The 219,407-nt window shown below is 42.1% G+C and overlaps 1 protein-coding gene and 2 long non-coding RNA genes across 3 annotated transcripts; 2 read left to right on the forward strand and 1 right to left on the reverse strand.

The window, feature by feature from the left end:
* Positions 1-31,144: 31,144 nt before the first annotated feature.
* On the reverse strand, positions 31,145-189,779 carry LOC137208441 (uncharacterized). Its single transcript, XR_010935639.1, has 8 exons — positions 189,636-189,779; positions 178,128-178,503; positions 159,378-159,506; positions 41,747-41,923; positions 41,258-41,553; positions 37,212-37,314; positions 36,725-36,846; positions 31,145-31,826 (listed from the first exon to the last, which is right to left on the reverse strand). It is a non-coding gene; the product is annotated as an uncharacterized lncRNA (long non-coding RNA).
* LOC137208440 (uncharacterized) lies at positions 80,529-81,696 on the forward strand. Its single transcript, XR_010935638.1, has 2 exons — positions 80,529-80,659; positions 81,383-81,696. It is a non-coding gene; the product is annotated as an uncharacterized lncRNA (long non-coding RNA).
* A 9,604-nt stretch (positions 189,780-199,383) lies between the features above and the next one.
* Positions 199,384-208,473, forward strand: ANKRD1 (ankyrin repeat domain 1). Its single transcript, XM_067710026.1, has 9 exons — positions 199,384-199,541; positions 200,202-200,381; positions 201,297-201,434; positions 201,562-201,669; positions 202,711-202,809; positions 204,340-204,438; positions 204,581-204,679; positions 204,817-204,915; positions 207,628-208,473. Exons 1-9 carry the CDS (start codon positions 199,515-199,517, stop codon positions 207,736-207,738), a joined length of 960 nt encoding a protein of 319 aa, XP_067566127.1. The 5' UTR covers positions 199,384-199,514; the 3' UTR covers positions 207,739-208,473.
* Positions 208,474-219,407: the final 10,934 nt, after the last annotated feature.

Consider the following 219,407-nt stretch of genomic DNA (forward strand, 5'->3'; position numbering starts at 1 on the left):
TACACATGGCTTTAACCAAATTATACAACTAATGCTCTTTGAAGAATTATGGCAAAGATAAATTCTTACCCACCATAGCCTCTACTTTTCATACAGCTTGCATTTGTCAGTTCTTTCTTTCTCCTGATGTGTTAGACTGTGGTTTAATCTAATGTATAATCTGATTTTTGGGTTAACATTTGTTTTTCAAATTTAGCTATATGTGATCTTGTATTCACTGCTTTCAAGTACAGAAGCTCTTTGGTTATTCTTGTTTTAGAACCTTCAGTTTTATGGGAAAAGTTCCATCTCTATTTTAGTCCATAAGGATCAAGTACTTATGAACCAGGAAAAAAAAAATGCAGTGACAAAATGAGCTTAATATCCATCCCTCTCCCTGGTTATCACAACTGTTCTGTCTGAACAGAATGGGCTAAGCTCAAGACATTTGTTCCCTCTCATCTCAGAGGATGAGACCCTCATCTCAGAAGACCCTGCAAATGCCAATTCCTGGCATGAAGAAGTCTCTATCAAGGAGATGTATGTAATCACAGCCTAATAAAAATATAATTCACATCTACCTTTTCTCCATTAAAAAAAAAACCCAGTGTATAAATGAGAAAGTGTTTATAGTCAGTTTGAAAACAGAGATGCCCCCTGACAATCAACAATGAGGGGATCTCAGTAGCAACAAATAGGCCAGAAATACATTTCTTCCCTCTCATCATCTAAAACAAGCAAGTTAACTTTATTCGTATGTAACACAATTATGGAGAATTAACTCAAACCACTGTAATGAACCTTTTATGGCTAAAGGGGAAAACTATTTGTAGTTTTGTAGGCATTGATAATCTCATAAGAAAACACTTCCATAACAATATCTAACGCTTATATTCCACTTACTGTGTGCACACGCTCTTTTAAGTGCCTTATTATAGTGACTTATTTATTCCTAAGGATCCCCCTAAGAGGAGGAGGGTACTCTTACCTCACAGGCTGGGCTCTCTAGGAAGCAGACTCTGTGAGGGTGATGAGAATTGCAAAATGTTTCTCAGAGAGGGGTCTTGGGATCCACTCTTGGGGAAGGGAGGAGAAGGAAGCAGGATTGGGCAGGGTGAGATGTTGAGGTTGAAGCCCAGTGAAGCCTTCAGTCAACCCCACATGGAGCTCTGGAGCTGGGAAGGCTCTTCCAGCTGCCCTGAATTGGGGTGAAGGTTCAGGCCTTTATACTCTTTTTTGCTCAGTCATTGGATGTGGGCTGCACGTGGAAGGGGGTGTGACCTTAGGAGAGACCGTTTTCCTCAGCCATGGCAATGCCCAAAGAGGGCTAATAGGTGAATGCCATCTTCTGGTAACACTCCAGCAGCTGAGAAGGGGAATCTGGGGAAGGGAAGGGGCAGGCACTACAGGGTCTACTGTATATCATCCCCCTATTTTACAGATGATATAACTAAGGCACCGGGAAGTTACAGAACTTGCAAGCTATACCACCAGTGAGTGGCGGAGTGGCAGGTTTTTGGGCTCAACAGTCTACGCCCTTGGCCGCAATACCATAGTCCCTCCAATAGTTACCCTCCTATAGTCCCCAGGTGCCCTGTGCACTGTTCCTTTAAGAAAAGAAAAGAAAAAGAAATCACTATGATATCTCTAACTACGTGCACATTTGGTCAGAGTTTCCTTTCTTAAACCTGAAGGACATGCGCACGGTTTCATTTATTTTCCGCATGAAAGATGTCGTATTTACACGGGTGATGACAATTGTAAAATGGTTCACCCATGGATGCCCACCATTGTTCACGCTAAGGAACAAATTTAATACATCACTTTTCTTTGTGACTTCTATAACCGCTTGTTTTAAGGATGGAGCCATCTGTCCTATATATTAGTCTCAGCTCAGTAACTTTTCCAGGTGAGATACGCTCCCTGTCTTTATTTTGAATCATTGGGGCACCTGGTTGGTCTAACATATTTTGAATGTTCCTAAACTTCATTATTTTTCCAAAATGTAAGTTCCTGAAAAATATAAATACACTCACACACACACACACACACACACACACACACACACACACCCTGAAATAATGAAGGTCTAATGTCTCTAATGTATCCAGAACAGAATTCTTGATTTTTTTCCCCCAAGAATACTGTTCCTCCATCACTCTTCCAAGGTAATTGGCACCAGAATCCCTCCAAGTTGCACAAGAAAACAAGGAATCCTAGATTCCTTGCCTTCTCTCACCTCCCACATTCAATTCATCTGCAAAATTTAGTCAGCTCCACCTTCAATACAATCTATCTGGAATCATTCACTGCTTTCCACTTTCAGTGACCACCCTAATCAAGCCACCAACCTCCTTCTCTAGACTGTTGGACGTTGCCTCCAACAGGCTTCCCTCTTTCCATTCTTGTCTACCTGTTGGTCATTTTCCACAAAAAATGAAACAACATTTTTAAGAATGTCAGTCACATGTCCAACCCCTCTTAAAACCTTCCAGTGGTTTCATTTTTTACATAAAACACAAACTCTTTACCTGCGCCTACCTACTATGGATGATGTCTATGCTCTAGTCTGACCTGGTCACGTTCCACCCTGGCTAGTCTAGCCTTTCTCTTCCTGGCATTCTTCATATTTGCTTCTGCCCCAGGGCCTTTGCTTTGCTTTTCCATGTCTAGAATGCCCCTTCCATATCTTCACAAAGTTGGTTTTTTGGGTCAGTCAGATCTCATTCAAATAACACTTCCAGAAAAGAGTTTTCCTGGCTACCTAATCTGAAGTAGCTCACCCAATCCGTTTCTACTTTTAGCCTGTTTTATTTTCTACGTAGTATTTAGCACCAGCTGAAATTATCCTGTATATTTCTATTTACAAGAGAGTCTGGTGATTTTTCTGTCTTGTTGATTACCATACCACCAATATCTAGAATAGTACCTGGCATGTCAACACATTATTTGCTGCTGTTAACAGTTTTTTATATACTCTTCCCTCTTTAAAAAAAAAAATATATATATATATATATATATATATATATATATATGTGATCACATTACCCTTGGCCTAACTTTCTTATTTAAAAAGATTTTTATCTTGAAATAATTTTAGACTTAGAAAAAAGTTACAAAAATAGTACACAGAGTTCCCATATAATCCTTCACCCAGCTTCTACAAATGTTGAGAACTTATTTATATAGAACAATTATTGAAACCTAAAACATTAACATTGATTTACTACTTTTTACTATTAACTAATCTACGGATCTTATTCAAAATTTACTAATTTTTCCACTAATGCCCTTTTTCTATTCTGGAATCCACGGACTCCACATTTCATTTAATGGTCATGTCTCCTTTATTTCCTCCAATCTTGTAAAGTACCTCAATTTGTTGTTGTTGTTGTTGTTTTGTCTTTCATGACCTTAACACTTCTAGGTACCGGCCAGTTTGTTGTTGTTGTTGTTTTGTCTTTCATGACCTTAACACTTCTAGGTACCGGCCAGTTTGTTGTTGTTGTTGTTTTGTCTTTCATGACCTTAACACTTCTAGGTACCGGCCAGTTTGTTGTTGTTGTTGTTTTGTCTTTCATGACCTTAACACTTCTAGGTACCGGCCAGTTTGTTGTTGTTGTTGTTTTAACCAGAATGTTCCACAATTTGGATTACTCTGACATTTTCTCAGGCATAGATTGAGGTTATGCATTTTTTTTATTATGAGTGTCATATCTGTGACGTTGTTTGGCTAAACTTTTATGCTGAAAAAATTAAGGTGAAGTTCTCATTTTTAAAATGTCACTGTGGAATTTCCAACCACCTTGTACTACTTCTGACCAACATTTTTATATTTTTATGTATGTTTTTGTGCACACACACACACAATTGAATATATGTATTCTAATCCTTCCACCCCTCCTCTGTAGAAGGTGACTAGGAAGCTCTGAATTTCCTTCATTATCCTATCACCTTCCTTCAAGTTTATGGGACGACACTTGAATGCTGTGTTATCTCACTGTATCAGTTACCTATTTCTACCAAAAAAAGAAAAAAAAATTCCTGCAAACAACCTCAAAACACAGTGGCTTAAAACAAAAATATCGAGTTTGTAAGTTTGAAGGTTGACCACTAGGGTTGGGCTTGACTGGGTGGTTTTTCTGGTCATGACTGGGCTCATGTCTGGGAGTTGGCTGGCTTTTGGCTAATCTAGGATGACCTTGGGATGATTAAAGAGAATCTGCTCTGCACCACATGTCTCTCTTCTCCTATCTAAGCATGTTCTCGTGGCAATGGCAGTGAAGCAAATGTCAAATGGAAACATGCAAGTGTTCTTGAGTCCCAGGCTCAGCACTGGCAAAAAGTCATTTCCCTGCATTCTATGAGAAATAGCAATTCATAAGGTGAACCCAGATTTGATGGGTGGGGAAATGACTCTTTCATTTCCCCACCCATCACAGGAAAGTCACATGGCAAAGGGCATGGAGACAGAGAGGTGTGAAGTATTCAGGCTGTTTGAGCACTCAAGAAACCAACATCTACTGTGACTTTTTTCCTAACAGTTTCATTGAGATAGAATTCACATACCATACAGCTCACCCGTTTAAAATGTACAATTCAATGGTTTTAACTATATTCACAAGGTTGTGCAACCACCACCAGGATCAGTTTTAGAACATTTTCATCACCCCGTAAAGAAACCCCATGATCACAGAACTCTATTACAATTTCTTTTTTTGGAGTCAAAGACTGTCTCTTAATCATTTTTACATCCCTAGTGTCTAGCACGGGGTTTGATCCACAGTAGAGGCTCAATATATGTCTGCCAAAAAGAATCGAAGAGCTATGAGGTTTTGCCTGCTAAACCCTGCAGTTTGCCTGTAAATATTACTCAGCCTTCTAGCGTCAGCCAAAAGTATTTGTTTGTTTTGGTGCAACTTTCTGCAACTTTCTCCACCTGGCAAGGGTTGGGCAATTGTTCCCTTTGATGAATCATTTCCAGTTACTGCTGCTGAGCGTTCTTTTCTTTTCATAAAGGTCTTTATCAAATAGGATGACAAACTGTTGAAAGTTAAATTATGGGTAATTATGAAGTAATTGGGTGGCGAGGTTTGGTTCATCACTTTCTTAAAATTTGGTACATACTGCCCCTGGGCACCTCCCTTGTCCCTTCCGTTTGGTAATAACAGTAATGGGTACATTTGCTCTGTGCCAGGCACTTTGCATGCATTATCATTTATGCTTTCTTATCAGGGCCAAATGAAACATTTTCAGACAGCTTTATATTAAGCCCAGACATCTATCTGTGCCACTTCAAACTAGCAGCTTTTTGAGAGCAGAGGCTGTGCTTTCTTTCTTTTTCAGCATCTCCTATGGCTGCATGTGTATTGAATAAGATCTTGAGTAAAATATAAAAGCTAAAAACCATCTTCTCCTTTCTTATTAAAAAATTTAGAGTGAAGGAAGGAGTCAAACACAATAAATCCGTCTGATTCAGCTTTGATGCATTTCATAATGCTAAAGTTCACATGTGGCAGTATACTTTCTAGGTGAGAAAATTTTTGCCTTTTGGGAGTTCTCGAAAGGTTTTGATAGTATACACTTTAAAAGTGGAAGATTGTCAAGATTGTCAAGATTGTCAAGACTTTCACATATGTTATGTGAATGTGAAAATCGCATTTCAGTGTGGTAAGTTTTGTTCTTGGATTTGTCACTGACTAGCTGTAGGAACTTGGGCAAGTTGCTTCACCTATCCAAGTTTCCTTGTAGCTTATAATTCTATAAGTGTTAAATTGACAGATATTTGCAAAACTTTTATATGTATGTTATTGGAAAGAGTATATAGACTTACACATTTATAAATATTATATACTTATAAAAAGCAAAATTTTCAAAACAGGAATAGGAATTTATATATGGGAGAAATCTGAATCCTGTTACGGCTATATTTTCTTTTAAGAAAATAGTTTAAGAAAATTGGTGTATTACTTATCTATTTCTATTTAGCAATATTACCTCAAATATACTTAAAATGACACATTTATTATGTGTCAGGATCAGGAATCTGAGCTCAGCTTAGCTGCCTTAGGGTATCAAAAAGCCACAGTCAAGGTGTTGACTGGGGCTGCTGTCTTATCTGAGGCTCGACTGGGGAAGGATCTGATTCCAAACTCATGTAGTTATTGGCAGCATTTAATTCATTTCAGGTTGTTGGACTAAGGGCCTCAGTTTCTTGCTGGCTCTTAATCAGAGACTGCCCTTAGTTGCTGCCATTTGGCTCTCTTCATAGGCTAGCTCATAATAAATAGCTTGCTTCTCCAAAGCCAACCAGAGAGAGAGTTTCCTAGAAAAAAATGTGTTACAATGTTATGTAATGGAGCCATGAATATGTGTTCATGTACATTCTGTCACATTTGCTACTTTCTATTGGTTAGAAGCAAATCATGGGTATCAATACTCAAGGGGAGAAGATGACACAAAGCATGAGTACCAGCAAGTTGGGATCATGGGGACCACCCTAGAGTCTACTGGCCACATCTGAAAAATTACAAAATGTATGTGAGCAGTAGAGTAGGATTAAATTCTAGGAGCCACTCCATCCCCCAAGTATGCACACATATAAATCTTGCAACAAGGGAAGCATCCTGCTTCTCTCTTATTCTCCGTTTCAGAAAATGCTGCCATCCATAGCTCAGTCCTCAAACCTAGGAGCTATCTTTGACACTTTGCTCTCCCTAGCCAGCCCAACCCTCAATTCAACCCACGAATAAGATACCAAACATGATCCTTTCTGTCTGTTTCCATTGTTTCCCCATCATCTTCAGTTACCACTGTCTTTTCCCTAACATTGACCACACCTCTCAACTGGCCTTCTGGATCCCACTCTTGCCCTCCTTTGTGATCCACCCTTCATATGGCAGCCAGAGCGCTTTTCTTCTCTTTTCTTTTCTTTTTTTCATTTTTGGCTGCGTTGGGTCTTCGTTGCTGCGTGGGCTTTCTCTAGTTGCGGTGAGCGGGGGCTACTCTTCACTGTGGTGCACGGGCTTCTCATTGTGGTGGCTTCTCTTGCTGCGGAGCACAGGCTCTAGGCATGTGGGCTTCAGTAGTTGCAGCACGTGGGCTCAGTAGTTGTGGCTTACGGTCTCTAGAGCACAGGTTCAGTAGTTGTGGTTCAGAGGCTTAGCTGTTCCGCAGCATGTGGGATCTTCCCAGACCAGGGATCGAACCCACGTCCCCTGCATAGGCAGGTGGATTCTTAACCACTGCACCACCAGGGAAGTCCAGAGTGCTTTTCTTAAAACATAAATCAGATCATGTTATTCTCCTGCTTAAAGTCTTCCATTGGCTTCCTACCGAATATGAGTCAAATCCAAAGTCCTTTATCTGACCCACAGGACCAACATAAACTGACCTCTGCCTGTTTCTCTAACCTCTTCTCTTCTATGACATTTCTCTTTATACACATATGCATTGTTTAATTTGTGATAATGACATATATTTTAGATTTCATAACCTAAAAATAATTTAAAGTAAATAAAATTAGTATTTTTAAATAATCTAACAAAGAATATAACAGGGTAAAGTAAGTTTTAATAAAGCTAAGCATTTGAGGCTAAATATTTTTTGAATGAAAGAAACATTATTTAGCAATGGTGGCTTTATGGGTGATCCATTGCATCGTGTATCAGATAATTTGATCCAAAATGAGATATCCTAAATTAGATGAACTTCTGAGATAATATAAAATCCCAATTTAATCTACTAATATACACTGAAGCTAAAATAAGAGAGCAGGTTTATCTAAAAAGTGGTGAGTTTTATTTTTTGGGGAGAGGGGCAAGCAAAATTTATTATATAGGCAGCTTATTAATTGACCTTAATCAAAATAGGAAGTTATAAAATCATGTCCATAATAAAATCTAAAAGTAGGATTACACATTTATACAAGGTAATTTTCTTACATTTCTTATTAGTTAAAACCAGGAAAATTCACTTTCTAATTATGTGGGTCCAAATTATTCATTTATCATAGACTACCAAGCCACCTGGGTATGTTCACCCAGATAAGATACAGTGGGAGAGCATAGCCTTTAGAGATAGACTGACTGGAATTGAATCTGAATTCTACAGCTTGGTAGCTGAATGACCTCATTCAGTACATTCAAACTTTCTGAGCCTCAGTTTCATCATAAGTCAATGGGGATAACAATACCCCCCTTGCAGAGTTATTTTAAGGATTAAGTAAACTTATTTATGGGCACATTGTAGGTACTCAGTACATGGTATTTTCTTTCTTTCTTTCTTTCTTTTTCATCACTTCTTGGCTAACAAACCCAAAAATACTATAAATTGATCCACTTTTTATTTCTATTCTCATTATGTTAGACCTAGGATCAACTTGGGCAGAAGAAAAGAATTAGAAAAGTATCATAAAGGCAGACTCTTAAGACTTGTCTGACATAGAGGAAGAATGAGGCAGAAGCCACATGTGAGACTAAGATTTCAGTTGGAAGTGAAAAGTTATCAATACATAGGAATGCTGAAGGAATTTGTGTTTGTGGCTGGGTAAATCATGGAAAATTACAGGACACTTTTTGGTAACTGATATTATTTACTTATTAAATAAGCTATGCTGCTGTCCCCTCCCCCACATTTTGAATGCAATACATATTAATTTGAAATAGAAAATCTGTGTGGCTGTTCAGGGTATTTTAGAAAAATTAATTGTCGAGTCTTGAATGTAATACAAATTCATGACTTATACTTCTCACCAGAAGTAGTTGTTTTATTAGACGACTATTCTTTCACTATCATTTCATTTCCAGAGCAACGGGGCCTTTGATTTTTTTCAGATTACTTTTGGGAGAGAAGACATTGCAGTGACTTGCAATTTAATGAAGGAAATTCTTTCATGGCTTCTCACTTTGGGATGCTGTTAGATTGTGTTGGCATAGTGTAGGGAGAATCTTATATTTATAAGTTCTGCAAACTCTTGGTGGTTTTAATGTTGTTACAGATTCTAAAATATCACTGTATCATTTGTATTATGGAGAGGCACTGTTTCATTAAGTTAGCTTGATTTGGTTAATAACCTACAAAACAAAACTCAATGAAAATGTTCACTTTCTTTGTTAATCCTAAATGCTACAGCTTATTCCTCAGTTAACCATGGTGGGAGATAACAGAAAATATGTATTGGTTTCTGCCCCCAGTTCCTGGCACAGAGTTTCTAAAACCTTTGGAATTCCCTTAGTAATTAGAGCATTAGGAGCATCTTTTATTCTAACGGGGTGACTTTGGGTGGCTCCTGGATGGCGGCTGGTCACCAGAAAGACCAAGCTATGATTAGAAGCTTGGAATTGTCAGCCCCACTCCTCATTCTCCAGAGAAGAAAGAGGGGCCGGAAATGGAATTAATGATTGATCATGCTTACATGAGGAAGCCTCCATAAAATCCCAATAGTATTGGGTTTGGGAAGCTTCCAGGTAGGTGAACACATCCACATTGGGAGGGTGATGCATCCCACCTCCATGAGCACAAAAGCTCCTGTGATCAGGATCCTCCCAGACCTCACCCTGTGTATCTCCTCATCTGGCTGTTCATCTGTATCCTTAAACATATCCTTTAATAAAAATACGTAAGTGTTTCCTGAGTTCCGTGAGCCACTCTAGCAACTTAAACCCAAAGAGAGTGTCATTGAAACCTCTGATCTATAGCCAGTGGTCAGAAGCACAGGTGATAACCTGACTTTTGACTGGCCTCTGAAGTGTGGGGGGTTTTGGGGGTGGGTGGGCAGTCTTGTGGGACTGAGCCCTTAACCTATGGGATCTGAGCCCTTAAACTATGGGATTCATACTGTCAGAATTGAGTTAAATTGTAGGACATCCACCTGGTATCAAAGAGAATTGTTTGGTGTGGGGGAAAACCTCCACACATTTGGTGACCACAAGTGAAGTGTTTTGTGTGAATAGTAAACAAAAATCACAGGGAAGAAACACACAGTACAAAGGCAGTAGACTAAACTGAATTTTTCAATACACGTGGACACTCATTCTTTCGCCCATTTGGGTTTATTGATAAGTAGGGTGACCAACTGTCCCAGTTTGCTCAGGACTGTCCTGGTTTTAGCACTGAAAGTTCCATGTCCTCAGAATCCTCTCAGTCCCAGGCAAACCAGGACAGTTGGTCACTCTATCAGGTTTGCTAGGCAAAAATATTTATTGAGTACCTACTATGTGCCAGGCATTAGAGTTACAGTGATGAGCAAAACATACACTGTCCCTTCCCTCACGGATCTTAGAAACGTATAACTAGTCCACCCACATCACGTGGAAATAGTCAAGTCATCTCCATCAAGACTCCTATTTGCATGGGAGACTTGATTCCTGGGATAAATCTCGAAGCACCTTTGAAGCTGAGAGTCAGATTCTAGGATCCCTAAGTAGTACAGCTCAACAGAGAGGAGATAAAATTTCCCAACCTCTGGGATCAGTATGCCTCTAGGAAGGCAGAGAATTTACTGTGAGGAGAAAAAAATATACTTATGAGTGCTTAATGCATATGATGATGACTCTTAGGTCATCTCTCCCATCTCCATCCTCACTCTGCAGAACTTTCACCAAGTCCCTCTCCTGAGGGCTAAGCAAAAGAGGCCATTATAAGTGCTTAAAAATATTGGGTTGGCCAAAAGCTTCATTCATTTTTTTCCATAAGATGGCTCTAGTAGCACTTAGTTGTCTTTAACTTCATTCAAAACAATTTTGTTAGATTGTATGTGACAGCTGTCATATCAGTGTGCATTTAAAAAAAAGATATCAAAATTGGTGAATTTTTGTGTAGCCATTTTAATATTGAAGATGGAAGAAAAAAAGCAACATTTTCAGCATATTATGCTTTATTATTTCAAGAAAGGTAAAAATGCAGCTGAAATGCAGAAAAAAATATTTGTGCAGTGTATGGAGAAGGTGCTGTGATTGATCGACCGTGTCAAAAAGGGTTTGCAAAGTTTCGTGCTGGAGATTTCTCGCTGATGATGCTCCAGGGTCATGTAGACTAGTTGAAGATGATAGCAATCAAATCGAGACATTCACTGAGAACAATCAACGTTATACCACGCAGGAGATAGCTGACATACTCAAAATATCCAAATCAAGCGTTGAAAATCATTTGCACCAGCTTGGTTATGTTAATTGCTTTGATGTTTGGGTTCCACATAAATTAAGCGAAAAATCCCTTCTTGACCGTATTTCTGCATGGGATTCTCTTCTTAAACGTAATGGAAACGTTCCATTTTTAAAACAAATTGTGATGGGCAATGAAAAGTGGATACTGTGTAATAATGTGGAATGGAAGAGATTGTGGGGCAAAGTGAAATGAACCACCACCAACCACACCAAAGGCTGGTCTTCACCAAAGAAAGTGATGTTGTATATATGGTGAGATTGGAAGGGGGTCCTCTATTATGAGCTCCTTCCAGAAAACCAAACAATTGATGCCAACAAGTACTGCTCCCAATTAGACCAACTGAAAGCAGCACTTGACAAAAAGCATCCAGAATTAGTCAACAGAAAACGCATAATCTTCCATCAGAATAATGCAAGAACGCATGTTTCTTTGATGACCAGGCAAAAACTGTTACAGCTTGGCTGGGAAGTTCTGATTCATCCACCATATTCACCAGACACCGCACCTTCGGATTTCCATTTATTTCGGTTTTTATAAAATTCTCTTAATGGAAAAAATTTCAATTCCCTGGAAGACTGTAAAAGGCACCTGGAACAGTTCTTTGCTCAAAAAGATAAAAAGTTTTGGGAAGATGAAATTATGGAGTTGCCTGAAAAATGGCAGAAAGTAGTGGAACAAAAGGGTGAATATGTTGTTCAATAAAGTTCTTGGTGAAAATGTGTCTTTTATTTTTACTTAAAAAACGAAGGCACTTTTTGGCCCACCCAGTAACTGTAATTGACTACTTTCTCAGACCTCAAAGACTGGATTAAAATATTTTCCCAGCTTCTAGAACTCCTTTAGTGATTGCAGTAAGGGCAGTAGAGCCCAGTACCAAAGGCACTGGAAGGCATGGTCGCAGTGTTGGGGTACAGTGGGCTTCTGGGCATGCGTTAGAAGACGCAGTGTGGAATGACAACAGCCAAAGAACCCACCGGAAGGGTGTACATGGGGAAGTACAGGGTGTCAAATATGGCCTCTTGAGGTGGATAGACACAAATGCCCTTGTACTTATCACCTGAGCCTCTTAGATGCAAAGATGGGTATAGTTCAGGGAAGCAAGGTCTACACAAGAGGTTAATAGAGACCTTGAAGGCATAGTCACCTCCGGTAATGCAGCAATGGCACCACAGTCCCTGTCGCCCTCCTTTGTGCTCCCAAAGCACTTTGTAAACGCCAACTGGAGTTGCTCATGTCAGCCTTGGTCTCCTGCATTAGAATGGACTCTTGGAAGGTCAGACACCATGGTGTGCCTAGGCTTTTATATCATCTTTGATATGTGTCCCCATAGCACTTATACCAGTGTGTGTTCAACACACATTTATTGGATCGAATGATGAGCATGAGCTGGTATTTTGTAATAAGAAGGGAAGCTACAAAACTAGACCAAATGATATAGCCAGGGACCGAGCCTCAAAGAAGGATTTATACAAATTGTAGCAATTCTTCCTGAATCAGGACCAGATAAAGAAATAAAGAGTTTGGGATAACACAGATTCTTTCTTTAAAAAGTTAGTCTTTAAATCCACAGGAAAGAAACATATTGTATTTTGTCCTGAGTGGTGATTAGGAATAGCTACAGGAAGTAGCTGTGGGTAAACTGTTACATAACAGTGACAACATGATTGAATTCAGGATCTAGAGGGAGAGGAAAAGGAAGGAAAAAAATCCATTAAGTTGCTTAATTTTAAAAAGGAAATAAGATTAAATTGTTAGATTGAAATAAATACCTGTAGTTCATTTTCTAAATAATACAAAGAGTTTAAAAATACCTTCTTAAGAAATGAATGTCACCAATTGTACAAATTAGATGTTGGAGGAAAAATCCTATGCTGTTCACTAGAGCAGTAAACAAAATCACTAGAGAGAGGTAAAGAGTTTCACAGGAGAAGGGAGACATTCCACAAATGACAGAAATAGGAAAGCATATAACTTCTATCAGATCAAATTCACATCAAAAATTAGTCAGAAATTCAAGGATCATGTAGAACGAGGAACACCATTTTCATATGAGCTATCTCTGAGTGACTAGGACTCTGAAATAAATCACTCAAGCTAAGAGATCGAGCAATACTGAGTCAAGCATAAACTCTCTGGGGAAATTGTTTTATAAGGAGAAATCATGCCTGAAAAATGCCCTAGGAACCCCCAGAGGGGTCACATATGTCTACTGAGAATGGGGTCTCCATGGATGTAGTCTATATCGACAATGATCAGCCTTTCACTAGATTGCACACCACAGACAATCCTGATGTTAAGATTTCATGAAACTGAGGGCAACGTTTAGTCAAAGGCACATGTCTTTGAGACAGAAAACATATAAAGCTAAGTGGGTTCCTTTCAAAGGTAATAAGTATACAGGGATATTCTACTCAATGTCTTTATGAATGACCTGGAAAGGCAAAACCTCCAAATTTTCAAGTAACTCTAAGCTCCTCTGAGAAATGGATTGAAGACGTTCTTCAATCATACCTGTGAGCCATCATAAATGCCACCATAAACACCACTCAGGAGCCTCAGTGTAGGCCAGGGTCAGATCAGACACACGGATAAAAAATATCTGGGACTTCCCTGGTGGCGCAGTGGCTAAGAATCTGCCTGCCAATGCAGGGGACAAGGGTTCGAGCCCTGGTCTGGGAAGATCCCACATGCTGCGCAGCAACCAAGCCCGTGAGCCATGGCCGCTGAGCCTGTGCATCTGGAGCCTGTGCTCCGCAATGGGAGAGGCCATGACAGTGAGAGGCCCGCGCACCGCGATGAAGAGTGGCCCCCGCTCGCCGCAACTGGAGAAAGCCCTCGCACAGTAATGAAGAACCAACACAGCCAAAAATAAATAAATAAATAAATAAAATAAATAATCTGGTTTATACTTTAAAGATGTTGGGTGTATACGTTAAAGACGTTATGCCCTGCTCGTAAGTTATGATCAAAGAAGACCTATAAATTGAGTTATCCTAGACCAGTGGTTCTCAAAAATTTGGGTCCCAGGACCAAGAAATTAAAATTTATTGAGGACTCCAAAGAGCTATTTGTTAGTTTATTTCAAAATTACAATAAATCCATTACATGTTAATATAAATGAAAAATTTTAATTAACTATTTTTTCCAAATTAAAAAGTTAGTGAGAAGAATGGAATTTTTTTATTTTTAGAAATCTCTTTAATATATGACTTAGGAGAAAAGAGTGGTTGATTATATTTGCTTCTGTATTCAATTGTTGCAATGCTGTTTTGATTGAAGTAGATGAAGAAAATGTGGCCTCCCACAGTAGTATATTTAGAATAGGAGTATATTTTCATAGCCTTTTTTAGGTAATTGTGGGTATTCTTCTTTGATACTACACTAAAACTCACCAAGTGGTGGTTTTTTAGAGGTTAGTTGTAATGTGGAATCTGAAACCATATTAACTATCTTATGATGTTCTGTTATATTAAAATCCATTGGTTTACCTTGCACTTTGAATTCTTAAAAAAATTTAAATCCATGAGTAATTTGTGTAACATAGTGGATTATTTATTTAGAAATTATTGATTGAGTTCTGTAGATCCTCCAAATGTTGATATTTTATTCTACAATATAAAAACCCACATTTGTTAATATCGCCACGGATCTCATCAGAAAAGCCTTTAGGCATCGAAAAGTTGTCCAGTTCTTGGTAAAGGATATATGTTTTCCAAAATTCTAATTTTTGCTTGTAAATGCCAATTTTATCATTGGCAACAAATACCGTCAGTTTTATTTCTTTGAAGTGACAGGCTCACCTCATTCATTTTGGAGAAAGTATCTGCCAGATACTGTAGCCATATTTGGTCACGCATCCTTCAAGTAAAACTGGTATTCCATGAAAAAGCACCAAGTGTAGCTCATAATTCGAATGCCTGAGTGCTTTTCCTCAAGACAACCTTCATATTTATAATGCAGCAGAAGTTATGTAGTTAGCATTTTGCCACACAAGTTAAGTGTTCTCAAGGGTTAAAACTTAATACAATTAATAATTTTTACTGCATTATCAAGGACATTCTTAAGTGAAATTGGCTTTTTTTTTTTAACCAGGAGTGCATGGTGGTGAAGAACACAATGACCACCAGAGCTAAGGCGATGACACCATCGCCTGGTGCCATTGCGATGACTACCATTGCTTTTGCACCATCAGTGCCAATCCAGCACAGTAACAAATGCAAATAATTTCTCATTATTATTATGAAAATAGTTTTTGCTTTGCTGACCCTCTGGGAGGGTCTCAGGGACACCAGGGACTTTGAGAACCACATGCTTAGGCTGATCCCTGAATACACTGTCTCATCTTAGATGGTCAAGAAGATGCTCTGTCTCATCAGCCTAATTTTGGAATTTAAATACAAAGTATTTCATAAAAAAATACCTGTGTCTCTAAAAACATGAGTCTTCTGTAGCTGAAACACTTTTCTTTGCATGTAAGGGAGATCATTTGGAGATTAGTAACTATCATTATTCAAGATTGGCGGAACCACATATAAGAGAAGAAATACTAAAATAATCAGGATCTTACTTTGGAAAGAGAGGGAGTTTGTCTAAAGTGTAAAAAGTCACAATTTAATTTGATTGGTGTTTATCAAGCACCTGTAGAGTTTTGTGTGTCATACAAGGAGGTATATATACAGATCCCTGCTCTTAGAAGAATTAGAGTGTAGTTGGCAAGGTAGGATATATAACTGTAATAAGGGAAATGAGAATTCAAGAACTAAACGGGTTTGCAAGACAATAACTGAATCGCCGTGAGGCAACATGTGATCCAAAGCTAAGTAAGCAGTTCAAATGGTCAAGGCTCTGCAGTCTTGGGTGTACCTCACGGTCCTACCACCCAGAGCCTATCCCCCAACCCCACTGCCCAGTCCTGACACCAATGAGATCTCAGTACAGCAGGATAGAGGAAGATTTTTCCTGACTGGTGTGGCAGAAAGATACATGGAGCTCTTAACCAGTGTTTGTTCCTTGGTGTTCCTGTCCTCCAGGGTGTTTATGGGACTGTACTTCAGAAGCTGCTTGAGGTGACACTCTTTTCCTTGTTTATGTGAAAACCTGAACATTTAAATTGAGAGGAGTATGCCAAGTGGCATGGGTAGTGCTCTAGATTGAATGTTTGTGTCTCCCTAAAATTCATATGTGGAGCCCTAACTCTCAATGTGATAGTATTTGGAGGTGGGGCTTTGAGGGGTGATTAGGCTATGAGGGTGGGGCCTTGGTGAATGGGATTAGTGCCCTTATAAAATAGACCCCCAGAGAGCTCCCATGGCAGAGTTCTGTTCTGCCATGTGGGGACACAGAAAAAAGATGGCCATCTATGAACCAGAAGGCATGCTCTCTGCTGGTGCCTTGATCTTGGACTTCTTAGCTTCCAGAACTATCAAAAATAAATGTTTTTTAAGTCACCCAGCTTATGGTATCTGTTAAAGTATTACAAATGGACTAAGGCAGGTGGGAAGTGATTCTTGAAGATGGGGATGGGGCTGAAGTTGGTGAGGAAGAGCCAGGGAGGTGGTGAGACACCAGGGGGCTGGTTGTGGGGCACCTTGGGAGGTTTCTTTGGGCTTTTAATTGACTAACATTTTTGTAGCTACCACTACATGCCAGACACTCTATAGAGAAAACCTTAGCAACAAGGGCATAGTTCCTGCCCTGAGGACCTTCTTGAACTGTTTCTAAATTCTGTTATTTAACTTCCTCACTACACGTCTTTTTAAAAAAAATTACAACTCGCTAGAAAGCTCCCTGTTAATACCCTACATACTCCACAGTGCTTATACCAATGTTCTCCACCTAGATGGCAATCCCCATGTTGCTTTCTGAAATAGCTTAGGTTCATAGAGAGAGTCGATGAGCATTTAGAATTAGAGGAAAAGAACCGAAGACTCCTCCAAGGTGATCCTGAAGGTCAGCCGGGGAGGTTCAGAGGAGATACAGTCTAATGCTCCTAGTGTTGAACACAAAGGAGAAAATAAACGAAACGTATCTGCACACAGGTACTTTCCCAAGTGGAATGCTCTGAAAAGGCCCAAGTCACGACAGATCTTCAGGTTGTGGAACAGCAAGCATGTCAAAACTCGATTGAAAGTTCCCACCAAAGTTTTCGTTGAACACTTGGTATATTTGTCAATGTGATGAGAAAATGTCTTAGGCCAGGCTGCCCTGCATTTGCCATGATCTGTAAAGAGCACCACCCTAATGGGAAGAGAAGAAAGGTCATGAGGACAGAAGGAGAGAAGGGCAGAGAGAAAGAGGAGGGAAAACAACTGAGACTGAAGGGTCAAGGAGAGAGGTGGTTTTCCAGTGTGTATATGGAAGTGAACCTGAACCCCGCCTTTTACTCCATCCCTCTAGCTCCCTGCAGGTTGTGTGTCTGCTAATCACCCTCACTGTGGAGCTGGAAGCTTCTCATTCTATCGGTTGACTCCATTCACTAACTCCATTCCTGGACTGTTTGGCCCATCCATGAGGATTCATATCTTTCTGGGCATGTTTGGGAATGGGTGAGCCTACTGGGAGTCTATTTACGTGAGTGTGTCTAGTCTGATAGAAAGGAATTTTTCCCAAGAAAGAGAGTTGAGATGCACAAACTTAGTTCCAGGATGAGGGCTGGAGGTCAAATTTATATTCATTTTGAATATAATGAGAGGTATACCAGGGTGATTTTAGGGAAACTTAAGGTGGCGAGTGTAGAAAAATGAGTCACTAACTAGGAGAAGACATTTTCAATACATACAAGTAACAAAGGACAGTATCCTGAGTATATAAATACTTCTCTCTCTTTTTTTTTCCTTTTTAGTTTCACAAATAGCTGCATACCATATGCAAAGCCTCTGTGTGCATGGTGGGGAGGGGCAAGATAAAGGTTGGATTTGAGGATTAAAAATAAAAGTGGACAATATACCATGAAATGGAAAGGAGAAAGGGGCAGTGGTGTGACACCTAGGGTGTCACAGCAGTGTGGGCAGTGGGCCTACTTTGGGGCAGCACTAAGGAGCAGAGACTGTTCAGGGGAATTGTTTCCATGAGCCCATGAGGGGCCTCGTCCTCTGACTTCCTGACCTCAGGGGGAGAGAGCTGAGAGGGAAGTAATATGTGAGGCCTGAGGACTGCCAGGACCCAGCTGGGCATGTGGTGAGGACCTCATCGTGGGAGAACCCTGGAAAGTCAGGAGGATGGATGTAAACAGGTGGTGAGTATTACGGAGCCAGATATGTAGAGCAATGTGAGTGTTTATCAGTCAGCGACTCAGCAGGAGACACAGGGCACACTCAAGTGGGGTCATTAAGAAGAGCCTAAGAGCACAGATGAACTTATCTACGAAACAGAAACAGACTCACAGACATAGAGAACAGACTTGTGGTCGCCAAGGGGGAGGGATGGGGGGAGGGATGGAGTGGGAGTTTGGGATTAACAGATGCAAACTACTATCTATAGAATGGATAAACAACAAGGTCCTGCTGTATAGCACAGGGAACTATATTCAATACCCTGGGATAAGCCATAATGGAAAAGAATTAAAAAAAAAAAAAGAAGAAGAAGAAGAGTCTAAGAAAAGGTTGATTTCAACCTTTTAGGGAACTTAACAAGGAATGGTGCAGGACTCTGGAGCGGTCATCATGGGGAGCCTTTATCACTCCCAGGCCTGCAGGGAGAGGCAGACCTGTTGCCAGGGCTTAGGAGAGAAGTTAACAGAGAGAGTTGCCTGGTGGGAACTGGGGAGCTGTGGTTTTTTTGCAGATCCTGCCGCCCTCAACTTCCCTGCCTTGGGGTTGGCCAGATCAACTGATGCCAGAGGGCAAAGGAGCCTGGTGAGTACGGATCTATACAGATTAGTCCACAGAGCAGTGCAGAGGAGAGAGTGGATCTGGAGAAACGAATGGAAGATCTCAGCACAGAGCACAAGTACGGATCTATACAGATTAGTCCACAGAGCAGTGTAGAGGAGAGAGTGGATCTGGAGAAACGAATGGAAGATCTCAGCACAGAGCACAAGTACGGATCTATACAGATTAGTCCATAGAGCAGTGTAGAGGAGAGAGTGGATCCGGAGAAACGAATGGAAGATCTCAGCACAGAGCACATTTCTAAGCTGATCCATACAGCTTTGCATCTTCCTCCAACAATGAGGCTCCACCTCCAACACAGAAGGACAGAGAAAAGACAGTGTGGGAGGCTGAGGCTCAGAGCTGGTACCTAACGTGGTCATTGTTTATTTTTTTGCAAAAGAATACCGTGGGGGAGGAAAAATAATTTTCCTTCTACCCTCTGAATTCTTAGCCAAGACCCCGTCATAAAAGACAGATTAACAAGAGAAAGACAAACAGAAGTTTATTAACATGTACACCTTGCTAATAGACAGGAGGTACTCAAAAAAATTGGGTAACTCCCTGAGGTGGCTTAGAATTCAGGCTTAAATACCATCTTAGGGGTTTCCCTGGTGGCGCAGTGGTTGAGAGTCTGTCTGCCGATGCAGGGGACATGGGTTCATGCCCCGGTCCGGGAAGATCCCACATGCCGCGGAGCGGCTAGACCCGTGAGCCATGGCCGCTGAGCCTGCACGGGCCGGAGCCTGTGCTCCGCAATGGGAGAGGCCACAACAGTGAGAGGCCCGCGTACCTCAAAAAAAAAAAAAAAAACCATCTTAATAGGGAAAGGGAAGGGGAGTAAATGATTTCTAGTAAAGATGAATGGGTCCTTAGAGGAATAGATGGGAGGTATGATAGCTTGTGAAAAAGTTTGTCTGGGGTGTGGTGTCAACTTCTAGACTCCTCTCCTATGTTAAGAGTCAATTTTCCCTGGTCGATGAATCTCCTGAGGAGAGGACTGATGATAACTCAGTTCTTTTTGGAGGATCTGTCTTTAGGCAGATAAGGGGAGTTCAGAGAAAGCCTTTCACTGCATTTGCTGTTTTTCAAGTGCCTACAATTCAAAATAACCAATATACCAAAGAGGCTTATTTTGGGGTGGTACGTCATGAACTCTTACAGTCATATTTTGGGGTTGCAGATTCTGATCCCCTTCAATAGTTTTTTTTTAATCTTAGAAAAAAATAATGTTTACTGTTTATTATTTAAAAAGAAATACATGTGTATTGAAGAAAATCTATAAAATACTGAAAGACATAAACAAGGAAACAAACCATGATGGTAAGCCCATCACCTAGAGATAATAACCATTTGCATTTTGGTGTACACCTTTCTAGTGTTTTCTTTTTTCTGTGTGTATGTATGTGTGTGCATGTGCAAAGTGTATGTGTGTGTTATATATCTGCAGGTTGATTAAAAAATAATTGAACAAATTACAACATTCATTATACCATACAACTTCTACCTGTAGGCATATGTCAAAAAGTTTTATGTTTGTACTACTTTAATTCATAACCGTAAGGAACTGAAGTAATAAATCCCGATGGTCACTTTAACTGTGGACGGTGATGCCAGGATGAGTTAGACTGTAGAACTGATGGGGGCAGTGTGGCATGAGGAGCACATATTCATGGTTTGTAGGAGTAGAAATAGATTTTGATTATATGTTCATATAGAACTTAATTTCTACATGATTTATTTTTGTAAGTATCCATTTCTTTTCAAACAGTTTTGTATTTTTAAAATTAAGGTCTATCATATGTACAGTTTATATCCTCCTCTTTTCACTTGTCATGATATCATGACCGTTTTCCTGTGTCACGAAACAGTGTATGAAAAGTACTGTTTCCTGGGCTTCTCTGGTGGCACAGTGGTTGAGAGTCTGCCTGCCGATGCAGGGGATGCGGGTTCGTGCCCCGGTCCGGGAAGATCCCACATGCCATGGAGCGGCTGGGCCCGTGAGCCATGGCCGCTGAGCCTGCGCGTCCGGAGCCTGTGCTCCGCAACGGGAGAGGCCACAACAGTGAGAGGCCCGCGTACCGCAAAAAAAAAAAAAAAAAGTACTGTTTCCCTATCCACAACCCCTGGAAGGGACAGCCCTGATTACCACATGACCTTGCTCACCTCTCAACCCTTTCAGTTGTCGTTGATTGGACCAGAAGTAGGCATCTGACACATAGGGGAAAACCCATACATTCAGCTATAGCAATTAATTAATCTCTCTCAAGAATTTAGTCTGAGGGACACAGGCTGTGATGAACATCTTGTTCATAAACTTGTGTGTGTGTGTGTGTGATGACTTCCTTAGGGCACATTCCTAGAAGGTCAATTACCTAGTCAAAAGGATCCGCAACATCAACCATCTTCCGATAGATACTGCCAAGTCCCTCCCCAGGGAATTTGTGTGCACACCTTCGTGCATTGTAAAATGCCTGCTGCTGGCCCCTTTCAATCTGCATGAGGACAGAAATAATAATTTATAGGAGAGGCCTTCCATGAGCAGGGTTCCCATAAAAAGGTGGTAACGAAAGCCCACAAAAGGAGCTTGCTCAAGCTGCGAGCTTCCCTTTATCCACCTGTGTACATTAAAAAAAACTTTATTGGAGCCCGTGTTGCTTGAAAGGTCAGCTTCAAGTAGTCACCATAGGATCTAGCTTGGGGAAGGAAGAAAGAAATGGAGTGTGAAGATGCCCTAGTGAGGAAGAGGCAGATTTTGACAGATATGCTGGGAGAGTAAGGAAAAGTGGCCACTGGCTTTCCAGAAGTTTACTCTTTGTCTCTCTACCAGGGTTGGAAGTACTAAAGGGCAGTCTGTTTCTCTTGCAACATTTAGCACAGTGGGGACGCTTAGCAAAGATTTTTTTTTTCCATTTTATAGCTGAGAAGAAATGATGAGATATTCAAGGAGGAAGAGAATTCTCCTGGTGACGTGATCTGAGGCCTGAGCACCCCTGCTCATGACCACCGTGGATGGAGGCGAAGGTGTTCTGAACGCTGCGGTCCACAAAAAATGGCCCACAGACTGTGAGCCACGAATGGTTTCTGTGTTTTTAAATAGTTGAAAATATAAAAGAAGAAGTATGTTATAGGAGATGTGAAAGTTTTATGACAGTCAAATTTCAGTGTCCATAAATGAAGTAATTGGGCAGTTGACTAGCTGTGACGGAGTGTGAATGGCCCACAAAGCCTAAAATATTTGCTCTCTGGCCCTTTACAGAGGAAGTTTTCCTATCCCTGGGAGAGAAGAATCACTTCTACTTCTTGAACACTTACTGTGTGCAAGTACTATAGAAATAATTTTACATGCGTTTCCTCACTTAATTTTCATAACTCTTCCTATTGTTAAAAGATAAACAGGCATATTTAAAGATTTTAAGTTTATTTGAGCAAAAATTGACTCAAATCTTACAACATCTAATCTAGAAAATACAAAGGAGCTCTTAGGAGCTGTACAAAATGAAATACTTTTAAAGGCAGAAGGAACAGGAACAAGGAAGTTATACTAGGCAAAAAAGTGAGTTAGTTATTCAAGATTACTCTCCTTTAGGGGCTGGCAGGGATACATCAGGCAGAGTACTTAACTAGTGTTGATCAGGCAATTCCTGACTGACTGGTTTAAAATTCCATTTCTGGGAGAGCCCAAACTGTAATTAAGTTAAATCTTGGTTTGGTGACACGGGGCTTAACATAAGGAACTCCATTTTGGGCTTGTTGTTCTCTTTTTAACACTATGAAATAATGGATATGTTATTTATCCATATTTTACATCTAGGAAAACAGGTTTTAAGAAGTTAAAATTTCCATACCTGGTAAAATGGTGGAGCTGGCTTTCAAAGCCAGGTACCTGACTAGAGAATCTGAAAGTGTGATTGTGGGCTCTGAAGAGTGGTCATTGGACATCTCTCTACAATGTTCTTTAGGTTTTCCTGTCTTCTTTGATCACTGTATCATGCTGAAACTGCCACTGGTGTGGAACAGGAAAGAACATGGAAAACGCCTGGTGTAGTCCCTGTCCTGATGCAGGCGTTAAATAAATTTCAGCTAATATTAATATGAAAATATAACATAATGATGAAGTGTGCAAATGACTTATTTTGTCCCACACTTGATAAATTGTAATTAGTTAACTTATCCTTAGGTCAAATTCTCATTGTCTATTTCACACACACACACACTCAGACACCAATTTATATATGTGTGCCTGTATCTTCAAGGGCTTTATCTTGTGATAAAGCATTTTCCACTATTTCCCCCTCCCAAACTGCACAGTGGTAGTGTTTTTTCCTCTCCTTTCAGGGTATCTGTTCCTTTTGATTTCTACTGTAGCTCTAATTTCTTCCAGCTGTTGTTGCCACGCCTTCCCTCCCTTTTCCCTCACCACTTCCCTGGTCCATCTCATTTCTAATCTCTCTGTAAAACTCAAAATGCTTTCTGTCCCAGGAAAGAGGAAGGCTTTCAGCATCAAGAGGTCTGACATGCCCATGCTGCAGTAGGTGTGGCAATATAATGACACCATTACTTTTTCGACATTTAGATGCCTTTTATGAGCCATCTAGCTTTGTGAACTCTGTTTTCTATAATCATAGATTTTTTTTTTTTTTATAATCAGGACATTCCATCTTTTTAAAAAAAATAAATTTATTTATTTATTTTTGGCTGTGTTGGGTCTTCGTTTCTGTGCGAGGGCTTTCTCTAGTTGCGGTGAGCGGGGGCCACTCTTCATCAGGGTGAGCGGGCCTCTCACTATCGCGGCCTCTCTTGTTGCGGAGTACAGGCTCCAGACGCGCAGGCTCAGTAGTTGTGGCTCACGGGCCTAGTTGCTCCGCGTCTGTAATCAAAGGTTCTTAAACGTGAAAGAGAGTTTATAAATCATTTACATCAACCTCGTGACTGTTGACAGGCTCTCTTCTAGTACGTCTTTGACAGATGAGTACCCAGGTTCACTTGGACTCTTTTGGTGACAAAGGGCTATCTCCCGAGATAATCTCTTCCCCTGTGAGAAACCCAATTGCTAGAAAGTTCTTCCTTATGCTCAACCGAGCCTGCTACTCTGTCACATCTATCCAGTGGTGTCAGGAGTCCTTCTTTCATGGGATAGCCAGTCACACGTTTGCAGAGAGTTATTATGTCTCCCTAAACCCCCTATTTCACCCTTCAGCATTAATGTCAACACTGCAGTCCAGATGGCTGTCCTTGGAAGCTGTTCACTGTGCTGTCATGCTCTTTTTTTTTTTCTTTTTTTTTTTGCGGTACGCGGGCCTCTCACTGTTGCGGCCTCTCCCGTTGCGGAGCACAGGCTCCGGACGCGCAGGCTCAGCGACCATGGCTCACGGGCCCAGCCGCTCCGCGGCATGTGGGATCTTCCCGGACCGGGGCACGAACCCGTGTCCCCTGCATCGGCAGGCGGACTCTCAACCACTGCGCCACCAGGGAAGCCCTGTCACGCTCTTTTAAATCACCTGGAGCAGCACTGGACAGAAGACACCTGACATGGTCTCTGCTCAGCACCAAATCTGGTGATTTTGGACCATCGGTGTGGCCCTGTAGGTTGGGATGAAAGGTAAGGCAAAACCTAGAGAGATATCCAGAATCTAACTATATATATTATTACAAATTAATTGCAAGAGTTGTGTGATCCTAAGGCAATCACAAATACATGAAAAACATTAGAATATTCCACTAAGTATAAGACCTTTTAGAATTAGAAGAAAAACACACTTCTCTTAAGACACAAAAAATGCAAAATTGGGCCAAATGGTTAATTTGGGTAAGAATTGCAGACATCTGTGAGAAGAATGAAAATTAGGTAATATATAAAACTTGAGTCCAGGGAAATGGGTTACTTGTCCTCTCTTCTCCCCCTTCTTCTACCCCATAAACACTTTGAAGTTATGGAGTCATTTCCATAAAAGCTAACTGAGTTCAAAGCATTCCATCAAGCTTTCCAAAGAAGAAAATGCAGACAGCCCCCCACTGAAATCTTGGATCATTTTGTAAAAATCTCATGCAGAGAAGGCCATTCCCCATAGTATCGCAGAAGGTAATCCCCCAAATTGTATAATAATGTAGTTAACTTAAGGGTTAAACTCATTCCATTCCTGGAAAGATTTAGAATTGTATAACGTGTTTTAAGAAAATCAAACCAAGGATATTAATACTTTTATATCAATGAATTGACACATATATAAGTGTTATACAGTATTAGAATATTTACGAGAATTTGGGTCATCACATTTATAAATACCATTTATTATTTTTTAAATATATATCTATTTAAAAAATATAACAGGCTGTATTACATTTATAAACATAGTTTAAATATTTTTAAGGCCTTTAAATTTATAATTGGAGCCAAATATTATTCAAAGCCCCTTTCAAAATGATTGTGAAATTTACTGGAATTGAATGATAGATTTTGCAAGTTTAACTTAAAAGCTTAAGAACTAGATTTTTGAAATAGATATTGTAAAGCACTGTATGTCAAAAATTTAAACCAAAATTAACCCTGAATAGTCTTTTCAAAAGTCACTTCAAGGGCAACAGAAAAACCTCACATTGAACAATGATCTTCCTGATCCTGTGATAGCCTCCTGGGCTGCGTTAGGAATTTCAACTCAGGCTGGAAAAATCTTACTCATATTGAACTTACCATCCAATCAACTGGTCCCTAATTTCCCTCTTCCTGGATTTTTCGCATGAACTGCCATCAGTTTAAGGTCACCTACTCCTGAATTTGTGCAGTTGACATGTTGAACGTGCACACAGGACAGTTGCCATCTTGTTGGCTTGGTACCCTTTCCCCTTCTCATTAAAATTCAGTGTGGGTTGGCTGAGCTCCTGTCCTCTCTCTCACCAACCTAGTCTTCTATACTAACTCTTCTTCTTCCCTTGATGCTCTGGCCGTGGGTAAAATTCTCAGCCCTCTCCACATTTATCCAAACTGAATCCTCCTTGAGGTCATTGTCAGTTCCTTAATCTCAGCTCTTACTGTTCTTCCCTTTTCTGACTTCCTGTAGCAAGTATGGTCTACCAACCATTTTGCCCATTAACTGCATGATACCTGCATTGACTTAACATTCCCTTCCAAGGTTTAGCTCCTGAAGGGCAAGGGCTTTGACTTATCTGTTCTTCAACAGCTAGCACAGAACTAGTGGGTGATCAATATACATTTGTTGAATGAAAGAATTTTCTTAGAAGCAACAGTGCCTACAGGTTTCATTACCACCTGTGTGCAGACACCTCCTCAACCATACAGATATGACTCACTTCTCAAGCTCTTCTAGGCCATCTCTCTCATTATAGTAGTAAGAGTAGTTAATATTTATTAAACACTTAATGTAGGCACCAGACACTGTTTTAAGTGCTTTACTTGCACTAACTCATTTATTATTCACAACATCTCTATGAAAGAGGTACTATTATTATTTCCATTTAGTCAAGGAACAGATGAGTAACATGCCCAAGGTCACATAGGGGGTCAGTGATAAAACACACCGGCATCTGAATGTCAGTCAACTGGCTTCAGGATCTGCACTTTACAGGATGCCCAGATAGAAGCTTAACTGCAGATTACATACATGGAATCTTATCATCAGAAAAGACTCCAAGTATCCTCTAGTCCCAGTGATCTTTAATCTGGAGGATTTGTATTTCTAGGGCAATGAGAAGATTTTTCATTGGATATTTGAAGAGAATCTGCTTTCACATCCTTAGCTTCTATATCATCATTATTAAATTTGATCTGCCTGAGAAGTGGCCCGTTTTCCCACTTTACAAAAGACATAGTCCTTGTTTATCTAAAGTCTTCTTTTGGTGTCTTGCTCCAAGGTGTAAAACCTCCTGGGCACCAAGCCAAAGGGAAGCCTTCATCCACCAGGGCACCATGAAGCCCAGGACAGCCAATCTCTGGGGGAACATTTCTATGTAAGCATTTCTGGCTAATTGCCAGAAAAAGATAAAAATCTAAGAGGCTTACCCATGATCCCAAACTAGTTAATGAGTTGAGAGGAAAGTTAGGTCTCTAGTCATGGAAGTAAATTTCAAACTAAGGATTTATAGGGACAGGATAAGTTTTGACAGAAAGGAGTGGAGAGCAAATTTCAGTCGAAAGAGTGGTACAGGGGGAGTTTAGAGGCTGAGATGAGCAAGCCCTATGTTAGAGAACTATAGATTTGCTAGTCTAGTCTGACCTTGGGAAGAATGAGAAAATAGGTTAGTTGGAGGATGGTGAAGGGATTTGGCACCTATCCTTGAAGAGACATAAAGCTGCAGTAAGTTCCTAAACAGAAGAATCCGAAATGTTTTAGCAGGGGACTGGGTGGGACGGAGATCTTAAAGAAAGATGTTCAAGAGGCTGTTGCGATAATTTAGGGCTGTCTTGATTTGATAGAGGCTACAGAACTGGGAAAGAAAGGACAGGTCTGAACGAGGGTGTAGCGAAAAAATCAACAGGACTTGGGAGTAAGTCCTAGAGGAGGAGAAAACATGGCACCTGAGTTCTGAGGCTGGTTGTTTAAGAGCATGTTCCGACTCTGCTAAGGAACTGGTGGAGAGGCAAAAATATGCATTCACTCATTCATTCACTTTTAAATCCATTCAACAAGCATTTATTGGGCAAACACCATGTGCCAGTCACTGTACTAGGTGGTGAATAAAACAGTTTTTGTTTCCCAACCTCACAGAGCTTGGATAATAAGTAACACAAATAGACAAGTTGTAGCTAAGCACCATCAAGAAAAAAAATACTGAGGTAACAGAGAATGACAAGGGGAAGGGTTTCTACTTAGAGTAAGTGGTGAGGTGATATGCTCCATTTAGGTGATATATAAGATGAGACTTAAGGATGAGCCAAATTCCTGATTTTCTGTCCTAAGAGGAACAAAGAAGGGGGTAACATTTGTTGAGCACTGAAGAATACCAAAAGGTTTATACCACATTACTAAGTCCCATTTTATAGAAGAGGAAAACTGAGGCTCATGAGGCTGTAGAACCTGACAAAAGTCACATAGGATTCAACCCCATGAGCTCAAAGCACATGCTCATGTCAATCAATAACTTGTAAGTATTCCTAAGGAGAATGAATCATCAAAGAAAATAATCTGCAAAGAACTTGGATTGACACTGGAAGGATGATAGCAAACACCATAAAGAAAGAAGGCATGTAGCTATTTTCAGATGAGTAAAGGTGTGTGTATTGAACAAATCCTAGACACTGAACAAGACTGCGGTTGGAAAGTGGAGCCACTGTCAGAAACCTCTGAGGAAGCATGGGGAACACATTAGAGATGAATAACTGTACCCTCTTTTAAAAAATAGGAGTGGGGGGCAGCAGCACTTGGAAATAATAGATCTATAGAATTGACATTGATCTCCCAGCAAAATTGTGGGCAAGTACGCCAGCAGAGAGGTTAAGAACCTCAGCTCTAGCATCAGATAGACTTTGAAGGAGCAAATCTCAGTTCCTCCACTTTGTAGCTATGAGCATATCACTTACCCTCCCGGAGCCTCGGGTTCTTCATCTGCAAACAGGAGACAATAAGGACCCCTTCCTAGGGCTGTGGCAATGATTTAATAAACTCATGTACGTAAAGCATTCAGTAGAGTACACCATAGATGGAAAGCATTCAATAAGCTATAATAATTAGAGTTACAATTTCTCAAATACATTATTAATCAGTTGACTGGTGAGAGCTTAGAAAAGGAAAGGGTGATAGTCAATCCATCATTCATTCTACACATATTTATTATTATTTCTTTACATCTTTATTGGAGTATAATTGCTTTACAGTGGTGTGTTAGTTTCTGCTTTATAACAGAGTGAATCAGTTATACATATAGATATGTTCCCATATCTCTTCCCTCTTGTGTCTCCCTCCCTCCCACCGTCCCTCTCCCACCCCTCCAGACGGTCACAAAGCACCGAGCTGATCTCCCTGTGCTATGCGGCTGCTTCCCACTAGCTATCTATTTTACGTTTGGTAGTGTATATATGTCCATGCCACTCTCTCGCTTTGTCACAGCTTACCCTTCCCCCTCCCCATATCCTCAAGTCCATTCTCTAGTAGGTCTGTGTCTTTATTCCTGTCTTACCCCTAGGTTCTTCATGACATTTTTTTTCTTAAATTCCATATATATGTGTTAGCATACGGTATTTGTCTTTCTCTTTCTGACTTACTTCACTCTGTATGACAGACTCTAGGTCTATCCACCTCATTACAAATAGCTCAATTTCATTTCTTTTTATGGCTGAGTAATATTCCATTGTATATATGTGCCACAGCTTCTTTATCCATTCATCTGTCGGTGGACACTTAGGTTGTTTCCATCTCTGGGCTATTGTAAATAGAGCTGCAATGAACATTGTGGTACATGTCTCTTTTTGAATTATGGTTTTCTCAGGGTATTTGCCCAGTAGTGGGATTGCTGGGTCATGTGGTAGTTCTATTTTTAGTTTTTTAAGGAACCTCCATACTGTCCTCCATAGTGGCTGTACCAATTTACATTCCCACCAGTAGTGCAAGAGTGTTCCCTTTTCTCCACACCCTCTCCAGCATTTATTGTTTCTAGATTTTTTGATGATGGCCATTCTGACTGGTCATTCTACAAATATTTACAGGATCTTTTCCAGGGAGAAAAGAGAAGATACAAAAAGGAATTGTGATTTATGTTCTAACTGAAAGAGAAAGATCTGGCTTATTCATTAACTCTCCCAAGTTTCCATTACTGGTTACACTGTATACAGTTTTTTCTGCTTGATCTGGCCGGGAGGTTGTACTTCTGCATTTTTTGTGTGTGGTATTGCAATCTATCTGTTGCCATGGAGAGATAAAGTGAAAAAAAAGGCAAACCCTGGTTTCAATACAAACAGTGTCAAAGAACAAATATAGAAAAAAAGTAATGAAAACAAATGGAAAAAGCAAAATGGCTTTCTGCTTGAATGTGTATATGACAGCACGAAATCTCTCCTGTCATGAGGTAAAACAGGAAACAGAATCAATACCCCATATTTTAAGTATTGGCTTGAATTCATATTTTTAAATACATTAAACTAGCCATGAAGATTTCATAAGCAGAATGGAGAATATATTAATTGTAAATTACTTCTGTACTTTATTTTCCTAGATGGTTAGAGCTAATTTTATAGCCATATTTTACCCTGGGAACTTGACACCTGGGTTGTTTGAATTGCAGAAATGATATAGGATATGTGATTCTTTCTCCTTTAGACTTGCAAAAAACGATTTAAGAAAGCTTTGTTGTGGCATTTAATTTCACATTCTCTTGCCTCAAACACACATCCTCAGGGGACTTCCCTGGTGGTACAGTGGTTAGGAATCAGCCTGCCAATGCAGGGGACATGGTTTTGAGCCCTGGTCCGGGAAGATCCCACAGGCCGCGGAGCAAATAAGCCCCTGTGCCGCAACTACTGAGCCCGCACGCCTAGAGCCTGTGCTCCGCAACAAGAGAAGCCACCAAAATGAGAAGCCTGTGCACTGAGAGGAAGAGTAGCCCCTGCTCGCCACAACTAGAGAAAGCCTATGCGCAGCAATGAAGACCCAACGCAACCAAACCAATTAATTAATTAATTAAAAACAAACAAACAACACACATCCTCGTGTAGAAAGGCAGAGTCCAAGGGAAGGCGTTAGAGACGATAAGGCAATCAATGTCTATTAAGCACCTACCACATTTTATCCATTTTCAATACGTTATTTCACTTAATGCACACAACGCACCCAAGAGACACATATTGGACCAAGAAACTAGGTTCAGAGAAGCTGTATGATTTGCCCAAGATCTTACTGCCCCTAAGATGTAGGTCAAGGGTTTGTACCTTGAATCTTCGGACTCTAAGCTTGAGCTCTGACCACTTACTTCACAATGTCACATCCTATCAGACAAAGTGGTTTTAGAGACCAGAACGCAGGCTGGGAATGAGACCTGGCTCTCATCCCTAATGTTAAAAGCGATGGGATAACTTTACTCCTCTGGGGTCGTTTTCTTATTCGGAAAAGAAAAATAAAGGGCTAGAATACTTGGGGTCAGCCTCTAATCCTATCCACAGTCCTGCAACTTATGGTCAGAGGTGGATTTACTGTGCAACTAATAAATCCGGAGCTTCAGAGCCCCTCGCTTGTATGGTTCCTGTGAGTGCTAGTTGTTATGGGGAGCTATAGAATGTTCTAGGTAGAGAGGAAAAGCCAGGAAGCATGTCTTCGTAAGCATCTCTGGTAAATTGCCTGAAGAGGTTTCAGGGGAAAGGTCCTGAATTTTTCCGCTTCCTGAAATTTGAAGTCTAAATAAATATTCACTTTTCTACCTAATTTGTGTTCACAGTTTTTTACCCTGTTTCCTAACGAAGGCTCACATATTGTATAAGTGCCAGGATGTGTCTCTCTGTGGTCCAGTGTAGGAAAAGGGGACAGAATAAGAAGGGAAACTAAGGCAGGGGCTTCAGAAGTCTCCGTAAGCTGCTAGGTGCCAACAAGGCTGCTGACCCGCTTTGTACTTCCAGTCCTGCCTGGAGGTGGTGGGCACCATGCACCCCCTCATCCCCCCTCAGACACACGACTACTTGGGACAGCTGCTATCCCACCTTAGAAGTACCTGAGATGTCACCCATGCCCATCGAACCTGAGTGCATATCCTCCCTGAATGGAAGTCTTTGATGAAAAACACCTTGTAAAAAAGCTGGCGATCCCCACTCATCAGCTCCGCACTTGGGAACCTCCCGGAGACAGTGGCAAAGAGAGGCCCCATAGGCAGGAGGCCCTGGAAAGGAAAGAATGTCTTTGAGAACCAGAGTTTCCGCAGCCTTTCAAACCTAACCTCTAAAGAACCAGTTGATAGCCAAGACCCCCTTCTGTACATTCTGCCACCTGCCCGACCCATGATTGCCAGCCCCTCTTTTTTGCTGTCTTTTCCATTCCCACCTGCTATGGTTCTCATGTCACAGTGGGGAGAAATCACAAGCAAGGGTGGGCAACACATTCTCAGATTGTGTCTGCATAAGAATCAAAGCCATAATCTGGATAATTCAGGGCAGAAAACTTACTTCTGTTTCAACAAGGCTGATAACTTATTTCAGACATTTTTCTCTTTGAAATGGCCTGATAATTGCTCCCAATTGCCACTTCACTATAAAAGGCAAGAGATAACCTCGGAGTTCCTTTCCCAAGCAGTTCAGTTATAAGGGGTAGTGCAGAGGTACCTCTGGCTGAGGTAGAATGAGTCTTTTCAAAGCATGCTACCATGTTTCTTGGAAACCTATCTTGACCTTAAAGCAGACTAGAGCTTGCAGAATTTAGATGCAGGGCCTGTGTCTGTCCCCTTTCTCCTTCCCACCATCCTGACCACCACCTCGGCCTCTGCCCTGACATCCACTTCTAATGGCCTTAAATCTCTGGGGCTCAGCTTCTTCTACAGCCGAGGCCTCGAGGCTCAGGAAGGGCTGGAATGAGGGTATCCGAGTCATGATGTGCTTATCTTCCAGAGACCAGCACTGCCCAGTAGAATTTCCTGTGTCGGAACTGTTCCACGGCCATGCTGTCTGATGTAGCAGCCACTAGTCCCAACTGGCAGCTGGGCATTTGAAATATGGCTAATATGGCCGAGGCAACTGAATTTTCAATTTTATTTAATTTTAATTAACTTAAATTGAATAGGCTCATGTGGCTAGTAGCCATCATGCTGGAGAACACAACCCTAGATCCTCAGATCGCATATGCCCTGAGCCTGTGGATCCGCTTCTGTTCCTGGATTTCAGAACAAATGTCATGAAGTGGGTGTCTTAATTCTGTGAGTGAGGAGGAGCTGGTGGTGTTGGACTTTCTGTAAACATCTGAAATGGGTCGCTTTGCCCTTATTGTTCTGTAATTGATATTAAAGTGAGAAGGAAACTCATATTTATTGAGTGCCCGCCAGACACTCAATATCTATTTATAATACATCATATATATATTATGTGTGTGTGTGTGTGTGTGACAAAAGTATCTTGCCACCTTCTGCCTCCCCAGGCCCTTGGCAACATCTGGTAGGCTGATAGGAGTAAAGATGAGGGATGCTAGATTAAAGAAACAAGAGAAGTAGAGAAAGGGGTACACCACATTGCCTATGAAAAAGCGGGAGCCTCTGGGGACAGGGCAATGGGTCGAAGATGTCTGAGAGGCAGGTGGAGGCTTTAGCCAGGCAGACACAAGTATTAAGGAGAAGAAGAGATGAGAGACTGGGGCAGCTGCTACCCAGTGTGGCGCCTTAGGGACTTACTAACTTGGGTCAAAGGTTTTAAGGCTGTTTTGCTCTGTGTAACAGGCTGCAATAATAGCTACCATGGCAAACACTTTCTAGACTATTCCCAGGCGCTCTTCTTTACATCTAGTCATACATTTAATCCTAGACTCTAGGCCTTGGCTGTAGGAGAAGCAGAGCCCCCAGAGGTTCAGCACCACTGGAAGCGGATGTTAGGGCAGAGGCGGGGGGGTGGTGAGGGCCATAGGAAAGAGAAAGGGGGCAGACACAGGCCCTGCATCTAAATTCTGCAAGCTCTGTTTAGTGTGCCTACAGTCAAGATAGGTTTCCAAGAAACAAGACAGCAGGCCTCGAAAGGATTCCTTCCGCTACGGTTGTTCTGCTTCTTGGAGATTCCAGTTCTGAGGCAAGCGCCTTCGTTTCACAGATAAAGAGACTGAGGCATGGAAATGACCTGAAAACTTGCCCAAGGACACACAACCGAGAAGTGAGGGAGTCAAAATTTGAATTTAGGCAGTTTGGTCCGTGGCTTATTCATACGTGTCCTGCCATTTGGAAGCCCTGCTTGTCATATTTAAAGAGACCTCCATATAGATAGACATTGCTTTTCAAGATATTTTGGAACTGATTTGTTTCTTTTGAGCCTGACGCAGGGTGGGAAGAAGAAAGTTATTTTGAGTTTTGTTTGAGGCCCATATATGACTCCCAATAGCTCTTAGCGGTATCTGTGATTATCCCTATTTTATAGATTCTGAGGAAGTGAATGATGTAGTCAAAATCACATCACAAGGATTTGAAGAAAAGTCTGTTGACTTTCCATGTTCTTTCAATTACACGGATGTGTTTTGCCTCCACACGTACACCTACAGACCTCTCTTAGCTTCTGAAAAAAAGTCATTGAAGTTTTTTACCTAAACACTGAATGAGTAAGAAGTTATTGAGAAGGTTTGACAGGAAGGAAACAGGCTACAGGTTCTGCCATTCTGTCTCCTGAAGCTGGCGGGCTCTTCCAGGGCAACTCCACGTTAATTATGACGGATAAGTCCCAAAGGGAGCCACGGCAAAATGAAGACGGTTTGCGGAAAATGAGATTTGTAAGCTGAAGCCAAAGGCATTGGATTCATGGAATCTATGCACGTTTCACAACTCTTCCTCCCTGAAGATGACTTGGAAAGCTTTAAAAAGGAAGATGCCCAGCGTCCAAGCCAAGGGTCCCAAACAGTAGGCCTGGGAAGTGGCCCCTGAGCCCCGGCCTAGGGACAAGGATGAGAGAAGGGACAGGTGTGCCTGTGACTGAGTGGCTTACCCTTCCACGGCGGCTCCACAGCACACAGCAAAGCGGCTGTGGCTAGCTGGGCACTGGAGGCTCTAGACCTGTGCGCAAATTCTGATTCTGGACCTTAGAATTGTGTGACTTGGACCATGTCAATTGATTTTCCCAAACTTTAGTTTTATCATCTGGAAAACGTTGGTATTTTGTGACTTTACTGCTACGTGTTGTATGGAATCGGTTTTGAGGATTATTTAAAATAATAATTGCCAGATTAAACTGGCAGGTGTTTACTGGCTTTCAAGAAATCTATTTAAGGATAAATTAAAAAGAAGAATGGAAATGAAACTGTCTGTCAGATATAGGACTATACCACCAGGAGAAATAATGAATTTTCCTCTGGAGATTTTAAATAATTTGTGATTTTTCCAAACACTGAGTACTGCCTTATCCTTTAAATTTTCCTTATAATTAAAGAAATTTGCCATGCCATTATTTTTTGACTAAGAGAAAAATCAATTATAAGTCATACTTTTAATTTTTAACGGAATTTTCATCAACAGTACCCTTTTATCAATGAGTAATTATATTTCTTAATTGCACAAATGTCTATCAAACATGATTCCTTTCAGATGCTACAAAGCACTGAACATTTCCTGAAAAGTCTGTTATCTGTTAAACGGCTGCCATGGAAGTTCTTTTAAAGGCTGAGTAAAAAAAACAGACCTGCATTAAAGCGCTTTAGAAGTATCAACAGAAGAGCTAATGAATTCTCTTCAAAGACATTAAAATAGTTTAGTTATGACTGTAACATTGAAGGAACGAATGGCTGTTGTTCTAACAAATAATTACTCCCCATACAAGCGAAGAGTCAAGTTATAGAGTGCTAATCCTTCCAACTTTACAGCAGAAATACCAAAGTCTGCAAGTGGGCACATGCATTCTTGGGTTTCATCCCCTGAAGAAAAAAAGCTGCCCTAATATGGAGTAATTGTTTGTCCTGCTCATTCAGACTGTGGTCAGCCAATGTCCAGGGGTGACCACTAGGAAATTCGCCTGTTTTATCCTGAGTTTTTACAAGAAACGGAAGGGACCCTTTTCCCAAGGAGAAGTTGAATTTAATGGCGCCTGAGTGTGCTAGCCCAGGATTCCCTGGAGCCCATCTTAGGGCTGGTACAGTTGCCAGTCAGCTCCAGCCGGTTGAGATGTTATCCCAATTGATGATCATATCTGCCTACTTTTCTATATACTGAGAAGGCCAAGTTGCTTCTGCCCTTTAATAAGCCGGCTCAGCTGTTTCAGTTTGCCTGGGGTGCTTAAGAGAAGGCTCATTAGTAGAGGCTGAAGTTGACCTTCGGGGGGGGCCTCCATCAGAGACATTCACACCAAGTGCTGGTGATGGGCCCGTGGTAACGGTGGGTGCTTTCTTTTACGGTCTACATCACATGATCAGTATTGCTACACATGTCTCCTGCCTGCGCCAGGTCAAGGTCTATTTCATCGACATCATTAATTTGGAAAGAGCTTGATTTTGATGTCAAAGAGACAGGAGTGGAGCTGCCGATTCCCAGCTGTGTGACCTTGGGAAGGTTAATGAACCTCTCTAAGCCCAGGGTTTTTTTCTACCTATACAATGAGAGTGATAAATCAATTTAATGTAAGGATTAAATGAGATGGTGCATATAGCTCACAGCACATAATAGGCCGACCTTAGGTCAGAAATAATAATTTAAAAAAATTAATTCTTTTCGTTCCTGGCCCACCTATAGTCACTTGTGTGGTAAATGATGCATTAAATTACAAAAAGTTAGAGTGTCGTATAGGGAAACCTGGATCTCTGGAAGATGATTGAACTATACCAAAGGTGTAATAATCAATTCCTTAGAAAAGCAGGTTACAAAACTGCCTGTACTTCTCATGCTTGTTATAAAAACACACACATGACGTACATAATCATATTAATGGGAAAAATCTTGGAGAATATGCAATCAGAGATTATCAATGGTTCCCATATGTGTGGTGAAATTTTTATCTTTTTGCATAAATAGATTTTCTAATTTTTCTTCAATGAATATGCATTACTTATGAAGTTAAAATCCACTTCTAAAACCATTTTGTAGTACTTAAATGGCATTGTTCATTTAAAATATACCTTTTTCCCTGTTCCTTCTTTCGTATTAGGACATCGCGGCTCCTGGTGTCCTAGAAGCTGTCCTCCCTGCATAGCAGCACAGGGGTGGCAGGTGCCCATGGCTGGCTCCTAAGGTCCTGGGTCTGAGAGACAAGAGAGGGGACCTAGTGAAGGGCCAAGGAGGAATGCCTCTTTATTATTCTGCTGCTGGGGAATTGCACTGACGGACTGAGCACTGACAGTGCGTTCAGGAAGCAAAACAAAGGAATCGTTCCTGAATAGCATTAGGCAGGAAGAGGAAAGGCCAACTCAAGGAATGGTCTTGCAGGCAGGAAACCTGTGTGGAAGCAGTGCTTATAAAGCATGCACAGGCAAGTCTATTACTCCTAGTTTTCTCCCGGTATCTCTACCTACCTACTCTGTCCTAATAGGACTGCCCCATCCCATGCATCTACACCATTCCATACCCCCAGATTCCCCCCGGCCCCTGCCCACACACAGGCATTACCAGGCAGTTCAAATCGTATTCACAGAAGATGGGCAGACCCACAAGGTAGGAGGACCTCCTTCCAGCCAGGTTGGATTGGGTGGGGGAATCTTCCTGGGGAACTCTAGAGGCAACACAGAAAGAGAGAGAATCCTAAACTTGGTGGAGAAGAAAAGCAAAGGTCTGAGTCAGGGAAGAGATGCCCTGGCACTCCGTTCAGTGGGCCAGCCGAGGCTGAAACAGAAACTGCAGGTGCCAGGCCAGAAGTGGGCAAGATTGGGAGCCTGCTCGGAAAGGAACCAAGTGGGTGAGCAGGTCAGTACAGCACAAGCACTTGAAGTCCTGAGAACCTGGATTCATCTGTCCTTCACCACTTCCTAGTTGCGACCTTGGGAGAGTCACTTCCCCTCCCTAAGCCCCAGTTCCTCATCTGAAAAAGTGAGCATGATTACAGGACCTTGCAGGTTGCTGGGAGGATTCAATCAGATGGGATGTGAGTTAGCGAGGTCTGGTTTAATAGGCTCATTCTGTGTGGCTCTGGGAGGGCCATGGAGCTTCAGTGGAGGTAGGGGAGCAATGACACTTCAAGGTAGAGGAGGGTGGGTGGGCTGCCCTGGGTGCAAGCGATAAGAGGACGCCCTTTCTGTAGAGGATTTACAGGCACTAATAAAACGGAATAGAAAGCACTGTTGCCAACACTGAATTAGTGAGTACCGAGTTGTGCCGGAGATTCTGAACAATATCAGTGATGAAACGTTCCCTGCCAGGGAGCTCTGCTCCACCTCTCACCTGTCCCACCCCAACGCCACCCTGCAGGACACTCTGGCCTGGAGAATTAGCAGATGAAACTGCACCCCTCCCACCACGAGGCCACCCTGCGTGCGAGCTCCTGGGTCAATTATCAGCCACTCCAACCCCCATCACACTCCTGCCCCAGTGGTTTTGAACAAGGAAGGGTAATTCAGGAGCAGACTCTAGTTCCATTTCTCGGTACAATGAACAGTGAGGCAATTCTAGACTGGGTGCCCGGGTGTGTTAACCATAACTTAGGGAAGGCAAAGAAGAAAGAGGTAACTGAAATAATCTCCTTTTTGGTCAGAGCCACTCTGCCAAAGTTCTCTCTGCCATTCCCCCAGTATTTCTGTCTGTGGCTTCTTCCCAGAAGCTTGCCATTCCCCAGGGACCCAGGAACGTCTCCCCTGATATATCTCTGGTGTGGTTCCACTCTGCAGTGATGCTCGGCCACTGGGATACAGGCAAGGCCTGGAGGCTCATCCTGGAGGGTGGGAGGGAAGCTGCAGGCAGAACAGAGGAACTGGACCAGGAGGCCGGGGGTGCTGAGGCCCCAGAAACACTTAAATCAAGGGTCACAAACTTGGTCACATGAATTCAATGAATGAAGCTGGCTGCCGTCAGAGGAAAAACACTGTGTAGCCTTGTCTGCTTGTTTCGAAGTTCTGGTTTTTTCAATGTACTATTCATTTTCCCACTTTGGCTGGGAATAAATATTTCTTCGACCTGCATCAGAAAAACAAAACACTCGGCTCTGTGATGAGGAGAAAATCGGGAGGGCAGGGGCAGTGTAGATGGAAGCTGGCTTGTCCCTTGTGAAGGGGGTGGCCGCTGCACTCTAGTCACTGCAGGAATGCGGGTGAATTAAAGCCAGGGCTCCTGATTTGACAAGAGAACCCAGAAGTCTGGACCGTCCCATGAACTCTTCTAAAATGAATGTTGGTTCCATAACAAATGACAACAATAGCACTGGAGGATCAGAGAAAGTACACCAGATATGGCCCTCAGGCCACTCGTTTTAGATGCCGCATCAAAGTTTGTTCTTTGTTCCCCAAGGGAGGTAAGGTAACAATTTCCTGTGGAGGCCAGGCCTTCCTAGAGTGGGTGCTGATGTCTCTTCCTGCCTGGGACTGGTCATATCTTGCAGCTGTGCTAGCTCACTTGCTGGTGAGATAATGACACCTTGCAGTCCCCGGGGGCTCAGTCCCTGGGGAGGATTCCAAGGTGGCAGATGGTGGTGCTGTTTTCTGCATCCTTTCTACTCCTCCCTGTGTTGAAAACTCTTCTTGTCCTGAAGGCCACGGCCAAAGACAGCTCCAGAATGTCTCTTCAGAAGGGATTTAGGGTTACCCAGCTTGTTGGAAGGAAGGGAGGACTTGAAACTGCCTTTGCATAGCGCTTTATTATATTAAGATTGAGAAGAGGCTGTGAACTGTCCTTATCAAATTTTGAAGCAAGGGCTGCCTGAGGCCATCATAATGTTTCCATCTCCCCAGCAAAAACATTCTTAGGATAGGATTGGATACAGCTCGTCACACAAAGGACGTTGATACACGAGGAGGTTTTACTGTGGTATCTGTCCCAGGAATAGCTGTGTGCTGGCAATGCTTTTAAGCCAAAGGAATTAATCTTTATTAGTGAAATGCCGCGATCATGGCACCCTCTGTTTAAAATCCTTTTAGGATTAGGTACAAAGACCCAGATCACTTGCAAAGCTCAGTTTGATCTGGCCTCTCCTTGCCTCACTGCCCTTATCTCCCACAACTCCTCCCCATACTGGGTAGTTTTTGCTTCCTTGAGTATGTTACACTCTCTTTGGCATGTCTTTATTTGGCTGACTTCTACCCATCCTTCAGGCCACCTGAGATGTCACTGCCTCCGGAAAGCCCTCCCACTCCCCCCAAAACTGGGCTAAGTATCCCTCCTATATACTCTCCCCAGTAAAACAATTTAGTTGTATTCTATCATGCTGTTGCAGGTTGGGGTCTCCAGAAAGCAAATGCAGAATTGTAGTTCGGAGTGGAAAAGACTGGGGAGTGTCAGTTGTGAAAAGAAAAGGGGAGTGTATTTGTTTCCTGTGGCTGCCGCGACGAATTATTACAAACGTGGGTGGCTTTATTCTCTCACAGTTCTCTAGGCCAGAAGTCCAAAAGCAAGGAGTCAGCAGGGCTGCACTCCCTCTGAAGGCTCCAGGGGAGAATTGGTTACTTTTCTCCGCCAGCTTCTGGGGACTCTGGACATCCTTAGCTGTGGCTGCATACGTCCAGTCTCCGCCTCCTCTGCCTTCTCTGTGTCTCTCTCTTCTGTGTGCCTCTCAGGAGATTACAGTTAAGGCCCATCCAGATAATCCATTATGATCTCTTCATCTGCAGATCCTTGACCTATTCAGATAGGCAAAGACTCTTTTTCCAAATAAGGTAATGTTCACAGATTCCAGGAACTAGGAGGTGGATATATATTGGGTTGGCCAAAAAGTTCGTTCGCGTTTTTCTGTAACATCTTACGGAAAAACCCGAACAAACTTTTGGCCAACCGTGTGTGTGTGTGTGTGTGTGTGTGTGTGTGTGTGTGTGTGTGTGTGTGTGTGTGTGTGTGTGTGTGTGTGTGTGTGTGTGTGTGTGTTTACCCAGTGGCCACCATTCAGCCCAGAAGAGGGAAGAAACATCCCCGTTGCCATCAGTGAGCCAAGTTTTGTGATGGATTCTTCTATCGTCAGCCCTGGCCCCAGGAGTGCCACCACTGAACCGCTTAGTGATGCTGGTCACTCCCTTCTCTCCAGCACATTCTCGGTGGCCTTGGGAGATAGTGTGTCCTCTGATGGGTCTTCTGGGCTCACTAATACAACCATCCCTGCAAGCCCGCTTCCCTGCACCTTTTCATTCTTCGTCTGTGTCTGCATGTGCACCGTTCAGTATGGGCCATTGTTTTCTCCCGGCTTCTAGAAGCCGCCCTAGCAGCAAGTTTGTATTGTTTCCTGGGGTGTTTCCTGTATCTTAAGAGAGTGACCAAAGTTTTAAAAAAAAAAAACCACTCTCCTTTATCTAGGCATATGTTCCAGTCCCCTTGATCCACCACCCGATCCCATCTTGCAGTTCCTTTGGGGTTGTGGCCCCTTTCTTCCCTTATCAGGCGCAGCATATCCCTGGCTGGGTTATGCTGTGACTTAACCCTGATGATAGGCCCAATGTCTAGGAGAGGAAGAGGGAGCCACGTGCTGTCTTTTCACGGTAAGCCCTCTGTACGGTCTACATGCGCAGAAGCGTGCTAGTTCTTACTTGAGAGTGGTGAGCTGCGCCGACAGGCTCAGAAGGTCAGAGGCGTCTGGGAGCATCCACCCAAATGCTCTAGTCCCATATGTCATGGTCCCAGGTTTTGCCAACTAGGCTGTGCCTTTGGCATAACAGCCCCGCTTTGGTTGAACAGTCAATGGTTTCTGATGTTCTGTGACACGGTTAAATCCTGCGTTCCATCTTCAGCTTTTCTGCTCACCCACAGTAGGAGGGCTTCTTTGTAGAGATTCCTTTCACACTTAGTTTCAACGGTTAACTGTTCTCAGTTTTTCATTATCTTCCTGTAGGGCATCAAGGAACTTAATGACAATCATCTAATTCCATCATCCTTATACTTACAGATCCCAATGTTCATTTCAAATGCTTGAATCAGTACATTCCCCCCTGCCTACATGCCATCCCAGCTCACTCTTGATGAAACTTCTGACAACTGGACGACCATCTAATGCCAAGGGCTATCTGCACACTACCTACCACCAGGGATGTGGGTCTTCATAGCCATCTGGGTGGTGAGTGATCCAGTCCCCAGACCTTTGTTTCGTCACTTGCTTTCTCAGGTCATTCTTGATACCAACTGTCGAAGTTGAGTTCTCTGAGAAGCAGATGCTGAAATGGAGTTAGAAGTGTGGAAAATTTATTGGAGAGTAACACCTGTGGAAGGGAAAGGAGACAAATCAGGATTGTGTAGAGAGCCATAGACCAGGATAAAGACATGACAAAGTTTTGGCCAACCCAACAAGAGCTCTGGAGGAAAGATTGCTAATACCATCTGAGACTGAGTGTACGACTGCTTTGCTCAGCCATGGACTGGGGAGTAAGTTTGCCAGATGAGAGGAGGCTCAGTTAAATTTGCCTTGCAGATAAATAATTTTTTAAATATAAGCACGTCCCATGCAATATTTGGTACATACTTAAACTAAAAAATATTCACTGCTAATCTGCAATGCAAATTTAACTGGGTGTCCTGTGTTTTTATTTGCTAAATCTGGCAACTCTAGCTGGGGGTCACCCCAAGAAGTGCATGCTCTCAGCTACCGCTGCTTTGCGCAGCCATCATCTGGGAGCTGCTGTGAGAATAGTGACCTTGGCTTATAAGCTGAGGTAGACCTGAAGGTGCTAAGGGCTGGAGGCTGTTAGCTAACCACACTTTAAAAAAATAAAAAATTTATTTATTTTCGCCCGCGTTGGGTCTTCATTGTGGTATGCGGGCTTCTCATTGCAGTGGCTTCTCTTGTTGTAGAGCGTGACTGCTAGGTGCGCGGGCTTCAGTAGTTGTGGCACGAGGGCTCCGTAGCTGTGGCTCGTGGGCTCTAGAGCGCAGGTCCAGTAGTTGCGGTGCACGGGCTTAGTTGCTCCGTGGCATGTGGGATCCTCCCGGACCAGGGATCAAACCCGTGTCCCCTGCATTGGCAGGCAGATTCCTAACCACTGTGCCACCAGGGAAGTCCCTAACCACGCTACTTACAGCTGGGCAACGAGTCCTTTCCTGAAGGGAGAACTGAACCGAAGATCTTTGTATCCACCACATTTCTTTGCTGTTTAACTATTGTCTTCCTTGCTAGATGGAAGCCCTGTGAGGGCTAGAACACTTTTCCTCTTGTTTATTGTTGTAACCCTAGTGCCTAACACAGGGCTTGAGCCGTGCCAGCTGCTCAATTATTACTTGTTAAATTGAATTGTACTTAAGGCTTCAGGGATCTGGGGGCATTTAGGGAGGACAGAGAGAAGTTATCTGTCCTGTCCCCAGCATCACACTCTGTGTTTGGCTGCCCCTTCGATGGCTCTCCATGCCACACGCGCAGGAAGCAGAGGGAACAGGTAGAAGGTTGGCTTCCAGGTGTGGAGTCTGTGTTCACCGCCACTGAATTTTACATCAGAGCTAATTTTTTATGGAATTAATTAAATACTTTCTAAGTAAGTAAAGAAGGTTCTAATTGAGGAAATTCAAGAGAGGTCTTGTACATGAAGGTTGGTGTTTGATGCTAACGTGTCGTGTCTGTTTATCTCCACGTCTACGTCTCACAGAAGGCCCAAACGCAACAGACCCTGAACAGAACTTAGGAGCTTTGCTTCCAGTACTGACCCTTCTCTTCTGTCATATAAGCCAGAAATCCTTGCTCCACCCAACTCTGGCGTGTGGTTTCCCAGCATGGAGGAAGTTTTTCAGATTCCACCTCATTTACTCTCTGAAAGTCGTCTTTTCCTCTCCATGCGCATTGCTGCTTTTGTAGATTAGATCTTCATCACCTCTTAATCAGGATAAGAGTATGCCAGTTGGCCTCTCTGCCTTTGGAATGACCCTCTCTCTAATCTGTCTTCCACACTATTGTCAGGCATTGAGCTTTAAGAATTGAAACTAAATGGCATGGCATCGAATCAATCAAATAATTGTACTCTCTTTCCTTAACTCTCTCCGTGGCTCCCCTCTCATCAGGATCACGTCCAAACTTCATCTATTGCTCTGCTTGCCAGAAAGGTTTCTTACTCTGCTTTTAAGCATGCAATCTGATGTTGTCACACTCTTAATTTACGTACTTTATTGACTCCCGCTGCCCATAGGATAAATCCCAGCTCTCCCCGCATGGATTATAAGGCCTTCTGTGGGCTGGACCAGCCTTCATTCCTGCCCTCAAACCCTCTGCTGTGGGTTATAGTCTCACAGATCACGTGCTATCATATCTGCCAGCCTTCATTCAAACTCTTCCCTCTGCCTGAAATTCCTCTCCCTCTGCCCTTCCTGTTGCCTAGATCAGCACTTCTCAGAGTTTCCCACGGCATCACCTTGGGATCATGTTAAAATTCCAATGCTGATTCATTAGGCCTCGAGAGGGGCCACAGGTTCTGTATTTCTAGACATTGATGCTGCTGGTCTCTGGACCACACTTTGAACAGCAAAGTCCTGGACGACACCTGACTTTCAAATGTCAGCAAAGGGTCATTATCTCTCTGAAGCCTTTCCTGAAGCTTCCAGGAAGAATCGACTACTTGTTTTCTTCCCACACCTATAGTTCCCCATGACCTTTATTGAAACACAGGTGACATTTGATTGCATTTTAACTCAGTGTCCATCTTCCTCTTCTAGACTGTAAGCTCCTTTCTGGCAGGGACCATGTCTTATCCATCCTTGGATTGCCAGCCCTTAGCACAGTGTATGGCATGGAGTCAGCATTCAGTTCAAGTGTGTTGAATGAACGAGTGTAGAGTCATCCTCGGCAACGTGAAAAGTATATTTACATTTAGAATTCTCTTTCTCCTCAACTTTCTGATGGAAGACTTGAGTACACTAAAATAGAACTCCTTTGGCTGCAAATACCCAACTCCAATTTACTTTCTCAAACTGGCTCAGGTAGCTGGGAGGGAGGGATTCTAAGAAGCTTGCAGAATTGAAGAAAGAGATGAACAACCAGGCCTCAGGAGGGCAGGGCCCAGAGACCTCAGACGCAGGGACTCAATGGCCTTTTCCTTAAGAGGCCTGAGTTGTCTTCTGCACATGCATTTTTCATTTCTGCTGGTCTCTGTTTCTTTTTGTGTTGGTCTTTGAATCCCCTACTGCAGACAGGCCTATTCCAAGCGGTTCGTGTGTGTGCACGTGTGTGTGGTGGGGTTGCAGTGGGGGACTGAGCAACAAGGTCTGTTAACAGGAGAAATGAGATGCAAATCTTGCTACTTTAAGAAGAACAGCTACTCTAGTCAACTCAATTGACAGTTCAGAAAAACCGTCATTAACATAGAGCGGGGAAAGGGGAGGGAGCCGGATCGGCAGAAAGGAGGCTGGATGCAGCGAGGCTATATTCATCTTCTCCCTTCTGCCTCCTGCTAGTGGCAAGTACTGTGCATCTGTTTGGAGTATCTGAACCAAATTTCCATCAGGGAGGGTAATTCGTCATGCCGCGTGCAGCATTCACCAGTGGCATGCTAGAAGCCGCACAGTAGCAACGCATGACTTTTGAACCACTGACCGGTTTTGGTTTTCTCATCTATGAAATATGACTAATACTAATACCCTCCTCACAGAGGTGTTGGGAGGCTTAAACAGAACTAAGCATGCAAAGCACTAACATTTATTGAGCTAAAAGCAAGCATGCAAAGCAGGGACCACTGTTCCTGTTTAGAGGTTCTGAGAGGTTCAGTAATTTGCCCTAGGTCACACAGCTTGTGATTATAGAGTGGGGTTTTAAACTCAGCCTGTCTGATTTCTGGGGCTTGTCCTCTTTTCACTAGAGCCATAAAGAGAAGTCTCCTCATACTGGGGTTCGAGGTAGAAAGGAGAAATGTCTCCCTACTTGCCATGACCTGTTATTACCGAGGAGCACAGTTTGACCACGGCTCCCCTGAGAGTCCCTGAGAGGGAGGAGGGAGGTGTTTGCCAAAGACCACACTCAGCAATTCTGTCTTTGCCATGATGCCTTTGCCTCTAAAAGAAACTACAAATGAGGGCAAACTCCTGGGAGTACATTTTTGTAATAGTAGAAATAGTTTACCGAAAAGAAATGCTTCTCCATGAAAAGAAAATGATCTAGCAATATTCCACATTTAAATACTGAATTATTTGCCTTGCAGTTGTTCTGTTGCCAGTTTTAAAACTCTGAACCAACTCCTTTCTCATGTCGCTATCTTGTACCAATTGCCTGGCTGGCTCAGGAAATAATAACAGCTAATGTTAGCCTAAGCAAAAACATGGCTAGCACAATTAACTGGTTGCTAAAAAGAAATAACATGATACACACTTAAGCCAATGAAGAAAACTTGGGGGATTATCCATCAGTTTATATTAGTCCCTTCAGGGCTTTCTTCAGATACACATAATCTGTAGAGAAGTCATATGCCATTTTTACCTACCTCAATTATTATCTATGTCTTTCAAGGACCTTTGGAGTAATCCACTCTAGTCATTACTCTATCACTCTTATTCTTGTAACTAACTTTGAGATAAAAACAAACAAAACAAAACCCACCCAGAAACAACAAGATAAAGGGGGGAAAAAAAACCAACCCAGAAGTATTTCCTTTCTTTCTTGAACGCTTTTCTATGATTATTTTTACACATTTGAGAACAATTTTGTCTTTATCATGATCTTAATCTCAGTAGCCATCAAGAAAAAATAGTGACAATGAACACATATACATCTCCTCTGAATTTCTTTAGTCACTCTGAAATTGTTTCTGGAAAAATCTAAGTTGAGTGGTTTGTCAGTATGACTGTCAACTGAAAATTCAGACTCTCGAGTGTCTGAAGAGATACCAAGAGCAACTGCCACATCCTGGGCATACACAGGTGCCAGGCAGAAGCCAGGACCTTTATAGGTTTCGACTCATTCGCTCCTAACAGCTACACGATCAGGTAGGGCTTTTCCTTATGACCATTTTACAGATGAGGAAATCAAGGCTTACGTCATCTTGCCTAAGGTCATCCAACTGGTAAATGAGGAGCTGTGATTTCAACCCACAACAATGATAAAATAATAATTAACATTTATTAAGTGTTTATCATCTTCCAGGAACTCTTCTAAATGCTTTACCCATATTAACTCAAGCATTAACTCATTAAGGATGTTGCCTTATTAAAATTGCCGTTGCTGGGGCAGTTTTCTGCTTGGAGAAGTGGAGGAGGCCACACTCCATGCATGGGGTCAGGTCAAAGGATCTCCAAAGTCATTTCCAAGTGGAAAATCAGTATGTCTAGGAGGAGCAGGGGCCTATGGCCCCAGGAAGCCCGGTCAATCGTGGGGCAGTACAGGCACTTCTTTGGCTGCTACCGGATGTCATTGAGCCTTGTCAAATGTTAAAGGCCAGTGCATACCAGTGCTGGTTATATTTACACAGTGAGCTAAAATTAGATGGCATGCTCTCCTGGCAACCGGGAAGATACAGGCTCTCATTTATCTAGCAATGCTAATTTTGGCAAAACCAAAAATGGTCCTTCTGCTGTTCTCAGCGGATAGGCATTCAACAACAATAACATCCTTTTCCTTCCTCTTCCTCTTCTCTACATTTCAGGAAATTTCAAATATAAATCCAGGCTGACTTTGGTTCAGGACAAATACTTATAGACGTGGAAACCTGATGGGGATCCTGTAGGCAGAAGGGTTTAGGGACTCCTCTGGATTAGAAGTAGAACAAAAATAAAATAAAAAATGTTACTGTTGGGCTTCCCTGGTGGCGCAGTGGTTGAGAATCCGCCTGCCAATGCAGGGGACACGGGTTTGTGCCCCGGTCCAGGAGGATCCCACATGCCGCAGAGCGGCTGGGCCCGTGAGCCATGGCCACTGGACCTGCGCATCCGGAGCCTGTGCTCCGCAATGGGTGAGGCCACAACAGTGAGAGGCCTGCGTACTGCCAAAAAAAAAAAAAGTTACTGTTTTTCATCAACACAGGAAGATCAATGAACTTAGAAGGGCACCAACTGGAGCACTGGCCTTGTGAGTGCAACTGGAACATTTAGGGGAGGGCTGAATGAAGGCCCCGAACTCCATGGTAAATGCCACCCAGGGTGGAAGCTGACCTAGATCCATCCTGGGCAGGGTCTGTGAATGTCACCATGTCTTTGAAGTGCTGCAGTCTGTCTTGAAAAAGAGTAATGTTTTATGGGTTCAACACGAAAGAGTGATGTGATCAATTAGTGATTTCTACTAAGGAGTAATAGCAGGAGATGTGGCAGGTATTTGTGATACATCCAACAGACCTACTGATTGGGAATGAGAAGAACCCATATTGAGAAGTTAAATAGACTTGGGTTTAAGCTAATGATACATCTGGGTAGCCTCTGAAGGTAGAAGAGAGTCAACTTGAATTTACTGCTTAACCCTAGACTTGTCCTTAAAGGATGCTATGGTATGAATGTTTGTATTCTCCCCAAATTTATATGTTGAAATCCTAATGCCTGATATGATGGTACTAGAAGGTGGGGCCTTTGGGAGGTGCTTAGGTCCTGAAGGTGGAGCCCTTATGAATGGGATTAGAGCCCTTATAAAAGATTCCCCAGAGAGCTTACTGGTGCCTTCCACCATGTGAGGACACAGGGATAAGGTGCCAGACACAGACCAGGAAGAGAGCCCTCACCAGAAGGTAACCATCCCGGCACCTTGATCTTGACTTCTCAACCTCCAGAACTGTCAGCAGTTAATGTCTGCTCTTTATAAGTCACCCAGTCTGTGGTATTTTGTTATAGCAACCCAAACAGATTAAGACATGGGTTATCAGGGAAGCCAGCCATGGTGACATTTGTATTGAGTACTTGGTATCTTAGGATGGCTAAATGAATAAACAGAGAAGATATAGAAAGAACATCTGGAAAATTAGTGAAGTTTTCAATAAAGTGTAACAATGATAATATTAGAGGTGTTAGAAGGATAGAAGACTGGAAAATGAAAGAAAATCATCTTAAATCAGGGGGTTTTAAAATACATATCTGAAAAATAAAACTTTGTTCATTTTTCCATTCTTGTCCCTCTTTTGATTTGTACTTGTATTATTATGTTAAGCTTTTGTTGAAATATGATACCCGCCCTGCCCCTGCACTTTGTCATTTATATTTTGGCTTTTTGGTGGTGTCTCTTGACATGTAAATGTGTATTATGTGTGCACGTGCATGTCTTTAAAGAGTTAAATTTATCAACCTACACTTTATGGCTGAATTTGTGTCAAACTTAGAGAGTTCTCTTTTTCTAATACTTTTATGGGTTACTTTCTCATTCAAATCTTTGATCTACCTCGAATTTATTTTGATGTATGGTATGCTCCATGGATTCAATTTTATTCTTCTCCAGCTGGCTGCCCATTTGTCTGAGCATTATTTGTTGAATAATACTTTTTTCTTACTAACTTGAAGTGTCCTTTTAAAAATTTACTAAATTTCTCAATTTATTTGGATCTGACCTGGCTTTTTATTCTGATCCACTTATTTGCTAATTCATTTACCACATTGCTTAAATTATTGTAGCTTCATAACACGTATTACTACCCACTCCTATTACTTTTCTTTTTTCAGAATATCTTTGGCTAAATTTCTTCCCATGTGAAATTTAGAACTAGGTTGTCTAGTTTCAAATAATTCCTATTAGCAATTTTATTGCATAGTGTTTAAAGATGATAGGCCAAGTTTGGGAGAACTGACATTTTTATGACCTGATGTTTCCTATCGAAGAACAAAGGATACTTCTCTATTTGTTTGAGTCTTTTGTGTCCTCTGTCATATGTTTCTCATAAACAATATACACTTGGATTTATCTTTTATAAATAAAAATATTTTGTGTGGTAAAATACACATAATATAATAATATAAAGTTTACAATCTTAACCATTTTCAAGTGTTCAGTGATATTAAAGACATTTATCATGTTATGCAATCACCACCACCATCCATCTTCATAACTCTTTTAAAACTGAATTTAGTCTTATCTTTTAACAGATGATTTTAACCCATTTACAATTGTTGATATGACTGATATATTAGAAATTAGGTCCTTCATGTTATTTTATATTATATGTGGTAGGAATAATAATGACCTTATGCTTTCTGTTTTAGAGCTTAAATAAAATCACTGTGTGATTTGTGTTTGCTTTGCTCAATTTGTCTTTGTGTTAGTGGCACACTATTTTGATTACTTTAACTTATGAGTAAGTCTTCATGTCTGGTAATATAAGTCCTCCAATTTACTGTATTCTTTTCATATTTTTATTAAATATCTAGTGAACTGCATTTTAGTTCAAGTGATAGATACAAATATGCATGCATGTACACATACATACATACATAAATGGTGTTCTGGACCCCTTCTCACAAGTTTGCTGCATTGGTTCTGGGCATTCAGGTAGGTTAGGACATTTTGTAGGAACTTGGTTTATACTGATTTCTACACCTCATTCCTTATCCCTGATCAAAATAACCTACAGTCAAAGACAAAACAGGAATTCCTCCTCCCCAAGGGCTGGACTTCTGAGAGTTGGAGGGATAGAAGAACAGCAAAGGGGACAGGAGAGCTGTCATAATTGTTAAAGGGAATCAGCCTCTCAGAAATTTCCCAGATCAGGTACAATCTAAAGAGGGGTCAGACAGAGAAAGACAAATATCATATGATATTGCTTATATGTGGAATCTAAAAAAAAGGGTACAAATGAACTTATCTACAAAACAGAAATAGAGTTACAGATATAGAAAACAAACTTATGGTTACCAGGGGGTAAAGGATGGGGAGGGATAAATTGGAAGATTGGTGTTGATATATACATACTACTATACATAAAATAGATAACTAATAAGGACCTACTGTATAGCACAGGGAACTGTAATCAATACTCTGTAATGGCCTGCATGGGAAAAGAATCTAAAAAAGAGTGGATATAATATATGTATTTGTATAATAGATTCACTTTGCTGTACACCTGAAACTAGTACAACATTATAAATCAACTATACTACAATAAAAATTTAAAAAATAAATAAATAAAGAGGGGTCAGAATTTCAAAGCTCACCTGAGACAGCGGCCATTCCCATTAGCTTAACTACTTATGGGTAATAAAATGATTTGTAATCAGAACACCTGGGCTTAAATCCCAGATCTTCCACTTACTGTGTAATGTTGGGTAAATCATTCAACCTCACTAAGTTTTGTTATCCATAGATGGGGATATTATTATTTTCTTTGCATATATCATAGGATAATTTTAATATAGTCACAAATGACAGGGAACAAGGAAGAGGAACATGGCTGTGGAGAGAATGTATGTGATGTAGGCAAGATTCAGGGCTACAGTCAAAATTCCCAGTGGTAAAGGGTCAGAACTGGAGCTCATGGCAGGCAGCCAAAGCTCAAGATTGGCCACAAAACCGGGTCAGCATGACGGAGGTTGGGAGGAGGTTTAGCCCAGTGATCATGTGGTGGAAAGCAGGGTGCATAGGGATAGTAGAGTATGCATGTACATCACAAAGAATGACCTGGTAGTCAGGGAGAGACAATGATGCAAAAGAAAAAGCCAAATCATAGGTAAGATGAGAAGGAGAGAAAGGAGGGTCAATATTTTTTCATTTGAACCAGGAGGCAGGAAGCAGCAGTTAGGGGCAGATGTAGTAAGATGCTAAAAATGCTCATGGGAAGATCAGAGAGTTCCTACCCAATGTTTGCTATTTTTCCCAATGTAAAATGAGATAAAGTCATCTGTTGAATGTAGGGGTGGAGGAGTATTGAGAAGAGAGGAAAGATGTAGTGGCTAACTTTTTTTTTGTATAATCCAAGCTTAGGGAAAGCGGCAGGGCTTTACCATTTAAATATGGTAAAGTGTAGACATATCAAATACCTCCCTCATGATTGACCTTCTGTCACCGTAACTTCCCTTGCTTTCTTCCTACACCCCATCTTTACCCTCCCATCCTTCCCAGTATCCATTTCCTGCTCTCAGTCAATTCCTCTCTTTCTCACAGCCTTCTGCTCCTCTGCCACTTCTCATGTCCTTCAAATTGCTCCCTTAAACTTCACTGAGATTTGTTTTTAATATCTTAGACAATATAGCTTGGGGAGGAATTGAATTTTTTATAATTTTATCTTATTTTCTTTGTTGGCTTCTTAGTTTTAACTCTTTGTTTTGTCATTTTATTGATTACTTTAGGAGTTAGAGAATTCATCATTAACTAATCAGACTCTATGTTCAAGTGATAATATGCCACTTCATGTGTAGTATAAGAACCGTACGACAATATACTCTTACTTCTCCCTTCTCAGATTTTATAGTACAGTTGTCGTACATTTTACAAACACGTATGTGTGTGTACATGCATGCATGCACACACTCACTATAAATCCCATACTACATCATTATACTTTCTGTTTAAACAATTATCCTTAAAAAGAGTTTAAATAATAATTAAAAAAACCTTATTTTTTAACATCTTTATTGGAGTATAATTGCTTTACAATGGTGTGTTAGTTTCTGCTTTATAACAAAGTGAATCAGCTATACATATACATATACCTCCATATCTCCTCCCTCTTGCATCTCTCCCCCACCTTCCCTATCTCACCCTTCTAGATGGTCAAAAAGCACTGAGATGATCTCCCTGTGCTATGCGGCTGCTTCCTACTAGCTATCTATTTTATATTTGGTAGTATATATAAGCCCATGCCACTGTCTCACTTCGTCCCAGCATACCCGTCCCCTTCCCTGTGTCCTCAAGTCCATTCTCTACGTCTGCATCTTTATTCCTGTCTTGCCCCTAGGTTCTTCATAACCTTTTTTTTTTTTGATTCCATATATATGTGTTAGCGTATGGTATTTGTCTTCCCCTTTCTGACTTACTACACTCTGTATGACATTCTCCAGGTCCATCCACCTCACTACAAATAACTCAGTTTCATTTCTTTTTTTTTTTTTTTTGCCAAGTCAGAAATTTATTTTCTTATAAAGTGTTGGATTAAACCAGAGGAGCATAATCCTTAAATACAACATTTTAAACTTCAAAACAAAGCAAAACCCAAACCATACTCAAAGATATTATTTTCTGTGATGGTCCAAGAAAGTGATGTACTATATTTAAAAGTTTTTACTGGTGTCTTTAGTTCAGATTTTTCTTTCTTTTTTTTTTTTTTTAACATCTTTATTGGGGTATAATTGCTTTACAATGGTGTGTTAGTTTCTGCTTTATAACAAAGTGAATCAGTTATACATATACATATGTTCCCATATCTCTTCCCTCTTGCGTCTCCCTCCCTCCCACCCTCCCTATCCCACCCCTCCAGGCTGTCACAAAGCACCGAGCCAATATCCCTGTGCCATGCGGCTGCTTCCCACTAGCTATCTACCTTACTACGTTTGTTAGTGTGTATATGTCCATGACTCTCTCTCGCCCCGTCACAGCTCACCCTTCCCCCTCCCCATAACCTCAAGTCCGTTCTCTAGGAGGTCTGCGTCTTTATTCCTGCCTTACCCCTAGGTTCTTCATGACATTTTTTTTCCTTAAATTCCATATATATGTGTTAGCATACGGTATTTGTCTTTTTCTTTCTGACTTACTTCACTGTGTATGACAGACTCTAGGTCTATCCACCTCATTACAAATAGCTCAATTTCGTTTCTTTTTATGGCTGAGTAATATTCCATTGTATATATGTGCCACAGCTTCTTTATCCATTCATCCGATGATGGGCACTTAGGGTGTTTCCATCTCCGGGCTATTGTAAATAGAGCTGCAATGAACATTTTGGTACATGACTCTTTTTGAATTTCGGTTTTCTCAGTGTATATGCCCAGTAGTGGGATTGCTGGGTCATATGGTAGTTCTATTTGTAGTTTTTTAAGGAACCTCCATACTGTTCTCCATAGTGGCTGAACCAATTCACATTCCCACCAGCAGTGCAAGAGGGTTCCTTTTTCTCCACACCCTCTCCAGCATTTATTGTTTCTAGATTTTTTGATGATGGCCATTCTGACTGGTGTGAGATGATATCTCATTGTAGTTCTGATTTGCATTTCTCTAATGATTAATGATGTTGAGTATTCTTTCATGTGTTTGTTGGCAATCTGTATATATTCTTTGGAGAAATGTCTATTTAGATCTTCTGCCCATTTTTGGATTGGGTTGTTTTTTTGATATTGAGCTGAATGAGATACTCATCAATTTTGGAGATTAATCCTTTGTCACTTGCTTCATTTACAAATATTTTCTCCAGTCTAAGGGTTGTCTTTTCGTCTTGTTTATGGTTTCCTTTGCTGTGCAAAAGCTTTTAAGTTTCATTAGATCTCATTTGTTTCTTTTTGTTTTTATTTCCATTTCTGTAGGAGGTGGGTCAAAAACGATCTTCCTGTGATTTATGTCATAGAGGGTTCTGCCTATGTTTTCATCTAAGAGTTTTATAGTGTCTGACCTTACATTTAGGTCTTTATTCCATTTTGAGTTTACTTTTCTGTATGGTGTTATGGAGTGTTCTAATTTCATTCTTTTACAGGTAGCTGTCCAGATTTCCCAGCACCACTTATTGAAGAGATTTTTCTCCATTGTAAACCCCTGCCTCCTTTGTCATAGATTAGTTGACCATAGGTGCATGGGTTTATCCCTGGGCTTTCTATCCAGTTCCATTGATCTATATTTCTGTTTTTGTGCCAGTACCATATTGTCTTGATTACTGTAGCTTTGTAGTATAGTCTGAAGTCCAGGAGCCTGATTCCTCCAGCTCCGTTTTTCATTCCCAGGATTGCTTTGGCTATTCGGGGTCTTTTGTGTTTCCATACAAATTGTGAAATTTTTTGTTCTAGTTCTGTGAAAAATGCCAGTGGTAGTTTGATAGGGATTGCATTGAATCTGTAGATTGCTTTGGGTAGTAGAGTCATTTTCACAATGTTGATTCTTCCAATCCAAGAACATGGTATATCTCTCCATCTGTTGGTATCATCTTTAATTTCTTTCATCAGTGTCTTATAGTTTTCTGCATACAGGTCTTTTGTCTCCTTAGGTAGGTTTATTCCGAGGTATTTTATTCTTTTTGTTGCAGTGGTAAAAGGGAGTGTTTCTTTCATTTCTCTTTCAGATTTTTCATCATTAGTGTATAGGAATGCCAGAGATTTCTGTGCATTAATTTTGTATCCTGCTACTTTACCAAATTCATTGATTATCTCTAGTAGTTTTCTGGCAGTGTCTTTAGGATCCTCTGTGTATAGGAGCATGTCATCTGCAAACAGTGAGAGCTTTACTTGTTCTTTTCCAATTTGTATTCCTTTTATTTCTTTTTCTTCTCTGATTGCTGTGGCTAAAACTTCCAAAACTATGTTGAAGAATAGTGGTGAGAGTGGACACCCTTGTCTTGTTTCTGATCTTAGAGGAAATGGTTTCAGTTTTTCACCATTGAGAACGATGTTGGCTGTAAGTTTGTCATATATGGCCTTTATTATAATGAGGTAAGTTCCCTCTGTGTCTACTTTCTGGAGGGTTTTTATCATAAATGGGTGTTGAATTTTGCAAATGCATTTTCTGCATCTATTGAGATGGTCATATGGTTTTTCTCCTTTAATTTGTTTATATGGTTTATCACGTTGATTGATTTGTGTATATTGAAGAATCCTTGCATTCCTGGAATAAACCCCACTTGATCATGGTGTACAATCCTTTTAATGTGCTGTTGGATTCTGGTTGCTAGTATTTCGTTGAGGATTTTTGCATCTGTGTTCATCAGTGATATTGGCCTGTAGGTTTCTATGTTTATGATGTGTTTGTCTGGTTTTGGTATCAGGGTGATGGTGGCCTCGTAGAATGAGTTTGGGAGTGTTCCTCCCTCTGCTATATATTTGGAAGAGTTTGAGAAGGATAGGTGCTAGCTCTTCTCTAAATGTTTGATTGAATTCGACTGTGAAGCCATCTGGTTCTGGGCTTTTGTTTGTTGGAAGATTTTAAATGACAGTCTCAATTGCAGTGCCTGTGATTGGTCTGTTTATATTTTCTCTTTCTTCCCAGTTCAGTCTCAGAAGGTTGTGCTTTTCTAAGAAGTTGTCCATTTCTTCCAGGTTGTCCATTTTATTGGTATATAGTTGCTTGTAGTAATCTCTCACGATCCTTTGTATTTCTACAGTGTCAGTTGTTTCTTCTCCTTTTTCATTTCTATTGATTTGAGTCTTCTCCCTTTTTTTCTTGATGAGTCTGGCTAATGATTTATCAATTTTGTTGATCTTCTCAAAGAACCAGCTTTTAGTTTTATTGATCTTTGCTATCATTTCCTTCATTTCCTTTTCATTTATTTCTGATCTGATCTTTATGATTCCTTTCCTTCTGCTAAGTTAGGTTGTTTATTTGAGATGTTTCTTGTTTCTTGAAGTAGGATTGTAGTATTATAAACTTCCCTCTTAGAACTGCTTTTGCTGCATCCCATAGGTTTTGGGTCGTCGTGTTTTCATTGTCATTTGTTTCTAGGTATTTTTTGATTTCCTCTTTGATTTCTTCAGTGATCTCTTGGTTATTAAGTAGTGTATTGTTTAGCCCCCATGTGTTTGTATTTTTTACAGATCTTTTCCTGTAATTGATATCTAGTCTCATAGCATTGTGGTCAGAAAAGGTACTTGATACAATTTTCTTAAATTCACCAAGGCTTGATTTGTGACCCAAGATATGATCTATCCTGGAGGATGTTCCATGAGCACTTGAGAAGAAAGTGCATTCGGTTGTTTTCGGATGGAATGTCCTATAAATCTCAATTAAGTCCATCTTGTTTAATGTATCATTTAAAGCTTGTGTTTCCTTATTTATTTTCATTTTGGATGATCTGTCCATTGGTGAAAGTGGGGTGTAGAAGTTCCCTACTATGATTGTGTTAGTGTCGATTTCCCCTTTTATGGCTGTTAGCATTTGCCTTATGTATTGAGGTGCTCCTGTGTTTGGTGCATAAATATTTACAATTGTTATATCTTCTTCTTGGATTGATCCCTTGATCATTATGTAGTTTCCTTCTTTGTCTCTTGTAATAGTCTTTACTTTAAAGTCTATTTTTTCTTATATGAGAATTGCTACTCCAGCTTTCTTTTGATTTCCATTTGCATGCAGTGTCTTTTTCCATCCTCTCACTTTCAGTGTGTATGTGTCCCTAAGTCTGAATTGTGTCTTTTGTAGACAGGATATATATACAGGTCTTGTTTTTGTGTCCATTCAGCCAGTCTATGTCTTTTGGTTGGAGCATCTAATCCATTTACATTTAAGGTAATTATCAATATGTATGTTCCTATTACCATTTCCTTAATTGTTTTGGGTTTGTTATTGTAGGTCTTTTTCTTCTCTTCTGTTTCCTGCCTGGAGAAGTTCCTTCAGCATTTGTTGTAAAGCTGGTTTGGTGGTTCTGAATTCTCTTAACTTTTGCTTGTATGTAAAGGTTTTAATTTCTCTGTCTAATCTGAATGAGCTCCTTGCTGTGTAGAGTAATCTTGGTTGTAGGTTTTTCCCTTTCATCACTTTAAATATGTCTTGCCACTCCCTTCTGGCTTGCAGAGTTTCTGCTGATAGATCAGCTGTTAACCTTATGGGGATTCCCTTGTATGTTATTTGTTGTTTTTCCCTTGCTTCTTTTAATATTTTTTCTTTATGTTTAATTTTTGATAGTTTGATTATTATGTGTCTTGGCATGTTTCTCCTTGGATTTATCCTGTATGGGACTCTCTGCACTTCCTGGACTTAACTATTTCCTTTCCCATATTAGGGAAGTTTTCAACTATAATTTCTTCAAATATTTTCTCAGTCCCTTTCTTTTTTCTCTTCTTCTTCTGGAACCCCTATAGTTCGAATTTTGGTGTGTTTAATGTTGTCCCAGAAGTCTCTGAGACTGTCCTAATTTCTTTTCATTCTTTTTTCTTTATTCTGCTCTGCAGTAGTTATTTCCACTATTTTATCTTCAGGTCACTTATCCATTCTTCTGCCTCAGTTATTCTGCTATTGATTCCTTCTGGAGAATTTTAAATTTCATTTATTGTGTTGTTCATCATTTTTTGTTTGCTCTTTAGTTCTTCTAGGTCCTTGTTAAACGTTTCTTGTATTTTCTCCATTCTATTTCCAGGATCTTGGATCATCTTTACTAACATTACTCTGAATTCTTTTTCAGGTAGACTGCCTATTTTCTCTTCATTTGTTAGGTCTGGTGGGTTTTTATCTTGCTCCTTCATCTGCTGTGTATTTCTCTGTCTTCTTATTTTGCTTCACTTACTGTGTTTGGGGGTCTCACAGCTACGAACCTTCGTAGCTCCTGTTGTTTTTGGTGTCTGCTCCCAGTGGCTAAGGCTGGTTCAGTGGGTTGTGTAGGCTTCCTGGTGGAGTGCACTGGTGCCTGTGTTTTGGTGGATGAGGCTGGATCTTGTCTTTTTGGTGGGCAGGACCGCATCTGATGGTGTGCTTTGGGGTGTCTGTGAACTTATTATGATTTTAGGCAGTCTCTCTGCTAATGGGTGGGGTTGTGTTCCTGTCTTGCTAGTTGTTTGGCATAGAGTATCCAGCACTGTAGCTTGCTGGTCATTGGGTGGATCTGGGTCATAGCATTGAGATGGAGATTTCTGGGAGAGCTTTTGCCATTTGATATTACATGGAGCTGGGAGGTCTCTGGTGGACCAATGTCCTGAACTCGGCTCTCCCACCTCAGAGGCACAGGCCTGACACCTGGTTGGAGCACCAAGGCTCTGTCAGCCACATGGCTCAGAAGAAAAGGGAGAAAAAAGAAAGAAACAAATAAAATAAAAGTTATTAAAATGAAAAATAATTATTAAAAATTAAAAAGTAATTAAACAGAGAAAAAAGAAAGAAAGAAAGAAGAGAGCAACCAAACGAAAAACCAAATCCACCAATGATAACAAGTGCTAAAAACTATACTAAAGCAAACAAACAAATAAGAAAAAATGGACAGACCGAACCCTAGGACAAATGGTAAAAGCAAAGCTATACAGACAAAATCACACAAAGACGTATATACATACACACTCATATAAAGAGGAAAAGGAACAATATACGTATATCGTTGCTCCCAAAGTCCACTGCCTCAATTTTGGGATGATTCATCGTCTATTCAGGTATTCCAGAGATGCAGGGTACATCAAGTTGATTATGGAGATTTAATCTGGTGCTCCTGAGGCTGCTGGGAGAGATTTCCCTTTCTCTTCTTTTTTTTTGCACATCTGCTGGGGTTAAGCATTGAATTTGGACCCGCCTCTGTGTGTAGGTCGCCTAAGGGTGTCTGTTCCAGCCCAGACAAGATGGGGTTAAAGTAGCAGCTGATTGGAGGCTCTGGCTCACTCAGGCCAAGGAGAGGGAGGGGTACGGAATGCGGGGCGAGCCTGCAGCAGCAGAGGCCAATGTGATGTTGCAACAGCCTGAGGCATGCCGTGTGCTCTCCCTGGGAAGTTGTCCCTGGATCATGGGACCCTGGCAGTGGCTGGCTGCCCAGGCTCCCAGGAGGGGTGGTGTGGATAGTGACCTGTGCTTGCACACAGGCTTCCTGGTGGCTGCAGCTGCAGCCTTAGCATCTCATGCCAGTCTCTGGGGTCTGCACTGATAGCCATGGCTCACGCCGGTCTCTGGAGCTCATTTAGGTGGTGCTCTGAATCCCTTCTCCTCACGCACCAGGAAACAATGGTCTCTTGCCTCTTAGGCAGGTCCAGAGTTTTTCCCAGACTCCCTCCTGGCTAGCTGTGGTGCACTAGCCCCCTTCAGGCTGTGTTCACGCAGTCAACCCCAGTCCTCTCCCTGGGATCTGACCTCCGAAGCCCGAGCCTCAGCTCCCAGCCCCCTCCTGTCCCGGCGGGTGAGCAGACAAGCCTCTCAGGCTGGTGAGTGCTGGTCAGCACCGATCCTCTGTGTGGGAATCTCTCTGCTTTGCCCTCTGCACCCCTGTTGCTGCGCTCTCCCCCGTGGCTCCGAAGCTTCCTCCCACACCACCCCACCACCTCCCATCTCTTCCAATGAAGGGGCTTTCTAGTGTGTGGAAACTTTTCCTCCCTCACAGCTCCCTCCCAGTGGTGCAGGTCCCGTCCTTATTTGTCTGTTTTTTCTGTTTTCTTTTTTCCTACCCATGTATGTGGGGAGTTTCTTATCTTTTGAGAAGTCTGAGGTCTTCTGCCAGCATTCAGTAGGTGTTCTGTAGGAGTTGTTCCACATGTAGGTCTATTTCTGATGTATTTGGGGGAGGAAGTTCATCTGCACGTCTTGCTCTTCCGGCATCTTGAAGTTCTCCCCCAAAATCTTATTTATTTACCCATCTAGTTACCATTTCCGAAGTTCTCCCTTGTATACACCCATATTTCCATCTGGTATAATTTTCCTTGATTTTTCTTGTAGTGTGGGTGCACTGGTGATGAATTCCTTCAGCTTCTTTATTTCTGAAAACAGCTTTATTTCACTTTTGTTTTTGAAAGGTATTTTCTCTGGGTATAGAATTCTAGGTTGATGGTTTTTTCAGGTAATTTAAAGACGTTTCTCCATTGTCTTCTCACTCACGTTATTTCTGATGAGAAATCTACTGTTATCTTTTCCTTTGTCCCCCTGATTTTCTCTGCATCAGTGATATTGAACAGTTTGATTTCATGACCCTTGGTGTACTTTTTAAAAATATTTTTTGTGCTTAGCGTTTGATGATGTTCTTGGATTTGTGGATTTATAATTTCCATCAAATTTGGAAACTTTGGGTCATTATCCTCAAATATTTTTCTGTCCCACCCATCCTTTGGGGACTCCAATTACACTTATATTAAATTATATTTGAATATATATATATTACACTTATATTTGAAGTTTCCCACAGCTCATTGATGCTCTGTTCATTTTAAAATTCTCTTTTTGTTCTGTTTCATATTGAATAGTTTCTATTGTTCTGTCTTCAAATTCACTAATTTTTTCTTCTGCAACATCTAAACTGCCATTATTTCCAACCAAAGTATTTTCATCTCACACATTGTAGTTTTCATCTTTAGAAGCTGAACTGGAGTTTTTAAAAATATATATTTTCTAAGCCTTTATTTAACTTTTTGAACATATGGAATGTAGTTAAAATAGCTGTTTTAATGTCCTTGTCTGCTAATTCTAACATCTGTGTCAGCTCTAGGTTGATTTTAATTAATTGTTTTTTCTCCTCATTAAGAGCCATATTTTCCTGCTTCTTTTCATGCTTGGTAGTTTTTCACTGGATGCCAGACACTGTGAGTTTTACTTTATTGGGTGCTGAATATTTTTGTATTCCTATAAATATTCTTGACCTTTTTTCCTGAGACCCAGTTAAGTTATTTAGAAATATTTTGATCCTTTTGAGTCTTGCTTTTAAGATTTGGCAGGACTGGAGCAGAGACCAGTTGAGGGCTAATTTTTCCCCGCTACAGAAATAAGTCCTTTCTGGGTACTTTACCCAATGTTCCATGAATAATGAGGTTGTCCAGTCTGGCTTGTGGGAACAGGTACTATTCCTAGCTGTATGTGATTGTTGGGCAGTATTACCTCTAATTCTTTTGGGTGTTTCTCTCCTAGCCTCATGCAGTTTTTTCACATGCATGCACTGATCATTACTCAGCTGAATACTCAGAGGGGACTCTCTGAAGATGTTCAGAGTGCTCTCTGCATGCTGCTTCCTCCTCTCCAGTAAGCAGTTCTGCAAACTCCAGTTGCCTTGGTCTCTCAGACTCTCAGCCACATCCCTCAACTCAAGGATGTGAGTTGAGGGATGTGTTTCCTCACGACTGCACTGCAACCTGTGAAATTGCTCAACTCAGTGAGCCAAGGCAATCCTAGTGTTCATCTTGTTTGTTTCCCAGCTCTCACAAAACCCTTACTGCCTGGTGTTTAGTGTCTTGAAAACTGTTATCTCATATACTCTGTCCAGTTTTTGTTTAATGTGGGAGAGTAAATCTGGTCCCTGTTACTCCATCTTGGCTAGAATCAGAAGTGCCAATCTAATCTTAAAATATTTCCAAGACACAGTTATGAGGGAGTATGCATGACTATGAATTTTCCAATGTAAAGGTCTCAAGGAGCCCTTGGCAGTCTTCTGTGGGGGAGACAACTAATGATGATTCCAAACCTTACTCCCAGAGGACTCAGTTTCCCCATATAAGCCATCATTCTTTTGTGCTCATTCTGAGCTGGGCCTGGATGAAAGTGGTGCCCCAGCTGAGCTGCTGATTTATTTAGAAAAGGCAAATTACTGTAGATTTACTCTCTACTACCCACCTTGGGAATTTAAAGGGAATGATCATATCCAAAACTATCAGACAACTTTGATCAGCAAAGTTCCACATCATCCTGATGTATTGAACTATAAGGATAGGAAATTCATAGGCTTCTGAGCCAAAATGAGATTCACATTTGATATAAATAAGAATTAGCCTGTGATTCTGCAGTTTTGTTTACTGACCTGGTGCCTCCTGCAAAAATAGAAATGTCAGTGCCTGGCAGTGGTGGAGCATATGCCAACTGGAATTGTGACCCAAAGGACCAATAAGGCACTGGCTGCACAGCCAGCTGGCAGACTGCCATTACCAATGGGAAAATCATTCCTCTGTGATAAGACAGCGACAAATGCTTTCCCTGTGGCTGTGATTAAAGCAGGCTCTGCATTATGACAACAGTGCTTCAAGCTTCACATAGCAGTCATTTTTGCTAAATATTCATATGCTTATTTATACTCTCCCAGGCCTTGTCTGAAATCAGGGAGTTTAAAATTTCAGGCACAAACTATTTCCCTTTTGGGGAAGAAAAATTAGTGGACACAGGAATAGAAGGGTACATTTAGGAGCTGAGAAAGTGGCGGGGGGGAATAGAATCATAGATGATTCTGTAATCAGTCTGTAGAAGAACTGTGTATTTCCTCTGCATGCTTGGTAGAAGGGAGTTGCTAGTTGTGGAGGGCATGTAAAAATGTAAGCTCCAATTCCAGGGGGACTGTATTTTTCCTAACCCAGTAACTCATAAATGTGTTTTGAAAGAATGCATAAATGAATGAATAATCTATAAAAATGGTGCAATGTCCTCTGGGCAGAGACTAAATATTGTCTTTGTAACCATAGTATCTAAGAAGAGTTCTTGGCACATAGAAGGAACTCAAATACATGTTTTTGGATTAGTTAATGAGTGATAAAATGAAGGGAGGAAGGGAGAGAGGGAGGAAGGGAAGGAGGAAGGAAAGAAGGAAGGAAGGAAGGGAGGAAGGAAGGAAAAAAGGAAGGAAGGAAGGAAGTGGTTTGAGAACAGACAGCTGGCCTGGCCACCCCACTTCCCAGGACAAGTGCACCTGGCTGCCAGGAAGCAGCTTTGTTTGTCTTCTACAGGTGTTTATTACACCTGCTTTGGGGCCATTAAATTTCAGACCTTTATGGTGAGCCTCTCCACAATTTGTTAGCCCTTCATAACTTACAAAATATCTGAAGGGTTTGTAGGTGGTACTGGTCACTAGGAAAATTCAGTATTTTACCTTGGGAGGGACCTCTACCCTCTGAGCTGGCCTTCTGATTCTGTCACCCCAGTCCCTCTTGTACCCTCCCCTAGATGGGGATGCGGTGTATGTGTATTAGAGGGAGAGGGAAAGAGGGAGGGAGGGAGGGAAGAAGGGAGAGAGAAAAGAGAGAGAGAGGTGTGTGATGCTGGAAGACAGCTTCCCTGTGTGTCCTCTGGCCTCCCACCTGTCAGCATCTTTGGCCTCCACATGCCCTTTCACATTCACATGGAGCTCTGTTCCTGCTTATGTCAACATAAGAGCTTATGGGCTTAAGGCTTCATGGGTTGAAATGAATACTGAAAATTTATGTATGGCACCTTGGCAGGATTATGGAAGGGGAATATGGGAATTTAATCCCCCATTAAATGGTCCCCAATAAAATAAATGGAAAAAAATCCCTCTAGGTTCTTCCTGTGTGTAATAAACTAGGGACTAGTCTGAAAATCAAGAGCTTTGGTGCCCATCTCATCTCTGCCTCCAGCTCACTGTGTAGATGTGGGCAAGTCTCTCCTCTCTTGGCCCCGATTGGTCATCTGGGTGATGGGAAGTTTGAGCTATAGGGTCTCCAGAGTCCTTCCTGGCTGTGGCACTCCCTTAATTCTAAGCAGGCCCTGACCATGCCCTCACTGCTCCAAGAGGAGCTTGAGATGGAGGACACTGGGTAGCCACTGTGCGCAAGTTATGCCTGTTTGTTTTTGTCAAGCTTGGCACTTTAGGGAGAGAAAAGGATAACTTGGTAGATGTCAGAGGCACAAGAACTATGGAATAGAGTACTCAGCCCTGGAGCCACAGCCCTTTGAGACCGTAAGAGTGCATCCTGCTTGATGAACCCCAGTCCCTCCCACTGTGGACACTAATAATCTTTACTCTGCACATCAGCCTTAGTCAGTCCCTAAGCCAAGGTGGGGATTATCCTGGTATAGATACAACATCTGGTATGACTCTTGGATAATAATTAAAATGATGATGTATCCATTTGAATCCACATCCACAAACTTAGGAATGCCAGAAATATCACATTTCTGTATTTTATTTAAAATAATATTAAATCTAACTCAAAGTCCACATCTTACAAACTAATGGGAAATCTTAGTTGTTACGGAGCCTCCATCCTGATTGCCTTTGGCTAAAATGTTCCTGGGTCTTCCAACGGCAGAGCATCAGCACAACCTCTCTGCTAACTGATTGACTGGTTACTGCTAAGAGCTTCTTTGTCCCAGTCCTAATGGTCCCCCATATCTGGCATATCTGTGGCCAACCATGGTAATCTATGATGAGATTGGAGTCAGTCTGCTAGGGCCCAGCCTCCCTAGGGCACCGTGCAGTCATTCCCCCTAATAATTGCCACCTCTTGGGATTCTGCCAGAGAGCAGAATAAGGGTTGCCACTCTTCACAAGTCCTGAAGATCTCAATCCTCTTCTCTGGAAGAAAGCTCTCTTTCCTCTTATCCTCAAGTCATTCCCCACTCTCTCCTTCCCTCCCAGGAATATCTATTTAATGAGTTTAGGTACTTAAAACTAGGAGACACTTTAAATTATTTCTGCTTTAGATACAACAAACTAGTGAATATAACAACAACAACAAAAAAAACAGACTCACAGATATGGAGGACAAACTAGTGGTTACCAGTCAGGAGAGGGAAAGAGGGAAGGGCAAGATTGGAGAAGGGGATTAAGAGGTACAAACTATTATGTGTAAAATAAGCTACAAAGATATATTATACAATACAAAGAATATAGCCAATATTCTATAATAACTATAAATGGAGCATAAACTTTAAAATGGTGAATTACTATATTGTACACCTATAACTTCTATAATATCATATATGAACTATACTTCAATAAAAAATATATATATATATTTATTTTAAAAATCCTTTTTCTGCTTTAGGCCTTCAGAAAAAAAAAAAAAAGCCTGAGTGCTAGGAAATAGCACGTGTTTTAGTTAGGGCGTGGGCTCAGTTACTATGACAAGAGACCCAAATGTATGATGACTCGAATAGCAGCCTGGAGATGAGCAGTAGGGTGGATGGGGCTTATCTCTTCCATGTGGTCTTGTAGGGATGGAGGCTCCTTCCACTTGTCCCCAGGGGGTCGTCCTTATCTACATGTCCAAGGCTAGGTCACCTCCATGTCAGTGACCCAGCCTGCAGAGAGGGGAAAGAGTAGAAGACCAAGACCTGTAACTTGTCTTTAAGGAGATGATCTAGAAGTTCTCAGGTCACTTTAATTCCCAAACCGCTGACTGAACTAATTCATAAAACCACACCTGGCTGCAAAAGAAATACAGGACTGGAGGGAATTCTAATAGCAAGAAGAAGAGAATATAAATCAGAGAAAATTAGGGCTATCTGTTTGAAATATAAAGGAAAATATAAGGAAAAGAAACCATAAATTAATATTTTAACAAATTATTATTATCAACAGCATTATCATTCCCTTCTCATTATTAGGGACCAGTTGTATGCCTGCCACTCTGTCGGATTTAACCTGTGTTATCTGTTGCAAGGAAATGATAGCTCTTGTGCTCTCTAGGGCTCTGTGGTGGCTTTTCACTGTGTACATTGAGAGAAGTGAAAGGACTTCTCTGTATGATTTGGGATTAGGATTGGCCACACAAGAAATGTGGATGAGATTTGGAAGACAAGTAAAGCAGCCGCCATTTCTCCGCCAGGCACGGTGGCAGCTCCTGCACATTGTCACTGGTCTGCTGGCTACCCTAGTTGGCCTGGGGCAGCAGCCGGGCTCCAGCCTCTGCATCTCCCACTGCACTTGCTCCTTCAGCTTCTCTGCAGCCTGGGCCTCACTGTGTGTGCATCTCCATGGTAGAGGACACCGGCTTTTCCTGCAGGTCCCTTGTGTGATCAAGGTTGGGTTAGTTCTTATGCTTTTTGGTTTGTCCTCACAGGTTCCATTCGTCTTCATGGGTTCTAGTGGGTCCTTGCTCTCCCCCACTTCCTGTGTAGCTTGCTCTCACAGCCTGTTCCCCAGGAAACCAGCCTGAGACACCTTCATCTTCTAGTGCTCCTCCTTTGGCTTCCGTGATTTTACTTTTTCTTGGTTTTTCTCCCACTTCTGCATCAGTCCCTATCTGCTTCTTCTCAGGCTTCCACTCTTCTCGCTGCCTTTTCTAAACAGGAGTTTCTCAGTTTGATTGCCAGATGAATTTTCCATTTCTGTTTTCAAATGCTATCTCTGTGTTCATGACCCCCCAATTTATGTATCTAGCCTAGTCTCCTCTTTAGGGTTCTGGTCTCTGAGGTCCAATTTCCTCCTTGACATCTGCAATTAGATGACTTATAAGCATCCCAAGCTTCACGTTTCCAAAACTAGACTATATTCTTCCCTCTAAAACCTATTTCTCTGCCAGGGTTTTCCAACCCAGTAGATTATGTTCATCCCTAAGGTTCAAGTCAGACACCTGGCTCCATCCATGACTCTTTCTATCCTTCACTCCACACAGCCAAAAGTTTAGCAAGTACCCTCTATACGTCTAGTCAGAGCCATGCAGCTGGTACAAAGGCTCCAGAATTTCTTTAGGCTTCCTGTTCCCCAGTTCCACTATAGAAACAGTATAGTCAGAAGTCTTAAGGCAGGCAGGTGCTGATCACCTGGGCACAAACAGTCATGGGCAGCCTGGGTTAGCTCTCAAAGTGTCCTTTGAGGGCAACTGAGTTACTAACAGAGGCACAGAGAAATGCAATAGGTCTGAGGATCCTTAGTGCATTATTATCATTTTGATGATAAAACTGTATTCTTTATATCATTTTCATTAACTGAACACAGCCATACCTCTATCTATCTATCTATCCATCCTTTGTATTAATATAAATAATGTACATTTCTGTTGGGGAAGGGGAAGGAGGAGCTTTGTTTTGCTGACAATCCTTAATCCCTGGGAATCAAGAATAATTAAATAGAAGTCTAAGCGCTGCTAAGAGTCTGATGTGACTGACTGCAGGAGGCTCCACAACCCATTGATACTGAAACATCCCCCTCAAACATCTGTGTGGCTGAGAGGGTCTTCAGGCTCTGGCTGGATGTCAGGTCTGTGCCTCTGAGGTGGGAGAGCCAAGTTCAGAACACTGGTCCACCACAGACCTCCCAGCTCCACATAATATGAAACGGTGAAAGCTCTCCCAGAGATCTCCATCTCAACGCTAAGACCCAGCTCCACTCAATGACCAGCAAGCTAGAGTGCTGGACACCCTACGCCAAACAACTAGCAAGACAGGAACACAACCCCACCCATTAACAGAGAGGCTGCCTAAAATCTTAGTAAGTTCACAGACACACCAAAACACACCACCGGATGCAGTCCTGTCCACAAGAAAGGCAAGTCCAGCCTCATCCACCAGAACACAGGCACCAGTCTGCTCCACCAGGAAGCCTACACAACCCACTGAACCAACCTTAGGCACTGCGGGCAGACACCAAAAACAAGAACTACGAACCTGCAGCCTGTGAAAAGGAGACCACAAACACAGTAAGTGAAGCAAAATAAGAAGACAGAGAAACATACAGCAGATGAAGGAGCAAGGTAAAAACCAAGCAGACTAAACAAATGAAGAGGAAATACGCAGTCTGCCTGAAAAAGAATTCGGAGTAATGATAGTAAAGAAGATCCAAAATCTTGGAAATACAATGGAGAAAATACAAGAAACATTTGACAAGGACCTAGAAGAACTAAAGAGCAAACAATGATGAATAACACAATAAGTGAAGTTAAAAATTCTCTAGAAGGAATCAATAGCAGAATAACTGAGGCAGAAGAACAGATAAGTGACCTGGAAGAAAAAATGGTGGAAATAATTACTGCAGAGCAGAATAAAGAAAAAAGAATGAAAATAATTGAGGACAGCCTCAGAAAACTCTGGGACAACATTAAATGCACCAACATTCGAACTATAGGGGTCCCAGAAGAAGAAGAGAAAAAAGAAAGGGACTGAGAAAATATTTGAAAAAATTATAGTTGAAAACTTCCCTAATATGGGAAAGGAAATAGTTAAGTCCAGGAAGCGCAGAGAGTCCCATACAGGATAAATCCAAGGAGAAACACGCCAAGACACATAATAATCAAACTATCAAAAATTAAACATAAAGAAAAAATATTAAAAGAAGCAAGGGAAAAACAACAAATAATATACAAGGGAATCCCCATAAGGTTAATAGCTGATCTATCAGCAGAAACTCTGAAAGCCAGAAGGGAGTGGCAGGACATATTTAAAGTGATGAAAGGGAAAAACCTACAACCAAGATTACTCTACACAGCAAGGATCTCATTCAAATTAGACAGAGAAATTAAAAACATTAAAGACAAGCAAAATTTAAGAGAATTCAGCACCACCAAACCAGCTTTACAACAAAGGCTAAAGGAACTTCTTTAGGCAGGAAACACAGGACAAGGAAAAGACCTACAATAACAAACCCAAAACAATTAAGGAAATGGTAATAGGAACATACATATTGATAATTACCTTAAATGTAAATGGATTAAATGCTCCAACCAAAAGACATAGACTGGCTGAATGGACACAAAAACAAGACCTGTATATATATCCTGTCTACAAAAGACACAATTCAGACCTAGGGACACATACAGACTGAAAGTGAGAGGATGGAAAAAGACACTGCATGCAAATGGAAATCAAAAGAAAGCTGGAGTAGCAATTCTCATATAAGAAAAAATAGACTTTAAAGTAAATACTATTACAAGAGACAAAGAAGGAAACTACATAATGATCAAGGGATCAATCCAAGAAGAAGATATAACAATTGTAAATATTTATGCACCCAACATAGGGGCACCTCAATACATAAGGCAAATGCTAAAGGCATAAAAGGGGAAATCGACAGTAACACAATCATAGTAGGGAACTTTTACACCCCACTTTCACCAATGGACAGATCATCCAAAATGAAAATAAATAAGGAAACACAAGCTTTAAATGATACATTAAACAAGATGGACTTAATTGAGATTTATAGGACATTCCATCCGAAAACAACCAAATACACTTTCTTCTCAAGTGCTCATGGAACATCCTCCAGGATAGATCATATCTTGGGTCACAAATCAAGCCTTGGTAAATTTAAGAAAATTGAAATCGTATCAAGTATCTTTTCCGACCACAATGCTATGAGACTAGATATCAATTACAGGAAAAAATCTGTAAGAAATACAAAAACATGGAGGCTAAACAACACACTACTTAATAACCAAGACATCACTGAAGAAATCAAAGAGGAAATCAAAAAATACCTAGAAACAAATGACAATGAAAACACGACGACCCAAAACCTATGGGATGCAGCAAAAGCAGTTCTAAGAGGGAAGTTTATAACAATACAATCCTACTTCAAGAAGCAAGAAACATCTCAAATAAACAACCTAACTTAGCAGAAGGAAAGGAATCATAAAGATCAGATCAGAAATAAATGAAAAAGAAATGAAGGAAATGATAGCAAAGATCAATAAAACTAAAAGCTGGTTCTTTGAGAAGATCAACAAAATTGATAAACCATTAGCCAGACTCATCAAGAAAAAAAGGGAGAAGACTCAAATCAATAGAATTAGAAATGAAAAAGGAAAAGAAAAAACTGACACTGCAGAAATACAAAGGATCATGAGAGATTACTACAAGCAACTATATGCCAATAAAATGGACAACCTGGAAGAAATGGACAAATTCTTAGAAAAGCACAACCTTCTGAGACTGAACCGGGAAGAAAGAGAAAATATAAACAGACCAATCACAGGCACTGTAATTGAGACTGTCATTTAAAATCTTCCAACAAACAAAAGCCCAGAACCAAATGGCTTCACAGGCGAATTCTATCAAACATTTAGAGAAGAGCTAACACCTATCCTTCTCAAACTCTTCCAAAACATAGCAGAGGGAGGAACACTCCCAAACTCATTCTACGAGGCCACCATCACCCTGATACCAAAACCAGACAAAGACATCATAATCATAGAAAACTACAGGCCAATACCACTGATGAACACAGATGCAAAAATCCTCAACGAAATACTAGCAAACAGAATCCAACAGCACATTAAAAGGATTGTACACCATGATCAAGTGGGGTTTATTCCAGGAATGCAAGGATTCTTCAATATACACAAATCAATCAACGTGATAAACCATATTAACAAATTAAAGGAGAAAAACCATATGACCATCTCAATAGATGCAGAAAATGCATTTGCAAAATTCAACACCCATTTATGATAAAAACCCTCCAGAAAGTAGACACAGAGGGAACTTACCTCATTATAATAAAGGCCATATATGACAAACCTACGGCCAACATCGTTCTCAATGGTGAAAAACTGAAACCATTTCCTCTAAGATCAGAAACAAGACAAGGGTGTCCACTCTCACCACTATTCTTTAACATAGTTTTGGAAGTTTTAGCCACAGCAATCAGAGAAGAAAAAGAAATAAAAGGATTACAAATCGGAAAAGAAGACAGTAAGGCTGTCACTGTTTGCAGATGACATGATCCTATACATAAAGGATCCTAAAGATGCTACCACGAAGCTACTAGAGCTAATCAATGAATTTGGTAGAGCAGCAGGATACAAAATTAATGCACAGAAATCTCTGGCATTCCTATACACTAATGATGAAAACTCTGAAAGAGAAATGAAGGAAACACTCCCTTTTACCACTGCAACATAAAGAATAAAATACCTAGGAATAAACGTACCTAAGGAGACAAAAAACCTGTATGCAGAAAACTATAAGACACTGATGAAAGAAATTAAAGATGATACCAACAGATGGAGAGATATACCATGTTCTTGGATTGAAAGAATCAACATTGTGAAAATGACTCTACTACCCAAAGCAATCTACAGATTCAATGCAATCCCTATCAAACTACCACTGGCATTTTTCACAGAACTAGAACAAAAAATTTCACAATTTGTATGGAAACACAAAAGACCCCGAATAGCCAAAGCAATCCTGAGAAAGAAAAACGGAGCTGGACGAATCAGGCTCCCGGACTTCATAGTATACTACAAACCTACGGTAATCAAGACAGTATGGTACTGGCACAAAAACAGAAATATAGATCAATGGAACTGGATAGAAAGCCAGAGATAAACCCATGCACCTATGGTCAACTTATCTATGACAAAGGAGGCAAGGATATATAATGGAGTAAAGACATTCTCTTCAATAAGTTGTGCTGGGAAAACTGGACAGCTACATGTAAAAGAATGAAATTAGAACACTCCCTGACACCATACAGAACAATAAACTCAAAATGGATTAAGGACCTAAATGTAATGCCAGACACTTTAAAACTCTTAGAGGAAAACATAGGCAGAACCCTCTATGCCATAAATCATAGCAAGATCCTTTTTGACCCACCTCCTAGAGTAATGGAAATAAAGACAAAAATAAACAAATGAGACCTAATGAAACTTAAAAGCTTTTGCACAGCAAAGGAAACCATAAAGGACGAAAAGACAACCCTCAGACTGGAGAAAATATTTGCAAATGAAGCAAGTGACAAAGGATTAATCTCCAAAATTTACAAGCAGCTCATGCAGCTCAATATCAAACAAACAAACAACCCAATCCAAAAATGGGCAGAAGACCTAAATAGACTTTTCTCCAGAGAAGATATACAGATTGCCAACAAACACATGAAAGGATGCTCAACATCACTAATCATTAGAGAAATGTAAATCAAAACTACAATGAGGTATCACCTCACACCTGTCAGAATGGCCATCATCAAATAATCTACAAACAATAAATATTGGAGAGGGTGTGGAAAAAAGAGAACCCTCTTGCACTATTGGTGGGAATGTAAATTGATGCAGCCACTATGGAGAACAGTATGGAGGTTCCTTAAAAAACTAAAAATAGAACTACCACATGACCCAGCAATCCCACTACTGGGCATATACCCTGAGAAATCCATAATTCAAAAAGAGTCATGTACCACAGTGTTTATTGCAGCTCTATTTACAATAGCCAGGACATGGAAGCAACCTAAGTGTCCATCGACAGAGGAATGGATGAAGAAGATGTGGCACATATATACAATGGAATATTACTCAGCCATAAGAAAATGAAATTGAGTTATTTTTGTAATGAGGTGGATGGACCTAGAGACTGTCATACAGAGTGAAGTAAGTCAGAAAGAGAAAAATAAATACCGTATGCTAACATATATGGAATCTGAGGGAAAAAAAAGTTCTAAAGAACCTAGGGGCAGGACAGGAATAAAGACATAGACTTAGAGAATGGACTTGAGGACACGGGGAGGGGGAAGGGTAAACTGGGATGAAATGAGAGAGTGGCATGGACTTATATATACTTCCAAATGTAAAATAGAGAGCTAGTGGGAAGCATCCACATAGCACAGGGAGGTCAGCTCGGTGCTTTGTGACCACCTAGAGGGGTGGGATAGCTAGTGTGGGAGGGAGATGCAAGAGGGAGGAGATATGGGGATATATGTATATGTATAGCTGATTCACTTTGTTATAAAGCAGAAACTAACACACCATTATAAAGCAAGTATACGCCAACAAAGATGTTAAAAAAAAAGAATAAGGAAATATTACAGAATTACAGCACCAAAGCAAGCCAACAAAGGTGCAGTGCAAACGTTTTCTATAAACAATGTAGTCAAGCAAATACTTACTGAACATTCACTTCATACAAGGCACTTCTGTTAAGTGTGTTGAAGGTGCTCACTGAGGAATAAGACTTGGCTCCTGTGTTTTCAGAAAATACTTCAGAAAACAAAGCACCGTACGTGAACAGTTAAGTAATAAGAAGGAATTACGTACTGAGACTTTGTTTATACAAAGCAACACAGACAAAATATACATTAGGATTGCTTCTAAACAATGCTTGGTGAGTAATTATAAGTGGAAGGACTGAGCAATAGGAAAAGATCCTTCAGCTGGTTTCAGTCCAGCTGAGTATGTATCTCACTGAACATCAGCATCTCAGCTATTCATTCTCATGGTAACTGGAAAGTCTAGGGGACTAATTACATTAATACTTATCAAGGTAATTCGAAGAATAATAGCACTTGCTGAAGCTATATTTCAGACACAGGCAATACACTTTGCTAGTATAATCTCATTTAAATCTCACAACAACCCTAAGAGGTAGCGACTACCCTGAGGTTCGGAGTGGGTAAATGGTCTCACTTCAGGTAAGTGGAAAGAGCTGGGACTTGGACCCAGGTCTCCTTGGATACGGCTTATGCTTCAAAATCAGGATGGGAATGTGCCTCATCTCTTAGCACCTCCTTCCAAGAGGGAAGAATGAGGAAAGACTTAATGAAGAGAAGCAAGAATCTATAGGAAAGAGAAATTCACAATTGGAAAGTAAATCACTTAAGCCAGTATACAGATTAAAAAAAAAAAAAGGGAATGAAAAAAGGCTTAAACTGAGTTATATGAAAGAGCAGGCTGGCTGGGGATGGAGGAAGCAGCATAAATTCTCTGCGTTACTTAGAAACTTAGGGGGAGAAAGAAGAGCCTGTGGGCTGCCACAACAGATTGCTAGCCAGTCAACTTTTCATCCCCACATGCTTCTGAATATGGGGCTGTCATGTGTCACATAAAGTGGATACAGAAAGGAACATGGAGGGTTGTTATTCTTGACCCTTGTTGGGAGAGTGTATGTAAGAGTAGTCTAAATTAAAAGATGAACTCACAAATTTAAGAAAGGATCCAGAAAACCGAGACTTTATCGTTTCTAAACAATGAACAACACTCTTCCTTGGGCATCCATTATCCTTCTAGCAGAATGTCTTAGGAACCCCTGGGGGCAGTGGTGTGCTGCAGTTGACTCCTACAAGCTTGTGAGAGATGGCTGTTAAATTTGCGGGAACTTCCCACAGAGGCTGAGATTCATTGGTGGTTCGCGGTATTTTACACTGGGGAAATCCGTAAATGTTATAAATCCCCCAGAGAGCTGGTTGTGAAGTGTTTTCCAGCACACCACTGCCTAGAAGCACCAAGAGTTCTAATTAGCACCCCTTCATCTAGAGTCCTCGGTGGACCTAATGTAGTGAAAACAGGGGGTTGAGTGAGTGTAGCGAAGGAGGATGGGGAATATAGAAAAAGAGTCAGAACAAGTGATACACATGCTACAGGTGGTGGTTCCCGCATCTGGCTGCATCTGAGAATCACCTGGGGAACTTTTAAGAGATAAACCTCGAGATCCAACGATGAATCTAGCACATTTGACACCTGGAGCAGATAAAAATCTCCCTCCTCTACGTGACAAAATTATTTAAATAGTAGTTATGTAATAATCAACAATAACTGATTATGTTATATAACATATATAAAAGTCATATTATATGTAATATATGTTATACATAATGTATATATAATAAAATTAAAAATAATGTTATATATAAAATAGCATTACTTTCTTGACTCATTTTTATTTTATAGTTAATTAGAAAGAATAACTTTCAATTTTAAAATATTATTCAATAGAATAGTTTCACATACAGAATAAAATTTTCCCATTCCAAAATAGCATGTTGTACTTCATAATTTACACTCTATTTCACCATTTGAAATTTGAAATACAAATAAAAACTCCAGGTGATTACATAGAATGGCAAATTTGATGTAACTCAGGTTCTTTTTCTTTGTCTTAACTCAGGCGATTACCATGAGTGATTCTTACTTATTCTGAATAAATGCAGGTAAATGAACTATTGGTGTTGGAGACATGAACTGAACCCAAAGCAAGCCTCGGACTCCAACCGTTAAAAATCTTCTCTGGAAATGAGCATGTGTAGGTGAGACTGTGTGTTGGGGGCAGACTGTATCACTGGGAGTTCAGTAAATTAATATGCGTGCAGAATACGACATTTACTAAAGGGTAAGTAATAAAAATGTGCAGTTTGAAGCTTGAGTAAATATTACTTAAACTCAACAGCAAGTGCTGAGAACTTAGACCAAAACAAGGTTTTGGAGGAGAGATATTTTCTCACTGACGTTGTTTGGAGCTGTCAGCACATGGTGGTAATAAAAAGCAGGTTGACTTTTTGTTGGTTCTATTATTGTTCTTTAATTCTCTAGAGACAATGCTCCCACTCACCTTCTACACCTCGGTGTACCACTCCCGACACCCAGCGCCTGGTGCATCCCTGCCTAGATCCCACCTTGAACCAAAGTATTTGGAATCTCTTGGGAGGACGGCCCAGGAGTCTACATTTGTAAAAAGCTCTCCCATGTGATTCTGATGTTCAGCCAGGTTTGGGAACCACAGAGACAGATATCTACGACTCAAAGTCAAGGGAGGAGGTTGGGATATCTGAGGAGCTGATCAAGTCTCCAACTTCTAGAAACCCCTCCCCAGGCGCACTGGGGGAAGATGGATGACCACTGAGAGCAAGCATGTTGAAAGAACCTCCAAGGGCAACTATAGAAAGTTCTTCCACTGTGTCATGAAAGATACTTATAGACATTGACATGTTAAAAATGAGAAAACATACCTTTTTATTAAATGATAGATTAGGAGGAGAGGTTTTTTTTTTACCACTGCATTTCTTTATAGCAATTTTTTTTCAACTGTTCACCCTCCTATTTGTCCCTTTGTTCCTTCCCCTGACTATCTCCAAAAAGCCAATTCACAAAAAGTCAGAATAATTTAAAAAAAACAAACCCTTGTTACATGTTACTTTTCTGCTCAAATACCTTCAATGGGCTTCCTACTTCACTCAGAGTAAAAGTCAGAATCTGACTATAGCTACAAAGCCTTATACAGTGTGTCCCTCCCCCCATTCCACCACCACTGTCTCTTCTGATCGCGTCTCCTCACTCACTCCATTCCAGTTACATTAACCTCTTGCTGTTCTTCACACTCACTAGGCACTACGACCCCAGGGCCTTTGCACTGGCTGTTCCCTCTGCCTGCAACACTCTTCCCTCGGGAATCCACATGGTTCCCTCTCTTACCTCCTTCCTGTCTGTGTTCAAATCTCTCACCTGATATAAAAGAGCTTTATTTTTCTCGATTGCACCTAACATCGTATGACATACCATATATTTTACTTGTTTATTTTCTGTCTCCTCTACTATGTTTCTGAGGGCAGGATTTTTTATCTGTGTTTAGTGCTGTATTTCCAGTGCCTAGACTCTGCCTTAGTACATAGGTGGTACTTCATAAATATTTGTTGAATGAATGAATCAAAAAACTACACATGATCAAAAATCAAATAATAACATATAAAAAAATTTCCTTTGCCCCAACCTTTCTTATACAGTCACAGTTCCGGAGGTAACCACTTAGAACTTTTAAAGCTATACTTTGTGTTTACCCCTAGATCTCTAAATACATGCTTCTACTTTCATGATCTATTGGCCCCCTGCTAGGATAAAGCTGGATTTGATTCATTTTACTTTCTCAGTCCATGTATTTATCTACTACAATGTAGTTACTATGTTACTATTTTTAGTTCCTTCTTCATCTATGTATCTATCACAGTATAGTTACTCACTTTTACCTCTTTTATTGCTTATTCATGTAACTTCCTTATATGCCACCAAATTTCTCCTCAACTCTGACACAGTGTCTTTTGTCTCCTTAGCTCCTCACATGGGGATATTAGCCCCTTCTTCTTTCCTTCCACCTTCCTTCTCCTGTCCTCCTCCCAATTTTCATTTACTTTCCTGAGGCATTAGTTCTCATCACCATAGTATGACTTGAATTTCATGTCTCATAATTGAAATCTTCAAAAGGGTCTCCAAGAGAGTGTGCCAGTTTTAACAGACATTTCACTTCCTCCAGTCTCCGTTTGAAATTTGGACAGAAATCGTGTGGGGGCAAGGCTGGAGCTTTGCCAGGAGAGGGGAGAGGCGAGGGGACTCTTCGGGAAGCTTGCCAGGGCAGCACTGTGGTGGATGCACCAGGCTTTAGGGCTGGCCTCAGCTGTCCATGCTCTGCCACCTGATTCTCAACACCTGGAGTAGAGGATGCGCCTCTCGGGGGGAGGACTCAGGTTAACGAAGTTCCCAAGACTGATGTACCAATGCATGTCTTTCCAATGGGAAATGGAACTGTTAGGCCAAAAGGGATGCGCATATGGGCAAGATCAACATACTCTCTCCCAGTAGACAGACATACATAAGACATATGTAAGGAATCAAATTAAGGTAGCTTAGTGATTGGATTCAAAACAAGGAGTTAGATGAAATAGATGTTTAATCTCAATGGATGTAGATAGCTGATCAACCCTCTCTCCAGGAGGAAAAGGTTCCGCCAATGCAACTATAGCTCCTCAAGATCTGTTGTGGGAGGACAACAAACACCTCCTTTATTGGTGTCTGTTGATTCCTTTCTGTCCCCACCTCTGATTAATCCCCTTTGACCATCATGTATTTAAAATTTTTCCATAATTATTATTAAAATCAAGGCTAATTGTCTGCAAGCCATTCTCTCTAAGATAAGTTAGCACATTTCTGATTAAAATAATTCTCTGAGAGCCATCTTATTTCCTTCACTCCCAAATTCACAGCCAGTCACATCACTCTTTCCTTCAGGTAAAAAGAGAATGTGTATTTTCTATTGATGAAAGGCATCTGGAAATTCAGTGTCCCATAAATGTAGCACAGTGTCTTTCTTTAGTAAGCACAGTTCTGAAATAGATGGAGGCATTTCTGCGACGTCCAGAAGACTGGTTGGATGTCAGACCAGGTTCATGCTGGGACTGAACATGTTTATAGCTGCTGCAGCTTAATGACTTACCACCAGATGGTCTATCAGATCTTAAATGGAACTGAACAAGGAATATTAGAGTTAATCAACCATGTACAGGGCTTAGGGTTTCTTTCTACTTGTTTACCTTTGTATAGAATATATAATGATGCCATTTACGATACAGCAAGATGGAAGGAAGGGAGGGAGGAATTAGATAAGTAAATCTAAAGTGAAGAAATTTAAATACAGTCATTCATGTACTGAACATTTAATTAATATTTATTGAGCATCTACTATTTACCAGGACCTGTACTAAATTCTGCGGACAAAGTAAATGACAAATAAGGCAGATTACAATATCTGACCTCATGGAACTAACAATCCTGAGGACAAGATAAAATTAAATTAAATTTGTGCCAATAATGACACAAATGAGGGCTTCTCTGGTGGCGCAGTAGTTAAGAATCCGCCCGCCAATGCAGGGGACACGGGTTCGAGCCCTGGTCCAGGAATATCCCACATGCCGCCGAGCAACTAAGCCCCTATGCCACAACTACCAAGCCGGCGCTCTAGAGCCCGTGAGCCACCACTACTGAGCCCGTGTGCCACAACTACTTAATCCTGCGCGCCTAGAGCCCGTGCACCACAACAAGAGAAGCCACCGCAATGAGAAGCCTGTGCACTGCAACGAAGAGTAGCCCCCGCTCACCGCAACTAGAGAAAATCCCCACGCAGCATCGAAGACCAAAGCAGCCAAAAAATAATAATAATAATGACAAAATTAAGTAATTATAACTGGGAAATGTGCTATAAAAGAGCAGAATGGGATGCTATGATAACATGAAAGAGGAAGAACTGATCTAATCTGGGAGAGTTGGGATGGATTGGAGATGACATTCCCGAGGCAGTGGTGTGTAAGTTGAGACCAAAAGGATGTGCATAAGCTAACTTAGCAAGAGATTGGGAAGAGTGTTTCAAGTAGGGGGAACAGCATGTGCAAAGACTCAGAGGCAGGAAGGAGCATAGCACATTGATAGAACTGCAAGGCCAGTATTTGTAAAGGGTAGCCATCCAGAGACTTAGGTGGATGAGATGAGCACTGGAAAGCAAATCATAACATCTCCAGCTCGTAAGCATTATACCACTTATTAGATGGAGGAGTTATTGTTTAGTTCATGTGTGTAGAATTTAGTTACCTTTTCAACAAGGAAAAAGGCAATATTCTAGTCCATCGGATGGTAAAGCTTTCAAGTAAACTAATAATTCTGATAGCTAGAACTTCATCTATTCCATCTCATATAATTTTAATAACTTTGAAATAAATATTTCTGCTGCAAACCAGAGTGTCTAAATTTTTCTTGGTGGATGGATGTCAATTAGAGAATTAGGTCATCCTTGTTAAGAAGTGCTTTCTTCCTCTACTCTATGTCCCTTGGAATTCTTCCCAGTCATCATGACCATCCTAATAGTTCGAGTTTGCCTTAGAAGGATGTGCATCATTTGTGATTAAAAGAACAAAGGAAACAAAGTTTAGATTCCCAAACCACTGATGGTCTCACTGGATTTTCTTTCCTTTATTCTTGTTTTCAGTTAAATAATATCATCCCCAATTCGGTTTATTTTCCGACCCACCCATATCCTTTTTGCTCCAATACTTCCTGTGTCAAATCTCCTTAGACTGACCCATGTACTCTTTCCAATTTCAATTTTCATTGTTCTTATCCTTCCATAAGAATAGGTAAGGGTCTGTTTCATGCAATTGTGTCTAGCTGTATCTACATGTGAATTCTTGAGGTATGAGGGTGTATAATCATGTGCAAATATAAAACCATTTCCGTTACGTAGGTGTCCGTACATGTGCTGTGTGCCAACAAATGTACATGTGTGTAAATGTGATTATAACACTGTAGGGCTGTGCTGTCCAATTTGGGTAGCCACTAGCCACATTTGCATATTTAAATTAACTAAAATTAAAAATTCAGTACCTCTGTTAAATTAGCACATTTTAAGCACTCCATAGCCACATGAGGCTAGTGGCTACCATATTGAATGGAGCAGATATACAGCATTCCAGTCATCACCAAAATAGCCACACTATTGGACAGTGCAGCTGCAGGGGGGGCTTTGCCCTTGTATGCAGCTCAGATTCCTTAATCTGGCTACAAAACCCAGACCTGGCCCTTCCTGACCTCTGTCACCGTCTTACCCCATACCTCCCCTCAAGCACTATTCTCCAGGCATGCTGAACTTCTTTTAGTTCCTTGAGTACTCTTTGCTCTCCTTACCAGGCTTCCAACATACTTTTCCTCCCTGCTAAAATACCCTTTCTAGCATCACCAATTTCAACTTCAATGTCACTTCCTCAGGCAGTTTTCTGTGATTGTGAGGCTTTGCAGTGTGCACCCTATTCTTGCCCTACATTGAAAGTAATACTCAAAAAAACCCTCTTGCTTTTAAAATTACACCTCATCCCCTGCTAGAGTAGAGGCTCTGTGAGGCCAGGGATGTGTCACTGTGTCTATCCTGTTACCTTCTGCCACGCTGGACACGCAGCTGGCACTCAGTGAATATGTGCTCAATAAACAAGGGTCTGATTTGTGCACAGCCTTGAAGATGGGAGTATACGTGACCACATCTGAAACTACAATGTATGTTGGGGCAACTCTCTGTTTAGGCAACACCGATACCAGGATGCAGCCAGTGTGTGTGGGAAGCAGGCATGAGCAGAGAGAGTGAGAAAGAGGAAGATGAGAAGGTGAGGAATCAGAGCAACAGAGAAAGAACAGGATTCCCTGGGAAGCAGGACAGAGAGCCTCAGTGGTCACTCCTGATGTGTCTCCTCGTTATCTGGGGAGGAGGGGATGGGAGTTAGGAGTCAGAGTCCACGCCGAGGACCCGCACGCAGAGCATGTCTGAGTAACTCCCATAAAGGCGTGGCCTCTGCAGTCCTGCCCAGGGGAGGTGAGAGCTGGTAGCATGATTCCCACAGAAGTTTTAGTTTTTACACTTCACTCTCTCACAAACATTTAAGCTGATCCCCAAACCTAGTTCTTCGAAATTCCTTAAAATCTCCTGTCCTCTTCTATCTTTAGGACCCCTAAATTCTTTGCAGTTTTTTTTTTTCTGCCCTGTCTCTGTTGCCCTGGTCCCTGGCTCCCCTCTCTTCTCTCTCCACATGTAGCTCTACAAAGGCTCCAGAGGAGTCCCACTCACCCCCCAAGTCCCACAAAGCACCCTAAGGATGGAGGGTTGTGTTCTTTACTAATGGCTTTTCTCATGAGAGTTGGATTTTCCCCCCATTTTTTCACAGAAAGTGAGGGAGAATTAAGGAGCTGAGTGGACAAAGGTGGAGAGAGAATGCTGTGATCTCCCAAACATTCATAATTTTTACCCCATCACATGTAAATTAAAGTGTCTAAATTAAACTCCAGGGACTTCCCTGGTGGCGCAGTGGTTAAGAATCCGCCTTCCAATGCAGGGGACATGGGTTCCATCCCTGGTCCGGGAAGATCCTACATGCCATGGAGCAACTAAGCCGGTGCGCCACAACTACTGGGCCTGTGCTCTAGAGCCCGCGAGCCACAACTACTGAAGCCCACATGCCTAGAGCCTGTGTTCCACAACAAGAGAAGCCACTGCCATGAGAAGCCCGCACACCACAATGAAGAGTAGCCCTCACTGGCCAGAACTAGAGAAAAGCCTGCGCATAGCAACGAAGAACCAACACAGCCAAATAAATAAATGAATAAATAAAACATTTTAAAAATAAATAAACTCCATAGAGTTCATCTATGGAATGGCTTTAGTTCCAATGTTCTTTTAAAAAAACTGAGCTAAAGGACTGTCTTCAGACATTAAGGGGCTAGTTTAAGCAAGTATGCACAATTTTTTTCTTATTCTTCCTGTGCTCTGACAGTATAGAGTAAATAATGAGGACTTATAAACTGGGTTCCCTTCCAGGGTGCAAGCCAGTCCATGTAAAATGGATGAAATACAATTTTATATCAACAAATTAAGGGGAAAGACAGTGCCTCGTACAACGCCTGGCACACCGTAGGGCTCTGTGAGGGAATTCGGCACAAGGTAGACTCCAGAGCAGTGGTTCTCAAGCCTACTGCACAGAGGAAGCATGTGGGGCACTGGAAAAAAATATCATTCTCTGGTTCCCGGCCACAGAAACTCTGATGTAATTGGTCTTAGGTATGGCCAGGGCACTGGCATTTTTAAAAGCCCACCAGTGGTTTCCGTTGCACAGCCAAGGTTTAGAAACATACCCTGGGCTAGAGGGAAACTATGGGTCCTTCTCTCCTATTTTCCTTCAGATCTTTACAAGGATGCCGTCTTTGGCTTGGCCACGGGGTTGGAATGTCTGGAGCTAATTGGTTTGAGATAAAAATTTCATTATGGAATTTTTCTACTAGGTGTGGTCTGCTAGATGTTTACAAAGTGGTGTGTGTGCGCGTGTGTGTGTGTGTGTGTGTGTGTGTGTGTGTGTGTATATGTGTGCACATTGAAATGTCTTCTAAGCCCTTTGAAGTTCTATGTCCTCAACAGGGTCCCCCATGCTTAGAAATGTGGGTGCTTTCTCTCAAGTGATGTTATCGTTTTACAACCAAATCCAAAGTCAAAGTAGCAGTAATTATTAGCATAAATCAGCAAAAGCACAATACGGCAACCAGTACAGAAAGGTTGGCCTGGTAGTCCTCAGTGATACCTTAATGTTCATATATCTGCTGGGTTCAAGATGAGTTTATTAATTCTGCAGCAGGTTAAGGGAATAGAAACAGCTGGTAATCATTTATTCATTTATATTTTCATTCAACAGCCATCTGCTGAATGTCTTCTACATGCCAAATCTTAGGGTTGGGGATACAATGGTGAATAAAATTACACAGCCGCTGTCCTCAGTCCAGTGGGAGGCAGAGAAGAGGGAGCAGGCACTTGCACTCAGTGTGAATGTGCAGTGAGGCAGGAGTCCAGGATGCTGGGAGGGACAGGGTTAGGACATCCAGCCCAGACATGATTGGCAGCAGGTTGGGGGGTGATGATGGGGAAAGACTCCTGGAAAAAATTACTTTGGGGAGAGTGGCAGCCATGGAATAATCCACTTGGATTTTCCTTTAAGAAAGAACTTGCAGAATTCCCTGGGGGTCCAGTGGTTAGGACTCTGCGCTTTCACTGCCAAAGGCCTGGGATGGATCCCTGGTTGGGGAAGTAAGATCCCACAAGCTGCGCGGAGTGGCAGAAAGAAAGGGAGAGGAAGGAAAGAAGGAAGAAAGAAAAAAAGAAACTTGCCCTTCAGCTACTGAGAATGCAGAGTGCAGTTACCTGAGAGCACCCAGCTGTTAGTAATGTCAGGATTTGCCCTCACCTTCAAGTGAGGCCATGCTCTTTCATGCTGGGGGTACAGCACTGTCTCTCCCCCACCCTGCCCACCTCCTTTATGTCACTGAACATAGAGTGGCCTGAATAGTAGTAGGAAAAGGAAAAGCATGAGTTACAAGGGGGATTGTGGGCCAAACCATGGAGGGCCTTGGAGGACATCATGAGAACACTGGCTTCTACTCAAGGTGATATGGGGTGGGAGGAGGGCGTTGAGGAGGCAGTGATGTGAGCTGAGTTATGTCTGATGCTATCCTTAGCCTCTGACTTTGCTACAGCCCACTTCCTCCCCTTCAATGATACCCAGCCCTCCAGAGACCCGGCATCTAGCAAAGCAATACACCTTCTGGCTGATTCCTAGTCCAACAGCTTTGGACAGGCTCCCTGCAGTGAGAGTTCCAAAGAAGTTGTAGATTTCATCTCTGACTTCAAGAGTGTTATATCTTCACAGATGCAACCAAGTGTTTTCTTGTGCCCCAAAGTTGTGGAGGTCGTCAAGCATCAAGGCCAGGAAATATGCTGCAGGAAAGCCCAGTCTTTCTAGGGTGGCAGGTGAAATAAGTAGTTTTCATCATTGGAAAATGAGCCAACATTCCTTCTTGTCTTCAAGCTACAATTGCCTTCCCTGATATGTCCCATCTGGTGACCAGTGAGCTTGGCAGGCAGGTGGCCTTGGAGAGGTCCTGGTTGGGGCACGATCCCAAGTTTGGAGCATCATGTTTATTCCCCATTCTCTGCCTGCTATAGATTTCCAAGTAGAGTTGAGCTGAGCCTACAGGTAAAGGCTTAGGAGAAAATTAATTCCTCCCTGGAGAAATGATTTTTCTCCTTAGAGATAAGAAAGATTCCATGTTTGTTTATTTGTTTGTTTTCCTTTCATTAATGATCCTTCCTAGGGTTTCCTTCCCTTAGCTGAGCTCAGACTCCTGAGAAGTCTCACGACTTGGTAGCTTCTTTTTTTTTTTTTTTTTTTTTTTGCGGTACGTGGGCCTCTCAATGTTGTGGCCTCTCCCGTTGCGGAGCACAGGCTCCGGACGCGCAGGCTCAGCGGCCATGGCTCACGGGCCCAGCCGCCCCATGGCATGTGGGATCTTCCCTGACCGGGGCACGAACCCGTGTCCCCCGAATCGGCAGGCGGACTCTCAACCACTGTGGCACCAGGGAAGCCCGACTTGGTAGCTTCTTGTTCAGCTTCAGGCACCACACCAGGCCTGGGTGTCCTTGCAAACTAACTTTCTAACAGATTTCTTGGCAACAAAAATAACTATTTTCCATACCACCTGGTCCCAGGAAAATGCCAGTATCAGGAAGATAAATACTGTTCTAGCCTATGATTCTCTTTTCTACCCAAGTGTCTGTGCTAACCTGGCCTTGACCATTCTTGGCCCCAAATGATATGATGACAACAATGACCATGAACACCCCCAACACCGGAAAAATTCTCAGAAATGACAATTCGTAAATATTAGTGGTGAATAAACATATAAAAATATTTAGCATCACTAACAATCAAAGAGGAAAAAGGAGACGGGATGTAGGGTAGACAAAACAACAAAATTGAAAACAACCACAAAATGGCTTACAATAGGCAATTAGTTAAATCTGGAGACAATGACACATCTTACGATTTCTGTTTATTAAACGGTTTTTTTATTGGCATCATAAAATGTTCACAGGACACAAAACTACATATACAAAAATGTCCTTAACTTTAAAATAAAAGCATTTGCAAAGAAGAAAATACCAAAAAGCCAACAATATTTGTTTTGGGGTAGTATGATTATGGATAATTTTAATTTTAATCTACTCCAAATATTTTTCTGTAATTTCTAATTTTCTAGAATAAATAGTCAGAAAAACCAAAGTAAATTTTAACAAAAAAAAAAATTAAAGGGCTATTAAAATTACACTGCTCCACATTTTTTCCTACAGTGTAATTTTCACCAAAAACAAGATTTCAGAAAATACTTTTAGGAAGTCATCTAATGTTGATGTTGGCGTTTCCTTGCAAGAATATGATGTGATGGCAATAAAATATTTTTCATGAAGTGGGGATTTAAATGGTTAGACAGTCTCAGTTAACCTCAGGACCAGTTCCACAGTTTAATCATATCGTCTCTTCTGGCCACCAAGGCTAGAAGCATGTGGGTACAAGCACTGCCATTTCTTAATTAGTGTAAGTAGGCACATTTAAAGAACACAAATCCACTCTCTTCCCAGACCTCTATCACTTTCAGCAGAAATGGGGGAAAAAAAAAAAAAAGAGGGAAAACCTGAAGAATCAGTCAGTTAAAATGATAGAAGAGAAGATTGGGGGGAGGGAGCCTTAGGAGAGCTTGCGATGCACACTGACATTTACTAAGTTCTTCCTCTTCCTCTCTGCTGGGCTCAATCCTAAGTGCTTTGCCTAGAAGATTCCATCGTTATAGAACCCTTTGAGGGAGGTGATATTTTCTCCACTTCACAGACAAACACATTGAGACTCAGAAAAATAACTTGCCCCAGATTATATGTGCTAGTAAACGGAGGGGTTGGGATTCAAACTACCTTCCTAACTCATACTGAGAATGAGTGTATATGTGTATGTTTGCATGTGAGTGCCCAGTGAACATGCCTTTGCCAATGATGGAGTTTTTCCCATCCAGTCACCTGGAGCTTGGAGAGGTGAAATGTCATGCCTGTGGCCATGGAGACACAACGAGAACAGAGACGATCTGATTATCAGTCCACTTAAATAAATTGTAATTTAAATTCAAACTGACCTGGCACAGGCTTTGAAGTAAGAGTGCAGGCTTTAGGTGCTGGCAGCCATTACAGAAGAGTTATGAAAAGCAAGAGAAAGTATGGAAGTTGATGCCTGTGAGGAATGAGTCCAGGGGAGAACTTTGGGGTGTGCTGACTAGGAAGTGTCAACATCTCCCTGGTGGCTCCCAGGGGACCCAAGATCCCCACTTTCTCAGGATCTACTTGTGGTTCCTGAAGGGGGCAGATCAGATGGTGTAACTGCCTTGGGACAAGGAGAGCTGAGAGCAAGTCTTCAGCATTTAGAGAGAAGCAGCAGCAAGTGGGATTGGGGAGAAAAATTCAGACTCAAGGAGCCAGACAATAAAATAACTGGGATAGGAAAGGACGGATTCTAAAACTTCCTACTCTTGATCCAGGCTCCCTTCAGATATGTTCCAATATTGCTCATGTTGTTGTAAAGTCACTTCTCTAAATCAGTGACTGACTGTGATGCTGCTGGAAGTAGCAGCATCAACTTGTCGGAAGGGAGATGGAAAATAAAGAAGCAAGGCTGCAGCTCCAGGGTGGTGGTCTTACAGAGGGTCATTGTGGTCCTCTTCTGCATCTTCTTTGATTGTGGCAAGACATGGAGCTCTCTTCTATGCGAAAGCACCCATGGCAGCTAATGATAGAAGCAGAAAACATTCTCCAGGGAAGCTATTTGATGAAGATAAAAACCAGTACATTTTAATCTTTGATGATCTTGTGCGTCTTCTGCAATGTGACAAGACTGTGAGTTCTTAGAGGGCAAGACCCATGTTTATCATCTTTGAATCTCCCATGGGGCCTAATGTGGCATCTTGCTCACAAATATGAGTTGAAGGAGTGACACCCAGATGCCTTTCCAAGGTTATGTTGGAGAACCGACAACCAATTATCCTCTAGATGTGGTTTGGTTTAGTTCTTCCCAAGTACTTTCTCTGAGTTTGTCATGTTGAAATGCCTCAGTCATCTGTTTGCCTCTTATCCAATACGTGTCAAGACATTTTCCTTTGGTTGATTTTCACCTTCCAAGGCCAAGTCTAGTCATCAGAGAAATGTCCCTGAGAAATTTAATAGGATTTGCCATCTCTATTTGATGCAGAATGTTGGAGAAGATGGCAGAGCAAGATGCCTCCAATTGCAAACACAACCCAAATAAGTCTACAAATGGGTCACTTTCTACTTTTTGCATGTTAGTTGTTTCATATGTGGAGTTGACACTTTCGGCCCTTAGTAAGACATATATTTCAAGTAGTTTTTAGACAGTGTGATAGATTAATCTGGCCAGATAGGAAACGAAATGTACACATAACGGTCTAGGAAACATAATGGTCTAGGACACATAATGAAACATAATGGTCTAGGAAACTAGACCATGGACAGAACCATTGCCATTTCCTGTCTATCCTCCTAGGGGCTGTCAAAAGAGCATCCATGTTCTAAGTTCCCTTATTTGTTCACTATAAGTATCAGTATAGATTAAAGCCCATTTACACTTAAAAAAGTTATTATTAGAGAGCCTCGAATTTCTAGAACACCTACCACACGCCAGGTATAGTGCAGTGCCCTTTACATGTAACCCCTTACCCTTGTATTATTCTGTTTTATAGTAGAGGAAAGAGACTTTCACAGAAATTAGGTAGACTATCTGAGGCCAAGCCACTCTTAAGCAGCAGTTAGGATTTGCATGTAACTCTGTCAAAGTCCAAAGTTTTCCTCTTTCTACTATACCACAGTTCTTTGGTCACATTCCTACTGGGATGGAAGGACTTTGCCATGCGAATTATTCATCCCCAAATTGCCTTTATTATGGAATCCTATCAAAGGCTTTTACAAAAATCTAAACAAATCATGAAGACTGCATTCTGTTTTTCGGAATCTAAATTTTGCTCCTCAAAGAACTCCATGGAGCCAAAGAGATGGTCAATGGAATCCTTTGATCATCCCAACTCAATCTCCATTCTATTCAGGAGCAAAGCCTCCAAGAAGGGCTGAGCAGAAGGTTGCTTTTTCACAAGACTCAGATACCATGCAACTATTTCCTTGCAGAGATGGGACAGGTTGTTCCAACATCTTTTTTTTTTTTTTTTTTTTTTTTTGCGGTACGCGGGCCTCTCACTGCTGTGGCCTCTCCCGCTGCGGAGCACAGGCTCCGGACGTGCAGGCTCAGTGGCCATGGCTCACAGACCCAGCAGCTCCGCGGCATGTGGGATCCTCCCGGACCGGGGCACGAACCCGTGTCCCCTGCATCGGCAGGCGGACTCTCAACCACTGCGCCACCAGGGAAGTCCCCAACATCTCTTTGAAATCATTCTTGAAAATATGAATCCAACAGAATAAACTAGATAAGGCTGTCTATTGTGTGGGACATTTATCATCTACTTCAAACTTTTTTCTTTTTTAGAATTATTTTTTAATTTATAAAAATAATATATTTATTGTAAAACATTAAAACAATACAGAGGTAGACAAATATGAAAGTGAACATCCTTATTTATAGCCCCTTGCACTCACCCCCACCTTGGGAAGTAACCAATGATTATGCTAGAGTGTATGCTGCAAGATGTTTGCCATGACTTCACAGCCCGCCCCCCAAACACACACACACACACACACACACACACACACGTACATATGTGTGCACACACATAGTTTTTATGTGGCTTTTTTTTAATAAAAATGAGAGTTTACTCTATATTTCATCTGCAATTTGCAACTAAATACATCACACAGAGATTTTTATGTCCATCAGTCATAATTCTGTTAGCTTATTACTCAGAAACTGAATTACTCAGAAACCGAGGAACACTGTTTTCCCCTCCTTTACCTTATAAGTTTGCCATGAGGATTAATCACACATTAAATGGTACTCAAGGATTTTTTTTTTTTTAAGAAAATGGTACCCAAGGTTTTGAGATGGCCATTGATGTATTATTTTACAGGGAGACAATATACAGATTAGGTGGTGAGTTCCAAAGAGAGGAAAGACAAGGAAGTAATTTCTCATTTTCCCACTCTGAATGGGACGCTTTGTGATCTGCATATTATAGAAACATGAAAGTGAGGTCAGGCTTGGCAGGGAAATTGCTGGCTACAGCTTTTAGGACAATTAAGAAACAGCAGGATCATACTGGCACAAGCTTCAACCAGTTGGCAGAAAAATGCCTCTTCTGCTCAGACAGTGACTGGCAAATCTAAGTAAATGGCTAAAATTGCCTTTCATGTCTGTCGGCAAATCCCTTCTTGAAGTTTGTAAGTCTTGTTGAATTCTCTTTGATAATGAGTTATCTTCTCTATTAGGGCAAATCTGACATCTGTAAAGTCTATTTCAACTCTAACAGGACAAAAATTCACTCGTTTCGAGAGTTAGGAATTCTTGAAAACTTGCTCGGGTCTAGAAATGAAATTTGTCTCTAAAAGTCTTCTTCTTTAAGACTTTGTTACCATATATGAAGACTATGTTTTATGTGATTGTGACATATTAATAAGCATTTTGAAATATTAAAAATAGCTCGCAGACCCCTGCTATTATCTTTGGTGAAGTCCAAGGACTTGGAACCCTAGGTAGGACATATTAACTTAAAATGTCCCTGTGCACTTAAAGTATAAGCTGTCAGTAAATATTATATTTCTTCCAACTTCAGTTTACCGTTCTCTCTGAAACTACATTGCCCCTCCCACTCCCGATACACAGCCAGGGCAGCTCCAATAATTGCTTGTTGGCTCACTGCAGAAAGCCCGAGGTTAACAGGCTGTGCGGTGTAATGGTGAGTGTGGCCTTGGAGCTCCAACTGCTGGTCCAAAGCCAAGTTCTACCACATGTTTGCTTAGAGTCTCCACAAAGTGGAAAAGATGGTGGCAACTGCCTCATAATGCTGAGAAAATTAATGACTCCATATAATAAAGCATCTAGAACACTGCCTAGACCATAAAACGTTAGTTATGACTGTACTTTTTATATTTAAGGCCACTCCCTTTAACTTTTCTTATTGGAATGAGGTCAGTAGCTATTTATGCTACTGAGAGAGGAAAACCTCCTCATCTCATTCCCTGTGTCATAATAGGAATAAAGAGGTAGAAGGGGATGTAAGTCCAGTCACACTCTCTCTCCCTGATATCAGGTCAGGTAAGAACAAGGCCTTGGAGCCAGGCTGGCTGGCTTGACTACCCATTAGCTTGTGCCATGAGCAAGTTTCTTTAACCTTTCTGAGCCTCAGTTTTCTCACCTGTATAAAGGGGATAGCAATCCCTGCCCTGGTCATAGGGCTACTGGGAAGACCCAGACAGTGTGAACAAAGCACTTACACATAGTAAGTGCTCGATGTAGTTAGCTACTAAGTTGATTCAAGTGCAACAGATTCAAGGCCATCTACTGAGCACCTACTCTGTGTCCACTCTAGGGACTTCACTTAAAAATAACCCTACAAGGAGAACTTCCCTCATGGTCCAGTGGGTAAGAATCTGCGCTCCCAGTACAGGGGGCCTGGGTTCGACCCCTGGTCAGGGAACTATATCCCACATGAATGCTGCAACTACGAGTTTGCATGTCACAACTAAGAGTCTGCATGCTACAACTAAGAAGACTGCATGCCACAACTAAGAGCCCACATGCCACAACTAAAACATGCCACAACGAGGATCCCATGTGCTACAACTAAGACCTGCTGCAGCCTAAATAAATAAATAAATATTAAAAAAAATAACCCTACAAGGAACACTCATTATTTCACCTCACTGATAAGGAGGCTATGACTATGAAAGGATAAATGATGTGTAGCAGTTCTCATTGTTAGAAGGTGATGGAGTTGATTACATCAAAAAAAAATTAAATACCTCAGAATAAACCTATGCAAGGAGATAAAAGACCTGTACTTGGAAAACTATAAGACACTGATGAAAGAAATTGAAGACAACATAAACAGATGGAAAGATATACCATGTTCTTAGACTGGAAGAATTATTATTGTTAAAATGACCATAATACCCAAGGCAATCTACAGATTTAATACAATCCCTATCAAAATACCAATGGCCTTTTTCACAGAACTAGAACAAATAATTTTAAAACTTGTGTGGAAATACTAAAGACCCCAAATAGCCAAATTTTGAGAAAGAAGAACAGAGCTGGAGGAATCATGCTCCCTGACTTCAGACTATATTACAAAGCTACAGTTATCAAAACAGTTTGGTACCAGCACAAAAAACAGACACATAGATCAATGGAACAGAATAGAGAGCCCAGAAATAAGCCCACACACTTATGGTCAATTAATCTATGACAAAGGAGGCAAGAATGTATAATGGAGAAAAGACAGTCTCTTCAATAAGTGGTGCTGGGAAAACTGGACAGCTACATGTAAAAGAATGGAATTAGAACACTCCCTAACACTATACACAAAAATAAACTCAAAATGGATTCGAGACCTAAATGCAAGACTGGATACTATAAAACTCCTAGAGGAAAACATAGGCAGAGCAGCCTTTGACATAAATTGCAGCAATATTTTGTTGGATCCATCTCCTAAAGCAAAGGAAACAAGAGCAAGTAAACAAATGGGACCTATTAAACTTAAAAGCTTTTGCACAGCAAAAGAAAAAATCGACAAAACTAAAAGACAACCTACTGAATGGGTCAAGATATTTCCAAATGGTATGACCAATAAGGGGTTAATATCCAACATATATAAACAGCTCATATAACTAACTCAACACCAAAAAACAAACAACCCAATTAAAAAATGGGCAGAAGAACTGAATAGACATTTTCCCACAGATGAAACGCAGATGGCTGACAGGCACATGAAAAGTTGTTCAACATCGTTAATCATCAGGAAAATGCAAATCACAACCATAATGAGATATCACCTCACACCTATGAGAATGGCTATCATCAAAAAGAACACAAATAACAAATATTGGTGGGGATGTGGAGAAGAGGGAACCCTGGTACACTGTTGATGGGAAAGTAAATTGGTGCAGCCACTGTGGAGAATAGTATGGAGGTTTCTCAAAAAATCAAAAATAGGGCTTCCCTGGTGGCGCAGTGGTTGAGGGTCCTCCTGCCAATGCAGGGAACACGGGTTCGTGCCCCGGTCCGGGAAGATCCCACATGCCGCAGAGCAGCTGGGCCTGTGAGCCATGGCTGATGAGCCTGCGCGTCCGGAGCCTGTGCTCCGCAACGGGAGAGGCCACAACAGTGAGAGGCCCATGTACCGCAAAAAAAAAAAAAAAAAAAAAAAAAAATTAAAAATAAAACTACCACATGACTCAGCAATTCCACTCCTGGGTATATATCCAAAAAACCCCCACAAAAACGTTAATTCAAAAAGGTACATGTGCCCCAGTATTCATAGCAGCATTACTTACAATTGCCAAGGTGCAGAAGCAACATAAGTGTCCATGAACAGATGAATGGATAAAGAAGATGTGGTATATACACACAATGGAATACTACTCAGCCATAAAAAAAGAATGAAATTTTGCCATTTGCAGCAACATGGATGGACTCAGAGGGCATTATGCCAAGTGAAATAAGTCAGAGAAGGACAGATACTGTATGCTATCACTTATATATATGGAATCTAAACAATACAACAAACTAGTGAATACAACAAAAAAGAAGCAGACTCACAGATATAGAGATAAACTGGTGGTTACCAGTGGGGAGAAGGAAGAGGAGAGGGACAAGGTAGGAGTAGGGGAAAAAATGGTTATTGTGAGATTATATGAAATCATGTGTGTGAAATTTTTGAAAATTATAAAGCACTACAGAATTTAAAGAATCTTTTATTCAATAAGAAGAAAAAAAAAAAAAGAGGGACTTCCCTGGCGGTCCAGTGGTTAAGACTCTGTTCTTCCACTGCAGGAGGCGACGCAGGTTTGATCCCTGGTTGGTTGGGGGACTAAACTCCCACAAGCCGCGAGACACAGCCAGAAAAAAAGAAAGAAAGAAAGAGAGAGAGAGAGAGACAAAGAAGGAAAGAAAAAAAAGAAGGTAATGGAGCTGAAGTGTGAACCCAGGTCTCCTGGATCACAAGCTAGTGTTTTTAACTCTATATACCCAGATATCTCACTGCACTATGAATATCTGGTTGACCTAAGGACTCTCAGGGTCAATTAATAACCAGGGTGGAGGGATTGTTAGTCCCTGACTTCTTACTGCCAGAGCCTTTTCAATTATTTTTTAATGACCAACACATGTGTCAACATACAACCTACTTTTAACAGTTAAAGGATATAACATAAATTTTCCATAATCATACTCTTGGATTCTTTCCCCTCAAAGTTTCACAGACTTTCAAGAATGTCTAAAGGACCGTCTGAAAGTTTTCAGCCAGGAGAGTTTTTCCTTTTCCGTTGATTCTAAAACAGTTAGTTGACTTCTCTCCTTCCTGGAAGCCTTTTCAAGTCATTACAAATAGCATTTATCTTTATAGTTCTCAAGTGACCTTTGGAGCAAACATCTCTTTCTTCTTCCTGGGATGGGTTCTGACATCATTCTCCGGGAACACAAAGACCTCCACTAGATTGATTTATCCTGCTGAGGCTTTCGAAAGGGTCTCTTCTTCGCTGACCGTGTCTTAATTCAAACTTCAGGGGAAAGATATTTAGCAATGCTTCTCTTCTCCTAGTTTTCCTTGAGGTTATTATTTTTTGTTAAGTCACTTACTCTAACCTCTGCTTGGAAAACTGTATTGTCCCCAGTCAAAAGTACGGCTTTGTATCTTTTAGCCAATTATTTCTTATCTTTGGCTATTCCTGCTCCTTTTTAATTCAAATCAGCCAGCATCTGTTCCCAGGATTCAGTGCCAAGGTACCACCCAGCCTAGAGAAATGACTCTTTGATCTTTTTCTTTTGCCTCTTCTTGGTACCACACGTTAGTTATCATCCCAAAGTCTCCCACATTTTCGTGATGCCCTCTGCAAAGTTACTCGGGATTTAAAAAAGAAAACTTGAAAAGGAGAGCTAAGAAGCTTATTCATATTAAACGCTGAGTTAAAGTAGCCACATGCTGTGTGATTTTCTCTGAGTTTGCTCTCTTCTGCCTAGATGTCGTGTGGCTTAATGGGGGGAGATGTGCCAATTTAGCACAGAGCAAAGGGGTTTTCAAAATCGGCTCCTACCACATTGTGGGGCCTGGTAAGTTTTCTAGGTAGCTCTTTCATGTCCTGGGCATAATGGCGGAGGCCACCGTAGGTCAAAATTAATGTCAGGAGAGTGACACAGACAACACCTTTCTTACCAAGAACAGTCTCATACTCGCAGTTACCTTTCCTTAGCTTCTTGGGGCAAACAGGTACCCCCTTAAATAGAGCCAACAATGGCTTTGCAGTTTTACACTGACATGGAATTTTGGTCCAACGTTTGAAGAAAATCTTCTATTTATGCATGATGATTCTTCTGAATTCTAAATCACAGCTACAGGCATTTTTAAAGTGAGAGTTATGTAACACACATATGATGGAATAAAACAGTTTTGAAAAGTGCTGGAAAGGACTTTTCAGTCACTCAATCATTCAATCAACAAACATTTATTTAATGCCTACTCTGTGTCAGATACTACATTAGACCCCAGCAATACAGCAGCAGGGAAAACAGACACAGGCCCTGTCTACCTGAGGCTTAGAGCCCAGCTGATACCTTCTGCTAACACAACAGTAGTTTGTATATGAGCTGTTTAAAGCTTGTCACTTGCCTTAAAACCACGTAAAAAGGGTAATTCCCAGGGAAATACCGTGTGAAAAGATTCTGTGATTCCTAGGGAGACTTTATATCCTGGCATTTTTTTTAAGGAGTTGACCTTTTTAACCCAGAGCCATGCACGTGAATAGATTAATGCCTTCGATGGTGTGGAGAGCAGTGGTCAGTATAAAATAAGGGTTGGCAAGCTACTGCCCATGGGTCAAATCCAGTCCGCCGTCTGTGTTTATATGGCCTGAAAGCTAAGGGTAGTTTTGACATTTTTCAATGCTCGAAAGAAAAAGTCAAAGAAAGAATAATATTTTGTGACATGTGAAAACTATATGAAATTCAGATTTCATTGACCATAATAGTTTCACTGGCACACAGTGGTGCCCATTCGTTTATGTATTGTCTCTGGATGCTTTTGTGCTACAATGGTAAGAGTTGCAACAGAGACTGTATAGTGTGAAAAGCCTAAAGTATGCCTCATCTGGCCCTTTAAAGAAAATATTCTCTGACCTCTGGTCTAGAAGACTTTCTGGTGCTGACTTCACACTGCATGGCTATAGTCATCTGTTGAGATGCTGAGAGACCCACTAACCCCAAACAGCCTTTTCCCTCGATATGTTGTGAAAAACAGGGAAAGGTATAAGAAGAAACAAAGAATGACAAGTTTGGATTTTCTTAAGCCACAAACTTGGGTAGGCAAGAAATATAACGTTATTTTCTGTAATGAAACTTAATGTGCTAAATGTCAGAATATGCAATCGTAATCATTTCTATAAAACCTCTGTGCTTTCTCATTTCTCAGTCGTTTCATCTCAAAGTTCAGTTAATCCTGGATTTTCTCTACCGTCCTCCTTCTCCCCCAGCGTGCAGAACCTACATGGCATCCTGGCAAAGGCTGCCTCTCTTGAGATGTATCCCATCTCTGGTTGCTGGCATCCCAGGGGTGTCCGTGACCCCGTCTGGTCTAGCTGCTTTCAGCTCCACTGTCCCTCTGTTACTTCTGCCAGATACTTGCGGGGTCGATCAGCACTCTGCTGTTCCTGAGCCCTTCTGGAGTTCCATGGTGCCTCCAAGTTTTCTCTGGGGCTGCCGGGGATCAGCAGACCACCCCCGGATGCTGGGACGGGAACCAGGCCTGTGTAATACTGTCCTTACACGTGATAACGCCCTCCTTCCTCTTCACACAGCCAGCTTCTCAGATGGAAACACCCCCAGGCCTGCTATTGCCCCACCGGCAGGGGTGGTGGAGAGCTGGATAGGTTCTCTTTCAGGGCTGTGCTCTGAGGCGGGCAGGGAGGAACAGGTTTCTGCTCGATAGGCCTTTCAGAAAGGAGCAGATTTGTCTTTCCCAGCTCTGCGCATGTTCCAGCCAGCTCAAGTCAGGCCTATGGGCTCTGTTTGATTCAGCAACTTTGGGCTCTGGTTAGGCCAGATGGAAAATCAGTCCTGGAAAAACGAAAATGCGAAACACCAAGGCAGAAAAGGTCGTTCAACCACTCATATATCTAAACACACTAAGTCCATTGAAGGACTTGCCAGGAAAATGTTATTTGCAGTTTTCTCTGTGGGTTGAATTTATCTTTACTGCTAAGTAGTCAAGTTGAATTAGTTCCAGAACCAGACACAATTCGACCCTTTTTCCTTGGGAGTTACCCCCAACTCTCTGTCAGGGACCTGGCTACCTCATCCCAAGGACTGGCATTTCCCAGGTTAGGACTCGTACAAGATCTTCATTTTAGATATCCAAATTGGGTGCCACTTAAGTTTCTTTTTCTCGGTTAAATGAGTCATTGACTCTTTTCTGCTACCCCTCATGAAGGATGAGAAACAGTTACTCAAGATTGCACTTTATTTCTCTGGGTTTTGCTTTTTGAAGATGGTAATTTTTCTGCATCTTATGAGCCACCTTGCCCTGAAGCACAGCCTCATCTATCATCCTGACCATTCAAGTTTGGAGTTTTGAAAGATATATTGTAGAATGGATTACAAGGAAGAACATACCTATCTAGGCAACATCGGTGGCCAAATTGACCCTGGTGTCAATGCAGTGGTTGAAATGGGAATGCCCACGCCTCTGTAATATTACCGCAATTATGAGTAAGGGTAAAGTAAAATACACAATGTTCTAAAGCATTCTCCAAGCTTTTATTGACAAGAATCATAGTTTCCATCCTATAGAGATAGGAGCAGAGTAGAAGAGAGCAGTCCGAAGTATTTCCCATCTGAATGGCATAGTGGAAACTGATTGCTAATTTTTCGCATGGAAACTACTTATTTCCCCACATTGGTCGTATAAATAAAGACAGGTGCCCTGAGGCAGATCCCTTCAGGACAGAGTGACAGAAACCTTTCTCAAACTCCCTGTGCCAGTCTTGATATATAATCACACATTCTTTGATATGCTTCCTTTCAAGAGGTGGGGCTTAGCTCCCCTCTCCTTGAGGGTGACTTAGTAACTCACTTTTAATGAATAGAATACGGCAGGTGTGACCTTGTGTCACTTACAGAGACTTGAACATAAAAGGTACTATGGATTCCTCCTCCCTCTCTCTCTCGGGTCACTCGCTCTGGAAGATGCCAGCTGTCATGTATGTCATGAGAACACTTAAGCGGTTCTATGGAGAGGCCCACATAGTGAGAAGCTGAGGTCACCTGCCAACAACTGATGAGGAACTGTGGGCTCCTGCCAACAGCCACATCAGTGAGCCACTCTGGAAGCAGATTCTTCAGCCCCAGTTAAGTCTTCAGATGACACAGCCCTGGGCAACATCTTGACGGCAACACCATGAGAGACCCTGAGTCAGAGCCACTCAGCTAAGCTGTTCACAAGTTCCTGACCCACAGAAGCTATGAGATAATAAATGTTTGTTGTTTTAAGCTATTAAATTTTAGAATGATTTGTTATGCAACAATAGATAATTAATAAAGTTCCCCTTTGAGAATATTTCATTATGGTGAAGATCTTAGTATATGTGTTATTTATGACCTTTATGTTTACTGGTCATAAGAAATAACTAGTCAGCTTCACAAGGAATAGAGCTGATAAAATAAATTACCATGTTAGCTTATACCCGAGCCACCTGAACTTGACCGAACGTGTTCCCAGATAATTGAGTGGATACACACAGATATTCCTCCATATGGATCACTTGAGTGGACAAAGGGGAAGTAGGGCCCAGGTTTATCAATTCTACTTCACGGTGATGGCAGAGGCAAGAAGATATTGCGATGGTTTTCCAATATGCCTGCAAATTCTTTGACACCTCTCCCACTGAGAGCATGTGTCTCTGTCCCCTCCCACGGAATCTGGGCCAACCACAGTGACTTGTTTATCACCAGTAGATGGCTCAGCTGACAGCCCCAGCTGAAGTTCCAGCTGACAGCCAGTATCAACTACCAGCCACAAGAATGAAGACACCTCCCAGTGATCTCTGCCCCCAACCAGCGAGGCACTCCCAACTGTCAAGTCACCCTCAACTTGGGTCTTCCAACTTGAGGTCCCAGATATCACAGAGTAGAATTCCACAAGCATCACAAATGGTTGTTTTATGCCCCTAAAGTTTGGGGTGGCTTGTTACATAGCCGTAGTAACCAGAACAGACATGTGAAAACCGGTTTTCTTCATCATTCAACTTAGTTGAAAACAATCCAATTCAGAGATGAGAACTAGTTAGCCAACTGAGTTTAAGTGATGGCCTGTAGTGGACTTAACTTCAGGGTAAAATATAGTAGGAGGGTGGTAACAGGAGAGACACTGTATGGTTTTTTACTCTGTTGTAGTTTTTGCTGCAAATTGCAGTTATGTGAGGAGAGTACTGAAAAGCTTGTTAGGCAGACGTATCGAGATAGAAACAGTGAGGATAAATTTCATCTTAGAGGCTTCCCCACCCACCCCTCACCCGCCGGTAAAAAAGTTTGCAGTTGTTCAAATTTTCAAACACAGAGAAATACATCTAACTATTCAACCACCCAGAACTCATCCTAGCTTAACATTTTGGGACATATTTTCTTCAAATCTATTTTGAAATAAGAAATCAGCAGTTAGATACATTTAGAGCTCGCCATTCCCACCCAATTCCAATTTATCCCATCCCAGAGGTAACCGCTATCCTGAACTTAGTGTTTCTTCCTTGCCTCTGCCTTCTAATTATTTTAAGAACAAATAGGTCTGAGAGGTATCTTACAGTTGCAGTTTTTTTGAGAGCCAGTTTTAATGATATTGTCATCAATACATACATTGATTTCATTAAGACATGAAAGACAAACATTTGCTTCCTCACCAATGGATTGAAAATTCCTAGGATACGTGCTCTCCATCTAGTGGTAAAAATGGGATAACTGTAGGTGCGCAGATGTCTGCTGTAGAGGAATAAAGACATATAAAGTGACTTCTATAGATGTGACACTCTTCTCGACTCTGTGAAGAATCCAAAGATGAACAAAACACAGACTCTGGCCCTCAGCGTTCACAATCCATAGACTATTTACCACGTGCTCAACAACCATACGAGGAGTATGGAGGCTCAGAGAGGCCAAGGCACTTTCTCAAGGTCATACAACTACCAAAAGGCAGAACAGCGATGCAAACTCTTACCATTCTGACTGCAAAGCCCACTCTCTAAACTGCAAAGCTTGATAGTACTTTAACACATTATTTTTATATTAAAACAAATACAGATTTCTTATGAAGTGGAATGCAAATTTTGATGAATTGTAAGGTTTAAAGAGGAAAGTCTTCAAATAAACTCCGCCTGTTTCTTGGGTGGCCCCATAATCTCAAATTTAGGAATTTCTGCCTTTAGGGGGAAAAAGTTCTGCCTGGGGATGGCCTTCTAGCATAGAGTAGGAAATGATTCAGAGAGGGGAACAAGGCACTTCAAAGACCACTAGCAGCCACGATGTTAAAAATTGGCACTGACCAATCAGAGCAGACGCTGAACATAGCAACTAGCTTAGCGATGACTATGCTTATGTATCCTAGATAAGGGAAAGGGAGCAAAAGAAGGGCGAGGGTTTAACAAAGGATCCACTGGAAATTCCTTTAACGTGTCCCACACCTGTTCTTCCTCTTCTAGTCTCCTGCCCCCGTTAGTCTCCCAAATGAGAAACCTTGATGTCATCCTCCACTTAATTTCTCGATTGGATTAGAATCCAATCTTGATTTCTTCTATTTATCTCCTTGGTCTCCTGGTCCCACTTAGAGGGATAGAGAAAGACTATGGTGTGCGTGGGGCAAAAAGCCAAGAAGATATGAGTCTATTGGGAAGGGAAGTTTCTGGATGGAAGAACGGGACAGAATTAGTATGGGCATTGTTTGGGCAAGGAAGGTGGTCATCCCATAGTGAATGAGGAGGAGAGCACTAGAAGGGAAAGTCCGAGAGCTAATCAGAGGCCAGGCCGTGGAGGTCACGGAAGGCCTGCTGCGTGGCTTCTGTTTTAGTCTACGTGCAGTAGGGAGCCAGTCAGAGAATTTTAGGTAGTAGGGAGGGGCATGTGACAAGATATGATTTGTGTTTTCTAGAGATTACTCTGGCTGTGACACTGAATTCAAGGACGGCAAGAATGGAAGCAGGAAGACAAGGGGCTTTTACGATTGTAGAGGAAAGAGATGGTGCTAGTGTGGACAGGAGCAGTATTGGACACTGAGGCAAGAGAGTAGATTTGGGATGTGGTCTGGAGGGAGAGTCTACAGGGAATCACCTGATATTATCTAGTCCAAATCCTTTACATTACAGAGGAGGGAACTGGGGTTCAGAGAAGCAGTGTCGAGTCACCATCTACAAATGACAGAACCACCACTGTGACGTGGGCCCTTGACTTCCAGCCTAGAGCACTTCTCATTGTAGCACACTACTTTATACATCTTTTTTATGTATGTGTGCCTTTATCTCTCTCACCAGATTATACATTTCCAGAAAGCAGAGAAGTTGCCTGATATTTGAATGATTGAATCGTTCAACTTTTATTTTGCAAAGGCTCCTGGCAAGCCACGTGTAGATGAAGTGTTGTAAGACGTAGTCCGGCCCTCCCGGGATCACTCAACCTTAGGCACGTGGAGGGAGCTCTTTGACATGGCTTAACTTAAAATAAAGTTGAAAAGTAGAGAAAGGTTTCAATCTACATAAAGCAATATCCCGTTGACATTTAGACTCCGAGAGAAATTCAGAATTGCTTAAGAGAAGGGGAAATGCTAGAGGAAACCCACATTAGCTCTTCATGGACAGTAACAGCTCTTGCATGAACAGTCCCAACTGACCCTAAATTTGACAGTGTTTGCATAATCTCTTTCCCCAGCACTAAACTCAGGGAGGAGCTTTACATGGCCCTAGTAGAGGGTCCACACACCCTCCTCAAGACTTGGCAATGGAGACCATTCATGGTGAATGAATGACAGCTAACCCCAGGGAAACTCTCTTTTATCAATCCTGCCTTCAGAATGGTAAAACAGCATTGGCTGGGCCGTCATCTTAGGAGGTGTTTTTATCCAGAAGGATACGCAGGGCCAGGTGGAAGCCCAGGGCGAAGCAAACCAAAGGGCTGATTTCTTATAATTCATTCTGGCTTAGACTTCAGACTAAAATAAAGGGAAGGGGGAGAGAATTTGAGTTTGTACGTTGTTCGATCTGATTCACTAAGATAAGGGAGCAAAGAAGGATTAAGTTATAACCAGGAATAAAGAGTGTTCATTTAACCCAACCATATCCCATGTTATCTCATTCAGGAGCCCAAGCTTGATAGGTAACAACTGGAGGGATGTGCAGATTCAGCCCAGCTCAGGGTACCCTTCCCATCTGGCGTTAGTTGGCAGAATCCAATGTGGCCATCTGGAAAACCACTAATAAAAGGATGTCAGTTGATTTCAGAGAGCATGCCAAACACCTGTGTCTATTATTAATCATGAAGTCATTGAAAATTACCTTTGAATAGCTCAGGTACTAATGATGAGTGAATTTAAGATCACTCTCTATATCTTAGAGCAGTCATCCTTTATCTCCGTCTGTGCAGTGTCGGGGAAGGCCCTCCTTAGGACAGATCTGTTTTCTGTGCTCTTAGCTTCTCATTCTGTGTCCTTCTCCCTCCCTCTCTGGCATCTGGTGCCTTCTTGCTGCAAATAGGGTTTCTGGAGCTCCCTGACCGGATTTGCCCACCAAACAACATCCAGTGTCCCCCAATTATTCCTTTATTCTCCACTGATTCCATTAATCCTCCCACTTCCTCAGAACACTGATCTCACACATTTGTTTGATGGAAAACAATGTGATTGAACTTATTCATGCTACATGGTGGATGACTTAATGCGTGAACTTGTCCACCCTTCAAACGGATAGATCCTGATGGTAGAATGTTGGAGGAACAAGGGTCACGCCCTAGCATGTCTAGCATTGTCATGCGCTCTTGTTTTTCATCACCCTTGTCATCACAATTTGCAATTATAAATTGCATAATTAACTGATTCTTTTCTTTTTTTCAATTAGATGACAAGCTTTGAGAGGGCAAGGCCTACGTCTATGTGCATTTCTCAGCCTAAAGCACCAGGACCGACACAAAGCAGGAGTCTAATAAGCAGTCGTTGTGCGAATGAATGAACAAACAAATGAACTAAATAAAATGTCAAGTACACGTGAGATAAACCTTTCTCACATATGCTCCCAAGTGCAAACATTTTTTACAAACCAGTGACACAGGCTCAAGAAAATGAAAAGATTCTTGTAGGGAGCTGAAAAATTACCACTGTTTTGTTTAAAAATATAGCACTGTGTACAAATTTCTTTCCATTAAAAAAAACGGAGAATAGAGAAAGAAGACTAGAATGGAAATTCCTTTCCATTGAGGCTGACAGGTTTCCAGGAAGCGAGTCCCAATTAGTCAACACCTTTTACTTGCAGGACACCATTCCTCAGATCAGAAAATGAATCAATACTATCCTTTCCTCCTTCTGTCCCCTCTGCTCTGATGAGACAAAGGATTTGGAAAGAGAACAGCCAGCCTGAGCCTTGTGTTTTCAGCTCTCCTGCTGACATCTACGTCCCCTACCTCTCTCATTCCCATCCCCACCCAACACAGACCCTCTTTTTCTAACCATTTCATGCTCCTCCTTCTCTGGCTTTCTCAGTGATGAGACACAGGAATAGGAAGTTGGATGTGAAATTTGCCGGTTTCGCACAAGGCTCAGCCTGTGCTGCAGAAGAGTCCTTGTTCTGCCTGGGTTTTTATGAAAATGAGATAAAATAAGTAAAAGTGCCAAGTGCCTTGTAGGTACTCAAAACATGAAAGTTTTTTTCCTCCTTCCTTCTTGGTTCATAAAATACTCATGAACCACAGCTCTCCAGCCAGGATTTCTCTTTATCTTCTGGCCTAAAAGGGAGGCCAGAATGTTTGTAATTCATTACACTGGAAGACAGTGAACTGGAGTTAGAAATGTGTATATGTGACGGGGCGCTAAGAAACTTCAAGTGGCAAGAGCCTGTAATTCCCTAGATGGAGGGCTTCTTCAAAAGGGTGATTTATCTTTAAGGTATCACTCAGGTGCCTTTTTTATACTCCTACTGTTGCTATGGAAATCACCCCTGTAAGAACGCATGCAAATGTAGAATATATTGCCAGATGCATGGATGGGGGTGTGTGCGCAAGCGGCAGGCATGTTGACACCTGTCAGTCTCCAGCTTTGGACCTGAAGGAAGAGAAGGAGAAGGTGGTTGAAGAAGATAGAGAGGGTGCTGTGAGCCAGACACCACCACTGATATCTCAGCCTGATAGATCCCGAGAACTAGAATCTCCAAGTCTCCACTCTACTACTTAGGGTGACCATTCAGTCTGTTGTTTCAGAATTCCCATTAATAGCATCTCCTCTGACTGTCCACACCATCCTGGATCAGTTGATAAACAAAATAGTCACATGATCACCACAGAAGCTAATTTCCCCCATAAAATGGAAGAAGCATTGCTGAAGTGATCCCATGAGATCTATGATTATATTTTATGTACAGGACTGAAGTCATTTATTAAGCTATTTTCTGGGTCCAAGCCAGCTCTTCCCTTCTTTGCAATTCTATCAATTCTATCCAACTGAGTCAGTGTGGCTCCTCCCCTGCCCCCACCAAGAAAAGAAACAAATTGTCTATTACCATTTCACAAGGAAAGAATCAAGTTATGTTGAGCTGTGGATCCTGGGAGTCAGGCTCACCCACCAGGGAAGCAACTAGATCATACGTGTTAGCCTTCCAGATTACATATGTCAATTTGTGCCGCAAGAAACAAACAAATTGCTGCCTATCGTGAACACTTTGAGAGTGTGTCTTTCATGGTTTCTAGTTGTGAGCAATTTAAAGAAGAAAGGACACTGGGAGCATTACACAGTCCTTGGGGAAGGCTGGAGAACCAAGTTGAGAAGATGAGCAGAGGCACAAAGTGTAGCTAGGCAGCCAGTCCTCAGGTGAGATCAATGCCACAGAAGTTGTCCAACATGGACACTGCTGGTGGGCTGTGGGGCACTGGACCCCACTGGAGGCACCAAGGCCATGGCTGCCTCTACAGACTGGATGTTGCTGCTGTCTCTGCGGCCACTGCCAGAATGGATAATTCGTGACCCCTTCATCTTTGCCTAATTAGCTTCTGATTCTAAGTCTCAGATGTGTGCATTTGATGGGCCACACCTAATTTGGGTGCTTACATTCTAGCTGCAAGAGAGGCTGGAAGAGGGAAGCTCTTTTCAGCTTCTACAGGAGGAGGTGGGTTCTGTCTCCCACCAATTTCAGGAAAATAGGAGGAAAATTCAAATGTTCTATAGCGAAAAAAATGTCTGCCACATGGGGAGACGGTGAGTATTCAATCTGAGATTGTCAAGGACCTCTATATATAATCTTTAGAAATAAGATCCCTAAAAGTCTATTGAAATTGAGGTCAAATGTTTCAAATGAAGCCTTAAAGCAGGGGTCCCTCAGGTTTTAAAAAGAGGAGATAATTTTCAATTGTCCAAGGGTTTGGATCTAATGCTAACAGAGGAAAGGGGAAGGAGGAAGAAAGGAGGCTGATTAAAATTCTTAGAGGCAGGGGGGGTTCACAGTTCTGGATGGAGGAGGGGGCATCGTTGTTAAATTTTGTGCTATCACCTGCTAGAAATCCCAAGCAAGCACAGAGAAGGGGTGGGGTTGTTGAGGTAGCAGAATGGGAGGGTACTGAGTCAGGAGACACAGAATTCCTCCCACAGTGGGGTGGTCAGGCCGTGACCTGCAGTAGGGGAGAGGAATGCCATGGGGAACTTTGGGCCACCTGGAGTGGTGTCCTCAAAAAATCTTGAACACCTGGGTGCCGCATATAGCAGGTTGTGACTCAGAGGTATCCTTGAGGAAAGGGGACAAATGGATGATCTGAAGCAAAGCAAACCAAAACCACCTAACCAAACAAACAGGAAAGCTCATCTAATTATGGGATAGGCCAGCTGTCAGGATGAGAAAAGTTGCCAATGTGTCATTCTGGCTGCAAGTGATAGAAACCCATCACTAATTAACAGGCAATAGAGAATTTATTGAAAGGATAAGGGGCTGCCTCATATAACTGCCGACACAAGGGGGAAGGGGCAGTTGGGCCCCAAGGATCAAATGTCTCCAGGACTCTCTGTCTCTGTCTCTCATCTCTGTCTTGTCTGAAGAGAGAAGTTATCACTGCCTTGAACTGTAGACCATCATCTTCAGGTTAGCGGGGACAAGACTGCTCACAGGGTTAAGGTCCTGCCCTGTGGCTTCTACCTCCAGAGGAAATGACCCTCTTCTTTTAGTTTTGGTTCTGTAGACATACTCTAATGAGCTGGCCCACCCAGGTTAGGTAACTCAGTTCAAAATTATGGCAATTTTAAAGGACAGTTGCTAGTCGTGAGCAAACTGCTAACATTTTAACCTACCCCTATGGTAACTGATTGTGGATAGGAAGGCGGGGTCCTGACGCATGCACCTAGGGCTCATTGTTCCCCTGGATCTGTCAGTGATTCAAGGTACAGGGCCATGGAACACAGACGTGACTGCTTGGGTCCCAGCTCCTGGAGTCAGGGCTTTTATCAGAGAGAGGAAAGCCCTGACTCTCACAGAGAATCAAGTGATTCTCACAGAGAATCACTATGAGTTCCAGTTGGAGTCTGTTACATCCAAGAATCTGCATGGGAATTTGAGCTCAGAGCCTTTTCCTGGGAGAAAACAGGTAATACCCTGTCATGCTGTTCCCAATAAGGGAGCTGACTTGAAAGAAAGACACGGCTGTGAGCATCTCAAGGGCCAGGACAATGCCTATACACCTCTGGGTACATCACAGGGCCCTTGTGGGTGCTCCATGATGGTGGGGTTGAAGGGAGCTTGTCCCAAAAATTCCAGGGAAGTACAGGCAACTGCCCATTGTGTGTACCTTACAATGGGGGAGGAGCTCAGGCTTAAGGGGCGTCTGGGGCAGGGTTAACATGCACCAAGTGCCTTAAGAACATAGGAATCATGATTGTGGTGGTGGTAATAGTGGTCAGGTACTCATTCCACGCTCAACTTATCCCAAGTTTCCACACCTCCCTCCACGACATGGCAGCTGTCTGACTGGTTTCACAAGGGCCTGGCTGGGAACTGGCCAAATATAAAGTGAGTTTCTCTTTCCTGCCTACTGCTCACCCCTAATGTACCTGAGGCCACACAGTTCGCATTTGAAAAGCAAAAGACAGAGAACAGACTTGTGGCCAAGCGGGCGGGGGTGGGAGAGGGAGTTTGGGATTAGCAGATGCCAACTAGTATATATAGAATGGATAAACAACAAGGCCCTACTGTACAGCACACGGAACTATATTCAATACCCTGTGAGGAACCACAACGGAAAAGACGATGAAAAAGAATATGTACATACACATGTACAACTGAGTCACTTTGCTGTACAGCAGAAGGTAACACAACATTGTAAATCAACTGTGCTTCAATAAAATAAAAAATGAATTAAAAAAGAGGGGCTTCCCTGGTGGCACAGTGGTTGAGAGTTCGCCTGCCGATGCAGGGGACCTGGGTTCGTGCCCCGGTCTGGGAAGATCCCACATGCCGCGGAGCGGCTGGGCCCGTTAGCCATGGCCGCTGAGCCTGTGCGTCCGGAGTCTGTGCTCTGCAATGGGAGAGGCCGCAACAGTGAGAGGCCCGCGTACCGCAAAAAAAAAAAAAAAAAAAGAAAAAGAATTTCAAAAAAGAAAGAAAAGCAAAGAGCCGTGATGAACCACACGGTATTTATGCTCCAAGCAACCGCCCTGAGAGATTCTTGATGGCGTTGACTTAATCACACTGTTGTTTTGATATCTTACAAACCAAGCCACAATTTGTAGTTTGGAAAAAAGTCAGTGTTCATTTCCCTGATCTGATGCTTTCTGATGTCAGCTCTATCTCCCAACCTGGCCTGGCTTTGCGGAAACCAAACCCTAAAGAGAAGCATTTTGCTGTTACATTTGTCGTGCTTGTAGTTCACAGTGACTTTCCAAACAGAACTGGGTAATTGGAGAAGGACAGGTAGAAGCTCCTGAAAAACTCTAGTCCAGTTTATCCTTTACTGCTCATGGGAGTTGAGATTGGCATCCGCCTCCTGAGTTACATGTGCCCCCAAACATTATATATGAAGTGATGGTTTAGGAAACCAATCCCATGTTCCATCCAACTCTCTATATAATGAGCCATGGTCTGACGGCCTTCTTCTACGGAAAAGTAAAGCTACATGAGTGGATTCAATTGTCATTTGTTGCTTGGAAATACCTCAGGTTTATCCTTTGTTATTTCTACTTTTACTCATTCTTGTTTTAAGAAATTAAAGTTTCTGACTTTTGGACACATTCTTCTTTTAAGAAATTAAAGCTCTGTCCTTTTAGGGATATATGTCAACATATCAACGGCCTTGTCACATTCTTTGATAATGCCGATGTCATCAGAATTTAAAGAGCTGAAGCAGGGAATTGCATTTTGAAATGAACGCCACGTGAGCAGTCAGGCAGAGAGCCAGAACCTTCTGATGAAGAGGATGAAAGCAGAACTCTGGTGGAGAGAGTTTCAATCCCTGTTACAGTTCTGATCTTCTTCTCCACTTTGCCAGCCTCCAAGGACTGGAACAAAGGTGGTGTCATATTCCCGGGCATGCTGCCTGCCACCACACTTTCAGTGTCAGCACCGAGCTTTCACTCTTCCTGTCCCCACCCTGACAAAGCATGCCTCTCACAGTCATTTTCTCTCCACCAACTTCCCTGTGCGAGTGAGAGAAAATCAGATTACACACGAAAGTCTAAACATCATGCTTCCCCATTGGCTTCCTGGCACTCAATGTCCTGTTCAGGCTGAGAGACTTCCTGTTTGGAAATCAAATGCATTGGCCACCTCATTGGCTGTATTTTTAAATTTATTTTTAACTGATATAATCAATACATTCAGTTTGCCAGCCCATGCATCTGAGCGCATTCCATGTATTTGTCTTTGTTGAAGATTTCTCTTTCACGTGAACAACAATGGTTAAAATTAGGAAGCTATTCGTGTTGGACATTTTTTACATCAGGAGAAGCACAGACATGTCTCTGGGAGTCCTGCATTTCAGAACAGTTAGCGGCATGTAGAAAAGTATCCAAGAAGCTATTTCATTTCCATGGCAGCCAGGACCCAGACGCCGAAGCTTTATAGATTAAAATCAATGCCTGAATTGCATTCAGAAAGTCTGAATTGCCTGTCAGACTTCAGGACCACAGTGCAATGTGATAAATGAGGTGGAGAGCCTCATCCAGGCGAGGGAGTGCGAGCCGCATTAGCGAGCACTTCTGTGTCTCTTTCAGAGCAAATACCAAGTGGAATGAATTACTGGGAAACAGCAAATGAATGTCAAGAATTTGAGATGCGGGGGTTATAATTTACTAATTACTGGGAAAAGATGAACACAAAGTCAGTGTGTGAAAGAATGTGGTGGGGGAAAGGGTAGAGCGGGTGAGACAAAGAAAGTGAGCAGGGTAGAAGGCTCTTATCTTCTGTCCTGGTAAAATGAGATGGATTTGAGAGGAATGGATACCTGGTTCAACTCCCAGACGGGTCACTGCCAGTCTGGGTCATAAATTGCAATGAGCATTAAATGAGATACATATATAAACACCTAGGCTACTGCCTGACACATAGTTGGCAGTCAGTAAATGTTCTGTCTCCCTCTCCCCAGCCCCCATCCTATTCCTTTCTTATTTAGTACAGGAATCACAACACTGAAGCATAACTGATTTTGCTCAACTATTCAGTGTTGGAGAGTGAGACTCACTGCCTCCTATAGCAGGTCATCAACATTTAAAGACAGCAAAGCACGGATGGAAGGATGGAACACTGAGAAATTCACAGAGACGCCTTCACAAAGACTGGGTTCACCGTAAAAGTGCATGATAACATGACTTTTGATGCTGTCCTCTGCGCATTGGTGCAGATCTGTCCAAAGGCAAAACATTCTCTAGTGTGCTCTCTGAGTCCAGGGGGAGCTGGGCATGGCAGCCCGTCACCCCGGGGGCTCCTAACAGGGCTGCAGCTTCAAGCAGCCAAGATAGGGACTCCTTGGGGTCTCTTGGCCTTGTGGGATAGGAAGGATGCTGTCTAGAGAGGAACCATGGAGTAAACGAGCAAGACCTGCCATGGAAGCCAAGAGATGCTTGTCCTGGCTCATCCACCAACATGTTGTGGGAAATGATGGGGTCAGACCAGAGCACCATTTCCCAAACTATTTTTACTAGTTCTCTATGAGACTGTGATAGAAATGGCTTGTTTTTCCCCAGTATCCACTGCCCTCTTCTGGGTAAGAGTACCCTTGATTTTTAGCTATAAAAATGGCTGCTGAGAATAGAGACCACATCCCCCAGACTTCCTTGCATCTTTGCCATGTGATGAAGTTCTGGCCAATGAGATGAAAGCACAGGAAGTATGTGCAACTTCTAGGAAGTGCATTGGAAAGGAGAGTGTGTATGACCTTCTTGTGCCCTTCCTTCTTCCTGCTGGTTTATATGAGTTTGCTATGGCTGGAACTGGAGCGGCCGTCTTGGACCTTGATGAGGGAGCTACATGCTGAGGGGGTAGAACAACACCATCGGAGGAACCTGGGATTCTGACATTGTTAGGAGCCATGCCAACCCTATGTAGACAATATAGATTTCTTTATGTGGAAGGAAAAAGTCACTGTTAGTTTGGATTTCTTTTCTGTGTGTGTGTGTCACTAGAAATTGAACCTAATCTAATAGAGATGTTAATAGATGTTCTACTAAAAAGGGTTCTTGGGTAAATAAATTCTGGAAGTTCTGTATAATATAGACTCTTTTTTTTTTTTTTGCAGTACGCGGGCCTCTCACTGTTGTGGCCTCTCCCGTTGCAGAGCACAGGCTCCGGACGCACAGGCTCAGCGGTCATGGCTCATGGGCCCAGCAGCTCCGCGGCATGTGGGATCTTCCCGGACCGGGGCATGAACCCGTGTCCCCTGCATCGGCAGGCGGACTCTCAACCACTGCGCCACCAGGGAAGCCCTAGACTCTTTTTAAAGATTTGCAATGCCCCGGCACAAGAGGTCCTCTATTAAGAACCAGCAACATCAGCATCACCTAAGAACGTGCTAGAAATGCAGAATCTCAGGCAACCCTGGACCTCCTAAGACAAAATCTGCATGTTTAACAAGGTTCCCAGGTGATGTGTCTGCACGTTAAAGTTTGATAGGCACTGCTACTGATTACAGTATGGAAAACGGTGTCCTGTGACCCTAGATTCTGGAACAAAAGCAGCCACTTCCTGTCGGGGGGTATACCTGGAGCCGCAGGAGCCACAGAACGGTCCTGAAATGCCTGTTGATAGTGGGCCTGAGGCTGCCACTATCAACTCCATGAATCCTCTGGACAGCTTCAGCCCTAAGCCTTGAGTCATTTTCGGGCCCAGACTTCCTGGGTGACACTGACTGAGCCACGAGTCTGTAGCAGCATCTTACTCGTCTGCACCCTGCTGCCTCTGCTTCTGTAGGGATTACGGGGCTGGAGCCGGCCTCTGCCAGAGTGGTGCCTGCTGCTGCCACACACCTCGGGGATCCATCTCTGCTCTTCTCGGCAGATAACACCTGGACCCACAGGAGAGGTGAGAAGGGGCTTCCAGGAGACCCAGTGCTACTCGTCGGGGCCTCCAGAGCAGCTGGGGGGCAGAGCACCTGTCAGTCCTTTTCAAGCTCACACGTGGGCACCTAGTCTGGCCAATCAAAACATCAGTCAAATTAGGTTATAGTGTTCATGAAACAGTGACCAACTGGATCAATCCCATTTACTTTCTGTTTCATGGTTTATCTGGTGGTTGTATGTTAGGGGCTGCACAAGGCAGTGGGAAACACCTTGTTCTCTGGAGCCAGACCTCTTAGGTTTGGACCCAGTTTACCATGTGCTGGTTGCACAACGTAGCTCAAGTTACTTAATCTCACCAAGCCTCAGTTTCCTCATCTGTAAAATGGGGGTAAAAATGGCATTTACCTCCTAGGTTGGTTGTGAGGATTACATAGGAATGAATGTGAAGCATGTAGACTTGTTCCTGGCACACAGGAAGCACTATAAAAGTAATAAAAATCCATATGTAATGAATAGTAATAAAAGTACATATATATGTATAACTAATAAGTTATTACCATTATATTATAATTGGGGGGGTTAAAATCTAAATCATGTGGATAAAATCAGCTAAACAAATGACTGTCGGTTTCATTAAAGTAGAACAGACAATTTGAGCAAAGCACACGTTTAATAACTGTCCACTGGACTTCCGGGAAGATGGCGGAAGAGTAAGACGCGGAGATCACGTTCCTCCCCACAGATACACCAGAAATACATCTACGCGTGGAACAACTCCTACAGAGCATCTACTGAACGCTGGCAGAAGACCTCAGACCTCCCAAAAGGCAAGAAACCCCCCACGTACCTGGGTAGGGCAAAAGAAAAAACTAAACAGAGACAAAAGGATAGGGACGGGTCCTGCACCAGCGGGAGAGAGCTGCGAAGGAGGAAAAGTGTCCACACACTAGGAAGCCCCTTCGCGGGTGGAGGCTTCGGGAGGCGGAGTGGGGGAGCTTGGGAGCCGCGAAGGAGAGCACAGCAACAGGGGTGCGGAGGGCAAAGCGGACAGATTCCAGCGCAGAGGATCGGGCCGACCGGAACTCGCCAGCCGAGAGGCTTGTCTGCTCGCCCGCCGGGGCGGGCGGGACTGGGAGCTGAGGCTCCGGCTTTTGTCGGAGCGCCGGGAGAGGACTGAGGTTGGCGGCGTGAACACAGCCTGCAGGGCGTTAGTGCACCGCGGCTGGCCGGGAGAGAGTCCGGGGAGGGGTCTGGACCTGCCGAAGAGGCAAGAGACTTTTACGTCCCTCTTTGTTTCCTGGTGCACGAGGAGAGGGGATTAAGAACGCTGCTTGAGAGAGCTCCGGGGACGGGCGCGAGCCGCGGCTAAAAGTGCGGAGCCCAGAGACAGACATGAGACGCTAGGGCCGCTGCTGCCGCCACCGGGAGGCCTGTGTGCGAACACAGGTCACTAGCCACACGCCCTTCCGGGGAGCCTGTGCAGCCCGCCACTGCCAGGGTCCCGGGATCCAGGGACAACTCCCCCGGGAGAACGCACAGGCGCGCCCCAGGCTGCAACGTCTCGCCGGCCTCTGCCGCCGCAGGCCCGCCCCACACTCCGTGCCCCTCCCTACCCCCGGGCCTGAGTGAGCCAGAGCCTCCGAATCAGCGGCTCCTTTAACCCCGTCCTGTCTGAGCAAAGAACAGACGCCCTCCGGCGACCTACACGCACAGGCGGGGCCACATCCAAAGCTGAGCCCCTGGGAGCTGTGAGAACAAAGAAGAGAAAGGGAAATCTCTCAGCAGCCTCAGAAGCAGCGGATTAAAGCTCCACAATCAACTTGATATACCCTGCATCTGTGGAATACCTGAATAGACAACCAATCATCCCAAATTAAGGAGCCCTGTGGATGAAAGGCTCTTGGTGCTGCAGCCAGGAGTCAGTGCTGTGCCTCTGAGGTGGGAGAGCCAACTTCAGGACACTGATCCACAAGAGACCTCCCAGCTGCACATAATATCAAACAGCAAAAATTTCCGAGAGAACTCCATCTCAACGCCAGCACCCAGCTTCACTCAACGACCAGCAAGCTACAGTGCTGGACATCCTATGCCAAACAACTAGCAAGACAGGAACACAACCCCACCCATTAGCAGAGAGGCGGCCCAAAATCATAATAAGTCTACAGACACCCCAAAACACACCACCAGACGTGGACCTGCCCACCAGAAAGACAAGATCTAGCCTCATCCACCAGAACACAGGCACTAGTACCCTCCACCAGGAAGCCTACACAACCCACTGAACCAACCTTAGCCACTGGGGACAGACACAAAAAACAACAGGAACTACGAACTTCAGCCTGCAAAAAAGGAGACCCCAAACACAGTAAGATAAGCAAAATGAAAAGACAGAAAAACACACCGCAGATGAAGGAGCAAGATAAAAACCCATCAGACCTAACAAATGAAGAGGAAATAGGCAGTCTACCTGAAAAAGAATTCAGAATAATGATAGTAAGGTTGATCCGAAATCTTGGAGATAGAATGGACAATAGAATGGACAAAATGCAAGAATCAGTTAACAAGGACCTAGAAGAACTAAAGATGAAACAAGCAACGATGAACAACACAATAAATGAAATTAAAAGTACTCTAGATGGGATCAATAGCAGAATAACTGAGGCAGAAGAACGGATAAGTGACCTGGAAGATAAAATAGTGGAAATAACTACTGCAGAGCAGAATAAAGAAAAAAGAATGAAAAGAAATTAGGACAGTCTCAGAGACCTCTGGGACAACATTAAACGTACCAACATTCGAATTATAGGGGTTCCAGAAGAAGAAGAGAAAAAGAAAGGGACTGAGAAAATATTTGAAGAAATTATAGTTGAAAACTTCCCTAATATGGGAAAGGAAATAGTTAATCAAGTCCAGGAAGCACAGAGAGTCCCATACAGGATGAATCCAAGGAGAAATACGCCAAGACACATATTAATCAAACTGTCAAAAATTAAATACAAAGAAAACATATTAAAAGCAGCAAGGGAAAAACAACAAATAACACACAAGGGAATCCCCATAAGGTTAACAGCTGATCTTTCAGCAGAAACTCTGCAAGCCAGAAGGGAGTGGCAGGACATATTGAAAGTGTTGAAGGAGAAAAACCTGCAACCAAGATTACTCTACCCAGCAAGGATCTCATTCAGATTTGATGGAGAAATTAAAACCTTTAGAGACAAGCAAAAGCTGAGAGAGTTCAGCACCACCAAACCAGCTCTACAACAACTGCTAAAGGAACTTCTCTAGGCAAGAAACACAAAAGAAGGAAAAGACCTACAATAACAAACCCAAAACAATTAAGAAAATGGGAATGGGAACACACATATCGATAATTACCTTAAATGTAAATGGACTAAATGCTCCCACCAAAAGACACAGATTGGCTGAATGGATACAAAAACAAGACCCATATATTTGCTGTCTACAAGAGACCCACTTCAGACCTAGAGACACATACAGACTGAAAGTAAGGGGATGGAAAAAGGTATTTCATGCAAATGGAAACCAAAAGAAAGCTGGAGTAGCAATTCTCATATCAGACAAAATAGACTTTAAAACAAAGACTATTAGAAGAGACAAAGAAGGACACTACATAATGATCAAGGGATCGATCCAAGAGGAAGATATAACAATTGTAAATATTTATGCACCCAACATAGGTGCACCTCAATACATAAGGCAAATACTGACAACCATAAAAGGGGAAATCGACAGTAACACATTCATAGTAGGGGACTTTAACACCCCACTTTCACCAATGGACAGATCATCCAAAATGAAAATAAATAAGGAAACACAAGCTTTAAATGATACATTAAATGAGATGGAGTTAATTGATATTTATAGGACATTCCATCCAAAAACAACAGAATACACATTTTTCTCAAGTGCTCATGGAACATTCTCCAGGATAGATCATATCTTGGGTCACAAATCAAGCCTTGGTAAATTTAAGAAAATTGAAATTGTATCAAGTATCTTTTCCGACCACAACGCTATGAGACTCGATGTCAATCACAGGAGAAGATCTGTAAAAAATACAAACACATGGAGGCTAAACAATACACTACTTAATAACGAAGTGATCACTGAAGAAATCAAAGGGGAAATCAAAAAATACCTAGAAACAAATGACAATGGAGACACGACGACTCAAAATCTATGGGATGCAGCAAAAGCAGTTCTAAGAGGGAAGTTTATAGCAATACAATCTTACCTTAAGAAACAGGAAACATCTCGAATAAACAACCTAACCTTGCACCTAAAGCAATTAGAGAAAGAAAAACAAAAAAACCCCAAAGTTAGCAGGAGGAAAGAAATCATAAAAATCAGATCAGAAATAAATGAAAAAGAAATGAAGGAAACGATAGCAAAGATCAATAAAACTAAAAGCTGGTTCTTTGAAAGGATAAACAAAATTGATAAACCATTAGCCAGACTCATCAAGAAAAAATGGGAGAAGACTCAAATCAATAGAATTAGAAATGAAAAAGGAGAAGTAACGACTGACACTGCAGAAATACAAAAGATCATGAGAGATTACTATTACTACAAGCAACTCTATGCCAATAAAATGGACAACCTGGAAGAAATGGACAAATTCTTAGAAAGGCACAACCTGCCAAGACTGAATCAGGAAGAAATAGAAAATATGAACAGACCAATCACAAGCACTGAAATTGAAACTGTGATTAAAAATCTTCCAACAAGCAAAAGCCCAGGACCAGATGGCTTCACAGGCGAATTCTATCAAACATTTAGAGAAGAGCTATCACCTATCCTTCTCAGACTCTTCCAAAATATAGCAGAGGGAGGAACACTCCCCAACTCATTCTACGAGGCCACCATCACCCTGATACCAAAACCAGACAAGGATGTCACAAAGAAAGAAAACTACAGGCCAATATCACTGATGAACATAGATGCAAAGATCCTCAACAAAATACTAGCAAACAGAATCCAACAGCACATTAAACGGATCATACACCATGATCAAGTGGGGTTTATTCCAGGAATGCAAGGATTCTTCAATATACGCAAATCAATCAACGTGATACACCATATTAACAAATTGAAGGAGAAAAACCATATGATCATCTCAATAGATGCAGAGAAAGCTTTTGACAAAATTCAACACCCATTTATGATAAAAACCCTGCAGAAAGTAGGCATAGAGGGAACTTTCCTCAACATAATAAAGGCCATATATGACAAACCCACAGCCAACATCGTCCTCAATGGTGAAAAACTGAAAGCATTTCCACTAAGATCAGGAACAAGACAGGGTTGCCCACTCTCACCACTCTTATTCAACATAGTTTTGGAAGTTTTAGCCACAGCAATCAGAGAAGAAAAGGAAATAAAAGGAATCCAAATCGGAAAAGAAGAAGTAAAGCTGTCACTGTTTGCAGATGACATGATACTATACATACAGAACCCTAAAGATGCTACCAGAAAACTACTAGAGCTAATCAATGAATTTGGTAAAGTAGCAGGATACAAAATTAATGCACAGAAATCTCTGGCATTCCTATACACTAAGGATGAAAAATCTGAAAGTGAAATCAAGAAAACACTCCCATTTACCATTGCAACAAAAAGAATAAAATACCTAGGAATAAACCTACCTAAGGAGACAAAAGACCTGTATGCAGAAAATTATAAGACACTGATGAAAGAAATTAAAAATGATACAAATAGATGGAGAGATATACCATGTTCTTGGATTGGAAGAATCAACATTGTAAAAATGACTCTACTACCCAAAGCAATCTACAGATTCAATGCAATCCCTATGAAACTACCACTGGCATTTTTCACAGAACTAGAACAAAAAAATCTCACAATTTGTATGGAAACACAAAAGACCCCGAATAGCCAAAGCAATTTTGAGAACGAAAAATGGAGCTGGAGGAATCAGGCTTCCTGACTTCAGACTATACTACAAAGCTACAGTAATCAAGACAGTATGGTACTGGCACAAAAACAGAAATATAGATCAATGGAACAGGATAGAAAGCCCAGAGATAAACCCACGCACATATGGTCACCTTATCTTTGACAAAGGAGGCAGAAATGTACAGTGGAGAAAGGACAGCCTATTCAATAAGTGGTGCTGGGAAAACTGGACAGCTACATGTAAAAGTATGAGATTAGATCACTCCCTAACACCATACACAAAAATAAGCTCAAAATGGATTAAAGACCTAAATGTAAGGCCAGAAACTATCAAACTCTTAGAGGAAAACATAGGCAGAACACTCTATGACATAAATCACAGCAAGATCCTTTTTGACCCACCTCCTAGAGAAATGGAAATAAAAACAAAAGTAAACAAATGGGACCTAATGAAACTTAAAAGCTTTTGCGTAGCAAAGGAAACCATAAAGAGGACCAAAAGACAACCCTCAGAATGGGAGAAAATATTTGCAAATGAAGCAACTGACAAAGGATTAATCTCCAAAATTTATAAGCAGCTCATGCAGCTTAATAACAAAAGAACAAACAACCCAATCCAAAAATGGGCAGAAGACCTAAATAGACATTTCTCCAAAGAAGATATACAGAGTGCCAACAAACACATGAAAGAATGCTCAACATCACTAATCATTAGAGAAATGCAAATCAAAACTACAATGAGATATCATCTCACACCAGTCAGAATGGCCATCATCAAAAAATCTAGAAACAATAAATGCTGGAGAGGGTGTGGAGAAAAGGGAACCCTCTTACACTGTTGGTGGGAATGTAAATTGATACAGCCACTGTGGAGAACAGTATGGAGGTTCCTTAAAAAGCTACAAATAGAACTACCATATGACCCAGCAATCCCACTACTGGGCATATACCCTGAGAAAACCATAATTCAAAAAGAGTCATGTACCAAAATGTTCATTGCAGCTCTATTTACAATAGCCCAGAGATGGAAACAACCTAAGTGTCCATCATCGGATGAATGGATAAAGAAGATGTGGCACATATATACAATGGAGTATTACTCAGCCATAAAAAGAGACGAAATTGAGCTATTTGTAATGAGGTGGATAGACCTAGAGTCTGTCATACAGAGTGAAGTAAGTCAGAAAGAGAGAGACAAATACCGTATGCTAACACATATATATGGAATTTAAGAAAAAAAAAATGTCATGAAAAACCTAGGGGTGAAACAGGAATAAAGACACAGACTTACTAGAGAATGGACTTGAGGCTATGGGGAGGGGGAAGGGTAAACGGTGACAAAGCAATAAAGAGGCATGGACATGTATACACTACCAAACGTAAGGTAGATAGCTAGTGGGAAGCAGCCGCATAGCACAGGAAGATCAGCTCGGTGCTGTGTGACCGCCTGGAGGGGTGGGATAGGGAGGGTGACGCAAGCGGGAAGAGATATGGGAACATATGTATATATATAACTGATTCATTTTGTTGTGAAGCTGAAACTAACATACCATTGTAAAGCAATTATGCTCCAATAAAGATGTTTAAAAAAACAAACAAACAAACAAACTAGTGGCTAGAGGAGAGAGGGTCAAATTAAGAATATGGAATTAGGAGATACAAACTATTATGTACGAAATAGATTAGCAACAAGGATATATTGTATAACATAGGGAATTATAGCCTTTATATTATAATAGCTTTTAATGGAGTATAATCTGTAAAAATATTGAATCACTATGCTGTATACCTGAAACTAATGTTGTAAATCAACTATACTTGAATAAAAAGTGAAAATGAAAAAAAAAAAAAAAAAATAACTGTCCACTGAGCGTCAAGGTGGGCACTGTGGGGAATGCAGCCATGTAACAGATGAGGCCCCTGCTCTGTCTTTCTCAGTAGGAGAGAAAGACATTTGCACAAATATCTTCATTCAAAGACAGATGTTGAAAATGTCTTTGAATTTCATAATATGTTTCATAATATGTTATATGAAAGCAGAAAAGCACATAATTAATAATAAGAATAATCTGTGCCAGGAATTCTATATGAACTTTAACATACATTATTATTTTGATATTCAAAACAAGCCTACGATGGCAGTATAAATCACACCTCATTTTACAAATCAGTGAGTGGAGCTTCAAAGACATTAAGAAAATTGCTAAGTTCTCATACCTGTTTAGTGAAAGACTGGGGTTCAAACTCAGGTCTGCCTAATGCCAGAGTTTTTGCTTTTCTATCACACTGGACTGCAAAGATGAATGAACAGTTCACAGAGAAGGTGACATTTCCACTGGGCTTGGGAAGATGAGCCAAGTTTGCAGCACAGTTGGGAACTGGAGGAAAGGGGGCTGTGAGAAGCTGATGAGCCTGGGCCACTGCAGAGGGGGTTAGGCTGGCAAGAGAGGAGACCAGGGCTGGAAGAAGTAGAAGACTTATGAAACGTAAAGATGGGAAAGTGGACAGGGGTGACATGGTGGAGAATGTTGAATAAGAGATGGAAGACCCTGGACTTCACAGACCATTGTTAACCACTCCAACGTCTTCGGGAGCATCAAAGAAAAAGAAGGAGTGTTTGTTGGAGACGGGGCTCCAGAGGCCAGAGCGTGAGGTCAGAGGGAATGCTGAGCATACAAGGGAGGCATTCAAAATCTAAAACTCCAAACCAAACCAAAGCCCCCACCATCCTTGCAAAGCCAAGTCTGCAGCGAGCCTGGTCCTCCAATGACCAGGTTGCAAATTCTCTTAGGCCGTGGAATCCTCATGAAAAGAGGACACAAGGCTGTAGGCAAAGAGACCTACTGGAGGCCGCGTGTGGAGGAGGATGAGAGACAGAGCAAGGACATTGGCAGTGGGGTAGAGTTGGATGTTAAGATGTTTACAAATTCTCCTATAGATTCCTAAACAGCTGGATTTAAAGCCTGGCCCTTCCTCAGTGATCACTTGCAGCGGGGAGAAGAGACATAGTCACAAAGCACTCTCCATAGGTCTGATTTTGAAGCTTCTAAAATTCAAATGGATGGAATTACTTTCTGTAATTCTTGTGATTTAACTGCAAGCAGCCTCCCAGCCTGCGAGGGTGGGGGTGGGAGAGAGGAGAGAGGATGGTTAAATAAAAACAGTTCTATTTTTGGCATGCTTTAATGACAACCTCGTCTTCGAAATATTTTTCATGCAGTGCCTTTTCTGTTCGGTGTCACTGAAAGTGTTTTTAATTTCAAAGAGAGGCTGTGGCATGGGATGTTAATCAATGAAATTCTGGCATGCTTTTCTATGAACGTGGCTCATTATTTATATTTACCAGGGACAGAGATGAGTCCTTAAGTCCAGGCAATATTATCATTCATGCCTGGTTAATAAAGGAAAAAACAGATGTCGTAGGAAATTCATCCTGATGTGGGAGGGAGCGAGGGAGAAAGAAGGACCTATTTTAGGTCCCTGGGATATTTCATGGTCCCCAAGGCCTTCCTTATGAGTCACAGGACAGAAATCTGAGGCAGAGAAGGGAGAATAGCTTAGTCGTTTGGACTAAAAAATCAGTTCGGGCTGTAATGCTGGATAATGGTATTTATGTATTCCTTGCTTCAGGGTTTCTGCAATGCTTTCTGTTATGTATGCACGGGATACAGCGAGCGATGCCAGCATTTTTGTTCCTCTGAATTCCTGTCGTTGGACACTGCCAGGATTTAGGGTGGGGTCAGCCCGGGGCCACTTTCGCCCCAATAAAGGTCTGTTTTATTAAAGGCCTGCTTGTCCCTTGCCTGTTTACTGCTGCCTAATACAACACTTTCTTTATCTCTTTTTGGCGCTGCCCCAAAGAAAGCAGAGAGCCTTGCTGCTGCTGAGATCCTAGTTTCTATCTCCGGTCTGGTTTTATGGGATTTAGGGGCTTGAAATGGGGCAAAGCTAGAGCACAGGATTAAATTTGGGATTAAATTTCGTGTATTCCAGACTGCAGTTTAAAGGAGCAGTAATGATGACGATGACGACGATGATAATGCCGAGGCTTCTGATCTACTTGTTGAGCTGTTTCTCCCGCGTCGTTCGGAGGAAGAGCTCTGCCGTGTCATTCACATGCTCCCCTCCCTGCTCCTGACGACGAGACTGGTGGGAGATCCGACGGCCGTGAGAAGTGAAGGCTGAACGTGAAGGGGGGTCTCCCTGGGAAAACTAGCGGGTAACTTGGGAATGCGAGCTCCGATTCTATCAGAATCATTACCCTGTTCTCACTAGCTTATCTGGTCTTGATAGTCACTGAGCTAATAGGCTGGGGCAACTGTAAGCAGGGCCGGCTTCCCGAGCATGTGATTACATAGGACTCCATGCTTCAAAGGGCCCTGTGCTTGGCTTCATGTCTGCTGTCACTGTCTTGAAATTTCCTAATACTTTTTAAACAAGGGGACCCAAATTTTCACGGGTGATAGTAAGACCAGAGCTTTGAGCATTCCCCAGTAAGACAACTGATTGTGGAGGGAGCCCCTCTTTGAGGCTCCCCAGTGCTATTCCAATTTTCAGGGGATTAAAGGAAGCATATGGGGCAGTGACAAGTATGAATGCTTGTGAAATCCTGAGATCTGTTCACAGCGGAGGAGCTGGGCTCGTTGATTCGTAGAAAGGCAACGTGTGATGTGGACTTGAAATGACCGCCCCAGCAGAGCTTGGACGTTCAGAGGAGAGGGTGATTGGCAGAGGCAGATGCAGCTGTGAAGTAAAGGCGGGGGAGTATAAAGAGGCTTTGGAATATGCCCTTGAAGAGGTAACTGGAGACTTGGAGAAGCTGTAGAAAAGAAGGGTAAAAGCTGGCTGGAGTTGAGAGGAGAATTCCAAAAGCAAGAATTGGAAACAGCAAGAGTGAGCACACATTAGGGAGATTCCAGAGTGGACAAGAGTTGGTGAGGGCTGGAAATTTGCAGATGGGTGGATTGCACCTGTCTGCAGGTCATGGGGAAGGCAGCAAGGGCAGAGGGGAGGAGTGATGGGGGCAGGGAGGGAGGGATATGGTCTGCAAACTGGCATCACAAAGGGGAGGGTAGACGAGGGAATGGATAATGTAGAGGATCCAGAGTATATCTGCTAGTCTCCACATCCTCTCACCACCGCCACCAACCCAGCTGGTAAGATCTGAGCAGTGAAGGAGTGACACAGAAGGAGGGTGGTAAGCAATGCTTCTGAGATCTGGTGGGAACTTTCTGGTGCTTGTTACTAAAGCATTTTCTGAATCCCACCCTGGACCTCCACTATCAGCATCCCTCAGGGCCCTGGGATGGGAGGGCAGGAATCAACATTTTATACTAACGTTCCCAGGTAATCCTGATGGTACCAAACATCTGAAAATCAGGAGGATGGAAGAATGCAGCTGGGTGGGGGGCAGCTAAGGCAGATTCCAGAAGCTCGAATGGATGGACAATGGTGCAGAAGCTGGGTTAGAAAGGGAGGGTCATGGGCACGAGTAGCCCAGCCCCTCAAGTGTGAATGATGACCTGAGATGAGTACAATGCGCATGTGGCACAAAGGGAGGTTCCTGCCAGCCAAGTCCCCACAGGGGCCTCCTGCCAGCCAAGTTCCTGTGTCTCATTGGAAGTAACTGTCTGAGCCTCCCAATCACCAGGGAGGATAAAGAATTTCCAGTGAAAATTATATTCCTGAAAGCTGTACTCTGGTCTACCTTGTTTTAGTTTAGAGGTAGTCAGTTGGTGGAGAGGGTCCAAACAACTCCAGCCCCATGATCGGGGTTTCAGTGTAAAAGGTAAGACAGAGTGAGCTGGGTTTGTAGACCATGCATGGCACTGACTCGGTCCCCAAGATAAGCACCATCATCTGGTCCCTCCTTCCTTCTCCAGCCCTATGCCTTGTTCAAACTCTCCTCACTTAAATATCTAGGAAACTTCCAGGACTTGGCTTGGGCAAAATTCCTTATTGTTCTGGGTCCAGCTTTTCAGTCCTAGATAAACTTGATCTCTCCTCAGGCCACAGATTCTGCCAGCATGAATAAGCTGAAAGGATTTATTCTTGGTTCTTACATTCAGCCTCTTACTCAGTTTCCCTAGCTGCCAGCTTCCTCTTCTCTTTACGATTTCCTTGTAAGTCCGTGTTGATTAATCCCTGTTGGATGTCTCACTAATCTGACTACTGATGATTCCTTCCAGAGAGACTCGTTTTGCCTCTCAGCTGTCTGATCCCTAAAGAACTTCTTAAGGTACCAACCCTCTCACCAGCCCCGAATGTTTTTGACAGCACTTTCTCAAACGTTCATATGCAGACATATCACCCGGGAACGCACATGCTGATTTAGTGAGTCTGGGGCGGTAGCCGAGATTTTGCTTTTCTAACAAGCTCCCGGGTGAGGCTGATGCTGGCTGGTCCACAGACCACACTCTGAGTAGCCTGCTTTTATAGGATGAGTAGCTCATAATTCTCTTCCATGTCTTGTTTCATCTGCTCCAGAATTTTTATGGTCTCATCATTCTATTTTAAACATAGCAATAGAAAAATAACCTATCTGCAGTGAATTCAGATTTAATTTTCTTGCTTCCAGTCACATTGACCTCTCCAAACTGACTTCAGACAGGAGAAGGTCTGGGCTGGGGCATTAGCATCCACACACAAGTTTCTACCATTTTCTCTGCATTGTTCTCTCAGGGCTCTGTTGAAAATGTGTTATGCACGAAGCATATTGCGTTATATAGAGAGAAGAACTGTGGGCTGTAGAAAGCTGATAACAGGCAAGCTTCCAGCATTCCTCCAATGCTGCTAGCAAAGCAGCAGAAGTTCCCAAAGAGGGGCCCACTTCCTTGAGCCCCAGGCCATTTGCCGAGTTGATCTCCCATACCTCTGATTCCACAGCTCTCTCATGAAGCACCCCAACGCCCCTCCTCATTTGCACTAGCCATTGTTAAGTTAAAAAGGAGCAATATTCTGGAACCCTTGATTTTGAAAAAGAAAAATTATATTTTTTCCACTTGTATTTAGGATTTGAAAATATTTATTTCTTCTAACATCTACATTTGAAATGCAGATTTCTTTATTTTTACACTTGGTGAGTGAATTGAGTGAATCATATCTCTAAAAATAAAGCTTTGGAATTGTAACAATGTTTCACAATAGTAATATTTGAGGATAGTGAAAATGGTTATTATTAAACATTCATCTTTGGTATTTCTTATCAGTAGAAACTTCTTTATCAGTTGACCCTTGAACAACCTGGGTTCTGGTCCGCTTATATGTGAATTTTTTTCCATTAATACATTACTACACAATCTGTGGTTGGTTGAATTCTTGGATGGGAAACTGCCCATATGGAGGGCCAACTACAGGACTTGAGAATCTGTGGATTTTGGTATCAGTGGCAGGTCCTAGAACCAATCCCCTGCAGATACCAAGGGACGACTATACATTTACTCATATTCTCCCTCAAATCACTGCTCAATTTCCCTACATTTCATAGCCCCAGTCTTAGAATGATCTACACTTATTCAGAGGTGTCTTCATCCCCACTGTCTCAAGTGTCTGGAATGGGCCACTTTTTCACAAGACACTAAACTTGCACATGCAAGAACATGAGCCGTCTCTCAGTCACTGGGTCTAATGGCTCCCCAGCCTCAATTTGTTTTCCCTCTCTGAGCACATGATACTATCAACCTCCTCTTTCTTCCCTTGGCCTCCTGGTTATTGGGATACTCTGATTTACCCACCATCTGAGCATGGCTAAATCTTTGCTGTTTCCCTTTCCTCCACCCAACCCAACTGCACATGCGAGGCAGGGACCTTGTCTCCACTCTTTCCCTTGGAGAGCTCAACTATTCACATGGCTTTAACTAGTACTTGCACTAGGCAACCATTCACCAAATCTACAACCTCTAGTGCTAACCCTTCTTTGCAGCTCCAGTCCCCCATGTTTAATGGCCTGGTCAACTCTTCCACTGTTACCTCCAAACTCTTCCTTCCTTACAATTTCTCTATTTCTGTTTGTAGCTAATATGACTTTGCAATCATGAACTCAAGAAGTCAGGAAATACTACATTTCTTATTAAAAAAAATCAGTATGAATCTGACTCTGGAATGCCATCCCACCAAGCCAGCAAGAAATTTTCTCATTTACTATAGGGTCTAAGCCCTGCTCCTCAAAGGTTATACTGAGGTCCCTCCTAGGATCTCAAGCAGTGCTCGAGCATTAAGGAAGCTTAAGGTGCCCACTAAGATATTCCTTATCCCAACTCACAAGTTCCCTTAATATCTAAACACTCTATTACTTCCATGTCACAACTGAGACACAGGAATTTCTTTTTTATTATTTTTAAAAGGATATTTTTAGCTCTTCCTCTTAACCTTCCCTTTACTTCCCTTTCGGAATAATTCTATCCTAAAAGCACTGCATGGGGCAGAGCAAGGCTGGTATCCATGCTGGGGGTGGGGAGGTGAGTGGCAGAATACATCATGTCCCAGAGCAAGATGTCAGAGGCCAAGGAGAATGACAAAGGCATCTGCATAGGAGGAAACCCAGTGGGGTGTATGGTATGGAAAGTTAGAGTTCAAGAGGCTTAAGGAGGGTGTTCATGTGAGAGGGAAACCTAGGGTGTCAGAGCCTAAACAGTGTTAGGAAGGAGAAAACTAGAATGACCCTGTGGCAATGGATTGGTATCAGAGGCATTGGTATGAGCTTGTGATTCTATGTATGTATCTATGAAGATTTCCTAGCTCTGTCCACTGAGAGGACCTGGGAGCAGCAACATTCCAATAGCAGTGAGCAACACAATACTCAGATCTTGGCTTCTAAATATCATTCTCCACTAAATCAACGGTGTTACCAGCAAACTAGCAGTAGAAGAGAACTTCCTCATCCTTATAAAAGGAATCTACAAAAAAACTACAGATGACATTATATTTAGTAGGGAAAGACTAAATACTTTTCCCATAAAACCAGCAACAAGGCAAGGATATCTACTCTCAGTACTTCAATTCTACATTTGTACTGCTTTTATATATATATATATATAATTTTTTTCTGTACGTTATGATGCTTTTACATCTTTGGGGCTGGCCAATTCCTAGAGATAACAAAGGGCTCAGTTGGAAGTATCCTTTGATGTGCAAACTGATTCAGACCCAAACCTCCTCTATTTGGTCTGTGCACTGAGGAGGCAATATTCCTCTGCCTTAATCATTCCATGGTCAAGTGCTGGGCAACTAGAGACCACTCTATAGCCCAAAGTCAGCAGAAATTATTCAAACTAATCAGTCCTAAACTCTCCACCCTGCCCTGCCTTGCCTTTCCTGCAGAAACCCCCATAAAGACTCTAGCCTCAGCTTTCTCTTTGCTCTTGCTTTCTGCCTCCTATCCAACTGAGTCTTCCCCATGTGGTCCAGCATGGTGTGCTATGCCTCCTGTTTCTAGGACCTGTAAGCATAATAGACTTTTGTTTTTGTGAGCCTCTCCTGTGTTTCCTCTTGTGGCTGCGTCAGACTGACCATCACATAAAAGAACCAGAACACATTAAACTGGAGGTGCTAGCCAGTGCCATCAAGCAAGAAAAATAAATAAATGGCATCTAGATAAAGAAATAAAGTAATTAATATTCACAGGTGAAATGATTGTCCATGTAGAAATTTCTATAAAAAGGCTACTAGAAGTAATAAATGAGTTTTGCAAGTTTGCGTGAACAACTGGAAACTGAAATTCCAAAACAAATCCATTTATGGTAACATCAAAAAGATGGAATTCTTCGGGATAAATCTGACAAAAGATATGCAAGATGTGTACACTGAAAACAACAAAATACTGCTGAAAAAAATTAAAGAGTGCCTAAAAAACAGAATCATGGATCAGAAGACTCAATATTGTTAAGATGCCAATTCTCCCCAAATTATCTGTAGATTCAATGCAGTCTATCAAAATCACAACTGGCTTTTATTTCTGTAGAGATTAATAAGATGATTCTACAATTCATGGGGAAATGACAAAAACCTAGGATTGCCAAACTACCTTGAAAAGAAGAATAAAGTTGGAGGACTTACACTACCTGACCTCAAGACTTATTTTAAGGTTACAGGAATCAAAATAGTGCAGTATTGACATAAAGATAGACAAATAAATCAATGGAACAGAATAGAAAGTATGGAAATAGACCTGAACATATGTGGTAACTGATGGTCCACAAAGTTTGCAACAAATAATGTTATAACAATCTATATTTGTATGCAAAAGTTTTTAAAATTAAAAACACAATAAACAACCAAAAAAACCCCTTAAATCTATAGCTTGTACCATATACAAAAATTAACTAAAAAAAGGATCATAGACCTAAATATAAAACCTAAAACTATAGAACTTACAGGAATAAACATAGGAGAAAATCTTTGTGAACTTAGCTAAGATTTTTTTAGTTACAAAACCAAAGCACAGTCTACAAAAGAACACATTGATAAATTGGACTTTATCAAAATTAAGCATTGTTCTTTGAATGACATTGTTAAGCAAAGGAAAAGAGAAACCACAGACTGGGAAGCATGTTTGCAAATCACATAGCTGATCAATGACTTCTGTTTAGTATTTATAAAGAATTTTCAGATCTCAATCCAAAAGTCCATCAACAAATGAATGGGTAAACAAATTGTGGTATACCCATAGAGTGGAATACTACTCAGCAATGAAAAGGAACCGATTATGTATATAACAACATAGATATCAATATAATTATGCTGAATGAAAAAAGCCAGTCAAACAAGAGTTCATACTTCTAATTATGTACACTTCTAATTATGCTTCTAATTAGGTACATATCTGTAAAATGGGAATGAATTAATAGGGACTGAAAGCAGATCATTGGTTGCCTCAGAGTGGGGGTGGAGAGAGGGAAAAAGTAATTAAAGAGGAACATGAGGATAATTTGGAGAATAATAGATATGTTCATCCTCTCTGTTACAGGGATGGTTTCAAGGATGTATACATATGTCAAAACACCAAATTATTCACCGTAAACTTATGCATTTAATTATATCTCAATAAAGCTGTTAACATAATTTTAAAATATTTTTGAGTGAGATATTTCAAAAGTTCAGACAAACATGAAGGATAATATAACAAACATCTGTGTATCCACCACTGTTTTGACAGATATTAACATTTTGTTATAGTTCCTTTAAATTAAAAAAAAAATTGTACAGACACAGTTGAAGCTTCTGGGACCCCTTTCTAATCCAATTTCCCTCCTGTCCCATCCCCCTAAATGAAATCACTATCTTGACTTTAATGACTGTGGAGCCCATGCAGGCTTTACACTTTTGCTCTGTGTGTATGCCCATAAATAATACATGATATACTTTTGCACGGTTTGCATATTGGAAATCTTTATATAAATGGTAATTTCCTCCTGAAACGTGTTCTTTATACTCAACATTGTGTTTTTTGAAATTTATCCATGTTGCTCTAGTTCATTCACTTAGCGGTCCACTTTGTGAATATATAACCTGTATTTAAACATTCTCTTGGATTTGAAGATGTTTCCAATTTTCCAGTCTTACAAACAATGTTGCCCATCAACATTACTGTACCTGTGTCCTTGTGCATATATGTGGGAGCTTTCCTAGGGTATACACCTAGGGGATTTCTGAGAATCTTCAGTTTTCCCAGACAGAGACCAACTGCTCTCCCATGTGGGTTACACTCACACAGCAATTAGCATTCCTCTTGCTCCTCTGCTTCACCCACACTTTGTTCTTCACACTTTTAAATGGGAAGCATAGGAATCTTCAACTCTTCCAGATAGACCTAGCTTCTGCTTTCTCCAGGTTTGTCTTGCACCAGGCTCTCTGAAGCTAGACATCTTCCTGAAGGTGGTGGCTGCTGGGCTGAACCGGGCACACGTTTTTCATGGGATGCTTTCCTAGCCTCTTGGAATCCACCTTTGCTGCCCTCTCTCCCCCTGACCTTGAAGGAGCTCCTTTCTCTGCTACTAGAGATCATCATTCTAGGATATTCAATATCATCCTTTTGTGAGTTTTGGCTTTATAAAAAGACAAGGAGAGCTGAAAGTTCTTCAGGCAAAAAATCCTTCAAGCAAAGAAGTATGAAAAGTCTGCCTACTCGTGCAGAATTAATGGGAATTGGAGGTAGGGACAATAGTTGGGAAAAACTCAGAGAGCAAAATGCAAATTGATATCTCAAAAACTATCCTACCCAGGTGAATGGTACCATTCACCTTATCATCCAGACTCCAAGTCCCATGTCTTGCATTGGTACCATTTATATAGTTCTCACACCCAGCCATCGTGTTCTGTCAATTCTGCATTCAACATGCCTTTAACAGTCAGTGCATCGACCCTGACAAGAGACCTTTATCTCACAGTTAGCTACTGGCTCCCATCTCCTTCCCTTCCTATTTCACTCCCCCCATCCCAAAGCCTTTCTACAAATGAGCACCAGGGTAATTTTCTTAGAAGACCACATTGAACATTTCAGTGTCCTGCTTACAGGCTTTTTAAAGGCTCCCTACTGCCTGTAAGACAAGGTTTGGATTACTTAACCTGGCAGTCAAGGCCCTTTGCAATCCAGTCCTATCTAGACTGCACTCCCTTTCTTTCCTATATAATGAACCCCGTTTCCACCAAGCTGGTCTCCTTCCTCTTCCAAAGAGCTCTATTCCTTTCAGCTGCTTTAGAAATTTGGGGTTCAAGAAGTACACATACTTTAAAATTTTAATGGATACTGCTAATTTGCTCTCCTTAACAGCCATGCTGATTCACAGTCCACTACCAATGTATGACAGAGTCATTTCCCAACACATTTGTCTACACAGCTGATTATCCAAATTTCTTTTTAACTTTTTCCAGTATTATAGGTGAAAAACATTGTTATAATTTGGATTTCTTACACAATAAGTGAAGTAAATCAAAACATTTTTATATGTGAAAAATCTATAATATTTCCTTTTCTGTGAACTGTGCACATTCTTTGTCCATGTTTTGTAAGGGTATTGCCTTATTATTGATTCCTGGGAACTATTCATACCTTGTCTGTGATATATATATTAAAATAATTGACTTTCATCACCAGTGCTAGCTCTTGAAAGAGACGTTAGACCATGATCTTCAAAAGTGTCATTCTCTTTAACCCTGGCTTTTTTTGCTTTTTTTTTTTTTTTTTTTTTTTTTTTTTTGCGGTATGCGGGCCTCTCACTGCTGTGGCCTACTCCCGTTGCGGAGCACAGGCTCCGGACGCGCAGGCTCAGCGGCCATGGCTCACGGGCCCAGCCGCTGCGCAGCACGTGGGATCTTCCCAGACCGGGGCACGAACCCGTGTCCCCTGCATCGGCAGGTGGACTCTCAACCACTGCGCCACTGGGGAAGCCCAACCCTGGCATTTTTTTTTTTAACATCTTTATTGGAGTATAATTGCTTTACAGTGTTGTGTTAGTTTCTGCTGTACATAAAAGTGAATCAGCTATATGTATACACATATCCCCATATCTCCTCCCTCTTGAGCCTCCCTTCCACCCTCCCTATCCCACCCCTCTAGGTGATCCCACAAAGCACCGAGCTGATCTCCGAGCTATCTCACCGAGATAGCAGCTGCTTCCCACTAGCTAACTATTTTACATTTAGTAGTGTATATATGTCAATGCTACTCTCACTTCTTCCCAGCTTACCCTTCCCCACCCGTATCCTCAAGTCCCTTCTCTACATCTGCACCTTTATTTCTGTCCTGCCCCTAGGTTCATCAGAGCCTTTTTTTTTTTTTAGATTCCATATATATGTGTTAGCATACGGTATTTGTTTTTCTCCTTCTGACTTACTTCACTCTGTATGACAGACTCTAGGTCCAACCACCTCACCGCAAATAACTCAATTTGGTTTCTTTTTATGGCTGAGTAATATTCCATTGTATATATGTGCCACATCTTCTTTATCCATTCATCTGTTGATGGACACTTAGGTTGCTTCCATGTCCTGGCTATTGTAAATAGTGCTGCAATGAACATTGTTGTACATGACTCTTTTTGAATTATGGTTTTCTCAGGGTATATGCCCAGGGGTGGGATTGCTGTAACCCTGGCTTTTAAAGATATGATAGAGACTACTTCGCAGAAGATTGATTTCCTTCCTTCTACATTAGCTTTATGAAACTTTCCCACCAAAACAAGACCACACTTAATATCAGTGCATTCTGTATCATCTTTCCAAAATTAGCCAGTAGATTTAATGGGTTTTTTTTTTTTTTGGGAAACAGTATCCTCTCATGCCTTGTTTATGTTCTAGCAGAAGTAGGCTGCATATCTGCCATGGCTAGCGGGATTTATTCAAAGGACAACCCTCCTACTCCCTCTAGATCAGAGGTTACGAATTGGCCACCCAAGGGCCAAATGTAACCAATGTGTTTTACTTGGCCAGCATGGTGTTTAGAAAAAAATTGAATTAGTTGCCCACACTGAAGACACTGGGCAATTTTACAGGAATATCTAGATTTCTGACTTCTCTTGAAAAGTCACAAGATCTGGCAACACTGCATTTCCATGTGACAATTCGCTGGAGCTTGTGGGTATCTGCCCCTTTCATAGACCACGTGCTTTCCATGTTCTTAAACCACACCTGCTTCATGGAACTATTTATGCCACCTGCCCAGTTCTTGGAGGTGTTTGCCTTCATAACCTCTGACCACCATTTGTTCCCAGAGTTTTCCTCTCTCTCCCCCTCAGTCAGAAGGAAAAAAAAGAATCCCCGTAGTGTCTTGTCTCACTCACACTCAGGTCTTCCTCATTTCTGCACCCCAGCCTTTCTCCCCTTTCTTCTTTGAAAAGCTGTTTCCCTGCATCCCACAGAGTATTTACTTGAACTCTGCATCCTCACGTTTCCCTTTCAGCATTTCCCTTAGTTCTGCGGGCTGTTCCATAGGAGGCCTTCCAAAAGGATTTGGAATGCTAAAAGACTGCTGTACTAGGGCATGAAGTTTAAGACACATTTCAACAGATTTTAACAAGTTTTGAGAAAGATGAATAAAGGCACATTTCTGAGGCTTCCCTTAGGAACTAATGGGTGTTTTTACATGAACATTTCTTGGATGGGGTCTATGGACCCAGGATTGGTTTCCTCCTCTCCATCCTTACTGCTTGTCATAGTTCAAGTTCTTGTCAGCATCCCTCTGAACTCCTGCCTCAGCTTCATAACTGGTCTCTGATGCCGGGCTCTATTTTTCAGTTCTGTTCTCCAGAAATAATCTTCTGAAATGTGAATCTGAATTCATCAACCACCCTCACACCACCCCTCAAAAGCCTTCAGTGATTGCCTGGTGCCTAAAGGTATCATTGTCAACAAGGCTTCTTTATAAGTGGGTCTTAGGACTTCATCTCCAACCAATTCATCTCCTCGTAGCCTGGGAACATCAGACTCTTTGCTAGTCCCTGAGCACATCCAGAACACTGTGTCCCCATCTGATGCAAAGGGTGCTCTCCTTCATTGAAAAGCTGTATTCCTGCTCTTTTACATCCCATACTCTGTCCTTCGGGATCCGAGGCTCTATCACTTCCTCTCTAAGGTCTTCCATTTTCTTCTACTTGGTCTCTCTCTCTTGTGTATTTCTATGATACTTATCACAACTATCTTAAGATTCTTTCTCCCCCATGAGATAGTGAGCTCTTTGAAGGTATGAAACTCATTTATCTTTGTTCCCAAACCAAACATAGTGTTTGATATATAATGGATGCTCATTAAATGTTTGGTGAATAAAAGAAGGATCCATTAATACCTTAACTTGTGTTAATTAGCCAGTCGGTCATTAGGTAGCTTTTTATGTTGTTCTCCTTTTTCAGCCAGTGGTAACTTCCTATCTGTAAACTTGAGCCAGTCACTATTTTCAACGGTTTTCCAGTGACCTCAGTATAAAGACAAAAGTCTCACATAGTTCTTCAGTATCATGTACTCCGTCCTTCATGATCTGGTCCCTTGCCTACCATGCCAGCAGCTATTGTTATCTTCCACCTCTTCCCCAACCTCACGGAAACACTTCAGTGTCCTAAAAGAACCCTGCTCTCTAGATCTGGGTCTTACCTCCTCACTCTGCTTGGAAAATCTTTCCCTACCCCTTCCTCTTCTCCAAGACAGGGCATGCAGGACACTGTGGGGAAGGCTTCCCTGACTTCACCTGCCTTGGAATGGATTAGGGCCACCTCACCCCGTGTGCTCCCACAGCTCTTATTATACTGTGATTTTTGTCTCTTCTGCTGTCCCAGCCCTGCCCCCACTCTAAGCTCCTCTAGGACAAGAACTATCTTTTTCATCCTTTTACCAGTGGTGGGAGCATAGGCCCTGGTCCAAACTAGATGCTCGATAAATGTCTAATGAATAAAAAATCATGATAAAAAGAAAGTAATCTATGTAAAATAGATAGCTAGTGGGAAGCAGCTGCATAGCACAGGGAGATCAGCTGGGTGCTTTGTGACCACCTAGAGGGGTGGGATAGGGAGGGTGGGAGGGAGATGCAAGAGGGAGGAGATATGGGGATATATGTATATGTATAGCTGATTCGCTTTGTTATAAAGCAGAAACTAACACACCATTGTAAAGCAATTATACTCCAATAAAGATGTTAAAAAAAAAAGTAATCTGACATATATAACTCACATGACTATGTGAATATTTAACTCCCTTATTTGCATTTAAAGAGATGCTTTTAGGCACTTCCCTGGTGGTGCAGTGGTTAAGAATCCTCCTGCCAATGCAGGGGACACAGGTTCGAGCCCTGGTCTGGGAAGATCCCACATGCCACGGGGCAACTAAGCCCGTGTACCACAAATACTGAGCCTGCACTCTAGAGCCCGCAAGCCACAGCTACTGAGCCCACGTGCCACAACTACTGAAGCCCATGCCCCTAGAGCCCGTGCTCTGCAACAAGAGAAGCCACCGCAGTAAGAAGTCCATGCACTGCAATGAAGAGTATCCCCCGCTCGCCACAACTAGAGAAAACTTGCACACAGCAACAAAGACCCAATGCTGCCAAGAATAAATAAATAATAAATAAATTTATTAAAAAAATAAATTAAAAATAAAGAGATGCTTTTAAAATTCACATTTGCAGAGTTGGGAAAATAGAAACCAGGCTAGATATTTTGAACAGAGGAGAATTAATGTATGGAATTGTTTCACAGATGTTGCAAGGCTGGAAGAACAAAATGGAAGTTGAGGCAACCTAGTTATTAATGATTATGGGTAGAAGCTGTTGACCCCAGGACTGGGGTAAATCAGCTATCTTCCTAGGGACACCAGGCAAAGAGCGGGAAACGTGGGCTTACCAGAGCCCAGGAACTCAGAAGGAAGAAGGGAAAGAAAAATCAACCATATTAAAGACACACATGATTGTAAGATGCAGCCCAATGTCAAAAATGTCAAAATGCGAAGAAGAAAAAAGAAAGAGTCATATAATAGATCTCCAGTTGTAGACTGTCAAGAATGTGAAAGAAATCCAGGCTGGCTAGAGAAATCTATTATGTTTAACTGTATGAAATTTTGAATACGTAGCCACTTTTGCCCTACGTAAATGATAGTTTCATACCGTTCAATCTAACATTTTGGGAGCAAGAGGCTAACATGCTAACACTTGGTACAGTGTCCCTGCCCTGGGTTTCTGTCTCTCCAGGGTCCACTGTCCTGAGCTGTCCCTGCTCTTCCTAGCTTCCATCCAGCCTCCTTCTGAGTGTCATGGTAATAAGCTTGTATGTATTCAGGAACTGCAGGACTTAGGGGTGTGCACAGACAGCAAGCATTTGTAATTTTAAAGTCAGATATTCCTAAGAAGGGATTATAATAGGTATGAAAAGCTAACAACAGGTAGCCTTTTATTGAATGCTTACAATGTTCCTGTGCTGTTATCACTATCACATTCATCGGATTTCCTAACAAACTCAACTGTGCAGTTATAACTAACTCTTATATGGTGCTTTATACAGCACAGTCATCATTTTAAACCTGTTGACCTAAAAATTGACTCATTTGATCTTCTTAATAAGCCTAGGAGGTAGGTATTAATTTGAATCATTTGAAATTACTGATATTCAACGGTTTTGACTTACAAAATAGAAATTTAATATAGTTTAACTTGATATAATAATTTTGGAATTGATTTTACAATAGGGAAATTGAGGCATATAAAGGTTAAATGACTTGCCCAAAGTCATACAGCTGGTAAGCAGAGGATCCAGGGTTCAAACCCAGGCAGTCTGTGCTCTAAACTATTACACCCTACTTCCTCTCCATGGGGACCATTTTATCCTCATCCTTATCTATAGATAAGGAAACTGAGGCTTAGAACAGTTAAGTTAACTTGCCCAAGGTCACAGAGCTGGAAATTAGTAGAACTAGGCTTCTAGGTCTGTCTAACTCCAGAGCCCATACTCTGCCCACATATTATTCTACAACCATGCCTTCCATGCAAGGGATGCTCAGAATGGAAAGCAAGTGAATTTACCTGGCTTATTACCCAGATATGTCCACCACTCTGGTTATTAGATATAACTGAAAACAGTGTCCCATAGATTTTTTTCCCCCACAAAGACAGTAGAAATAATGCATATAATGACATTCAAAGTTACCGCTGGAGTTGTATAGATCTTTCTTCCAAAGGCCGTAGTTCAATACTTTATGGACTCTGCTTTGAAAACGGCCTTGGAAGCCACATGCCCACGTGTTGAAGATTCTCAGCATGCAATGACTTCCGTTTCTCCCACCTTCTTAGAAATACTGGATTAATTAAGCACATACCATGTGCTGAATAGTATGCCTTGTGCTAATTGATGAAGATCCAGTAGCAAATAATACAGACACAATCTGCCTTCACTGTGCTTTCAGCCTATCAGGGAGGACAGACACTAAAGGGATAGTAACAATAATATGGTTTGATAGAGTAACACATCACGATCTCCAGGACCACAGAGCTGGGAAATTTCATTTAGTCCGGGGGAGCAGTTCCCAGTGTGTGGTGTGCAGACCAGCACTATCAGAATTACCTGGGAACTTGTTTAAATTACTCCCATCCCAGACACACGGAATCAGAATTAAGTGAAGGAGTACAGAGATGAAAAGAAGGAACCAACATTTTAAAAAAGATCTCTAGGGCTTCCCTGGTGGCGCAGTGGTTGAGAGTCCGCCTGCCAATGCAGGGGACACGGGTTTGTACCCCGGTCTGGGAAGATCCCACATGCCGCGGAGGGGCTGGGCCCGTGAGCCATGGCCGTTGAGCCTGCGCGTCCGGAGCCTGTGCTCCGCAACGGGAGAGGCCACAACAGTGAGAGGCCCGCGTACCGCAAAAAAAAAAAAAAAAAAAAAAAAAAAAGATCTCCAAGTGATTCTTATGCATACCAAAGTTTGAGAAGCCTTGCTAAGGAGGTCTTCATGGCTACTCTGAGATGAGAAGGACAAGTATGAGTAGGTCAGATGCAAAAGGGATGAAAAAAGATTACTCCAGACCAGAAGGACAGTATGTGCCTAGATCTGTAAGTCCAAGAAAGCCAGATGTATGGCAGGAACCATGAGTACCTGGGAAATAGAGTGGAGAATTATAGAAGAGACATCAGAAGATGGTAGAACTGGACTCTATGAGTTCTGATAAGAAATACCGTACGGTGGAAATAATAAGATTAATTTTGAGTGACTGATCTTACAGTAACCCACTGTAAAAGCAACTTCATTCATAATTTAGAGAGGACCAAAATCAGTGAAGCTACTCTAAAGAAAATGAGGACCCAAATTAAGCCCTGGTGAACATTTGTTGTTGTCCATGTAATAAGAACAGCAACCAGACTCACTCCCCTTCCCTTTCCCAGAAGGAGACAAGTTGAACCTAAATAATTTAATCCAGTCTAGAATTCTTCCTGACTCTTCCAAGGGAGCAGCCATTAACGGGTGACCCAGCTCCTTTCTCCACGCTGTTTGGCCCCTGGTGGAAAGCCTTTCTGCATGATAATAGGGCTGGGTTGCCTTGCCAATGGGAAAACAGGTCTCTCTCGATGAGAATTCAGACCACATTATCCCTGAGATAATGTATGTGCCCAATTTAACAGATCCATGATTAAAAGGACTGGTGTGCCTGCAACTCATACTGGGAAATGAAATGAAATTTTGACCAGAGGGATCCACCTTTACCCATGATGATGAGATTAAAAAAAAAAAAAAAGATTTCAGTGGCAATGGACATCTCTGACCATCTAGTGGTGCCACATCAGACTGAAAAACAGACTTCAGATCTTGCGTGGGAAGGAAGGGTGAGTCCAGCGAGTGACACCTCCCGCTAAAGATAAGGGCGGGTTTTTTCTAGAGGAGAGGGGTAAAGATTAGACAAGATGTAAGGAAGAATGTGGGCGGGGAGGGGCTAAAGCCTGAGGGCCAGTGAGCTTAGTCAGCAGTGGGAGAGAACCAGGGAGAGGAAGGACCTCGTCCTAGAGACAGGCCCAAGTCTTCAGGTACCTCCCTGTGAAACTCAAGAAACTTATAGTTGGTGATACCTTTCACCTTACTGAATGCAGGGGTCAACGTCAGAAGGGAATTCAAATGAAGGAAGGGATCCTTAGCTGGGATTCCCTCCTGAAAGTGACTCATTGTTCAGTGTGTTCATGTGATCATGTCTGCAAAGCCCGGAGTGGACACTGAAAAGGCAGAAAATGGAATACTGCCCACCTGTATCCTCACTGGATCCAGAAGATGATGCCTATCTTTCCATCTCTTTATCCAATGGATTCTGAGTGGGAGTCCTGAATAAGCCAGGCATTTGGAAAACAGATGCCTGGCAGAGCTGGTAGAAAGAGCGCACCAGAGCAGGCACACTCAAGAAAGATGTCAAACCAAATCTTTTTCTTATCCCATAGTTTGGACAAGCTGCCTTCTGAAAGACATTTGGGGAGGCTGGACCTCTTAGTAACGACTGATTATCTCGTGTCTAAGAAGAGGACTCGTCGTACCCCAGACCCACGCAGAGAGATGTCTGAAAGTACAGAACACACAATCCCAAAGACTTGGGGCTTGAGGAAACACCTCATCTCTCCTCCTCAGTGGTTACTGACTAGCCAGTTGGTCAGCATCCCTAACCGAGCTCTCAATATACCCAGAGTAGGAAGGCATCCGAGACTCTATCAAGGTACAAAACAAGAAGACATTAGCTACTCTGGGACACCCGCCCACAGGCCTAGCGGTTGCTGGCTATTTTGTTTTGAATCAGTGACTTTCCCTGGGGCAGTCCCCTTGAGAGAGCCCAGAATCTGCCCATTTTTACCGCTGTCCCTCTACGCCATACCGTGTTGCCAGATAAAATCCAGGACACTCCATTAACTTTGAATTTCAGATAAACAAGGCATAGCTTTTTAGTATGAGTATCCCAAATATTGGGTGGGGGGCCTCCAATTTAACTGGGCATCCCGTATTGTTTTTCGCTAAACCCTACCCCCAAGGGACCCCCTGAGGGAGCAGATACCTAATTCTGTTCCTGTGGGCAGTTAGTTTTGGTCCTTTCTCCTACTCTGAGATTGCTCAGTGAGCACTGATTTTATTACATATGAGAACTTCCTGTGTGATCTTTTTTTTTTAATTTAATTTATTTATTTTTAATTTTTTTATACAGCAGGTTCTTATCCTGTGTGATCTTTAAGGAGATGGGAGAAGAAAGAAGTGAATCTTTCTCAATTCCACAGGCACGTTTTTGTTTGTACCTAACACGGCAATCCAGTTAGGAAACAGAGAAGAGAAACGCAGGAGATTAGGTCTCCATGAAGCCCCCCAAGTCTTAACTCTACAGTGTTGTGATGTAAACTAGAGGAACCCAAGCAAAGCACAGATGAGAGCAAGGCGATAGGATCTGAAACTGTCCAAAGAGGACTGTTTTACAACCGCCTCTCCCACCGCAGATTCCTTTGCTGGTTAGTTGTGAGTGGGTTTTTTTTACAGCACTGGTACTGTACTTTCATTTTGAGAAAGCAACTTTCCCTGAGCCAGAGTGAGAATTAGATAATGACTCCCCTCGCATCAGATTTTTAATGACTGAAACTCACTGCCTGGAGATTTTTGAAACTTTGATGAGTGTAAACTGGAAAAACAGTCACTTAGTGCTGCAATCGATTTTCTGCCCCGTAGGAAGTGAAGATTTCAGTCATCCTTTCACAGTAGAATCTTCCTTTACTAGATCCCCCAGACAGGTACCTTCACGTACACAAATGTAAAGCCAGTATCAAGCCATTGCTTCTTGTAGTAAAGTGTAAAGTTACCATTAACCTGAATGTCATTTAGACTGGAAGCTCATTGTTTCATCTGGAAATAAAAGTTAGTGTTGCCTGAATCAGAGCTGCCTCTGGGTATACTTTCTTTGGTTCTGGACATTGTTTGCAGAAGCTGAGGATCTGGGTAGAGAAGATAGAAGAAAACCTTGAGATCCAGATGTCATGCTAGAGGAATTCGACGGACTTTGGCACAGCTCAGCCCATCCATACTGGGCCATAGCTGTCACGTGCACATTGAACTATAATACAGAATGTACTGAGGTTGGGCTCAAGTAATTACCATGTTGAGGCATATAGGGCAAGGTCACCCCCTAGTGGTAGGGGTTGGGATTGCTCCTCAAGGAAGGAGAAATTCCCACCATCAATCATTCCCAAGAAAGACCAATTATATCAGGATTAGGTTAAACCCCAAATAAGGGTGTCTTAAACACATAAAGGTTTGTTTCTCTTTTCTAAAAGAAAGTCTAGAAGTATGAAGTCAGAGCTGTTAGAGTAGCTCCTTAGGCTTAATGAATGACTTCCATTCTCAGGGTCACAGGATGGCTGCTAGAGCTCCAACCATCATATCCACATCACAGCCTGGAAAGAAGAAAAGTGGAAGAGGAAAAGATAGTGTGTGTAAGTGAATGTGTTTTAGAGTGAGGCTGCCCAGCTGATTCTCCTTTAAGTAGCCCTTTCTAAAGTCTCCCAAACACTTCCAAAGCTGACTGAGGGGTTGAGGAATAGTCTTTTACCTGGACACTTTGCCACCCTCAATAAATGGGGGTGCTATTACTAAGGAGGCAGGAGAATGAATACTGGGGGGCAAGAGTAGCTGCTGCCTCTCCGGCAAGCAGGACTGAACATGGAGAGACAGAGAAGTGCTTTCTCTCCCAAAGCTATATGACAGTTGGGTCTGAACTCTCTGGTAGCAGATGTGAGCTGGACTCCACCGTGTGGAGGACAGGCCAGGTACCAAAGACACTAAGAACGGCTCTGGTGAGGTGTGCTTCAGGAAGCTGCTTCTGCCGACACTTGAGATCACTCCCGACGCTGAGCTCTCCTTCCATTGTCCCTAAACCTTCCTGAAGTTTTGTCACTCCTCTGTTGGGGTGTGGGAAATTAAGGTGTGTGTGAGCGGGTGGGGATAGGATATTCAGGTCTGGAACTGAGTGGCAGTAGGAGGGCTGTGTCTCCTTTCCCAAAGCCGGAAGGGTAGCATCTGTCGCCTGACAAAGATAGGCTGCCCAGAGCTGCCAGAGGCCACCAGAGCCCCTGGGGTGTTGGTTAAGGCTGCTGCTTGTGGCTTGGCCACTTGAGGAGAGCCCTCAGCAGAAAAACATGAGCAAGTCAGGCAGATTCCTAACCACACTTTAGGATGACCACCCTGGTTTGCCCTGGGCTGAGGAGGTTCCTGGGCCATGGGACTTTCAGTGCTAAAACTGGGGAAATTCTGGGCAAACTGGGATGAGTTGGTCACCTTAATAATACATGTAAGAAAGCATCTTGTGGGGAATCTTAGAATTTGCCTGGGGACACTTGGGAGCCCAGGGCTCAGTGCCTGAGATGTGGCAGCTGCACGTTCAGAGTCACTGGGATCTTTTTTTTTTTTTTTTAATATATTTTATTTCTTAGAGCAGTTTTAGGTTGACAAACTGTGAGAGGAAGGTACAGAGATATCCCATACTGCCCCCCCCCCCAACATGCAGCCCCTCCTGCATTATCAACATGCTCTGCAGACGGAACATGTGTTACAACTGATGCACCATCATCACCCAAAGTCCATAGTTTATATCAGGGTTCATGCTCGGTGTTGTACATTCTAAGAGTTTAGACAAATGTATTATATAATGACGTGTGCCACCATTACAGTATCATACGGAATAGTTTCACTGCCTTAAAAATTCTCTGTGCTCTTTGGGGCTTCCCTGGTGGCGCAGTGGTTGAGAGTCCGCCTGCCGATGCAGGGGACACAGGTTCGTGCCCTGGTCCGGGAAGATCCCACATGCCATGGAGCGGCTAGGCCCGTGAGCCATGGCCGCTGAGCCTGCGCGTCCGGAGCCTGTGCTCCGCAACGGGAGAGGCCACAACAGTGAGAGGCCCGCGTACCGCAAAAAAAAAAAAAAAAAAAAAAATTCTCTGTGCTCTGCCTATTCATCCCAAACCCTGGCAACCACCGATATTTTTACTGTCTCCATAGTTTACCCTTTCCAGAATGTAATATAGTTGGAACCATACAGTATGTAGCCTTTTCAGATTAACTTGTTTCACTCAGTAATATGCATTTAAGTTTCCTCCATGCCTTTTCATGGCTCAGTAGCTCATTTTTTTAAAGTGCTGAATACTACTCCACTGTCTGGATGTACCACTGGGTCTCACTTTTACTGGTGTGAACTGTGGGAAATCAGTTCTGATGATGCCTGAAGTTTATGATGCCACAAACTCTACCCCTCAGAATAAAACTGTGTCTGTGTTAGAGCACAGAAGCGCAATAATTAAACAGGTTAGAACAAATACGGCAATAAATAAAGGAAAAAATAAATGGAAAACTCCGAATCCCACAGCACCACATACAGACCTCCCCAAATCTGGTCTGTGCTTGCTCTCCAACCTCATCTCCTACCTGCCACTCCTGCTGTCATGCCCTGCCAGGTCTCCTCTCTAGCTCTGTCAGGTCCTGAATGCACCGTGCTGCTTCCAATGTCTCTGCCTGGAATTCCTGCCCCCCGACCTCAGGTGCCCGGTGAGCCCCAACTCTTCCTTCTAGTCACCTGTGTGGCACCTTCTCTAGTCCTCCGCAGACAAAGCTGGGTACTCCTTTCCTCACTCTAGCCACCTGTGCACCCTGGCATGTCCCTGCCACACTGAACCCCAATGGCAGTTGGGTACCGGTTTACTTCTCACAATGACTAATGAGTTTCCTGAGGCTAGGAAGCCCTTCCCATGTAGCGATATTCCAAGCACATGATACACAGAATAGATGCTTAATAAATGTTGGTTCAAAGAGTCAATCAGCAGGTGCATATATATTTACTTGAGTTTTCTATTTAGGGCATCAGAATATTGACTGTAACTTTCCTTGGATCCTCTCTGTTCAGATTTATTTTTTAAAATACCTGAAGTGTTTATTTCACTTGGGACTTTATAAATGTACACCAAAAAAAGGGATTTATTGGAAATATTGCCATTGAGAATAACTAAAATTTATAAACACAGCAAAAGGATTCATTAGAAATACTATGTAATTGGGAATGACTAAATCTACAAAATGGAATAAACTATGTTATACTTCCTTAACAGTTAACTTAAGCAGACATAAAACAAGCAACAAATATTTATAGTGTATTCAGATACTAGTTTGTGGTGGCTTCTCCCTCTGGAATTAGACAAGTTTTTGAAAGAGTATGGCTAATGCATTAGATAAGACAGGGTAAGCTAGGGTTTGGTAAGAAAACAAACACACAAACCAAAACGAATCCCAAATCTCAGAGCTTTAACGCAGTGAAGGTTTATCTTCCACTCGTGCAAGTGTCCTCTGTGTAATGTCTGCACCACTGCACACACACTGAATCCGACACCACCGAAAGCTCCCTGGGCCGCTTCACTCTGCTCACCTCCCATTAGGCAGTGCCCAGTCACACGGCCCCAGTCATGCTGGGACTTGCAGAGGAGACCACGGCTCATTAGGGGAAAGTCCCAGGTCTGCCGGGAAGGAGATTCTGAGGTGGAGATTAGCACGCAGAGCATCTCTGAGGCAGTGCCCTTGGAGTCCACATCTACGGAAGGGATGACTTTGTGAGGGGTTCTATGGGACAGATACCTTCAGGGCTGTCCTGAGTTGGGGCAAAAGAGCTAGGCCTTTGTACCCCTGCATAGGTACAGGCACTGGATTAGACCGTCCTGGGAAGGGGTGTGGCCACGAGTGAGGCCACTCAGCCAGGGCAATTCCAGAGAGGACTGAGCCCTACAGGCTGTGTGCCGGCAGCTGGGGAATAAGTGTGGCTCGGGGTCTGGGAGCCTCATCACAGAACTCACACGGTGAGCATGACAGTCTCTTCCAAGAAAACATCTCTGCACAGATGCCATTTGAATCCTCTTTGATCATCCTGGCTCTAATCACTGGCTTGACCTGTGAACCATACCAATCGTCTCTCCTGGCAATTCCACTAAGCTTGGGCATAAAGTACATTCTTCGTCCCTAACTGCTCTAGATGTCCCTGCTGGCTGCTGCACAGGTTCAGGCACTGCTGAACCCCCCAAAAATGTTCTGCAAAATTCCTGCCGCCCACTTAACCAAAGGACAGCTTGTCCTCAGCTGTACCAGGTCATTGCCGAGCTCACTGTAAATCAGAGGTATCTGTCTCTCTTTGAGCTACCTCCGGCTACCGTAGGCCAAGACTCTTCCATAGTAAACAGCCTCTACTAGGCTGGACTTCCTGTTTTGCAGTGTTGAACATCTACTCCTCGAGGAGTGGGAACCAGACTTGATTTTTCCGTTTAACCATTTCATGCCCACTATCCACTGGTTACGCTGGAAACAGCACAGCCCTGTTGAGGAACATTTGTGCAAATCCAGCATTTGTTTATTGGGTCTTCTGTGGGAGAAGATGTGGAGCTGAACCCTCATGGTCCAGAGGATGCTTCCAGGACCCCACTTCATTTGATCAAACCATATTCTTTCTGTGGAGACGATACTAATGGCTGGCATTTATTACAAAGCACTTTACATGTGATAACTTACTGAATTTTCACATTTATCCTATGCAGAGGTACTATTATTTTTCATGATTTACATATAAGAAAACCAAGGTACAGGCTGTTGTAGACACTTGCCCAAGGTCACATGAGGCACAAATGGTGGAACCAGTATGGAACCCCTGGTGGTCTGACTGTGAAGTTCAGGCTCTTAATCACTATGTCATACAGCTTGTCAATGTCCAGGGTTGAGCCCATAAATCAGCAAGGTGTATTTGTGTGGACCCTCTCATAAGAATCATTTAACTTTCTGAAGTCCCAGGCCTGCATGGAAAGCCCAATGACGAACGAAGCCCTAGCTAGGAACTCCCTTCGCAAGCCAGAAAAATGAGTAAATTTAGGGAGAGGAATTCCTCATAAAAAACTGGACCTAGTATTAAATTATAAATGTATGGACTTTAAGTCAGACAGAGAATGACAAATATCATATGATATTGTTTATATGCAGAATCTTTAACAAAATTATACAAATGAACTTATTTACAAAACAGACAGAGACTCACAGACTTAGAGAATGAACTTATGGTTACCGGGGGGAAAGGGTTGGGAGGAAGGATAGATTGGGAGTTTGGGATTGACACGTACACACTGCTATATTTTAAATAGATAACAAACAAGGATCTACTGTATAGCACAGGAAACTCTGCTCAATATTCTGTAATAACCTAAATGGGAAAAGATTCTATAAAAGAATAGATACTTATGTATGTATACCTGAATCACCTTGGTACACCTGAAACTAATGCAACATTGTTAATCAACTATACTCTGATATAAAATAAAAACTTTTTTAAATGTATGGACTTTGGGGTTTTAAGCATGGGACAGTTTATGACTAGCTTTGTGAATATGCATTGTGGTACCACGAAGCAATAAGGTAGTAAAATATATTTAGATTTGGAAGAGAGATAGCCACCATGATTTGTGGGTATGGTCCGGTGGGGCAGGGCTGGAAGAGTGAGCTGTCTCCTATGACATGGAGATTTGCGTCTGTTCCTGCAGACATGCAGAGCATGTGGCTACAGTGCCACCATCCTCACCCACCTCCATTTACACAGGAAGTCTAACTGTCTCCTAGTTATAAGGTGGCATCCTTTATATTAAATTGCCTGGTGAGAGTTGGGGGACACCTTAGGAACCTGATCTCAATGCTTGACAAACTGTTCCTTTGTCTTCAGGTGTGATGATGTGATGGAGTCTGTCCACACTGTATCCCCTGGGAAATGGGTCTGGAAGGACGCTTCGTGCCAGGCTTCTTTGACAGGAATGCTAACCTGTCATGTCAGCTCCAGTGTCAGGATACAAATAGATGTAATGAGGCCATCGACCAAGCTTAGCAAGTCCTGCCCGGTGATGAAATGTGCTAGCAATAGGCAGGATCTGGAGGTGATTTGGGCCTGACAGCTCAGCCTCCAAACCACATTTTCCATGTGTCAGGAAAATGAACACCATGTCCACTGCACATGGTTTTAGCAATTAGACCTTTATTAATACCGCGGAGCAGCTGGAACTAGAATAGTCTTAAGTGCTCACATTCTTTCAACATACGAATTTCCAGAGCAGTGGCAGCTGCTGAGGCCAGGTTTATTCATCTTGGGCCAAAATTCTCATCTTCTTGACCCTATGTTTTGGGCCTGAACTTTGTGGCGCTGAGAAAATATGGCCGCAAAGCTCTGCTCTGGGGAATCAGACCTTCCTCATTAGAGTAAGGATCTTCTCCCCCTGCACCTTTGTTTCCCCCATCATCAGTGGTTTGGGTTTTAGAAAGGAACTCCCCTTCCTGTGTTGGGGCTTCATTTCTCTCCCAGTGGGAGTGTTGTAGTTCATAACGCTCTTACTCTGGCCCCCACTCATACCCCATCAAGGTTTCTCCCTGGTGGGGAGAATTGGTCTAACCCAACAGCCTACCCAGTGAGACCCCTTCTGTGGCTTCCCCCTCAGTTTCCCCTGGGCATGCCCTTACCTGTGGTGGGGGGGGGGATTTCTACTAGAGAACCACTCTGGATATCTGCAAGTTCTTCCTTGTGTCCCCCTAGATCTACTTCCTTCATCTGGCCTCATCAGTTCTATCCCAACTTATATTCACTGCATGGAATAAAAGGCAGAGAGACCTCCTGAGTGTCTTGGTCATTCCACACCATTCTTTTTCCCATAAAACTCCAGAGAAAGAGGGGAGGGAGTTGTGAAATTAGCTCTCCTCCCTAACAAAGAATGAAGACAACTTACACTTCAAGAATGAGGTCCGATGTCACCTCCTCCAGAAAGTGTCTCCATTTAATTTATTTATTTTCTCCTCTTCTATGAATTCCTGTCATATTAAGTAGTACAATCATCCCTTGATATCCTCAGGGGATTGGTTCCAGAACCATTTCCCATACTAAAATCTGCAGATGCTCAAGTCTCTTACATAAAATGGCATAGTATTTGCATGTAACATCTAAATCCTCCTGTGTACTTTAAATCATCTCTAGATTACTCATAATACCTGATATAATGTAAATGCTGTGTAACTAGCTGTAAATACAATGTAAATGCTATGTAAATAGTTGCCAAAGCATGGAAAATTTGACTTTTTCTTTTTGGAAATTTCTGGATTTTTTTCTGAATATTTTTGATCTGTGGTTGGTTGAATCTGTGCGTACAGAACCCACTGGGTTACCCAGTTCAAATACTTCCAAAAAAGTGCAGGAGAGGGCTTCCCTGGTGGCGCAGTGGTTGAGAGTCCGCCTGCCGATGCAGGGGACACGGGTTCGTGCCCCGGGCCAGGAAGATCCCACATGCCGCAGAGCGGCTGGGCCCGTGAGCCGTGGCCGCTGAGCCTGCGCGTCCGGAGCCTGTGCTCCGCAACGGGAGAGACCACAGCAGTGAGAGGCCCGCGTACCGCAAAAAAAAAAAAAAAAAAACTGCAGGAGAGAGGCCTGGAAAAGATCCTTTCCTCACAGACCTCTGAAGGAACCAACCCCACCCATACCTTGATCTTGGCCTTCTAGCCACCAAAACTGTGAGACCACAAATTTCTGTTGTGTAAGCCACCCAGTGTGTAGTGCTTCATTATGACACTTCTTGGAAACTAGTCAAGGCACACTATGAGGCCTTTTGTTCTCCACATTTTTTACCTAAAATTTATATTATATTATTATATATATAATATATTTTATAGCTATTAATTTAGCAAAAGCAAAATGCTTTTTATATTATTAAGAAAATAAAATTTTAACTTATTTCTTTCATATATGCAGTCTTTTACATTTCTATTTTATATATGTTGTATTTTGTACATACTAGTACATTAATATATGTGTAAATTTATTAATATATACATTAATATATATTATGTATATTTATGTATTCAGTATATATATTAGAGTATATATATATATGTATATATATATATACACATGTATACACACACATACACACTAGAGGTGTGGGCTCAAAATTGGTTTTACTTATAAGGATATGAAATCAAAAAATGTTTGGTTGTGAATACAGAATCCACTGGGTTAAACTGCTAGCTAATTTCTTAATAGCAATAATATAAATGTAATAAAACAATAACTTCAAAATGCTGAAGGAAAATAACTGACCCTTTAGAATTCTATTCTCAGCTAAACTAAAATTCAAGAGTGAAAGCAAACTAAAGACATCATCAGATAAGCAAAGACTGAAATAATTGGCTAGTTCACGGGCCCCCCCACTGAAAGAATTCCAAAAGTTCTTCTTCTCTGAGAGAAGGCATAGGAAGCCAGAAGCAAAGGTGAGTGAAGAGACTGATAAATAAACATCCGGGCAAGTCTAAATGAACACTGTTCACAAAGCAATATAATGATGATTTGTTTGGGGGTTATAAAAACTGAAATAGTAGACAAAACGAGCATATAATACAAGAAAGAATGGTCAGAATGAAAGGACTAAGGCAATGTTCAGGAGGCAGGCAAAGATACTGATTCACTTGAGGTTTCATTCTGTCAAAATTCTAGTGTGAAGATGACAACAAAAGTTGGTATTTCCTGGAAAACATCCAAAAGCAACAAGAAGAAAAAAAGTAAAAGTTGACCTCCAATTTTAGCAAAACTGGGAGATAGCTAAAAGCTGAGTCACAAAATAAGGGGAAATGCTCCCCCAAGGCGGTGGACCTCAAGCAAGGGGGTACATGAGTGGAAGCATAAAGAGCATCAGTGGCTGCAAACCTCAGTAGAAGTTAGCAAAAGCTTCTCAGAGGTAGGGTCTAAACCTTAATCCTAGAACAGTGGGAATGCAGTATGGGCAATGGTGGCAGTATCCCCTGGACCTGATATAGTTCCCAGAAGAAGAAGGAGTGGAAACAAAGGAGGAATTATTATACAGACAGGCCAGGAATTGTCTATCAGAAAGATCAAAGCATTCTGAAATTGCTGACTTTTAAGAAGGTAGTTTCAAAATATATGAACCACAAATGACCACAATGGCGAAAAAAATCAAGAAATCCACAATCATAATAAGATATTTTAACACAATGCTCAATCTTAAATAGCTCAAACAAAATAATTAGTAAACTTATAAAAGATTTAAAAAACACATTTAATAACTTCAACATGACATTTCTTATATCTAACAGTTAGACAATACACATTGAACTTATTTTTGAATGACCACACACTTGGCCACAAAGCAAGTATCTAATATAGTAACAGATGAATCAATATCATACAGACCACATTCCCTTTCAAAATGCTATTAAATTGGAAACAAATTACAAAAATGTAACTACAAAAAAGGAACCATATGTTTGAAAAAATTTAAACACTTCTGGATTATTAATGGGTTAAAATAGAAGTCATAATGGAAAATTTAAAGTATCTAGAGCTGAATGACCAGGGAAAAACTACATATCAAAATTGTGAGATGTAGCTAAAGAAGTACAATCAGAGAGAAAATTATGGAGATTTTATATATATATACACACATACATATATTTACACACATATATACAGAAACCTGTAAAGAAGAAAGTTTGAGTATTAATGAACATATCTAGTTAAAGAAGTCAGAAGAAGAAATAACAGCATGAACCCAAGAAAAGACAAAGGAAAGAAGATACAGATAAGAGTAAAAATTAATAAAATAGAAAACAAACAACTGAGATGGCCAACAAAGGCAAAAGATCAGGAGAAAAAAAGAAAGATGGTACAAATGAACCATTCTGGGAAAGAAAAAAAAAAGATGTAACCATAGATATAATATAAATTGTCCAAGTCCTGAGACTACCATGTATGACTTTATTGTAATATTGATATTTTAGATGAAATGGAAACACTTCCAGAAAATATAACTCAAAAAGAAATAGAAAAGGGCTTCCCTAGTGGTGCAGTGGTTAAGAATCCGCCTGCCAATGCAGGGGACACGGGTTCAAGTCCCGGTCCGGGAAGATCCCACATGCCACGGAGCAACTAAGCCCGTGTGCCACAACTACTGAGCCTGCGCTCTAGAACCACGAGCCACAACTGCTGAAGCCCACGTGCCACAACTACTGAAGCCTGCGTGCCCAGAGCCCGTGCTCTGCAACAAGAGAAGCCACCGCAATGAGAAGCCTGCGCACCACAACAAAGAGCAGCCCCTGCTCGCCGCAACTAGAGAAAGCCCACGCGCAGCAACAAAGACCCAACTCAGACAAAAATTAATTAATTAATTTTTTTTTAAAAAAGAAAAGCTGAATAGACATGGCTTTTTAAGTATTTAATCAGTAACTTAAAAATCTATCCACAAAAAAGAGCTGATACTTCAGGGAGTTTTACAGGTAAGTTTCTCCCAACTTTCAAGGAAAAGTGAATTCCTATCTTATGCAATCTGTTCCAGAAAAAAGCAAAAGGGGAAATGCTTTCCAACTCATTATGTGATAATAATATAACCTTGACAACAGAAACTGGAAGAAACATTACAAAAAAGGGAAATACAGGAGAATTTCATTTACAAGAAATATACACAATTTTGAAATCAAACTAGCAAACTGAACCTAGCAGTGTTAAAATAATACATCATAGCCACTCTGGGTTACTCAAGAAATGAAGCTTAGAAATAGAATACAATAGGAAAGCTATTCGTGTAATTTGCTACACACATGATAAATAAGAAAAAAGACGTGATCACCTCAAAAGATGCAGAAAATGCATTTGATAAAATGCAATACCCATTCATAACCAAAATCTCTTAGCATACTAGGAATAAAAAGAATAACCCAAGAAATCTTATCTACTATTAATCTACAGTAGAAGTTATACTCAGTGTATCTCTAAAATAATTTCACTTATGTTCATGAATAAGACAAGGATGACTATTCTCAAAAGCCCTTATTCCCTAGTACTTTATAAGTCCTAGACAATGAAGTAATGACAAGAAGAAGAAATAAAATGAATAAAGATTCAAAATGAAAAAATAAGAGTATCATTATTTGTGGATACTATCTTCAAAAATCCAAGAGAAGAGAATAGGCAGCTATTAAAAGAAATAAGGGAATTAACAAGTTGCCTAATTTAAAATTGATTTTTAAAAATGTTTCCTGAACATCTGCAACAAATTGTTGGAAAATGTAATTTTCAAAAAGATACTATTTACAGCTGTAGCAAACACTATAAAAACCTCATAATATAGCTAACAAAAATGTATACCATCTTTACAGGGAAACATATAAATCTGTATTAAATAATATAAATGTATCCTTTATCAAGAAGACCTACGTAGAGAGAGAGAGATCACATTTCTGACCGGGAAGCTCCATATTATACAAATGGCAACATTTTCCCATATTAATCTATTTAGATGCACTACCTGTATCAATTCCAATAGCATGTTTCATATGAATCATCTAGCTAATCCTAAAATATTGGAAGAGTAAGGACTAATGGAAGTCAAAACAAATTTGAGTCTAAAGTCAACAATTCTGTATTGTATACCTGAAATTTGCTGAGAGTAAATCTTAAATGTTTCAACACACACACACACATATAAATGGTAACTGTGTGAGGTGATGGACGTGGTAACTAATGTTATTGTGGTAATCATTTCATAATACATATATATCATCACGTTGTACAAATTAAAAATGTTATTTGTCAACTATATCTCAGTAAAGCTGGAAAACAAAAAACCAAATTTGAGGACAGAGAATGAGGGGACTCACTGTACCAACTACTAAGTGTAGCTATTAGCTATAATAATGTTAAAATTACATTATAGTGCAGGGATAGACAAATGGACCGAGAGAATGTTATAAAGAGACGAAGAACTGACCCACTTATGCATGGGAACTTGTATTTAACAGAAATGGCATTTCAAACACTGAGAAAGGCTGGACTATCCTTACGAGATGCTGAAACACTTAACTTTCTATTTGGAAAAAGATAAAATTAGATTCCTCCTTCACCATATAAGCAAAAGTAAATTCCAGATGGACAAAAATTTAAATGTGAAGAGCAAAAATTTAGAATTTTTAGAAAACAATATGGGAGAATATTTTGGATGTAGAATCATGAACAGATTTATTAAATAAAGAATACCCACAAATCTTTAAAAGATTTATGATTTTGACTACATTAAAATTTTAAAGTTTTTTACAACAGAGGATAATGTAAACAAAATAAATAGGCTAGATACAGTTTGGGAGAAGATATTTGCAATTCAAATAATAACTTTAGAATAAATAAAGGACAGTTACAAAAGTATAAGAAAAGGATAAACCAGTGTTTTCAAAGGAGCAAAGGATTAGAACTGGTCTCTCCCTTTCCGTCTCCCTTGTGCACACACACACACACACACACACACACACACACAACTGCTAGCAAACATACAAAAATTCTTAAGCTTATATGTAATCTGGGAAATGTAAATTAAGACAATAAAGTGCCTTTCATACTATCAGACTGGAAAAATATAAGTCTCACATGGTGAAGTTGCAGGAAAATAGGAATTTCTAATCTGGTAGAATGTGAATTGGTATAACCACTTGGGAGAGCATTCTGTCAATATTGAGGAAAGGTGGAAGTACATTCCCTATGACTTAGCAATCCCACTTCTGGATATCTACACTAAAGAAATAATGCACACGTGCACAAAGATACGTCCCCAACCATGTTGACTGCAGTAACCACAGAAAAGCAACTAACTAACTAACCGTCCCTCCATAGAGAAATGGAGAAACTGTGGTGTACTAGGCTGTGGTTAGAATGAATGAACAAGGTCTACACTGTATCAATACAACCTGAACAAGTCTCTAAAATACACTGTTGAGTGAGAAAAGTAAGCTGCAGAAGAATATAGACAACATAATGCCATTTAAGTAAATTCTGAATGTACATAAAATGATAGTAAACGTTGTTTTGGACATAGATATTTAGTGAAAGTCCAGAATCATACATGGGACCAACACATACCAACTTGAGGCAGAGATACCTCTACAGAGGGAAGAAAAGAAGGGATAAGAGTGAAAGGGGAGTGGGGAGGGTAGTTAGCTGTTTGTTTGTTTGTTTGTTTAAATCTGGCTTCTGTTACAAGTGACCTAAAGTAAATGGAAAAATATTAACAGCTGTTTAATCTGGCTGTTAGCCATATGGTGGTCTGTTTTATTTTCTGTCCTTTTGATATGTTTGAAATAGTTCTTAATTTAAAAAATTAAAATATAGAAACATTTTTTCAAAGCTAAGAACCAGAATTCAAGCCTTTTCCCTCTGAGTCTTCTGCAGTGAAGTTTAATACAACAAACATTTGTGCACATTCCCTGGGGCAGGTATAGGAAAGTCAGTTGTCAGAGAGATGTGGTCCCAAATTGAAGGACCACATGTCCTAATGAGAATGGTATCAATTATTCCTTAGCCTTTTTAGCTATTGTTTGGTACCTGCCACTGAGGAAAACAACTGCAGTTTTTCATTTGAGCTAAATATAAATGCAACAAGGAAAGACCCATCTGAAGGGCTTTCTCCAAGGTCACATGCTTGGCTGTCATGTCTACAGGTGACAGTCACAAGCTCCCTCTGACTGCCAAGACGTCACTGGATGACGGCGCCTCTCACTGTGCACATGTCATAAACAGGGCTGCTGGGATTCCAGGCCATTTCATGGACTTCATATAGCAGGGATCTTCTGCAGAGGCCATGTTCTCCCAGGATAATTGGCTTATTGGGAGAGAGATGAAAAAAAGAGATGATTGGGAGAGAGATGAAAAAAAGGATCTCACTATGGATATAGTAAAAGGACCAGTGGTTGCCAGGATTTGGGGGGCTGTGGGTGGGGAGGATAAATCTGCGGAGCACAGAGGATTTTTAGGGCAATGAAACTACTCTACAGTAGTGGATCCACGTCATTATACATTTGTCCAAACCCACAGAATGTACAGCAAGAGTGAACCCTAATGTAGGCTATGGACTTACAGTGTTGCTTCATCGATTGTAACAAATGTACCACTCTGGTGGGGGATGTTGATTTTGGGGGAGTCTACGTGTGTGTGTGAGCAGGGGCTATATGGGAAATCGCTGTACCTTCCTCTCAATTTTTGCTGTGAGCCTAAAACTGCTCTAAAAAAAGTCTTAGAAAAAGAGAAGCTCACAGTCTGGTGGGGAAGACAAATATACAGACCAAGATACACGGTCCATAAAAGAGGTAGAAACAATATGCTAAAAGAATTAGGGGCAAGGGAAGAAATGAGATTGCAGAGGATTTCTTGGAACCAACAAAATTTCAGATCAGCCTTATTTCTGGTCAATGACTATGTGAGGATTTTTCTTCAAATCCCTACCTGAAGGGTCATATGGTATCATCCCAAGTTGCTACTAACAGAGGATGCTTTACAGAATTGACAGGAATCTGACAATTAGGCTTAAACCGCTATCCCACTCCCCTCCCTTATCCACTCCTTCCACACCCCAGGCTATAGCATGCCTAAGAATGTTATCCCAGCATAGACCAGACAACCACGAGGGTGACTGCAGACGCAAAATTAGGTGGGTTAGATGGTTAGAAAGGAAGAAAAAGAGAGAGAGACAGAGAAAGAGAGAGACAAAGAACAGAGAACAAGTTCTAGCATTAGCAAGTAAGAATTACTGTTGTTTCATAATAAAGGCCAGAATCAAGAAGTAGGTTTCCTAGCTGAGACCAGGCTAGTTGGGACAGTAGCAAATGGATTGCAAAAGGAAGATCTGGGGGCCTCCTCACTTTCAGGTAAACAACTACAGAGTACAAATCAAAATCAGAATGTGTGTCCCCCAGGGTTTACTCTATGATTCTGCGCAGGCTAAACAATGGCCTGCAGAGATATCCAGGCCTAACCCCTAGAATCTGTAAATGTTGCCAGATATGGCAAGAGAGACTTTGTTGTGGGATTAACTGTAGGCTCTTGATGGGGAGATTATCTTGGATTATCCAGCTGGGCCCTAACTGCAATCACATGTGTGCTTATAAGAGGGAAGCAGAGGGAGATATGACAGAATAAGAAGGAATGTGACCACTGAAGCAAGATGCTCTGTGGCTGGCTTTGAAATGGAGGAAGGGGCCTTGAGCCAAGGAACGCAAAGAATTCAGCTCTAGAAACTGAAAAAGGCAGGGAATGGATTCTCCCCTAGAGCTTCCAAAGGGAGCCCAGCCCTGCCAACACCCTGATTTGCTCCCAGTGAAACTGATTTCCCACTTCTGATTCACCAAGTTTGTTGTAATTTGTTACAGCAGCCACAGGAAATTAATGCAGATTTCTTTGGTAATCTTGATAAAAGAAGATTTCTAGGCATGTTGATATGGCCTAGAGGTTGATGGCCATTTGACAAGGGTCAAGATTCTGGCCCCAAAGAAGGCAGGGGGCGGGGTGCGTGTGTGTGATATTTTGGGACAAAGATTTGCATGTAGGTGGTTAACTGGGAGTGCTCTGGGGGACAACATCATACAGGCGTGAGTGAAGCCGGCCTGGGCAGAGAGGGTCGTACTTTGGGGCAGCAGCACAGAGGCCCTAGCCAATCCCACAGGGAGCTCTGGAGCCGGGGTAGCCCTGCAAACATATCCTGAATTGAGCAAAGGGGCCGATCCTTTGTACCCCTGACAATGACCAGTTATCAGATGCAGGCTGTTCCCTGGGAAGGGGTTGTGATCCTGAGTGATATTCGAAAGGTAATCCCTGGGGAGGGACTCAGCTGTGGGTCATCCATGGGCAACGCTCCTGGCACCTGGCGGGGGAGGGTACATGCCTTGGTCCTCAGGTAGGGGTCAGAGCAGTACACGTGGCATCTACCACAGCACAGGAGCAGCCCTCAACACAATTTTATCTGATTAAGTCCCTGTACAGAGACGCACAGGAAAGTCTGCTATTGAGTCTGGTCTCAGACCATTCCTTCAGAGACACAGTTCAAGTCGCTAAGTCTGTGTGATTCTTTGAGAAGCTTGCTGAAAGCAGCTCAGGGACACTTTGAGCAAAGAGGCTGACATAACTCTAAGTGCTTTGGTCTTGGACTGAGGTCTGAAAATAAACCTCCCCATGGACTATTTGGAAAGCCTTCTGAGAAAGCCCCTGAATAAACACCGTCACCCCTTGTGCCATTGGTCACAATTGTTTTGGCCTGGTTTTCTGGGACTCGCACTGTGTCCTGGCTGATAAATGAAGCCATGTGGAAAGCACAGGGAGCCCAAGGCCAAACCCTGTCCCCACCATCACACCACACCAGGCACCAGCCAGCCCTGGCTTCACACACCAATGCCGAGGCTCTAAGGCAAAGCAGAGCTGAGGTTGATTTCCAGTGAGCCTGCCCTCTGGAGAGACCCACTGTCAGAACAACCTCAAACAAGCTGCAGGCCTTTGATTCCAACTTTTGTTGCTCTAAATCCTGCTAAAAGGGCCTGACTGCACTCATCTGCTTAAGTACTGCCCTGAGCATAATTTAGTGGTTATTTTAGTGACTTGGAACCACTCAGGGGCTCAGAGGCGTCACTCCAAACTGACTGTGGTGTCTGAAGGTCTGGGCTCTGGTCTGACTTCTGACACTTCTTAACAGTGTGACCTTGTGTAAGGCACTGCTCTCTGAAGCTGCTTCCCGTCCCTGTAGAACGGGTGGCGCAAATTATCTCTAAGGCCCTGTCTCATCTTCATGCTCAGGGAATCTATCTCCTCCTATGGGCATGGAGGTTGCAGAGAACGACACGCATTTGTACAGATGCTGGCACACGCGAAAATCTGCGAATTTGGGAGCAAATTCCTGCCATCGGATTTCTTTCAAATGGATGAATACATGAAAATATCATGTTTACTTGCATTGGCTGCGTTTGCTCAAAATCAGCAGCTTGGTATTTACTTGCATCACCAAAATGGACCCCTTTCATCAGCCTGTGAATTTTCCAGGGGCTTAGGCATGAGCGGCCGTTACATTTTTTTAAAAATCCACAGGATTATTTTAGAAGTTTAGTGTCATGGCAGAATGGAAAGCCAGCTAACTTATTTGTCTGAATGTTTGCGTTGCAATCTGTGCCAACGACTCACCGTGTGACACTGGCAAGTCATTTAATCCCACTGAGCTGCTGATAGGGTTGCCAGTCAAGGTCAGCCCTGCCTCCCTCATGTGGTAACTGCAAACAACAAATGAAAAGGAGCTCATGCGAAGACTCTGGAGCCTGTAAAACTTATCAACATCTACGCAATTACTATTATTCATACGCCACACAAGGGGAATCTATTCCATCAGTTGCCTTTGCTTGGGATGAGCCTTTTCTCTTCAAAGGAGAGGCTTTTAGTCAGTGCTGTCAGAATATAAACAGAGTACAAGGATTTATTTTGCCAGCTTCTGAGGTTCCCAAGAGAATGATTCCAGCAGTAAAAGTTGCTAAAATAGTTGGTGAGGTCACCTACTCTTAGCAACCAAGATTGGTAGGGAAGGAACCAGCCCCGAATTCACCCAGAGGACTGATGCTCACGCCGGGCCCTACAGCTGTAAGGACGATTGCTTATTAAGCCTGCAGTGCCCTGAGCCGCCGCTTCTGCTTTAGAATAGCCAGTTGTGTTCGTGCCTTCACGGCACACATTAGTCAAGCGGCTCTTCGGGTTATGAGGATGACTGCAGATGTGAATCCAGTCACAAAACAACAATCACAATCCTTAAGCCCTGAGCGTGCAAACCTGATTCCTTCCAGTTTGCAGCAAGGTCACAGAGCAACACCTCACCTGTTTCCTTCCCCCAATTTGGACTCTGAGAAAAACCCTACAAATGAAAAGACAACTCCACCAAAAGGTATCATGGCCATAAATACAGCATGATTCTGCTTCTAGATCTGAAAACATCTTGAATTCAACTGCCCTTCAAAAAGATTATTGAGAAAACATCACCACAAGCCAATTGACAGCCGATTTCCTAGTCTCACTGCAAGCTTCCAAGAACCTAGATAAAGCAGTACTGGAGGAAATGCGAACTGTGCCAAGATCAGAATGACTTAGAGAAGCTCTGCTTTTATTGACATTTACTGAGTCTCCATTTCCCTCTTTGCCCTCCTGGGAAACACAGATGCTCAGTGCTGGTGTTTGGGTGGGGACAGGCACAGCACGTCTGGAGGGGCCAGGCTGAGGGCTGGGGAAGTCAGCACAGATTGGCAGGTGGCCTTGCGCAGAGCGAGAGGAAACTCTGGGGGGATGGGGTTTGTTGTTATAGAAACCAGAGTGTTCCTGGGTGCACACAGGCAGGGGCAGCAGGTCTTTGGGAACACAGAGAAGATAGTCAGACCTGGAACAGCGTGGTAGGATTCAGCGCCAACTGACAGGCAGACCCACGCACAGTGCACCTGAGCGTGACAGCAGAGCACAGGAGAGGGGATGGCCCTCTTCTGCTCAGGGTTGGAGCCCTGTCTTCCTTCCTCCAAGCAGATGTTGGCTGCCAGGTGCACCCTGCTCTCTCCTCAGCCAGGCAGAACTTTGCAGGTGCTTGTGATTACAGAGCCAGCAAGGGTTAGGTCTTCCGGGAGGTTCTTAACAGCCCTAATATCAGTTACCTGCGGGTTTCTAATTCTCTTCAGAGCCAATTAACTAGAATTTCACATGATTTAAGGTAAAAGTTGGAGCCACTTGAGTTGCCTTCCTCTGTCCTGGTCTGAATTTCACAAACATGCAAACACACACATGCAGGTACACGAGTAACACAAATATACACAATCACCCAGACAAACACTCTAACACAGACATATTCTCATAAACCCACTCTCATGGGCCCTCCCGCATAGACACTCACATTTCTGAGGTCACAGAAGGCTTATACATCAGAGAATAGAGCTTAGCTGTGTTTTTTAAACATCGCGGCTGGGAAAGGGATGTTCGTTTCAGAATGGAGTGGTTGCCAAGCTCACAGGAATTTGGGCCTGAAGTAATGAATCTCCAGCTCTTTTTAAAATAGCTGGGATGCCTTGGTTATTGTTGTTTGTTTTGTAACTTCCCTGAGATTTGTCATGGTGTGTGATTTCAAAATAACCCTGCCAGGGACCCTGCGGTTGAGACTTGCTGGCTCACTAGTTTCTCCAGGGTGGAAGGGAAGTGTGGAGCACAGCAGACAGGAATAGGCCTGCCCAGGGTGGCCATCCTGAAGGTGAACCCCTTCCTGCTCTGTGCCCTGGGCCCAGAATCTTGACCTCAGTTGTCAGCAAGACTCTCCCTGCCCAGACACCTCATGTTAGAAATACCCAGTAGGGTTCTTTAACCCATGACCTTATAAAGACAACAAAAATGGCCAACTGAGAATGACTGACTCCAACCGTGAAATGAGAACTGTGTGCACTTCGTTACACGGTCCCAGAGCTATCAATAATAGACACCCTAGTTCTGGAATCAATTTCCACGTCCTTCTTACCAGAGATTTGTCTATAGACAAATATCTCTGCAATTCTGTTCAGATCTTTTTTTCTTTTCACTGTCCCAGTTCTAATCTATTTGGTGCCCTCTTCTGTGTCCTTTACCATTTAAGTTCTGAGCCCGTTTATGTTGATGAAGCAGAGAGATTGCTGTGTGTTTACCCAAATTCTTCTTTTTCTCCTGAGCACAGTGGAAAACTCATTTCCCAGCCTCCCAAGCAATGGGAACCATTCTTTGAGCCCTGGCCAATGGAATGCGGCAGAGGTGATGATGTCACCTCTTCCGTGATCGCAAGGAGTTCAGCCCCCTCTCCCCCATACAACCACTACCTCATTGTGACACAGGTGGGAAGTAAACTTTTCTTGTGTTATTCCAGTGAGATTTGAGAGTAGCTTGTTATAGCACTCGGAATAGATGCTTTCATAGACCAAGGTTAGAAATACTAACTTTGAAGAACTCTTGGTTGCTATGTTTACTACGGCTTAAAGTTTAGACTGAGTACATTCCTTGTTGACTGTATATATACACACAGAGTAACTCCCATCAATACAATGCCTATTGTTTGGTGACCCCAGAAGGGCTTGCAATGCTGGAGTTCTTTGCTCTTTTCCATGCCACCCTGCGTTGCATTGCATGGGAAGGGTTTTAAATAGTTCATAGCATTTTAGCGCACATCATATGAAAGAGTGTTCCCCACTGTGCAAAATTCATTCCCCTCTGGTTCCTTCTGGGTAGTGGTATCAACCAAAGCTCAGACTTACCTCTTCCCATCTTGGCATGTGAGCCACGTAAGGCTGTAGGCAAGCCTGGAAGACAGAGGCCTTTCTGGATCTCCCTTGTTTGAAGACATCTTTTATTCCTGAGAGATCCTGTCTGTTCATCTTCAGCATCTGTGGAGCAACAGGACAAAGTCATAAATAGAGAGGCAGTCATTGGCTGTGCATAAGCTGAGACCTCTCTTGAGCCCAGTAAGTTCAGGCAGTTCCATTATTTTTGAGAACTGGAGAGCTGGAGCAGCAGTACAATATAGATTAGTGGAAAGGGCACAGAATTAGGCTATTGGCCTGGATTGATTGACTGATTGATTGATTGATTTACCTGGATCTTAATCCAGACTCTTCCACTAACTTGCTGGGTGACATCAAACAAGTTGCAACTTCTCTTGACCTCTGTCCTTTTGTTTTCTTACCTATCATAGCAGGTAATCACTTTCTCTGGCTAACCTGATGGGATTCTTGAATTTTTACAGAACAAAACAGAAAATATGTATGGAAATAGGGACTTCCCTGGTGGTCCAGTGGTTAAGAATTCACCTTCCAATGCAGGGGGTGCGGGTTCGATCCCTGATCAGGGAACTAAGATCCTGTATGCCTTGTGGCCAAAAAAACCAAAACATAAAAACAGAAGCAGTATTGTAACAAATTCAATAAAGACTTTAAAAATGGTCCACATCAAAAAAAAAAAAAAAACAGGCTTCCCGGGTGGCGCAGTGGTTGGGAGTCTGCCTGCTGATGCAGGGGACATGGGTTCGTGCCCGGTCTGGGAAGATCCCACATGCCGCGGAGCGGCTGGGCCCGTGGGCCATGGCCACTGAGCCTGCGTGTCCGGAGCCTGTGCTCCACAATGGGAGAGGCCACAACAGTGAGAGGCCCCGTACCACAAAAAAAAAAAAAAAAAGAAAAAAATATGAAGGAAGTTACATTGAGAAAAATGTAAGAAATTATTTAAAGAAAACGTCTGTATAGTCAAGTAGTTATATTATAGACTGGCCAGACCTCTGTCAGAAAGAGTTTCTCTTTGAAAATGGACATTTTTTTCTTGTGGTTCATTTGATGGTTTTCCTACTTTAGTACACGTACAAACGTGTGGTGCGATGGTTTATGAGTGGAATACATATCACCACTTTTCTGGCTGCCTTTGTCAGATTATAGAGTTCTTACTCAGTTCCAATATCTACTCAAGAGTATTAGAGTTAAGTTTGCCTATGTTAAAAACTATTAAAACCATGGCTAGACAATTCCATGTCTGGGAATTTATCCTCTGAGTAGATATAGGTGAGAAATAAAACATATTAGAGGCCCTTTGGCGTTGGAATAGCAAAAGAATACTAACATCTAGATTTGCACCACAAAGGAGGACTAGTTAAATCAACTGTGAACCATCCATGCACTGGCAAAATAGGTAGCTATGAATGTTGGAACTCTGATATACTGATACGGAACATTCCTGAAGAAATTTCATTAAGCTAAAAAAGCAAATTGCAGAACAGTGTAAGATTTGATACCACTTGTGTCAAAAAAATTTTTTTAAGTATTTGCTTGGGTCTGCATAAAACATCTCTGAAAGAATATCAAAATGCTGGTATTACTGTTTGCCTCTGCAGAAGAAAGTGGATTGGCTAGGAAATAGACCACAGAGGTGCCATTTCATTTGTTAAACTTAAAACCTTGTGAATATATTATCAAAACAAAGCATAACAGAACCAAAAACAGGATTAGATTCAGTCTGTTTGTTTGTTTTACAATAGTAAGACATACATAAAATTGATCATTTTAACCATTTTTAAGTGTATGGTTCAGGGGCATTAAATACATTCATATTGTTGTAGAACCACTACCATCCATGCCTAGAACTTTTAGATCCAGTTCATTTTTGATTCAGAGCTGCTGGACATTTCCATAAAGGACAAGAAACTTATATCCCTTCCCCAGGAGGGAAAAGCATCAGTGGAAGGTTTTTCTGAAGGCTTCTCAACTCTTCACTCCCCCTCCCCAAGGGTAGGTGAATGACCAAGCTGACTGATGATTTGGGAGAAGACTGCAATTCAGCCTTCTCTGGGTATTCTCTTTCATAGTATCCTGCCTCAGGACGCACATATTTTCTGCTCCACCAACAAGTAAACTCACGTAGGCAGTCCCTGCCCCTGCCCAAGAAGGCCTGCAGTTCTGGGAAAGTGAGATCAACTCAGGAAGAAAGCACAGAAAGCTTGTCTGGGTGAGACTCAGAAAGGTATGCCTTAATTTGTCCAAGACTGATTCTTACCAATCAGCCTTCTAGAAAAAGAGGTGGTTGCAAAGATCCAAGGAAGCAAGTTACAGCCCCGGATTGAAAGCAGCCAATCCCAGGTAATCTCTAGGCTTGGATCTAGTCTCCTGAACAGGCCAGGAGAAAGGTGGTACTTCCCCAGTCATGAATCCAGGGATGAGCCTTGCTGCTACAGCTGCAGAGGCAAAGCCTGGACCCATCCCCCAATCCCAATTATGCAAGGGGAGGGGCCAGGGCCAAGGTTCTACCATTCCAGAACCTTGTGTTGTACTCTGACCACCAATCACTCCAGAGGATGGCTTGCTGTTTCTTTAATGACGTAGCTTTAAACTTCACAGCCTAAGAGTCAGGGTCTGTTTCCTGGAATCTGATGTCTGGCTCCACTGATCACTGTCTTCTGCCCTAGAAGGCAGAGGGCAGTGGGGACCCACACACCTGTTACTGTTGCTGTCTCTGTGTTTTCCCCAAGGAATACTGCCCCATCAGAGCTGGTGTGTCTCCTGTCTGGTCATTTGCCACGTTTGTATGTAACATCCAAGTCAGTGCTAGTGGTAATATGCTGACATTTTCATATTTTGACCCCTATGTCTAAATCTCTGTCCACTCCAAATTTGGAAGGGGAATATGGGATTGCTTTATCATAACCTACTTAAACCCCAACAATTTTTATTAAATTGTTAAACTATGACTTTGGCCACCGTCTGCTCCTGTAGACTTTCTCCCAGCTATTTCAGAGAATCCCTTATGGGGTGTCTGACGTCCCATGTCTATTAACAATATTTCCTTGCGAAGCCACCACTGCTGCCCATGGTACCCAGGGATTGCTGCTCTGTGGCACATGGCATTTTGTATAATGCTTTCATCACACTGGCCTCTGGGAGGGGCCCTGCTCTGCCCTTCCTCACTAGGACCCAAACATGTCCCAGACCATTCTTCATTCCCCACAACCTCGCTTAAGCTGAACTTGACTCAAGGTTTGGGGAAGCACAGGAAGAGAACTGACAGCTAATATAAGATATGGTTTCTCTGAATCTATGCTGACTTACCATTGCTTAAATGTTGACCTGCCTACAAAGAAGTCATCACACGCATCTTTGGAAGTACTACTCCAAGCATGGCCAGACCCACTACTCGAGTTTCAGTGAAAGAAAGGAGCTTCTCCTCCTCTCTAGTCTGAGATCAACCTTCTCAATCTTTATTTCCTGTCCTAGGATCTACTTCTTCCAAGGGTGACTGACAGCAGTGAAGTTCACTCCTTTCAAGAGAAACATAGCCCTTCCCCACAGGTGTATTTCTGGGCAACCACATTGTAACACAGCAGTCTTATAATAGTACTTTCTGAGTTAACCAACCTTCAGTAATACCATGGGCAGGAGACCAGAAGTTCAGTCCAGACTGAATACTGCCAAACCCAAACCAGTCCCCTCGGGAAGGTGAGGTCATTTCCGGCTCACCATTCCCACCCTTTTGCCTTCTGGTCTCCTGTGAACATCGCCTGAACAAGAACACACCCATCCAAGTAGAACACATGTATCTGCCAGCGGGTATAAGAAACCATTTTTCTAGGAGAAACATACCTGCAGAGATGCAGCTCTTTCTGCACCATCAGTAGTCACCTCTTCCCTTATCTTGCAGAGGATCTTAGCCTCTGGAGTTAATAATATCTCCATTTTAGAAAGCCACACTTACTTTACATTTTTTGTAGTATAAAGACTCATTCAGATCGTTTCCTAAGAAACAGAAGTCTGTACTTTTTAAATTTAAGTTTCTACTTTTTGAGTTCCATTAAACTACTTGTGGTTTTAAAATTTCAGTTTTTCCAGGTTGTATTCATTAAGGTTTCAAATAAAAGTCTTAGCCTGGGCACCACATACATGCTAATTTCAGTTGGAATCCAAACTCCTTAGCACAACTTTCAAGGCACAACACACTTGGGCCTATCTTACCAGCACATATGAATGTATCGTCCCATCTTCTCAAACATGCATATATCTGCCCAAGTCGGGGAAAAGCCTTCCCAGAAGATGCTACCCTTACATCTTTATTCATGCCACATTCCCATCTAAAATCCTCCTGATCACTCAAATCCTCCCTGATTTGATGAAGTCTTTTACTTCATTTGATGAAGTTCATTTCTCCCTTTGGATTTCTCCAAGGGTCCTCGCATTCAGCCACCCACCCACCTGCCCAACAGGAGTACATCAGAGGCCTAACCTTGTCCAAGAGGCCATGTTGGCTCTATAGGGTTTCCAGAAATGGGTAACACATGGGTCGTCCCTCAAAGAGTTTACAATTTTGTAGAAAAGTATACAAACAATAAAGTCATGTTACTTTTCCACTCAAGACCTGTTTACATTTCTTTTCTCACTTCAAGTCTTCAATACTCTTTCTCTTGTTCCTCATCCCCAATGGTCAGAAGAGTCATTTTGGACAACAACATTATTTACCCATTCTATAGCTGATACACATTTGGTGGTGTTTTTTTTCCTTCCAGTTCTTAGTCATTTCAAATACATTTGCTATAAACATTAAAAAAAAAAAAAAGAATAGTCATTCTCTGATTCCAAACTTGTCCCATGCCGTACAGAGAAAATAGATGCAATCAGCTGAGGACACCTCATGTTCCCAACGCCAAATCCACCCGCCTACCTGCACTGGTAACCAGATTCTCTACCAGCCCTCTGTCCTTGCTCGCTCTTAAGCTAAATGCTTCCATTTAGACCCAGATCCCTCTGCAATTATCCCCATTCTTTCCTACATCATCAGTTTTCCTCTCTATTGGCTCATTCCCATCCACACACAAATATGCCTTAATATCACACATTTAAAAAAATCCAAACACACTCCTTTGAGCCCACACCCTCCGCCAGCTACTGCTGCCTTTTTCTGCTCCTCTTCACAGCCATACTCTGCAAGAGGGTTGTCTATAGGCACCGTCATTGCTTCCTCACCATCCATACTCTCCCAAACTCTCTCCACACCCAGTTGTGCTTTACCCACCATTTTGGCGAAATGGCTCTTGTCAGAGTCACCAATGGCCAAATCCCTTGGCCAGCTCTGTCTTCGTCTTTCTTGGCCTCGCAGCAGGGTTTGGCCTGACTGACCTCCCCTTTTCCGTGGAGTCCTTTCCTCTAGTCCTCTGGGCCGCCCACTTTCCTGGCTTCCCCGCTGTGTCATTGGCTACTGCTGCGGAGCCTGCTTTCCTGAGTCCTTTTTTTATACTAAATTTCTAAATGTTGAGGACCTCAGAGCTCTGTCAGGAACTCACTTCTCTTCCTTCTCTGTAAACTCCTTCCCTAGCTAATTTCTTAGACGCTTGGGCTTCAAACACCAACTATGCACTGATTACACTCAAACTGATGTCTCCAACCCAGAACTCTTGAGCTCCAGACTTACTGATCCAACTGCCTAGATCCATTTGGATGTGTAAGAGTCATTTCTAATTTAACCTAGGTTCACCCCTCCAAAAAAAAACCTATTGATAATCCCACATACACCATATCCCCCCCCAAACAACAACAATCTTCTGCTCCCTGCCAAGCCTTCCCCATCTTATAAGTGATGCCACTAGCCAGGGGCAGGTTTTGTGGGCCTAAAGCTGAAATAATTTATAGAGTCCTGTTTAACATAAAGAATACAAAATTAAAATACAAATTGAGTATGAAAATAAATATTCATTTAGGCTGAGAAATCAAATGAATTACAAATTTCAAAATGCTGAAAAATACCATAATCATCACAAAATCAAGAAAGATCATGGAAGGACATCCCTGGTGGTCCAGTGGTGGGGACTCTGTGCTCCCAATTTGGGGGGCCCGGGTTCAATCCCTGGCTGGGGAACTAGATCCCACATGCTGCAACCAAAGATCCCGCACGCTGCAACTACGGATCCCTCATGCAGCAACTAAAATGATCCTGCACACTGCAACGAGGATCCCGGGTGCCGCAGCTGGGAGGACCTGGCATAGCCAAATAAATAAATGAATAAATAAATATTTAAAAAAGAAAGATCGGGGCTTCCCTGGTGGCGCAGTGGTTGAGAGTCCACCTGCCAATGCAGGGGACACGGGTTCGTGACCCGGTCTGGGAAGATCCCATATGCCACGGAGCAGCTGAGCCCGTGAGCCATGGCCGCTGAGCCTGTGTGTCCGGAGACTGTGCTCCGCAACGGGAGAGGCCACAGCAGTGTAATGTTTTATTAATTGCCTGCCTGGCACATTTTATAACACTTTTCTCCTTACACTTTGGCTGTGCTCTCTTTGACCGCCTCTTTGTATAAGAACACTTTCTACAAGCAAGAGAGATCAGCTTGTTTCTCTTGCTAAGTTATTCAAAATTAATTTTCTAAAATTATGGATAATTTTGAAACATTTATTTTACCTTCACAACTCCTATTTGGTAAGAAAGAAAATTCACTTAAAACTTGATAGGCATAGATTTGGACTAACCAGAACTGTGGCAATAAGAATTCCCCTTCAAAAATGGACCTCATTTTGAGAGATTTTATGTGGCAGTTTTCATAGCCTTGTACATGTATGGTGGCTTGGAATGACCCATGAGTGGGGTCCATATCATTGCTTATCCAGGTAGATTTTCAGACTGGTGTTCTTGGTCACTTAGTGCCATGACCCGAACAGCTGCCCAGTACTTCTGGGTTCAAATTTTCTGATGTTGAAATATGTCCTAGACATAGTTAAGCCATCCTACTTTTCGGATTTATCCTACAGGTAGATTCTTTCCCTTTCTCTACACTCTATATCTCATCCATCAGTAATTCCTGTAGGCTTTTTCTACAAATTATTGCCCCAATTCAACCCCTCCTACAGCTTCACTCTTCTCCTCTATCCTGAGCCGCTGTCCTTCCCCTTATGGACAACTGCCTTAGTCTATGGCCTTGCTGCTAGCTGGCTTTATTCTTACTTCCCTGTCATCGGCTGCCTCTTTTCCTAGCAACCGGAATGATCTTTCTAAAGCACAACTCAGCTCCTATCACTCTCCTGGTTAAACTTTAAATGGCTTTGGGCTGCACTGGGAATAATACGCAGTTCCCTCAGGGTCCCGCCCATTCTGGCCCTGCCTGTTTCTCTGGGCTCACTTCCCTCCACTCCTCCCCCACCCACCGTGCTCCAGCGGCACTGGCCTAATTCCTGCCACTCCAAACGCACCAAGTTTATTCCCAGTGGGGCCTTTGTACTTGCTGTTCCTCTTCCTTAGAATGTGCTTCCCCAGCTCTGTAAGCTGCCTAAGCTCATCCTTGGACTCAAATTCAGTGGCACCTGTCACGAGGCCTCTCCCATGGCCTTATCTCACATAGCACCCTCCCTCCAGGATTTTACCATTTGCTGCTTCTTTACAGAACTTTTTAGTACAGTTCCTATATTTTAATAAATTTTTCCTTCTTTACTGGAACATTGACACTCAAACTGAGATGCACATTTTATTTTGTAGGTTTAATAAATACCTTTCTAAGGGATGAAGGTATAAAGAGTGAGCTTTAAGGGAGCCTTTTTCCAGAGCCTTAATTTCCATATGACTATTGACTGGCAGAGGAGACATCATGCCAGTCCTCCTTTCCCTACTCTCATCACAACTGTGCTTCTCTGCTTTACATGCCATTCATCCATCCTGAATCTCACAATGGGTATAAAAGTCTGGGGCTTGCAGAAAGGGGCAATTGAAATGGATAGTTTAGAGAAAGTAAATGACTTTAATGATAGGATTTAAAGAATCATTTTCTAAGTATTATGATGTCCAATGCTTTGCTTTCAGCTAAATTAAAGGAGGCCAAGGGACTTCCCTGGTGGTACAGTGGTTAAGAATCCGCCTGCCAGTGCAGGGGACACGGGTTTGAGCCCTGGTCTGGGAAGATCCCACATGCTGCGGAGCCACTAAGCCCGTGCGCCACAACTACTGAGCCTGCACTCTAGAGCCCGTGAGCCACAACGACTGAGCCTGAGTGCCACAACTACTGAAGCTCGCGCACCTAGAGCCCGCGCTCTGCAACAAGAGAAGCCACCCAATGAGAAGCCTGCGAACCGCAACGAAGAGTAGCCCCTGCTCGCCGCAACTAGAGAAAAGCCCACGCGCAGCAACAAAGACCCAAGGCAGCCCAAAATAAAAATAAATAAATTTTTTTAAAAAAAGGAGGCCAAGTAATTTTTTCAAAGATCACTAAAAATTATTTTAACGTGGATCACTGTGATTTTCTAAATAAAACTTAGAATATACAAGAATCATATACATATGAATATATAACATATTATATATTAATTATATATTATATTAATTAGAATTATATAAGAACTTAGAGTCCAAATATAAATAAATATAAGACTACAACTGAGAATATAATTGAGTTGAGAAAACAAAATCCTTTCCATTCCCATCTAATTAGTTATGTGAACCAGGTTTATTAATGCTTATGCTTATAAAAACAAAAAGAAGAAATAGAATTGATGTTGAATTCTGTCTCATTCTATCAGTAAGTAATACTCATCCATGAGTATATGAACTAACTGAAAAAAACCAGTCCCATCTATCTCATTAAGAGGAAGCTATTTCATAAAATGTTATTTCTTATGTTTAATAAGTACTTATTATAATTTGTAATATAGTTATGTTGTTTTGATCAATTATGTATTAATATCTATGTAATGTTAACTGAATCCAGATGAAAATTTTAACACTAAGAATTTTATAGTCACAAGAATAAAAAGAATTTCGATTTACAAAAGTATATTTGTTCAAGATAAATATCAATAAAAGACTTTCAAATATAAAAATATATTACATTAGAATGAAATTCTATGGAAGAAATGAAATGGAAATACAAGGAGGAAAAGGAAGAAGTTAAAATTCGTGGCTATTAGAGATGAACCTGTTCATATATTTTAAAAATGGATAATGGCCATATAAATAAAAAGAGTTGGTTGGGCTGCACCCCGCAGGCCTATAAGGCCTGTGCTTGCCCAGTTTCAAGACCGAAGAAAGAGCCCGGAGTCAGCAACAGAGACATCCATGGTTTAACGAAGTGGGGGAGCTTACACGTCTGAAGCAAGGTCCTGGAGCGACACCCCACTATGTCAGGTAGGACGTGGTGGCAGTCTTCACTCGCGGGGTGGGGGGGAGGGGAGGTTACCAGTTATAGGGGAATTGACGTCAGGTGGGCTCATTAGTTACCAGGGAAACCAGTAGAGGGGCACGCCCCTCACGGCCCCTTTGATAAGAACAATCACCAGCTGGGGCCTGGGGCAAGTACCTAGGAAGGTCAGTCATAACTAGGGTGTAGGTGAAGCAGGCACTAGTCAGGCAGGAGATGTACAGAGAGCAAGAGAACAGCCAACTTGAGTGGCCTGACTGTACAGACACACAAAATGCTAAAACCTAGCTTCCAAGATTATATTCAGAGGGTGAAGTGTTATTAGGGATTTTATAGACTTTTCGATCTCAATTGGAGCAGAAAACCTTTATTAGATATACTTCTAGGGTGCAATTATCACACATTCAACTCACATGTGTTAAGAAACACCTGTCACCAAGCAGGGGCTGCCTGCCTTTGAAATCCACAATGCTAGCCACACGGTTAGCACTGCAAATCATAACTACAATGAGGTATCACATCACACCGGTCAGGATGGCCATCATCAAAAGGTCTACAAATAACAAATGCTGGAAATGGTGTGGAGAAAGAACACCCCTCTTACAATGATGGTGGGAATGTAAATTGATGCAGCCACTATGGAGAACAGTATGGAGGTTCCTTAAAAACTAAAAATAGAACTACCATATGACCCTGCAATCCCACTCCTGGACATATATCTGGAAATAAAACATAATTCAAAAAGATACATGCATCCCTATGTTCACTGCAGCACTATTTACAATAGCCAAGACATGGAAACAACCTAAATGTCCATCAACAGATGAATGGATAAAGAAGATGTGGTATATTTATACAATGGAATGCTACTTAGTCATAAAAATCAATGAAGTAATGCCATTTGCAGCAACATGGATAGACCTAGAGATTATCATAGTCAATGAAGTAAGCCAGATAAAGCCAAATGTCATATATCACTTATATGTGGAATCTAAAAAAAAAATGATGAAAATGAAATTATATACAAAACAGAAATAGACCCACAGACATAGAAAACAAACTTATGGTTACCAAAGGGGAAAGGGTGGGTGGGATAAATTAGGAGTTTGGGATTAACATATACACACTATTATATATAAAATAGATAACCAATAAGAACCTACTGTATAGCACAGGAAACTATACTCAATATTTTGTAAAAGCCTATAAGGGAAAAGAATCTGAAAAAGAATAGATATATATGTATGTATAACTGAATCACTTTGCTCTACACTTTGCATTAGTTTCCGTACAGCAGAAACTAACACAACATGGGGACTTCCCTGGGGTCCAGTGGTTAAGACTCTGAGCTTCCATGCAGGGGCATGGGTTCGATCCCTGGTCTGGGAACTAAGATCCCACATGCCACATGGCATGGCCAAAAAAAAAAAGGAAAGAAAGAAAAAGAAAAAACTAACACAACATTGTAAACAACTATACTTCAATTAAAAAAAATAGCAGCCTCATTTAAAAAAAAAAAGAAATTCATTAGATTAAAAAACCACAAAAATCCTGTGTCTCTGTCAGATCGCAGGCAGGAAGGCTCCTTTAAATCAGGGAGGGATCCCTTCTAGGAAAACTAGAAAGGAAGCCTCCCTCTCCTGGCCCACTCTCTTCTTTGCATAAGACAGAGTTTTATGGCATCAGAGTAAAAATGGCTTTAATAGACAATGATTCATCCATCTAATTACCATAGAATATAAGATGCAGATCAGCTTCCCAAAGCAAAGGAATTGTAACTGGTTTATGGCCCCAAGCCATTCAGGCACCTAGAGGTACAGTGTGCAGCTTGTTCATCTTAGAGGGGTCACTTTGACCAAGCGTGTTAGCAGAGAGCCATATACAAGACTGGCATCACTCCCCCCACTTTACAACTGTCCTTGTTGAACTGGGCTTTGGTGTTAGGTCATCAATCCACTTCGCAAGATGTTATGAGAAACAGTCCCATGTAAGTTATTAATGCATTGTTGGATTTATTGTAAGAATATTATTGAGGGTGTGATTCACTGTTTCACACAGCATCTTTACAAGGAGCCGAAGGGGGAAATTCCTTTCAATTTTTATCATCAGGGATAGTAATCTTTCTCCTGAGCGTTTGCTTAGTTTTCTTCTTCTGAGTCCTCTACTTAATATTAGTGAGCAGATTCCACCCCTGCTGACTACTATGGAGTTTGAGGTGAGTTTGTGGGCCAGCACTAACAAGGATACTGTGTTCATGGCAAGCATTTTGTGGGTATGTATGCTCACCTTACTACTAGTCTTATTTTTTCTTCTCTATGCTAATTTTTTTTCTCTCTACTTTTCTCATACACTGAATTAATCAGGACCCTCAGCTGAGAGTGGCTAGAAATTCAACTTAATCAAGAAAAGAGGGACTATATTAGGTCTACTAAGAAAACCCACGACTTGGTCTAGCTTTAGCCATGGCTGGAACTAAGAATTCAAAAATTCTTATCAGTGGGGACATCCCTGGTGGTCCAGTGGTTAAGACTGCGCTTCCAATGCAGGAGGCACGGGTTCGATCCCTGGTTGAGGAACTAGGATCCCACATGCCGAGTGGCATGGCCAAAAAATTTTTTTTAATTTTAAAAATTAAAAAATATTCTCATCAGTACTCAGTCTCTTTCCTTCCATCTCTTGGCTTTGCTCTCTTCTATGGTACCTCTGTTCTCAGGCTCCTGCCTCCCCACCTGGTGGCTCCTGGCACCACCAGGCTTATATCACCCTACAGACAGCAATGCCAGTGGAAGAAGAGCTTCTTTTTCCCCATGATTCCAATAAGATCTCAGGAATTGAGTTTCCATGGGGGACTTGGCCAAGCCCCGGAGACCAGGCTCATGGAATTCTCATATTGGCCGGGTATAGGAACTTGTGATGAGATGGTACCAGTTCCACCTGAGAGGTAGATAGTTGTCTCCAAGAAAATGTAGATGAATAAGGATAAAATGGATATAGGGCAGGGACTTCCCTGGTGGTCCAGTGGTTAAGACTTCACCTTCCAGTGCAGGGGGTGCAGGTTCAATCCCTGGTTGGGGAGCTAAGATCCCACATGCCTCGGGGCCAAAAGGCCAAAACATAAAACAGAAGCAGTATTGTATCAAATTCAGTAATGACTTAAAAACAAAAAAAAATGGATATAGGGCAGGCAAAAACCAAAACCCCACAGTAACAATTTATATTAAATTTTATTTTTTAAATGGAAGCATGTGCACTTTCACAAGTTCCCTCATAGCTTTTTAGAACAAAGTGGGGTATTAATAAATACATGGGAAGTCAAAGTGTAATTTGATTACAGTTACAGTTGCTTAGTGAACGTGAAATCAGAAGAAGGGGAATTGCATGTATGATTCAAATATTTTATGGCTCCAGGCTCTGCGAGCTGAATCATCTGTCTGTACAACCTGGGACAGACAGGTCACAGCTGAGGGTCAGCGCTGGAGACACATTGCAGGTTCTTTCTTCCTGGTTCGTCCTTTACTAGAGCTACAGTTGTCTGACCATCCTTCTGGGTTATAGTAATACCATTCACTCTATGAAGCTTTAGACAAGTCAGTGGAGACAGAATTGCTCAGCCTTGCAGCTTCAGGCCTGGAAGCCAATCTGTCTTTTGCCTGTCTTTGTATACATCTCATCTCATCCATTATGGACTGACTTTATAGTATAACTCAGAGCTTGGGGGGATGCTGAACTTACTGAACATTTACAAGGGAGGCAAAAGATTCCTCTTTTCTTTTCACAAAATGTTGTGTGCAAGGGGTGGTGGGAGGGCAGCTAGCATGCCCTTAGTTGCTGGTGGTGGGTCAGCCTTTGCCCTCAGATGGCTCACGGCCTTAGGTGCGGAGTGGTAGAGATGGATAAAACAATTACACTGAGTTGTGTGTGGTACTCTTAGTATACAGGAAAGGGTAATTCAAGCAGCTTCTCTAGAAATCATGGAGAAGGCAGTTCGATTTCTCAGGGGACCAACACTTCCTTGGAATCCTATGGAAGGATGCTGTGTGAATTGACATTAGCTCTTGTAATCCATTGTTATAAGGTTGGCTGAACCTCCACCATTACCTGCCTCCTATTCTTCAACCTGGAAAGGAGGAGAAATCAGGGATAATAGGCATCCATCATTGTCAGTTAATGCCAGGAAGCTTCATAATTACCCAGAATATGGAGGAGACAAACTCTCTCTGCTCGATAAGGCCAGATTTTTTTTTCACCAGAAACAGGTCCAAAGTTCTGTTCAGAGAAGGAGTAGGAACTCCTCACCCAGATTACACTGGAGTGGGTATTAGCCGAGGAAAGTTAGTCTTCTGGCTTGCCAATAGTGTGTGATTTTAGATTATTGAGGAGGAAATTAATGGCAACCTGAAATGGAAATTTCCTCCCCCTCCCCCTCCCCTCCCCTCCCCTCCCCTCCCCCCTCCCCTCCCCTCCCCCCTCCCCTCCCCCTCCCCCCTCCCCTCCCCCTCCCCCTCCCATTCTTTTCTGCTGCATCCCCCTCCCCTCATCCATGGGACCAGAACTCACACTCCTCCAACCTTAACCTTCCACCCTGGAAGATCAGAGAGAACTGGCTGGAGGAGAAAGAGCTGGAGAAGCAGGAGGGTGTCCACGGGAGAGGCCCTGGGTGCCTGCAGGGTGAGGACTTGCTCCTTTCTGGGGTGCAAGGAAATTAGGAGAGGGGGCAAAGCCAGGAGGACGATGCACAAATAACTCTCCTCTTCACCTCTGCCCTGGCCCCCAGCTTTTGCAGCTCCAGATCTCTGAGGCAATAAGTGAACATTTTAGAAAATAACTGCATAGCTCCTTAATGTCCAATACGTATTTGTTTTAGGAAAACGGGGCAGCTAACGAGCAGCAGCAGCTCCCTCTCTGTAGGCCACCAGAAAGCCAGAATCATCTAGCTAGACCACAACTCTGGTCCCAACAGTTTCCACTCCCAAGTAATTCCCTAGAGTCACACATTGTGGGAGAGAAGAGGAGAGACTGCCAGGTACCTGATTTGAACATTCCTAAAGACCTAAAGACAAAGCTTATTCCTTTTTTTTTTTTTTTTTTTTTGTGGTACGCGGGCCTCTCACTGTTGTGGCCTCTCCCGTTGCGGAGCACAGGCTCTGGACGCACAGGCTCAGCGGCCATGGCTCACGGGCCCAGCCACTCCACGGCATGTGGGATCTTCCCAGACCAGGGCACGAACCCGTGTCCCCTGCAACGGCAGGCGGACTCTCAACCACTGCGCCACCAGGGAAGCCCCCAAAGCTTATTCCTTGATTGTCCTTCTCCCTCTCCCCCCAGCAAAGTAACCAGATTTGATGTCTTGCCCAGAGTGAAATCTTAATAAATGATTATAAATATTTTTTGCCAAAATCAAGAAAATGATAAACATTTATGGAACATAGGCTCCCAGCTTGGCACTGTGTCAACAGTGGTGGAGGAGATAGGATGAAGTATTGTAGGTGATAAACACTGCATCTAAAGAGTTAAAGAATATAACACAAATGACACACCACAAGGAAAGCTAACCATTCAAGTCTTTATGAGAAAAACTTAGAGAGGTTAAGTATATTCCCAAGGGCACAGAGCTGGTAAGCGATGGAACCAGCATTCTAGCCCTAAGACATCAAAGCATTTTGCCACCAAAGGCAGCAGCGAAGGAGCTCTGTGCCATCCATCAAACTCCAGGCTCCGGGGAGAAGGTTTTTGAAAAATTAGCGTCAAAGCCTGGGCTAGGATCTGGGCCTGTAACTTTTGGCTCAAATTATTGTGAGGTCTGGAAATTATTTCCAGAAAGAAAGAAAGAAAGAGAGAAAGAGAGAAAGAAAGAAAGAGAGAAAGAAAGAGAGAAAGAAAGAAAGAAAGAAAGAAAGAAAGAAAGAAAGAAAGAAAGAAAGAAAGAAAGAAAGAAAGAAAAAGAAAGAAAGAAAGAAAGAAAAATGGCCAAAGATGTCTGAATAATAGGCAAAGTTTCACTTTTTCTTACTGAAGTCTCTTTCTCAAATCTTAACGTGGTTAGCAGGTTCTGACACTGTCATTATTTCTAGCCAAACTTTTTAAATGACATCTTTAACTCAACAGGACAACTGTCTCCAGAATCATGAACTAGGGATGTGGGAGTCTTCAGTCCTTGTTCCCATCTTTCAGGGGTTGAAAGTTTTCTTTTTTAAAAATTAATTAATTAATTTATTTATTTTTGGCAGCGTTGGGTCTTCATTGCTGTGCACGGGCTTTCTCTAGTTGCGGTGCATGGGCTTCTCATTTCTGTGGCTTCTCTTGTTGCAGAGCACAGGCTGTAGGTGCGCAGTCTCCAGTAGTTGTGGCGCATGAGCTCAGTAGTTGTGGCTTGTGGGCTCTAGAGTGCAGGCTCAGTAGTTGTGGCGCACGGGCTTAGTTGCTCTGCGGCACGTGGGATCTTCCCAGACCAGGGCTCGAACCCATGTCCTTTGCATTGGCAGGCAGATTCTTAACCACTGTGCCACCAGGGAAGCCCAGGGAGTTGAAAGTCTTCAGTCAACTCTCCCTTTCTTGTTATCCAGTGCTTTATCTTTTTTTTCTGGTGATCCTCAGGCACCTACAATTTAAGCTTCGTAGGCACTCCTTGGCAGCAAAGGCCATTAAAGCCAGAAGCACAGTAATCAAAACTCAAGACTTAGTTTTATTAAGAAAAAGGCTCACTGAGATATTTGCACTTTGTCGTACACTGTGTCATCAGTTTGTCAACGCTGCCTACACCTCCTCCTCAGTAAAAGGGAAGTACAGGCATATCTCTGTTTTATCGTGCTTTGCTTTGTTACATTTTTTACAAATTGAAGGTTTGTGACAACGCTGCGTTGTCAGATGATGGTTAGCATTTTTTATCACTAAAGTATTTTTAAATTAAGGTATGTGCATTTTTCAGACATAATGCTATTGCATACTTAATGGGCCGCAGCATAGTGTGAATATAATTTTTATATGCACTGGTAAACCAAAAAATTCATGTGACTTGCTTTATTGTGGTGGTTTGGAATTGAACCCACACTATCTCTGAGGTCTGCCTGTAGATATGCAGACAGAAGCCGAGATAAAAGGCCATGTGCCTGGATAGCTGGTAAGGAGGACTGCCCCAGCCTCTGGGACCAGTCCCCATGGGGTCTGCTGCCCGGCCTCCCCTGGGTTCCAGGAGATCCCACGTGTCCTTCTAACAAACCCAACTTGTAGTTTTAAGATCATTTTAATAGTCCTGGACAAAGACATCCCTGCTTGTTCCTTCTCCATTTGTCATTGGACTCCTTTAAGAGATTCTATGAGTTACAGTTGACATCTTTGCCGTGACACTCTAGTTTTATGAGTTTACTTACCAGTATGAAGTACAAGTTACTTGATTTTTGCTTTTATTTAATCAGGACATCTATTTGGCTTGACTCACAATGGAATATAACAGTAAGCCAGAGAGTAATTGGGGATATTTGAGATAGGAAAATATTATCTCGGGTTATAAATCTGAATTCTATCTCTAGTCACAAATTGTGAAGGGGATTTCCAGATAGCTAAAAAAAATGACTGGATTCTTTTATTTATACAACATCAGCACATTCCATCATCTTAACTCTTAAAAATCTGAGCTGGGAAAACCAGGCAGACTAATTCAACGCTAATTTTACAGGTCAGGAAACTGAGTCTTAGAGAGGTTAAAAGTCCCATTAGGCTGCTTGGCCCAGAGAAAGTTATTTTAGGCCAGAATCTCCACCCCGGCCTTGACATCGGTGGGAAATGGATATTTCCACATCTCTGCTGTTGATAGGAATTTCCCTCATTGCCTTGGGCAGGGACCGCTATTTCTGATGTGTGTCCTTAGGGACAGACAGGGCTCTCTTCATGGCAACAACTCATCCTGTACATCATGGGATGTTGCGAAGTATTGATTAAGGTTTTTTTTTTCCCTGCTCCTGAGTTTGCTTTATGGAGCAGAGATAATACTAGTGAGATCTTAAGTTCTCAGAGCTCCAATTCAAAGAAAGTCCCATTCTAGCTATAGGACCACTCCTCTCACCTGCTACCACTCACCATCATCACCTGTGCAAGACAGGGCCCCATGGGGAGAAGAGATATAAGAGGGGACTGGAATCTGGAAGGAGGTTCCCTTTGAGAAAATGCATCATTTTCAAAGAGAGGCTGCCCCTCTCTCAGGGAGAAGGTCACCCACCATCTCTCCCTCCAGCTAGGGAAGTGAAGCCCCAGATAACTGTCTAAACTCTGGTGGATAGATTGCCATTTCGATCCCTAGAGATGAAAGTCTGCACTGCCTCTTGAGCTACAGACCCACCCCAGTAGTCTGAGCCCTGGGGAGAGATCAGGAGCAGGCGGGGAGGCAAAGAGGGGTAAGAACGCCACCCTCAGGTTCTCATTCCCCTAAAGGCACATAAAATGGAGTCCTCTTGTCTCCAAAGGGTAGATGAGAGTGGGCACCAGAGGGAGAACAGGGCTGCCAGGGACCACCATAGTGAAGGGCACAGAGGTGCTTGCCCCAGAAAAATGGGCGAGCTGCTTGGAGCTGAATAACTGCCCACTGGGGGTCATTGTGTCTAGCACGTGTCCAACCCACAGAGAAGGAGCCGGGATCCAGGGAAGGACCTTGCCTGAGCAGCCATGTTCAAAGAGGTCGTCCTGTGGCGTCTTCCATCTCCGTACTCCACATGGAGGTGCCACCATCCCAATTGCTCAGAGAAAACCCTCGGGGTCATCTCTGACTCTCCTCTTTTCCTCACACTCCACCACTTTCCTCGGGGTCATCTCTGACTCTCCTCTTTTCCTCACACTCCACCACTTTCCTCGGGGTCATCTCTGACTCTCCTCTTTTCCTCACACTCCACCACTTTCCTCGGGGTCATCTCTGACTCTCCTCTTTTCCTCACACTCCACCACTTTTCCAGCAGAAACATTTGGTTGGTTCCACCTTCAAAACACATCCACGCTCTGATCACCTTTCCTCACTTTTCCTTCTACCATCATCAAGCCACAGTCAAATGTCACCTGTCTTACTGCAATAGCTTTCTAACTGGTCTCTCTCTTTCTGCAATCAATTCTCATCAGAGTGGCCAGAAGATCCCTGTAAAACTTACATCAGGAGTTGTCACTCCCACCATAACATTTTACCTCCGTGAGAGCAAGGACTCAGTTTTGTCTGCTGCATCCCCAGAACATTACCTGGCATGGTGTTAATATTCAATATGTGAACATTAGATATTGTCAGGTGTTATTAGGCATTATGACTGTTAGGTAATAAGTGAGGCGTTATCATACTCCTCATTTGTACAGAAGATGCCTGAAATGGCCCAGGATGAGAACTTGGGTCTTTTACCTCTTAATTCTGTGATCCCTCTGATACATTCTGGGAACTTGACTGCTGCGTTCGAGGCAGGAGCTCCAAGTGGGAAGATTCAGACTCAGGTTTTCCCAGATCTCACAGGTCCCAGCTTTCATTGTTAGAGGCCGGAAACTGTACGTTTCTGTTTCTGTTTCTGTGGTTAGGCTACGGCTGCGTCTCCTGCACAGGATGTCAGTTAACCATGGCAGTACTCAGAAAGCAAACTGATGCAAGGTATTTCTTCTCAGGTTCGTCTCGGAGCAGTTCAATTACCAGTGATGAGGACGCCGAAGGAAGGAATAAACTGTTTTCAGCTGTTTTCAGGCGTTCTCATCTGAATCACAGGCTACCAGTCTGTTGGCATGAAATCCTGAAAATCAGAGATAAGGAAGAAATCCATTGTGAACCGAGGGCATTTAACATAGTTCAGTGGAGACTTTTGGTTCTACTAATTATTTGCTCTCTAGACTGTTAAATATAATTACCTGAAAAAGCACAAATGTGCACATGAAAAAAAAAGTTTGAGAAGTTTGGTTTAGATCCTCAATGTTTTGAGAGGTTTTTGGTTTTTTGCTAAAACAGACATGTTTTGTTTTGGCTTCGTATTAGAAATTATTTTTCACTTAACTGGAAGTCAGATAAATAAGTGTTTTGGTTATCTATTGCTGTATAACAAGCCACCCTTAGACTTAGTGCTCTAAAATAAGGATTTGTTTTCTGATCCTGCATCAGGATCAGGTCCTAGCCTCTGCTTGCTTCCTTTGTGCCCACTCACCCAGCTGTATTCAGTTGGAGACTCAGCTGTGCTTACTTTTTTTCTATAAAGGGTCAGCTATTAAATATTTTAGGTTTCTATGGTCATATGATCTCTGTCACAAATACTCATGTCTGTTATTATAACACAAAAGAAACAATAGACAATTTGTAAACAAGTAAGTGTGGCTATGTTCTAATAAAGCTTTACTGGTGACTCTAAAATTTGCATTTCATATAATTTTCATGAGTCACAAAATATTCTTCTTTTATTGATATTTTCCAACCATTGGAATGGTTAAAACCATTCTTAGCTCATAGGCTATACAAGAAGAGCTGGGCTCCATTTGGTGCAAGGACTGTAGTTTGCCAACCCCTATTTACAGGGTCTGGGATGGTCTCGCTCATATGCCTGGCAGTTGCTGGCTGTTGTCCGGGGCACCTTGGTTTCCCTCCACAAGGCCTCTTATCCTCGGCTTCGGTTCCTGGCTGTCCCAGGGCTGCATTCCAAGTGGGGGAAGACAGAAGCTACAAGGACTCTTGAGGCCTAGGCGCCAGTCCTCAAACATCAACACCGTTATATTCTCTTAGTCAGAGTAAGTCACAAGTCCTGCTCACACTCAAGGATGAGAGAATAGACTCCACCTCTTGTTGAGAGGAACTGTAAAATATTGTGGCCATATTTTTCACTCTACCATAATGAGTAAATGTTATGGGTTAAATTGTGTCTCCCCAAAATTCAAATGTTGAAGTCTTAACTCCTAGTACCTCAGAATACAACCTCATTTGGAAATAGGGTTGTAGCAGATGTAGGTAGTTAAGTTGAAGTCATATTGGAGTAGGGTAAATCATTGGAGTAGAGTGAGTGACCTTATTTGGAAATAGGGTTTGTAGCAGATATAATTAGCTAAGATGAGGTCAGATTGGAATAGGGGATGGGCCCTAATCCCATATGAAATGTCCTTTATCAAAAGGAAAAATTTAGAGACACACATGCGCATGGGGAGATCGCCATGTGAACATGAAGGCAGAGATCAGGGTGGTGTGTCTACAAGCCAAGGAACACCAGATTGTCAGTATGTTAGTTTCCTAGGGCTACTATAACAAAGCACCACAAAGCGGGTGGCTTGAAGAACAGAAATTTATTGTGTCATAGTTCTGCAGGCTAGAAGTCTGAGATCAAGGTTTTGCCAGGGTTGGTTTTTTCTGAGGGCTGTGAGGGGGAATCTGTTCCAGGCCTCTCTCTTTGACTTACAGATGGCTGCCTTCTCCCTGTGTCTTCATGTCCTCTTTCTTTTGTGTGCATCTGTGTCCAAATTTTCCCCTCTTATAAAGATACCAGTCATATTGGATTAGGACCCACCCTAATAACCTCCTTTTAACTTGATTAAATTTATAAAGACCCTACCTCTAAATAAGGTCACATTCTGGGGTACTGAGGGTTAAGATGTCAACATATGGACTTAGGGGGAACATAAATCATCCCATAACAGCTAGTAAAACAACAGAAGCTAGGTGAGAGACATGGAACAGTCTTCCTCAAGACCTTCAGAAGGAACGAATCCTGCTGACACCTTGATCTCAGAATTCTACCTTCCAGAATTGTGAGAAAATAAATTTCTACTGTTTAAGCCACTCTGTTTGTGGTACTTTGTGATGGCAGGCCTAGAAAACTAATACAATAACCATAAGTAAAAGGCAATTTTTCAAGAGCTGAAGCTGCAACTAGAAATCAATGACAGGTTATAACACATTGAAGATCTGAAGTTCAGCACTCAGATGCTTCTATTCAAATCTGTTGACAGATAAAAATATTTCAGAAGTCACTTTGAGGGATTTTACATGTGTTAGCTACAAATACCAAGGGTTGGGAATCTTCACATATCACACTTTTTCAAAATAGAAATTCAGGCAATATTCTTGATCTTAATTTATATTCCTACACAAACATGAAAACATAAATTGAAGCAAACCAACAGTCAAATATCAAAATAGGGCTTCCTGGTGGCGCAGTGGTTGAGAGTCCGCCTGCCGATACAGGGGACACGGGTTCGTGCCCCGGTCCGGGAAGATCCCACATGCCACGGAGCAGCTAGGCCCGTCAGCCATGGCCGCTGAGTCTGCGCGTCCGGAGCCTGTGCTCCGCAATGGGAGAGGCCACAACAGTGAGAGGCCCGCGTACCGTAAAAAAAATAAATAAATAAATAAATAATAATAATTAAAATATTTAGGGATAAAAAGGGGTATTTGATAACAGCTAGTCTAACTTCACTTAATAGCTGAGAAAAATGAAGTTCAAAAAATATGTATGATTTATCTAAATCCAGGAAGTTAGTCAAAGTGTTAGGTCATTTCCTGGGACCCACTATGCAAGAACTGTGATTTTTTTTTTTTTTTTTTTTCGGTACGTGGGCCTCTCACTGTTGTGGCCTCTCCCGTTGCGGAGCACAGGCTCCGGACGCGCAGGCTCAGCGGCTATGGTTCACGGGTCCAGCCGCTCCGCGGCATGTGGGATCTTCCCGGACCGGGGCACGAACCCGCATCCCCTGCATCGGCAGGTGGACTCTCAACCACTGCGCCACCAGGGAAGCCCTAAGAACTGTGATTTTTAAATTCTTGACCAAGTGCTCTTTCTGCCAGCCAGCTAGCTCGTCTCCTTCTTTTAAATTTAACTGAGAAATGTCATATTGCATAATTTCAGTTTAGGGTTTGTATATTTTTTTACATATATATTCTCATCTTTGTCCCGAATGATAGGACTTATTATCTCAGTTTTATAGGTGAGAAATGGGAGCTCAAGATCACTTAAGGTAACCAATTTGGACTTTCCTAGTGGTCCAGTGGCTAAGAATCTGCACTCCCCATGCAGGAGGCCCAGGTTTGATCTGTCTTCAGGGAACTAGATCCCACATGCCGCAACTAAGAGTACGCGTGCCGCAACGAAGATCCTGCGTGTCACAGTGAAGGCCCAGCACAGCCAAATAAATAAATAAATATTTTTTAAAAAAGATAACCAATTTAAGTGGACAGAACTTGAACTCAGGTCTTCAGATTCCAAACTCGATCCACTTTCTACCATACTTCAGCTGCCTCCCTAATAATGAATGAAGACATCTCAGAATACAAAGCCAATTGGACCACAGAATCAAGGAAATTAGATCTCACCTTAAGTTGTGAAACCAAAGCTTCACTGTAAAAGCTCTATGAGTCAACTTATTTTTTAAACCAATATTTACTTATAAATATATTTTATATATTTTAAATATATATGTATGTATGTACGTTTATATACATATATATTTCTCAAATTCCTGTCCTAAATTTGGTGACAGGGATATGGATTCTCATTTTGTGGCATGAAAGACGAACTAGCATGGAGCGTATCCCATAGTGGGTGGAGTTTTCAAACACTGTTAACCATCGTCGTCATATTGCTGTGTTTCCCATACTGTGAGATGTCACCAGTGTATTCACTCCTCAGTTGACCAGAGCACCCTGGTCCTTGAGCATCTGGGCTAAGAGGGAGCTATCAGTATTTTCTCATTTCTCATAACAGCATTACAGAGTTGGGTTTAGTGAAGAGTGTGGGCTTAGGAACCAGCAGACCTGACTTAGACTCTGGCTCTGCCACTTGCTAGCTGGGTCGATATAGCCTAGTTACTTAATCTCTCCAAGCCTCAGGGTCCCCATCTATAAAATGAGGACAGCAACTAGAAGTACTAGCACTGTACTCAGCACATGGTTCTCCAATTTGGTCATCAGTATTTTTCATCTAATGCATATTATTAATTGGAGGACATAGCTAAGCATTCAAGCAATGGAGGACAGGGAATTGGATGGTGACAGCCACTGGTGTTCATTGCTTAATCACACTGCACACCGTCCAGAGCATTTTTATTTTGGAAATTGTTAGCGTATTTTATCCCTGTTATCAGTTAAGGGGTCAAGTTCCTCTTTCTGCTTTGGCTGCTAGAAAATCAGAACCAAATTAGTGACTTAACCCTAATGGCAGGGCAGGACTGGAAGGCCTGTGGATCTTTGACTCGACTTTTCTTTCTTCTTGATTATCATACTGTTCAGTTTGTATTTTTTTTTCTTATCATAGTTTTCATTTTCCATTGTATCAAATGGCTTCTTATAAACGACTTTAAGTCTTTTGTGGGACAAGGTCAGGCATGTAACTAGGTTACTGAAGAATTTTGACTTGTTGGAGTATAAACATGAAACATTTTGATTTCTTTCAATAGCTGTTCCCAAGTTCCAATTATACTCCATCGAATCATTCTTTAGGCTTTAACAGAAGTTAGGTATATTCCATAACCTTCCTGTCACTTTCTGCTGTTACAATTTAGCCTGATACAGTATAAAACTTCAATCTCTTACGTGGTTCAAAGCTCCATACCTTTCCTCCCCACTTGTCAGGGTGCTAAATATATGCAGAGGGAACTATACTCAGTATTTTGTAATACCCTATAAAGGAAAGAATCTGAAAAAAGTAGATGTATCTGTATGTGTAACTGAATCACTTTGCTGTACACCTGAAACTAACACAACATCGTAAATCAACTATACTTCAATAAATAAAAGAAAAGAAAGAAAAATAAATATATACACAGAGATTTATTGTGAGAATTGGCTCAGGTGATTATGGAGGCTGACAAGTCCCAAGATCTGCAGTGGCAAGCTGGAGACCCAGGGCAGCTGATGCTATAATTCCCGTCCAAGTCTGAGTCTGAAGGCAGGTGAAGACAGATGGATGTCCCAGCTCAAAAACAGTCAGGCGGAGATCAAATTCTCGCTCACTCAGTCTTTTATTCTATTCAGACCTTCAACGGGTTAGGTGAGGGCAATCTGCTTTACTCAGTCTATGGATTCAGATGTTAAATCTCATCTAGAAGCACCTTCACAGACACACCCAGAATAATGTTTAACCAAATATCTGAGCACCCTGTGGCCCATCAAGTTGACACATAAAATTAGCCATTGCAAGTGGAGAAGAGGAAGGAAGAAACGGAAAACTTGTCTTCACTTAACTAGTTAAGGTCCTCACCTGTTGCGTTGCTAATTATCCAGTTTATGCCACCCCGTTCCCCCTGCTGCTGTGTAACTCCCTGACTAAAACATTTGGCTCCAGCTCCATGTGCTCTGCTCCTGGGCTCTCCTTCCATCTCAGCTCCCACTGAAGGTGGCATAGGCAACACCCTCTTGGTGGGTACTTGCACTGGATAGAAAGCCCTCTTAGGTGGAATAACAGCAAGATGGCTCAGGCCCAGCTCCCTGCAGTGCACTGTGTCCAGCTGTCCCATGGGCAGCTCAAGCTCATTGCCAGGCCCAGTGGTGGGCATGCAGCTCCAAGTGGTGGATCATTTCTCTGCACCTTCCACATCTCTCCAATCCTCTTTGATGCAGAGACAGAGGAGCTGGTCTGCTGTGAATATCCAGCCGGGGGAAAGAGATGCCAATGTCCTTTCCATGCTTCCTCAATCTCTATACTCAATTCTCTTGGCACCTGCCCTCCTTACCATGTAACATCTTATTACAGGTATAAATTAATGAATAATATTTAATATTATTAATTTATTGGTGATTTCTGGATATTGGAAATGTCAGATAGGGAGATGTTCTGTGTTTTCCTTCTCATAAATTCTAGCTCTGTTCCTGTTTTATTGAACTATTTCTCTCTGTAATACATTGATCACCAGGCCTACCATATTTACTTTGGTCCAGGTACATGTACTTTACCTTAGTTCATTCAATTCAGTTCCATTTCAGTTAGAATCAACTCAATTCAAATTCTGAGAATTCTCAGAATTTCTGAAGCTGGCCTCCATTTCCTCTTCTGTAAAATTATGGGACTGCACAAAATAGATCAGTGGTGACATAATTGTGGCAAGTGTGCTGCCAATCCTCATTCTGGTGTCCATGCCGACATGACTAATCAATCATGACACTTTTTTCTTGCCAAGTCTTGATCCATCCTGAGACTATTTTTCAAAACAACCCTTCAGACTAGTAATGCTCAATTGAGTGTAGTTGGCCCAGGAGAAGCCACTCAAAGGACAAGTGAGATGAACCTTGGCCCAAGTCTTGGCTCTGTCAGTTCCCAGGTATGTGACCTTGAAGAAGTCACTTAACCTCGTTGAGTCTTAGTCTCTTTTTCTGTTAAAATGGGAACAATAACCTCTAAATCACTAAATTCTAGAAAAAATCACCTGAGATAACAGATATCAGGCTTTGCAAATGTATAGCGCTTAACAAAGCTAAATAGTTCTTACTACAATGGTCTCCATAATCCTCCCATCTGGGACATTCATTCCCATTGTGGCTTGGAGCCAATTGTCTCCCTGTAGCTGAACTCCTGATGTCAAGTCTAGCCCTGGGACAGGTATTTAAAAATACAGACTGTAAGGTCAGAAGACCTGGGTTTGAGTCCCAGATCTCTTCCTTCTTAGCTGTGTGAACAAACTGCTTTAACTCATCAGGCTCAGTTTCTTCATTGTAAAATAGGGAATATTAATCTTATCTGTATAAAAGGATTATTGTGAGATTTAAATGAGCTAATTAAACATTTATCCCATGATGTGGCATATGGTGAATGCTCAGTAAATGGTAATAAATAGGCTGGGTTGAGGGGAAGTTCCCATTACAGTTTAGAATTTGTCCTATAGGTGGGAAGTTTCACACCCTACATAGCCCTTCCACAAGACTTAAGAAAACCTTTCTAATCAACTTCATGAGCCATGAATTTAAGGGAAAGGCTTCCCTGCCTTTTTGATTTGGACTCCTCTTTAAAAAAATAAATCACAAAAGGGAAATACAGAAAAATGAAGCTGTACCCTTGACATACTGCACTATAGCCTATCTCCCCTACCCTTCACTGCAGCTGTGTTCTGCAGCTGAAGTTAGTGCCGTCCATTTTGGTCTTTCTGCAGGTTCTGGAAGGATTCAGTAAAAGTGAAATCCCTAAAATACCATAGACGAATGCTTGATTAAGCAAAGTCCTTTAACAAAAAAGTTATTTCCCCATAGGTTGGTTGAACGTTTTTCCATCAGCCTTTTGCTCAAGGAGGACCTTGGAAAAATACTTCTCAGGTGGGTTAAAGCTCAGGCAAACAAAATTACCCTTTATCCTTCACTCTAAAGAACAAGCAATTGCAGTGTTCTAGAATGTTCCTGGCATTAGCTACAGCAAGAAATGAGAGGAATTCTTGACATTTCAGAACTCTGATGTGGCAATTTCTTTGAACATTCTTTTAAAAGGAGGGTGAATTAAAAAAAAAAAAGATCTTTCAATAGTTTCATTGTTGTACCTGAGCATTCCTTGTCCAGTGGATTTACTCTAATTATCTAAATGATTCTAAGGAAGAGAGTTTCCCCTCCAGTAAGGGCACAGCAAAGTGATCCTTACGGAGACATGAATGCAAATTGCTTTGGGATGGAAAATTGACTGAATTTTAACAAGGGGCTGCTGCCAACAGAGAGCCTCTGATGCCTTTTATAAACCAGGATTTGGCTACATCTCTCTGTCTCCTCTTGATCTCAGGAGCCTGGATGTGAGGTGGGCCAGTGTTTGCGATAGTCCTGAGTTTCCTGAGCACTGTGCAGGGTACAATCACTGCCTGGCTACCATGATCTCAACCCTGACTGAAACCTGTTACCGTATTTGGTCATCCTGAATGCTCACGCCATCAACAGAAAATGCATCATAGCAGCAGGGGCAGCAGCACATCCAGAGCAAAAGGCAAAAGTAAGAAGAGGAGGGAGACAGAGAGAGGAAGAGAGAAGGGCAGACAGCCTATGACTGACAGAAATGCACTGAGCTCCATGAAGAGACACGCAGAGAAAAGAACTACCTACTGGCAGACACACAGGGAATGAAAAGCAGAGGCAGAGAGTTAGGCCAGAGAGAGGGGGGAAAAGAGAAAAGAGAACGCAAGGAATGGAAAGGGAGAGATAGAAATAGGACCCAAATTAATATCTGCCTATCTACCTGTAGGTATATACATGTATAGACATACACATATACAAATAAAAATACATATGTGTGCGCGTGTGTTCAATCCATCTACACACCAAAAAACCTTGTTTGTCCATCACCTAGCAGGATTTCCATTCTACATTCCCACAGAGTTTGGAAGTATTTATTGATTTTTGTGGTTTTTTTGCCACGTGGCATGTGGGATCTTAGTTCCCCAGCCAGGGGCCGAACACTTGCCCCCTGTCGTGGAAGCGCAGAGTCTTAACCACTGGACCTCTAGGGAAGTCCTGGAAGTATTTATTGGATTTGGATGTAGAACATAAGGTACCTGTGAGCTCAACTACATTAATTTTCCCTCAAGTGTTCCTAATTTATTCATTGCCTAATTTACACTTACCAGACAAAATACTATAGATTTGCACTTACTAGTTTTAAGTTTCCTTTAATATCAACTCAAATTGTGTTCCCCTCAAAAGACATCATTTAGAACCTAGGTGCCTAGTCCACAAACAACCTTCACCCTCATCAGCCTCTTGACCCCTTTCCTCCACTGGCCCAAGCCCTGCTGGAGAAGATGAGGTTTAAGAACTGAACACTTTAGTTCCTTACTTTTCCTTACTTGCTTCTCATCTGTGAGAAGCCCTAAGCTACATCCTCACTCTCTTGCCTAAAACATGGTATATATGAGTTGAAGTAACTGGGTTTCTTTCTGTACGTATTTCCATTTCTGGCAGGAAGGGGTTCAATTTTCTGGCATAAATTCCTTTCCTGGATTCATGCCCACAGTCCTGGAAGAGTTTAGCTATCAATCCTTTAAAGTTTGATTGATTTGTCATTTTCTGATGCTGGAATGAGTTTGTTAGGGGAAATTTATGAACGCATTACCCTAACTGGCAAGGGCCTTGAGTGCTTGAGGATTTCCTGAAGAGACACTCCAAGAACCTTCTGTGGCTTTTTGTTTTTCCTTAGGATGTGGTGTGATCTTCACGGTCTATTTGTTATAATGCTTCCCTGACGTAAAACACTGGTAACGCGTAAATAAGCTCTCCCTGAAATACTTTGAATCTTTCCAATCTGGAAGTCTGAGCTTAAGCTCCCTGCTTTAAATACACTGCATACAAATTATCCACTGGAAGAGACAGCAAGTTACTATCGAGCCCAAAGAGTACTTTTTACTCAAGTGTACCCGTTCTTAGCATGCCTGAGTACACAGATTTGGTCTTTAGAAATTTTGATGCTATGTTGTTGACTGCATAAAAATAACTATTGGTAGAAATAATTGTTGGATGGTGTTTTGCAACCTTCTTTGTCTCATTTAGTGCTTTTTTGCTTTGAATTTATTTTGTCTGATACTAACATTGCCCCTTCTGCCTATTTTGGTAGCATTTACATGGTATCTCTTTGTCCATCCCTTTATTTTCATTCTCTCAATGTCATCCTGATATAAGTGTGTCTCTTACAAAACAGCAGATAGTTTGGTTCATATTGTTATACCCCATATAAGAGCATCTGTCTTTCAAAAGAGGCATTTAACTCATTCATATTTATTGATTTGGACATATTCCTGCCACTGTATTTCACGTTTACACCTATTCATTTACTGACGTGCTTAGCAAATATTTTCTCTGCTTTCTTGTTGTTTCTCAGATATGGAGTCTTTGTAAATTTGTACATTGCATTTGAGCTGTGGCTGTAACCACAGTGATGTTGATGAATAATGAAAGTGCCGCTTTTGCTAGCGTGCCTTGAAGAAAGAATGCTTGTCCTGAAGTTAATGGAGTCCGAACTTGGTGGACCTTCTTGAGAGTGGTTGCCATCGGGGTCGTGCGTAGTTGTGACGGGATTTAACTGCAATAAAAGTGCTTTGGACCTGGAGTCAGCCTAGGGTTTGAATTTGCCCCTCATCGTCAACACACACACACACACACACACACACACACACGCACACACACATTTGTTATGTGACTGTGGATATTTAATTAACCTCTGCACCCACTAATTTCCTCATCTGTAAAAATCCTGAGATGATTGAGGGGATTAACTCAGGGAACAGTGGTAACATGGGAAAGCACTAGGCTTATTGCAGAGTCTTAACAATGTCTATATAAAAATAAAAACTCCATCTCTCTTGGTTTGTGGTGCATTTCCTTTTCGAAGCTGGGGTCTGGTTGGTATGCAGGAAAAGGAGAAGGCATGTGAGCTATGTTATCTGCTTGTCATCACAAGGGGAGCCAAGTGGCAGGCCATGGATTGAAGCACATCCGGAGCACTGGGGTGGGCCTGGGAATTCCACAGTGAAGACTGTGAGATAAGGAAGTGCCAAGGGGGGAAGCTGCTGAATGGCTTGGGCTTCTGCTGACCAGGGCCAGGGTCTTATGGGATGAGAGATGAGGAGGGAATGTGGCTTCCAGAGCCACCAAATAAGGAAGAATGTCATCTCTCTCCATCTCACCCAAGTGTAAATGTCAGCCACCAGAGCAACTCACCCCACACCATCTCAGGAACCCCAAACGTGGTTTTGAAAGGATCTAGGACAAGCTCTGAGCTAAGTGGTACATTAGGAAACGTTTCTTTTAGTTTTCAATATGCTTTCTCACCTCTCAAATTTTTTTTCTTTTTCTTCTTTTGCAAAACATAATTTACCAAGAGGACAGCTGTCCTTTGAAGGCAGGAGTTGCTTTAAACATCACAAAGCTCCTGCGATCCCAGCCCCCTCGCCTGCCCCACCTAGTGTGCTCTGCCCAGGTTGGCGGTTCTGATCTGTCACTCACCCAAACTGCTTCCCCAGGGAGCCACTGGGCTGAGCCTCCAGAGGTCATTTCCTTGCCAAACATTCCTTTTCAGTGAGAGGACGTTTTCATCCCCTGGTAAACAATCCCAGTCCACACAAAGCAGAGAGGGGTGCCTGTCCCTCTTCACGCTCTCCACTCAGTCCTGAGCCCATTCCAACCCCAGAGGCGTCAGTCTGCTCTATAAATTCCTTTGTGAAACCTGAGCGCCTGGGCTCCGAAGGGGAGCAAAGATCTTGGAGGGGTTACAGTTTCCCTCCTCTCTAAAGATCTGCTTGTGTTGGCAGCAGAAGGGGATGTTCTTCCAAACAGGCTCTTCCCTTTCTTATGTGAATTCAGTTCACAAAGCACTGCCAGTCTCCTTCTAAGTGGGAGAGGTAAGATCATCTCCTTTGCAGGTCTACACAGGAAAGAGATGACAGGCCTGGGGGGATTTTCTGAGTTAAGAGGGTCTGAACCTCTTTCTCCAACTGTCACTATTAGGAGGGACATGGCTCCACTTATGGGAGGTGTAGGGGTGGAGGCTGGGTTCAGCCTGAGCTTCACGTGATTTTTTTTTAAGAAAGAGAAAAAAAGGAAAGAAGGAAGGGAGGGAGGGAGGGAGGAAGGGAGGAAAGGAGGGAAGGAGGGAGGGAGGGAGGAAGGAAAGAAAGAAAGGAGACAGTAAGAGGATAGAAGAAAGAAGAGAAGGAGAAAGAAAAATAAAGAGGAGGATGGATACATTTTTAGTGGCAGGACTTTCACTGAGCCCCCTAGTCCCTCACCACCAACTCCTCCATTAACTTCCAGTTCATTTTTTGAATTCATATTGTATCATTTCTTAATACATACGTTTCCTTAACCCCAGAATTTAAAAACAAAGTAGTAAGCCATCAACTGGTAGAATCTTAGAAAACTCATCATTGAAAAACAATGTATTGTTTTGGTGGCATTACAGGAGATAAAACGCAGAAAAGAAGTCAGCTGTGGCTCTCCTGTAAGACTTTCCATTTCCCCATTTGCCCGGGGTCTCCTGGAGCTTGTGGTCCAGGAGGTTTTCCCCTGAGTCCACGGGGTGGCTGAACCCGTGTGTGCCGACGGGTGCTACATTTTAATACTCTCATCAGAAACATCTCCGTGTCATTTCCAGTTGGATCGTGGCGAATGGTGAGAAAGCAGGTCATGGGAATGCCATTCTGGCTGAGTGACTCTTCTTTCCCCCAACCTTCTACCCAGCTGGCAGCGCTGGAGCCTCCTGAGGGAGCTCAGAACCAGGCTGACAGGCAGGGCGCTACTGGGCAGACACGCCTGCTCTCTGGCCTCCATCCAGCCCCCTGAGTCCAGGCTGGGGCCACCTTTTTTGTTTGTTTTTCATTAAACAATGTTTATTGAGTGCCTACTATGTGCCAGGGGCTGCTCTAAAGACTTGCAGAACACCAGTGAGAGAAACAGACAAACATACATTCCTTGCTTCATGGAGCTATGTCCTAAGGTTCCTATTTTACTAAGAGGTTTTATTTATTTATTTTAAAATTTTGAAAGGGACAGAAACATTGAAATAGTACAGTAAGCACCTGTATACTCTTCACCTAGATTCAACTGTTAATATTTTAAAGCTGTGCTCTTTTTCTTTCCACCTCTCTCTCTCAACACACAAACAGACACACACACACACACACACACACACACACACTTTTTTTGCTGAACCATTTGAAAGCAGGTATCATGACACCTCGCCCCTAAATAATTCAGAATGTATTTCCTAAGAATAAGGACATTCTCCTATACTACCTCAAGATCATTATTACACACAAGAAAACTATCATCAAGTCAAATACAGTGCCTAAAATACAGCCCAAATTCAGATTTCTTTAATTGGCCCCAAAATGTATTTTATGGCTTTTGTTCTTTAAATTACAGGATCCAACTAAAGTTCACACATCTTGTCTGATTGTTCTGTCCCTTTTGTTTCTTTTACTCTAGAACAACTCCCCACTTCTTTTTTGTTTGGTTTTTCAAGTCATTGACCTTTTGAGGAGCCTAAGCTAGTTGTCTTGTTGACTGTCCAACATTCTAGATTTGTCGGAATGTTGCCTCATGATTGGATTCAGGTTAAACATTTTTGGTAAGAATATTACATAAGTGATGCTACTTCTTTTTTTTTTTTTTTTTTTTTTTGTGATACGTGGGCCTCTCACTGTTGTGGCCTCTCCCATTGTGGAGCACAGGCTCCGGACGCGCAGGCTCAGCGGCCATGGCTCACGGGCCCAGCCGCTCCGCGGCACGTGGGATCTTCCCGGACCGGGGCATGAACCTGTGTCCCTTGCATCGGCAGGCGGACTCTCAACTGCTGCGCCACCAGGGAAGCCCCCATCATTCTTTTTGACATGACATATCCCAAATTTGGAGAGCAGGAGCCCTTACAGCCGTTACAGCTGCATCTTTGGGCAAGTTCCCCATACTCCATGAGTACCTCCTTGCTTTCCAGCACAGTGTAGTCTGAGCTCATCTTGTACCTTCTCCATTCCAGACCTGGAATCAGCTATTTCTCCAAGGAATGGGAGCCTATATATATTAAAGTGACCAAGGTATAAACCTCTGTATAGGAGGAGACAAAACATGAAATGATACAGTGTGGGCATTTAAATACTTGGAAGGGAATAGACCACTGAATATCAGCTAGCGTGAAGAAAAATAACCAAGATACTTGTAAGCTGGGGATGGAGTACTGGCCTGGAAGTAGGGAGACCTCGACTTGGATCCTGACTCTGTGTGTGATTTGGGATGAAGTACTTAATCTCTTCTGGTGTCACTTGCTCCACTGTGTTTAATTTGGGGACTGGGCTAGACAGTACTGAAACCCTTTCTATGCTCCAAAATTTGATGTCCTGAAGAGTTTAACAATACATAGTTATAAGAAGGGTTTTGGGCCCATAGAGGGGCTTGTTCCTGTAAGATTTCAAGGGCAGAAACTTCACCTTTTAGCTTTTTCTCCTCTTGATCTAACAAAACTCATTGTAAATGTGCTCAATCAATGTTTTTGGTGGTGATGATCTTTCCTGAAGCTAGAATGAAACAAACAGACTGAACTGCCAAGATTTAGGTAAACCATAAAAAAAAAAAAAAAAAAAAACTATGTTAAAGTGAGAGTTTAAGCATTGGGATGTTTACAAAGGGAGGTTTTAATCTTTAAAGTAAGAGGGTCCTACCTGCCTAAACCTGGCCCTTCCTGATGGTTACCAAATGGACTCAATGAGTGCTCAGTGCTTTTCCTGGCCCTCGAGTTCTCTTCTTCCCAAACTTAAGATGTTTTGCAGCATTTTCTCTTTTATTAGGAAACTCCAAACTACACCAAGAAAAATTTTTTTCTAACACTCCTTAAAGTCAGAAACTGTATTTAAAAAATAATTCTCCTCTGCTTTAATAAATGGACTAGAAAGCTTAAATGGACTTTCTTTCCGTTTGCGGTGACAGAAGCACTTATCTCTCACCCCAAGTGGATGTCCTATGTAATTGAATGTGAAGTAATTCCAAAGTTGCATCAAAATCTTTTCAGAGTGTTACTATGACAATCAGACTTCTTTTTTAAAAACCACTTCAATGCAAACTCTCCATCATCCCACTGTCCATTCAGTACAATTTCATCGCATGAAGTAAGCTTAGCTTTTCAGAAAGCTTAGGGGCAGGAGGGGGAGTCATTATGCACTCACATTAGCTGCTTCTTCCACACACCCATTCTTCTCCGAGTGGTAACAGGCAGTCCACTCATCTTTATCACCACCTCAGAATGTTGGTTGTTAAAGGCTCTGCCTTCCTAAGACTGGGAATTAGGACAGAAGCCTAAAAGAGAACACACTGAGGAAATAAAGTCACTGACAGCTCTTCCTGCTTATTGATACCTTTCCTGCATGGACTCTGGCAAAAGCAAGAACCTGGGCAGAGATTCTCAGAGGGGAAGGAGGAGGGAAGGAGCCTTATCAATATCTCGAAGGCCTGGGAAACTTTGGAAAAGCATATTACCATTTCTTTCATTGGTTTGGGCCCCAGGCTGATCTTGACATTTCTATTCATGTTAACAGAGGGTGTGAGATCTTTATGTTTATCAAGTGGGGCACGTCTTAAAAATGGTTGAAATACACTGGGCAAGTGAAGGCTTTACCGGCCATTTCCTGTTTTAGAGGTTTTGGAGAATCAACTTTGTGGTCTGCAAGTGACCTTCACACGTGAGTGTTGTTTATTTCTATCTTTTGATTCAGTGGTTTTGAGACCTCAGTAAAACTTTAGGGGCCCAGAAATCATTTTGTTCAAAGTTCTCCTTTGGTAACTTGAGGAGTTGAAGGGACTTGCTCAACTAGTCCCAGGGCAGAGGCAGGATTAAAAGCCAGGTTCCCTAATTCCTCATCCTACACCCTTCATCCTTTACAACTTCATATATATACAACTGCTGCCTTCCCTGACCCTCCTTGGCTTTGTGCCAGAGGCAGCATATTCTATTGCCTGCAGTTTTCCTTAAATAGCTCAGTAAAACTGAAAACTCCACAAGGGCAGGAGAGTTTGTCTCTTGTGGGCATTGGTATATCTCAGCTCTAAAAAAATGTCTGACACATAGTAGGGCCAAATAAATACTGATAAGTAAATTTTATGTGTGTGTGTGTGTTTGTGTCCCATAGTCGTAGTAAAGGCAAAGCCTTTCACAGTCAGAATCCTGAGGCTGGGATAAGGATGGCTTGACTGCCTTCTGCATCTTCAAGGGTACACGCATGCATATTTACGTACACATTCATTTAAATCTATGCCCTGGAGCGGTGCTCTCAATGCTGGGTGGAAATTAGAATCAACTGGACAGTTGTTTTTTTTTTCCAAGATAATACCTGGATATTAAAGCAAAGATTCAGAGTTCATTCACCTGGGTTGAGGTCAGGGCATCAGCACCTTTTAAAAGCTTCACAGACGATTCTAAGATACACCCAGCCTTGGAATCACACCCTAGGAAAGGGCACTTCTGAGGTGCCCTAACTGGGAGCTTACGCTTGCTGTGGTTAGTTGGCGTTTGAAAGATGCTAATAAGTTGCTCACACTCCAGAGTAGGTCACCCACTTTAATTATCTTTACCTCTAATTAGTATTAGCAGATTATTTGTTATTTAAGAAAGGAGGATTCAAGATATGTGGTTTGGCTAGAAAAGAATGTAAGACTCCTGCCAGGTGTCAACTAAATATTTAGCCTCACTGTGTGTCAGGCACTTTGCTGTGCCCTTTAGAGTCCTAGGCCTATATTCAGTAATAGGAATTGGTCAGATCTTGTGTTGGGTCATCCACAAAAGGTTCTGTCATCTGATTAGACTAGAAAGTTAGCTGAAATCTACTGCTAGAATGCTTTCATTTGCCTCAAGTAAACTTTTTGTGCCGGGCACTGTCTTAGGATCTAAATGGCCAGGGACTGCTTCATTGAGTTTACAGAATAGTCATGTGGCTGTGTGTACCTGTTGGCTGACATGAATCCATATGTGTGGCAGAATTTGGCTGGAGACACAATTTACATAATTTACAACAAGGCACCTGCTGCTGTAAGGTGTGGAAGACAGACCTACAGCCTTCACCTACATCTACCAAAGGAGGCCGCCGATATCTGCAAAAAGGCAGCTTGTCCCGGGTTGCTCACAGCAATGTGCATGCACTTTCTATACAGAGCCCTGGATACAGGAGGACTTTGGTCTTGACTCTGTCCCTTTTTTTTTTTTTTTTTGCGGTACGCTCACTGTTGTGGCCTCTCCCGTTGTGGAGCACAGGCTCCGGACGCGCAGGCTCAGCGGCCATGGCTCACGGGCCTAGCCGCTCCGCGGCATGTGGGATCTTCCCGGACCGGGGCACGAACCCGTGTCCCCTGCATCGGCAGGTGGACTCTCAACCACTGCGCCACCAGGGAAGCCCTTGACTCTGTCCTTTGAGAGGAGATAAAGGCAGATGCCACAACCCTGCTCAAAATGTCTCAGTACGTGCAGCTTTTCAAATGCAGGTGATTCCATCCCTGGTTGGCAGGGGAGGGGAAACAACCTTGAACCTCATTTGCTTCAGCCTTATGACCTCCCTTTGGTATTTCTGAGTGTGTAACTGAGCCTTGGCTTCCTTGTAGGGATACTTGGGTTCCTAGTTGCACAAAGTCAGCTATTTCACTGAGCCAACAGTGGTGAGTAGCAGCTGGGACTGGGAAGGCAATTAGGAGGGACGGCAAAATGAGCAATTACAGGTGCAACAGCAGAACAATGTGGCTTCCAAGTCAGAATCTGGCTACAGTCCCCCAAGTCCTTCCTTTTAGTATCAAGGTGGGTGCTCTAAGGGCAAGGAGTATTAATAACAATAACATTTTTGTGCTATAAAATACTTTGGATTGTAGCAAATAAAAGGACCATTTTGAAACACAGCCTGAATGTCCATAAATAGGAACATGGTTAAATAAGCAAGGGTATGTCCACACAGAGAAATCCGTATAGTTGTTGAAGATAATGAAACAGACTTAACTGTGCTGTTAGAAGATGATCTCTAAGACAAGGATCAAGTGAAACAAATCAAGTACCGAATCAACACTCAGCAAGATTGCAATTAAGCAACCTTCTCTCTGTGTTGTTTTAATTTTCAACAACATATTTATATATTACTTACACAGTCAAGAAAATATAGTAAAAAGTCTGAGTAGAAGTATAATATCCTAAAATTTGGAAAGACAAAATTGTCTTTGGAGCTGAGCTGTGGCCCACGAACCCTGGTGGTGTCTGGGCATGTCTCTCAAACCCTGGGGGACAGCAATAGGTGCTTTAGGCCCTGCTTCTCTGCCTCTAACTTTCCTCACCTGTAAACAGGGTTATAAGTCTGGTCTTGTTGAAATGCATAAATCCTGAGGGGAGGGAAAAGGTTCGTCAGGTAACTCTGGCCAAGCTCAGGACTATTCCCCTGCTCATTCCAGCCATAGATAGTTGACACTGGGTTGCTAAATCATTCTAGAACCAACTTGCAGGTCTGTTGTCTTAATTCATCTTGGTAAGGAAAGGTTATACCTAGTTTGAGGTTATGATCAAGCCAAATATACAAATTTCAGAACTTATCCCACTAGGGGAACTTTTATGGGAGGGAAGCTCCTGAAAAACAAGTAACAGAGAACTCTCCTCCAGTTGCAAAGTTTGGTTCTCAATTTTGATGAATAAGAATGATTTGAAAATACAATTTTGTCTGATGTGTTGTTAGGGAGCTAAATGTATCTAGAATTTCTTTCTGAAGAGCAAAATCCTCTCATGTTTTATAATGACAAATTATGATTTTCCTCGTCTGAAGATACCCGAGGATCTGGCCAGCTGGCTCCTTCTCTAAGTTCTGCCCATTCCATCAACCCTTCCTCAAGCGTCATCCTCTGCAAAGTTTTAATACTTCTTGGACTCTCCTGCATACAACCAGTCAGGTTTGAGGGGATGATTAATTGACCAGAGGAAGGAATGGGCTTGGTGAGCCATCCCACCCACTTTCACTTCCAGTTTTTGAAGTGATCTGAACACAGAAGAGCCCTTTAATCAGTTTTGGTTGGGCCCTGAGTGGGTCTAGGTATGAAGCACCATGGGAAATCTGCTCTGGCCTCAGTGATTCTCTGCTTCTGATGGATGGAATCCAAACTCTTCAACCTAGCATCCACCAACTAGCTGTGTGTCTGCAGCCAGTGACAACACGTTTCTGTGCCTCGGCATCCTCTCTGCAGAATGAAAGCACTGGTCTTGTTTGAACTCTGAGGGCACTAACAGCTCTGGGATTCTATATCCAAGATGCTTAAACAACACACAACCCTTCCCTCAAAGATATCTCCTAAGGCTCCCCTCAGTTTGGGTCAGGCCTGGAACAAAAAGGCATAACACAAATGGTAGGAAAACCTTAAATGGCCACTTATTTAATGAGACCAATGAAAATGGTTATAGCTGTCTCCACCTCAAAGAAAATGCCAGGAAATTTCCTTTAAGTAAAACCTTTTAGGATAGAACTTTAGGAGACCAGAATAGATAACAGGAGTTATTGCGAGGGTCCCTCTTTGCCAGCACTTTGGTTTTGGGGTGTGTGTGTCAATGTCTCATTCTGAAAGTTCCAGAAAAAACATCATTTGAAGGGGGAAGAGATTGGCAGCCATGTTTGTTGTGTGGGCACGTTTAAGGGAGTGATAAACATAGGTCAACATAACATCTTAATGAACACACTTGTTCCATTCAGACTCTCACTCCCCCACTCCTTTCTTTTACTAAGAAAAATTAGGTTTTAAATGGCTTTGGAGATAGTAATCTCAGTTTCTCCTTGAACTGTAAAGAGACCTAAGTATTTTCACATAATTAAACACCTCAGAGATGAGAAGCCAGAAACAGAGGTCTTTTCACCCCATCCCAAAGTAAAGCTCTTTGCTCCTCTGGCAACCTGTCTCAAGCATTCATGCATCAGAATTACCTGAGTGCTTTGAAAAATACAGATTCCTAGGACTCACCACAAATCAACTCAGAATGCCTGAGGTGGGGCCCAGGGATATGCATTTATTATTATTATTTTTTACTTACTAATTAACTTTTTTTTCCAGAAATTTTAAATTTCCTTTTTTTTTCCCCACAACTCACCCACACACACTGTATTTTATTTTTACAAGACAAACAAACTGACACCAAGCATTGTAAATGGATGACCGCAACAAAAGCAACAATGATTGCAATTACCAAACACGAAACACACTCATACTATGTCATAATATTGACATTCAATCCAGGAATCCTCCACTGTAACAGCTCCTTTACTTTGCAGTGAAAATTGATTTGTATATTTTTTGCCTCTGAGTCCTTGTGGGATTTTTTTTTATTAAAACGGAGAGTCACAAAAATTATAATCATCCTCATCAGTTCACTCGGTCCCATATAATTAATTTTTTTATCTTGATCTTTTGTTAGCACTTTTATGAATTCATCAGTTTTCCATTGACCAGCTCCCACAGGTTAGTCTTTTATCCACAGCACCTGAGCACTTTGGCTCTATGACCTAATCAAGGTTATATTGTTACTAATAACCGGTCTCATATAACCTATCTTGGGACATTTTGGAAACTTTTTGAATAAAAATTGCTCCAGTAAGCATGCTGTTTAAGAAGACAGTAAGCATGTCATGTGCTAATTATGGCCTGTGACACCATAAAATAAAAGTGCATTACTGAATGCTTTCAATTTCTTATAATGATGGGAAGGTGGCATGTCATGGGGCCTTTTTAGCCCCAGACATCACTCCAGAGAATTCCAAACAGATATAGACAAGGGCAATTAGGACCCGGATCCTTTCCTCTCAGGCTGTTTACCCATGGGAATAGGATGTCCTGAAGCAACACTTCCCTCAAGTGACGTGTCGATAAGTCTGGTTATCAGAAAGATATTATTGGTGGTGTGATACGCAGGGCATTTACATTTTCTTGATAGGGTTAGTCATATGAAAGCTGACAAAGAAGGAAAAGGAGCAGTGGTGTGGTGCAAAGTCAACAGACAGCTGTCCCCTGGCTTCCCGATAAATAGGATGACTTGCATTGCTGAGCGGTGTGGTCACTGCCAAAGGAATGGCCCTCTCACATTTCTTCCTGATTCACATATTCAGTGGGGTTACTTGTCATCCCCTCCCTCTCCTGCTTCCCAGACACTGAGTCTGGAATGAAACTTCACCTGCCTCTGAGCTGGCCCCGGGTGGGGGCAGGGGTGTTACTTGGGTTCCCAGGTTGGAAGATTAGCTCACCCGGCCCTAGCTATATAAGCTGACCAGAGCAAGGGGGCTCCCCAGGGCCGACTCAACATTTCAACCCCCAGGAGGAAAACAGACAGAGGAACTTTAGGTCAACATGATGGTTCTGAAAGTAGAAGAGCTGGTATGTAAAGCACATTATTTCTACGAAGTGAAAAATGGGGCAGCCTTGATTTTTATTTGAAAATTGAAATGCCCTTTTCTTTCTTGCATAATGTGCTGGTACTCTGAAAATGTCATATATGGAAAATGGTTGGTTTATGTGATGAAATAAGTGAAACTGGAAAAAGAGAGCTGGCAGTAATGAATTCTCTACATATTTCCTATCTATTATCTTCTCCTTTGCTTTTATTACTAAAGTGTGCAATCATGTATAGTTACCAAAATGCCTTAGGGGAGAAGTTCTATTGCAAGAATATATGTCTGGAAACTATAACTCAAGGCAAGGGATCATCAACCTAAAATGAAAGAATTTTAAATAATCGGTGGGGATGCGGAGGACAGATTGTGATTTTCCTAGGAGAAATGTGATTAAGTAGATTAAAAGTAGATTTAAACATTTCAACCTAACCTAAACCTTGATTTAACCAAGAGAGGGGGACAAGCATGTGAAGGTTATCCTGGAACACTGCAGCAACTCGTTGCTGCCGGAGATAGGAGAATGTGCTGCAATGGAGGCCACTGTCAGCAGGGAGGGAGGGCTGGGGGCTGCCTGCAGCATCTTCTGTGGAGAATGACCCCAGGACAGGCCTGCTACTTCTGACCCTGCCATCTTCCCTTGTAGGTTACAGGGAAGAAGAATGGCAGTGGGGACTCTGGGGAGTTCCTTCCTGAGGATTTCAGAGATGGAGAGTATGAAGCTGCTGTCACTTTAGAGAAGCAAGACGACCTGAAAACACTTCCAGCCCACTTTGTGAGCCTGCGGGAGCAACAGTGGAAAACTGAGAAACAGCGAGAGGCAGAGGTAAGACCCTTCCATGAAATTCATGCGTGGGAGGTTGGGGACGGGGCAGAGGATGGAGGTGCCAGACAGGAAGGAGAAGAGAGAGAAACCAAACAAATGCAACCATTCCAGAGATGTTTCTTTACCAGATTCTAACCTATAAAGAGGCAACTTCTATGGGACAGGTTGCAGAAAATAATTCTTTGGCAAGACTATGACCTCTGGATTCCAAATCAATCACTGTATGTTCTGTGACTGTGTTTTGATTGAAAGACTTGGAAAGAGAAATGTGTCCAGTGAATTTCTGATGTCTTACACTGTCTGGTTAATCCCAAACAAGGGAGCCTTCTTCTTCTTAGTAATGTGGTTTGTGGTCCAAGGATCATCGTTTGACTGTGGCCGCTTTCTGTGTTGACAAAATGTGTTGCTGGGTGAATTTTCACTGCTTACTAACCACAGATAAAACATGCATTTGTTAGCTGTAGTCCAGGATAGTCTATTTCATGAGCCCTGCTTAGTGGCCCACCTGAAAGACAATGGCATTGGAATTTTAGAGCTTAAAACTTATTAGTGGAGTCTTCTGGGTAAAAAAAAAAAAAAAATTCATGAGCATGATACAAAATTCTACAGAAATCTGGGGTTTGTTTATGGAAATAATTACAAAATCATCACTTAGAGACTAGATCCTATCTCCAGTGAAAAGCTGATGCTATGAGAAAGGAAAGTGAAGATGAAGGCAATTAGCGGAAAAATTTGACCCCTAAGTACTTGAATAAGAAGTCACTAAATCCAAGTCAAAGACTTATTATAAATTTTTTATCTTTTTGCGCAAACTGTTCACGTACTTAGCTCAGACCTTGCAGATTCTGTTTTGACACAACCAGAATGCTTGTCAGTAGAACTCACTGTATTTTGAAACATGGATTTCTTTTTTAGCTCAAGAAGAAAAAACTAGAACAAAGATCAAAGCTTGAAAATTTAGAAGACCTTGAAATCATCATTCAACTGAAGAAAAGGAAAAAATACAGGAAAACTAAAGTTCCAGTTGTGAAGGAACCTGAACCCGAAATCATCGTAAGGGCTGCTTGGTTTTGCAGTATTACACCTCGGCATTAGGCTACAGGGGAATAAATATCTGTGGAGGGTGTGATTGAATGTTGGAAAACCCATGGTAACTCTCACACTGTTTTTTCGGCTTTAGACAGAACCTGTGGATGTGCCTAGTTTTCTGAAGGCTGCCCTGGAGAATAAACTGCCAGTAGTAGAAAAATTCTTGTCAGACAAGAACAATCCAGATGTCTGTGATGAGGTAAGGCTTATACAAAGCACTGCAAAATCCAGCTCATTAATTTTGTGTTTCTTATGCTTTGCTGCAGCCTTGCTAATCTAGTGCCAAAAATCAATCCACCTGAAACAGTCTCCCCAGCTGTTGCCACATATGCCAATAGCATAACAGGGGAGTGCAGTGGTCCAAAAAAAGAAAATGCTGGATTAGTGCTAGGGATTGCATTATTTTTTGCACTCTAATATACTTCTGACTGCTTTTTCAGCTTGTCTTTAATTTTTAGATCTTTGGGATAGACTCTTAATATGGCAGGACCAACGAGTCACCAGTGGAGAAATATATTATTAGCATTATCTTTGATTGGACTCAAATACATCAGCTCCACACAGGGAATCTGTAGCCTGGAGTTCAAGTGCTAGCTCTATCACTACTGGCCTATTTGATTTTTAGCAGCCAATCTGCATTTTCTGGACCTCAGTTTCCTTATCTGAAAATAGAGGGCATTGGAGTGAAATGCCTTAAAGGTGTTCCAGCACGGTCTATTAATCCATTTATATGAAGCCATTTACCAGAAATCACTAACCCTTTTTGTATCCTTTCCCCCATGAATTGGAATAAGGAATCATTTCTGAAGTTGAATGAAAAATGTCTCCCATTTTCTTAAAAATGAATTGAATGCTTTTTGATATTCAACCTATCAACTGTCCCAGATGGAAGAAAACAGCCTGAACTGCATGGCAAATACTACAGACACCATGAAGGCACAAAATACAAGAAAGGGAAATGTCAGCCTTTAGGTAGTTTTGAATCTTTAAGCCCATGTGCCTCGATGTAGACCTCGAAGCACTTAGAAATGTATGTTGCAGGAGGCGCAAATCTCAGTTGCAGAATAATCGTTGTAGACAACGAGTTTAGTAAATTTGACATTTCTAATTCATAAAGAAGCACTCAAGTTTCTATCAGCTAGGTCATCAGAGTCCCCAGCTTCATACTTCTTAGAAAGGATTTATGCTCATTTTTATATGCATCGCTCCCTCTCTCTTTCTTAAATCTCTATTTTGACAGTATAAACGGACAGCTCTTCATAGAGCATGCTTAGAAGGACATTTGGCAATTGTGGAGAAGTTAATAGAAGCTGGAGCCCAGATTGAATTCCGTGATATGGTAAATATATTTCTTTGTTTGGAAGTGAGCCAAAGTAAGTGGACTATATGAAACTTGAGAAAACCTACAATGGAAAAGGGGGCTGACTGTATTGAAAATTGATCTGCAAGAACTAGGCAGAAGCTCGTTTCTCCGTACAAAGGGAAGTTGGGAGATGGGACTAGGTCATGTGGGAAGTATTTTCTACACATACTGAAAGGAGAGGAGTGTTCCAGGGAAACGAAGGAAGTGAGAGCTGCTAGACAGAATTCAATAACCTCATCGAAGACTTGGGTCATTATCACGTCAGTAGCCTTACTGAGAAGTAACGCAGTCAACACTTGCCTTTCAGCCTCCATGTCCTTCCACCATATGTGGCCGCCTGCTCCTGGCCCCTTGGCTGCCAACAGCATCTCAGAATTCTCTAGCTGCACACCTTATATGATAGATGCTGATTGCCATCTGTGAGATTTGGGGCTAGACTGCATACAAAATGAATTTCATCTACGGAAAGTAGCTGCTATTCAGACCTCAGTAATTCAACCACTGTGATTTCTACACAGACCGGTACACAGCATATTTTACGACCTAAGATTGAGCTGGGAAAATACTTTATTTAAATATAGCTCAATTTGACTTTTCAGCAAAGTGGAAAAGGGACTGGAAAAGTCCAAAGGAACTGGCCAAAATTGAACCCAAAAGACGTACACACAGAAAAACAAGAAAAGAAACAAAATATAAAGTTTGTATAGAAAGACACAAAAATTCACGAGCATGGGATTTGGAGGGCCAGGGATATACCAGACTTACTCCTATGAGTAAGCACAGTGACCACGAGTGATGATGGTCAAGGTACAGAGGGTGTGCTGGCACAAATGGCAGGAGAGAACCAGCAAGGGATGAGGAAAAAACAACAGGGACAAGGGAGAGGTGTCAGATCCAGATGAACATCTTTTGGAAGGGACTACTTTTATTCTGCCAGAATTTTAAAATACATTTGTCTAGAACTTTTGAGTCTACCTGGCAAAAGCGGTTAAAAGTTCCAGGCAGACTGTGGGTTAGAATATCTCTTCTGCCACTTACTAGCTGTGTTTCCTTGGGCAAGAAACTTGAATATTTCGGAGCCTTGTTTTTCTCATCTGCAAAACGAGCACAGAATACCCACTTCATAATGTTGCTGGGAGCATCATTGTGTCTGAAGTACGCGGCACTATGTTGGCACGAGGAAATTCCCAATAAATTGTAGTTCTTATCCTCTTTTAAAAAGATTTATTAGGTTTATTAAGAACCTCCTAACGATGCAAATACGCACATAGATACGTACACAGGAGCGCATACACTCACATTCACACACTTAAGAGTTTAGCCAAAACATTAGGCAAGAGCCTTCGACTACAATAGTTACAACTGGCAACCTAGACAAGGACAGCCCAGTGTCACTCACGGATGCCCTAGCAAACCTGGAGTTCCTGGGCTTTAGAAATGAAGTACTAATTCCTCTGTCTAGGTTCTTCTTTCACTAACTCCTGTCCTTTTACCTTCCCGGTATAGCTTGAATCCACAGCCATTCACTGGGCAAGCCGCGGAGGAAACCTGGATGTCTTAAAACTGTTGCTGAACAAAGGAGCAAAAATCAGTGCACGGGATAAGGTATTTCTCCTCCTCCTGTCCCCCTCCTTCTTCCCCTCCTCCACCCTGTCCCTCCTCCACTTCTCCCCTTCACACATGCCTTGGGGTCTGGGCAGCCTTTGTCCTCAAGCCCAGGGACACAGCAGGCTCTTGCATTTTGCAGTTGCTCAGCACGGCGCTGCACGTGGCGGTGAGGACCGGCCACTACGAGTGCGCAGAGCATATCATCGCCTGCGAGGCGGAACTCAACGCCAAAGACCGAGTGAGTAGCCCGGCAGAGTTTGGCCTCCTAAAGCTTCACTCATTTACATATTTGGAATAACTGCCCCAGCCGGGCACCCTTGCGGGACCCACTTCCTGGCCTCAGGCTCACCTTGTCTGTTCACTCTGCTTCTCTAGGAAGGAGATACCCCCCTGCATGACGCCGTGAGGCTGAACCGGTACAAGATGATCAGACTCCTGATCATGTATGGCGCCGACCTCAACATCAAGAACTGTGTAAGTGCTCAAGCAAGGGGCCCTGCTTGCCAGCCTTCTAATGAACAAAAATATGGCTCACATACTTGAAAAGATTCTTACAACGGTAGTGTTGATATTTCAGGGGTCTCTTGATGGTTTAAATGCCCCTGGTCATTCCCATAAGGACATTGCTGAGTTTGGCAAGGACTCAGATCACCTGGTCAGAGATGGGGAAGACATCGTGACTGCTATGACCTCGGTGCCTAACATAGCCTGTAGTAATTCTTTAAAAATTTGGCCTTGAAGATAAAAGATGGCCAAACCGCCCATGCTTACAGACATAAGCACAGTCTGCCTTGGCCGTCCCTGGCTGAGCAAGGTTTGGGGTAGTCAGGAATAAAGACACCCACCACTGCTGAAGTTGTCAAAAATTCCACAGTGGTCAATGCAACCAAGGGCCAAGGAACTCAAATTAATCAACATCTAATCCAAGTAATTCTGAATAGTCCTCCCCTCCTTACAGCAGCATGACAGGCTACCACTTTTTCCAGGGGGGAGCCATGCTTTTGCCTTTTTTTTTTTCCTTTTTTTTTTTTTGCGGTACGCGGGCCTCTCACTGTTGCGGCCTCTCCCGCTGCGGAGCACAGGCTCCGGACACGCAGGCTCAGCGGCCATGGCTCACGGGCCCAGCTGCTCCGCGGCATGTGGGATCTTCCTAGACCAGGGCACGAACCCGTGTCCCCTGCATCGGCAGGCGGACTCTCAACCACTGCGCCACCAGGGAAGCTCCATTGCCTATATTTTTGAGATAATTTCTGTTCATTCTCCTCTTTGGTTTATCTGCACATCCCTCAAAATACTTTCCTGTATTTAAGCCCTGAAAATGCGTGTATAAGTCCCCTTTATAAGTATGTATTAATTAAGCTTCATCTGTAAGCCAGGGAATGTAACCAAATTTTCCTCATGGTCCCAATTCCCACTCAAGCATCATCTAGGCTTTAAAAATATCACTGGGAGGGGGCTTCCCTGGTGGCGCAGTGGTTGAGAGTCCACCTACCAATTCAGGGGACACAGGTTTGTGCCCCGGTCCGGGAAGATCCCACATGCCGTGGAGTAGCTGGATCCATGAGCCATGGCCGCTGAGCCTGTGCGTCCGGAGCCTGTGCTCTGCAACGGGAGAGGCCACAACAGTGAGAGACCCGCATACCGCAAATAAATAAATAAATAAATAAATAATTTAAACTATCAGAAAGAGTAGATTTAATGAAATCCCCAAGGCTGCAGAAAATATGATTTTTTTTCAGGCAGTGAGAGACACTACCTGCAGAGATAAATAGCGTACAGATCTGGGGAGACTGTGTAAGTAGCCAGGGAATCACGAGATAAATTTCAATACAGAGGAGTTCGAGGAATTCATGAAAGAATAGCTCCAAATATACAAATAGTGCTCAGGGCTCTGAATTATCAGTAAGACCCCAGCATAAAGGTTCTGGAACTGTTAATGTCACTGACCCAATGGATGGATGTTCCCAAAAAAGACCACTAAGCTATTGGACACCATCTTGAAGGGAACTGGAAACAATACATTACTGTATTGTTGTCCAAAACTCTGTCTTCATGTTTGCTGATGAGTGTCCCTCAAGGTGCGATGCTAAAAGGTGAGAAGGTCCAGAATGAAGGTTGCAGGGCCACTAACTCAAATCCGCACAGGTTCCAGGCAGATGGCATAGATGACTTACATGGTGGCTGCTGGTGCCATGCACACAGCTTACTTAAAGGTAGCAGCCCTTCCCCAACTCAGCCCATTGCTGCTCCGTGAAACCACAGGAATTGTGCTGCCAGGTCTCCCAGTTTTTTCACAGAGATCACAAATTCAGCTGGGAAATCTCTTAATTTCCAACTGTTGCCAATTAATTCCAGGTTTAAAAAAATTCTGAGCTCTGTTTGGGCCAAAACAGGTCTCTAGCTTTATTTGCATCTCAAAGCTGCCAGTCTGCAGTCTCTGGGATAAAGAGAGACTTCTGAATGAATAGAGATGGAAAATTTTAGGACTTCTCAAATTTAAAGACAAGAGTTGAGAGATGACACAGTTTTAATTGTTGTAAATATCTTGAGATGTATGCTTAAGGTAAAAAATGTTTGGTCTCAAAAGTTATTTATTCATACATCATTGATATCATCTCCAAGAAAAATAAATTTCCTGGGAGAGACCAATGTAAGTTCTGAGCAGCTGTGAAAAATCTACCCCTTGGAGTGGTACTTGTGTACTTAGGCCAAGGTGTTGAAGCAGCTCATTCTCCTCCAGTTTTTATCAATCAGGAATCATTTTCCAAATTGATAGGAAGTGGTTCTTGACCAAGAGGGATACTACTACCTCCCCACACCCATTTTGCAGGATACTGGGCAAGTATGGAGGCAGTTTTTGAGTTTGAAAATGACTTGGCTTACTCTTGCTGTTTAGTGTCTAGGGACTGGGGATTTTTACCACCACCTGGGATATCCCACAGGAAAGAAAACCATTGCTAATCTGAAATGCCAAAAGCATTCCCGTGAGAAACAGTGAAGGGCTGGTTTGAATATAAACTGCAAATCACTCATAATGGAAAACATAAAACACTTCAATAACATACACCTATCCATTACCTCATTAAATACACACACACACACACACACACACACACACACACACACGAGATGAATTTATAGACGCCTCCCCCCTGGAAGTCAAATTCCCTCCTCTATTTTGATTAGGCTGGGAAGACCCCGATAGATCTGGTGCTACAGTGGCAGAATGGAACCAAAGCAATATTTGACAGCCTCAAAGAGAACTCCTACAAAGCCTCTCGCATAGAGACATTCTGAGGAAAACGACGATAGAAGCTTCCATTGGCTGCTCTTCACCGCCCCGAAGAGCAACTCATCATGAAAACCAGCTTCTCTTTATCAACTGTTGTAAAGCGGCACCTAATTATGTTTTGAGAAAGCACAGGGACGTAGGTATTGACATTTCCCTTAGTGAAACCCACTCTATTTATTTGTATTTATTACTGTTTATTTATTTATTTACTGTGATACCACCGACATTCAGATCCTTTGTGGTCACCCATTTGGAGAACAAGCTTAGTTTCTATGGGATGCATCAGAGCCTCTTCCCATAGGTAGCCCTTAAACTGTGTTAACCAGAAGTGCTGTCAGTGCCGACTTATGTGTCACCTCGCTCATGGAAGATGTTTCAGGGTGTTTTTGAAAGACAAAGGGGATTATTGCAGCCTTCTTTTCTCCTGAATTTTTCATGCTGAAGTGTGAGGCCATGGAAAGCCTGTAGCAACAGGAAAGGAAACAGAATGAAAGTGATTCTGTGAGGACTGTAAAGCCCGCCATTCGACGCCTGGGCCTGGTAATTCTTACTAGGTCACACGCTGTACGTACCAAGGTAAAGAGAATGTCTTGAGTGTAAGTGGAAGGAGTGGGCCGCTGGGCCGTGCAGAACTGAATGAGTTCAAAAGAGACGAAAGTAACTGCGAATTGTAAATGTGTAAATGTATATTATGCTGTATGTATATTTTATGTTCATAATAAAAGCAAATCCTAACCCTCTTCCCTCCTTTCAGTGAGAATCATGCAAAAAGGCCATTTAGATGGGGTTTTCTTTGTCTTCCAAGCTTTTCATATTAGGAGTGTCCTGTAGAACCGCACCTCTCAGTATTTAACGTGTCCACAGATCACCTGAGGATCTCGTTAAAATTCAGATTCCGATTCCTCCAGTGTGGGTGGGGCCTGAGATTCTGCATTTCCGACAAGCCCCCAGGCGATGCAGAAGTGGTGGTATAGCACAGCCACATTGAGCAGCACAGCTGTGAAAACCATAAAGATACCCAGGAGTTCAAGCTTTTTTGGCCCCAGTGATGGGGAGAAAGAGACCTCTGGTGGGCAAAATGATTACTGCAAGTTAAGGTGTTCCCTTAAGATGTTCCCCTGGGGCTTAACTAATCTGAGGATTAACAATTATTGTGCACACCCGCGGTAATGGCAAAGCCTGCCCACGAGAAAACACACCTGGCCAATGATTGTTGACCTCCAAGGGGAGCTACTTTGCCGCCACGTGCTGGGCCAGGTGCTATGACCTGTGACGAGAAAACCAAACTGTCCCCGTCCTGCCTTCCTGGAATAGATGAATATTAAAGAAATAATCACAGAAATAAATATACGGTAACAATCTGCAGTAAGTATATAAAGAAGTAAAAAGTACAGAGTGCTGAGAATCTAAGCTGTGGAGGCCCGTCATTCGATGGGGAGGCTGCGGAGAGGGTTTCTACAAAGACTTCTTTGAGGTGGGAACCTTTCAGGGGAGTCTGAAGGATAAACTGGAGTTATTCAAGCACAGTGTTCAGGCAGCAGAGAGAACACAGAAAAGGGCAAGGTTATGGGAAAAGTATGAAGGCCAACGTGAAACACTCGCACTAGTACCCCTCCCATAAAACACCCCAGATAGGATAAAACTCATAACCTCTTTGCTATGCCTCTAACACTTTGAGAGGGCATGTAGGCACAGTCCATAACCAGAAGATCCTCCAGTTAGCTGATCATGGAGTTGTGAGGATGGTTTGAAATATTTTTGTACCTTTTCTATCTAGTCTCTGAACAATCTGTAGAGTCCACCTCCTGGGGGCGTCAGGAGCTTCATTCTCTCTGTTATCTCCCTCTCAATCCCCTTCTGCCACCCCCTGCTCTCCCTTGAGGGTCCTGGCTCTAACCCGTCAGATCTTTAAGGCTTGGGGTCCTTCCATTTCTTCCAAGTAAAGCACCTACAACATAGGCAGCATCTCCACTGCTGCAATGATGTCTCCCACAGCATAGCTTGGGTGTGTTATTATTTACGTGGCTAAGTTTTCTCTTGATGTCTTCCTCAAATTCCCCTCCCCACAAGAGCTGGAAGCTAAAGGAGAGAAGGAAGTAAGGGGTTAAAACACTTTTGTGTTGCTGCATATAAAGATTTGCACTAGTACAGAGGTAGGGGGCATGAGAATCAACATGGAATAAGTCCCATTATAACAAGGCCAACTCAGTGACCTTTGCTAATGGAAAAGATAAACACTTCAGGCAAAATCTTCAAGTTTCTGTCACACTGGCGGTCAACATTTTTTTTTTTTTTCGGTACACGGGCCTCTCACTGTTGCGGCCTCTCCTGTTGCAGAGCACAGGTTCCGGACGCGCAGGCTCAGCGGCCATGGCTCACAGGCCTAGCCGCTCCGTGGCATGTGGGATCTTCCCGGACCGGGGCACAAACCTGTGTCCCCTGCATCGGCAGGCGGACTCTCAACCACTGCGCCACCAGGGAAGGCCCTGGCACTCAACTTTTATAAGCTCCCTGTCTTCCCACCTAAGCCAGCTCCCACCTAAGCCAGACCCACAGTCCGCGTCTTGTGTCCTTTTACCAGTGAAGGGAATGTCCCACTGGCCAATGGAGACTCTTGGAAGTTGTTCTAGACTTTCCCTTTGCCTCATCCCTCTTTCAACCAACCACCAAGACTTCTTACCAAGCATACTACCTAAGGGGTGCTGTAATCTGTCCACTTCCTCTCATCCTAGGAGCCACTCCCCTAGTTCAGATCACCACAGCAGCTCCCAGATTACTCAAATGCCCTCAGCTTACTTCCCTCCAGTCTGGTCCTCAAGTTGCAGCCAGGGTGATTTTTCTAAAATGCAAATATGATCAAGTCATTCTTCACTTCAAAATTTTTCAGTGGCTGCCCACTTCTCTCAGGATGAAATAAAAGTGCCTTAACGTTTTCTAAAACTCTTGAAATCTGGCTGCCGTTAACTCTTTATTCTCATCTATTTCTCATTACTTTCCTAGCTAAACAGCAAATTTCAACTCTACTGAATTTTCAGTTTCTTAAAAAATCCAGGCACTAGCTTTTGTTCTCATATATTGTGCCAACTCCCTGGAAGGCTCTTCTTCCCACCCCACTGCATCATTTCTCCTCATTCCTCCCCTTCAGGGTAGCTGTATGTCCTCCAGGAAGCCATTCTTAACTCTTACTAAGACTTTGTTAGTCTCAAGTGTGTTTCTGCTGTACTTTTTTTCTCCATGTCATAACATCTGTCATACTGCCTTTATCCCCCAAATGAAAAAATTTCCTCTCCCCTTGAACAAGCAATACATGCTCGTTAAGTATTAAGCCAATTATAGAAATGAATGAAGAAAGCAAACATCACCAATAATCCTAATTTAATGACGCGGATTATTTCTGTGCACATTACATATGGGCACTGTACATTTAGCTTTATAACTCTTTTCAATTGAACAACTTATTCTAGACATCCTTATAAATGGTAGTCTTATGTTTCAATGTACAATGGAATTTAACCAATCCTATCATTATTGGACATTCAGGTTGTTTCCATTTTCCCATTTTAGACATTGTTGCAATGAATATTCTTATCCATGCATCCTTTACACCTAACCAGTTATTTCTGAAGAAATACATTTATAGAAATACCTATAAGGTTGGTATCAAATTATCCCTTCCACAATGTTATTGCCTTTCCCCACAATCATGAAAATACTCATTTTATAAATGTTTTATTTTTTCAACCCAATTAGGAAAAGAAAGATGTATTTTTGATTATTTTCCCTTGATTACTAAAAAAGTTCAGCATCTTCAGGTTTATTGAGCATTTTTCTGGGCCAGTCTTCCTTGCTCAATTTTCTATTAAGTCAGGTTCCCTGGAAGCGGTGCTTGAAATAAGGATTCTTGTGGAAGTGATTTCTTGACAGTGGTCTATAAGGGACTGAGGAAAACAGGACAGGGCAGGAGAAGAAAAGAAAAGAGGCAAAGACATGGTTTAAGAAGTCTCTCCTAAACCTAATCCCATGGGGAGCTCAGGAGCATAAACTGCACCACAGAGGCCAGAAGGCCAGGCTGTAGGGCCCTGCTCAGGCATTCACCATGGGCCAACCTCCAGGGGAGGGTGAGGATAAACCATTAATATCCAACATCTGCAGCAGCTGGAGAAGGGGTACACCAGCCTGGTAAAAAGGACCTGGGGCTTCCCTGGTGGCGCAGTGTTTGGGAGTCCGCCTGCCGATGCAGGGGACACGGGTTTGTGCCCCGGTCCGGGAAGATCCCACATGCCACGGAGCGGCTGGGCCCATGAGCCATGGCTGCTGAGCCTGCACTCCGCAACGGGAGAGGCCGCAATGGTGAGAGGCCCACGTACCGGAAAAAAAAAAAAAAAAAAAAAAAAAAAAAAAAAAGGATCTGGATGGACACTAGCAGTATTTGTCATGTTGCATATTTGTTTTTTAAAAGCAATTTCTTTAAAGAAGCATATTCCTCTCTGGAATATGCACTGTAAATGTTCCTTCCTAGTTGTTCGTACTTTTCTAACACTAAATTTTTATAGACAAATTGATCAAGCTTTTATGTTTCCTGGCTCTGGTGACCATGTTTAGGTCTTTTCCAATCCAAGCTTATTTTCTTTTTAAATAATTACCTTTTTCTTTAGTATTTTACACTTTAAAAAAATTTAAATCTTTAATCCACCTAAATTTATTATGCGTGTGTACTGGGTATGAGGTAGGGAATGGACTTGTTGTTTTCCCTAAATGACAGAATAACAGCTGACATTTAGTAGGTACATTCTATGAGACAGGTTCTGCTCTGGGCCTTCTACAAATTTTAATCCACTTAACCCTTGCAATAATGCCATAAGGAGAAGAGAAGAAGGAAGTGAGGCACAGAGTGGTTACGTCATTTGTCCAAGGTTACAGGTAGTAAGTACTAGCAAGTTGGAATTTTAACACAGGCAGTGTGTCTACAGTCTTTGCACTTAACTGTACTGTACTGTGCTGTCCTGCCTCTCCTGCCAGGTAACCAGTTGTTCCAACACCACTTACTGAACAATCCATCATTACTTCCTATAACTGAAGTGTTCCGGACTCCCAGCTCTTTCATTCTTCTATATGAATTTCTGTACCAATTATACACTGTTTTAGTTACTAGAGTTCTGTTGTACTCTGTAATACTCAGCTGTACAAGTGTCTTTCATTGTTTTTCTACAAAATTCCCTAGCTATTCTCAAACTTTTTTCTTTCAAAATAGCAAGCCTAAAAAGAAAACCCATACACAAGCAAACAAAAATACATACAGACACTTTGTTTTGGATTTTGTTAAATTCATAGATTAAATCGGGGGAGAATTTGATGTACCACAACTCCCTTCATGTATTCCAGTCTAATTTCCCACGTCACTTTTATTTAACAGTTTTCCTCACAGAGTCCCATCATTTCTTGGTAATTTATGTCTTTGTGATTAGGGCCACTTTTTTTTTTTTTTCCCATTTTAAAGTAGACTTGTTTTATTTTTATAAATTTTTTAACATCTTTATTGGAGTATAATTGCTTGACAATGGTGTGTTACTTTCTGCTTTATAACAAAGTGAATCAGCTATACATATACATATATCCCCATATCTCCTCCCTCCTGCATCTCCCTCCCACCCTCCCTATCCCACCCCTCTAGGTGGTCACAAAGCACCAAGCTGATCTCCCTGTGCTATGCAGCTGCTTCCCACTAGCTATTTTACATTTGGTAGTGTATGTATGTCCATGCCACTCTCTCACTTTCTCCCAGCTTACCCTTCCCCCTCCTCGTATCCTCAAGTCTGTTCTCTAGTAGGTCTGCGTCTTTATTCCAGTCTTGCCCCTAGGTTCTTCATGACCGTTTTTTGTTTGTTTGTTTTTTAGATTCCATGTATATGTGTTAGCATATGGTATTTTTCTCTTTCTGACTTACTTAACTCTGTATGACAGACTCTAGTCCCATCCACCTCACTACAAATGATTCAATTTTGTTTCTTTTTATGGCTGAGTAATATTTCACTGTATATATGTGCCACATCTTCTTTATCCATTCATCTGTCTATGGACACTTAGGTTGCTTCCATGTGCTGGCTATTGTAAATAGAGCTGCAATGAACATTGTGGTACATGACTCTTTTTGAATTATGGTTTTCTCAGGGTATATGCCCAGCAGTGCGATTGCTGGGTCATATGGTAGTTCTATTTTTAGTTTTTTAAGGAACCTCCATACTGTTCTCCATAGTGGCTGTATCAATTTACATTCCCACCAACAGTGCAAGAGGGTTCCCTTTTCTCCACACCCTCTCCAGCATTTATTGTTTGTCGATTTCTTGATGATGGCGATTCTGACTGGTGTGAGATGATGTCACATTGTAGTTTTGATTTGCATTTCTCTAATGATTAATGACGTTGAGCATTCTTTCATGTGCTCGTTGGCAATCTGTATATCATCTTTGGAGAAATGTCTATATAGGTCTTCTGCCCATTAGGTCTTCTGTCTTTTCTTTGTCTTGTTTATGGTTTCCTTTGCTGTGCAAAAGCTTTTAAGTTTCATTAGGTCCCATTTGTTTTTGTTTTTATTTCCATTTCTCTAGGAGGTGGGTCAAAAAGGACCTTACTGTGATTTATGTCATAGAATGTTCTGCCTATGTTTTCCTCTAAGAGTTCGATAGTGTCTGGCCTTACATTTAGGTCTTTAATCCATTTTGAGTGTATTTTTATGTATGGTGTTAGGGAGTGTTCTAATTTCATTCTTTTACATGTAGCTGTCCAGTTTTCCCAACACCACTTATTGAAGAGGCTGTCTTTTCTCCACTGTATATTCCTGCCTCCTTTATCAAAGATAAGGTGACCATATGTGTGTGGGTTTATCTCTGGGCTTTCTTGATCTATATTTCTGTTTTTATGCCAGTACCATACTGTCTTGATGACTGTAGCTTTGTAGTATAGTCTGAACTCAGGGAGCCTGATACCTCCAGCTCCATTTTTCTTTCTGAAGATTGCTTTGGCTATTCGGGGTCTTTTGTGTTTCCATAAAAATTGTGAAATTTTTTGTTCTACTTCTGTGAAAAATGCCAGTGGTAGTTTGATAGGGGATTGCATTGAATCTGTAGATTGCTTTGGGTAGTAGAGTCATTTTCACAATGTTGATTCTTCCAATGCAAGAACATGGTATATCTCTCCATTTGTTTGTATTATCTTTAATTTCTTTCATCAGTGTCTTATAATTTTCTGTATACAGGTCTTTTGTCTCGTTAGGAAGGTTTATTCCTCTTTTATTTTTGTTGCAGTGGTAAATGGGAGTGTTATCTTAATTTCACTTTCAGATTCTTCATCATTAGTGTATAGGAATGCAAGAGATTTCTGTGCATTAATTTTGTATCCTGCACTTTACTAAATTCATTGATTCGTTCTAGTAGTTTTCTGGTAGCATCTTTAGGATTCTCTATGTATAGTATCACGTCATCTGCAAACAGTGACAGCTTTACTTCCTTTCTGATTTGGATTCCTTTGTTTCCTTTTCTCTTCGGACTGCTGTGGCTAAAACTTCCAAAACTATGTTGAATAAGAATGGTGAGAGTGGGCAACCTTGTCTCTTTCCTGACCTTAGAGGAAATGGTTTCAGTCTTTCACTAGTGAGAATGACGGTGGTTGTGGGTTTGTCATATACAGCCTTCATTATGTTGAGGTAAGTTCCCTCTATGCCTACTTTCTGGAGGGCTTTTATCATAAATGGGTGTTGAATTTTGTTGAAAGCTTGCTCTGCATCTATTGAGATGATCATATGGTTTTTCTCCTTCAGTTTGTTAATATGGTGTATCACATTGATCAACTTGCACATACTGAAGAATCCTTGCATTCTTGGGATAAACCCCACTTGATCATGGTGTATGATCCTTTTAATGTGCTGTTGGATTCTGTTTGCTAGTATTTTGCTGAGGATTTTTGCATCTATGTTCATCAGTAATACTGGCTTGTAGTTTTCTTTCTTTGTGACATCTTTGACTGGTTTTGGTATCAGGGTGATGGTGGCCTTGTAGAGTGAGTTTGGGAGTGTTCCTCCCTCTGCTATATTTTGGAAGAGGTTGAGAAGGATAGGTGTTAGCTCTTCTCTAAATGTTTGATAGAATTCACCTGTGAAGCCATCTGGTCCTGGGCTTTTGTTTGTTGGAAGATTTTAATCACAGTTTCAATTTCAGTGCTTGTGATTGGTCTGTTTATATTTTCTATTTCTTCCTTGCTCATTCCAAGGCTGAGCATTTCTAAGAATTTGTCCATTTCTTCCAGGTTGTCCATTTTATTGGCATATAGTTGCTTGTAGTAATCTCTTATGATCCTCTGTATTTCTGCAGTGTCAGTTGTTACTTCTCCTTTTTCATTTCTAATTCTATTGATTTGAGTCTTCTCCCTTTTTTTCTTGATGAGTCTGGCTAATGGTTTATCAATTTTGTTTATCTTCTCAAAGAACCAGCTTTTAGTCTTATTGGTCTCTGCTATCATTTCCTTCATTTCTTTTTCATTTATTTCTGATCTGATCTTTATGATTTCTTTCCTTTTGCTAACTTTGGGGCGTTTTTTTGTTCTTCCTTCTCTAATTGCTTTAGGTGTAAGGTTAGGTTGTTTATTTGAGATGTTTCTTGTTTCTTAAGGTAGGATTGTATTGCTATAAACTTCCCTCTTAGAACTGCTTTTGTTGCATCCCATAGGTTTTGGGTCATTGTGTTTTCATTGTCATTTGTTTCTAGGTATTTTTTGATTTCCTCTTTGATTTCTTCATTGATCTCTTGGTTATTAATTAGTGTATTGTTTAGCCTCCATGTGTTTGTATTTTTTACAGATGTTTTCCTGTAATTGATATCTAGTCTCATAGCGTTGTGGTTGGAAAAGATACTTGATACGATTTCAATTTTCTTAAATTTACCAAGGTTTGTCTTGTGACCCAAGATATGGTCTATCCTCGAGAATGTTCCATGAGCACTTGAGAAGAAAGTGTATTCTGTTGTTGTTGGATGGAATGTCCTATAACTATCAATTAAATCCATCTAGTTTAATGTATCATTTAACGCTTGTGTTTCCTTATTTATTTTCATTTTGCATGATCTGTCCATTGGTGAAAGTGGGGTGTTAAAGTCCCCTACTATGAATGTGTTACTGTAGATTTCCCCTTTTATGGCTGTTAGTATTTGCCTTATGTATTGAGGTGCTCCTATGTTGGGTGCATAAATATTTACAACTGTTATACCTTCTTCTTGGATTCATCTCTTGATCATTATGTAGTGTCCTTCTTTGTCTCTTGAAATAGTCTTTGTTTTAAAGTCTATTTTGTCTGATATGAGAATTGCTACTCCAGCTTTCTTTTGATTTCCATTTGCATGGAATATCTTTTTCCATCCCCTCACTTCCAGTCTGTATGTGTCCCTAGGTCTGAAGTGGGTCTCTTGTAGACAGCATATATACAGGCCTTGTTTCTGTATCCATTCACCCAGTCTGTGTCTTTTGGTTGGAGCATTTAATGCATTTACATTTAAGGTAATTATCGATATGCACGTTCCTAAGACCATTTTCTTAATTGTTTTGGGTTTGTTATTGTAGGTCTTTTCATCCTCTTGTGTTTCCTGCCTAGAGAAGTTCCTTTAGCATTTGTTGTAAAGCTGGTTTTGTGGTGCTGAATTCTCTTAGCTTTTGCTCGTCTGTAAAGGTTTTAATTTCTCCATCAAATCTGAATGAGCTCCTTGCTGGGTAGAGTAATCTTGGTTGTAGGTTTTTCTCCTTCATCACTTTAAATATGTCCTGCCACTCCCTTCTGGCTTGCAGTTAACAGCTGAAAGATCAGCTGTTAACCTTATGGGGATTCCCTTGTGTGTTATTTGTTGTTTTTCCCTTGCTGCTTTTAATATATTTTGTCTTTAATTTTTTTCAGTTTGATTAATATGTGTCTTGGTGTGTTTCTCCTTGGATTTATCCTGTATGGGACTCTCTGTGCTTCCTGGACTTGATTATATATTTCCTTTCCCGTATTAGGGAAGTTTTCAACTGTAATCTCTTCAAATATTTTCTCAGTCCCTTTCTTCTTCTCTTCTTCTTCTGGGACCCCTATAATTCGAATGTTGGTGCGTTTAATGTTGTCCCAGAGGTCTCTGAGACTGTCCTCAGTTCTTTTCATTCTTCATTCTGCTCTGCGGTAGTTATTTCCACTATTTTATCTTCCAGGTCACTTATCCGTTCTTCTGCCTCAGTTATTCTGCTACTGATCCCTTCTAAAGAATTTTTAATTTCATTTATTGTGTTGTTCATCACTGTTTGCTCTTTAGTTCTTCTAGATCCCTGTTAAACGTTTCTTGTATTTTTTCCATTCTCTTTCCAAGATTTTGGACCATCTTTACTATCATTATTCTGAATTCTTTTTCAGGTAGACTGCCTATTTCCTCTTCATTTGTTAGGTCTGGTGGGTTTTTACCTTGCTCCTTTATCTGCTGTGTTTTTTTCTGTCTTATTTTGCTTAACTTACTGTGTTTGGGGGTCTCCTTTTCACAGGCTGCAGGTTCGTAGTTCTTGTTGTTTTTGGTGTCTGTCCCCAGTGGCTAAGGTTGGTTCGGTAGGTTGTGTAGGGTTCCTGGTGGAGGGGACTGGTGCCAGTGTTCTGGTGGATGAGGCTGGATCTTGTCTTTCTGGTGGGCAGGTCCACGTCTGGTGGTGTGTTTTGGGGTGTTTGTGGCCTTATTATGATTTTAGGCAGCCGCTCTGCTAATGGGTGGGGTTGTGTTCCTGTCTTGCTAGTTGTTTGGCGTAGGGTGTCCAGCACTGTAGCTTGCTGGTCATTGAGTGGAGCTGGGTCTTGGCGTTGAGATGGAGATCTCTGGGAGATTTTCGCCATTTGAGATTACGTGGAGATGGGAGGTCTCTGGTGGAACAGTGTCCTGAACTTGGCTCTCCCACCTCAGAGGCACAGGCCTAATGCCTGGCTGGAGAACCAAGCGCCTGTCATCCACACGGCTCAGAATAAAAGGGAGAAAAAAAAAAGAAAGAAAGAAAGAAAGAAGATAAGATAAAGTTATTAAAATAAAAAATAATTATTAAAAAAATTTTTTTAAATAAAAAGAAAAGAAAGAAGAGAGCAAGCAAATCAAAAAATAAATCCACCAATGATAAAAAGCACTAAAACCTATATTGAAAACAAACAACAAAGGACAGACAGAACCCTAGGACAAATGGTAAAACCAAAGGTATACAGACAAAATCACACATAGAAACATACACACTCACAAAAAGAGAAAAAGGGGAAAAAAATATATCGTTGCTCACAAAGTCCACCTCCTCAATTTGGGATGATTTATTGTTTATTCAGGAATTCCACAGATGCAGGTACATAAAGTTGATTGTGCAGATTTAATTCGCTGCTCCTGAGGATGTTGGGAGAAATTTCCCTTTCTCTTCTTTGTTTGCAGAGGTCCCGGGGTTCAGCGTTGGATTTGGACCCGCCTCTGCGTGTAGGTCGCCTGAGGGTGTCTGTTCCTGCCCAGACAGGACAGGGTTAAAGAAGCAGCTGCTTTGGGGGCTCTGGCTCACTCAGGATGTGGGGAGGAAGGGGTACGGAATGTGGGGTGAGCCTGCGGCGGCAGAGGCCAGCATGACGCACCAGCCCGACGCGCGCCATGTGTTCTCC

This window comes from Pseudorca crassidens, chromosome 16 (assembly GCF_039906515.1).
Source record: "Pseudorca crassidens isolate mPseCra1 chromosome 16, mPseCra1.hap1, whole genome shotgun sequence".
NCBI classification, from domain to species: Eukaryota; Metazoa; Chordata; class Mammalia; order Artiodactyla; family Delphinidae; genus Pseudorca; species Pseudorca crassidens.

Excerpts from the sequence above, each read along its gene's own strand:
- ANKRD1 (XM_067710026.1), top strand. The coding sequence starts at position 199,515 with ATGATGGTTCTGAAAGTAGAAGAGCTG. Across the intron at positions 201,435-201,561 it reads AACCTGAACCCGAAATCATC|ACAGAACCTGTGGATGTGCC; the intron begins GTAAGGGCTGCT and ends TTTCGGCTTTAG. Across the intron at positions 204,680-204,816 it reads AACTCAACGCCAAAGACCGA|GAAGGAGATACCCCCCTGCA; the intron begins GTGAGTAGCCCG and ends CTGCTTCTCTAG.